The sequence below is a fragment of the Dermacentor albipictus genome, chromosome 2 (genome assembly GCF_038994185.2).
Source record: "Dermacentor albipictus isolate Rhodes 1998 colony chromosome 2, USDA_Dalb.pri_finalv2, whole genome shotgun sequence".
Classification (NCBI taxonomy): Eukaryota; Metazoa; Arthropoda; class Arachnida; order Ixodida; family Ixodidae; genus Dermacentor; species Dermacentor albipictus.
The window spans coordinates 25033128-25297484 of record NC_091822.1 but is presented as its reverse complement, the minus strand read 5'-3'; the positions used below and the strand labels follow the sequence as shown (position 1 = coordinate 25297484).

The window sequence follows — 264357 nt, the reverse complement described above, 5'->3', positions numbered from 1 at the left end:
GCGTCACAAAAGCGGTCTTCTCACGGTCTCTCTCATCAACTTCTATTTGCCAGTAGCCGCTTTTCAAGCCCATCGGTGAAAAGTAACGTGCGTTTCGTAGCCTCTCCAGTGAATCGTTGATGCGCGGTAGCGGATAAACGTCTTTCTTTGTGATCTGGTTGAGTTTTCGATAGTTGACGCAGAAGCCCAGGCTACCGTCCTTCTTTTTCACCAATACGACAGGCGATGCCCAAGGACTCTCAGATGGCCGAATAACCCCGTCCTCAAGCATCATCTTCACTTGTGTTTGGATTGCGTCGCACTCTTTCGGTGCTACACGATAATGATTGTGCCGAATCGCTCTAGCGTCGGCTTCGGTGACAATACGGTGCTTAGTGAGCGGCGTCTGGCTGACTCGTGATGTGGATGAGAAGCAGCACTTAAACTCAGCTCAAGAAGGCTGTTGCGTTCGACGGGTGACAAGGTGGGACTGATATCAACCACAAGGGCAGGCATAGCCACGGTGGACGTCGCGTGGTACACTGACAGGCAGTCTTGTATTGAGGTAGATTCGTCGAAGTAAGCAACAGATGCGCCTTTAACAATGTGTCCACGTTCCCTGGTAAAATTCGTCAGCAGGAGTTCAGCACGTCCGTCGTGTACGTTAATTGCGGCCCTCGCAATGGAAACACCTTGACTCAGTACCAGTGCGTCGATGTGTTCACCGACTCCAGTCCCGGTGTTCAAGTTGTCACAGATAACAGATACCAAAGAACAGCTTCACGGCGGAAGCGCGACGTCGTCGTCGGTGATACGTAAGCGGGGTCGCTGGTGTTCCGCGGGGCCGACGCTTTCTGAGCTCGTAGAAAATGTGACGACGAGGTCCCGGACATTAATCACTGCACCGTACTCTCTCAAGAAATCCATCCCCAATATAAGTTCCTTGCAGCACTCAAAGAGAATGATGAGAGTGGCGACGAAGGTTCCACCGACGATTACTATTCTGGCTGTGCATTTTCCAATCGGCGTCATCAACTGACCGCCGGCAGTCCTGATATTGGGCCCGGTCCGCGGCGTCTTCACTTTTCTCAGCCTGTTGGCCAGCTTCTGATTTATTATCGAAAAATGGGAACCAGTATCGACGAGAACGGCCACTTGGTGGCCGTCAATGCAAACGACAAGATCGGCGCTGATGGCATCGGTTGCAGGGGGTGTGGTTGGAGTCGTCGATGTTTTGGAGTCGTCGGTCGTCAGTGATGGGGGCTCTTGGACGGTTTGCAACCTCACCCCCGGGAGTCACTGCCTCTAGTTTCCCCGGCGCGGGCTAGGGTACCTGCCCCTAGAGGCATCAGAAAAATCGCGACGGCTGGGTGGGGTGTAACGAGCCGGAGAAGGGAAACGCGATCGAGGCGTCGCTGGACCTTCCGGCCGAAAGTTTGCAGAATTTTCGTCGCAGGTACGTGCAGCATCAAATACAGTGTAATTGCAGTTGGGAAATCTTGAATATCCAGCTGCACGGTAGTGGCACGCGCGGTAAACGTGTCCTGCTTCGCCACAATGAAATCATAGTGGCAGGCGGTCAGCGGTGCGCCACAAATTGGTCTTTCGAAGCGGATGGCCGGCAAGAAATTCGCCGTAAGACCGAGGCGCAGCGACCGGCTGGCGGCGATACGGCATAGCTGGCGGCGGCTGTGACTGTCGAAAATAGGACGTCGGGGGTGGCGGTGATGGCTGCGTCGTAGTGGTTGATGGTGTCAGCAGCATGTCAGGGTCTGCTCTGCGGAAAAGGCGGGTCATATCTTCGGCAAACATGGCACAGTTCTCGTTTGGTTTTTGAATACGGGATTCGAGCAGGTTCTGTGCGTTGTCTCTTCTGTCGCTACTAGTGAATGTGTCTAGTAGCCGGGTGCGGAAGGCATACCATGTGGTCAAACTTGTCTCCCGGTTCACAAACGACGTCCGCGCACTGTCTTGAAGCGCAAAATAGACATTAGCCAGCTTTTGCTGAGAGCCCCAGTCATTATAATTGGCAACACGCTCAAATAGGTCCAGCCAATCTTGCACATCTTCAAAGGCGTCACCATGGAAACTTTCTGGGATCTTAGGATTCTGCAGTGTCACCTGTGATGGAGTTGCATTAGCCATAGCGGAAGTAGGTAGACGCGTTCCTGCAGGGTCCTGCAAACGGTTGAACTCGGGCGTCAGGCCTAGCAGACTGCGACTGTACCAGTGGACAGGACTTTCGACGAACGAAAGTGATTCCGCGTTCGATGTATGGCTCCGCGAAGGGCTGCCGAGCATGAGGCAGTCCCACCCAGCACCCCCACCGGCTTTCCCGTCCTCTACACGGGAAAGCCGGTGTAGAGGACGTATGAAAGCACTTTATCGGAGCAGTCAATGCGACGTTGTCGTCGTCTGTTTTTCTACTCGCGCGCTACTTCAGCGTCGTTTTCATCGCCTGGCATATACCCGCGGCAACCATATAGGAAGTGGCAATATTACTACCAGCCAATTTGAGATAATGTCTTTTGTCTTTTTCTTTTTGGGACGTTTTAGAACTTCTTTTCTCTTTCTGCAAAATTGCTTAGCATACTGAAGTGATCACAGAACTGGCAAAGCCCGCGTTCTGCAATCGCGCTATCTCATTTAAAAAACTTTGATCGCACTCATGCTCACATGACTTACTAAGTGCTGCCTTAATGTACGTTGTAGCTGTGCCTCTCTTAATTCAGAATGTGCGCTGTCGTAGCGCAACAAGGTTTTCTTAGATCTGGAATGATATCCCAGATCTAATAACAAACATAACACAACATAAAACAAACGTAATAGCTGTTACGTTTGCTTCCACTCGCACGGCATATATTTATCGACGCGTGAGAAAATAAAATCTATAGTTGAAAGTGAAGCGCTGTGTCTGTGTATCTGTTTCTTTCTACGTCCTCGTCCACTCTCGCTTATGCACTCTACCATGGACCTTATACATTGCCACAGTTGCGCAGTTTTCAAGGAAAATATTACAAGTAAGCTGTGCATTGCCACGTGACCACAGAATAACCTGATCGTCACGTTAACATGGTTGCAAGTCCAGTCATTTATACATTGGCCTGTTTTGCCGACGTAGTGTGTACGGCATTATAGTGGTATTTACCATCCATCAAAACCTCTGTGCTCGACGTACTCTTTTATTGCATGCTTTTTTTCACAGGTAATAATGCATGCCTCATCCTAATTTACCTGGCTACACAGCAAAGCAAGCTCCTGCCATGCCGAGAAATAATTGGAGGAAACCCGACGTGAGGCTACTTTTCCCAGGAGTGATCAAGTTAGGTTTGTTGGTTTCAGAATGAGAATCAGAATAAAATTTTATTACTACATACCTAGTTATTTCAACATGTAATATACAGGAGGAGGTCCCGGAGTTGGAGACTGAATTGGGACCTCCTGTACATGATGTATACGAAAGGAAAAGCATACTTAGTTAACGCAGCGACAGTAGTAAATACAGCTACAAAAACAAATTAAATGAGGCATCAATTATAAGAACGGTAGAACACGAGTTAAATCAATTAAGCAAGGTATAGAAACAATAACAAGTTGAACAGAAAATAGGCTTCTTTAAACAGTTTCATACGCGATTAATAAGCATGATATAAACTTCAGGATTAAGCAATGAAAATGCAAACGCATGCATTATGCTGGATATACGAAAATATGTTATCTAAGGCTCGGTTGGTTCAAAAAGAACTTTTTGAATTGTGTAATAAATGAATGTAGTGTCAATAATTTTAAAACAAATGGTAGCGAGTTCCATAATAAAAAAGCGCTGAAATGAACAGATTGCTTGCTGCACAATGTTCGAACTTTAGGTATGATGAGATTTTTGTTAAGAGCGAATCTAGAGCTGTTAGTGTTCTCTACAAGAGAAGACGGAATGAAAGAAAAGAGGAATCGTTTGTTGATATGTTGATATAACCAGATACCTAGACTAAATTTAATTATGTCGAATACTGTAAGGGTATTATTGGCTTGCAATAATTGTTTGGCGTTGGTGTAGTATGAGCTAAAAGTTATTATTTTGATTGCTCTATTCTGGACAATTTGTAGCGAAACAACATGAGTACTGTACGTATTACACCATGTATAGAACTAGTTAATATGCGAAAGAATGAGTGCATAATAATATGATAACAGAATAGCGTGCGAAAAAATGAGATCAGCTCGAATGAGGATGCCTATACCATAAGACATCTTTTTTTACGCTTGAAATGTGGTGATGAAACTTTAAGTTTCTATGTAGTCTGACGCCGAAATACGTGCAGTCATCACTAGCCGGGATCCAGTACTGTGGCGTACAAATGGAAGGAACAGGAACTAGTGACTTTTGATGTGAAGTAAAGACAATGAACTTAGCTTTAGCTGGCATAAATTGTAGTCTGTTTAATTTACACCAGTGTAATATGTTGAGAAGGTGTGCATTAAGTTTATCTACTAGGCAGCTTATGCTTTTATCCGAGTTAAATACTGTAGTATCATCATCATACAGCAAACAATTAAAGTGCGTGATGAAATTAGGTAGATCGTTAATATAAATTATAAACAAGGGTGGGCCCAAAATGGACCCTTGTGGTACCCCTATATTATTCATTATTTGCTTTGAGTGTGTCGCGGAAACACTGGCCACCTGGTTTCTATTATGGAGGTAACTACAGATTAGTAGCAAGGCAGGACCAGATATTCCCATAGCTTCTAATTTTAGAAAGAGTATCTAGTGATTTATAGTGTCAAAGGCATTAGTTAGGTTAACAAACATAGAGCCGGCATAGCTACCATCATCAATATTTTTCTTTAGATATTCTGTGAGAAATATTAGAGCGAGATCTGTAGAATATCCTGATCGAAAACCGAAGTCATAGCGCGTAAGAATACTAAATTTGTTGAGATAATTTGTTCGCCGTTTCTCAGGTAATTTCTCGATTATTTTACTGAAAAATGGCAACACAGGTGGGTCGGTAGTTTGTTAATAATGAACGATCTCCCTCTTTAAATACTGGGGTAACTTCGGCATGCTTTAGTTCACGAGGGAACGTCCCTGTTTTAAATATTATATTAATAACATCTGCAAGAACATTAGATGTTGCACAAACAAATAATCTTATATGACATGGCCTGATATCGTCAAGACCGGCCCTTGTGAGTTTTAAATTATTAATTACAGGGATTAATTTATTAGGGTAGTAGGATACGTGTAAAAAGATTGCGGGAGACATGTCAACTGATAATCAAAAAGCTTGTCAGAAGCCAAGTTGTTCGAAAAAAAGAAGTCACTGAAGACATCTGCTATCTCACAAGGCTTTGAATATTCATTGCCGCAGTGGTTTATTCTAGTTACGGTTTCTTGGCTGCTGTTTCTATTTAAGAAAGAATTTACTATTTTCCATTTTTTACCATAGTTCTGCTGCTGCTGTCTTCTTGTCTCGTCTCTCGTCTAGATTTTGCGCTGTTAAAAACAGGATGGAAAACCAACAAGCCCAAGCTGCTATTCTAGTCAAATACTTTATCATAGTTGTTCCCTCACTCCGATATTTTCTGTTCAAAGCAGCTTCTTCTTGCTCTTTCCAGCTCTACGCAGGTAAGGTTTATTTATTTATTTATTTATTTCATATACCTCACAGGCTCCAGAAGGAGTTTTGCATGAGGGTGGCGGTACAGATAACAATTGCGGAGCAAAACATAGTTTTCGTTGCATAAATATGAACAAAACGAGAATCAAATAATAAACAAAGAACGCGAAGTAAACAAAGATAAAAAGCAAGGAAGGTAAACGAACAGGTGTTAGCTTTTCAGTATACAGTAAAGCAAACAACCTTAGAACAAATGCTTACATAAATAAATAACACTGAAGTTAAAGGTAACAAAACTAAACCGATACTTGTTCTTAGCTAAGTACTAACCAAATATGCAGGGATTTTTTGTCTGAAGGTTAATGGGTCGTTAATGTCAGCGATGTTATCAGAAAGACCATTCCCCAGTGCAATCGCACGTGGCAAAGCTGAGCAGTTGAATGCATTGGTGTGACCGAAGATGCATTGGAAACTGAGATGATTATGCAGGCGTCTAGATGTGCGGGAGGGACGAACGAGTGGTAAAGTAGATGGGCGTACATTATGCATGGTTTTCTGCAGAAGACAAAGTAATGCTATATTCCTGCACGATTACAAAGATGAAAGCGACAATGAAAGCTTGATGTTGGTTACGCTTGAAAATGGGCTATAATCTCTGTCAATGAAACGTGCACCACGGTTTTGGATCGACTCGAGAAGATGGATTAGATATGCCTTATGAGGTGACCATATAGAAGCTGCGAATTCGAGCTGCGGTTGCACTAATGTTTAGTAGGCTATCTTTCTAGTGAGGGAAGGAGCGCTGCGAAGGTTACGTTTTAAATATCCGAGAGTGCGCGATGATTCAGCCGTTATTTTCTCAATGCGGGATCACCATGGAAGGCTACGTGTTAGAATACTTCCAAGGTACTTGTATGAAGATGTGCGAGAGACGATACTATTGCCAAGTGAGTAACTTGAAATGAAGTAGGACTTTTTGCGAGTAAATGTCGTCAGATTGCATTTGTTAGTGTTTAGGGTCACTTGCCAATCCAAACACCAATTAGTGACACATTGAAGGTCACGTTGAAGAGCAATATGATCAGCGGGGGAGCGGATTTGACGGTAGATAACGCAGTCATCTGCGAATAGTCGAACACTGGATGTAATGTTATGTGGCAAGTCATTGATGAAAATCAGGAAGAGTAAGGGTCCAAGGACACTTCCCTGAGGTACGCCTGATGTTACGTTACTGAAAGGGGAAGAGTACTGGTCAATGACGGTGGACTGCTTTCCAAAAGACAAAAAGTTTCTTATCCAAGAAATTGTTAGTTCATCAAAGTTTAAACACGAGAGTTTAGAAATGAGGCGACAGTGAGCCACGCGATCAAATGCTTTAGAGAAGTCGATGAATATTCAGGCAGTCGGAGCATTGTCGTCCATATTTTGGAAAATATCCGTAGTGAATTCAATTAGTTGTGTCTCACATGAAAGGCCTTTTCTGAATTCATGCTGATGTTTAAAAAAGAAGTTATTACATTCTAAGTGATGAACGACAGTAGTAAAAATGATGTGCTCGACTAACTTGCAGGGAACGCTAGTTAGTGATATGGGATGGTAATTACTGACATCGCTCCTGTCACCTGACTTGAAAATGGGTATGGTTTTGCCGACTTTCCAATCATTCGGCAGCTCCCCTGTTCACAGTCACTGCTGAAATATATGACGAAGGATTGTACTGGAAGGGACTACTGTATGCTTTAGGATTTTCGTGTCGATGCCATCAAATCCGGAACTACTCGATAATTTGAAATTGTTAATCAAAGTAGCGATTCCAATGGCTGTTACGGTAATAGGAGTCATATATTGGTAATAAGAGTCTGCCATCTTTGGCATATTCGAGTGGTCTTCCTTTGTGAACGTGGAAAGAAAGTAGTTGTTGAATACAGGAGCGCAGTGCTTTCGCGCTATGGGAAGACCAGTGCTATCCACGAATGTGGGAGTGTCAGTGCTGTTTGAAGGAGATATCGTTTTCGAGAATTTCTTAGGATTATTTTTTATCAGTGACTGAAGGTCATCGGAAAAGAATTTATGCTTTGCACGACGAAGAGAACTGCAGTAGGCTTTATCGCCGGCATTATGTTTATTCCACGAACCTAACGTGTTGACACTTTTGGCTGCCCTGTATAAACGTTTCTTTTATTTTTTGAACGCATTCAAAGTTTTATTAAACCATGGTTTGGAGCAGCTGGTGCGAAATGAGATCTCAGGTATGCATTTATTTGCTAGACCTAGTAGTGTTCTTTAAAAAGGCACCAATTTTTGTTGATTGGTTGTTGAGAAAAAGTTGCGATACATCTAGATGAAAAGCTTTGTAAATCTCGGTTAATGGCACTATAGTCTACTCTTTTATAGTCAAATATTTGTTTTGTTGTTATATTACGTGTACATGAAGGTGTATGAACGGTAAATTCCCATAACGAGTGGTCACTGGACCCATCAGTGATTGAAATGGTGCTAACTCGATTAGGTGCTGTTATTAGACAAAGGCCTAAGACATTAGTAATGGGCGTTGGTGGGAGGACTAGTTGGTCAAAAGAAAGATCAAGGATAAGCTGGACAAAGTCATTAGAGGCGCGCGAATTGCCTCTTACGTTATGCCAATCTATGTCTGGGAAATTAAAATCGCCAAGAATGAATATATCAGCTTTATAGAATTTAGAACGAGCAGCAGTAAGGTTCTCACGCAAGTTGGAAACGAAGTTATCAGTGCTGTCAGGAGGCCTGTAACGCACTCCGTAAAGTTACCTTGGTAGCGTCGATGTTATACAGCCCCACACTATCTCAATAGCGAAGGGTGTCGGTACTATAAACGATAATAATAATAATAATATTTGGGGTTTTACGTGCCAAAACCACTTTCTGATTATGAGGCACGCCGTAGTGGAGGACTCCGGAAATTTCGACCACCTGGAGTTCTTTAACGTGCACCTAAATCTAAGCACACGGGTGTTTGCGCATTTCGCCCCCATCGAAATGCGGCCGCCGTGGCCGGGATTCGATCCCGCGACCTCGTGCTCAGCAGCCCAACACCATAGCCACTGAGCAACCACGGCGGGTGTACTATAAACGAAGTGATGTGTTTCTTTATTGCCAGCAAGACACCACCTGCCCTTCGAGTATGTCTGTCTCGGCGATAAATGACATAGTCCTCCGTATCAGTAAAAACTTCGCTGTCATTTGCGCCGCCACAGAGCCAAGTTTCTGCTAGTCCCAAAATATCACACTTACTATTTTCCAAGTACGATACGATTTCGGTTCGTTTAGAAATTATACTACAAATGTTAGTAAATGATAAAGCTAGGTACGAAGGGTCGAAGTGTGTATGTATGTCAGACGCGCATGTTATCGGGTTAAGTTCTAACTATCGCGAAAGTGGCACCGCGGTATCGGACAGCGAGTCATACCTGTAAGTAGTGTTATCTACTCGCAGTTTTTCGAGGGTTAACTTCAATGGTACGCCCTTGGTTTTGGCGAAGGCAATGAGCTTGCGTCGGGCGATGCGTGTTTGGAGGGAAAAATCTTCGAGAACAGTAAATTCCATGCCTTTGAATTTATAGCCATTTTCTGTTAGGCTTTGTTTATCTTTAAAAAACGTAAATTTAGCAATTATTGGCCTGTTCTCTCTGTTGAACTGGCCAAAGCGGTGTGCGCGTTCTATTTCGGTGGGCTCGATGGTGATGCCATGGTGTTCTCTGCACAAGTTGATAACTTTAGATTCAGATGATGGCTATGATTCGCTTCGATCATCAGGGATGCCAAAGAAGAGTAAATTACACCGCCGAAGTCTGTTTTCGGCATCCTCGCAACGCATCTCTATTGTCTTAAGCTGTCTCGAGATAGCATGGCATTTTTCAGGAGACGCGGGTGATGACCTATTGTCAAAACTTTTAATCGATTCGAGATCACCATCAACAGTCTGAAGCCTAACGGATAACTGTTTCAGTTGACCGTCGACAGATGCCTGCCAACTTTTAAAGGTACGCAGGTCATTCTGAATTTCATCGTGACCGGTTTCGCTACATCGCAACGATTCCAAAATGATAGCTAGGTAAACGAGACCAGGATTTGATTCGACGTCTCCACAAAGAAGTAAGCGTACCCAACATATGAACAAGCACAACAAGTTCTTACAGCGTTTGATAGCAAGTGGCAGCTCGCTGAGGCACGACACCGCAAAAAGACAGCGATTGCTGCTCTTCAGGCAAGAACAACCATTCAGGTAACTAGCCTGGAACAGAAGCATCGGTGAATGCTCCATGTCTAAAACGATGTCGTGCAGTATGTATGTCGGTTACAGTATGTTTTGTACCAGGCTATAAGTGTAACATTAAAGGCCTGTTTTTTTATTTATAAGGATTATCAGTGAGCCACGGGTTTTGCGGCGATGCTAGTACATTCTTGCGTTTTTTCTTGTGGGAATGTAAATGGAATTTGTGTAAAAGTATAGACAAAAAGCACGAGAAATCTTATTGAGGGTCGTTAGTTCCTTTTACTGTGAACCAGTCTACCTTTGTTACGGCTTCGAAAAAAATTTTTTTTTCAAGAACAAGTTTGTTGTAGAATACGATACGGGAAGAAGGAATAGAATTGAACTTGAGAAATATGGGATAATGGTCTGCGATGTGTTTCTGTTCATTGGTTCGATGGTTTTTGGAGTTCCATACGGTTCTTTGCTCACACTAAGGCAGACAAGCTTGTGGGATTTGCTTCTGCAATTTCTACAAAGACAAAAAGTCCAGTTCTAGGCCTCATCTTTGAAAGGAAGTGCACTAATGGCACCATTCACGACACAAATAACTCTCACTGAGTCAGGCGAGGCACCAGTATTGATGTTTGTTCCCTTACCCAAAAGATCAGGTTTGGGTTCAGCGTAGTTCTAGGAAGACATGTTAAACATAACTTCTGCGCGCTGAGTGGGCGCATTTGTCCTGGGGGATAAAGTTTTTTTTCTTGCAACTGTCTGCACTACTGCTTCCTTAGTATCGGTATGAAGTTGCCATTCAGTTGTGCATCCGGAAAGTCGTGAACAATAACCCTTTAGTTGGCACATTGCGAAGAAGGGGTCAGCTTTCATGCCCTTCATTTTTTGTTGGCATACTTGGGCTGTCAGTGATTTCTTCTCAGCTTGCTGAATTATGTTGAGGCCCCAAGCTTACGCTACTGATGTCTTCAAATGCAGACTTTTAAGGATAAGGCTGCTGAATTTGCAAGTGTGGTTGAACAAAAGGTGGCACTCACAGGTGGCTATTCTAGATGTGAGTGAAAAGAACTGGCAAATCTTGTTTACATCTTGTGCTTAGTTCTGTAGCCGGTAAAGGTATGACGGAAATTCGTCTCGTCTCAAACGTAATGACAACCACTTACTTGGCCAGTGACCGGAACTTAACAAATCGCGTTACCTGACTAAAGGAATTTTTGTCGAACCCTTGACAGCACCTTCGGCCGAACCTATTGACAGAACATTATAACAGAGACCTACTAGTTTGTCTCACTCGTATCCAGAATAGAAATCGATAAGTGCCACCTTTCCTTCCAACAGACCGGCAAAGCAAAGAATCTTGATACAAAAATCTGTATTTGAAGGCATCGGTAGTGTCAGTGTGGTGCCTCAAGATAATTCGGCCAGCTGGCAATAAATTACACCCAACAAGAGCTTAGTGATGACCGAAAATCAAGGGCTTAAAAACTCGAGAGTTCTTTGCAAGGAACGAACTATAGCATATCATTATTTGTGTTTTCTGGTACATAAAGCTAAATGTCAACTTCACGACGGCACTAAAGGACCACCTGTGCAGACAGTCTCAAGAAAACTTGATGTATTAAAACCAAAAGAGCCCGTTGAAATCACAAAGTTATCTTGAGGTTGTCTTCCTACAAGTCCACTGAACCTACAGCTGCCATTCTGCACAAAGCAATCAACTCTGTGGCAATTCACCCAACCTTGACGACAATGACCTGCACCATGGAACGTGCCACCAGTAAGCTCTTTCTGAGGCAAGACCACGAACTTAACCTGCCAGAACAGGAGCTCTGTTGACTCGACTTGGGCCAGTGAGCATAAATTCCTTATTATAAAACAAGATGCATTAAAATTGCAACTCAGGTTAATGTCTTTATCGGTATCATTTGGTCGACAACAACAGATGAAAGAGGGGCCAGTAGGACTAGTGATCCTCCCCAGCAGACCATGATGTGAAGAAGCGTGAAGATTATTTGCATAGGTTAACAATCGTAAAGCAAACTTGTGCTGTCGCTTGAAACAATACGACGCACTTTAAGGAGTAGTGCCAATTTTTTCAGGTGTAGTGAGCACCAGCACTGCCCATATAATTTAGTTAACAAGAAATTAAGACAGAATGGGCCATATAATACTAATGGCAATAATTTTCGCATAAAAAGATATTTGCTCAAATCATCTGACAATTTCTTATTTTAGCAAGTATTAAATTTTGTAAATGTAGCTGCTGTCCGATGATTCTACATAAGTATCTGTCCTCATGCCTATACAATTTCCCGAGGTATATTAAATTCTGGAGTTTTATCTGCCAAAACCATAATATGATTATGAGGGATGCTTCAGTAGGGGACTCTTCATTAATTTTGGACACTCCAGGTTCTTTAGTGAGCGCCCAATGGCCTGATATTTTTTGCATTTTTCCGCCATCGAAATGCGGGCATTGTGGCCGGAATTTCAACCTGCGCCATTTGGCTTAGCAGTGCAATGTCAAAGCCACCACGCCAACACGGTTTTTACGTTTCTGGCAGGTGGGTATTTCCAAGTAATTTAGTTCGGTCGACCTGTTTGTGCTGCTTTTTAAGATTACATTTTAGGCTTGTTACTTCTGTTGATTCAATACTAGTGTAAGGAGGTTTATTGGGCGAGTCCAACAAACAGGCGGTAGCTCGGAACAGTAGGGCGGGAGAACAAGATGGTGTTCTTTGAGCGCCGATCTCGTGCCCTCCGCTCTTGATGATGATCGGGATGTCATTATCTTCCTTTCTTCATTACACTAGTAATAATTATTGATCAAACAGTGTGCTTGACTTTCCTTTTTTACTGTGATAACTTGTTTCAGTGGCCTCGTAATGTGACAGGTTATTCTATCACAGTAATGCATGTTCCTTTAGGAGTCAACAGCATTGCAGAAAACCGCTGATTTTTTATCAAATTTGCTCAGTATCCGATATGTTCTGAGCGCCAGAGCACTCTTACTTGTGTGAATGTAGGCAAAAGTGCTTTTGCCTATGCTTTGTGTTATTGCATAGGTGAAAAGAAATTGTTGGCTTTTCTTTACTTTTTCGGGTGCCCTGCAAGCTTTCACTCAAGCAACATATTCAAATGGTCATCTGTCAGCCGACTGGATGTATCAAAGTGCCATTGGAAGGTCCGATAAACAACACTTGTGAGATTTATGACATGCTGTTGCTTTAATTCAGAGGACATCCCTATTAATGAAAACTTGAATGGTTGTGCAAAAGAACCTGTCTAAAGAACCTGGGTTTATTTACAAATATAAGCCATTACTTCATCTGACATTTTCACCTCAAAATTACTCTTTAATGTAGGATTGTGAACAAACTACTACAGCAAGACAACACTGCACTAAGGTCAGCACTAGTGATCACGCATGTAGTATCACTTACAACAATTGTGTTCGCATTATTACAGTAAGTATGCAAAGGAAGTGCCAATATTTCTTAGGGTTCATACTCTTGCAGGCTGTGAAGCTCGTTCATTTCGTATGCACTCCGCTCGTAGAAACAAACTCGTTCATAATACATGAGAATCTCGTTCATTGGCAATAAGGCTGTCTCATACGCATGTTTAGTACGAGAAATCGTTGAGTCTACGACAAATCGTACAGTCTACATATCTATGGAGCAATAATAGCGTACAACATTTATCGTACATTCTCGTTCACATTTTTCTCAACACACTTTTCTCACTCAAATTTCGTGTCGTGATCGTCAGTGATTCTTTTATCTTAATATATCTTTTATCTTAATATAAAAATAATAGCTTCTTTGCATACTGCAGTAGGCTATTGTGCTTTTGTTCTGAATTGTGTTCGCACCCACCTCTCATGTAGAGCCTCTCCAACAGGGGTATTTGAGTATCTGTAATAAATAAATAAATAAAAGCAGAATTATCTCTGCCAACTCCCTGATCGACCTCAGCAAGTGGACGCGCTCATCATGTTTTTCCTTTCGTTGGAAAGCATAAAAAAGTTCCGCACTATATTACACTCCTATAACACGTGAAGACGAAAGCCTGCTTCACACTTGGTAATGCATTAAGGTCTACGATTGCAGGGGTGCTACGATCGGCCAGCAGATGTAAGGACCTTCTTGCCTGTCCTGCCCCACTGCGACAAATCACTTCGTCAAGCTAACAATGCGTCACACTCGGACAGACTTGGGGCGCCAGCAAGGCGAGACACGTTTGGCGAACCGAGTATTGTTCTTTTTGTTAACTCTCACCTTGATCAACCAATGGGGGCAAGAAAACTCATGGGAAAGAACGCTCTAAAGCGTTCCATCACGTACTCCGGTAACCGCCACGGTCGTTTGACAGACGGTCCAGCTAGGTACGGGGACATCTCATGAACGAAGACGCGCCAGCTCGAGTCAAACGTGGGAAACCCAGCCTACGATGCTCCTCTTCGTTCTGTGAATTCCATGAAAACGGCGCTGGGGTGATTGTGTGAACCCTTGCCCTCAACGCGGCTCCTTAGACGACTTTTCACGCTCCGAATGGACGAAGTGGGCCGGCAGTTCTCCCATGTCTAGGGATCTAAGGAGACAGAGGGGGTTTCAGAGATCTTTTTCGGCTCCTCAGAGTGCTTCAATTCAGTCACTGTAGACTGATGAGACGTAACGTTCTCCACTCTTAATGTAGATATTGTTGCGGGAAGAAAGCAGGCCCACGAGTGTAAAATAAGTTATATTTACAAATGATGGATATGGCGTTCAGGCAACCGCCAGACTTCGTCTTTCTCTAGTCCAACTCAACGTCTTCCTTCACTTCACCGTAACATTACCCTCCCGGTGGGGGAGCTCCGTCCCGGTGCAAGTTAAACAGCCTCACTTATTGGGGGGACATAGGGCTTGAGCCTGGTGACGTGAACAACATCACTGGTTAAGTTGGGAGGCACGGAAGGCTGACCGAGTGGGGCGATCTCGTAGGTCACGTCGGACAGTTGGCGTAAGATCTGGTACGGACCAGAAAAACGGGACAGTAATTTTTCCGACAAGCCGACACGACGTGAAGGCGTCCAGAGAAGGACAAGGGAACCAGGTGAAAAATGGTGGTCTCGGTGCCGAAGGTCGTAGCGTCGCTTTTGAGAAGCTTGCGAGACTGTGAGGCGATGACGGGCGACATCTCGGGCCTGGGCGGCTAAGTCAATAGCCTCGCGAGCGTAAGCAGTGCTGGGTGACTGTACTGCGGAAGGTAGCAACGTGTCAAAAGGCAAGGTGGGGTCGCGGCCGTACAAAAGGAAAAATGGTGAAAATCCGGCAGTGTCGTGACGGGACGAGTTGTATGCGAAAGTGACGTATGGTAAAGCGACGTCCCAGTCGCGGTGATCGTTGGAGACGTACATGGCGAGCATTTCAGTGAGTGTGCGGTTGAGTCGCTCGGTGAGGCCGTTCGTTTGAGGGTGGTACGCGGTAGCAATCCGATGTTCTGTAGAACAGGAGCGGAGCAGATCATCAACGACCTTCGATAGAAAGTAGCGGCCGCGATCCGTCAGCAACTGGCGAGGGGCGCCGTGGTGCAGGATGACGTCTTTTAGTAAGAAGTCGGCGACATCTGTAGCGCAGCTGGTTGGCAGGGCTCGTGCGATGGCATATCTAGTGGCATAATCGGTTGCTACAGCAATCCATTTGTTTCCTTTGATGGAAATTGGAAACGGACCAAGGAGGTCGAGGCCCACACGGAAGAAGGGCTCTGTAGGTATATCAATGGGTTGAAGCAAACCAGCGGGAGGCATAGCAGGCGTCTTCCGGCGCTGACACAGGTCGCAAGAAGCGACATAACGGCGCACAGAGCGATAAATGCCAGGCCAGAAGAAGCGGCGCCGCAGGTGGTCGTAAGTACGAGTGACGCCCAGATGTCCAGCAGTAGGAGCGTCATGAAGTTGCTGGAGCACGGTGAGTCGAAGGTGCTTGGGGACGACTAGGAGGAGCTCCGGGCCGTCAGGACGAACGCTACGACGGTATAAAGTTCCATCGCGCAAGGTGAACATCCGAAGGGACGGGTCATTGGGCGAGGAGCTTAGGCGGTCCATAAGTGTTCGAAGAACAGGATCCTTGCGCTGCTCGTCGCCAATGTGGAGGAAGCCGGAGAGGGACAGAATACTGATGTCCGAGTCTGCATCGGTATCGTCCGGTTGATCCACGGGATTGCGGGACAGGCAGTCAGCGTCTTTATGCAGGCGTCCTGACTTATATATAATAGAAAATGTATATTCTTGTAGGCGCAATGCCCAACGTGCAAGTCGTCCAGTTGGGTCCTTCAAAGAGGAGAGCCAGCAGAGGGCGTGATGGTCGGTGACAACGCAGAAGCTCCGACCGAAAAGGTACGGGCGAAATTTCGCGACCGCCCATACGAGCGCGAGACATTCTCTCTCAGTAATGGAGTAATTTCGCTCGGGCGTGGAAAGGCGGCGGCTAGCGTAAGCGATGACACGGTCTTGGCCCTGTTGACGCTGAGCGAGGACAGCGCCGATGCCATGACCACTCGCGTCAGTTCGTACTTCAGTGGGCGCAGAAGGGTCAAAGTGGGAGAGAATCGGGGAAGTGGTAAGCCGCTCAATCAGGGTAGAGAAGGCTTTCTCCTGTAGCGGTCCCCAAGAGAAAGAGGCGTCTTTCTTAAGAAGGTCAGTGAGAGGGTGAGCGATGTCCGCAAAATTTTTCACAAATCGCCGAAAATAAGAGCATAAGCCCAGAAAACTACGGACATCGTTCGTTGAACAAGGTACAGGAAAATTTCGCACGGCGTGAACTTTCTGTGGATCAGGTTGGATTCCGGCGGCGTTGACGAGATGACCAAGCATGTTAATTTCACGGCGACCGAAATGGCACTTGGAGGAGTTTAGCTGAAGGCCAGCCCTGCGAAACACGGAGAGTATGGTTGTGAGGCGCCGCAGGTGGCTCTCAAAGTTCGGCGAAAACACAATCACATCGTCGAGGTAACACAGGCATGTAGACCACTTCAAGCCGCGCAAGAGAGAGTCCATCATGCGCTCGAATGTAGCTGGCGCATTGCATAATCCAAAGGGCATGACTTTAAATTGGTACAGACCGTCCGGTGTGACAAAGGCGGTTTTCTCGCGGTCCATCTCATCGACGCTAATCTGCCAATAGCCGGAGCGGAGGTCAATTGATGAAAAGTATTGGGATCCGTGAAGGCAGTCAAGAGCGTCATCAATGCGAGGCAAGGGATAAACATCCTTCTTTGTTATCCGGTTGAGGTGACGGTAGTCAACGCAGAAGCGCCACGAGTTATCTTTTTTCTTTACTAAGACAACCGGTGATGCCCACGGGCTACTGGAGGGTTCAATGATGTCCTTGTCCATCATCCTGTCTACTTCTTTCTGTATGATGGCCCTTTCTGTTGCCGAGACACGATATGGCCGCCTATGAATGGGGCTGGCGTCACCGGTGTTGATGCGATGCGTGACAACAGATGTCTGGCGAAGTGGACAGTCGTCCAAATCAAAGATGTCCCGATAAGATGACAGGAGATGACGAAGAGCTGTTGTTTGCTCGGAAGGAAGGTCGGGGGCGATCATCTTAGAAACATCGTCCGCAGGCGTCGAGTACGAAGGAGTGGATGACAAAGGTCCGTTCGTACTGAGGAAGGATTCAGAGGTCAAAAAAGAAATCTGAAATTCTTCCAAAGGAGTGATATGCGCTATCGCGATACCGTGTGGCAAAACATGTGACGAGAACCCAAAATTGAGGATGGGCACGCGAGCGCAGTTTTCGCGGATCCGAATTAAGGTGCTCGGTAGGGCAATATTACGCGACAAAACCACGTCAGTAAGCGGCGACAGGACGTACTCGCCATCAGGTACGGGAGGACAGGGCGTCAGCAGGACATTTGTAGCAGCCTGTGGAGACAGCCTTGCAAATTCAGCAGCACATAAGCGGTGTGGAGCACAAGTGGTTGCGTCGGCAGGAAGCGGCAGGTCCAACTGTACAACACCTGCGGAGCAGTCAATTTGGGCAGAGTGTTTCGAAAGGAAGTCGAGGCCGAGAATTAGGTCGTGTGGGCAGTGTTCAAGGACGATAAATAGAACAACGGTATAATGGCCCCCAATGGTCACACGTGCTGTGCACATTCCAAGGACAGGTGACGTACTCCCATCGGCGACTCGCACGCTGCACGGTACGGCGGGGGTCAGAACCTTTTTGAGCCGGCGGCGGAGAGCAGCGCTCATAACTGAAAGCTGCGCTCCTGTATCAACGAGAGATCTAACAGGAACGCCATCGACTTCAATGTCCAGCAGGTTTCCACATGTAGGCAGGGTCAATAGAGGATTTGTGGGCCGGGTCGGAGTTGCAGCTTCACCTCCGGGAGCTGCACCGCCTAGTTTCCCGAAGCGAAGCGACCGGTTGCAGAAGGGGACGAAGAGCGGTGAACGAGAGGCGAACGGGACCTACGACCTTGCGGAGACGGGGATCGGCTGGATCTTGGTGGAGCACTGTCGGCGTTGATGTTCCTAGTCGGCGTATAGGGCGAGAAAGTGCGATTGTCGGGTACTTGGCTGTAGTGACTCGGAGACGACCACCGAGGAGGCGACGACCAGTGGTTGCGGCAATGACGGGCGATGTGTCCAATACCGGAACAATTAAAACAGATGGGTTTATCATCCGCTGTGCGCCATTCAGCTGGGTTGCGACGGAGTGGTGGAAAGCTTTGCGTCCGGGAGCGAGCGGTCGGAGAAATTTGGTAGGTGTTGGTATGGCGGACTGAGCAGAGAGATGGAATGCCCAAACTTGCTATTTCCTCCCGAACGACCGCTTGTATAAGGGAGATAGCGGGTACGCTTTCCCGACAGTCTGAACGAACGGGAGCCGGGGCCATGGCCTCAAGCTCACGGCGAACGATGCGCGTTATTTCTTCCGGTCCTGCGGGCTGAACGAACCGCGGCGGGTCTTCGCAAGAAGATGTCGCGGCGGTATTGGGCAACCGGTCGAAAGTTTGAGTGACGCGGCGGCCCTTCGCTTGTTCGAAGCGCCGGCACTCCTTAATAATTGCATCCACAGTGGCACAATCCTTACACATCAAGAGATTGAAGGCATCGTCTGCAATACCTTTCAATATATGGCCAATCTTGTCTGCCTCGGTCATGTTGTCATCAGCCTTGCGACAGAGGGCCAGCACATCCTGTATGTACACGACATAGGATTCTGTGGACGTCTGAGCGCGGCACGCAAGTTCTTTTTTAGCTGCCAGCTGACGACCGACAGGTCTGCCGAACAGGTCTCGCATTTTTTCTTTGCAAACATCCCAGCTCGTTAGGTCAGCTTCATGTGTGTCATACCATTGCTTCGCAGTTCCCTTCAGATAAAATATTACGTTTGCAAGCATCATTGTAGGATCCCACCTGTTGTTGTCGCACACTCGCTCGTACATCGTAAGCCAGTCCTCGACGTCGACGTTGTCCGTGCCACAAAATGTTCCCGGGTCCCGTGGGTGAGTGAGGATGACCGTGGGCACGGGCTGCCGAGGCGTTGTCGCTTGTGTCGGTTGATTTGCCATTGTGGCAGCAGGTAGATGACGTCCGCTGCGAAGTTCCGTGGTGGTACCCCGCACCTTCCACCAAAATGTTGCGGGAAGAAAGCAGGCCCACGAGTGTAAAATAAGTTATATTTACAAATGATGGATATGGCGTTCAGGCAACCGCCAGACTTCGTCTTTCTCTAGTCCAACTCAACGTCTTCCTTCACTTCACCGTAACAATATTGTCGAAAAATTCAGTAGTCTCGTTCTCGATGAAAACAGGTTCCTCCCTTCAACAACGTCCTTAGCGTGGGTGAGTTGGACGACTACATGGCTATCCCTTTCGACATGCCCGACACCAACTCTCGGAGGGGTGACACTTCTTACTAGACATACAGATCCGCAGCTTGAAGTACACATGTTGCGCTTGAGGTTCACCTCCTCAACAAGACATGCGATCAGTTAAGGAATTGTTTAAAAGTGCAGCCAGTAGGTGCTTTAAATGTGTAACACAAGCGGAACACAATCACGTTGTATCCTCACAGCAGAGGAAAGCAGCACTTGTGCTCGAACGCTTTGCTCTCACCGCTTCGCACATTGCAACTCGTTCCTCGCTTAGCGAGTATGCTCGGCCATAGCGTACTTCCGAGCCTTACCGCGCAATCCAATAGGCCCTGGGCGAGGCTGCTCAACTATCGTTTCACTTCGCAGTTGACTGTCGCCACGACCGCCGCCGCTGCTGCGTGACGTCAGCGACACAACAGCTGTGTTTCTGTCTGCGCACGCCGGTAGTTCCCTTGGACACCCACCGCTCGCTCATAGAAGGTCACATGGTTTTTCGTACCACTCAACTAGACAACACGTTTTTTTTTTCAAGACCATCACGCAACAAACCACTTAAGGCTTTTGCCTTGAAACTTTACGCAGAAACTCGTCTAGGAATTGCCTAAGCATGTGTAAGCATTCTGCCGCTTGCTCATCTCTACGCAGCCCGCTGTCATTATCAATGTTATGAAACTCTATCCGTATCTATCAGTACCTCGTATCTATCTATCAGTACAAACGACAGCGCTGCAGCGAAACGAGGTCCTGCCGATGGCGGGGCAAGGTGGATTGATGACGCAATTAAATTACTGCAAGTGAAGACGCCAGGTACGCTCATGACGCTCCAATCATTATAAGTTGGTATCACTCTTTAGGGCCTGATCCACCTTCCTCGAACCACTATTAACCGTGATCAACACTGCTCCGTCAGCGGCTGCGTCTGGCACGGACGCGACGGCGCACCTTGAAAGCGAACTGCGGTGGTGACAGAAAGCGCCGACTACTGACAGCCGCGTCTGCTCTGTGTTCTCGCCACCAAGTTCGCGTTCAATAGGGCGGCGCGCACCCAAGTCACGCAGGTGGTCTGCCATGGGGGCTCAGTGCGGCAAGTGCTGACAGCTTCGCGTGCTCTGTGTTCTCGCCACGAACTCGCGCTGAAGCGAGAGGCAGCACGAAAGTAAATTCGCTCGCTGCTGCTGGCGCTATCTCGAAAGTGATCGTTTTAAGGGACGGATGAATGCATGGCGTTTCTCGTCGGCTAAACAGCGATACTCATGCATTTTTAAAATTACGCTGCCCTATGGGATCTACTGTGAAAAAGAACCTCGGTAAGGCACTAACAATGTTTTCTCTTCTTCAAGTGGCTAAATAACGTTCTGAGACTGAGAACGGTAAATTTGAGCAAATCTAGCAAATGGCGATCTTAGCGCACGACAAGACACGGCGAGCCAATCCACTTTAGCAAAGCTGCGAATGCGGCTAGCTGGTTCAGATTCACTGAAAGGATTAAAGAGTTTGTAGCTCCCGCGTCTTGCTTCCTTGTCGTACTCGTTGGATTTTTTTTTACTGTTAAAACTCAGTGCGAAGCAATAACAAATGGCAGTACGACAAATTAGGCAGCCTAATAGCTGTTTTTTTATTATTGTCAAACCGCACTATTCCATGAAAGTCAGAAAGTGACTTGATGGACATCACGAAGGAAGAACTCAACGACAGTGTGACGAGAATAGCACCAACATACAATGGATCAATCTAAAGCTCAAGAGCGAAGAACTATTTATTGTGCACATAATGCTTACCTTGAACAAAAGTAATCATCGTTAGCGGATTTTATATGCACTGCAGGACGAAGGCCTCTCCCAGCAATCTCTATTTACCCCTGTCCTACGCCAAGCGATTCCAGCTTGCGTCTACGAATTTCCTAATTTCACCAACCCACCTGGTTTTCTGCCGTCCACGACTGCGCTTGCCTTCTCATGGCACCCAATCTGTAACCCTAATGGACCACCGGTTATCTAACCTACCCATTACGTGGCCTGCCCAGCTCCATCTTTTTTTCACCTAATGTCAATTAAAATTTTGGCTATCCCCGTTTGCTTTCTGATCTGCACTGCTCTCTTTCCGTCTCTTAACGTTACACCTAGCATTCTTCGTTCCATCGCACTTTGCGAGGTGCATAACTTGTTCTCGAGCTTCTTTGTCAACCACAAAGTATGTGCCCCATATGTCAGCACCGGGTAGAATTACGCCATTCAAATGATGCCTTAAGAGACCTCAAAATTGAGTTCGTTCAAAATATTGAGTTCAATATATTCAAAATATTGAGTTCAAAATATTTCCAAATCATGCTAAACTGTTACCTTGGGGAGATTTAATTAACATCTTACACGGCCACCTACACCAGCTAACCACTGACAATGTAATAGCTACTGACGCTTCTGTGTGCAATGAGAAGGCAGGAGTGGGGATCTTCTCTGAATGTCTTCAATGGTCTTACTTCCTTCGCCTTTCCGGCTTCACACCTATATTTAGGGCAGAATTATTAGCGATTATGTTAGCATTACGAAAACTCCCCCAAAACAACCCATTAGCTGGTATTGTGACCGACTCGCTATCTGTATGTGCAGCACTAATTGTATGTTTAAATTCAAGAATTCAAAGAACATTTCGTTCGATAGTACGTCCGTACTCGCGAAAAGTATGTTTGCTTTGTGTACCGGGACATCATGGGTTGCACTTGATTGAAATGGCTGATTCACTTGCACGAGCATCCCTCAACGGCCCTATCATAGCTGTTTTGCAGACATCAGCTCATCTCACCACGGCTAGGTACATAAATATCACGATATCTCAGACTCCGCAATATCCATATAACACCGTCTTCTGAATTTCACCATCTTGGTTTCCCATGGAATAATAATTGCTGTCCTTCAAGTCAATTAGAACTTTCTTTTACAAAAGTGAGATGTCGCATACCTCCTCTAAATTTTTACTTACACAGGTCTGGCCTCGCTATGCCCACTCTATGTTGTTTTGGCAGTGCACCTTAAACTATCGCACATTATTTTCCCTCGTGCCGCCGCTTTCTAAGATGAAGGCAACTATTAGAATATTCATTTACCAAACTTGAGCTATCACTAACCTCACTGGGATCTGGACTGGACTAACTTCACTGGGATCCAGCCACAGGGATGCTTTTCTTGCAGTTTACAATTTTATTAGAGACAAAAAGAGTACACTGCTAAATTTCTAAAGTTAATAATGATTTCTATTATTTCATTTCTTTACGGCACTTTATTTTATCAAAATTCTTAACAATATTTTCATTATACTTCTAAATTACAGTTCTATTGTCCCACGCTCCACAATTCAAATCCAGTTTCGCTTTACTTCTAAGCACACGCAAAACCGCCTGCTTCTTGGCCAATTCCCCATAGTAGGTACGCGCCACTGTTGAGCATACAAGACAAGAGAAGACAAGAATGCATTGATTGTAGGCCTTTCTTCTCAATGACAGTGGCAAGCTTCCAGTCAGGGTTTGACAATGTCTGCCGTATGCCCTGAAACCCATTTTATTCTGTAAGTTCCCTTCTCGTGATCAGGGTCCTCTGTGAGTAATTGACTTAGGTAAACGTACTCCTTCGCAGACTCTAGAGGTTGACTGCCGATCCTGAGCTCTTATTTCCTTGCCAGGCTTTTGATCATTATCTCTGTCTTCTGCATATTATTCTTCCACGCCACACTTACACTTTCTCTATTAAGGTCATCAATCATTTGTTGTAACTCGTCCCCAGTGTTGCTGAACAGGACATTGTGATCTGCAAACCTAAGGTTGTTGAAATATTCACCGTTCATCCTCACTCCAAAGTCTTTCCAGTTTATTAGCTTGAGTACTTCTTCCAATAATGCAGTGAATAGCACTGGAGAGATTTTGTCTCCTTGCTTGACCCCTTCCTTTGTAGGTAGGCATCTTTCTACTTGTGAAGAATCAAGGTACCTAGAATTTTTTTATATATTTTCGAAGATATTCGCGTAAGCCTCTTGTGCTCTGCAGATAGTACTGTGCAGATTTCTTGATTACCTGATTCATGACATGTATGTGATCCCTTGTATCCCTTCCTGAAGGCAGCCTGTGTTCTTGGTTGACGCAAGTCAAGTGTTGGCCTAATTCTATTGGAAAATAGCTAGGTGAATGTTTTATGCAATATTGCAATAATGTATTGGGCCTATTATTTCTCAAATATTTACCACCTCCTTTTTTCGGATTAGTATAAGTTGGCATTCTTCCAGTTCTCTGGAACCCTTGAAGTCGTGAGACATTTTGTATAGAAGGCCGCAAGCATTTCAAGCCTGATATCTTCGCCTTATTTGAATAAATCAACGGCTTTTCCATCTTATCCTGCTGCTTTTTCCCGTTTCTTGTTTTACAAGGCCCTCCTAACTGCATCGCTATTTATAGAAGGAGCCTCTCTAACCTGTTCATTACTACATTGAATGGATGTATCCTGGCTGCTCCGAGTACTGTACAGCCTTGTGTAGAATACTTCCACTGCTTTTGCTATATCTTCGAAATCGCTAAAGGTATTACCATGCTTATCTTTCAGTGCATACATCTTGGCTGGTCCTATGCCAAGTTTTCTTCTTACTGATGCATGCTGCATCCATTTTAGTGCTTCATCAGTCTTTCTCACGTTATAATATCGGATATCCCTTACATGCGCATTTTTGTCCTTTCTTTATTGGGTCATTCGCTACTTGGAAGAGCTTACCTACTTGCTGCCTTACCAACCACTTCAATTGCAACTTTGAAGCCAGCCTAGTTACGATCTCATTCAGTACCTCTATGTCATCTTCATCTCTCTGTTCTTAGGCTGCATATTTGTTTGCAAGTACCAGCCTGAATTGTTCACCTTTACCCTTACTGCTTCTGTGTTGGGCTGTTTTTACTTGACCCATTTTACTACTCTTTCTCTCTTCATATTGAGGTGAATCCTAGACCTCACGAACCTATGATCACTGCGCTTTATTTTGCTTAACACTTCTACATCCTGCACTATGCTCGGATCGGCGGAATATACGTAATCCATTTCGTTTCTTGTTTCCCCGTTAGGGCTTTTCCAGGTCCACTTTCTGTTGCTACGCTCCCTGAAGGTGTTCATTATTCGGAGCTTATTCCTTTCCGCGAATTCTACCAACACATCTCTATTGTTCCTAGTATCGATGCCGTAGTTGCCCATTGCTTGTAGACCAGCCTGCTTTTCCTCCACTTTTGTATTGAAGTGGCCCATGAGTACAGTACTGTTTTGCCAGACGTCAATCTCCGTACACTCGCAGGACTGCCCCTTTGAAGGGGAAAGCTAAAAACAAAAGCACGTGAGGCAAGCACCCACACAGGGCACTCACTTGCGTTTGAGTTTATTGACACCAGGTGACAAAACTTAAACCACTTTAATTCGAATCATCAAAACCGGTGAAACGTGCTTTAGCACTTGCCGCCATGATGAACCCACTCGTCTAATCTTGCACTCAAGCTGCCGCGGGCAGGCTTTCCTTGCAAGTCGTTCAAAGACGTCGGCTCTACGGAATTATCCGGCTGATTCACTTCTGCGTAATCGGCGCTTGACAAGGGCAATGTCGCAAAAGAGTTTTTCCAAATGGTATTTCGTATATTTGCAAAAGGTCTAACACAAGATAGAAAAAGGACCACGTATTTCGTAGTTTGTTCGGCGTAAGAAAAACTTGCTTCTTGCATAAAACCTGCACTTATAATGCTGGCTTACCAGCAGCCCTATATTACATTGATCTGTTAATCAAATGTTTAATGGGTTGTTTGCTTTACTTTATTTCTATTGATTTAGCAGCTCAGCGTGTGTCAGTGCATGGGTTCTTGGCCGATCTAACACAATGGGCATCTATGTTTTTTACGACTTGTCTAAAGCACAGCGATTGGTTCTCCAAAAATTAATTATACGTCACAATTTTTTTTATTTAGCCATTGGATATGTGCCCATTGGACCGTCTTTCTCATGCAATCCTGCAGAATGGATATATTCAACTGTGAAAAGAGGTGCAGAATCCTTAAATGCTGTTGTACATGAACTTTCCTGCATATACACCATCACCAAACTGAATGTACCGCCATTAGCTGCAACGCATTTAATTAACGGCCTTACCTAAGCTTTGGATAGATTCTAGCATGTGTGCTACACCTGCAAGAGCTTAACCCGTAACCCTTAACCTATCGTAACGTAATCCTTAACGTAATCCTTAACCCGTAAAACGACCAACCCAAACACCTCAGTAATTTAGCTAAATATTTTTCGTAGACATACTAGCTGGTGTGACAGCATTGCGTCCATGCTCTGTCATAACGTACCCTCGCATACACTATATCACTACATAACACTTGAACTACCTTTTTACAAGCTATACACATATTACCTACATGACAACAAACTTATTGATTTACGAAATCTGTAGGGGTATATATGGCACTTTTGTGCCGTAATGTAGTAGCGCAAATGTTGGAGTATTTTCAACACCAAAGACTAACTGACATTGCAGTTGGTTCAGCTATACCCCGCCACCGCCACAAAGTGAATTAAGAAGGGAACTACATGTTTGATTCTCAACAAAGCACGCTGGCACTGATCAAGATCATGATTCTGCCTCGTTTATCTTTATTGCCAGGATCTGAGAACTTAGGCCCCGTATTCTTTGTTTTAATAAGACCTATTACGTCCAGCTCGAGATGCAATTAGAGACACGAAGATAAGCTCAATGACTTGCGCTCTAAAAACAGTTGCACCCTTTGGGGTGTATATTTGCCACACAACGGTAATCGTCATCTGTCTTGTCCGCATTTCCTTTCTTTAACGTGGCGAGCCCGGTACTTTCCAGTAACGAACGGTATGTGTGTTATCAGCATTATGCGCGTTATCAGCATGAAATAGCATTCCCGACAGGAAAGTAATGAGCACAGCACATCACAGGCAAGACAGATGACGGTTATTGTTGCGTGGCAAATATAAATTCCAAAGGGTGTAAACATTTCTTAGAGTGTAGCCAATCAGTGATTCGCTGAATGTTGTCTATAGAGAGCATACGGCCCAAAGTACTTGCTGTTCGAACTGCAGTGGAAATGGCGATCCCAAAATTTGAGGTTTCACATATGGCAATGCATTGATCACTAGAAAAGATGCTCAAAATGTCCACCAGTGGCCTGAATACATGTTTGCACATGCAATTTCATATTTTAAAAGATTCGATAGAGGGTTGCAGAAGTTATCTGTGCAATACGATGGGTATGAAGGTCTGTATATCTTGCACTGTACAAGCCTTTTTGTGCACCCATTGTTTGAGTACACCCACAGACGTTATCAGACAAGCTACAGGTCTTGCGCTACCATATCTCACATGCCATTTTGATGTCATTCACAAATGTGATCATATCTTTTGCTTGTTTTCCCTCTGTCCTGTTGCTTTCATGGCGACCAGTATCTTTCAGAACGCGATAGAAAAGAAATCCACATTCTGCTTGATTATTTTTCGTACAGCTGAAACAAATGTACCGCTGCAGTACACAACACAAATATTTTGTTCACAAATTCACAACAAAGTACACAAACAGATGGCAACTTATTGGGTTCCCCGTATTTATTGTATTGAGGCATCAGATTATTGGGCATGGCGCACGAGCGAATCAGGTCTGTTCTCGGGATCTTATACTGCTTGACCCCACTACCTCACGGGTCATTCAGAGTACCACGGCCACACAAATGGGGACGTTCTTGGGCGGATTCGAGTGCGCACTAGGGCCCTGCGGGGGATGTGCGGGACTAAGACGCAGAAACGCCTCGACTCTTCTCCTTCTTCTGCTTTTTCTCCTTGTTCTTGTGCTTCTGCTTGGTTTCCTTTTCTGTTTTTGCATTTGCAGTCAAAGCAACTCTTGCCGGATGCACTTGTTGACCACTGGAAATCGCACGTGGCACTTCCGTCCCGATGACAGTTCTCCCTTGTGGTTTCTCCTCTACGTGTGAAGCTAGCATGTGGGTTGTCGACGCTCTCCTAGCGGACTCCAGCGACTTGGAAGACCTCTTGGAGGGCGTTTCGTTTGCTTGTCCGACTCTCCTTCGCTTAGCTTCCGTAGGCTCTGGACTATGTTCTTGAGCTGCACTGGTCGAGTCTATCGCACCTTCAACTCCTTGAAGATTCTCAGTCTTTGGTGGCACCCTTGTATGCGGTGCGTCAATCTCTACAGGAACTAAACCCCCTGAGGGCTTATATAGCACTTGCTTGCGGCGCTGATCTGGCTTCTGCAGGGTAATAACATAATTCAAATTTTAACACAGCTGCAACCTGAAGTAGGGCGTGCTATTATTATCACATCGTCAATTTATCTGCTAGAATGAAACATTCCCATTCAGCTAGGGACTAGGAACCATCTAGCAGAAAAATTGAAGGCACTTTGATGTTGTCCACCATATTTGTATTTTCTCGGGGTAAGTCGAATTGTTTGCCGCAAAAGCCATTAACGAGAGGCGGCAAGATTTTGAACCGCGGAGAGACACATTTGAACCGTATTCTGACGCTGTGAGACAATTTCGGTCACCTAAATTTTTTAACGAATGTTCATTTATTCTTATTTGACAGCGCGATTTCACAGCTGCCAACATTCTACCGCCCGAGCTGATGGAAGTGTTTCATAGCGACTCGAAAAGTGCCGTTCCTATGTGCGATCGAGACTGGTTTGTTATCTAAGAAAATTTCTTGCGTGACATGTCCTAATCATGCAATTAAGCATATATATTTCACCAGCTTACGTCTTTGTCATGGTCAACTTACGTTTCATTGCGCATAGGTGGTAACGTTCATACATCGCCAACTCTGACTGACATAAAATATTTGAAAGTTTGTGCTGTACCATGTACTTGAATGGGTGACATGTGAAGGAGAACGCAATCGAAGATCACAGAAGATCAAGCGATGTGACGGGAGCATTATATCAGGATAAGGAATAGGATCGAGTAATACAAGAGACATTTGAGACTGTTTTGAGAAGCCTCGTTCTGGAGTGAACTTAAAATACCTTGATTAATAAAGATGCAGATATTATTGTAGGCTGAGTAGCAAATCACTTGGATTTAAACTGTAATTCGAAGGTCGCAAACGGCGCTGTATAAAGGCCACCCTGTTCCAGACGTAGGTCACCTATCTTATCGGAATATAAATTCCTGTTTCAAAAGCATTTTTGTTGTTCGGTGGATTTCCTAACAATGAGGTTCTGCTAGCTCTCCACCGAAATTTCACGAATAGGATTTCGCCCGAGCTTGTCTGATTTTTTTTTTCGGAATCCGAATACGCATCGACCAAGCCATGGTTATGCGCCGTCAGATTTCTCATTGTTGCGGCGAAATCGAGCCGCTGTATCTCCTGGAACAGGCAGTAAAAATGGCCCGGCTCATTCTCGCTTTATCTTTATGAAGAATGATTCATTGCTTACCGAGAAGCCACCCGATCTACTCAAATCACTCCAAGAACAAGGCTCTGTATCATTCTTGTGGTTAGGGGAGCGGCCACCGTACACTTAGCACATCTGCGTCACATTGTCCCTGTTTCCTTTTTATAGAGGTGCCAGTATTCGGCAGCTACTTAACCTACAAGTACGACTCATGCTTCCTAATTTATTTACGGCATTCCTTCCCAGTGCTATCGTGAAACACTTTCGCCCATGAGAAGAGATTTTCCGCTACCCTTGACCAGTACAAGCTCTTGCTTACTTTCTCCGCCGCGTTTCTATGCTTGGAATGCTTAGATCGTTGTGGCTTTGAAGACCCCGCTGTCATACTTTTTCCACTGGATGCCAGTTTTGGTGATGCCTGACCAGGTTGTTGTCTTGCACGACCTGCTTTGAGCGACTCCTTCGGCTTCGGTTCACCAAGTTCCTGCAGTCCTTGCTGTCCTTGCATTCCCTTGCCCGAAGCTTGTCCAACCCCGAGCCCTGTGCCAGCAAATTCTTGGCGTTCTTCCATCAATGTTGCTTGGGAGCCTGAAGGATTCGGTGCCATGCCCACCCGGACGCACATGTTGCTTAGTATACCTTCGTTAGTAGGAGAAATAGGCAGGGCCATATTTTGCAGGAGCATTTCCTGTACACTAATTCGAGGTTTCTTGGAAACCAAAGTGGTCTGCACATGTCCTTGTCCGTCTTCTGTTTTGTCTTCTTTAGGCTCAGGCAGTCTGGCCTCCTCTGTGACCACGTGATCAGGTACATCAGGGGAAAAAGCTCCAGACCTATCGGCACCCTGAAAGAACGGTTCATCAGACAGGAGCTTTTCTCCGTGTTTCTTCGATTTTTGCTGAAGTACAAGTTCTTGCCCAGGAATTTTATCGCTTTGTCGGTAGCCTTCCTCCCTAGGCTTGGCGCCTCTTTCTTCAGTGAGTGGCTGTTCACCACCGGAAGTGACCTGAGTGGTGTTCAAGAAAAGATACACTCAATGAACGAAACCAGAGTAGAGCGGAAAAACGTGTGGGAACAAAATGGCATTGCAACTCGACTTCAACTGTAGGTCACACTAAGCGAAAGCACTTAACCACGTGTTGTACCTGTCTCGCATCTTTCTGTAGTGCCATTAAGCTCACTTTCACTGAAATTGTGTCTACAACGTCGACACCGAGAAAGCTCGCTGCCTAGAGTCGCAAATTCAAGTCACAGTAGCATTGCACGTTAAAACGCACTTTTTTCAACTAGTCATGACTACCACCTATCGTATGTCCAAATGCTGAAAGTGAAAACCTTCTGGCATGAAACAATTTCTGCCTGTTAATCGTCCATTTCCTCCATTAAGGCAAGTATCAAGACATGAAAGGGAAAAAACGAGCATTACTACATAATCTTTCTTTTATTACGCTTCCTCATCATTGCGCTGGTTGGAAAAAGGCTCTTTAAGTGTGTTGGTAACGTGTTCCACGGTAAATTGCTTTAAGATAACAATTATGCTAAGATAACAATTTGTGTGTGTGTTCTGCAAGAGCCGCTTACGTTTTTTTCAGATCATCTCATATTTCATCCATTAAGCAGTGTGCTTGAAACACTGCGAGACGGAAAAAAGGTTAGGCCCAAGATTACAATATCATGTATTGTTACGGGGACATCTGAAAAATGGTTTATGTACACTATTTACACAGTGTCAACGAGCGGCACCAAAACAAAAAAGATGGCGAGCCGGGCCACAGCTCACCCTCTTTCTTGTCTGCTATGCGACGTCTTTTTCGTCCGCACGACAGGTGGCTCATAACATTGCCCTCCAGCGGCGAAAGCACCGACTCAGTGATGTCAAAATACAGCGGCGTGGAAAAGGTTCACCGCATAGGCAAGGTTAATCAGCTTCTGGGACATGATACGGCTTCAGACGGAAAACGCACACGATATCAGCGCGAGGTTGAGCCAATAGGGATGAAGACAACGGAGCGCTTTCGTAGGTTACGTCAGCCACTTGGCGGCACACCCGATAGAGGCCGTGATACGGAAACAGCTCTTCTCAGAAAGCCCGACACTGCGTGCTGCGGACCAGCGGAGGACGAGGGACCGACGGACAATGTCCAACAGCCATCGCAGGACTGGGTTTTCTAGTGATGGCTGTTGCATCGAAATTGCGGGTGGATCTGCGATTGCTGAATCGAGCGCGGGCAACTGACCTCCATGATCAGCACGCGCGACAGCGTCGTTAGCATACTCTTTAGGGGGACACGCTGAAGAAGCCACCCGCGTGTCCATGGTCAGCGCAGGATTTACGACGAATAAGAGAGAAAGGCGAATAACCAGCGGTCTCATGTCTTGGCGTGTTATACGCAAATGTTACAAACGGCAAGGCAGTGTTCGAATCCTGGCCGTCGGCAGACACAAATTGCCAGCACGTTAGTAATTATTCGACTGAGCCGCTCCGTCAAGCCATTCTTCTGTGGATGGTAGGCCACGGTCAGTTTGTGTTGCGTCGAGCAGGACCGTAGGATGTCCTTGACCACCTTCAAAGGAAACTCACTGCAGGGTCAGTTAGGAGTTGCAGAGGGGCCCCATGCGGGAGAATGACGCCATGGAGAAAGAAACCCCCAACTTCGGTGGCGCAGCTCGTCGGAAGAGAATGCGCGATCGGTAATCACGTGGCATAATCTGCAGCGACCGTGCCCTGCTGTAGCATTAATAGAGACGCTACTCTGGTAGCAGGAATAGGAATTGCTTTATTCCCAAAACGCGCGCTGTTTATCTAGGTACGAACAGGTGGTGTGGCTTTGACGTCATTCTGTCACAACACTTCTGTAAGCTTTAATTTTCTTTTTAATTCTATCCTCATCTATCTGGTTGCTTGCGTGTTCGTGCACTACGCCTCAAGGTTTCAGGAGTAGACTGCACTAGAACCTGCTTCGAGCTCTCGGGGCCGGATATCACCTGCTGATCTTCAAGGCACCCCGATGCTGGGGGCTCATGGGAAGATTGGTCTTGCAGTGTCTTGCAGGGTCTGGAAGGGCTGCCATTTCTCGGGCCGCCATGGGGTTTGCTTGATCGAGGCGCCCTGCAAGTTGTAGGACTGAATGCGAGCTTCTGGCAAGCTGGTAATCTGGGCGCTTAGCTGAAACAATATGGTCCGCATGCACAAAACGTTCTTCGTTATTCACCCGCACTGTATACGTGACAGCACTAACAGGGCACGTGATGGTGCCTGCTAACCAAAGGAGGGTCGCCCGGACGAGTTGCTTTCACTCGCACATCGTCACCTGCTGTGAACTCGCGCCATGTTGACCTTGAGCGGGCAAAAGTGGGCTGATGCGATTCAGTCTTCAACCGGTTACTCAGCTCCGGGTGCAAGAGGCTAAGACGTGTTCTTCGGGCCCATGTCAAAAACAACTTAGCTGGCGCAATCCTTGTCGATGCGCAGGGCGTGTTCCTGTAAGAGAATAAAAATTGATCGACGCAATGCTGCATAGACTTGCCATGATTTTTATGTTCTCCAATTTTCTTATCTAGGCTTTTCCTGACGGTTTGTACAAGTCGTTCCGTCACCCCATTCGAAGCAGGATGATAAGGCGGACAAGTGAGGTGGCGTATGCCATTGGAGGCAAGAAATGTAGAGAACTGAGCAGACATGAACTGCGGTCCATTGTCTGTGATGACCATTTGCGGTAGACTGAAACTGGCAAATATTCCTCGCAGCCCTTGCACAGTTCCTCCCACTGTAGTTGTTTTCATGCATACAAGTTCTGCCCATTTGGAATAAGCGTCTATCAAGACTAGTAACCAGCATGAGTTTGCAAAAGTGAAGTCCAAGTGCGCTCTTTCCCATCGTTTGCTTGCACGGGCCCAAGGAGTGAAGTCTACCTGGGACGGTGTGCTTAGCCTAAATTGACAGACTGCACAGCTCTGGACAGTGTCTTCCTATGTCCGAAGTTTGCTGGGGCCACAACACATGGCTCCTCTCGAAGCATATCCATTCTAGTCGCTCCTGGATGTCCTTCGTGCAGCAATTTTAAAACCGACGCAACAAGCGCACGTGGCACAATGACATGATTGCCCCACGTCACGCAGTCTCAATCCAACTGTAGTTCATGGCGTCTAGTAATGTACGGTGCTAAATTTTCATCGGCTACTTTTGCTGGCCGTCCATTTAATGTGAAGATGTGGACCTTCGATAGGACTGGGTCCTTTGTTGCTTTCCGAAGCTGATATCTTGAGCTGATAACGGCAGTTCGTCTGTTGCCAAGAAAAACTGCACGTAGTCACTGACGTCAGCTTCGTTCTTTAGTGGAAGCCGCGATAATGCGTCTGCATTAGCGAGAGCCTTCCCTTTCCTATATACCCATTTGTAACGGTAGGCCGCAAGTAGCAGCATCCAGCGCTGCATTCGGGCAGCTGATAGTGCTGGAATGGGCTTGATGTGCCCGAGTAAGCCATTTAATGGCAAGAGATCAGAGAATATAGTGAACTCTGGTCCATAAATATATTTATGAAATCGTTTGATAGCGAACACCACGGCAAGCGCTTTTTCTATTTGGGAGTGCCCAGCCTCTGCTTTACTGAGTGTTCACGAAGCGTACGCTCTCGGTTTTTCATTTCCTTCGATATCGTGGAAGATCACCGCCACCACTGCGTATGCAGACGCGTCTGCTACAAGGCCTATAGACCTCTCCGGATTGTAGAAGGTTGGGACACTGTCACTCGTCAGCCAACGCTTGCTCCTCTAGAAGCACTCTTCAGCGTCTTTTGGCCACTGCCACTGCCGAGTTTTCTTCAGTAATAGATATAGGGGTTTGAGCTGTGTGGACATGTTGGGCATGAACTTGGAGTAAAAAGATACCATGACAAGGTGCGCTCTTAGTTCCGATTCAATCCTTGGAGCCGGCGCATTCCTAACAGCTTCTACCTTTTCCGTGCATAGCTTAATTCCACTTGCGCTAGTAATATGCATCGGATAGGTGACAGAGTCTTTGAAGAACTTACATTTCTCTTGCTTGAGCCGAACGCCGTGCTCCTGAAACCGAGTAAGGACGGCTTCAACGCGTTCGAAACATTCCCTTTCGGACGCTCCCGTGATGAGGACATCATCGAGATAACAGGCAACGCCCTTCACGCCTTTTAATACTTGATCTATCGCCAAGTGGAACATGGCTGGGGCACTGGAAATTCCATATGGCATGCGGAGGCACAGAAATAAGCCGATGTGCATGTTAAGCGTCAACAGCTTTTGAGAGTCAGGGTGCACTTCTATTTGTTGGTACGCAGTGGTCAGGTCTAAGATCGTGAAGACCTTGCCTTCCGTAATTACTGCAAGGATGTCCTCTACTAAAGGTAATGGATAATTCTCCGTCATTATGCAAGGATTTAAAGTAATTTTGAAGTCTCCACACAGCCTAACCTTTTTGTCTGCCTTAGGGACGACGACCACTGGTGTAGCCCAGTCGCTTTGTGCTACGGGAACCAGGACGCCGTTCCGTTCGAGCTGTCGAATTTCTTCTGCGACTGCTGCCCGCAGGGAAAAGGGAACTGGTCGGGCCTTGCAGAAAACTGGTCTGCCGTCTTCCTTTAGGACCAGCTGTGCCTTGTGTCCCTTTATTAGTCCTACCTCTGTAGAAGGAACGTCGCTATAATTGCCTAGCAGCTCGTCCACCACCGCCACTGTACCACCGCCACTGCACTGTCTGCACCGTGAATACGCTCTTCCAGTCAATCCTCAGTTCTGCAAGCCAGTCACGTCCAAGTAGTGACTGCTTCCTTCCAGGTATAACCACGATAGGCAACGTCTTGCGTTGTTCTCGGTAGACCACAGGCACTTCCGCTTGCCCTACTATTTCCAGTGGTGCGCCGCCATACGTTCTAAGTTGCAGTCCTGTTTTGACTGGCTGCGGTAAACAAGAGAGGGCCGAAAAGACGCTCTCGCTAATAATCGAGACAACGGCTCCTGTGTCTATCTGCATTTCCACCGGCGTACCTGCAATGTGCACTTGCACTCGGTAAGGTCGAGTCATCGGTCCACTTTGCTGAACGTGAAAAAGCTGCAACTCTTCCACTTCTTCATCGTTGTCGTTGAATGCATTACCCGCTTGTCGTTTTTTTTTCTTGCACGCCCGAGCCAGATGACCGCTCACTTTGCAATATTGACACCTTGCCTTTTGATATGGAGAGTCTCCAGCATCGTGTTGCTCCGCACATCGGTAACAAGAGTTACCTGCTGCAAGACCCACCGAAATCCTTGCCTTTATTCTTTGTTGACCCTTCTGAATGACGTGGACGCCTTCGTCGAGAAAAGTCTTGTCAGAGGTTGGGCGGAAGCCTTTGGATTCTTTCGCAGCCAGTTCTGCGCTTCTTGCTAGGTCATACGCAGTTTCGAAGCTTAGCTCCTTTTTCTTAAGAAGGCTGGCTTGAATCGAAGCGTCGCTGAGGCCAGCCACGAACCTGTCTCGAAGTGCATCGTTCAGGAACGGCCCAAAATTGCATATGGCGTAGTTCCACTGCAAATGCGCACATTGTGTCACCTTCCATCTCGTAGCGGTGATTAAACTTGAACCTTTCGGCGATAACTATGCTTCCCGGAGGGTAGTGTTCGCTCAGGACTGCAACGATTTCTCCCAATGATTTCTCTTCTGGCTTCGCTGTTAGCAACAGGTCCTTCAGCGTTTTGTAGGGGCGTTCACCAATGGCCATTGTAAAGGCACATTTCTTCAGGCTGTCATCTTTGTTTTGGGTCACTTTGCAGTAGTGGTCAAATCTTTCAGCATAAGACATGAAATAGTCTTCTCCATCATCGACGAAAGGCTCAAAATCTAAAATCTTCGCCATTCTTCTTGTACTGCGCGATTTCGGCCTTGGCTTCGGATCCCATCTCGCCGCCACTTGTAGGATGCAAACAGACGCTACTTAGATAGCAGGAATAGGAATGGTTTTATTCCTAAAACGCGTGCTGTTTATATAGGTACGAACAGGGGGTGTGGCCTTGATGTCATTCTGTCACAACACGCCCCATCCATTTTTTTTTTTTTGACAGGCAGTGAAACAGGCCAAGTAATCGAGGCTTATTCAATGAACCGGCTCATACTGGACGTCGACAGGCTGAAGATGGCCAGAAGGAGGGAATAGCGGCTGTTTCGGCTGCTAACAAAGGTCACAACAGGCCACGTAAGGAAGCACCGAGCGGAGCATGCCAGGCCAGTACAACCTACGGCGTGCGCGATCGTATGTGTGCGAAACGTCAAGGGGCGCCGCTGTTGGCGAATCATGAAGCTCGACTAGAACAGTCCAGTCGAGCGAAGGTGTACCGGAACCACAAGCAACAAGTCAGGACCATCAAAAACCAAACTCCGACGATGTAAAGCGTCATTATGTAGCAAAAAGAGGCCGAAAAAAGCATCGGGAGCCTCGGAGTGGACACCAAGAGAGAGAGAGATAATTTGATTGAAAGAAGGCAGAGAGGTCGGCCTGAGCTAAGGTGCTCTAGCCTGCTACTCTGCACAGGGGGAGGGGGAACGGGGACATAAAAATGAGATGAGGGTAGATGATAACATAGCAAGAGGGATGCGCAAAGATGAAAGCAGGTTCAACACTCTGATGATAAACATTCACAAATGTCATCCGTGAAGACACAGTCAGGTTTCGCATCAAGTCTGTAGTCACCAATCTGAGTGAACTTAAAAATAGAGGCGTTATGACGAAGCTGGTGTGGGCCTCCCCTGCGTGAACACCACAAGCGCCGAGCAAAATCTTTATAGCTTATAAAGAGCTGCGATAAGCGGCTCTAGCACGGCGAGCACTTGTACGGCACCTTTAGCGGCCGGAGTCTCGAGACCACCGAGAATCACGTGCATTGATTCTACTAGGTGCTTCAGCATTTGTTGTACACTCTCCCTCTCATTGTTTTCACCTCCTTGCTTGCCCGTAGTGTGATCGGTTTCATTGGCCCTATAGTTCTTAGCTTCATGGCACAGTGCCCACTGGCATGGCCGTGGGCCTAGAGGGCAGCAAAGGCCATTCCGTGTCTGCAACAGCCGGTGGAGGTGAATGTTTGCCGCGTGCTCTCGTCGACCTTGAATCATCAGTAGACGCCGTTACCGTCCTCGATGCACGCACAGGCAGAGGTGGTCGCGTTACCTGTGCCACGCTAAGTAGTTTTTCTGAAATGGTTTTGTGATGCTTCTGTCGTGAGCCTTGGTCACTTTGGCGAACAGATTGAGCAGCTTCGTTACGTGAAGATTGGTCTCTTGCCATTTTTCGAAGAATACGAACCTCCTGTTTCACCTTCAGGCATTCCTTCGAAGTCGCTTTGTGAGAGCCAGTACAGTTGGGACACTTAAATGAGGATGCCTCACAGTCGGTGGTATCATGCTCTCCACCGCAACGCGAGCAGGTGGCTTTGCTTCTACAAACAGCGCTCACGTGTCCTATCTTGTGACATTTCCGGCACTGAATCGGCCTCGGAATGAATGGTCGTACTCGGTGATTCATGTAGCCCACTTTGACAGACGCTGGTAACGTCGAAGAAGCAAACGTTAACTTGATACATCGGGAGTGCCCCAAGCGGGGAATCTCAAGAATGTGCATCGATGTCCTCAAAAGACTCTTGAGGTCCGCATGCTTGATTTCAAGCTCCACGACGGAAATCACTCCAGTTGTTGTCTTCTTCTCGTAAGTAATAAATGAACGGACGGGGACTGCGCTTAACTGCGGAATGCTCTTTAACTTCTCAAGTATTGCGGAATTTTTCACATCTATTATCAGAATGTTCCTGCGAGCGTTGATCCGGATCTCGTTAAATTGCCCGGGGGCCACACTTTCAAAATATTCGGTTAGAAACTGCCTGCTGAGGAAGTTCATGCTGTGTGACGTCGAGAGCGGCACGTAAGAAACCATGAAGGATTCTTGCTCATTTTGATGCGATGAAGTCGCCTCCGTCGACATACGGCGCATCTTCTTCATACAGCGGCCCATGACTACGCTGTACTTGCTGTCAGAGTCCATGGCTTCTGGCGTGGAGCTCTCCCTGGAATCGAGCTGGTGCGAGCTTCCAAAGGCACGTCGTCCAGTTGACAGTCGATAAACTTGCATAGGAGCAGATCACGGCGATGACAAGCACACAAGAACTGTAGTCGCTCGGTGCAAGTTCCCGTTGGTAGACGGGTACCATGAAGGGCAGTCTCATCCCGATGCAAACAATCAGACTTGTACATGACTGTATATCAGCATTCTTGAAACCCCAATGTCCAGAGTTCATGGTGACCCATGGGATCTTTGAGTGTAGACAACCAGCAGAGAGCGTGATGGTCAGTGACGACCGTAAAATAAATGTCTGCCATACAGATAACAGATAAATTTTGTGACCGCCCTACAAGAGGGAGCACTCTCTATCTGTAATCCAATAATTTCGCATAGCGGTGGAACGCAATCGGCTGGTATACGCCTGACAAGGTCCTGACCACGTTAACATTGAGCCAGAGCAGCGCCGATGCCATGGCCACTGGAGTCTGCATGGAATTACGTGGGAACATAATCATCAGAGCCAGCCAACACAGGTAGCATAGTGAGTAATGCGCTGAGATGCGAAAAGGCAGGCATTGGGCAGGACCCTAGGTGAAAGGAACGCTTTTCTTGAGCAGGCATGTAAGACGCCGTCCTATCTCTGCGGTATTTCACAAAGCGACAAGGTAACAGCAGAAGCCAAATAAGGAGCAAACATTTTGCGTAGAAGGGGGGTTAGAAAGTTGGTAACAGCGCGTACTTTGGCAGGGTCAGGTCGGATACTGGCTGCATCAGCAACATAGCCACGTACGGTATTCTCTCGGCGTCCGAAATAGCATTCGGAGTGGTTTAGTTGTAACCAGGTGCTTTGAAGCCGGGCGTTGCGAAATAGCTGTAAAAGCGCCGATAATCGTCGTTGATGAATGGGTAATGTAGGCGAAAAATGACTGCATCGTGAAGGTCATGAAGGAGGGAGTCCATCATTCCTTAACCTGTCGTTGTGTAGAAGGCCAGATGTGTTAACCTGTGTTGTGTAGAAGGCCAGATAACCTGTCAATGAGGGCAGAATGGGTGCTCAGGAAGTCATGACCGATGATGACGTCTGGATACACTGTTGTAGAAGGGCGAATTGAATTGAGGTCTGGTGGCCAGCGAAGCTCACACACGCAATGCACATGCCAACGATGGAAGGAGTACTGCCATCGGGAACTCGAATGACAGATGACGTGGCGGGAGTAAGGGCCTTGCAGAAACGACGACAAAGGCGAGAACTCATGACATATAGTTGCGCCCCAGTGTTTAGGTGCGCCTAAACAAGCGCGCCGTCCACATCAACGCCCAAAACGTTTCGTCGGGTAGCCAGCGTCAACAAAGAATATCTTGGCTGGTTCGCCAATGCAGCATCACCTCTGGGAGCTGCACTGGTTATATTTATCAAGATGGACGATGAGGGTGCCATGACGGGGCAGCGGAGAACGAGAACGGCGTTTCTGCGGGAATGGCAAGCGTGCAGTCGGGGCCGGAACATCAGGGTACGGTGAGCCGTTGCGAGGACGAAATGAAGCAGGCCGACTGTCTTGCGGTTGATAAGTGTACGGGGGACGAGGTGATGACAGCCGGCGGTAGCTGCGATGGCGGGAAGTATGGCCTACCACTTTGCAGTTTAAGCATATTGCCCTGTCGTCAAGCGTACGCCACTGGTTTGCATCGCGGTATCTGGGACAGGTCGATTATGTGCGGGAAGGTTGAAATTGCTCACCGCAGGGGAATTGGAGGCATAGATGGGATGAATATCTGCTTTCGCCAACTCTTCCGTGTACGACGGCTTCGATCAACGATAGTGCCGTTGGGGCTCGTCGTATAGGTGGGGTTTTAGGAACTGACGGAGACGCGGCCTCAATATGATGCCGTACAGGACGCAGCAAGCTTTAGGTACCACGCGGCTGGACGTCCTCACACGTTGAGGTAGTGGCAGTGTAAGGAAGCCGCACGAATGACACGAAAGCTCTTCGCTGATTCAAAGCGTCGGCACTTTTTATGATGTCGTTGATGGTTCAGCAGTCCTTATATATCAATAAATCAAAGGCGTCATCGGCGCTGTTCTTAAGTGGCTGATTATTTGGGCTTCAGGCAATTGGTCGTCAACCCGCCTACACACAGCTTAGACGTCCTGAACGCGCAGTTCATGTATGGGCCCGCATGAAAGTTTCTTCGTAGCAGCTCGCTGGCGCCCAACTGCATTGCCGAAAATTTCCTGTAGTATGTGCTTGCAGGTGTCCCAACTAGTAAACTCGTCTTCTTGTGTTTCGAATCAAACATGGGCGATTCCCTTCAGGTAATAGATGACGTTACCCGGCATGATGGTTGGGTCTTACCAGTTGTTCTTGCTGGATCGCTCGTGTTCGGTTAAGCAGTATTCGACGTTCATGGAGTCGGTACCGGAGGATGTACGGTGGTCTCGGAGTTGGGCCAAGGCAATCGTGTTAGCGTAGGCTGACCCAGCGTACCGTTCAGTGGACATGGTCGTATGATCCCAAAGATGTCCGCTGCAAAACTCCGCGTGGCCCTTGGAATATTCCCCACACCTCCACCAGAGATGTTACGGGTTGTAGGGATGCGGCATAAATTGTTTTCAATCTAAGTATAATAATTCGTCTAAGCCTTTACTATATTATTCGCTTGCGATGCAGGGTTTTTCATCCATTAATTAAAAATCGTAAATTTTTCGCGATCTTCAAAAAGTTGAAACACATTTACCTACTTTTGTAAGACGTTATTTTATCGTTTTAGAGTAGGAAGCAAGTTAAGCATACCAATGCAGCAGCTCCGAGATTGTTGAGTGGCACCCCTCGCGTGCGATGTCAGGGGGAGGCTCCGCTACCGCGCCGCGCACGCACTTGCTACGTGAAGGTAAGTTGGCGCTGTCGGCCGACCTGCTCTGCTCCAGTTTTTGCCAGTCTTCTGTTTTGTGGAACAGTATATAAGAAGTGTTACAGCTGTAGTGGAGAGGAGGACGAAGAAAACGCTCTTGCGTCGACTGTGCGTGCGATCAGCGTTCTTGTACTGCCGGTGCAACTAGACTGTGCCTAGTGTCTTATAATAAATCCTCACATTACATTTGGTGGAAGGTGCTGCACTCCCCGACCTCAGCCTGGAGCTTCGCAGCCGAACTTTGAAAAGTGCTCCAGCCGGTACCATGAACGAGACTCCCAACGAAACGTTTCGAGCATCCGCCGCTCCTATCTTGTGCGGTGCCGTCCAGCGACAGCGGTACCCTCCTGTTTTTAGCGGATCAGGTGAGACTGACGCGGAAGATTGGCGCTGTTCTTACGAGTGCTTCAATGAAAACAACAAGCGGGATGACCCGACGAAGCTACGTACCGTCATTTTCTGTTTGGCTGACGTTGCGAACCTCTGGTTCCACAATCATGAACGGGAACTACAAACCTGGTCTGCTTTCAAAACAGCATTCGCGGTAGTATTCGGTCACCCGACCATCCGAAAACTCCGGGCTGAACAGCGCCCCCGCCAGCCCGCTCAACAGCCCGGCGAGAGTTGCATCAGCTACATAGAGGGTGTCGTGGATATTTGCGCCCGCGTTCATTCCACCATGAGTGAAGACAACAAAGTGGAGCACATCTTCAAGGGCATCGAGGACGACGCATTTCAAGTGCTCCTGGTGCGAAACTCTACTTCTGAGGATGCGGTCATCACTCTTTGCCAGAGCTTCGACGAGCTGCGTCGCAAAGGGTGCTTGCACGCAGCGCTGTTGTACCTGGCGACTCTCTCTCGGGCCTTACGCTTCGCTCCAACTCCACGCCAACATCATCGCTCTCTGTTGAGATTAAGGATTTCATTCGCGAGGAGGTGGCGCACAGACTGTCTATGCTGCCTATCAGGATCAACCTCCCCAGCCTGACACATCCCTGGCTGCTCCCATTGGGCGGGCAATTCGCGAAGAACTTGCCGAGTCACTGCCTTTAGTTCAACGCTGCCCTACCGTGGCTGCACCTCTAACCTATGCCGAAGTCGCCGCGCAACCTGCGCCGCCGACGTTCGCATTTCCTTCGCTAAAGCGACTTCAAACTGCAAATCCTCCCGCGTCACCTCCAATTCCATCTCGAAGCCCAGTTCAGACCCCTTAACGCATACGCGGCAACCGGCCCATAAGCTTCGCTTGCACTGTCGCCGGCCATGTCACGCGCTTCTGCCATCGTCCCATGCCACCTGCTAAAGCTGCTGTCGCAACGCTTGGATATGGCTATTCCCACGATGCTACGGGTCATGCGACGCTTCCCAACCCAGAGTTTTCGCCGCCTCCTCGACGCCCTGGCAGCATCCATCGTTCGTCATCACCGCGTCGTTGCTGGCTTTACCCCTTACGTCGCCGCCAGTCACCTAGCGAGGTAAACTAGTCGCTGCAGTTCCGCAGGTACGAACTACAAGCTTCGTGGCTTCTACAAGACCTGCACAGTCGCCACGCAATTTATTAGACGCTTTGGTCGAAGGAACCGTTGCAACTGCGCTTACTGATACCGGGGCTGGCATTTCTGTTATCGACGAAAAGCTCTGTCTTAGCCTTCACAAGGTCACAACACCATTGTCTGGTATGCACCTAAGCGCTGCTACTGCGCCGCATATAGCCCCGCTTGCTCAATGTACTGCAAGGGTGGTCATCGATGACATTGTTTATGTTGTTGAATTTTTCGTGTTGTCTTCATGTTCACATGACATTATTCTCGGCTGGGTCTTCTTGTCTCACCATCGTGCCATCATCGACTGTGCCCGTGCCGAAGTGGCGCTTTTCCCACTTGCCGATTCCCCGCCGACAGACCCTTCTGAAGATAAAGTCTCCAAGCTCACCGTTGTGTACGATACGAACATACCACCCAAAATGTATTTGCTTGTGCCCGTCTCTTGCTCTACCGCGCCAAACGCTACAGTCCTTTTTGCACCGTCGCATTATTTTTCGACGTCGCAAGGCCCTAACTCTCTTGTTTGCGCTCCTCACCACAGTATCTGGATTAACCTCTATGCTTGTCTGTAACCCGTCTCACTACCCTATGACCTTAATGCGCGCCGAATCACTAGGTCGTGTTCAGTCCCTTAACCCACTTCACATTCTCGATGTTTCCGACGACACGGTCTGTTATGAGTTCGTCGTCCTCAGTTCTCCCATGCCGCGCACGTCATCATCATGATTGTCGTCGTCGTTCGACGTTCTTGAATCTGCCGTAGACGCCGATCTGCCACCTCCGTATCGCCAGCAAGTCCTCCTGCTTCTTCAGAATTTTCGCTCGTCTGATTGTGAACGACCATCTCTGGGGCATACGGCAGCCGTCTCACAGAGCGTCCACACTGGTTCCCATCCTCCTTTACGTCAGCGACCATACCGCGTGTTGGCAGCCGAGCGACAGATCATTAACGAGCAAGTCGCCGATATGCTGCACCGTGGCGTCATTCGCCCTTTCCACAGTCCTTAGGCATCTCTTGTAGTATTAGTACGCAAGAAGGACGGCTCAATACGTTTCTATTTGGGCTACCGTCAACTCGGTAAGATCACTCATAAAGATTTCTATCCGCTGCCTCGGATAGATGACGCCCTCGACTCCTTACAAGGCGCGGAGTACTTCTCATCTTTGGATCTTCGCTCCGGCTATTGGCAAGTGCCGACAGCAGAGGATGACTGTGAGAAGACAGCTTTCTGATGGCATGTACGAATTTACCATAATGCCATTCGGGCTCTGATACGCGCCCGCTACTTTCGAGCTTATGATGGACACCATCGCTCATAACACTAAGTGGAAAACATGTCTGTGCTACCTTGATGATATTGTCACGTGGTAGTGACGGCGAAGAAGGCAGCAAAACATTCATTAACGAAACTAGCGTTTTATTGGGCGAACTTGTGCCCTCAAAAGGAGGCTACACTCAAAGAACGATAGCGGCGCATACACTCGGCGATCGTCGAAAATCTGATGAGTGGGTCAAGCGCGTCGGCTTTTATACATCAGTCGTCGAACGTCGAATGTTCTAGAGTAATCGCTGGGACCCGCGTGCCTTCCACCGAGTTCTACATTATTCGCGTCACGCACAAATGCAATCAGATTGCACAAGGTTCGGTCACAGAAAGCGGATGGAATCATCGACAACGTTCCAGAGACTTCCCATACATCCAGGCGCGTCCTGCGTTGTGCGATAACATTTGTTAGGCGGTGAAACGTGTCGCCCGATAAACAAAAGTACACGCGTCAATATTGTGGTGTTTTCGCCAGGTTTCGCGGTGCACCTCGTTCGCTTGCGTGATATACTGACCTGCCTCACCTCTGCTGGTCACCAAATCAACATCAAAAGTGCCGTTTCACTGCCCGCAAGTTAATATTGGCACACGTATCGAAGGACGGTGTGCTTCCTGACCCAGCCAAGCTCCGCGTGGTCGCAGTTTCCGATGCCCACTATTTTTAAGGCACTCCGCAGCTTTATAGAGCTCTGCTCTTACTTTCGGCATTTTGTACGCAATTTTACAACTATCATCGCACCACTGACCAATTTGCTTACGGCTACCAACAGCATCTCCGCGTGGTCAACATCCCGTGACGAAGCTTTCAAGCGAATACGTCACCTACTTACTTCGCCACCGATTCTTCGTTACTACGATCCCACAGCGCCTACACAGGTACACATGGATGCCAGCGGCATCCGATTTGGTGCAGTCTTCGCACAACGGAAAGACGGCTATGTCGAATACGTTGTCGCGTCGCCCTTGGACTTCACGCGGAACAACAAGTCGAAGGCGTAAACTCATTTCAGATATAAATACCTGAACGAATGAAGCAATACGAATGTTGTTTACACAAGGCAAATGCTGAAGGTGCCAGCTGACTAGAATATAGCAGCGGAAGCGCCACAGCAAAAACAACACTTCGTTTTCATCCACTCTTGTCTGCAAGTCCTGATCCGCATCACGACACTTCGTTGCCGTGGTTGGAGCGCCGACCCGGCTGAAGCAATTATGGCCCCACAAAGGCACGCACGTAGGATTTTAAATGGGAGACATGAACAACATCGGTTCATGGCTGTACGGACTACGGGTCTGGCTCTTCGGGAGAAATCTAATACGTCACATTCGAAACCTGTCACAGGATTCGGTAGAGATCTGAATATCGCGACAGAAGTTTTGCCGATAGGCCTACACGACGAGATGGGGACTACAGGAGCACGAGCGAGCCAGGTAAATACTGCACGTACCTATGGTGCGTATCGTAATGGGACTTCTGGGCAGCCTGAGAATCAGTGAGGCGAGCGCGGGCAATCTGACGGGTCTGTGCTGCCATATAAATCGCATCGCGGTCATAAGCGGTGCCCGACTGTGTGACTTGTGGAAGTATAGTGTCCAGGGACAAAACGGCATCACTGCCAAACAGTAGATAAAAACGCTGAGTAACCTGCAGTGTCATGGCGGGACAAATTGTACGCGAAGGTGACATACGGCAGAGCGACGTCCCAGTCCTCGTGGCCTGGAGGAACATACATTGCTAGCATGTTGGTAAGTATTCTCTTTAGTCGCTCTGTGAGACCGTTTGTCTGTGGATGGTAAGCAGTCGCTATTTGATGTTCAGTAGAGCATAGGCGGAGGACATCAGCAATCGCTTTCGACAAGAAATAATGTCCACGATCCGTGTGGAGCTGACGTGGAGCCCCGTGGTGCAGGATGGCATTCTGTAGAAGGAAATCCGCGAAGTCAGTGACACAACTTGTAGTGAGAGCTCCCGTCATGGTGAAGCCGTGGCGTAAGCGGTTGCAGCCGCAGCCCATTTGTTGCCCTTAGTTACGAAAGGGAAATGGCCAAGTAGGTCGATTCCCATGCGAAAGAAAGTCTTAGGAGGAATATCAATGGGTTGTAATAGCCTAGCTGGTGGCATGGGAGCCGGCTCACGGTGCTGGCACAGGTCGCAAGTCGTCACGTACCGGCGCACAGAGCGGCAGAGGTCAGGCCAGAAGAAACGGCGGCGGACTCGGTCAAAGGTGCGAGTAACACCGAGATGCCCAGTGGTAGGCGCATCGTAGAGTTGTTGGAGCACGCTGCATTGAAGCGGCCCCGGTACGACCAGCAGTAGGTCAGCACTATTAGGGCGCAAGTTGCGTTGGTACAGGACTCCGTCGGCAATACAGAAGAAACGAAGGGAAGGATCAGGCATTGGCGAGCTCAACCAATCTACGACGGTTTACAGAAAGGGATCACGGTGCTGTTCATCGCTGTCGTGTGTCAGGGATCTCGGGGCGTGCGGATGCCACGAGAGATAGGGTTTGGAGACGCAGAGCAGTACAGCAAACAAATTTTAATTACCCCAAACTCAAAATAAACCTTACGTAACCTAAAATACAATGAAGAAATACTAGAACTTATGCAACTGACTTAATAGTCACTAAACCTGTCTCAATTGCCGGCCTCACCAGAGCCTGGCGCTTTCTATTCGAAAGTCTGGAAACCCTAGCCAAAGGCTGAGCACTAACTGAAAGAAGCGTTCTTACAGACTTTTGTCGTCGCACGTTTCTTTCGAGTCCGATGCATGTCGGATCTTCATCATAGTCTGTGTTCTCGCCGACGCCGTAAACGTTGCTGCCTTGGTGTTGGCCAGTCAACTCGTACGTTTCTGATGCCGGTGTCCAGAACTCCGTCGGTCACGTGGCACTGGGGCCTCAGTGGTTAGGCCTAACTCCTGGTTCCGCCGCTACTTCTTCGAGTGCCATGAGACGCCCCGGGGACTATCGTGCATGCTGGTCTGCCTCTAAAGGGGGATCCTTCCTGGAGTGCCCCGCACTGCCGTCAGAGGCTGCAGCAGGTCCAAGGAGCTTCACCCAACGTCACCGAGGTCGACGGCCACACCCTGGATCGCCAGCGTCACAGACTTCACCAAACCTCCATGGCTCCCGTCGCTAGTTCGATGCTGACGCTACAACCTTCTTGACCCAGAGGCACGTCGATAGCACCAGCTCAGCGCCGCTTCTCTGTCGATCCCAGCTCGGGTGACGCACCTCGAGGGCCCGAGCCGTTCGGACCGATACCTGGGCATCGTTCTCTTCCTTTCTTTCTGCGCCGCATGCCTCTTACATATGAGAATCGCCAACGTTGAGGAAACTTAAGATGGACGTAGCGCTGGTGTCGGATTCGAGGTCTGTGGCTTCCGATGGTTCAATAGTGGAGCGGGGACTAGCAATCGGCGTCCTGATTGGAACGGTTGGACTTGTACACTACACAAAAAGTGCTCTCTTGCAAGCGCAATGCCGGCCAACGCCCAAGACTAGGCGGGCCTTCAGAGCGCGTGATGGTTGGTAATTACGCGGAAATTGCGACCAAATAGGTATGGGCGAAATTTCACTATCGCCCGTAGCGAGAGCGCTAGGCGCTCTCGCTACGTGATAGAATAGTAGCGCTTGACCATGCGTAGAACACGGCTTGCGTAAGTGATAATACACTCTTGACCACTGTGAATTTGGCCAAGAACAGCGCCAATGCCGTGACCACCTGCATTTGTACATATATCAGTGGGTGCTGAAAGGTCACAATGGGGCTAAAATCGGGGAGCTCGTCACGAATCTGATGAGTGCTGTGAAGACTTCGGCCTGCCGCTGTCCCCACGCAAAAGCCATGTCGTTGTTTAGAAGCTCAGTGAGAGAGCACGCAATTTCAGCAAAACTTCGAACAAAGCGACGAAACTACGAGCATAAGCCTATGAAGCTGGGAACGTCCTTAACTGAGCGCGGCCGAGTCTTAACTTTGGCCGACCATTGGCACCATTGGCACTTACAAGGTGCGTGAGAACGGTTATTTCAGGACGACCGAAGTGACACTTTGACGAGTTGAGCTGAAGTTTCGCTGCGCGAAACACATCAAACACATTCGCGAGGCGCTCAGTGTGAATTTCAAAGGTTGGATCAAAATGAATAATTCGTGGAGATAACAAAGACAAATGATCCACTTCAAGCCTCAGAGAAGAGTGTCAAACCTTCTCTTGAGTGTCGCTGGCGCATTGCGAAACCCGAAGGGCATGACTCTGAATTGAAAAAGTCCATCACGCTTAATAAAGGTTGTCTTCACGTGATCCTGTCATCAACAGCGATCTGCCAGTAGCCGGAGTGGATGTCCATCGATAAAAAATATTTCGCCCCATGTAGACCCGTATATCATCGATACGAGGCAATGGATGCAGGTCGTTTTTGGTGATCTTGCTCAGATGACGCTAATCAACACAAAATCTCCAGGTGCTCCAGGGCGGGTTAAGATGGCGAGTCTGAACCTCTGGAAAAGGGGAAGCAGTTTTTGGGCAGAGCCGGTTCTGACGGATAGCGGCATCACGAATGGGGCAGAGAGATGGGAGGCCTAAATTCGCTATCTCTTGTCTGACAACAGCCTGTATAAACTAGACAGAACATGCGTTGTCTGGGCAATGCTCAAGAGGAACCGCGGGAGACATGGCTTCGAGCTCGCGAATTAACCGCGTCATATCTTCTTGCCTAGACAGAGGAAGTCCTCGTGGCTGTTCGTCACACGAAGACGCCGAAGCTGTATATATTAACCTGTTGAACAGCTGCGTAATGCGGTGAACGTTTATCAGTCCGAAATTGCTGCACTCTTGGTGATCGCGTCCAGCGACTCATAGTTCTTGCAGATAAGCAAATTAAACGCGCCATCTGCTATGCCCTTCAGGATGTGGCCAATCTTGTGGGTCTGGATCCTGTCTTTGTCAACTTTACGACAGAGCGCGAGGACATCTTGAATATATGCCACGTGAGATTCTGCTTACGTTTGAGTACGGGTTGATAACTCCTTCTTCGCTGACAGATGATGGGCAAAGGGCTTTCCGAAGAGGTCTAGAAGCTTCTGCTCGCAAGTGTCCCAAATCGTTAGGTCATGTTCATGGGTCTTGTACCACTGTGTCTCGAAGGTATAATATATAATATGTAGCGGGTAATATGCATGTGGCACTGTAGTTGTAGTGGGTAATATGCATGTGGCACTGTGCGGACTGCCACCGCTGCGGCGCGAGACACGAGCGCGGGTTGTTGGTGCGAAGCGCTAGGACTCGTATCTAGAGCTACTTGCGATCCCTCGAACGAGCTACATAAACCCCACTTCATTTGGTGGAGCTGCGGGGTAACCTCAAAAACTGGAACTCCGAAGCAGGACGCTACCGACTGCTGCGACCATGCCTGACGAAACCACCCAGGAAGATGCACCCCAGCCTCCGACGGTCATCGTTTCCGGTGCATTGCGCCAGCGTGATCCTGCCATCTTTAGCGGCACCGATGATCATGACGTGGAGGATTGGTTGTCATCTTACGAAAGGGTGAGCCAGCATAACAAGTTGGACGACGTCACAAAGTTGCACAATGTGCTGTTTTACTTAACCGGCGTCGCGAACCTCTGGTTCCGAAACCACGAGCACGATTTCACAACGTGGAGCAGATTCAAGACAAGTTTCACAGAAGTGTTCGGGCGCCCCGCTGTGCCCAAGCTTCGCGCAGAACAACGCTTACGGGGGCGCGCGCAACATCACGGTGAAACGTTCACAAGTTACATCGAAGATGTCATTGACCTGTGTAAGCGCGTGAATCCGTCAATGGCGGAACAGGACAAGATAAAACACATTATGAAAGGCATTGATGAGGACGCATTTCAAATGTTGCTAGCGAAGGATCCGCGTACGGTGGCCGAAGTTATCAACTTGTGCCAAAGTTTTGACGAGCTACGGAAACAACGCATCTTAGCTCGGCGCCCACCGCCTACGGAAGATTCGTTAGCAGCATTGGTTATTGGCGACAACCACGCAACTTTGCTGACGCAAATAAAAGAATTTGTGCGCGAGGAGGTCGCGCGACAGCTCTCGATTTTGCCGACCACGGAGAAGCCTTCTCAATATTTGGCTCCAGCGATCCGACAGGTAATTCAAGAGCAAGTGACCGAAGCTCTTCCACCTCCGTGTCAGCCGGCTCCCGTGGCCGCGCCTCTGACGTATGCTGAAGCCGCTGCACGGGCGCCTCGTCTGCCGGGATTCTCTCCTCCGCCTTCAGCGCCTCTCCAGCCGGTGTTCTCTCATCCGCCCTCGCCTCGCCAGCAGGTCGCTCCCTTTTTCAGCGCACAGCAGCAAGGCACAAATCCTTGGCGTACTCCTGACAACCGCCCAATATGCTATGCCTGCGGTACACCGGGGCATGTAGCGCGCTTCTGCCGCCGGCGCTTGCCGGCCTTCGTGGGCACCGCGCGACCACCCAGCTCCGGATTCCGACCATACCGTATGCCTCAGCGACCACCATCGGAAGTCTACGCTGCTGATGACATACCAGCACCCCAGTCACAGCTCTACAATACTCGTCGCTCGCCTTCCCCTCGTCGGCGCTCACTCTCACCCATGCGTCGTAGGCCCAGTGCCAGTACTACTGAGGCGGAAAACTGATTTCCGCAGTTCCTGAGGCACGAACTGCGTCATCGTCGGAACATCAAAGTCCTCGTTTTTCCCCCGCTAACGTTATTGAAGTGTCTGTTGATAGCATCAAATGTCTTGCCCTCGTCGATACAGGTGCTGCTGTATCTGTGATTAGTGAGAAACTTTGCCGTAAATTACGGAAAGTGACCATGATGCCTTCGGTATTATTGCTTAGAACAGCCAGTGCACAGCAAGTTCAGCCAGTCGCTATGTGCACTGCCAGGGTGTTGATGCGAGACATTTTGTATCCGATTGATTTCTTTGTGCTAACTTGTTGCTCCCACGATGTGATTCTCGGTTGGGATTTTCTGTCGCGCCATCACGCCGTCATTGACTGTGCACGTGCTGAGGTTCAGTTCTCCGTTCTGTGCGATATGCCATCTCACGACGTTAAAGTTCATGATGTTACCAGGATCTGTGTAGCTTCCGATACTGACCTTCCCCCTCACAGCGCGGTATTTGTCCCTCTTTCATGCGCATCGCTTGCCGAAGCGACGGTCATGTTTTCACCCGCTGCCGTCTTCATTCGCCGCCAGCCTATATTGTTGCCTTTCGCTCTCCTCACGGTGCACCATGGGGCTGCAGAAATACTGATTTCTAACCCAAATTCGTACACTTTGGCTTTGCACTGTGGCGAGACTATTGGTACCATCCAGACTGTGGACGCTGACGTTATTGTGCATTTCCCTGTTCCCGACGACGTGGATACTGCCAACGTAACAGCACTGGCACCCCATGTGCCATCTAACCGAGTACCACCGGATGTTTTTTGTCGCTCTATTGCCGCTGACCTCGAGCCGACACAACGTGAGCGGCTTATTACTCTTTTAAATGATTTTCACGCCTCTTTTGACTGCAACCAAGCATCATTAGGCCGCACAAGTACCGTCTCTCACCACATTGATACGGGACATCACGCACCATTACGCCAGCGTCCGTACCGCGTGTCATCCACCGAGCGTCGTGTCATCGCCGAGCAAGTTGAAGACATGCTTGAACGTGGTGTTATCAAGCCATCCTGCAGCCCTTGGTCATCTCCTGTAGTACTCATTAAGAAAAAAGATGGCTCGATTCGTTTCTGTGTGGACTATCGTCGCCTCAACAAGATTACACGAAAAGATGTCTATCCTCTACCGCGCATAGATGACGCCTTAGATTGTCTTCATGGTGCCGAATTCTTTTCTTCTTTGGACTTGCGATCGGGCTATTGGCAAGTGCCAGTGGATGAATCCGACCGCTCCAAGACAGCTTTTATTACGCCTGATGGCCTGTATGAGTTTACCGTAATGCCATTCGGCCTCTGCAATGCACCCGCGACATTCGAAAGGATGATGGACAATCTTCTACGAGGCCTCAAATGGAAGACATGCTTATGTTATTTAGACGACGTGGTAGTTTTCTCCCCTGATTTCACCACTCACCTCTCTCGTCTACGCGAAGTCCTTACTTGCCTTACCACCGCCGGCCTTCAACTTAACTTGAAAAAGTGCCGCTTCGGAGCCCGCCAGCTGACCATACTTGGCCATGTCGTGTCCAAAGACGGCGTCCTTCCCGACCCTGACAAACTTCGTGCTGTCGCAGAATTTCCGCGGCCGACTACAGTGAAAGAGCTCCGCAGTTTCGTCGGTCTTTGCTCTTATTTTCGCCGCTTTGTGCGCAATTTTGCCTGCATCATCGCTCCCCTGACGAAGCTCCTGGCTGGCTCTGGTGACCTTCGCGACTGGACTCCGGCGTGTGACCAAGCCTTCACCACTTTGCGTCGTCGGCTTACCTCACCGCCTGTTCTACGCCACTACGACCCGAGTGCACCGACTGAAGTTCATACCGACGCCACCGGCGTTGGTCTTGGGGCCGTCCTTGCACAACGGAAGCCTGGCTTTGCAGAATATGTGGTTGCATATGCGAGTCGTGCTCTCACGAAGGCAGAATCCAATTATTCTGTCACGGAAAAAGAATGTTTAGCTATTGTTTGGGCCTTAAACAAATTTCGCCCTTACTTGTATGGCCGTCCGTTCGACGTTGTGACAGACCACCACGCGCTCTGCTGGCTTGCGTCACTGAAAGACCCGTCGGGGCGTCTTGGACGTTGGGCTCTTCGGATCCAAGAATTTGACATTCGCGTCATTTATCGATCCGGGCGCCAACATTCTGATGCAGATGCGCTCTCCCGTGCGCCCATGCGATCCGACGAAAGGCCACCTTCATCCACAGAGTGCCCGGTTGCTACGCTTGCTGTTACTGACATGCCGTCTGAACAGAGAAAAGATCCGTGGATTGTTTCTCTTATTGACATTCTTAGCAGTTCTTCAACGTCTACATGCCCTCGAGCCATTCGTCGCCAAGCCACCCACTTCGTGCTACGGGACGCCATCTTGTACCGCCGAAACTATCAGCCCGACGGTCGCAAATGGCTACTAGTCATCCCTCGCCATTTGCGTTCCGACGTATGCACGTATTTCCATGCAGACCCACAACAAGCTCATGCTGGCGTCCTGAAAACCTACGAGCGGCTCCGCCAGCGGTACTACTGGCGCGGCATGTATTCTTATGTCCGCAAATACATTCGGTCATGTGCAGCCTGTCAGCGACGCAAGACATCTTCTCATACGACAGGCCCTCTGCAACCTTTACCGTGTCCTGCACGTCCTTTTGATCGGGTTGGCATCGACCTTTATGGGCCTCTTCCATGCAGCGCTACCGGAAATCGTTGGATAATTGTCGCAGTAGACCACCTGACAAGATATGCTGAGACTGCTGCACTTGCTTCGGCTGCTGCTCGCGACGTCGCCGCATTCATCTTACGGCATTTCGTCTTACGGCACGGCGCACCGCGAGAACTGCTCAGTGACCGAGGCCGCGTCTTCTTGTCCGAAGTTATTAATGAGCTACTCGCCGCGTGCCGCACTATTCACCGCACCGCTACGGCGTATCACCCACAAACTAACGGTCTAACGGAACGATTCAACCGCACCCTTGGGGACATGCTCACCATGTATGTTGCGTCGGATCATTCCAATTGGGACGATGTCCTCCCTTTTGTGACGTACGCATACAATACCGCCGTTCAGGCTACCACAGGCTTCTCACCATTTTTCCTTCTTTATGGGCGTGAACCATCCACTACCCTCGACACCGTACTACCATATCACCCGGATGCCTCTGAATTCACCCCTCTTTCCGAAGTTGCTCGCCATGCTGAAGAGTGCCGCCAACTGGCTCGCTCGTTCACGTCGGATACCCAAGGAATCCGCAAAGATCGCCACGAAAACGATCAGCCCACACAGTCCTTCGCCGTGGACTCTCACGTCTGGCTTCGGCTGCCCTTCCAAGCTCCAGGCCTTAGCCCAAAGCTTGCCCCGAAATATCAAGGTCCGTACCGGATCGTCGCGTGTACTTCGCCTGTGAATTATGTGGTCGAACCGGTGACGCCATCTTCGGACAAACGCCGCCGTGGCCGCGAGACTGTTCACGTCAGCCGCCTGAAGCCGTACCACGACCCCCTTATCGTATCATCGCCTTAGGTCGCCAGGATGGCTCCTCTTCGCCCCGGGGGAAGTTGTAGCGGGTAATATGCATGTGGCACTGTAGTTGTAGTGGGTAATATGCATGTGGCACTGTGCGGACTGCCACCGCTGCGGCGCGAGACACGAGCGCGGGTTGTTGGTGCGAAGCGCTAGGACTCGTATCTAGAGCTACTTGCGATCCCTCGAACGAGCTACATAAACCCCACTTCAAATATAACATTCGCTAGCATTAGCGTTCGATCCCACGGATTGTTTTCGCTTACACGCTGTTACCAGGAAATCCAGTCTTCAATGTCTTTACCATTGATGCAATTGCAGGTCCCTGGGTCTCGCGGCTGAGACAACACGACGGAGGTCAGAGTCTGAGCAGGTGAGCAGTCAGTCATATGGGCGCTTTGGCTGTCAATCATCGTGTCAGGGTTCACACGGTGACCGCTGCGGAGCTTTGTAACAATGACAAGCAAGAATGTTGTTTATACTTTGTGATACTAGAACATAGTGGCCGAAGTGCCTCAGCAACAACAACACTTCGTCATCCTCCCATGTCTGCACGTCCTGCTGTTCCCCGTCGCGACAATATCATAGGTAAATATATATATATATATATATATATATATATATATATATATATATATATATATATATATATATATATATATATATATATATATATATGTATATATATATATATATTGTAGCGAAGAGAGACGCTAGTCGGTTCAGCGCTACTGGCTCTAAACGCTAGTGGGTCGAGCGCTCCTGCTCAGCAACGGCTCTCTTGCTGGGAAGCTGTGACTGCCCTGCCCGTCGACGTTGCGCTACTCCCGAGCTCTGCCAAATAAACACCTTTAGAATTGGTGGAGTGTGCGCGGTAACCTCAGACGATCATCCAGGAACTCCGGTCCCGTACCCTACCATCTACCATGCCCCAAGACGCCTCCCAGCAAACGCCTCCTCCTGCACCCACTGCGTGTTCCGGGGTGCCTCGTCATCGCGACCCTCCTATCTACACTCGAGCGGACGACACTGACGTGGACGAATGGCTCACGGCGTACGACAGGGTAGGCGACCATAACAAGTGGGATGAAGCGGCCAAACTGAGCCATGTTCTGTTCTACCTCGCTGGAGTGGCCAGCCGGTGGTATAACAACCATCACGCAGAGTTGCAGACATGGTCGGAATTTAAGACTTCCCTCGCCGATGTATTTGGTCGCGCTGCTGTTCGCAAGCTGCGTGCCGAGCAACGTTTGCGAGAACGAGCTCAACAGCCAGGCGAAACATTCACCAGTTATATCGAAGATGTCCTGGATCTATGCAGGAAAGTCGATTCGACCATGGCGAAGTCTGATCGAATCCGAAACATACTGAAGCGCATAGAAGATGACGCCTTTAACATGTTGCTGGCCAAAAGTCCACGCTCTCTGGCTGAAATTGTCACACTGTGCCAGAGCTATGAAGAACTTCGCAGGCAGCGGTCACTGACCCGTCGATCTCTACCGCGTGACGAACACCTCGCTGGTTTGTCTGCCATGTCCAACCAGGCTGCGTTGCTCGCAGAAATGAAGGCATTCGTCCGCGAGGAAGATGCCCGGCAACTCTCGTTGATGTATTTTGCACAGCCGCAGTCGGTACACGCGCCTACGCCAAGTTTTGCGCCTCCGCTTCGCCGCGTCATAGCGCAAGAACTGCACGAGGTTTTGCCTAAGCACCACCAGCGTGTTCCTGCGGCTGCGCCTCATAGCTACGCCGAAGTCATGGCCAGGCCCCAACAGATCCCGATGGCTGTGCCACTCAGCTACGCGGAAGTCGTCACCCAGCCTCAACAACTCCCTCAACGGGGACCTCTCACGTACGCCGAAGTCCTCGCTATGCCCCGACAACAGCCTGCTATGCAATCACTTCACCAGCCGCCACGTCCAACGCGTCCATCCACATGGATGGGACCTGCCGCAACGACTCAGTGGTGCACGGCGGACAATCGACCAATATGTTTTGCGTGCGGCTATGCAGGCCACGTCGCACGCCACTGTAGTCGCGTGCAGTCGCCTAGCGCTACACCTTATGGGCCAAGTTCTATGGCGGGTTCTCCGCGCCCTTAGTACGACGACGAACCTCGGGCTGCGTCACCACCATTCCGCCGGTCCGCCAACATCCTCCGCTAAACTTCTCCACGCCGACGCTCCCCATCACCGATGCAGCCTCGTCCCAAAGCTCGGCATGAGGAAAACTAATCGTCGCAGTCCATGAGGCAAGGGCTGCGACGCCGTCGAAACGCGGAAGTCCTCAACGTAGCCCGACCAATGTGATAGACGTGTTAGTTGACGGTGTGCGCACATATACCCTCGTGGATACCGGAGCCGCTGTATCAGTTATAGACGCAAAGCTTTGTCGCTTCCTTCGAAAGGTTACGACGCCCATTGCTGGATTCACCCTCCGCACAGCAGGCGCACAGCGTATTCACCCGATTGCGGCGTGCACCGCTCGTGTTCTCATCGAGGACGTTGTATACGCCGTCGAATTTATTGTGATTTCCTCGTGCTCCCACGAAGTTATCCTGGGGTGGGACTTTCTCGCCCGCCACGATGCCGTCATTCATTGCGCACGGGCCGAACTAGAACTGTCGCCGACCTCAGATATGACGCTTGCCGATAATGCTTCTTTTGCAAACAAACTACTCGTCAGGCACGGCAGCAATGTTCCTCCCAACTCGTCAGTGATTGTATCAATGCATTGCAGCAGCCTATCTGACGCCATCGCACTACTTTCTCCGTCAGGCCGCTTTTATACTCGAAAATGTCTGCTGCTGCCTTTTGCAACTGTGAACGTCAAACAGGGCTGCACAGCTATTTTTGTCTGTAACCCCTTCTCATACCCTGTGATGCTGCTTCAAGGCGAATGTCTTGGCCACGTGGAAGTGATCGATGCCGTACAAATTACGGATGTTCCCGAAGACACGTCCTGCGCCAGTTACAACACGGTTCGGCTCGGTTCTCTCTCTACGTCCGGCCCTTTGCCCACAGGTGTGTTCGATTCATCTATTGCCGATGGCCTCACCCCACCTCAGCGTTCGCAGCTTCTGCGCATCTTAGAAGAATTTCGTTCTTCTTTTGATGTCGGGCAACCTTCCTTGGGCCGGGCGTCTGCTGTCACGCACCATATTGACAGTGGCTCCCAACCGCCAGTGCGGGAACGACCATGTCGCGTCTCTGCCAGAGAACGTCGTGTAAGTGATCCGACCCTCGAACAGTCCATGGGAATCCCCTGCCGTCCTTGTTACGAAAAAAGACGGCTCGGTACGGTTCTGTGTAGACTATCGGCGCCTGAACAAGATCACTCGCAAAGATGTATACCCGCTGCCGCGAACTGATGACGCCATCGATAGCCTACAAGGTGTAGAATTCTTTTCATCTCTAGATTTACGCTCCGGCTATTGGCAAGTACCCATGGCTGACGTCAATAGGCCGAAGACAGCCTTTGTCACACCCAATGGCTTATACGAATTAAACATCATGCCGTTTGGACTTTGTAATGCGCCAGCAACCTTTGAACGCATGAAGGACACAGTCCTCCGCGGTTTGAAGTGGCACACGTGCTTATGTTATCTCGGCGACGTTGTTGTTTTTGCCTCTGACTTCACCACGCACCTTCAACGTCTACGGCGTGTTTTGACGTGCTTAGCGAACACTGGCCTTCAACTGAATCTAAAGAAGCGCCGATTTGCAGCGCGGCAGCTCACGATACTAGTTTATGTCGTCTCGAAGGATGGAAACCTCCCCGATCCAGCCAAACTTCGTGCCGTAGCTGAATTTCCTAAGCCGACGTCCGTCAAAGAACTGCGCAGTTTTGTAGGTTTGTGTTCCTACTTCAGGCGCTTCATTCGCAATTTCGCCGCCGTCATATCACCCCTGACGAAGCTCCTTGGCAGCAGCGGACCTCTCCATTCGTGGTCGTCCGAGTGCGACGAGGCGTTCACTAAGCTCCGTCGTTTGCTGACGTCTCCTCCTATTTTGCGCCACTAAGATCCAACGGCACCTATTGAGGTACACACAGATGCCAGCGATATTGGCCTCGGCGCTGTCCTAGCGCAGCGCAAAGAAGGGTTTCCTGAATATGCTGTGGCATATGCAAGCCGTATGCTTACTAAAGCCGAGACCAATTACACCGTCACGGAAAAAGAATGCCTGGCGATCATCTGGGCGCTTACCAAGTTCCGGCCCTATTTGTATGGTCGCCAATTTGATGTCGTCACGGACCACCATGCACTATGCTGGCTGTCGTCATTGAAGGATCCCTCAGGCCGTCTCGCCCACTGGGCGCTTCGCTTACAGGATTACGATATCCACGTACTGTACCGCAACGGGCGCCAGCATGCCGATGCTGACGCCCTCTCACGTTTCCCTTGCCAGACGACAATGCCTGCGGCGCAATATCCCAGCTTGACGTTTCTTCCGTCGACATTGGGACCATCGCTTCTGGGCAGCGCAAGGACCCCTGGATTGCCTCCATCATAGACTGCCTTGCTGATCCGTCATCGCAGCCAACCACTCGTGCGTTGCGCCGTCAAGCTCGCAATTTCGCCATTCGCGATGACCTGCTTCATCGACGCAATTACACCTCTGACGGCCGCCAGTGGTTATTAGTTGTACGTCGAAGCCTGCGTTCTGAAATCTGCGCATCGTTCCACTCTGATCCACAGTGTGCGCACTCGGGACTTTTCAAAACCTACCAGCGCCTCCGACGACGCTACTACTGGCGAGGAATGTACAACTACATTCAAAAGTTCGTTCGTTCATGCCCCGACTGCCAGCGCCGAAAATCTTCACCCCACCTCTCGCCAGCTGGCCTGCAGCCCTACACGGCCGTTCGGGTGCGTTGGCATCGATTTGTATGAACCACTTCCCCTGACGTCGGCTGGTAACCGCTGGGCCATTGTGGCAGTAGATCACCTTACACGATACGTTGAAACCGCCGCTCTCCCAGCAGCTACAGTGCGCGATGTTGCATCATTCCTGCTTCGCCGATTCATCCTGCGGCATGGTTCACCTCAAGAATTGCTCAGCGATCGCGGACGCGTCTTCCTGTCGGAAGTAGTTGAAGCGATTCTCAAAGAGTGCCACGTTGTTCATCGTACGACTAAGGCGTACCACCCTCAAACGAATGGCCTCACAGAACGCTACAACCGTACGCTCGGCGACATGTTTTCAATGTACGTTGCCTCCGACCACACGAACTGGGACGCCATTCTGCCATTCGTCACCTGCGCGTATCATACCGCTACGCATAGCACCACTGGATTTTCACCCTATTTCTTGCTGTATGGTCGACACCCTTCGCACACCATCGACACCATTCTTCCGTACCGGCCGGATGCATCCGAGTACGTCCCTATTTCTGCCACGGTCAGACATGCAGAAGAGTGCCGCGACCTCGCACGGGCCTTTACTTCCGATGATCAAGAGCGCCAGAGGAGCACTCGCGGTGACGCCACTGCCACGGTCACCTTCGATCCGGGAGCGCTCGTGTGGCTCTCAGTCCCTTTGACTGCCCCTGGCCTCTCATCAAAACTGGTACCTAAGTATGAAGGCCCTTATCGTGTTCTCGAACGCGCATCTCCTGTGAACTATGTCATCGAACCATTTGAGCAATCTGAAGACATGCGCCGCCGTGGACGAGACATTGTCCATGTCGACCGTTTAAAGCGTTACTACGACACGCTCATCGTGACGAGCTGCTAGGTCGCCGGACGGCTCCCTTCTCGCTCCCGGGGGGTGATTGTAGCGAAGAGAGACGCTAGTGGGTTCAGCACTATTGGCTCTAAACGCTTATGGGTCGAGCGCTCCTGCTCAGCAACAGGTCTCGTGCTTGGAAGCTGTGACTGCCCTGCCCGTCGACGTTGCGCTGCTCCCGAGCTCTGCCAAATAAACACCTTTAGAATATATATATATATATATATATATATATATATATATATATATATATATATATATATATATGCATATATATATATATATATTCACTAAAATGATAGTTCGCAGGCGTCGAAGGCTGTCCCTGTCGAACGGAACAGTACCCCAGAATTGGAATGTTGGAAAAGGTACAGCTGCGCACAAGCAGGGTAGGCAGACATCCAAAAGGCTTTCAACAAGGTTCACCAATGGCTCTTCTTTAGGCTTGCGCTAGCATGTTTTAGTCGCTTCATTCTTGATTCGGTGCGTAATCCTATCTTCAAGCTCAAGCAACTCATTTAGACTAATAATCACGCGTCTTTAATGTCCTCCGTTCTGTAGGGCGTTCGACAAGGTACAGTTAGGTCCCTTACTTTTCGTAATATATATAAAGCGGGTTATCATATTTAGTTGCAGCAAATTTTCATAAATTGCCTGCGCCACATAGCACAATTCTAACCTTTGATCGAAATTATTCGACCAGGTGGCCATTACTTCTACTTACAAATCAAAATACTCAAATAATAAACCTAATTAGGTTAATTGACCTTTTGATATGAATATTACGGCGACTATTTCAGTCTACGAATCATAGCTGGTGACTTCGCAAGGTTTGTCTACTTGGAACGAATTTGCCGGAGTGCACCAGTTTTTAGACATTAATTTTTAAAGTGTCTGACGAAACGCATTGGCGTTCCAGTTCCTTTTTAAAGACAGCACTGTTTTATTCAACGAAACACAAAGATAGCTGGAACACCAATGCGATTCGTCGGGCACTTTGAAAATAATATCTCGAAACTGGTGCAGCCCTGAGAATACGCCTTGCGAACTCGCCTGCAATAATTAGTAGATTGAAATAGTGGCTGTAAAGCTATTAATTGAAATGCTAAATACCGTAATTACGAAAAATATTTGTTGAGTAGTTTGATTTCTCGTAGAAGTTATGGCCGCCTGATCGAGAAATTTACATCAAGGATTAGAATTATGCTATCTGCCACAGGCAATCTTTAAAAATTTGGTGCAGCTATAAAAGAACAGCCTGTAATACTGGGGGCCTCCTATAACTTAACATCTTATATCCGATTATTCGCTGCTGCCGGCATTGTATACCATACTGTCACTACCAATACCCACTCCTATAACCTTCAGTGTGACGTGTACCAAATTGAGCAGCAGAGCGCGAAATGGCTAATGTTGCTCGATGGGAACAAATCCTAGTTAAGGTTTCTTCGAAGCAGTTCAACTCTCCCATGACAAGTATACACGCTTTACGGTTCCCAAACATATTCCAAAGTTTCGTGCAAACACCTCAGAATCCTTGTAACTGCAGTTGTTCCTTGCCTGTTTACTCATTTACACTCACTGCAGCCCAAATAGAAGCTATAGCAAGCCTGGTAACAGTAAATTAGCACAATGAAGACAAACCCAAGATGAAGAAGTTACCATAGGCAAATGAACAGAAGCCAAAAAGAAAAAATTACAGGTGGACCAATATACATACTTGAAAAGGATTTTTCATGGGCGACTAAAAACTTATTTCATGGCGACAACGATTACTACCAGATAATAAATTACCGTGTTGTCTTGTATGCAAGAAAAATATTTTACCCTGTTAAAGTGAGCTTCAAAGGTATTAGGTTCGAAGCATGGGAAGTACGAGTTTAAATCAAACATAACAACTTATTCGACTTCATTTGTCGATATTTGAAGCTTACCTTTCACATAGCCCCAGCCACCATGACACAACTTGCTCATTTACCTGATATAAGGCGCAAGCTTGAATACGCCTGCGTGTTTTGACACCGGCTCAAAGCAAGAGTTTATAAAGTGGCAAAAGTCTCCCAAAATTGTTGACGCATGAGTTATTTATTCCGATCACACTTCTACCAATGTCACGGCTATGAAAGCTAAAGCTGCTTTCGGCAGTGTAGAAAGCCACCATAAACTATCCAGTCTGTTATATCCGCACTGTTGTAACTAGCCCGGCAGACTACTATGATGGTTACTACATATCTAGACTGCCTTTTCCGTAATTGCTTTAGCTCACCACTGAATCTCAGATTTATCACCCAATGCGCCCACCCATCAAATTTTGCTGCGCGTCAGTGATCAGAATAGTGCTCAATACGCCTCGTGCACAGGCGCCCACATGTCGTCTCGTGTTTGTTTTCTAACCGCTACAGAATGGAGTGGCGTACAGCACTCCGCGGTTGCGCGATACTCGGGCCGTGTGGCGACCGGCGTTTTCTGCACAACCGGTGACCGTTGAGTGATCGCCAAGGCTTTAAAATACAGTAACAATGCATCACCAAGGCTTTCGATTTGATTCGATATGAAAAGCATCAACTCATTCTGCTCAGTAGCCGCTGGTGGCGTAAAAAAAGGCCAAAAGCCAAGCGACCCAAGCATCAGGTTTAAATTGCTGAGAACTGTGCTTGCAGTAGCTGGTGCACAGCAAGTAAACCTTTCAAGCACTAACTCTCAACTAAATCTTTATTGAAATTATCACTTCGCACTACAAACCAAGAACATATAACCTTTGAAGCCTTTCATTGCGTGAGTCGCATGGGCTCCCGCTTTGAGACCGTTTTTCGGTGGAACTCCCTGTGCTGTGGACTTGCTTTTGGTGAGATTGTCCACAGGAAGTTGCCCTCTCCCTGCGGACACCTGATTTCGGCAAGTTTGCCCCCTTTTTAGGGGTTTTTCCACGCTTTTCGTGCTCAACCACCGCGCGGCAAAGTTAGGCCTCATCATTAGGCCGAGCCGCCGCCGACGGCACCGGGCTCCGGGGCGGTGACTTGTGGTTGTGGGCCTCTGTGAGGCTGAAGACAATGGAGTACTCCGTTGAGGGAGAGACTATAACGCCCGAAGAGTTCGAGGCGGGAGAATGGGCCTGGGTTTTGCGGGCTCAAGATAGATTCAAGAAATCTGTATACGGGAACCATCCCGAGAGTAGGCCTAGCGAGAAGCAGGCGGGCAGGATGGGCGCCAGACGCACGGAGCAGAACAAGTCAAGCGTGGGAAAGCGCCGGTGTGGAAGAAACGGGGACCCGGGAACCGTTTCTGAAGATGCCAGCCAAGGGCTTCAAGGTTGTGTGCCGACCCAAAAATTGGGACTTGAGTATGGTAACGTCGAGGGAACTCGGATATGCCTTGAGAGCGGCAGCAGAGCTGACGAATGCGACTGCGGCGGAGGAAGACCTTGTGCGCGTCAACGATACAAATAACACGATGACGGTGAGCACGCCATGTATGCAACGCTGTGGGGCATATGCGAATGTGAAGACGCTCAAGCTGAGTGGTCATGACCTTGAGATTTCGGCGTACGTGGCGGCGCCGGAGAACTCTGTGCGCGGAGTCGTTTACAACGCGTACAACGGATGCCCACTGGCAGAAGTTCGGGCGGGATTCTTGAAGAGGAATGACGGCATAGAAATTTTGGATGCCAGACCTTTGGGAAAGTCGAAGGCGATTCAGATAACGTTCGGGGGGAAGCATGTTCCCTGGCAGGTTATTTACTGGAACTGTTAGTACGCGGTGATTCCGTACAGAGAGTTAGTCGAGACCTGCTATAACTGCAGACGAGTGGGACATCGGGCGGACGTTTGTTATCGTCCGAAGACTAATCTGTGTCGCCGTTGCGGGAAGGATCATCCTGCGCCACCGGAAGGAGAGCCGCTGACCTGCACTCCGGACTGCATCGTGTGCCATGGGGCGCACAACACGGGGAGCCGGAACTGGAAGTTTCGTCTAGCCCGTAAGCCGCCGACGGGCCTGCAGCAGGGCAGTGAGGAGAACGGCCAAACTGACAAGGAGGAGCGGCGCTCGAGGCCCAGGAAGCGGTCTTCCAGCGGTGCGAGAGACGATAACAAGAGCAGGGACCGGTCCGCTTCCTTCCCACCACTGCCGGGACCCGAGCGTGGCAAAGGTGAACAGGGTTCCAGTCATGGAAGAAGTCCCAGTGCCACGAGAAAAAAGGTGAGCTGGCCCTACGTGGCCTCCCAGAGTGAGACTGCTCGAGAGAAGGAGCTACAAAGGCAGGCGCAGCAGCAAGCTGAGACGATTAAAAAGATGGAAGTCAGGATGGCAGAGATGGAACGCGCGCTTAAAAGCGACAATGGACAAAGGGTACAGACGCCGGTGGTCGAGGCCCCACTGAAAGCGGCACAGGCGACTGCTTCTCGCGAGAGCGGGAGCACAGCTATGGAGGTGGAGAATCGGGGGAAGCTTAAGAGGCCACCATCGGCGGATGAGGGAGCGAATGCAAAAAGAGTGGCAGAAACTTCAACGGCGGACACGCCGCAGCCATTCGTTAAAGTCACTAGTCTTAGGGGGAAATGTCTGCCATTGCGGACAGAATAGGAAAACTGGAGGAAAGACAAGATAGGTTGGAAGCTCGGGTCGACAGGATCGAAGCCAGACTAGACAAGATTCAGGAGCGTCTTGACGCCTTCACCAATGACATGCGGGCTTTCCAAACACAGGTTATGGGCATGTTTCAACAGCTCATTGCTACGCTACAGGCTAGATTGCCTCCCGTAGTCGGCCAAACGCCGATGTTAGTGAACCTAGTGCCTAATCATGGCCCCTCGCCAGCAAATTGAGGTGTGGCAGTGGAACTGCAGGGGCTTCCATCGCAAGCGGGGGAACCTGCAATTGCACATACAAAATCTGTACAGTAAGCCTGACATTATAGCTTTGCAAGAGGCTAGTGGCTGGGTGAAATTACCGGGATTTAAGGCATTTACACCGCCAGAGATTGATCGGGGGGGGGGGGGGGGGGTGTATCGAGCGTCTTCACGGCCGTGCTAGTCCATCGCAACGCCACGGTGATTCAGCATACCATAGATTGCAGCAGAGAGGACTACGTCCTGCTAGAGGTCCTGTCCAAAAGAAAGGACGATAAGAGTCTCTTTCTACTTAATGTATATTCTTCTCCTAAAGATAAAGGGCTGGGCTTGCCAGACCTCTTGATAAAGACGCAACGGCTAGCGGCTAGGGCTCAACTCATCGTGGTTGGAGATTTCAACGCGCCTCATCCGGAGTGGGGCTACATCCGAGCCACTCCAAAGGGAAATAGGCTTTGGCGGGTAGCTCAGGACCTACAATGGACAACCTTGGACAACCCGCTAGATCATACGAGGATAGGCAACAGCGTTAGCACAGACACGTCTCCGGACCTCACATTTGTTAAATGTATTAGGGATGCAAAGTCGGTAAACACGGGACAGCCACTGGGCAGTGATCACTATATCCTTTCCACGGTATTTAGTGCTGCTAAACACAAAGACAGGGTAAAAGGAACTAGAGTGACGGATTGGGACAGATTCCGGAAAGTCAGGAAAAACACAGCGGGGCAATCGAGGACTTGGGAGCCTGGGTTGAGGCGCTCAAGCAGGACATGAAGGGTACCACAGAAGAGGTTCCGATGGTGGAGGAAGGTTTTACGGTGGACTCTAGACTGTTACACATGTGGGAAGCGCATGCGAGTCTCCTTCGGAGGTGGAAGAAACAAAAGCATAATGGGGTCCTCCGTAAGAAGGTGGCCGAGCTAGAACGAGAAATTGAAACCTACACATTGGACTTACAGTGCAAACAATGGGGGCAGATTTGTGACAGGATGAATGGGCAATTCGGATGCGAAAAAACATGGCAGTTGTTGAGGCACCTTTTAGATGCGGCGGCAACCAAATCGGCGCAGAAGGGTCAAATGGCTAGGTTAATTCATCAGTATAAAGGCACGACTGGGGAGTTCATTCAAGAACTCCGAAGTCGTTACATAAACGGCGAGGCGGTCGGTTTCTTGCCGGATTACTCGGGAGAGGAAAACCCCGAATTAGGTGCGGACTTTACGGTGGTGGAGGTGGAGTTTTCAATGGGGCGCAGCTTCGTACTACGTCGGCAGCGGGTCCGGACGGGGTTACTAATAAAATGCTGAAGAACCTGGATTTCAAGTCAGTGGGGGCGGGGCGCTCACGGACTTGATGAACAAATATTGGGCGGCCGGGGAGATCCCGGCAGAGTGGAAGCATGCTAAGACTACATTTATTCCTAAACCAGGGAAGAAGATCTGTATTGAGAATCTTCGACCCATCTCGCTGACGTCCTGCTTGGCCAAATTGATGGAGCATGTGGTCCTCAACAGGCTTCAGGGTTATGTGGAGGACAAGTAGTTGATACCTAAAACGATGATTGGCTTCAGGGCTAATTTATCAACGCAGGACGTCATGATACAGCTCAAAAAGGACGTGGTTGATCCTGGGTACGGCGCGGGCACCAAGGCTATCTTGGGGCTCGACCTCACAAAGGCCTTTGACAATGTCACCCATGAGGCAATATTAAGGAACCTATCGGACATAGGACCGGGGGTAGAACCTTCCGATACGTCAGATCATTTCTGGAGGATAGGACTGCGGAGATAGTAGTGGGAGAATTTAAATCGGATCCTTTCCCGTTGGGGGGCAGGGGGACACCACAAGGGTCGGTTTTATCGCCGTTCTTGTTTAATCTCGCCTTGATCAAGATACCGCCCAGGCTGGCAATGATATCGAGACTTAAACATACATTTTATGCGGGTGACATTACTTTATGGGTAACAAGGGGAAGTGACGCACAATTGGAGGAAACTTTACAACAGGCAGTGGAGATTGTGGAGGAGCTAGCGGGTAAGGCAGGACTCTCGTGCTCTCAGCCCAAGTCCGACCTTTGTGTGCTTAGGCATAAACCAAGAGGGATACATGCGAGGCACTATGTGCCGCCACCACCGCTGAAGGTGAAAGTGGGGGGTGCACCGGTCGCTGAGGTCCAAACGATCAGGATCCTGGGGCTGTATCTGCAGACTAACAGGAAGAATAGGGAGGCCTTGGAAAGGCCCAAAAATACTAGCAATGCTACCGTGAGACTTATCAGGAGAATCGCCAATCATAAACAAGGCGTCAAGGAAAAGGACTTGTGTAAGCTGGTACAGGCGTTTGTGCTCAGTAGAATAGTGTATGCGACGCCTTATATGAAGATGGACGCGACGGAGAAAGGAAAGGTGGAGGCTATGATTAGACAGGCGTATAAGGCGGCCCTTGGGTTGCCTAACAATACTTCTACCGAAAGGCTGCTGGGATTAGGGGTGCACAACACCTTGGAAGAACTGCGGGAGGCACACTTGGCGATGCAACTCAGTAGACTTTCCAAAACGAAAGTAGGGAGGGATATATTGGAAGGGATCGGCATTGGAGTTGATCCTCCAGCTGGGGACATGAAAATTCAGGTGAAGCGAGAAATGCACAAGGGCTTGTACATAAAACCTTTACCTAAAAATATGCATCCGATACATCACGAGAACTGCAGGAAGGCAAGAGCCAGAGCTTTACATGCTAAGTACGGGAAGTACAACGGGGCAGTCTACGTAGATGTCGCCGAGTATAAGAACAAGGACGCATTTGCAGTTGCGGTGGTGGACGGACGGGGACGCTTAGTCACCTCTGGATCAGTCAAAACCCGCTCCTCAGAAACTGCAGAGGAGGCGGCGATAGCGCTAGCTATAGGTAATACTGAAGCTTACCTGATTTTCAGCGACTCTAAAACAGCCATCCGAAATTTGGCGAGGGGCAGAATCTCTTTCACAGCGGCAGGATTACTAAAACGGAGCCACGGGACGAGGGACTACGGAGGTGGAAATTGTCTGGGTACCGGCCCACTCTGGGAACCCTGGGAACGAGGCGGCTCACATGAATGCTCGAGGTTTCGTCAGCCCAGCAGGTGAGCCCGACGTTCCAGGGAGATCCACGAGAGATGGGCTGGTGTCCTTTCACGGCATTACTAACCATTACAAACTTGAGCGGAGAATTTACCCCCCACCGGACAAGCAATTGGTGAAGGCGCAGGAGAACGTCTGGCGAAGATTGCAGACGAGATCTTTCTATCACCCATACGTGTTAAACAAAATCTATCCGGACGTTCAGCCGGAATGCAAATGGTGCCAGGAACTGGCCACCTATGACCACATATTATGGAGCTGTAGCATAGCGCCGCCACCGGCGGATATTATGCGTGATCCTTCTGTCGAGCAGTGGGAGGACGTGTTGGCCAGCTCAGACCCGGTCGTCCAGACCAGGGCCGTGGAGTGGGCCACCCAGGTCGCCGGCAGCCATGAGCTGATGGCCATCTAGCACGGAATCGTCCGCACATGCGTTCTGACGAAAATAAAGTTTTTCCATCCATCCATCCATCACCATCAAAGAGGTACTTGCCGACCGCATACAACTCTTCACCCTCTGCGATCTCAGCGATACAGACCTTGACACGCTAGGAACCATGTAATAAACAACAATGACGAACAGGTACACTTCCTCGGTAACGCCACCTGGCATATATCTCGCTCATTCTGAAGCACGGCAATCCCCTATTACTCGACAGTCTTCGGCCCATGTCCCTCACCTAAGTATTTCATTTTATTTTTGTGACAGACAACACAGTCTCGAACACAAGGGCAACAGGCAGTTGTGATCTGACTCACAGGACCTTAGCACACGGACACACATACTCACAGCATGCATCACAGGAAAATTTAAAAAAATTGTGCACTATCGTTACATACAGAACACAGACAGACAGACAAAGAACTTTCGTAACAAGGTCCTTAGTAGCCTTGCCATAGGACAGAACACAGTTTTATACAAAAAGAAACAAAAATAAACGGCATATTTTGGCCGACAAACGCCAGCAAACGGAAGTCTATTCGCAGACTGATGTAACATGTTGTCCTTCAACGGCTTCAGCCCTACCTCAAAGGCAACCTCTTCTTCCCCCACATAGGATATGGCTATCATCCCCATCTCTAAACTCAGGAATATACTGCCCTACACCAAGGAAGGCATCCTGGATGCACCTCAGCGTGCACAGAGCAGGACCATCCCACCACTAGACCTCAAGTCAGTCTTTAATAACGTAGCAGACTGCCTTATAATATGCAACTTCGCCAGTTCTCGCTGTGGAGCGCGAATCTGCAACTACGTTCTGGCCTTCCTACGCCACCCCACAACCACCACGAGAGCAGGCCGGCATCGCTCCCACTCTACTCACCTCATGGCATGCGGCACTCCGCAGGGCTAGATTCTCTCGCCCACTCTTTCCAGTATCGCCCTCGCTAAAGTCCCTTCTCTCTTGTAAGCTATCGAAGGGCTTCGCCGCTCAATATATCCCGATTATGTCTGCCTATGGACAGCTCAATGCTCCGATGGGGACGTCCAGTACCAATCGCAGCACGCAGACGGCGTAGTGATGACGAACGCCTGAATGGGCGGACTTGAGTGCACCTATGAGTAGTCGGAGATCGTTCTCCTGTAGTCTAGAAGTTGGACCCCCTCCCCCGCCATCACCATTGCCATCGCCGCAGACCCCATCTCTTAGGTCCAAAGAGCGCGTATATTCAGACACCATATACAGGCGGACGGGCCCGCGAACTACGCTATATCAATTTTCACTCAACAGATAATCACATGCTCAGACGGATCAGTAACTGCCGCATGGACCTCAAGGAGTGAAACATGCCTTGGCTCACTGAGGCTTGCATAATCTGTCGCTTGACATACCGAATTCTCTTTCACCAACTCACACGAGGACTTATGGGGCGGATGAGCACTGCACTACGCAAGGAGGTCAAGCTTCTTCTAGGGATAGCATATTACATCTAAACAACCCCTTCTAACCCTCGGTACGCGCAACACCCTCGCCGAGCTTCTTAGGATGTAGGGTCAGCTAACAGCAGCAGCTACTGTTGACTGCTGCTGCCCGCCAGCTCCTGGACAGGCTCGTTTTTTTTTACTTTATTTTACCACGAATAAGTTTAAGACCACGAGCGAAAACTATTTCATGGCTGGATCACACAGCGTATCATCCCTTAAAGATTTTCAGCCTCCTGGCGGGTGGTGAAAGCAAATCATGTGCATACGGAACGCGATGGAGGCCACCTTCACACGGGTGAAACTCCTCCCACGTCTATTGGACTTTCTGATTACGACAGAATGACGAACAAGGAATGACGTCGACCGGTCGAAGAAGGTGGTACGAAGATGGAATGACGACAAGGCGATGACGCTACCGAGGTGATGACGATAGCGAAACGACAGCGTCACGATGATGGCACGATTAACAACGGTTTGAGGACGACTGTGTGACGATGATAGAACCGGAGAACGGAGCCAATTGCACCAACGTAGCCCTACCCCTTCGCAGCCATACTGCATCGGTGGCTGACCACACCTACCGGCTCCTGGTGGCGCCTAGACCTCCTCTCCTACATCGACAGAATACGAGATGCTTTCCACGCCTTGGCCATCCAACACGTATGTTCGCTACCACTCCGCACTTACTGCGTTGTCAACGAATCAAAGGAGGCATGCAGGGCTTACCTCGGCGGCCCAGCACACAACACGGGCCATTTTCTGAATCTATCCACTTCGTCGATACCATCGCCTCGGCGACAGATCGCCGTCAGGCGCGTGCTGATTGGTTGTTTTAGTAAAATCGGATCAGTTACGTTATCCGATTTTGCTCAACCGGCTAAACAGTGCGCGCTTGACGGCGAACTATCGCCGAGGCGATAGTGTCGCCGAAGTTGATCCTTTCAGAACACGTCCCCGCTCCTGAACACAGACTCCTCTCCCACGCAAGGACAGCTACTCACGAAGTTCGCCTAGACTGAATGCCTGGACATGCCTCATTCCCGGTCAATTAATATGCTCATGGGCTGCACAGAACTCACGCTCCGAGCTGCCCCGCCAAATGAGGCGACCACACTGTACGATACACTTCCCTAAAGACATAGTAAGAGATCACGCAACACTATGACTCAAACTGCACGCTGCACTCATCACACCTACCATCTTCCACAAGAGTGGAGGCCACGCATCTTGGACAACTCCGGACAACCACCTTCTCCAACCCCCTTTCTTTCGACCTTCTCTACCTCACACTGTGCGAGGACACCTACCCGTGATGCGTAGCCTCACCGACGACTTTTCACGCCACGTACGAGTGTTTCGCCCCAACCAGCGCTTCCTACCCACCTATACCCATCTTCACCATGGAGCAATGGGAGATGACTCTTTGCGGTAGGATTTCTGAGGGATGGCGGGTAATAACGCATCGAGACAAGGCCATCGCCGAAGGCATCATCGAGGCGCTGTACTAAATGTTCCTCTTCTGTACTCCCGTACCTAGAGCTCAAGTTTTTATCGTCATCAGGCCTTGAACGTATTCTCCTGCATATTCTGCATATAGGCTTCATTGACACATACGCTCGACATAAACTAAAGGAAACACGCCGCTAAATTAAACTGTCTATTTGTGGTGCATGCATGAAAATATTCGCCGTTCTAATGTCTCTTTTTTTTTTAATTGTAGTGACACGTGTGTGTGTCCCGTTCTCTAGAGTGGCCTGTTCCGAACGTTGGAAAGAATGTACTGCATTAAAATTATTTAATTTGCTAGGTAATGTTGGTACAATGGCTCACTTACCTTGTCAGCGACATGCTTCGGCTTGTGACGCTTAGTATGACGGTGCTTAGACGACGAAACCACTGCACCCTTCGCTGTGGGGGCTGGTTTCACTTTTGAAGGCTGTGGCTCTGCACCTCCCACCACGTTAGGCTCTCTCGGCTCTGGCTCACCAGGTTCCTGCTGTCTTTGTGGTTGTTTCATCGAGACTTGCCTTCCTGGCTTCTCTTCCGCAGTCGTCCCCATCGTGGTTTTCGTTCCTGCCACTTGTTCGCGTTGCCCTGACAACGCGGTCGCGGTGCTGGGATCATTCGGCACTACCAACACGCGGATGTACATGCCACTCAGTAAATCTTCAGTAGGAGATATGGGCAAGGGCTTATTTTGCATAAGCATTTCGTGCACGCTCAGTCGAACCTTCCTGGGAACCACGCCAGCTGGCGCATCATCTTGGCTGACATCATCAGAAAGTAATGTAGGGGTTCCAGGTCTATCGGCGCCTTTATCAGCGCATATCTCAGGGTTTTCTCCACCTTGCTTCGATTTTCGCAGAAGTGCGAGTTGAGCCATGTCAACATTTCCACTCCGTCGCATTGCTTCGTAACTCCCACAGTGCGTCAGGTCGATGTCGAGTGGTGTTCCTTGGACAGGAAAGGCGGCGTCTCTGCCTTCAGCGACCGGCTGCTTGTCAGAGGGCGCTGGCTGGGTTGCTTGCTGTCCAGGCCGCACGTCTTCCTTCTGTGGTTCATCGTGAGCTTCCCCAACTGGAGGAACCTGAATGTTTATGAACACACACAATGAAACTATCTCATGAAAAATTTATGTCGATTCATTCACGTCAACAGTTTGTGTTGTAGTCCGAAAACAAAAGCATGCATGCATGGAATATTTTTTCCGTGAGCTCTACGTGACAGGTAACTGTTTTCATGTTCTGCTTAATAATGCTTTCACCTCTAGGCTACAGAAATTCGCCGGAGAGGAGGGGGAGAGACTGAGGGATGGCTTTTGCTAAATAAATTAAATGTGTTATGAAGGCATAAAATTTTTGTAACGCGCCCGTAGCATTTTCGATATTTGGCACGAGTAATCTGAAACACTCTCTTAAGCAAAAAAGGGTAGATGCAGCGATTGCAACTGTCGGCCCAAGGCGTTTCTGCAGCGAGTAATCAAAAATGTATATGAGGAGGCCATCTGTGAATATCCTCCTTCCTCTCCTCACACGATTACATACAAGCTCCAGCACAAGCTGAGCTGGTCATGAAAAATTTGACATATTCTCTATGAATTTTATCATGACAATGTTATAACATTCTTCACACTGGAGGTCGAAAAGTCGACGAAAAATAAAACAGAATAATGAAATTTTTTTCCAACCTGGACAGGAATCAGACCCTTTGAAAACCCAAGGGCAGCGCTCAAGAAGAAACTTTAGCTCGGATTCTCCTACGAAAATTCATGACAATAGAGCGATTGCGCTCGGCAAGCACAGCACCGATATTGATCAGGTCTGTCGCATCTAAAAGAGAAAGGTAAAATCTAGTGCCTGTAGGATGGTAATCTTCATTTAGGCCCTCAATAAGTTGTTTAAAATTTTATAGTTCGCAAAATGAAACTATGTATTTTACACCTCTTGAAGATAGATGACACGAGTTCATATCTTGCCATCAGGTGACGTGCAGTCACCTGTCATCTCCCTTTACGAGGCCGACAGGAGGCACGGGCACTATGTCTCTGTCTGTCGCTCCTTTGCTAGTGCAGTACTCTTCATGTAGCCGCGAGCGCGAAAGTAAATTCCGTTTTTAGTACAGCGACGTCCTTGTCTGTCGTCCTTAGTCGATTGTTGTTGTTCTTTCAGTTCACCTCTTTCAAACACGCCTTTTCTATGAACCTACTTGCCGAGTGAAATACTGTTAACTAGCGTAACTGCTCTTGAAACACTCGCTGAATTCCCGCAACTGCCGCGTCGCCGCAGGACTCCTTCACGATTTTTGTCACCACCCAACTATGCATCAAGATTTCTTCCCCAGACCCACAGCCAGGTTTCCACGCCGTAATCACCCTACAAAGTCAAACGCATAGGATGCAAAATATCTCACCTTGCTGGGTCATTTATTCTTCACACTATAATATATTCGAATAACCTTCCGCCACACACGGCCTGATGTTACACGATTCCAAGCACTAACACACACGTTGAACGAAGATTCAAAAAGTTTACCGATTAATCTTGAAGTTTAACTGGACATCGCGCCAACGCATCTATATTTCGTTTCATGTGTACAATAAGTTCACTGTCACTTAGCGCTTCGCTGCAATAATTATTTACGTGTTACATTTGTTCTTCTGTAGGCTATGTTTTATTATCGTAGTTTTCCATGTCTCGTTATACGATAATCAGTGCTTTCTTCTTGACTAGAACTTTTTCAACTTCTATTTTAATTTATATCACCAGTGCTTTTTTTTTCGTCGTGCGTGAATGTTTATTGCCGTGCAATTATAGAATTCTTTTTATTGCAGAATACGCCTCGCGCCCTGCGATGGCTTGTTGTATATGTTTTATTGAAATTTTTCACTTATGTAATCTCCAAGGTTTTCTAAATAATGTCGTGATATATATTGTACATCTGCATTATAATATCATTTATTATACAATAATAATAATAATAATAATAATAATAATAATAATAATAATAATATCCCTCGTAACTTGAGCCCAACATCATCATCATGGTGTATACAAAGGATAAATTGTACCAGGTCTGCCCCCTCCCCCCTATGTAATAATCCCACCGGTGGCCCTTAGCGATATTCTTGAAAACATTATATAAATATATATATGTATATATAGGATGTCGCACGTAACTTGAGCCAAACAATACAAATATGCATATGTCACGCTGCTGAACAGAACCAAGTTATCGCGATTTGCAGTCGCTTGGCGATACTCTGAATATTTTTTTCTTTCTGCCTTGTTAGATCATCAGTCTTGTTTAGGTAATCAACTTCCCAAATGCTGTAATTAGATTATAAGTGTCACTCAGAAGATTGGAGAGAAACATTAGAAACCTGTTGCTCGATACGTGCTATATATAGGTATTTTTTCGAGCGTGAAAGAAGCCCGAAACTGCACGCACAATTGCAGCTCGCCTGGCCACTCGACGCACTTTTCGTACATTCGCGGGCCTCTTTAACTCTCGGAAAAACACTTTTATGCAGCACTTATCGAGCAGCCGAATTGTGTATCGTGCCTTTCATGTCGCTTTGCAATTTTCTCGTTGGCACTTTTCATGTAATTATAACATTTGAGAAGTTGATTATTAGGACTAATTATCTAATTAGGCTGCACGCAAAAACGTTTGAGTGCCTCCAAGCGACTGCAAGCAACAGTACCTTGGTTCTGTCCAGCTACGTCACATTTGCACATTCGTAAGGTTTGGCTCAAATTACGTCAGGAAACCTGTGTGTGCCCATACAGGCGCCACCTGAGCATGTGCAGTGCACTCATGTGGCATCAACGTCACGAAAGCTACACATTTTTATTTCTTTTTCTTTGCATATCAGCTTCGCCTCCAGCATAAACTTTTGCCATTGATTGCGATTGCAAGCTACAACAACACAGCTATGGAATTTGGGAGTGCAGGTGCACATTTTTTCAGTGCGTGATGAGATGTCCGCTAGCTCATTCAGCAGCTCTATTTGCTTCGTGATGGTAAACTGAGCGACTTGCAAATCACGTGACGAACTCATCTACGCAAATCTTCGCCCTCGGGCGTTATAATTAAAGTAATCGTGAACGAAAACAACAAACATAGACGGGTCTGGCGATCTTTTCATTTAATTCTCTGGCGATTTTTTTTTTCAATTAGGGAAGAAAGCACGGAAAGCTGGGCACGCGGGCACTTTTTGCAGGGGATGTGGTGCTTTTAAATATATTACCAGGCTTTATAATTGGTGAAGTGTATCATGTGCACTGCTAGCATTTTTGCGTCTATCCTGGGCCTGTCGGACCTCTAGTTCTTTTCTGCTGCCGCCCTGTTTTAGAGGCTTGCAGCATACGTTCTTGCAACAAAATAATGCAATACTAGCTAGATCAACCAGCCAACCTTCATTCAATGGCACGTAGTTGGATACACTTCCTCTCAACGTCACAGCTACGGTTCACAATGAAGAGCACCGTCAGCGCTGCGTTAATTCGCTTACCTGTGCATTAACGCTGAGCTCGTGTATGGCACGAGCGGGAAATGCAAAGTCCCGTCCCATCGCTCTAGTCTTGTAAACGCGGCTGCTAAAATGAGAATAAGGGCCGCATTTTCAAATGCTCCTAACCTTAGACCGATTCCCTACTTTCCGCAAGGAGTCATCCATGCTACCTAAACGTTAGGCACCCTCGGAAGTCCACCGCGAATTCTAAAAGCTTCCTTTTGCCTTCCCTGTGGAAGGGGCGCCTCACCAAAGGAAGTGTAACGTTAGAGGCTTTTTGTTTCGAGATTACTTAGAAAAAATGCAACGTATTTGTAATGAAGTGCCAAGGTAAAGCGCCAGGACTGTTAAAATTGCATTTCTACTTCTATACCGGGGCATAAATTCTATTTCTTTGGTTAATAAAAAACCGTTCAAAAATGATGCATACGCCAGGAAAGAAAACTCAGTCTAGCAACTATGGCAGCAGCTGAGTTCGGTTGGTCAGGCGTTGCTTTCTTTCTTTTTTTTTGCATGTGTTTTGTTTCGTGTGTGTGTGCATTTGCCGAGAATACCCCTTTCCTGTTTCGGAAGACTTCTGCGTCATCTCGACCGGGACATTTAACGGGTATATGAGTACAATCAATACATCCAGTAACCCCAGGTAATCCTCCGGTTGAATAGAACCTGGTCATGAATATCCTCGCTTCACTGGCGTTTGGCAGTCGAACGTACTTGGGATACAGACGTAGGCATATCAGCTGTGTCACCTCCCAAATACATCGGCACACAGAAGGTTGGGATACACGCACAAGGTCGCCTACAACAGTTTGCATGGCACCCGTTCCGCAAAAATGCAGTGCGACGACGACCTTCAAGAGAGCGGGCAGAGGCTCTCCTCTGTTGTCAGTACTACAATGCAGTTGCAGCTCTGCCAGTATGGCTGTTAACAGCTCCCTTGAAAAAAAATTCGAGGACGCTTAAGCTTCGCCTTCAAGAGTGGAACGCGATAGCGTTATCGCACCCCGTTCGCACCACCTACTCAAACCCGCTACGCCAGCCACACGTCGCGATCGCCACAGATAGCCGGGCCCCGACGCGCCATGAAGGCGGAAGCGATCATGGGGCGAGTGGCGCGCCACGTGTCGGGGCAGCGCCCTACATTGCGAGAAGGGGGTCTTCTGTTTTTGCCGCAAGATGGCTCTGCGTGTGTGCAGAGCGCAGAAGAAATTTAGTGGAAACGTACTTCGCTACTCGTGCAACTGCGACTTCTGTAAGTTACATGGTCATAATTACCGATATACACCGCAGTATAACTTTCTACTGCACGTTTCTAAGGCAACACCGCATTCACTAGAGGCGATTTCGTCCCGTTTTGAAGGAACGAACTTGTGGCTGAGTGGTAGCGTCTCCGTCTCACACTCCGGAGACCCTGGTTCGATTCCCACCCAGCCCATCTTGCAAGATGTTTTTTATTTATGAAGTGCCTTCTGGGATTTATCGCTCACGCCCAACGCCGCGGACGCCGATGACACCGGGTTTTCTGCGACACGAGCTCCTTAATACTGCCGCGTTAAAACGTTACCGGGCTAGAAAGCGCACTTCACAGTGGTCTTTCAGTGGATTCTGCCTGTCAGTCAGACGTCGGGCTAGCGTCAAAGGCGGAGGCTTGTACACAGTTCCGTAAAAAAGTTAATTTGCTCGTCGAAGAAACTGTGCATAGCTTTCGAAGCGAACGCCTTCGGATAAATATCGCAAGTGCGTCATTCTCGCCGCTCGCTTTTCACAAACTCAAAGTAAAAAGATATGGCACAAAACGCGGTCCGCGGAACCAAACTGGACGTCAATACACGGCGGCTGGCTATCGCGGCCTTGGCTGCGCACGGCACCTATTCTAGCTGAGCATACCACGTAGAGTCGTGCGGAGAAGCATGTGTTCAGTTAGAGGAGCATGGTTAGGAAGCATGAAGGTAGCATTCCGGCTCCCGAAGCGCGGGGAAGCACCAAGGAGGCCCTAACTTAGTGCCCCTTAGGAAGGAACGTTCCAGAGTTGACGGCAGGTCGCCTTACAGCGTGTGAGACATCCTTAATAAAGAGTGTTTCAGAATCCGGGCCTAGGATTTCGTTCCCTTAGGGCCGGCGGGCCCGAAAGATGATATATCTTTATATACGCCCATTTTCGCCATAAATCATCAGAAAACGAGGCGTATACTATATTCGTATGTTATTGGTCTTCATACTATGGCATGTACTGTGCTTCCCTCTCTGCCTTCTGTCCCGTCTTGGAATTGTGCTTACCAGTATGCGGTTGTTAACTATGACATAACCATTACTTTGTAAAGAGTGGCCAGCGTTGCTTAGCTTTGCAGTACCCGCACTTACTATTATATATTAGGAAAGAGTAGACCGCGAAAAAAATCGGGTTTAACCAGACTTTTTCTGGGTGCAAAATAGGCAAATATTAGTTTTACCGGACAATGAACAAAGACCCCTAACTAAATATCCCTCTGAAATATAGAAATAACTTGTGAGCAGGGCTTTTGCAAAACGCTTGTAAACATTGTAACAAATTAATGCAAGCTGCGAAATCAAGCATCAAATTTGTCCGGTTTAGAATCTTTAAGGGGCCCCTCGCTAGGCCCCATAATAAATTTTGCTTATATGCTGGAAGCTCTTACGTGTCCTCTAGGGAGCATTTTGACACATTTTTTTTCATATCAGATCATTATAGTCGAGATTGAAATATTTCAGTGCCGCGAACCCATGATTTCCGAAGGCGAGCTCCACTGCCAAGCGAGACACCTTCTCCACTCCGCCCGTCTAGCCTCCCGCAAGCGAATTTCGTCCCCTGCGTGCCCCCATACCAGACCTCGAGGATCGCATGACGCATACGTCATGGGCCCCACCTTCATTTTTTTTTCTCCTCATTTTCTTCTTTTTTTTTTCTTTTGCCGTGCTGCGCGTTGCCGCTGATGGCATTGCGCGATAGCTGTTGTAATTGTCTCGTGGAGCGCTGTGCACAAGGACACATGACTAGCGGTATAATTCAGTGCTACACGAATACTGAGGCCGAAAAAGCGGATCGCAGAGCGTAATCACGCGCTGGAACACGGTAGAAAATGGCATATATCGTCGGTACCTGCGCACGTGACTGCACGACCGTGGGAACAAGCAGGCGAAGCGGAAGTACATCTCACTTGCTTTGGTGCGACGTAAAACAAAAAACGCGCAGGCATTTTGTTTTTGTGTTATATTATTTCTCTAAACAAGCAACACTATTTCTCTATTCAAGCAACACATCACACAGGCAACAGAAGTTGCCGTGAATAATTCTCGAAGTCACGCATCACCACGAGTGACGTCACACAGCGGACACGAGTACGTAGGCGCTGGGACACGAGTACGTCACTGTCCAGCTGGGAGCGTGGTCACCGCGAGGGCAAGAGAAAACGTAGTTTTGACTGAAATTTCAAACCTTTTCACGGCGCATAGAGATGTAATTCTTTGAAAACACGATCGTTCGCACGCATTGTACGCTCTGCGCTTGTCAGCTCATAATGGGCAGACCTGGTGAGAGGGCCTTTATTGGACGCAGTTCAGAAAACTGCGATATCTGTTTTTGGCGCCTTGTTACGGGTTTGCGAACTCCGCCCTTTTTATTTTTTAACTAACCAATATGTGGCTATTCTTGTAAACAAATTCCCAGCCCTCAACCAAAATTTTACTTACTACTGTCGCTAAAATATGCTGTATCTCTGTCTCTCTCAATCGCCGCGGTTGCTTGGGGCCTGTGGGGTTGGGGTGCTAAGCATCAGGTCGCGGGATCGAATCGCGGCTATGGAGGCCACATTCTCAATGGGGGCGAAATGCGATAACACCCGTGTAGTTGGATTTAAGTGCACGTTAAAGAACGACACGTGGTCCAAATCCCCCAAGTCCCCCACTACGGCATGCCTCATAATAAATTTAACTGTCTCTCTGAATGCAACAAACTACTATTAAATTGGTGCCGTGGTTGTCTCATAGAAGCATTTCTGCATTCGGCATATATTTGGCCCCGAGTTAAAGCGCGCTGTGAAGTGATTACGCTGTCACGAATAAAGCGAATACGATTGCGCGACAAAAATGTCGCCCTAGCGTCTCTATTATCTCTCATGGACAAACATACCCCTTTTTTTTTACACTAGCGCCATGTGCCACCGGGGTGCTCGAAGTTATAGTACCCTTCTAGGGGCACGCATTAACAGTACAACAAATCGTAATGTCAGGGTAACTAATTAAAAAAACTATTATGTGACCTTTGCCATTATTCTCTTAAGAGGAAGTTTAATGCTGTTAGTTATACTGCATTGCTTATGGTATGAAAAGCGGTCAAATGAGATATATAAGCTTCCCGTCTACGTGCAATATTTGTGTTGCTTAGGAGGGTTTCGGAAAGATCATATTAACAAATTAAATTAATGGTATTGTAAAATTGTTTCCTATTGCATAGTTAGAGTTGTAAACATTATTTGTTGTAAAGACTTTTCTTTATCTCCTGCTATACCCGTGCTGATAACCTAAATAAGGAATGCCCCCTCCCCCCTCCCTACAGTAGCTAGATTTTAATACTCACTTCTAAATTTAAAAAAATATATATCTAATGAATTTGGGTGCATTCCGAGACAACGATTCCTTCGTTCTCGTGTACTGAAATAGCGATCTCTCGACGTAAAACTTTCTCATCTCGAGGAAGGGGAGGCATTACGATTCCTATTCAATGTGCGTGGGTAATTAGGGAACTTTCTCTTCCACTGGAAATGAAAGCTTTACCTTCTCACCCGCCGTGGTTGCTTAGAGGCAATGGTTTTGTGCTTCTACGTGCGAGGTCGCGGGATCGAATCCCGGCCACAGTGGCCGCATTTCGACTGGGGCGAAACACGAAAACACCCGTTTACTTAGATTTAGCTGCACGATAAAAAACCCTTGGTGATCACAATTTCCGGAATCCTCCTCAATGGCGTGCCTCTTCACCAGATGGTCGTTTGTAAAACCCCATAATTTATTTTTCTACCTCCTCATGACCATTGAAATCACTTACTCCACCACCAGTACAGACATCCCCCAGGCGTCATGCATTGTTGCACAAATCTTGCTCGAACATGTTGCAGAAGTTCAGCAATCAGCTCTCATAATTTGTGACGCTTCCTTACAATACATCATCTCTTCACCACTTCTTCAACACATTTGGTCGTTCGTTTAGACCTTTTGTCTACGTTTTACTTATATGTTCCTGCGAAGCCCTACAATAACGCACACCTTTTTCATTTATTATCATATACGGGATGTGCTGATGCCGTTCCCGAATACCGAAATTGATTATTTCAAAGGTATGATGTTTTGGTGGCCGTATACACAATGTACCGTTGTATTGCGCCGCGAAAGTGAGCTTTCTGTGCACGTAATCGTTTGTGTGGTTTGTGTAGTTTGTGTAGTAATAATAAGTGTAGTCTGGAGCTTCTGCCCTGTGCATTTCATGTTTCGTCCTCCTTAGCGCCTTAAACACGTGCTATAGTGCGAGCACCCAAGTTTATGCAATAGGCGATGCAAAAAACATCGCGTCTGTGACGGATTCCGGGTCCGCAATCGCTTCCAGCGCAAGCCGTGAGCAAAAGCATGACCTTTGCGATCCACTTCAGTTACCCAGAGGAAGCCGTCGCTGGGGTGTGAACTTGGACACCGCCTATAGTCACACGACCTATGACTGCTAGAATAGTGCTGCACAAACGTACTGTAGGCGCAGTCTAACCGGTGCGCCTTGTTTGCTGAATTCCTCGTTCGTCCCCAGCACCACGTGCCCACCTCATAAGATACGACGCTCGCTTCCGGGCTGCTGACTTTCTCTCGTTGGTCTGCAAACGCCGCGGACAAAGGAATCACGACTGCAGACATCTCCTTGATTGTCTCAATGTTTGACGCGACCATCTGAGACTCTACACCGGCTTCGGTATCCGAAGCCAAGGGCACCGTTACCTGCCAATGCAAAATAAGAAATTACGAACTGCTCCTCGAGCGCTTTCGCTCCGTCTGGCGGTGAAGCGGCCACGTGGTAGAATACCTGTTATAAATGACAGAGAGGTGTAAAAGTGTCCAGTGAGCTTATGTGTGCGTTGCTTTTTATGGCCTATTTTAAGAAGCCCACAAGCCTCACAACTACCTTATTCTGCAGCCCTATATGATATTGCCAACATACTGAACTATGGAAACCTATATATCATTGTAAAACGATTTCTTGGGGTTGTGCTACATTTCGCCTTTTTTTTAAAGGACTGGAAGCTTCAATTCATCAGGTGGTCTAACTTTCTTAAACTACATTCACGCATTTATATTAAGCTACATGATGCCATATCCAAACTGAGCGGAGGTGCGGGAGTCCACACATTGATAGCAAGTTAAATACGTAAAGTTGAAGGCTGGGCATGTTGGTATAGCATACTATAAGTGGTATGGCGCAATGTTTTGACGGGACACACCGAAAAGAGCACACGCAGCAGAACGCTACTTGCAACTACCGATTTACTCCTTTTCTTCAGTCATTTTCTTGTTCTTTCCCTTTGAGTATCTCCTTGTATTTAATTCACTGACAAAGGAATAAATCGACAGTTAGAAGTAGCGCTCTGCTGTGTGTGTTTCTCTCCTGTGTGTTCGGTCAAAATGTTGTGCGATTCGACTTCAAGTTCAATGGAACTTAGTGGGGTGACTGTCTGGGCAGTTTAGGGTTCCCTTATCGTGAGATTGAAGCGAGAAGGCAATACAAGGACGTAGATCAGACAAGGACAGACACTGACTTCCAATTAACGTTCACTATTCATGGCGCCGAAATTGATGGAAAGGAGTGAAACAGGAAAAAAAGCTAACTGAAGCAAGAATAAATACGTACAAGTCTCGATAACAACAATAAAATGCTATAAAAGCAAGATACAAACAAGGAAATGCACATCGTGTCACAATCGCCGCCCACTTCGTGCGGCTTCCCAAAAGCCTGCGCTCTTTTTCTAGTACGCCCGTAGATGGCGTGCTTAATGCATGCGCTCCGCTCCCGTGCGAGTTGTGTTGCTTGACGTACAAGGCGGGTGCACTCGTCCGCGTGTTTGTGAATAACCGAGGTTATTTCAAGCCAAGAGGTGCAGCCTCATTTTCTGATATACTGGGCCAGAAAACCATCGTTGACCCTAGCAGAAAAAGAGCAAGTTTATGAGAAGGCACACGTGCGGGGGGAGGTTGCGACGTGACATGCATTTCCTTCGTCTTCTCCTGCATTTAGTATTTTTTTCTATCCCAACTTCTCGCTGATTAAGTCGCTTCACTTATGGTATCTTCGACTGGTCGCTTGTATGCCCCGAAGCAGAGTCGGGTAGATCGGTCGTTTCCCGAGCTCAGAGGTAGGGGACAAGCGCGCAAGCCGAACGTGCGACTCGCTCTCGGAGGATGAAATTGCCGATGCGAAACCACGTGACTACTGCCAACGTCCGATGATTCGCCTATCCAAAGCTCCCGGCACCGCCAGAAAAACCGGCAGACGTGCCGGCGGGACGAGCGTTCGCCGAGACGCCAGCATGCAGTGGCCTAGGTTGCCAAGGTTACGGTGGGCCGTCGCCAACAGCAGCGACGCGGCGCTGCGATGACGTTTCAATCTCGATGACTGCTCCGACGACAGGGCTCGGAGCGCCCCAGAGCGCTCCAAGGTGGAGGAGAGCAATCGAGAAGAACCAGCCGAACGCAGGGCGTGCACCCTCTTTCAACCAGCCGAAGACAACGCCGCTCGCGAGAGCGCTCCAGAGCGCTCAGAAACGACCAGCCGAAGATAGCATTAGTTTATCTCACTTAGAGAGTGTATGTCTTTTTCCTTTTTTTCTGTTCTATATTCTTGTATGAATTCTGACGCATTAGACATTAAACATCACCTGGAATTCAGCGACTGTCCTTGTGCTAGCTTTCGTTCTTTTTCCTTCGTGCCGTAAACTCCGATGGCTGTGTGTGTTTGTGTGGGTGTGTGCGTCTGTCTGTGTAATGTCTGCGTGCACGTGCGTGCGTGTGTGTGGGGGGGGGGAAACACCACGTGTGACAAGGGTAGTTTGAGGACACCTTATAGGTCCTGAGCGCACAGGGGCATCTGCCATTCAGCTTGGACCCTTTCTGCACCATCACCAGTATCAGCCGATATGATGATTTTTTTTTTGTTCAACATCACTGGGGACACATTTTTTTCCAGATCCTAATTTTGCTTGAGCGCCGTTTTGACGGCATTTACGCTCCAACCACGAGGCACGCCCGTCGTGGGCTACTCCGGGAGTTCACAAACGCGCACGGTGCGCAAGCGCACTTGGATCGCGCCCCCACCGGAATCCGACGGCTTCCAGAGGGTTTCGAAAAAGCGACCTCGTGCTCAGCCTCTGAGTTACCACAGCGGGTCTACTCACTTATCAGACATGCTGACCTAAACTGGAATACGCATGTATTGTAAAGGATCTCTGCCGAAGTAATATCAGCCAAACGTTGGAATTTTTCCAGAATTTTAGCAGGGAGCAAAGTGGCCCGACTCTGCTTGCCCTGCATGTTTTATCATGCATCACGTCAGAGCCCCGCCATTAGGCAAGCCTCAATCATAATGCTCAATCAAATCCTCAATCATAATCACAAATTTAAATATTTTTAATTCGCCAGCTGCTAGCACCTCTACACAGCATTCGTCATTCTTTGTGACGTCATTGCAAGGTTAGAATAGTTTTATTTTTGACGTTACGCTCGTATATATCATTTGTCGTCGAATTCGGAACAATCATCGAACAAACTAAACAAGTACAGCGTGCATAAATTTTTGTTATGACGGACGCCTTATGCAAAGGCCCTTTATCTGGACTTTTGAAGTATTTTAAATAGCTGAAAAGCAATTTAACCACGCTTACTCTAGCTCTGTTTAAACGTACGGTCAATTAAGAACGATGCCACCGCTACAGTGCGAACTGCATGCAGAAATGGCATCGTGTGTCGGCCAAAGCGGAAATGCGTAGGCTAACGACGTTATTTTAACGAAAACAAATTTGTCTACCACTGACTATCAATGCATCAGCCTGAGTACATGTCCTATGTCAAGTAACTGCTGTGTTAGACAGTGTAGCGTTGATAAACATAAGCCGGCTAGAAATTACAGAAACGCGGCTTGCTGGCTTGCGCAGAGAAGACAAACTCCTTGCCTAGTATTTCAATTATGGAAGTCAGTTCACCGCGAATAATAGAACGCAACAGATGATTTCCTGGTCACTGTTTGGTTCAAAATAGGCGAACTCAACGACAGTGCTTGCCCAGATGGCATTTCACGACGCCTGAAGTACTCATAAAGGACACACTGTACCACAATAATTAGGTGAAAGCAAAAGATAGTAGTATTGTGAACTGCAGCACAAATACCGTAGCCGTCATAGACGCGATAGCATTTGTCTACAAATTTGTCTACCACTGACTATCAATGCATCAGCCTGAGTACATGTCCTATGTCAAGTAACTGCTGTGTTAGACAGTGTAGCGTTGATAAACATAAGCCGGCTAGAAATTACAGAAACGCGGCTTGCTGGCTTGCGCAGAGAAGACAAACTCCTTGCCTAGTATTTCAATTATGGAAGTCAGTTCACCGCGAATAATAGAACGCAACAGATGATTTCCTGGTCACTGTTTGGTTCAAAATAGGCGAACTCAACGACAGTGCTTGCCCAGATGGCATTTCACGACGCCTGAAGTACTCATAAAGGACACACTGTACCACAATAATTAGGTGAAAGCAAAAGATAGTAGTATTGTGAACTGCAGCACAAATACCGTAGCCGTCATAGACGCGATAGCATACGTAATCCACTGCACTCTTTTAATGCGTTAGCATTAGGAGTGTGGAAGTGTAAAAAAAACTGTGTGTGAAGTGTGGGAAGCAGATCACTGGTAGAGGTAGACAGGGGATGGCAGAGCTTACAAAAGCATGTATGTATGTATGTATATATGTATGTATGTATGTATGTATGTATGTATGTATGTATGTATGTATGTATGTATGTATGTATGTGTGCGTGTATGTATGTATGTATGTATGTATGTATGTATGTATGTATGTATGTATGTATGTATGTATGTATGTATGTATGTATGTATGTATGTAGTGCAGCCGAAGGCCGTCTGCTCCGGACCACCATCTGCTGCAATATTACACTTTCGAAGAGGTGTGTCGAGTGAGTTCTTGAAGAACATATTGCAATGGGGTGGACGCGGTTTCGATCATAGATACCTGACTTCAAGAGGCGCGACGTAATACTAGCGCTTTTCTCTCGCATTTACCGCTAAGTCGCAGTGTTTTAACACGATAGCGTTAAGGGCCGCGTGTCGCAGAATATCCGGTGTCGGCGTCAACGAGGCCCGATCACGCTATCGCGTTCCACTTTCAAAGGCGAAGCTTAAGCGTCCTCCTCGCTTTTTCTTCCTAAACGTGGCCACAACGACTGTCGCGCTCAGCTACACCACGAGCCGGCTGCCCCCTGACCTGCAAGTCGGCCTGGTCCGCCGCTCGAGCCGCTAGCCTCTCGCGCATCACGCACTGCCGCACCGAGCTCAGGTGTCGGGACACATGCACCGTGCCGGACAGCGAGCCGATGGCACTGGCAGCAAGCGACTTGGCTCGGCGGGCTCTGCGGGTTTCCGTTCCTGGCTGGACGAACAACCGGTCGCTGGGCACCACAAAGGCCGAGCCCAATAACTCGGTGCTGGACGACGAGCTCGAGTCCCTAGAGACCACGGCTCGCTTCTTCGGCGACGGCCGCTGGGTCGACTGCGTGTTATATCACCACTGAGAGGCCACTGCTATTGAAAGTCAAGGTAACATGGTAATAAACGAGTAGAAATGGGGTTAATAGAGGGGCCGGATTTTTATTAGTCGTTTCATTAGAAGCCAAGAAACACTGACACGAACGACAACATAGGGGAAATTACTTGCGCTTAATAAATGAAATAAAGAAACGACAAATGAATAAAAACTACAGGTTGTGGGATTATTTCCCACCTACGACAAGCAGTTCTTTCATCCACTTTCAATTCCTTTAATTTATCCTTTCTTTATTTCGTTTATTAGGCACAGGTAATTTCCCCTATGTTGTCCTTGGTGTCAGCGTTGGCTCCTTGTGATAAGGTAACACTCCAAGGAAATATATCATCAGGCGAGAGAACGGAAAGAGATACAAAATACGGACTAAACGGGCGTAAACAGAAAACTTGTCTAAAACACGGGCACTTTTGTTTGTTTAGTATTTTAGCATTCAAACAAAAAATACAAGTGCGCAGCACCATCGGCACGACTGTTTATCTGAAAGATGCTTCGCGCGTAACGCGCGCTAACGGAAACTGCGGTCTCCTTTTCCTTTTATTATTGTTAGGAGCCATTGTTCTTTCATTCATGACCTATATAGCGGCGAGTCACAAGTCATGCTTACCAGAATTCCCCCATCGCCTCGTACATGAGCAAACCATATCACACTGTGCCATCAGCAAAGACACATGATACGTGAAGCATTTGTTCAAATGAAAGTGAATGGTGTTAGGGGGAGCGACCAAGATCTATGCACTGAAATTTTGTTTCATCTTTGCTCTGTGATTGCTTCCGTTTCGCTCAAAGCATTTAGTTCGAGTAACAGGTCCGGTAATGCGTCGCGGGCTTTCTTAGAAGTTTACGCATGGAGGCGACCACTTTCATTGCAGTACCAATGGCCCACTCGGCGTGGTTCCTACCACCGTTTCTTGCGAACAATAGTGACCCGTGTACTTGCGTATCCTTTTCCTGGGGACCGTATTTCAGCCACTAACAAGGTAAGGTTATGGTTCCGCGCAAGACGCACTTTTGAGTGAAGAAAGGGAATTACATGCTGCTTCTCGACAAAGGTGGTTACTGCTCTTCTCTGACGCTGCACGATAATTCCTGGCTAGTGCCTCCAGTCGAGGGGTGGTACTGTGGTCAAGTCGCTGTTTTTCTTCTTTATTTATTTATTGTAGGGGGAGTTTCGAGCCCAGAGGCTCTTCAGAATACGGGAGTAGGGATTTAAATGTTTGTGCGGATATTTCCATCATGTCGACAGGTAAAAATACTGCTCACAGTCACTTCTCGTGAAACTTCGTTCTGTCAAAACTATAAAGTTTCCTACAATTATTAGAGGGAACTCTGACGCTGCCATCGTTCAGCCAGCATGGGAATCGCGGGTAGTACATGGATTTCTCTGATCTTCATGCTTGGGGCTTCTCACATTCTTGTGGCTGCGTTTATAACGCTTTATATGAGCCAAATTGAACTAAATTTCAAATACATTGATACTTTTTGAATGAATGAGCGAATAAGACTGTGCAAGCACGCAAAATCGCTGCTAATTGCAGTGGTTCCGCTTGTTCGTGTGCCCGTGCCATAATAGTTTCAATATTAGGCTTCAGTGCTGTAGGTGCTCTATTCGAATCCTGTCATCGAAAAATTTCAGTCAAGTTCAAAGAATTATTTAAACCCACTACTTTCTTAAAAATGGTCACTTTGCAAAGATACGAAGCCCCTTAAAGCTAGAAGGACGAAGTTTAGGCAAATTCGTGTGCTACCCATCATTCCCATGCCGGCTGAACTGCCCTGCTTGCAGCTCTCGTGCGAACAAGCGCCACAGTTCCGTCTGGTGATTGTGTGCAGCTCTAAGGTGGAAACGTGTGGCGCAATTGCTATCACCATAGAGCTTGTTTCTATTGAAATTGCTAGAGTCAACTCTGCCGCTGCGATCCTTCAGCTACTATACAAATGGCGGTCAGTGCATGTATATGTCTAAGCTTCGTGATCGTGGCTTCAAACGTTCTTGTAGCTTTCTTTCATGTGGTTTATTCAACCGTAAGGGCCCGAAGGCATTACATAAGGGCCCGGAGACATTAAATACTGTTCTGTCTGCTTTAATTGGCCTATATTTATAAGCAGTCGATTTTTCTAAAAGCAAGAGGGAATAAAACTGTGAAAGATGCATAATCATTGCAAATTCTGGTATTTGTAACAGGATAGCTTGTAGAAGATGAACGATTTGCAAATTGCCAAAGGCGTTTGAAGCCAGAAGAATGAAGTTCAGGCAAGTCAATTATATAGCACGTCTTCCCCATGGTAGCTGAACCCACCTGCTTGCCTGAACCGGCTGCAGGAGTGGCCTAGTGATCCAGCGCCCACTTCGGCTGAGGGAGGTTGTGGGTTCGATTTCCTCCGCCGCCGGGCAACCACTATTTCTCAATTGGGCACAAGTGTACCCCGGCCTGACACCCTGTTTTCTTGGGGAAACGCTTGGGGAAACGGGCGAGCGCCCTAATTCCTCGTGGAAACCATCGTGAGCACAGAAAACAAGGAGTCTTGCGCTCATATGCCGCCAACTTCCCGATAGCTAGCTTCTCATGCCAAGCGTCTGTTACTACTTGTAGCTGCCGACCATGAGGCCGGAAGCGCGGCTGCACCTCTTTAACCGCTGGGTACCCGGCGGCAGCATTCGTCTGCCTCCCACCGCAGCGGCGGATGCTCGACTACTCCATCAGCGCAGCGGTCGCGAAATAGTAGAATGTCCACCTCGTATGCTGTTCAAAGCCAAGTGTCACTGGCTCCTTTTTTTCTAATGGGTAGAATTGTACCACGACCTAGCGCTTGGTTGCTTATATGGGCTCTCGTGTCGAAAGGGGCCCTATAGCAATTTGCGAGATTCTCTAGGCGACCCTTGTCCCCACCACAGCTTTGTTGCGATAGTCGAGCCTGCACAGCTGCTGCGGGAGGCACACGAGTGCTGCCGCCAGTTACCTAGTGGTAAAATAGCCACAAGCGTGCTACCTAGCATGGTGCTCGGCAACAACGGGAGTGCCACACACATGAAAGGACATCCAACTATGGGGAAGTTGGTGGCATGGAACCACCATACTCCTTTTTTTTTGTAGCAGTCCTGGCGTTTTGTTTGTCTCGGTTCTTGCACAGGCAGCGTTAAGGTGTGGACGAACCTCTCCGACGCAACGCATCCTTGAATAGCCGAATGCCTGGCGTTGCTTGTACCAGTCTTATAAAGCGGTAGGTTTCCGGCGGCGGGCATTCAGCCGTGTATGTCCCGTAGCCGAGCTAGGCGGCCGACCCACTGAGTCAGGACGGCGGTCCAGAGGGTCTAGCGTATGTGCCTCCTCTACTGACTTTTCTAAAAAACTTTGTTGTTAACGCGAAGTGTCATGTCTTTCGCTTGGCACGCGAATGCTGCGCAGCTTATGTCATAGCCCCAGGACTGCCGAGTAACGAAGATTCCCGAAAAGCACATGGACGCATTAGCACACCTGTGCTCGTTTTCGAGGAGAAAGTGGAGGGTTTTTCCGGGCATCCGAGTCGAAGCCCTCGACCACCAGCGTCTTCCGGTAGAACATGGCCTGCTCCCAGTGGACGGGAACCCATGTTGGTAGCGGTAGCAGGCAATTATCCAGATCCTGTACGGACAGAGCCGGATTACGAACGGTGCTTTCTCTATTTCTCGAGATTATTTAATTGCGCAGCAGATGCCTACAAGAAAATGGAGATCACAGTAACAGTAGCTGACGGAGGTAAAGCCATTGAGAAGCACAATATGCATGGGGTTTTTTGCGCAGCAGATGCCTACAAGAAAATGGAGATCACAGTAACAGTAGCTGATGGAGGTAAAGCCATTGAGAAGCACAATATGCATGGATGAGAAGCGTAAGTAAAACTTCAAGCAGTTATACCTTACGCGCGTCTGTGGCAAACGTGTTCGTGGGCACAAAGCATTCGTCTCTAGGCAGTTGCAGTCGCAATGAAAACTTTAACATGTGCATCAGTAGCAAAATTTTCTCACGCAGTTACGTTGTTTTGTTACTATACTCGTAGGTGAGTGTTCTGCGCTTTGTAAGTGCTTGACATGCGAACTGCTGGCATTAACTACATTTGGACTCACGTTGTTACCTTTACCGGCAAAGCTTAACGCAAATTGGGTGCGCTTCAGTTAGTGCTCCGGTAAGCAACTAGCTCACGTAGTGCAACTACATAGTATGACCAGCCGAAATGCTCGTATGACTATAGCTTCCAAGACCAGCTCACTCACCAACTCTGTTTCACACATGAAGACAATGGCAAACACCGGGATGCAGCTTAGTTGAACGATGTCGAACCATGTGATCACCGCATAAATCCAAATTGGATAATGACCGCCTCCAGAGTGCTTAGACATGAGCTTGATTGAGAGCAGGGTCTGTAGAGAAAGATGAGAGCTCAGGTGCGCAAAAAAGTAATCGTTACCAAGAAACTCGATCCATGTTCAATGCAAAGCGTGCAATTTTTTAAATCAAGAGCTGTTAGAAGCACACTGATGATTATGCCTGATTTAATTTCTAGTAATCCAATCAGTGTTGTTTGGGTGACTGTCATTCATGCGTCAACTAAGTGTACATACGTTTGGTCTCTGTAATAGTTATCCAACGGAAATGTCCACGTCCTCGGGACTTCTTGACTTAGATAATTGTGCGATTTGTGGTATTTACTTATATGCACCGTTTTCATGCCATCTTCTGCGGCATGCAGCAAGGAAGGTTGCACAGCCCGTCTGAATGCGAGTGCACGTTAGCTTCCCCTGGATGATGACTAAATGCCCTTCTGTGCTGCTAAGCACGAGGTACTGGGTTCAATCCAGGCCATCGCGGCTGCATTTTGATGGAGGCGCAATGCAAAAACAGCCGTGTACTTAAATTGTGGTTCACATTAAAGAACCACCGGGGGTCAAAATGTTGTTCCGGAGTCCCCCACTACGGTGTTCCTCATATTGAGATTGTGGTTTTGGCACGTAAAGTCCCACGATTACCATTACGAAATGCCGTTTAGACGATGCCATGACACACGGCGGCTGCTTTTGGCGACGAATGTTTGTTTGTTTTACCTACAAGTATTAGCGTACACGGTTTTCTGAGTTACGATCACCTGTGCTGTTATTGTTGTAAATATATCAATAAACTTCTCGTTTGTAGTTTCATGACCTCGCTAATATTTTGGAACGTCATGCTGAGGGAATATATAGTGCCTATTTGGAATTGCGAAATCACGGAGACCGACACACTAAAGCAAAAGCTAAGTAATAAGCTATTTCATGCGGTGCGTCAGTCCTCACTTCTTCGCGATTTCAAGCAGACGCTTTCCTAAAACAGCGGCAGTGGTATGAAAGAAGCATTGTTGATATAAATTCGTTGATGATATTCTTCCTAAATGGTGTTAGAGGTATCCCTACAAAAATTAAGTTGCGTGTATTTTGTAAGCTACAAAGATTAACATTTGTAATCACGAGATTGGTGGTTATAAAATACTTGCAAGTAGCGTTTGTCTTACCATCGCGTAGCCCCATATCAGTCTCAATACTTACAATAGTTATCACTGGTATGACGGAAGCCAGGCAGGCTTTCACAAAGAAACCGCATTCACGTCCCGTCATTATCCTAGAAGCGATATCGAGTCGCCGTAGACCTGTAAAAGCAATAACGTTCAATCTAACCTCCGTATTCAAGAATGCGCCTTAACTTCAAATCCGTACTAAGCTCGATCTAAATGATGCCTGGCGTGAATGTAACCAAGACGGTCATTGCATTTCGTTCAGCGCATTCACTTTACTCACATCAATTGTACACTTCACCTTCATCAATTCAAGCATGGGCTACTTGTTAAGCGCATCACAAAACGCTCACAACACAGACACCAGACGGGAGCTCCAATCGTGTATCTGAGTTGGGAACGCTAGCCTTGCGTTAACGTTTATGTGAAAGATGCACCGACAAAATCTAACGAGAAGTTATTTTCATAGTGCATGTACTTTCCTACATGTGGTTAAAACAATTAATGAAAAGTACACAGCTTTTGACAAAAGGACGCGCGTCGGACAACGGCTTGTATTGGAAGCAATTAAGAACCGACGAAGCTTCTGTGAGAGTGAGAAAGACCATAAACCATGTCATGTTGCGTCTTCGCAACATAACATACGACCGCGTAGTCAGACAGGATTGTCACAACTCCGGGTATCCCTGCCATCCAGCTGCAGATGTATGCAGTTTCGTAGCGCGAAGCCTTCACCGCCTCACCCCGCTAGCAATACCACCAGCTCCAAACGTAGCAATGGGGACCTTCCCATATTATTGAGCTGCCCCGACTTTGTTTTCCGCATGAATAACGTATACCTTATATACGGCACCACTAAGTAACTATCTCTGGCCCCCTTTCATAACGTCATATTTTACGTCAAATATAACGACAACATTTTTTAGCAACTTCCTCATCTGTAATGCATCGAACAGGGTATTCCGAAGGTACATGATCATTTATTTAGTCCCAGTCCATGCTTCCAGGAAGGAGTCTCATGGGCTTGTCCCGCTTCGCACGCTCTATAAGGCCGCGTAATGCACTAGTCCACTTTGTTTATAAAAATTTGGCTGCCCTGGCAAACAATTAAACTACATTTCAATTCGCCGTGTATTCGGGATAGGGGTTACACTTTTTACAATAAAGTGCTACTTTGAGGGTAGTCAAATGTTAGTCCTCAAAATTTTTGAACCCAATTACCAGCTTCGTTTCCGTTTTTTTAGACAATTGCTGCGGCCGATGAGATGGAAAGTTGCACGAGTTCGTGAAAGTGTATGCTAATAGCGCACGCGGACAACACACAGAGCGACGAAGATTGCAGCGGGACAAGTGCTATATGTGTGCGTGTGTGTGTGTGTGTGTGTGTGTGTGTGTGTGTGTGTGTGTGTGTGTGTGTGTGTGTGTGTGTGTGTGTGTGTGCGTGTGTGTGTGTGTGTGTGTGTGTATTGCCACCTGCAGTAGTGGGGACAATGCAAGCAAAAAGATCGGATGGCTAAATATCGATAGTGTGCTACCCCCGGGCCCGCTAGATAGCCTGATACCGTCGCCGTTGTCTTTCAGAAGCCAGCTGTGTCCATTAAACGTCACCAGTCCTTTTTGGAGACACGTGACAAACTGGTGGATGTGTTTGGTATTTCTCACTCATGCCACAGACCCGTCCTGGGAGCGCAACCATCAGCCCAGTGCCAATAGAGACTCCCGTCCATCGGGCCAGCCGCAGGATCAAAGGACTGCCTCCAGAAGACAACACAGCGATTCCAACCACTTCAGCTGGTATGGATAGCACGATGACGACCTGGTACACACTTCAGAAACCAAGGGTCCCAAAGTCATGCCACGGCAGCGTCTTCGAAGATGTCAAAGAGTGGATGGCCGACTTTGGGCGCGCGGTCAAGTGCAATGAATGGCACGACGCCACTTAGAAATTTCTATTTTTGCGTGGAGGATGGCGCGCGTACGTAGTTATGAAACCGTGAGGAGCAACTGACGTATTGGCCTGAGTTTGGCCGTCAGCTGCTAGATACCTACGCCAGCGCTGATCTCCATGAACGGGCAGAATGAGTGATCCAGGCCCGCGACCCTCTTCCCAATGAAAGTGTCAGTACGTTGGTCGAAGACATGACGTGCCTCTTCACACGAGCAGACCATGGACTAACCGCAGACAAGAAGTTGCGTCACCTGATGCGATGAGTGAAGGAACAGCTCTTCGCTGGTCTTGTGCGGAGCCCACCGAAGACAGTCGCCGAATTTTATTGGAGACTGTATGTATGTAGAAGATGCTTCAGCAGCGGTAGAACTTCTACGAGTGGCAAGTGAACGCAACAGCCATTTATGATATTTTCCCAGCGACCGGAAGCAACAGGGACAACGTCCGAAAACGCATTCGCATCATTGTACGGGAAAAAATGCAGAAGATTTATGGCACATCACAAGCTACGGTGAGCTCCATTGGCAACGTGGTAAAAGATGGAAGTACACCACGCACTGCGGTCCAGCTTGCCTCTTGCTAACACTGCGCCTGTATCGGCTGAACACCGCCGTGCGACCTACGCAGAACCTCTGAGACTCCCTGCTTCGTCACCCCCGCTATTGGTTCACGCCTCTCATCCGGTTGCGCTTTCACCAGCCCAACCAGTACAATATATCGCAGAACGACGCATGCCTCCAGCATATCCGCCTGCCACTCCACATGTAGTTAGTTGTACAGCCGGAGCAGCCGGTGCATTACGACTTTCGACGCATGACCCCTCGGAAGTTCGATGTTCGGCGCACACCGGACCGCCGTCCTCTGTGCAAACACTGCGGTGAAGCTGATCATTTGTACCGCCAGTGCCCATACCGACGTCTCGGGTGACGGGGCTTTTCCGCCTACTCACCACCGCCCCGACCTGGCCAACGACTCCAGGTTATTGAGCGTTATCTATATCAACAGCGCACGCCACCACCTACCGGACGACAGTCAAGCTCGCCGTCGCGAAGGCGATTTTCACCACCGCCCCAGCGATATTCGAGCGCACAATCACCAAGTCCCTACGGGGACTTGGTGATCACTGGGGCGAGGCCGCTGGCATTCGACGCCCTGAATGCCTCCGATTGACGCGAACAAGGACGGGCACCGATCCGACGTCAACTGCAGCTGAACGGAATGACCAGCTTTCGCTCGACGTACCGGTGGGGATCGGCGGTTACGTGGTTAGCGCTTTAGTGGATACCGGTGCGGACTTTTCAATTATAAGCGGGAAGATGGTGATGTGTCTAAAGAAAGTAATCACTCCTTGGCATGGTTCGCAGATTCGGACGGCTGGTGGTGACGTCGTTACTCCGCAGGGAACCTGCACGACTTGCGTTCGGAATCGAGAATCTACATTTGTGGCTAGCTGCCTTTCCTACGCGAATGCTCCCGTGAAGTCATCGTTGGGGTTGACCTTCTGCAAGGATACGGCGCTGATAGTCAACTACGGGAGGCGTAGCCCCTTCCTCAGCCGATCGAGCAATCGACGGGTACGACGACAACCGACGTGGTTACGCCCTTCATGTTTCCGCCGCAAGTGTTACGCTTCCTCCACGAGCCAGTGTCCTCGTCAAAGTTACGTGTGGTGGAATGCGCGAAGGTGAAGTGATAGCAGAAAGTAACTTATCACATCTACTGAAGCAAGGTGTTTGTGCGGCTAGGAGTGTGCTCCAGCTTAGTGAGTTGCTTGTCACCAACTTCAGTAACAAGCATCGACACCTTTTCCGCAGTACTTCGATTGCGTTTGCCGACAAAATCTAGAACGTGGCTGAATGTATCGCCTCTGAAGCAAGTGGGATGGTCGACAAGTCACTGGGTAACATGGACATTATGTCAGAGCTATCGCAAGATGACAAGGCAGCACTGCGCGAGCTCCTGCTTGAATTCAGGGCATGCTTCGCAAGTTCGTCTCAGGTTCGCCGGACTTCAATAACAAGGCACAGGATCATCACATGCGACGACGCACACCCGATACGCTAGCAGCCCTACCGCGTGTCGGCGAAAGAACGCGAAGCGATTCATGCGCAAGTAAACGAGGTGCTCGAAGACGGCGTTATCGAACCTTCCAAGAGCTCATGGTCGTTTTCGGTAGTTCTTGTCAGAAAGAAAGACAGAACACTACGCTTCAGCATAGACTACCAGAAGCTCAACAACGTAACTAAAGAGGACGGGTACCCACTGCTACGTAGCAACGATTTATTTGACAGACTGTGGCACACCCTGTGTTATTCGTCACTCGATTTGAAAAGCGGATACAGGCAGATTGAGGTAGACGAAAGAGACCGCGAGAAAACTGTCTTTGTGACTCCCGACGGCCTCTATGAATTTCGAGTGCTCCCTTTCGGCTTGTGCTCAGCTCAAGCAACGTTCCAACGAATGATGGATACTGTCCTCACTAAACTGACATGGCATACTTGTCTGGTTTATGTAGAAATGTTTTCTGAAACATTTGAGCCCCATCTTCATCGCCCGCGGAATATTTTAGAAGCGGTCCGATCGGCTGATCTCACGCTTAAACCAGGAAAGTTCCACTTTGGCTATGAAGAGCTCAAGTTTCTCGGACACGTCGTTAGCGCTAGAGCAGTCAGACCCGATCCCGACAAGCTTGCCGCGGTAACCGCTTTTCCTCCTTCGGCCGACGAGAAGGGCATGCGGCGTTTCCTAGGTTTGTGTGCGTATTGTCGCCGTTTCAATGGCAATTTCTCGCAAATAGCGGAACACCTGACTCGCTTTACCAGGAATGACATGCCATTTGCCTGAACAAATGAGCAACAGGCGGCCTTCGCTGAACTAGGGCAACGCATGCAATCAGCAACCGTCTTGGCAATATTGACTACGACGCTGACACCGAGGTACATACTGACGACAGTAACATCGGTCTTGGCGCAGTACTCGTGCAACGTCAACACGGCGATGAAAGAGTAATTGCTTATGCTAGCCGCTTGCTGTCCCGTGCCGAGGCGAACTGCTCTGCCACAGAAGAAGAGTGTCTCGCAGATGTTTGGGCCATCATGAAGTTTCGCCCTTATCTCTATAGCCGTCCCTTCAAAGTGGCGACATACGGCAATGCTCTATGTTGATTGGCAAACTACATGATCCTTCAGGACGACTGGCATGGCGGAGCGTCAGGCTACAGGAATTTGACGTCACTACCGTTTAAAAGTATGGTCACAAGCACGAAGACGCTGACATACTGTCCCGTGCACCCGCCGAATCTGTCAGTCGAGTCAGAGGACGATGGCGGCTTCCTGGGCGCCATTAGTGCATCAGACGTGATGCAGGCAGCGTGAAGACGGTGAAACTCAACCTATCATCGATCACTTAGAGGGCCGGTCAACAGCTATTCCACGCCATCTACGTCGCGTATTTACGTCCTTCTGTATGCGAGACAACGTGCTTTACAAGAAAAACGCCCGTTCAAATGACCGAGCCTACCTCCTGGTGGTTACAAAAGACTTGCGGGACGACATTCTTTTCACTTGCCATGGACAGCCCACATCTGGCCACTCAGGCTCCTCACGGACACTCGCCAGAGTACGCGAGATGTATCACTGGCCCGCGATTTCGGCAAGCGTCAAAGAGCACGTTAACGGCTGCCGCGAATGCCAGCGGCGAAAGTCACCGCCCATGAAGCCTGCCGCGTTATCGCAACCCATCGAACTCCTCATAAGCCATTCCACCAAGTCGGCTCGGACATTTTTGGGCTTTTTCCTTTGTGAACCGGCGGCAACAAGTGGGTGATTGTCATGACTGACTGTTTAACCCGCTAATGCCTAGACAGAGGCGCTACCATGGGCCACGGCTACTGAGATAGCGCAGTTCTATATGTACCACATTTTCTTGCGTCCTGGTCCCCCGTCCATTGTAGTCACAGACGGACGGACGGCGTTACCAACTCAGCTCATGAACAAAATTTTTTAATTGAGCAACACTAGGCATCGAAAGACTACTGCTTACCATCCACAGTTCAACGGGCTTACGGAGCGCCTAATTATGCGATCACGGACATGATTTTTATGCACATCGACGTCCAGCCCAAAACATGGGATCATATCTTGCCTTACGTGACATTCGCGTATAATACCGCTGTACAAAAAACGATGCACTTTACACCATTTAGTCTCCTTTACGGCCGCTAATTTCATACGATGCTGGACTTTATGCTACCGTGTCAAGACGACGAGCGCCCAGCTATTGACGCCGAAGAATTTGACCAGCGCACTGAGGAAGCTCGCCAGCTTGCGCGGCTTCACCTCGGTCAGCAGCAGCATGCAGATGCCTGGCGTTATACCATCCACCACAGACACGTATACTAGAACCCCGGCAGGCAAGTGTGGGTGTGGACTCCCGTTCAACGCCGTGGTCTTAACGAAAAGTTGCTCAGCCGGTATTTTGGGCCATGCAAGGTGCTGCGCCGCATTAGTGACGTGAACTACAAGGTCGTCCCGCACAGTGTGACTCACACACGGCGTATACAACAACCTAGTCCTTACATCGTTCACGACGTCGGCATGAAGCCATATGTTACCCGTTACTGGTTATGTTTTCTTCATTTATTCATTTTTTTTAAATACTTGCGCTGCTGTTACCTCCGTTTCTTTAGACTCTGCACGTCATGCTTCACCTCTGTTGTACTTGTGTCTTTCCTGTAGCGGTCTCTGTGTTCATTGTGCCAGCATCTGCCTTGATAACCTTTTTGTTTCCTTTACACCGTTTCTTAACCATCCAGCCCATTGTCGTTTCGAGCAAGTGGGGAAATGCCACCTGCAGTAGTGGGGACAGTGCAAAGGAAGTGACAGGAAGGCTAAGAAGCAAGAAGTGCCCGTGCTACCCCCCGGCACGTGCTATAGCCTGATCCCGTCACCGTTGTTTTTCAGAAGCCAGCTGTCTCCATTAAACGTCGCCAGTCCTTTTTGGAGACACGGGACAATATATATTTGATGCTCCATAAAAACCAAATGCTCCACCAAAAGCCCGCGTCTCCTTCAGTACTCTTGAGTTAGTTAGTTTCAGTACTCTTGAGTGAGTTATCCAGGTACTGCACTTCCTTCTGTGATAGTGCAAGCAAGGTTGAGGCTGCGCAGATTTAACGCTGAGTTACGCACTGCATTGGCCATGCTTCAATTACTCTCTCACATAACGAAGCTGCTGTAGGAAGGGTACCAATGGAGACAAGCGCTTATGTCATTGCAGTCGCATGGCGCCATGGGCCAGATAACCCTGTGACATGTCCGACCCCAAGTCTTACAGCAGTGCTAGCTGATTTCTGTCACAAAGTGAATAATGCAAAGACGCACCACAAAACTGCAGGAACACGATGGACTCGAGGAAGAGCACTGCGAAGCGTACGTTCTGGTCATGATTGTGCACAATAATCGCGGCAATGTTGGCTCCACCCTGAAAGAGAGGAGGCATTGTAATATCGATTTCGGGCAACCAGTTCTCTATAGCAACATGATGAGCTTCCGATGTACCGCGGTGCACCGCGACAGGCTCAAAACTTCTCGTCTCGATCTCGCATTTATAGACGAGCACTAAACCAATATGTTAAGCGGGGCTGGACTGAAAGATTGGGCTCCAACTATAATACGAATTAGTCATTCGTAATGAGAACAGAGCTTTATTGAGCAAGAGAATTACGAAGATTGAAAATTGCAGTGGCGCCATCTGTTGCAGGCTACGTTACCTCTCAAGTGACGCCACCACTGGTTGATTTGCAGAGAGCGGCATGAAGGGAGGTCTCGCGTGGAGATTACGTGAACTCGCTGTTTTAACCTACCCTTATTGCAAAAGAAATGTGACCCCCCCCCCCCCCCCGCCCGTACCAAGAAGATACAAAGGAACCCCATAAAAATTTCTCAGAAAGAGCGCTTTGGAGTTGAAACAAAACCAGATGATCCTTCTTTTGTGCGCATCGAACCTAAAGCCAACGCCTTTATTACGCGGTCGATCTGTAAAGGCTGAGAACCAAGTCGGCCAGGCCTTCGCTATTGTCGGGAGCTTCACATTGTTTTGTTTTGGCATATTGATAATTAGTGCCCTTATCGAAACACAGTCGCGTTCACATGAAGGCGACAGTAGCTTGTTGCAGTTCCTATAGCGCATCACGCTAGAGCCTATGTGGCTGTAATTACATGCAGTGCATTCACTCACAGCAAGTTAGAGCATGAGTCCGGCATAGCGGAGCAGAGCACACGGCGGGAGCCTTCTTACTTTTCTTTCTCCCGCAGTATGATGCGCGAGATTTTACACGCACCGCCATGACACGACTTACACCACCTCGAACTATAATACACCCTCTCCTGCCGCATGAATGTGGATCTTCTTCCTAGCGCATTACCGCCATTTACATGGATGCGACGCGCTAGACAACCGATGCAATGCGCCAGTTGTTGCATGCATGTAAACACCATCAAGCCCCATGGCTTGAGTCCTGGTCACTTGAATGTGTCCTGCAACGTTAGGCTTCCCGCATGCCCATAGTCAATGTTACTGCCCTCAATACTGTCTAAAATACCCCGACGCATGGCAGACTTTCACGAGCACGCTTTTTGGTAGGTTCTTTACGCTTGCCGGGATTAACGGAGGGAGCTAGTATGCAAGCACTAATCACCTGAGTCAGTGCCACGTCACTACGCACCGGGCCAACATGACACAGCCGACCGTAGCAAAAGGTGAACGAGATATTATTTTTATTAACGCTCCAGGTGAAATCACCAGTGTTCTACGTATTAAAGATAATTCAGTGCAGGTAGTGCTGTGAAATGCCCAAGAAAATAAATTTTCCCCTAAACCTCTCTTCCGGCCGCCCGATTATTGGACATTTTCGCGATTATCATTGGGTATGGAAATCGGTCAATGATAGCGCAAGATATGCGCAGCGGCGAATAGATTATCTCGGATGCGTCATTGCTTTCCCAGCATAAAAAAAGAAAATGCTGTTATTCCGGCTGATGCAGTATTTATTTCCACCCATTCACACACTCTGCTCCTTATACTAAATATCGAAGAAGCGTTTTTAAGTTTCAAGACTAATTCACCAGCAATATGACCAAATTGACTAAGCGATGGCGCTAGCAGAACGTGTATTAGAACGTGGTGAAGGCCTTGTTTTGTATGTGATTAACAGTGAACGAACGAGGAATATCGCTTGAGAGAACTTATAGAGGGGAGGACTTCTCTTTGCCAGGGAAGCACAGAACAGTCCTTTTGACGACATCCAGTGACTCTGCTGTTCCTCACTTTTAGCCTCGTTCATGCTTTGAGCCTCTCTCTCGGACACCTGTTGCATCTAAACAGGGTAAGAGTGTAATGTAGCGACACCACTTGGATACGAACACTCAAAAGGTTAAAACAGCAGCATCTATGAGCAGCTGTACAGCGGTTTTTCTACTCGGTTCCACAACAATGTACATGCCCAAGTTTGGTTTAAATATCCATTGGTAGTGCTGAAACGTTACGTCGAAGTTAGAGCACATATGCAGTAAATGATGTCGGTTATTAAGAGGAAGCGCTATCTCTCGGGCTCCTATCTAACTATATGGGAATGGCGAAATCATTTCCCTGAGCAACCACTGCACCAATTTGGCTTAAGTTTGTTGCAATTATTTAAAAGCTGACAGTAAAAGTTAGTAACTCTAGACACAGATGTCTAATTTAGGCCGTCATTATTTTTATAAATATCCTTCAAATCTGCAAATCTTCGAAAAACTCAACTATCAAGCTTTCAACATCAGCTCGGCAATGAAAAAAGATGTGGTACTTCTGTAAACTGCACTTAATAAATCGCAGTTGGCTCCGAGTTTCCTGTCTACGATAAAAATTTTAATCAGGACCAACTCCGATTTTTGAGGTAATATATATATGCAATACTCAGAAACGTTTTATGAGACACCGGCATGATTTATTTTAGTGATATTTGAAGTTGATAGAAAAATAACATTGTATCTATTATAGGAATCAAAAGTATAACTTTGGACCTCATTTCTTTTTCTTTTTTTTCATGTAGAAACGACACCGCAAATTGGTTAGTTTAAGCAAATACAATCACCAAGTTTACAAATCCATACACCTGCACCAAAACATATATGACTGCTCTGTATACTGTATCTATTAAAACATTTAAAGTGGACAGGATTAATAAATATATAAGCTTACAACTTACGGCAAATTGTTCCAAACCCTTATGAAAGTTTTGCTAAATCATACTCACAAACAGTGACATAATTGACAACAGTGTATAGCGAATATTTTTTTAAGGCGAAAGCCTTTCTAAGCTCATCGTGAAGTTTGTTTCAGTAGACCTGGCCGCCACTCCATGTGAAGACAGATCAGACACATTGAAGAATAAAAAATGATTGATAGTGACAGTTAGTGAATGATAACGTTATAATAGAGATTGGTAGAGGCTTGTAATGACTAGCAATGACTAATAATGACTAATAATGGCTTGTAATGGCTACTAATGACTACTAAATGACCAATATGTCTAACGACGGTTTTTAAAGACCACAATTGATTACAAATGACTAAAAATGCTTACTAGTGAGTATAATAACAAATAATGGCTGAAATGACTTGTAATGACTATGAAATGGCCACTATGTCAAAGTACAACTCGTAACGACTACAATTGATTAGAAATGACTAGAAATGCTTATTAATGACTAGTAATGACTACTAATGACTACGAAATGACCAACTTGTCTAACAACGGCTTGTAATGACCACAATTTATTACAAATGACTAAAAATGCTTAATAGTCAGCAGTAATGACTAACAAAGACAAGGGAAAGGGAAGAGGCAAAGTAAAAGAGGCGAATGGTAAGAGGACGAAGAGTAGGCTTTTGCTATTCACCTCTTAAGAGAGATCATAAGAGACCCTGTAATTTTTTAACTTTACATACTTTTATAGGTGTAGCTTCGAGAGTTGTGAAATTGATTACTTTTGTGAATTTGCAGAGTTCTAAACTTGGCACTTCTGTTGAAAGTCTAACATTTTCAAGAATTGTAAGCAAATCAGGGCGCAAATAGAAAAATGCACTTGCAGCAGTCGCTAGAGCTTGATATTTTGTTTAAAATGCCAGAAGCCTTACCAAATTTCGGGTGGTGGACCCCAAGCAAAAGGATTTCGTATTTCCCACATGTTTAAATACCGTTTCTCGAGCTAATGCTTCCTTCCACGAACATATAAAGTTTTGTAGGAAAGGTTCGTTCTGATATAGCACTAGTAAAAATCGTCAAAAGGAAAACAGTCAAGCATTAAAAGTATTTACAACAACACATTCTAGTTCTCCTAGGGGATGTTCTTCATGCGACTATCTCTGTTTTCATTATTGCTGATCGACATCGGCGTCTTTCTTTTGCCCCTTTTGACAAGTTAAAGTTTGTGATTTATCGATATTGCAAGCTGCCATAACAGAATATAGCAGAAATGAACCAAAGCTTAAGACACACACATAAAAACAGAAACAAATACTGCGCTTCCTTGTCTTAGATTCGATAAGTGCTTTTACAAACAGATCAAGGGGCAACTCACGTATTACACCTGCATTCATTCACTCTATATTACTCATGAAAATACACGTAAACTAGTTATTTATTTATTATATGCGTATTTATATATTTATTCGATAGCAATGTATGTCCTATGAGGCGGAAAACAAGGTATTCTCCGAAATGAGTAGTAACAAAGATCATGGTCAGCGTCTTGTAAGCTAGAACAAGTTAGAGTAAGGTGACTTAAGATGCAGTAAGATGAAATAGGCCTAAGTAAAGTGAATGAAGGGGAATGAACGGAATGAAGGTGAATAAAAGTGGAGGGAGGCGAATCAGAGTGGACGAAGGTGGATTAATGAGGGTTAAGGTTAGTACAATTTAGAGCAAGGTGGATTAACATGGACTAAGGCAGAGTTGTGAGTGGCACCTTAGAATGTATGACGTAAGGTATCATGGACTTAACCAATTGTTTAAAGAAGTCGTGGTGCTGTCGCGTTCAAATCCCCTAAAAGACTTAACTGTCAATTTTTGTTTGTTCATTTATTTATTCATTCGGAAATTTATTCTATCGAAATATGTATGGCAATTACAAAGCACACCTTTTTGGAACCCAGCAGATTTGTCAAATAGTCCCTACCGACTGTTCTTAAAGAAAAAACACTTCTATAGCACCTGCTATTATTATATTTTTACTGCAGTTGCATCAATATTTATTTATTTATTTATTTATTTATTTATTTATTTATTTATTTATTTATTTATTTATTTATTACATAGCTGCCGACTCCGCAGCGGTAGTAGGCCTCAATTCATCCCACCTGCCACAAAGTACAGCTTTCAATGCTACCAGTTGAAAACACCCACTATGCACAGCTGCCGGCTCTGCAGTACAACAGTCGGGGCTCGTAATCACGTGGAATGACACACAGGTGGGTCGATGCATGGCTTGCGACAAGGCCACAGTCGTTTGAGCACTTTAAAGGTGACGAAAGTTTTAAGAGTTGACGTGGTGTAGACCTCTAGAAGGCGAGATGCCGCGATTTTCCTTTTGCTTTTTAGGTACATATATTGCTTTTTCAAAGACATTGTACTTCTCAGGGTCAATTTCAATATTCTATTCTCACTACGAAACATTGGCACACACGAATTCATATGCGAGGCGAATGTAAGATTAATATCGAACAGCAAATATGTCTCATAGCTTATTTCATAAGGAAAGCGATTACGGAGGCACCAAAGTTTTCCAGCTAATGGTTTCTTTGTTTACTCCGACTAAAAACTCAAGATTTCAAGATTCAAGAATTCAAGATTCAAATTATGCAACTCTTGGTAGTATCCGCAAGAATTTCAGACCTAAATATACTTTTTGCGGAAACTGAGCGAGCATAAATCGCGTGACTTGCGATGGTGCAAAGCGAGGCCAAATACTCACCGGGCTGCAGACAACGACGCTGACCAGAAGAAGAGATGCGCATATGAAGAAGTGAATCAGCGTCCGGTTCAACAAAATAAACGGCTGCGCCGGAGCGAGCACTTCAATGACGATATCGGGCATTATGAGCTGAGGAAAAGAACAGTATAGGACAGATTATTACTCTGTGCACGTCTTTAGGTCCCTGCTACATCGAGCACGCTTTGCGCTTCGTGTGCGTGCGTTAAAGCTTTCTGTGCCTACCTTTCCGCATTTGCCTAGTCTTCTCTATGCTGGGTCGGTCAGTATCTCGGCGGGCATACTTGTGCATATATGTATGTACGTATATATATATATATATATATATATATATATATATATATATATATATATATATATATATATATATATATATATATATATATATATATATATATATATGTGTGTGTGTGTGTGTGTGTGTGTGTGTGTGTGAAGGTTATGCGTGCGCCTAACGCAAGTACAAACAAGTGGCCTTATATACGCCTTCTACCCTGATCGACAATGTAGTGTGAGTAAGCACACCTTTGTTCTGCCTAATAAAACGAAATATCCTTCAGAGAACCTGAATAAAAAATGTCGCCTCACAGGTATCTCTAAAGCACACCAACCTGTTAAATACAATGGCGCATTTCATTCTGTGTTTCTTATAATCTGCTTCTTCTTGATTATGTATTGATTCTGCATGTGCCACCGGTAGTGTACCCGGATTTTCGGGCAATCTCCGGAATAGCTATGTGCCTTTATGACGAGTAAATAGTCCTTAATGTAGCTATATATGTCCAGAAACCGCGCTAAACGACAGGACGAAGATAAAGGCGCCGACCACAGTGTTGTGGTATGTGTCCTTTCTCTTCGTCCTGTTGTTAAGCGCTGTCTTCTGCCTGTAATCATGAACCAGCCAACCCAAACGCGGAACCTTGTGTAACCAGATGCGTGCCTCTCTGCATGCCTCCACCTTCCTGCAGTAAGCATTACACGTTGCCTTCGTCCCCGTGACATATACGCGTACGTCTCGCACTGCGCCCAATGTGGTGTAGTGCATAATACAAGGATTGCGTGATAGTAACGTGATGACCTCTTCTAACGGATGAAACGATCTTCCCAATGAAATTGTATCTATTACTGACATCAATAATTTTCGCAATGTTTTGGTTGGTGTTGTATGAACATTTACAGCTTTGTATTTCTTATTTACTAACGTATTCGGTGTTTGCTTATCACCAAACATTGTATACATACGAGCAAGCATTTATGCACCTCCATTTTGTCTATTGTATGCTTTACTTTTCTTTCTACCCAGTCCCCTTTGTAATGCTTGCATGGCCGTGAGGCTAAAATAATAAATAAATAAATAAACAAACTTGGCAAGAGGTTTCACGGTGCATACAATGAACATAACCACAATTATAAACATTGCCGTTCGTCGTATAGAATTTATTTACCAGCGTCACATAACCTTAGGTTACATGTATGCCAACATGTGTGTTAAACCTGCATAATTTATTTCTCTGGGGCATACACTCATTCAAGACATAGTGCACAGCTCAGGTTTTATGGCGTCAGCAACTGTGTGCAATCGAGTTCTGCCTGCTTGGAGTGATCATTTACTTCGTGCTTCATATTGGCAAATTTGCACAACGTTTTGCTAAGAGCCCTTGCAAGCACCTGGCTGCAAGGGCATCAAATGTCTACAGTACTGAAAACCTTTGCGAGCCTCGGATACTGAAACCAGACGCTGTCGCAAAAGCGCCTACGCTATACTCGGTTACGTGGAACAAACAGGTGAAGCAATATCTGTTCTGTGGTTCATTTGAAACTTGTAATTTAGCCATCCGTGTATTGGAAAATATATTTCAATATTGAGATCTTCCTTCGGTGCACTTCAGTGTAAGCTCCAACAATTTAATTTACTACACGTTTCGTTAGTCAGAAATCACAGACTATGGTGTTTTAAAAAAGCGGAGGACGCCTAATCTTCGCCTTTAAGAGTGGAACGCGATAGAATTCAATGATACCCGAGTGCTGCTCACGCTTCCCCGCAACTGCAGCTAATGTAACCGCAACGTTTACCGGCAAGCTATGCACGAAAGCGGGTTTTGCGGTTCTTTTTCTGTTTCTTTTTTTTTAATCCTGTGCAAGGAAACGAGGGGGCCGCGCCGCTCCAACTAAGACAGGCCTCAAGCGGTAGCTGTAAAACGCTATCGCGTTAAAAGCGGTTTGTGTTTGATTTTCCGCGCAACAAAATTATTTTTTCTCGTATGTTCAAATTACAATCTGATGATAGCACGTTTGCAGGTTGTGTGTGAGGCGTAATTTACGATTTCTTTAGGTATGTTACCTTGGGAAATTTATTTATTTCAATATCCTCCTTGCGCCAGATGGAGGGACTGCGTGGTTCGGTATGCGTGGTTCAATTTCTTTTTGCCGACGCGACGGATTTCCTGCGGCACAGGGCCCTTAACTCTTCCGTGCAAATATCGTTGAGAGTTCACACAACATATTTATTTTGCTCTGACATTCATTCTTAAAATTGAACAAGTACAACGGATGCTGTTGTGATACGTTGCACAAGATACATTTTGTGGAGAGCTTGCGTCTCTGCCTGAACCAAAAAAGGCGGTACAGATGCATAGACATGCATTCATTGATTCGGCAATGCGTAATTGTTGTGGTATGCGGAGTAGTTACTCAGAGCAGAGCCAAATCGACCAGCTCTGTGAAACTGTTCCAACGCACACTCGCGCCTCGGCGAGGGCTTGAAAACGTCGTCGACCGTGCAATTGGTATAATCAGCGAGTGCTGATCTTCCGCCGCACGGTTAATAGCGCGCTTTAGGCACCGAACCGCGCGTGTGACAGTGGAAGAAAACTTCGCTCGTCGATGCAACAGCATAGCAGACGCAAGTGTCTATTGAGCGAACGAAAAATGGCAACCATTCCACTCTGTGACGATGGAATGGCAGCGAAAGCTGACGACACTCAGAACTATCAAAAGAAAAGCAAAAGGATCTCGCTGCAATTCCATCTTTACAGAGCGGAATCGTTGTCATTTCTTTGTTCAGCATCGCGCGAACGTTCTTCATCGGTGCTCGTTTCGCCATGGCATCGTTTGCATCCTCGTTGCTGTTCCCTCCGGCGCTCCTCATACGCATGTTGTTCTTCGGGTGTACGAACTATACGCGTCCGCCCCGTTGATAACGCATATGTTTTTAGCACCGATATTTCTCCTGCTTATACACTGCCATAAACTTGACGTCACGCTATTTTTCACGGCGAGCGTCCAATCAGATCAGCATTTCGACATCTGCGCCGCCACACTGCTCCCGTACGTGATCATACACAAAAAACACAATGAAACCTATTGTGTATGGGCTTGTTAGATATCGCCAAGTGTGTTTCTGTTGCCGGACGCCGAAAAAACTACGGGAGGTTGCTCGTATATAGTTTAATTGTAATAAGCTCAGCTGACGAAATGGGAGTCAGATGTGCGTCATCCCCGACGGCGTACTCTTATCGTTTACTTCCTATCCACTCAGCAGCTTCCATCTGCAAATCTTTGTTGGACTGGAATGACGCAATACCATTGCCTCTAGAAATCACAAGGCGAATCGGAGTGTCTTCAGTTTATTTATTCTGGGAATCAAAGTCAAGCGCAGCGCTGACGTAAGCATTACGATTAAATCTATGGCAATACACTATCGCCACCATTGCTGCATAACTCTGTCGAAGCATTCATCATCGCACAGGAATTGCTACACACCGGAAGAAGAAGTTTATCGGTGCATCTTAGTCAGTGTGAAATGCACACGGGGAGTGGTCTTTTCTTTCTTTTATTGTTAACGGAATTCCTACAATTCTACCATGCAATTTACCAAATTCTACTGCTTGAGCCACATTACTTTCGTAGGCGTGCAATATATTCGGGACAAACGGAAATGCAAATTTGATGAACAACAAAGTTTCGCTAATTTATATTATAAACTAATTACAAAGGTTGTCAGTAATGTCTGGCACTGACACTCTAAAATCCCTAATTCAAAGAACAATTCATCGGCTGTTTTGTCCCTTGTCTATACGATCGTCAGTGAGATAAATCTGCGCGCTGTTGTGTGTCTTGTTGTATGTCGAGGCAATGTCCTATTTTCCCTTCCCCAACGATCCCCTCACCCGTTCTGCACTCCAGCTGCGGCACTCTCCTACTTTTTTTGCGTTCTTCGAGGTAAAAATCATATTGCTTTGATATCGAACGGTACATAGTGACGGCATTGGAGGTGATTTTTATGGCAAAATAAGTTTCATTCTTATTGCCTATGCTTTGCAGCTACCGTGGGGAGCGTACATTTCTATGGCTGGGGAGCATATAGAAATGTACAGAAAGGGCCAGCGAATATTTTCAGAAATAAAGCAGTCAGAGCATCAACCGCAAGTCTTTATTTAACCCTCGTGCATAACGACGCATACGGCAATACAGCGACACTGATAGTGATATTCGAAGATGCCACCATTTCAAGACACGCCTTCTGAAAGTTCTCAATGAAATGTTCTTCTGTTCCAGCAATTGAACTTCAGTGCAAAAAAAGGACGCTTTATTTAAAAAGTGAGTAGAAAAGCAGGGTACTTTTCTCGCACGTTTGTCCGCGCTTATCTCAAAGCTGGTAACAAGGTCCAGGATAAGTCAAGTGAGGTTGACACAATATTTTTGGATTTTAGGAAGGCATTAGGTCTTGTACGCCGTTCAAAACTAGCTGTAAAACTTCAGCGACAAGGTTTACCCGAATGTATCATTGCTTGGGTTGCTCCGTATCTGACAGACAGAGTGCAAATTTACACAAATGATATAGTCGACTAGATAATTAGCCAGTGTAAATCCGATTCTTCACTAATGATTTCGTGCAGCTATATTAAATTAAATGTTTAATGACCAAGTGCTCCGTAATTACAATTTGCCGAAGATTCATGAATGCTGTGAAAATGGGACGGGGTGTTTCGTTCTTTTTTAAGACTGTTTTAATGAAAATCACCGCTAAAAAAGCATTTTTTGCCCACTCGGTGCACATCTGCGTCACAGCCACTCGTCGAGGTCTGCGAATTAAATTACTTGGGTGTCATTGCAGCTAACACTTGTGTTAGCCACACTATGTGTGGAATTAAGGCATATCAAAAGCTTCCGGGTCCTCTTTCCTTAAGCTTTGGTTTCTCGCACAATAAGAAAATATGCACCAGGCTTAACAGAACCTTTAGCATATAGGTAAATCATTCGATCTAAACTCGAATGCGCAGTCATTGTTTGTGACCAAAGGATCGAACGCAAATCCGTCCACTTTATTTATGCTAAGAGTCGACAGGCCGACTCCGTGCCCTGCTTAATGAGGCAAGGCGGCATCCAAACTTTGCAGCTCCGACAAAAAATTCAGGCTACATTTTTTTTCAACTTAAGCATAAAAAACTGCCCTCAAATTGCGAAGATTAAATTTAACCCCTGATCTTGAGAACGACAAAGCAACGGCATGCGACGTTTCCTACTCCGTTCAAAGCCAAAACAAACGCCTTCACGTTTTCCTCCCTTTCATGCACGGTAAATGAGTGGCACCTTCTCCCGTGGGCTTCACTACTGAGCGTAGAAGTGGTCGAACACCTCGTTGTTTTGGGCGTTGTAGCATTTCCTCCTACACTGCTGCGTTTTATCTGTGCTTGTCATTTGCGTATGTACTTGGTTTACCTCGTATTTGATTTTATTTTCTATGATTTATCTCATGATGACTGTAAACGATTGCTTTGTACTTGATAATATCGTTTCGGTTTGTCGCCGTAATTCTTTACGCTGTACTAGATCTATATTTATTGTATAATTTCTCTAACTTGTAACCATAACCACTCCTGCGAGAGCCCGAAGTATACGACCTGCAGCATTTTCTAAATAAAAAAATTCTTTCCAAATCGATATGCCTTATGAAACCACTGGCTTCAATTTCTGTTTCTGTTGTACATCGAAACATTTATCTAAACAGCAGCAGCAAAAAACAGCAGCAAAAGTTAGTGAATCATTCATTTTGATTCCTAGTAAAAGTAACGTAAGCCTTTGCAAGTAATCCAGCTCAAAGAGTAGATTTCTGCTATACGCAAGTCAAATTTTTTATTTGTGTTAACGTTAAAACAATCTGCAGATCCAACGAGCGTTTTTTGGGATGTTCGAGAAGGGAAGCGGCTCATGAAATGCTGCGTATTTTCCTATTTCGTTCCTGCATCGCTGGCGTGCGCCCGCGGCGTGCACTCAGCGCTGTATGCCAGCTGCTTGTTCCTTCGCGTTTCAAATACTCCACCCGCTTCTTTGTCAATCTTCAGTTATGGGTTTGGGCCAAAGCACGTTAATCATATTCATCATCAGCAGCCCACGGCGATCCTCTCGATGAGTAGTAGGCGCTGCATAACTACACATGCGAAGGCAGCCTAACAGTTAAAGAAGACAAAAAGGTTTGCTCTAATGAAAGAATTGTGCTAATGAAGATATTTCGGTATGGCTTGTTTTATCACTGAGTAATTCCGCAGAAAACCCGGCCGATAGCCCAGACACTATACGGTTAGTGAAAAATCGTAGTGTTGCTCTGCGTGTCAGCTGTTGGGCAAGACAGCAGCAGCAGCGTCCACCCAGCCAGCAGCTACGATCAGGAAAGTCCGGGCGGGTGTGCTTTAAGGACACTCAGTTACGTAAGCGGGCTGCATGCCCCCGTGATCCCTTTCTCGCTGGGACGGCCTACAACTGCAGATGTTTTGCTAAATCGATCGCCGCAGAATTATACCTGCCTTTTACTGACAATGCTTGGGCTCGGCATTCTGCTGATTCCCGAATACTACAAATGTTATGACAGTTCCTGACGACAAGACGTACTATGAAAACATTAACAGCGCACTTTTCAGCTCTTGCCCATGGTTCATCTCATCTTTCTCGGAGCGTTTTGTTGAAGCAAACTGGTCACCTTTTTAATCTAAGATGTAAAGTCTTATAAAATAAAACTCACATTCCCGCTGTAACTGTAAAAGAGCCCGCGTCGTCGCCGTGGTTTAATAGCGCCTTTAAGCGTCTAAAGATACCAAATATATTTCCCCACTTAGCTAAACTTTGCGGGAGGCCGATCATCTGGGTTCCGCTCAGAAAGGGTTGGAGCCTCTCGCCTCGCAAACCAAGCGAACGGTCTGTTCATCTAGGTTACGTAGTATGGTTTGTAATAATCCGAGACAATTCCGGAGGGATCTAAACCCAAATCGTAGTCAAAACTGTCTCTTAACACACGATTTGAACGTTCCCGTCATGGACTCTGATATTCCAATGTGTGAAGCAGTTTCTTCCGTTTTCACTGGTGAACCTCTTGGTGGCTTTCCAGGATTTCTACGTGAAGAATATTCATTTGTGCCCGCCATTTCTTTTGGCGCCTATGGTATCACGAAACAAATTGAATGTCTTAACCTTACTTCGTCCGCTCGTATTGATGGAATTAAAACAAAGTCCGAGGAAAACTAGGAACATTATTAGTGCCATTTTGTTGCACATTTCTACGCATTCGTTATCCACTGGCGTAGTACGGCAAGACAGGAAGGATCATTACTTTAGCAAAATAAGCTTCTTCACCCCATATCGTACCTACCGTTCAAAATCTCATACATGCACCTGCTTCAAAACTAATGGAGCATATCATTTATTTTAGCAATATGAAGTTCCTGCAATCAGTCCACTTTTCTCACCACAGGCAGCACGGTTCTTGAAAACATAGGTCCCGTGAAACTCAGGTCGCCCTCTTCATTAAGGACCTCAGGTGTTCGATAAAGGCGTTCAATAAAGTACCGCATCGGAAGCTTTCTGTAAACCTTCTAGCTTTAACTTGCGCCAACATGTTTTCTCATGGGTACGCAGTTTCCTTGCAGTTCGCTCACAGTTTGTCTACGCGAATTGGGCCTAAGCTTTCCTTCTAACACCCATAACTTCCGCCGTAACTCAGGGTACCGCGTCTTGGGCCCATGGTTTGAGAAACAACGTTTTGTTTGAGAAACAACATTGTTTCTCATTTATATAAATACCCTGGCGTCATGTGTATTATCTAACACCCGTTTAATCGCAGACGATTTTGTCATCTGCCGTTTCGTTGCCGAGAATTCCGACACTGATGCTTTGCAGAACCATTTCGATCAAGTGCAGCATTGGTGCAGAAAATGGCTAATGTCGTTAAACACGAACAGAGCCACATTGCTCTCCTTTAACCGAAGGATGAACTACGTTTCTGGAAGCTACAGTCTCTACGCCTTGTATATTTGATCGTCCCTCATGCAAGTACCTCAGCGTAACCATATCGGACGATCTTCGTCATCTCACATTACTCGTATCACCGATGAAGCGAACCGCTTTGTAAGCTATTTGCGGCGCAACATGCGCCTAGCTGCCCCCTCTCTCAAATCAATAGCTTATTCTACGCTTATGTGTCCAAACCCAGAGCACGCATGCTCAATATGGGATGCCCACCAATCTTGCCATTCTAAATCCCTTGAAGGATTTCAGAACCGTGCAGCTACGTTCAACTTTTTTTTTGTCATCTCAGCATCACTCGACTCAAAGCACGTGCTAACTTTTAAGTTTTCCAGCTTGGAATGCGAGACGTGACGCGTCCCGCCTTTTGCTTTTTTTATCATTCACAGCTCCATAATAGCATCATCATTCTTAGCCACCGACCATCTTTCTGGTCAAGCCACTGCAAAGTTGTTTACCATGGCCACGGCCGCAACTCATCCCATATCAGGTGCTCCATCATACAAAGTGTGAAGGATTAGCATGCCCTCACTCCTGGCGTTGTGGTGCACTGCCAAGACGGCAGCATCAGAAAGTACATTTAATGTTTGCTTTCATAAAAGTCCTCCACCTCATGTATTACCGCTCAAGTGGAGAATTTGAGGTATAAAATGCCTAGTATATATATATATATATATATATATATATATATATATATATATATATATATATATATATAATCATTCTGAGGAATGGAGATGAAATTAGGTCGTCGTGTGGCAAGGACCACACGACGACCTAATTTGGCTTTACCTCCTTGTACGTTTATGATGTACAGCCGCCTTCGTTAGTAGCGCACTCGCAGGGAACTACAAAATTAGGAACGGAACACTCTTCTAATTGCTGGTATTTCTTACACCAATTTCATTTAATGTCGGCCCCCCTGTGCCTTCGACTGTGGGCACTGTGCCGACGCTCACACCGAACGCGACTGCGCATGCACCCGTACTTGTGTGTGTTTACCCCTTACTTGCTCGGGCACTGGATCATACCACCGCTCTGCTTTGGAGATCGCAGTTGCGAGAAAAAGGCAGTAAGATTGGTGTAAATGTTAGTATTCTTCGTTGCACGCGTCCGTGTGTTCTATTCATTGCTGCCTAATGTCAAATCCTGCCATATAAACGCTTCACATATCCGCAGAAAACACCGAGACACCTGACGCTTGTGCTGCCCTGTGTACTCACAAACTTCGGAAGCATCGTCGAGAGCAGCCAGAGCGAGTGTACCTGGCTCCACAGTTCATGGTATGGCACCACGCTCATGGCCTGAGGCATTATGCCCACGATGACGTGTGACTCTGGAAATTACGAGATCACATTATAGCAAAACTCACGCACATTGCTGGCGCTTCTTCGTGATATAATTTCAACATAAGTTGCTTGCCCTCGTACACTCAGAGAACGGAACAAACGAAGGCAGTGCCACTTGTGCGTCGTAATCCTCTAAAGCAGATAGGACATTTCAGTGGATCGCAACGCACACTGTCACATGTGTACTGAATTTATTTTTCAAAATCTAGCTATCCAATTTCAGTACTATATAGCAATCTAATCAGTAAACCACGGAGGCCACGAGCGTTCGGTTTCGATCTCGCCTTATGCCCGAGTCAGTGAAAAAACTCCTGTTTGGTATTATAATGTCAACGGGTGAAATTCAAGAAGCACGCCACCAATAGAGGGCCAGGAGATGTTGAACAAATGAGTTAAATGGGGGACGCCTGCTTTCATTTCTTTTTTTCTATCTTTTTTTATGTGCAAACGATTTCGTTTGCTGTAATTCGCTCTGGAAAACGACGTCAGCTCCCTCATGAGTTCCACTGAATGGCTGCTACGTTTTAGACGCAGAATAATACACATCATCACATGCTAGCTATAAATATAACACACATTTCTGTACGTTTCTACAAAGCTCGAGAATCGTGCCTCTCGGTATCGGTCTAAACATACAACCCATTTCCACACCCGTCTTAGAAGAACTAGTTTCCGTCCAAGTTTCATATGAATTTTTCACTTTACCATTGCCCATTGAACGTTTCGCGCGGTGACCGCAAGCTCTTAGTGAGAAATAATCAAAGCTCACCGATGCCGACAAGCATGCGGACGTCGATGCCAATGCTGGACGCCAGATGGCCCAGGAACATGAACGTGATGGCCATACGAAGTCCCTTGGAGGCAGTGTCCGCGACGAGCACGAAGTTCACGTCTCTGTGCCCAGAAATGGGGTTTGAACACTTGGCACTGTGCCCTGAACGTTCTTTATCACTGCGCTGTCAATATCAGCGTGAACGAACTGTGCCCCCCTCCCCAGACAAGCTGATATTCAATAATTTTCAGACCAAAGCGTCACTACAAGACAAAGAGTGCAGACACGCACGGATCTTCTTCCCTGTTGAAGATTATCGTAGTTTTGAGAGGACATGAAAAGAGCTACAGTTATAGCATGCAATGAAAAAAAACCACATCATAAGCCCATTTTGTGAATACTGCGCACTCAGGCCTCTCCCAGCAGTATACAGTTGACCGTGCATTAACTGAAACCGGCTTCCCGATGTCCTTGTAGCTTTCGTGACCAAACAATCAAATCCTCCTTCCTCGTCAACTTTCTTTTCCCTCCCTTGTGCAAATCGGGAACAAGGGGAAAGCGGGAGCCAGAGTTTCGACAAGTGGACTTGTCTTTTTCAAGAGCTTTAAGAAGTCCCCTCATCGAAACGTTAACTCCCGTTTTTGTCTTGTTCTCGTTTTGCTCATCATCTTGAATTTCCATCTCCAGCCTTCTTCGTGTTTTCCCTGGATTTTTTCCTCCCATGTGATCCGTTCTCGTAATATCATAAACCCGGTTGTATACTCTAAGCATTACGCTTCTACCACTCAATTTCAGCTAGAACATGTGCTAGACCCATTTTTCTTATGCACACCTCCTAACTACTGTCTCCTAACGCTACGCCTCTCACTTACTCTTCTATCACTCGTGCGGTTTTTACCTTCTCAACGTTATTTTTACCCTTCAGCTCTATCAGTTAGTACTGTTGGAAGGATTTTGCACTTTCCTATCAAACGGTAATAATATTCAGCCGGTGGTCACTTGGGAATTCCTGCCATCTGTGCTCCAAACAATAATTATTCCTCTGAAAATTTTCTTCTCGTGACCTAGTTGCCCCTGTGACTGCATAACACACATTCTCAATTATACAACTTCTACAGTTGCAGTACCAGTAACGAAATATTACTCTTTTGTGAGGCCAATGGGAGTTATCTTGAACTTCCGGATTTTAGTCCTGAATCATACCGGCAGATTTACTGGTTCATGCCTTTGTTCTTTAAGTCACCTCGACATTTGATTATCAGGATAGTGTCATCTGCAAGCGTAAGTTTCTGATATGGTTATCGTTGATTTTAATGCCCTCCTAGTCTAAAGCTTGCATGCATCTTCCTGAAAGCATGTTTTAAAGATGCAAAAATAAAACGAGAGTTGGCAATTTAGATACGTGGTAGTTATAGCTAAATTCGTCCTTGCAATAACGCCCCTTTAACTGTGCAGAACCAAAATTGTTTTAGGCAGCTTTGAAGACGCGTCGAGGTTATATTCCGTCAAGCGAAATGGGCGTTCTGACCGGTGATAGTCGTGCTTGAAGCTGTTGAACCGAACAATGCCCAGGTATATGGAGCCGGTGACGCCGACGCTCTCAAGGGACACGTACAGTGCGTGGGACCACATCTGCGAACAAAGATGGCATCAAGTCGATATTTCGACCGCTAGACCTAACAGTCTAACTTGAACAGAGATTCTTTCGGCATTACGGAAAATGTGAACTCACGATATGTAAGAAGTTGTAAAAGAGTGCAAAGTTATGGAGTGACATTCCGAGAAACATAGCGCAGCAAGGCCAATGAAAGACAAAAGAATACAGGCGTTGTGTACGAAATGTTCGTTTATTACAAGGAAGGTCTTATTCGGTAAAACGCTTAATCTCAAGTGATCTGTACGCCTAGGATTTCGTTATGCCTCTGCTGAATTCCTTCTTTCGTGTGTATTGTAAACGCCTCTACAGCCAAGATGAATACATCAATGTTTCCTTTATATTGTCACGCGTATAAAACTATTTGCGCGACGTATTTACACGGCGTACACAAACAGTAGCTTAGAATCCCGAGAGGCTGTTGCCACTTCGCCGTCTTCACCCTCGACGACATTTTCCTCTTTTTCCACTGTAACACGACCCCCGGCAGAAAAAGCACCATTCCGGTGCTTCAGACGGGGCCGCCTGTAATGTCATAGTAAGGCTTAAACCGAGAAATATGTACGACGTAGGTGATGTGGAACCAGGTGGCATGATGGAGGTCATGGCGATTATCTCGTAAGTGACATTGGTCACTTCACGTAGAACGCGGTAAGGGCTTTTGTAGCATTGAAGGAATTTCTCGGAGAGCGACACTCGGCGGCAAGGGAACCAAAGTAGAACGGAGGGCCTGGGGAATAATATGTCTCACGATGGCGGCAATTGTAAGCGTGCCGTTGAGATTCCTGCGATGCCAACAAAAGAGTACGAGCAAGCTGGCGCGCATGGCCAGCGTGGACGATGGCGTCGCGGGTAAATTCGGTCCTCGAATCCTGTATCAAGGGGAGTGAAGTGTCCAATGGTAATACAGGGTCACGACCGAAGTAAAATGGGGAATGCGCAGCAGTATAGTGGCCTGATGAATTGTAGGCGAACGTGACATAAGGGAGCGCCCCATCCCAGTCCTTGTGGTCAGGTGAAAAGTACGTCGATAGCATGTCGGTAATGGCCCGAATAAGTCCGTCAGTAAGGCCGTTGGTCTGGGGATGATAAGAGGTAGCCAGTTTGTGCTTGGTAGAACATGAGTGTAGGATATCGGTGATGACTTGGGAGAGGAAAGTGCGGCCGCGGTCAATAACGACCTGTCGCGGGGCGCCATCTACTAAAATGATATCACGGAGTAGGAAATCTGCGATGTTGGTTACGCAGCTCATGGGAAATGCCAGAATAACGGCATAGCGCGTCGTGTAATCAGTAGCGACAGCGATACACCTGTTGCAGGAGCTGGACTCGGGGAAAGCGCCAAGGAGATCCAAACCGACGCGAAAGAATGGGTCAGGTGGAATGTCAGGTTGAATGTAAGCACCCGCACGAAGCGTTGCTGGCTTTTTGCGATGTTGATAGGGCTTGCAAGCAACTACATAGCGCTGCACGGAGCGTGCGAGGCCGGGCCGGTAGAAGCAGCGGCGCACGCGGTCGTAAGTGCGAGCAAATTCAAGGGGTTCAACAGTTGGGGAATCATGAAGCACCTGAAGTGCGGTTTAGCGGAGGAGTTGAGGAACGACAGGAAGAAGGGGGAAACGGTAAGGATGAAAACTGCACAGTGAAAAGATTTTGTGCCAAAAACAACACACACCAAAAAGACGACGACACCACGGGCCGACGCAGTATTCATTAGAAGGGTTAACTGCTGGACTTGCTGGTGACCTTGCATACTCAAAGATTTTGCGCCAAGAACAACACGCACAAGAAAGACGACAACACCACGGGCGCCCGTGGTGTTGTCGTCTTGCTTGTGCGTGTTGTTCTTGGCGCAAAATCTTTGAGTATGCAAGGTCACCAGCAAGTCCAGCAGTTAACCCTTCTAATGAATACTGCGTCGGTACAATATCCCGTTATTGAGGACGAACCACCGTAACGATGGATCAGTAGGAGCAGATTCAATTCGGTCAATGAGGGTCCTCAAAGTAGCGTCATCGTGTCGCTCGTTGGTCATGCCCAAAAGCTGGGAAATGGCAAGAATCCTTGCGGAAGCGTCCGTGTCAGCGTTGGCGGGCGTATGTGCAGGGTAATGTACACCAGACGTATACACCACTGAATAGAAATACTCATGTAACCGCAAGGCCCATCGTCCAAGCCTTCCTGCGGGATATTTTAGGACGCAATCGAACAGAGGCAGAGCGAAGAAGGTATGCTTGCCCGGGTAGCGAACAGCACGGCTGACAGAGTCATGTCGCGGCCTCTCGAAAAAGCTTTGACGCGGGGAGGGTGGAAGCTCCGCATGATAATTGACACTGGCTCGCCGGTGAGTGTGGTACCCAAAAGTGTATAGAAGAAACGCCGCAGCTGGTGGCCAGCTCTGGAAAGAACTTCCCTGCGGCTATCGTCTTTCCTTGGCTCCCTGCCCGTCGTTGGCCAATTAACTAAGCATGTGAATTCTGAGGTGACAACCGTGAGCAGCACATTAGTGGTAGTGGACTGTCAAGGACCATTTCTCTGTGGTCGGCATGCCATAGAGAAATTTTGCAAGGCCGGTGTCTCTCTTTTGGATGCCAAAGGTGCTACGAGTGTAAATTTCGTCCAAGTCGGCGTGTAGGTGAGAATGCTACTTGGAGAATTTTCGCAACTGTTTTACAAGCTGGGCTGCTGTAAAGGTCTACCTGTGAAGCTGTACATCAAGGAAAGTGCTCAGCCTCGTTTCTGCAAAGCCCGAACCTTGCCCTATGCAACGCGTACACAAGTTTCAGCAGAGATTGGTCGCCTGGTGCATAAAGGAGTGCCTTCCCAAATCAGTGTCTCTCAATAGGCAACCACAGTAGTTCCCGAACGGCGATATAAGAACGGCGATATAAGGTTTTGCGGGGACTTCAAGTTAACGGATAACCCTGCGACTTACTTAGAACAGTATCGTTTGCCGAAAGTAGACGATAATATCGCAGCGCTAGCAGGAGCTGAAGTGCTTAGTACGCTGGATATACGCAATGCATACAACCAGCTTCCTCTAGACACAGAAGTTAAAAAGATAGCAGTGCTGCACAAGCATAGAGGTCTGTACTGTTAAAATCCCCTAGCCTTTGGAATCGCTTCAGCACCAGCTCTGTTCCAAAGGCACATGGAATCTGTTCTGCAGTCTTCCAGGGGTGAATGTCTACCTCTATGATATTATCATCACAAAAAAAGCATGACATGTGTGTACTGCGACAAGTGTTCCAGCGACTGCAGGGCAACGTCCTGAAGATGAACAAAGCCAAATGCAGGTTCAGGAACAGCAAGGGATATTTCTGCGGCACCGAGTCGACGACAAAGCTCTGCATTCTATGAAACACAAACTTGGTGCCATATTAGGCGCACCGGGCACCAAAGTCCGTGAGCCATTTGAAATTTTTTCTTGGTTTGATCACTTATTGCTCTAAATTCTTGCCTAACTTCTCAACTATGCTAGCACCAATGTATGCCCTGTTGACGAAGCGAGTTGCCTGGAAATGGTAACGGGCACAAGAAAGTCCATTTCAAGAAGCGAAGTATGCTATGAAAAGGTGAACTTTCTCATTCATCATGACCCGCGTAAGCGACTTAGGCTTGAATGTGACGTGTCAATGTACGGTTTGGGTGCAGTGCTCCTTCATCGCATCAACGGTAAAAATTACCCGATAGGTTTCCGGTCGAGAACATTGAAGGCAGCAGAGAGAAGCTACTCGCTGTTGGAAAAAGGAAGGACTTGCCTTAGTTTTTGGCGTGACCAAGTTTCGGGATTATCTTTTTGGCAACCATTTCTCACTGGTAACCGATCACAAGCCTCTGACCGGGCTTTTTCAACAGGATAGGCCTATTCCGCGAATGGCCGCTGCCAGGATTCAACGCTGGGAGTTACTCTTGTCCGCGTATGAATATGAATTGTAGTATCGGAAGGGAGAGATAAACACTAATACCGATGCCTTGGGCCACTTACCTTTGCCTAGTTAAGGAAACGCAGAAGAAAATAAGTCTGTGGTATATGTGCTGCATGCACAAGCACTGAACGAGCTTTCGCTTTGTCCCCGGAAGCTAGCAGCCAACACTGCGGAAAATAGGCTGCTTCGTCAGGAAAACTCGTGGATCCTGCATGGCTGGCCAAGAGAAATGAGTGCGGAACCACAGTATTCTCAACCTTTTTCCCTCGTAGACACAAACTGACAGTAAGTGACGGACCAGCTTATTGGGGGCACCGCTTTATTTAGCCCGAGAGGCGCGTTCCTTCATGCTGCAAGAGCTGCAAGGGCATGACAGCAATGAAGAGCCTTGATCGTTCGGTCTTTTGGTATCCGGGGCTGGACCACGACATAGAGAGCCTGGTTAAAAGTTGTCCGCAATGTGTGCAGTGTTTGCCACTACCTGCGGATCAGTTCCTTCTAGTAGGCCGAAAACCATCAGCGATGTTCAAGGCTGCAACAACTCGACATCGTTGGTCCGGTGAAAGGGCATATGATTCTTGTCTTGGTGGACGCAAGGACGAAATGGATAGAGGCCGTGCCACTCAAAAGTGTGACGGCTGATACCACAATAGAAGTGATTCGGACCATTTTCGCCCGTTTCGGCCTGCCTCACGCAGTCGTGTCCGGTAAGGGACCCCACTTTACCAGCGCAGGGACAAACATGCTCATCCTAGATCACGGCATGCGTCACCTAAGAACTGTGCCTTATTATTCGCAGTCGAGCGGGGCAGCAGAGCGCACGGTGCACACCGTCAAGGAAGCACTGAAGAAAAATAAAGTCGCTACAATTTCGACTTGCTAAATTTTTGCTTCGCTAGAAGATAACGCCGACAAAAGACGGCAAATCGCCTGCAGAGACGTTGCTGCCCACCGACCAAGGTCCAGACTAAGTGCTCACTTCTCAGATCAAGAAGGCCCAAATTTTCCAGGCAGCAGTCAGGTCTCGGCACCTCCTAGCCTGTTGTTTCCTCCCGCAACACGCGTCTGGTCGATATAGTAAAACCGCAATAGACAGAGATGGCTGCCTGGCACAGCGACTGCCACCGCGGGTGGTCGCTTGATCACAGTCGACACGGAAGGTGGAGAACAGTGGTGACATGTGAACCAAGTGCGTCTTCGGGAAGTTCAGCAGGAAACAGCCGTAACGCAACACAGGAGAGTGAAATGGAGAACAGCGCCGGAGGGTCGCAACCTGATCAACTATCGTCAGATAAAGTCTGCGAGAAAACCGACATAGGGTCGAGTACAGATCAAGATCTAAGTACTGAGGAACACCCGAGCCCACCCAGATGATCAATTTGGAACTTAAAACCCCCGGACCTATTTTAGTAGAGGAAAGTGCCGTGCCGCGCCCACTGCAGAACTGTCCATACGTGCATCGGCACGGTGCGTGCATCCATGAGTACTGGTACTGAAGAAGGGGACAACCAGATGTGACTGGACTAAACCCTGTTCCTACTTGTAGTCCTTGCGTAATTCGGGGTCCGGACGACACTTCAACCACCATTCTGACCACGCCTATATTTCGCCGAATGTCAACTAATCTGCTACTGAAGAAGTACGTACCGATACATTGGATAGCATAGGCGCCGACTACGAAGGGGCTCCGGGGCCTGAGCACCATCAAAAGTTTTCCGGGGGATGGCAGAGCCCCCCCCCCCCCTCTGGCGATGCCGAATCCATCTCTCCCCCTCCACCCCCACCCCATCTGAAGTGTCATTACCAGATTTATCTTACCCACATCACTTGATGTTTCTTTTGAGTTGTCTTTACCTTGTAGTTAAAATTTCATCGTAGCTGAAAGCTTACTGCATCATTGTTGCCGGGGGCATGGACGGCTCTTAATTTATACTTTCGCTTCATTTATCCAAATCCTGAAAATAGCAAGGCAAGCCCATTAGAAGTGCCAGCACTGGCTAGTTCATCCGTGTTCTTTTCACTTCAACATTCTTTTTTTTTATTCCACTGTTAACATCATGTACATATACAATATCGTCCCTTCGACAGGAATGCGATGCCTCATCGGTCGGCTTGGGCGCAGTGCTGTCCCACCGCATCAACGGCGAAGACTATTCGATAGCTTTTCGCTCTAGAACCTTGACGCCGGCGGAGCGAAATTACTCGCAACTGGAAAAGGAAGCACTCGCCCTAGTTTTCGGTGTGACAAGGTTCAGAGACTATCTTTTCGGCAATAAATTTTGTCTGATAACGTATCACAAACCGTCGACAGGGCTGTTCCATCCCGAGAAACCACTTCCGCAGATGGCGGCGACCAGGATACAGCGTTTGGCGCTCCTTTTATCAGCGTATCAGTATGACATAGAATTCCGGAAAGGACCACTACACGTGAATACCGATGCTTTGAGCCGCTTGCCGGCAAGGGCACGCTGGTGAAGATGATTCCGTTGAATATGTGCTACATGCGCAAACAAAGGGAGGGAGGGAACGTCCAGGAATACATCGCCGACCTTCGGAGACTGGCGGAAAGTTGCATCTTCGGCAACTCGCTGCGCCGTATGCTGCGAGACCGCATAGTATGCAGAATCAGGGACGACGACGCACGACGCTGCCTATTAACGCGGAAGAAGCTAACTTTTCAGGAAGCAGAAGAAGTTGCCATAGCTTCAGAGAAGGCGCTAGGCGACGTTCGTGACATGCAACGAGCAGCCCCAGTGACGACGGGAACCAGCATCAATGTTGTACAGTCGCAGCGAGGATGATGACCCTGGACGAAGTGGAACACTGCAAAGAACAACCATGCATGTGAGCGTTGCGGCAGCCCCCACGCAACACACATGTGCCGTCATCGAAACACCAAGTGCCACCATTGCGGCACGAAAGGTCATCTGGCGAAGGTTTGCAGCAGTGGCCGCCCTCGAGAACGTGGTGCCTTTGCCGTCGAGGAAATGGAAGGTGAGAGATGACGCCGCTGCTGACGCCGGCAAGGGCACCCTGATGACGCCGGCAAGGGCATGGTGAAGATTATTCCGTCGAACATGTGCTACATGCGCAAGCTTTGACAGATTTTCCTCTTAGCGCAGAGCAGTTGGTAGACAGCACGAGCGAGGACATGGACATGCTCCTCCGTCAGGTGAAGACGTGGATCCTTTGTGGTTGGCCAAACCAGCTGGGACCGAAGCAACAGTGCCTTCAGCCGTACGTCACCCGCAGATACGAACTCACTGTGAGTGAAGGACTAATATACTGGGGTCATCGCCTAGTTTTGCCCGAGACCGTGCGGGCACTTAATCTGAGAGAACTTCACGACACCCACCCAGGCATGACTGCAATGAAGCGCCTGGCCCATACGATGTTTTGGTACCCCGGATTCGACCACGACATAAACGAGCTGGTACAAAGCTGCCAGCAATGCGTGCAATGTTGGTCCATGCCAGCGGTACAGGTCCCTTCAAGCTGGCCGAAAACCAACAAAGGTTGGTCTCGCCTGCATATCGACTATGCAGTGCCACTGGAAGGTCACATGACCTTGGTGGTGGTAGATGCGGAAACGAAATGAATAGAGGCAGTACCCCTTAAGACAGCAAGTGCAGAAACTACAGTGGAAATACTGCGAGAGATCTTCGCGCGTTTTGGTCAGCCCCATACAGTCGTTTCCGACAATGGGCCACAATTTAGCAGTTCAGTGACTGAAAGATTTTTCAAAGATAACCATGTGTGTCATGTCACCTCCCCTCCATACTATCCGCAGTCAAACGGATTGGCGGAGCGTGCACTGCGCACCATTAATCAAGGTATCAAGAAAAATAAGTATGGAAGTCTGCTCAGTCGTATTTCCAAGTTCTTGCTACGCTACAGGGCAACACCGACTCGAGATGGCAAGTCGCCCGCGGAAATGTTGCTGGGTTTTCAACCCAGGACCCGCCTAAGCGCACATTTTCCAAAGGAAGAGGTGGCGCGGGATCCCACGGTTAGGAGACCCCCGGCACCGTTGCCACAAGTCTTTTCACCGGCAGCGCCAGTTTGCTCGCGGCTGTACAATCAGGCTTGCCAGAGGTGGTTACCCGGCACGGTGACGTCAACAAGAGGTAGGCGTATGGTCACGGTGGACACCGCAGGAGGGGTGCAGCGCCCTCACGTGGACCAAGTGCGGCCACGACTCGCAGCGGATGAAGTAAAGGAAGAATTCTACGCAACTCGACCCGGAGACAACCAAGCCACAGAGAGTAAGCAACCCACTGCAGTGGAAGACGCTGAACCATCGTCAGACGGATCACTTGGTACATCCCAGGCTTCCAGTGAAGTAACCTCAAGTGTGCCGGCGGACTTAGGACTTCCTAGGCGTTCTACGCGCACAAGGAGACCACCCGACAGGCTAGGCTTCAAAGGCGGAGGAAGTGCCGTATCGCGTCATTGCAAGCCCACCTATCGCATCACGATGTGCGCATGCACCTACTGATTCGTACGGAATAAAAGCAGCCACGCTATCTTCAATAAACCATTCCATTGCTTGCACCTACTGCGTCTGTTGTTGTTACCCGCGCTACAGCACAAGCCGGGTTCACTCGGAATAGGAATAAATAGCAGTCATGCGCAGCAGTGCCAATCCTCGGACTCAAAGTAAAGAAGAAAAAAAAAATCACCGATGATTACGATTCTACCTGATGCGAAATTTGAGCGCCGCTCTATACGCTAATCGAAAGATCGCGCGAGTCGATGCACTGGTGACTAGTGGGCGCGATTCACAGCAGCCGCCGCAGACAGACGTCTGCTCATGCAGTACTTTGTTCCCATATATGAAATCGGTGTCGTAATCGGTGAACAGACGACGCCGTAGAGCCCGTCTTGTGTGTGAATCTGTTGCCCTGTGGACGAGCCACGGGCCGTCACCACCGAAATCGACGCCGATGCATGCAGCTTTTCAACTTCCCAACTGCTCACGCCCCCGCGGTGAGGAACCCCATGACACCTGCTTGCGTGTCCTCCCTGACTGCCTGGAAGTTTCACCTTCAACGGCCAACTCCCGCACGCAACGGCAAAATCAAATAACACGCATATTGAACTTCTAATTGCGCAGATTGAATGTTTATACATACCCGCAACCTACACGTATTTTATCTGCTTTAGTTCTCTGAGGACAGCGCGGGCTCGTCGTATTTTACTCGTGAATTTGGAGGGAAACAAGGAGGGTTCAGTAAATATACTCAAAGGTTCCAACTATTCCAGATCGCCTATTTTTTACAAAGCAGGCGTGCACGTGCGCGCATGCTACGCGCACAAACACGTACGTTCAAATGCAGATGAGCAATAAGGTTTCGCGTATTCTCAACAAATTTAGTTTCCGTTTCTTTTATAGTTCTTCAAGGAGAACCAGCTAAATCCTGGAATGTTCGCCGGACAAACGCGTAACGTTTCTGCGTAATTCTGTACGTAATTTAGTACAAAGGCCAAAAGTGACCCACAGGCTTCAAACGTAGGTATAGCTAGAAGTTACCGATACTCGGTCTTTCCTTTTCACTTCATACAAACAAAATTCCTCATCTATTTCAACGGGGACTTAAGTGAAACCTACTACGTTCCTCTTGGAAAGCATGAAAATAGGCAGACACGAGTATTCAGCATTGTTTTTGCAAATACCATAAGTAATCCAGGAACGTTAAAGTTTCACCATGTCTTGCACCTAACACGCTTTGTATTTTCATCTAATTTTACGTCAGTGCAACCTAGTCTTCACTCGGGACTATCGAAAATACAACAGCATCATAGAGACATTATAACGCTTAAAATGACCTGCATTTTTATGGGAGAACATTAACTGACGTCTTTAAAACTTTGTGCATATTATGATCAATAAAACGCACTTCATTTCTTATGTTTCCTAATTTGCTGCATGTTCACCTTAATACTATGGGGAAACTTACTACGCAGTTCAGAAAATAGGCTGGTAAGGCAGGGAACGCTTTTTCAAATATTATTGTACGAAGGAATAGTTCACCTACATACTTCAAACTATTGGTATGCGTCACCCATAACCTAGCCTCCATTCTAGGTAAATATCTCATTTCAAGCGCTGTCGTTCCTCTCAAGGCTGCGAAAAAAAATTAAACGTTTGATATAACGCCTCTTAACGGGCAATAAACAAGGGTTAAGAAATTTTCATTTAGTCCCTATACTTAGCACTTATCCACACACTTGCACATTCTTCTGCACATCACCGCTAGCACACCTCGCATGTGCTCGATATATAAACTACCGCCAGTCATTCAATTCTGCCGGAAGCACGTGAAAGCAAGCATCAAACGTTTTCGAGCGCTTCAAGTCGCACTGGCATCTTCGCGGTAAAACCACTCGGCAAGTGCCGAGTACCATGTACCGACGCAAGGACAACAGCTTGACGTTCAGGTTTGTGAAGGAGCTCTCATTCGCAAGCTCCTCCCTAAGTACATGGAAAGAGAGAGACAGTTTTCCTTGGCAACAGCACCGAATTTGATTAGATTTGTTGCATTTAAAAAAATAGGAAGCTCACAATATTGAAAGAAAAAAAAAGACATTACAGACAAATGTCACGTTTGCGGTCCTGTGACTGCAATAAAAAACAAGATTACACTTCCACGAAATGCACCTGATAGTACATTTAAAGCAGGCGAAATGGTCGAACACACCGCTCTGAAATATACTATTAATTTGCGAGTCGTACTTTTCAAGAGCCCTCGTAAACATTGTAAGAGTTTCACATAATATGTACATTCATAAATCAAATTTGTCCGCTTAAGATCCTCTGACAGATGCAAATATATTTTTCTCGAGCCGAGTTAAGGTTCTGCGATAGTCGTGCTTCGATAAGTCTGAACTTGTTAATATTTTGCAGTTTTTAGTTAATATTTTGCAGTTCTTAAATACATTTTACGTGCTAAATCGAACTTCAGGTTGCAGTGGTCAGTATAATCAAACATTTTCTCCCAAATGCGGAAACATCCTTTGAAATCGGTGGAACAGTTGTGTCATGAAAGCATTTTTGTATTTTACAAGTAGTGCTTGAAACACCGACATTGGAGCGGAGGCGAAGCTAAATATTCCTCCCGAGCACAGAAAGAATGGGCACAGACCTCGAGGTTGACAGCGTAGTTCCAGTCTGAGTAGAGCAGCATGCCGAGGCCGCTCATCGCACCAGGCAGGGTGACACCACGCACAAGCAGCAGGAAGCTCGTGCACACGTGCACAAACACCATCGCGTACATGGCCTGGAAGAGATGCATACGTCCGTGTCCATCGTACTCCGAATGCGGACCAAGCAAAGAGCGCAAGCACAACCACATTGAATCAAATCGTAAAAATGGGTTCTTCGGTAACCATGTCCGTAATGTACGCACGTGCGTTACTTCCAAAATAAGTTCCCAAAAAGAAACCTTTCGAGCATGCGGATGTTTTGGGGAGTGAGCACCACGATACCTCTAATAGACATGCGCGGTAATTCTCCTTATCCAACTTCGCTAAGGTTCCTTAGAGCGAGAGATTTCAAATTTTTTCCATAATTCATCCGGTGTCGAGCGCTCAAGATCTGCTCCCAGTAAATCTGCGTCTACCTTAAGGGAACAAAATACACACATGTTTATATGCCCATGCAAATTATATTTATCAGATTGTTATTGAGCGTATATTTTTATAATGGCAATGAGTGACGATAAATGCACATTGTGAGTACTTATATAGGTCTCCCTCGCCGAAAGTACAGGCTATACCGAGAACATAGTTAAGGAACCCTATGGAGCTTTAGCGTGCCTTTTTCCGTCATTATCCCTCTCCAAAGAGCTCGGCACGGGTTCTCAGTGCCATCGAATACACGTACATCAAGTGGTGTCAAGCACCCGAGTGTGCCCTGAAGATTCTCAAAGCATCCGTCCAAGGTTTATCATAGCAAGACACTGTTTCTGGGACTCGGCTGTCCCTAAACACACCTGCGTCCAAGCCCGACGAACACTTGCAGAGACAAACACGCCGGCCACACTCCGAACTTACTTCTTTACGGTGTTGCATTGTTTTTACTGAGTGCGCACCGATGCGATCCAGTTATTGTTGCTCATGTCTTACAACGCCCGACATGCTTCTTTCCTCCGGCAGTCCGGCCTTGGCTGCGCGTGGCTGTCCACGCGGATGAGCGAGCAAACAGCCAGCGGCGCTCCTTCTTGGCCGTTACCTCCGGTGGGAGAAATTCTCTCGGTGGGGCGGGTTGGGTAATGGCTGCATGTGCCCTGTCTTCCTGTGCGCCTTGGCTCGAGGTCGCGTAATTTCAAGTGTCGGAGACGCGTTGAAGCGACAGGCGGCACGAGCGTTCGCTCCCGTCTGTTCGCGCTCCTCGGCGCTCCAGCGTTGTGGCAAAGAACTCCCGTAGTCAGTGAGAGAGGTCAGTTCATGGCTTCGTGCGGGCACGTATGACACCAGGCTTGCTAATTTAATTAGTTACGTAATGATTACTGCTATTTGTATGGTCAATAAAATTACAAACCTTACCGCCGTGGAGTATCAGCTTTAGCTAGTGCTTTCAACGCTTCGCATTTCAGGAGAAACTGGCACATTTTGTACAAGCCACCCCTGAAGTGCCTTAACAAGCATTTTAGCCATTGGTTATTACAAGATTGGAATCTTTTTCACAAGTTATATTACCTTCCCACTGTGTTTTCGAGGCACATTGTAATGAGGGATTTTCGTACGGTCACCGACTCCTGCAGTGCCAGTAAACTTGTGACGTATCGCATAAATTTCCGCTTTGCCAAACTTCCTAAGATGCGCCGCCATTGGCCCCACATATTGCACTGCAATACTGTGAAGTTGCTGTGACGTTACCCTTTCCTGGGCGAACTTGCGTCCAGAAGGACAAGAAACACTCAACAACGATTACCGATTACAACGACTACAGTCATCGGTCGTTCAATATGCAATGCTCACGGGGAAAGTCCGCCAGCTTTCATGGTACAGCTCGCCAAGACGTAAGCAATCGCATGGGAGCGTACGCGACGGCGAGCTCCGTGGCGCGGAGTGCACCTACAAAATTAGCGAAAGCAGGCGCACGCGCACAAAACACAGTCTTCTCCTAGCATCGCGTGCTGTGGGCCCTTCGGCTTATCCGCTTTCGGCGCCGTCACAAATGCGCAGACACCCACCGTGGTAGCTTGGTGGCTATGTGTGGATACTAATGGCGGCTGAGATTTGGATGGGGGCGAAATGAAAGAAAAAATTCCGTGTACCGAGCATTACGCGCACGTTGAAGAAGACACGTTAGTGAAAATTCATACGGCTGTAATTCCCCGCTACGCGTTCCTCTTAAAGGGAAGCAGAAGAGTCTGTCGAATTCATTAAGACGCTCATATACGGATGCGGGAACCTCATAAACCATGTAGGTGAAATTTGGGGGTTTTTTTTTCAATTAGGAGCGACGTAATCGTCGGTTGAAATTGCGCTGTAGCTCCGCCCCCCGTTGAGTGAGCGAGCGGAGCGGAGACCGGAAACCGCGGTGTTGTGACGTCAACTCTGTTTCGTTCCTTCGCAGCGTCCGCGACCGTGCCTGACCGCGCTCGTTTCTGCGTGCGTGCCATCGTAATCTGCTTCGATCGACCCTGCATTCCTTTGTTGGTGCGTCTGCGTGTATGTAGAGTGGTAGTCAACGTGCGTGGTAGTCAACGTGAGTGGTAATCAACGTGAGTGGTAGTCAACATGAGTGGTAGTCAACAGATGGTCACTACACGTACTGGATGAGCCGGGAAGCTTTTCACGCGTTTAAACCGTCTTTGTAGATTGCCGACAGCTTTGGACAGCGCACAAATGCCGACGATCCCATCCCTGCTTATGTTCCACGAGGGGGCATGCAGGAACAGAACACTACAGTTGTTTGACCGGAAACGAGCTCACTAGATCGGCGAAAGATCGGCGAGATCACTAGATCGCTTTGCAAAAAACATGCTCACCAAAGAGCATTTCCAACACGAGGAAATCCCAAGACTTTGCTTTCGTTCGCGTTGAAAGCACTGCTCGCACCGGCATTGTTTGCTTCTTCGAGGGGCCGCCTCTTCGGAATCGGCTCGTACATGTAGGGAGTAACGCCGAACTCCTCAGAAAAACGCAGTCTCTCTCAATTTTCCATTACCGTCTCAGAAAAACAGCACCAAACTACCTGGCACCGCGCTTCATGTGTACCGGCAGCGGCCCGGTCGTTTACTAGAGTTGACGTCACGAGGCGCACCGACCAATTACAGGCGGAAACGAGACGCGCGAGCGGGGCGTGTCCGCTGCTGCACTTTTCGTCGAAATAAAATATATTTGCGTTTTCTTTCGCTCAATTTCGATACGATATTCGAATTCGGAGGGTTGAAAACCATTATGTACAGATGTTCACTCATTTTTTCTGGAAAACCTTTCAGCTTCCCTTTAATCAGATCGTGGTTATGGAACGTAAAACCCCATAATTTAATTTTACGTAAAGCGCACACGTGCTGTTTAGCACCCACTCGTTACGATGAGCAGTTTCAAACAATATATCTGTTTATAATCAGCCGGGGCTATGCTTAGCTCGTTGGAACAGCCTGCACACATGCGCGTACCCTCGCTACTTTTGCACGCGCGCTCTGTGACACGACACTGAACGACGTGGCGGTCGGCAGTTAGGTGAGATTACTAAAATACTTAAGAGGTTGCACACTACAGAGTAATCATTTGCGCTCCCCTAAATTCGTTGAATGTATGTACCAGCATTCGCGTCTTGCGCACATAAAGATTAGACAAATGATTTTCCTTATAAAATCGGCGACGACGTTCAGGATTGCAAAGCATTTCCTTGGGCTAGTTGTTTCATAACTGAGATGAAAACCGAAGCGCGAAAGAAGCAAGGTAGAGACGAATACACAGTACTAATAGCGCCTGCCACAGGAGAGCTCTGTGTACTTGTCTTGTCCTTACTTCTTTCGCACTACTGCTTTCCTTTTCAATAATACTGATTCAGTAGGCGCGTCCGGCATGGCGCGATAACTTGTTAACTGTAATAACCTCGTGGAAATTGGTCGTGCGCATAAGGCTAAATAAAGCAAGTGTGACAATATCATATTTTAGTGACGCAGTCAAGTTCTCTTACAAGAAATAGCATGAGAACGTTGCAATTTCATTTTAACAGCTACAGTCGGTAAATGAGGAGCCCAGGGTACCAAAAATGTATCGCATGGCGATTGCGTTTCCCAAAATGAGCTGAAGAACGCAGCATGTGCTCAAAATATGGCGATTGAGAGCACGGATTCAAATACGTGAGGCGTTGGCAGCATCAACTTCCCGCGCATTTGACACTCTGGATGTAGCAGTTGAAATATCTTACCATAAGCTCGTAATTCTGTTTTTCTCCGCGCGGACCGTCAGGAAACTTGACGCGTCAGTGTTATTTTCATCATCATCATCAGCAGCAGCAGCAGCATCATCATCATCAGCCTGGTTACGCCCACTGCAGGGCAAAGACCTCTCCCATACTTCTCCAGCTACCGCGGTCATGTACTAATCGTGGCCGTGTTGTCCGTGCAAACTTCTTAATCTCATCCGCCCACCTAACTTTCTGCCGCCCCCTGCTACGCTTCCCTTTTCTTCGAATCTAGTCCGTAACCCTTAATAACCATCGGTTAACTTCCCTTCTCATTACATGCACTGCCCATGCCCATTTCTTTTTCTTGATTTCAGCTAAGATGTCATTAACTCGCGTTTATTCCCTCACCCAATCTGCTCTTTTCTTATACCTTAACGTTACACCCATCATTCTTCTTTCCATAACTCGTTGAGTCGTCCTCAGTTTAAGTAGAACCCTTTTCGTAAGCCTCCAGGTTTCTACACCGTAGGTGAGTATTGGTAAGACAAGGCTGTTATACACTTTTCTCTTGAGGCATAATGGCAACCTGCTGTTCGTGATCTGAGAACACCTGCCAAATGCACCCCAGCCCATTCTTATTCTTCTGGTTATTTTAGTCTCATGATCCGGATCCTTGGTCACCATATATCTGCCCTAGGTAGATTTATTCCATTACCACTTCCAGTGCTTCGGTACCTATCGTAAACTGATGTTCTCTTCTGAGGCTGTTAAACATAAATTTAGTTTTCTGCAGATTAATTTTTAGACCCATCCTTCTGCTTTGCCTCTCCAGGTCAGTGAGCATGCATTTCAATTGGTCCCCTGAATTACTAAGCAGGGAAATATCATCAGCGAATGGCAAGTTACTTAGGTATTCTTCATTAACTCTTATCCCCAATTCTTCCCAATCTGGGTCTCTGAATACCTCCTGTAAACACGCTGTGAATAACATTGGAGAAATCGTATCTCCCTGACTGTCGCATTTCTTTATTGGGATTTTGTTGCTTTCTTTATGGAGGACTACGGTGGCTGTGGAGCCGGTGTAGATATCTTTCAGTATTTTTACATACGGCTCGTCTACACCCTGATTCCATAATGCCTCCATGACTGCTGAGGTTTCGATTGAATCAAACGCTTTCTCGCAATCAATGAAAGCTGTGTATAAGGGTTGGTTATTATCCGCACATTTCTCTATCACGTGATTGATAGTGTGAATACGATCTATCGTTACTTTAAAGGCGCGTGTGGCGACAAGGAGCCGTATTGCGATTTTTTGCATGCTTGTGGTTGTTTTCATTGCCCATTGCTGTTTGTCATTTGCTCAGATTCCGCCGTGCCCCCATTATCACCTAGAATGGCGAGTAGCTGCGACACACGATAAAAACGGAAAATGTAATGGAACGTTAGAAAATATGGGTTACTATACAGTCGCCCGCATATATGTTTGAGAGTTTCAGGTTTAATTTTCTTTCTTTCCTTAACCGTTATGAGGGCAAGTACCACGTAGCACTGACCCAAACGGAGAGCCTTCCCGCACCGAGGAAAACGCAGAGAGGAGAGTGTTCGTGCGAGTGCCGCTACGTACCCGCTTGATAGTGGTGAAGCCGTGGTGTGCGAGGGCGAACACCACCATCCAGATAGCGGCCAGCGAGAGAATGGGCTCTGCGTGGATCTCGCTAAGCGCTGGCCAGCCATCCTCGAACCAGCCGGCATGGCGGCGACTGCGGTAATGGACCGGTACGCGCTGTGGGTTACCACCGAGGCGCGGCTGTACGGCTGCACTTCGGGCTTTCGCCTTCCGTTGTCGAAAGCCCAAGCCCACGGGGACCATGGCGTGCGTCAAAAAATCACAGGAAGCTCACCCTTTGTAGCCGTTTTTTTTTTTTTTGAGTGTGTGGGATGCGACACTTACTGTATTATGTTGAACTTAACGAGAGAAAATGAAAAAATTTCCCAAGCAAGTTTTTTTTTCATGAAATCGAGAGCGCAATGTCACAAATTCGGTATGCTGTGGGGAGCTTAAGAAGCTTCGAAATTTTGTATTTCAGTGTCAAGTGTGTAACGAATTATTCGAGGATTGTTTTCATGCTCCACCTAAAAGACTCTACAGGGCTAAGAACGATGTGTAAGGCTAACGTTAAATGCCTTAGGTGGCAGGCTCCTAATATGTAGCTCATGTGCCTAGTCTCAGCGTACACAACGCATACTTTCAAAATTTTAGGGAACCAACGATATGCAGCAACAAAACATGTCTATATGCGTGACTTATTTAACTAAATTGCTGGCACTGTGACTACATCAGTTAGTTCCAGTTTCTGTTCTTTTCGGTGCCTGATGCGCTGTTCTTAAAATGCTAAGTAACTCTACAGGAAGCACCAGACCAGTAACGGTTAAATTAAACAATACCGTACGCCTCAAACAGGCCGTCACGCGCTTTCAGAGCCAAATTTCGGCTGCAAAAGCAACTGGGAGCGTGCAGTTTTTCCCAGCCTTAAGAGTTCAATCACGCAGACTATATTGCTACATAGGCCATACAGTAGCGACGAAGTACCATCGCCAATCGTCGAATTCGTTGTATACTCTACGACTAATACTGACAGCCGTTCAAAACGTCCAGTCAGGCCTGCAAGATACGATTTTGCGCACCGTAGGCGGCCATCTCGCAATTTACGGTTTGACAGCTGTGGCACTGGAAACATTGCTGTTCAGGCGTGCACGTCATCAGCGGCAGGTAGCGCAAGGGTCCTTGCATCATCCACTGGGATTCAGTGGAGCACATGTACAGGGTTTCCCAGTCAACTTTAGCCATAGTTTAAGGATATGCCGAAGCACTCGAGGAAAATGCAAACAAATGCATGCTGATTATTGCATGTAGAAAGGCACACTAGCGTTTGTATTGGGCTTAATTGCGTAACAGTCGGGTTTGGTTAAGCAGCTTCCCAAGTACTATTCAAGAGAAAAAAATTTAATGACAAACTTGTAAATGTTCTAGGAAACATCCAATTCCGCAGCTCCGAACTTCCCACTTGTTACGTAAGTATTCTTTCTGCGTGCTAAAGACACCCCGCGAAATATGAATAATATTACGCCACATGCCCGATTGCACGCTGCAATGAAGGAAAAGCGCATTTACGCTGCCATTTAAGAAGCGACAGGGCAGCGACGCAGGCTTTCGCTGAGCTATTTACGCCAGTAAAGTACCCCCCTCGCGGCAATTCACTGCAGCAACAAACAGACCAGGCGGCGCACTCGGCTCAATGCACGTTTCGTTCATACGCGGCACGTGTGAGAAAACCGCAATCACGACGCGCAAACCGGCACGCCACGTGCTTTCTTTTTTTATTTTTGAATGAAGCTGGCCATGGCTAGTGTCCCGGGATTTAGTCATGGCGTAACGTCGACAGAAAACAAGGGTGGGCCGATCCCGGTGGCAATCCAGGCCAGAACAATGGCTCACACTCCCGTAAGGCCGAGGCTACAGGGACTCATCACTCACTCGTACCGCCGTAAGCTAGGAAACATGGAATGTCTCATACGGCCGTTACGCAGAAGCTACAAGCACTCAGCGAAGTGAAGCGAACAGTATATTCGTTCTGTGGAAGCACGCGCACAACAAACACAGCAGCATACTTCTCAAGCATCCGACGCTGTACTTGAATTTAGGCGCACGTTAAGGAACCCCAGGTTGTCCAAATATGAGCAGTCCCCCACTACGGCGTGCCTCATAATCAGAAAGTGGTTTTGGCACGTAAAACTCCTTGAAAGAAAGCATCCGAAGCACATGATCTATGGTAAGGCGCTCCTGATAACAATGTCACGCACGCAACGCTCCACGCATGCGTTTCCACGTAAAGATTACGCAAGCCGCCGCGGCGAGGGCACCTTGCGACGTGGGAAGTGATGTCACATAGCCTTTCGCATATAAGATAACCTGCATAGCAACTTATTTCAATGCTGTTGCAGCACCGCTATGAGCGGCAGTGTGGTATCAAAAGTACCAGTACTCCCATTATTACCATTGTTATAAAATAGCATTACAACCGTTACTCTTAAGCCATAATTAATTGCATATGTCTCTCAGCAGTTGTAATGATGGTTTTCAGCTCCTTCGCCGGTCACCCACTTTCGTAAGGTCGGGATGGTGACTCGGCTTGTGTGTGTGCGTGTGTGTGTGTGTGGGTGTGTGTGTGTGTGTGTGTGTGTGTGTGTGTGTGTGTGTGTGTGTGTGTGTGTGTGTGCGCGCGCGCGTGCGTGTGTGTTTGTGTGTGTGCGTGCGTGCGTGCGTTTGTGTGTGCGCGCGCGTATGTGTGTGCGTGTGTGTGTGTGTGTGTGTGTGTGCGTGTGTGTGCGGTGCGTGCGTGCGTGCGTGTGTGTGTGTGCGCGTGTGTGTTTGTGTGTGTGCGTGCGTTTGTGTGTGCGCGCGCGTGTGTGTGTGTGTGTGTGCGTGCGTGCGTGCGTGCGTGTGTGTGTGTGCGCGCGTACGTGGGTGTGTGTGTGTGTGTGTGTGTGTGTGTGTGTGTGTGTGTGTGTGTGTGTGTGTGTGTGTGTGTGCGCGCGCTTCATGGGCTTTCTTTAGGAGAGGAAAATATATGCACCTAAACCATAGCACCTAGTATACGCACCTAGTAGGTAGTTAGAAGCTGCCTTACTGACTCTGCAAATAAACAGAATACAAAAGGTAGAGGGATTACCTCCCTACAGTAGTCTACAACAAGCATTTGGTGGTGTCCACTCAGACTACATTGACATATTTTTAAACTTCGAGGATGTTTCGATACAGTATCGCATACCCTGTTACTGCAAAAGCTGTCGTTTGTTAACATACCAACTACCCTCCTGAAATCGCCTGACGCCTACCTTTTAGAAATAAACGAACGCGTGATTCTTGGTGGTGTCCACTCATCGTACGTTTTTTTATCATCAGGTGTGCCACTAGGGTCCATCTTGGGGTCCCTGATTTTTATCCTATTTATTATTGTTCTAACTAACATCTGTCTCTTCATGTTAGATTATATGATGTTGATTGTTGTATTTGCCTGAAATTTTATGCGAAGCAGTGAGCAGCTACAAGGGGATCTCAACAATGGTATATCTTGGTGCTTCACTTGGAGCATGACCCTCAACCTGTCCAAATGCAACCTGTTAAGGTTCGCCAGCAAAAAACAGCCCCGGATGGCAAGCTATGTCATGAACGCAACACAGTCGACTCTTGAAAGAATATAAGTACGTAGGACTTATTTCTTCTAGCAGCTGAACATTGTACGCGTGCGTATACTAAATTGTATCGAAGATTAGCAACACATTTAACTGCTTGAGGAGTAACTTTAGAGAAACGCCATCATGCCCAAAGAAACCCTGTGTGTGTCGAACGTACGCCCGCATTTAGAATACGCGTGTAGGATTTGGGACCCTTTTACTACAGTTAACATCGATGCTCTGGATCGTGTCCATTTGCGAGCTGTCCGTTTCACCACAAGTGAATATGACTCTTCTAAAAGGTCATTCGAAATCATAAATACATTAGTATGGCTCCTCCTTAAGACAAGCGCAAATATTTACGATTGGCTTTTTATAAAATTTTTCTTCATTAAATATTTCATGATCTGACAGGCATAAAAAAAACGACGAAGTTTCGCCCCAAGGCGAAGCATATATTGCAATCGCATATTAGTTCGCAGCTATACTAAGTAAGGATAGTACTTTTATAGGCCAGTATAGACTTGAAACATTCCTTAGCAAGCATGTGGTTTCCGCGCTCTCGAGGAAACGTGAACACATCACACTCGATGAGCGCGGGCACACTCCGTCAATACGCCGGTGTGAGCAATGCGTCAAGCAGCAGCGAGACAAGTCGCCATCGTGCGGGCTACCCAAGGAGGTTAAAGGAAAACTACCGGGCGGAAACGACGTCCTGATGGTGAAGTTGCACAGGAGGACCACTATAAAACTATAAATAAACGGCAAAAAATGTCAAGAAGCGCTTTTCGCCAACTTCACACGAGTGAATCAACCTCCTTCGTTAAGCATGGATTATTTAACCAGACAGATACCTATCTATGCTTATCTGTATTTGTTATTGTGGGAAACTAGAATATTCTGGCAGCATATTGTATTGGGAATAACATCATCAATAGTCAGAAGCGCTTAATTTTTTTGTTGGAAACAACCAGCTTTTATTTTCTAGTTCTTCTAGCCTTAAAATCACCGAGCCAGATCGCTTTATCTGAAAACGGGGATCGCCCGGCATGGCTGGGCAAGCAATGGCTTCCCCTTTCCTGGTAAGAAGGTACGGGAGCCCCCACTCCAGCAGTTTTTCTTTACCTTCCTTGCGTCTACCGCTTCAACGCAAGGGCGCCGAGCACACAGCGCACGCAAAGGAATGAGCCTTGTGAAGATAATATTCAAGATAATGCGCGCGTGACAGCGCGCAGACGTGCATGTGCGAAGTGCAGACGCACTTTGCACATGCAGGCTTGTTGGAGGAGTCTAAGCCGCCCCCTCCTTCGGCGCCGCCTCCACGCTAGCCTCCTTACATGGCCCGCGAGGCTGAGCCCCGATCATCAGTTCCCTTTGTGCCCGATCGCGAAATGTGCAGTTGCTGCCGGAGCACTACGCCGCCGCCTCCCTCCCGTCCCCCTCACGGCCCTTCGCGTGACGGAAGGTGGTTTGCTCTCCACTTTCTTCCTTCGTGCGCATCAGATTGAGCCACGACCGGCGGCTACCCTCGCATGCCATCGCTGGCACATACAGCATACGACGCGTGGCGGCGGTGTTATCGCGCCTGGGACATTAAACAGAATGTCACGGCGACGGCGGCGGCAACGGCAAAAGTGTGCTAGGAGTGTCATATAATTGATATCGCAACAAAAGAAAACTACATGATGGTGTGTGAAGCGATGGCGTAGAAGTAGAGCATCCGCCTCACGTGCAAGAGGGCCATGGTTCCAATCTCCGCACGGCGCAATTTCGCATTGGCTTAAAAAAAGCATCCGCGTGTTGATAAAATAGCATAAGCAGGCCTGGAGTGTGGTCTGAACCTGGTGACCAGAACCAGTAACGCACTCCCTCACCAGAACAGGATTGGCCACCCTGGTGCAGTACTTCGCCACAGCCTCCTATATGAATACAACAATCAAACCGCGGCCCTCAGTCCCCAGCAGCCGCAAAGCAACTGACCACGGCGGCGGTCAGACCTGTGACACAGCAAAGGTTGTTAAGAATCTCTGGATCCGGACAGGCTGCCATTGGAATCTGAACCTGGCAACGTTTATTACTAGAATTTTATCTAGTGAGGCGAGTCTAGCAGGGCTGTTGGAGGAATTAGCGGGCATTGAATGGGATATAATAGGGCTCAGGGATGTTCGGAGGACAAATGAAGTATACACAGTGCTAATAAGCGGGCACGTCATGTGCTACCGGGCCTTAGCGGAGAGACGTGAACTAGGAGTCGTATTCCTGATTAATAGGGTTATAGCTGGTAACATACAGGAATTCTATAGCCTTAACGGGAGGGTGGCTGTTCTTGTTGTGTAACCTAATAAGAGGTACAAATTCAAGGTCATGCGGGCCTACGCACCTAAGCGCCTACATCCAGTCATGATGACCAGCAAGTCGAAAGCTTCTATGAAGACGTGGAATCGGTGATGGGTAAAGTCAAAACAAAATACACTATACTGATTGGCGACTTCAAGAAGCAGGCTGGAACACGGAGCAAGAAATATTTAGGAGGGGAAACTCCGCTGTTTACGGCGTCCAGAAAAGGTCACAAGTCCGTGGAGTCGTTATCGTGCTGGCGGCCTGGAAAGAAGTTACCGCCGTTGAGAGCGCGCCGGAGTTGGCCGGAGCCGCCTGCCCGGGTGTTGCATTTTTTTTTCCGCTGTGGCTTCTACGACGCGCCGCATGGCACCGCCACTGTATACGGCCCCGTCAGCGCATAGAACAATTGTAACTTTATCTGGTCACCCGCGCTCGCTCGTGCTGGCGGGAGTTTCACCTCCTAAATGTCTTACTCCGTGGGCTGGAAGCAGGCTGGACACAGGTCAGTAAGGAAATATGGCATAAGTTCTAGGAAGAGCAGGCGAGAGTTAGTATTAGTTTGCAGAACGGAATAATTTGCGGTTAATGAATACCTTCTTCCCCAAGCGGGATAACCAAAAGTGGACGTGGAAGAGCCCGAATGGCGAGACTAAAAATACTCTGCGCTAACCATGACATCATACAAAATGTGGACGGGCACGGCAAAGTGCGCTGCAGTGACAGTAGAATGGCAAGATCTCGAGCTAGCCTAGACTTTAGGAGGGAACGGAAGAAACTGGTACATAAGAAGGCTATCAATGAGTTAGCGTTACGAGGGAAAATAGAGGAATTGGGGATCAAGATACAGAACACGTCCTCGGGTTTAACTCAGGAAGAGGACCTTAGTGCTGAAGCAATGAACGACAATCTTTTGCGCATCATTAAGGAGTGTGCAATAGAAGTCTGTGGCAACTTGGCTAGACAGGATACCGGTAAGCTATAGCAGGAGATGAAAGATCTGATTAATAAACGACAATGTCTGAAAGCCTCTAACCCTTCAGCTAGAATAGAACTGGCAGAACTTTCCAAGGTAATCAACAAGCATAAGTTAGCGGACATAAGGAAGCTGGATATGGATAGAATTGAGCATGCTCTCAAGAAGGGAGGAAGCCTAAACGCAGTGAAGGAGAAACTAGGAATAGGCAAGAGTCAGATTTATGCGTTAAGAGACACTGCCGGCGATATCATTACTACTATGGATGAGATATTTCAAGAGGCGTAAGAGTTCTATAGAGATTATTTATACAGTACCAGTGGCACCCACGACGATAGTGGAAGAGAGAATACTCTAGAGATATTTGACATCGCACAAGTAACGGCGAAAGATGTAAAGAAAGCCTTGGAAGCTATGCAAAGGGGGAAGGCAGCTGGCGAGAATCAGATAACAGCAGACTTGTTGAAGGATGGCGGGCAGATTGTTCTAGGAAAACTGGCCACCCTGTATACGCAATGTCTCTTGAACTCTAGCGTACCGGAATCTTGGAAAAACGCCAACATATTCTTAATCCATAAGAAAGGGGATGCCAAAAACTTGAAAAATTATAGACCGATCAGCTTACTGTCCGTTGCCTACAAATTATTTACTAAGGTAATTGCACATAGAATCAGGAACACCTTAGGCATCTGTCAACGAAAGGACCATCCAGGATTCCGTAAAGGCTACTCAAAAATAGACCATATTCACACTATCAGTCAGGTGATAGAGAAATGTGCGGAATATAACTAGCCCTTATATACAGCTTTCATTGATTACAAGAAAGCGTTTGATTCAGCCGAAACCTCAGCAATCATGCAGGCTTTACCGAATCAGGGTGTAGACGAGCCGTATGTAAAAATACCGAAAGACATCTATAGCGGCTCCATAGCCACCGTAATCCTCCATAAAGAAAGCAACAAAATCCCAATAAAGACGGGTGTCACGCAGGGAGAAACGATCTCTCCAGCGCTATTCAGAGCGTGTTTACAGGAGGTATTCAGAGACCCGGATGGGGAAGAATTGGGGATAAGAGTTAATGGAGAATACCTAAGTAACTTGCCATTCACTGATAATATTGCCTTGCTTAGTAATTCAGGGGACCAATTGGAATGCATCTCACTGACCTGGAAAGGCAAAGCAGAAGTGTGGGTTTAAACATTATTCTGCACAAAACTAAAGTAATGTTTAACAGTCTCGGAAGAGAACAGCAGTTTACGATAGGTACCGAGGCACTGGAAGTGGTAAGGGAATAAATCTACCTAGGGCAGATATATAGTGACCAAGGATCCGGATCATGAGACTGAAATAACCAGAAGAATAAGAATGGGCTGGGGTGGGTTTGGCAGGTATTCTCAGATCATGAACAGCAGGCTGCCATTATACCTCAAGAGAAAAGTGTATAATAGCTGTGTCGTACCAGTACTCACCAACGGACAGAAAACCTGGGGGCTTACGAAACGGGTTCAATTAAATTGCGGACAACACAACGAGCTATGGAAAGAAGAATGATTGGTGTAATGTTAAGAGGGATAAGAAGAGAGCAGATTGGGTGAGGGAACAGACGGAGTGTTAATGACATCTTAGTTAAGATCATGAAAATAAATGGGCATGGGCAGGGCATGTAATGAGGAGGGAAGATAGCAGATAGCCATTAAGGGTTAACTGGATTGCAAGAGTACGGAAAAGTAGCAGGGGGCAGTGGAAAGTTAGGTCGGTGGATGAGATTGAGAAGTTTGCAGGAGCAACAAGGCCACAATTAGCATATTACCGGGGTAGTTGATGAAGTGTGGGAGAGGCCTTTGCCCTGTAGTGGGCGTAGCCAGGCTGATGATGATGATGATTATGATGATGATGATGATGATGATGATGGCATGACGGAGCCTACATATGCAGGTTGTCCCAACTATCATGCATGAAGATTTAAAAAATTTCCAATGTCGCATAGCTGGACAGAACCAAGGTAATTTTGTTTGCCGTCCCTTGGAGATAGAGTATTTTACACGCAATGCACCACGAGCGGCTAGTCGCACGACAATTTTGTGTGTATTCGTGGGCATCTTCCACACTCGGTAAAACTATTTTATATAGCATGCATTGAGCAACAGTACGCTGTACCGGGAGTTTTCCATGTTGCCCTACAGTTTCCTCATTGACACTTTCCATCGAATTGAAATAATCGAGAACTTGAATAATTATGCAATTAATTACGTACTTGGACTGCAAAAATACTCCATCTCCAAGCGACGGCAAACAGCGTTACTTTGGCCCTGTCCAGTGACGTGGCCTTTGTATATTTTCTTGCGATAGCAATTATATGGACCCTACAAGCCGAATTAAGCCGTCGCCTTTGCCGCGATGTTCCGTATAACATCCAAGCACGATAACATCATCACCGTGCGCCGTACGTGCGAGTCAAAGCAGGCGAGGGTAAGGCGACGATCGCGATTTAATGTAGTGCGCGCGAGGAAGGAAGGCGGGGCGGACACGCACCGTCTTCCTTAGCGCGCGAAGCACGGAGGGAGGGGTAGGCGAGGCAGAGGAGGGGTGTTGTACTCCTGCGCCGTAGCTTGAAAGCGATCTCGGCTGTAGACGCAGGGCATGAACCGTGTGCCGGTAGCTTCGTATGCGCTTTGCTTTCAACGTTCAGTTCGCGTCGAAGCGAGAGGCAAAACAAAGGCCAATTCGCTCGCAACAGCTTCCGTGCTTCCTAACTCGTGTTGTGACAGCGAGTTTCCGCAGTCATGAAGCGTGATGTTCTCCTGTTTACCTGTAAACGCGTGACACTGTGCTTGTTGACTTAGTAAGCGAATGTTGACAACTTTATATGACCAATAAATCTACTGTCCTCACGTCGTATAGCTGTCTACTAATTTGCTATCGCAATCGATGCTTCGCCTTTCGGCCGAATGTGCGACTTTGTTCAAAATCTTGGTGCATATTAGTTGGCACAACCTGTATATATGCACGTAGTGACCACTTCAAAGTACAGGAGTTTACCACCAGAACAACCTATTCAAGTGCTCATTTTCCCACGAACAATTCAATTGAATATCTCCCCGAAGAAAGTGTCCCACCTTCCAATTCAACATTCCTATTTTTGCTTCATGGTTTCATTTCCTGTCAGCCTGGGCAGCTGGAAGTTATCGTTTATGCTGCCTTTGCTTCTTTCTAGTCATTTGTGCTTGGTTCTTTTTAAACTTTTGTTTTCTTTTCTTCATTGTAAATCACATTTCAAAGTTGTTTTGTAGAAAATTTCAAATGGCGTGTTGCCAATCTGGGCTTTGTTATGTTTTTGTATTTTTTGTATTTCAGTGTTAATATTCCCTCTAGCCTAATTCCCCACAGAGGCGCTGTAGGCATGGTAAATATAGAATTAAATGTTAGCTGGGACATCCTCTATTTTTAACCACTAAAGTACACGCGCCGGACAACCTTGGTAATCTAACGGTGCAGTTGATGTGAATATATTCTTTGTCTTGCCCATTGCAGGCGGCGAGAAGGCAGGAAGCTCTATGTATTAATGCTCGAAAAGTATTTATTGCCTCGAAAAAGAAGTAAGCGCGATCAGCTAGAGCAAGGAGCGAGGGTATCGCAGACGCACGGCTGGTACGGCTGCAGGTAGTTGTACACTCCGGGCAGGCAGTCAGCCATCTCGCTGCGGTACACCTTGGGCGGCAGTAGCACCACGGAGAGGTCCGGTCCTTCCGCCACGGCCGGCATACCGTTGCTTAGCGGCTGCCGCCGGAAGGCCTCCGTGAGCCGAGCGCGAGTGGTCCTGCAGAGCGACTGCAAGAGGGACAGAACACAATGACTGATAGGGACAACCAGCGATGTATATGCTGTATTGCAATAATATGTGCCAGGGACAGCCACCGAAACCGAACATACGCAGCTGGTTTCAAGCATTGCATCTATTGCGTCTATAACTGCGGTATAGCGCCTGACGGCACTTGGTCAGTAAATCTGGAGAACGCAAGCACAGCTCATATTCCGATCAAAGGTTTCGATTACCTGCATATATCGTTTCCAGAACGCGTCCCGTAGCAGTAGAGTTTGGATAGATTTTTAAGAACAGCCTTGCTGGTGCTACAGCCGACAAAAAAACGCCGACGCAGAGACGGAAACTTCACGTGCTGCACTCCAGAGTTCTTCTAACAGCATTTATTCATTTTTCGCTTGAAATGTATGCTAATAAATAATGAAACACACCTAATGGCCTTCTTTTCTTGCCTTTTGACCTTCCTGTAACGAGCAGTATACAAACAGATTGTACGCCTGCGCAGTCTCTTTATGAACTTCGTTGTTTAAAGGTGCTGCAGTTTGCACTTAACATCGGAGGACGAAAGATGACATCAGGGTGGAAGATGTCAGAGTTGGACATTCGTATAAAAAGAACAGATTTGTTTTTCCATGCATGTAGTGTCGTGCTATGACCGCGTTTTGTACTGCCAATTTGTGACTCATCGCTAGATACTGAAAATTTATGGCCGCGATAAAAATAAAATCGTTTGAAACGAATTCTTCACTTACAGAAATTCAAAGGAAGGCGTGTACTAGCAAGAGAAACGTAATTATTATAGTCAGACACATTTCCTTTTGACATCACATGCAATGTATCTATACTCAGAACGTTGCTTACTTGTCTCCGAGCTCTCTCAAAGCGCGCGGAATAAAAAAAAAAACGAGCCACTCACGAACGCGTGCCTGGGTACATAGCAGGTCCGGTTGGGTGCGAGCAGCAGCCCGTTGGAGCAATCATTCCACGTGGCATCGCGGAGCGAGTCCAGCAGGTAGAGCAGCTGATCGGACACCGGCACCGAGTCGCCCACCACGTGCACGATTGCGTAGAGGCTCATGGTGTAGCCCAGGCCTGCGATGCAGTGCGCAGGAGGCTAACGCTAAGGGAGTGTCGGGGAAAGCCGTCACTCGAGCCCCATCAGGTTCTCGTGTTTCGAGGCGATTAAAGAGCACTTTAGGCGCCGTGTGCAATCTCTGACGCTAATCATGATATCGATGTGGTTTCAGCAAGACACTGCGGTAGTAGTGTAAGTAGCAGCGAAATTTAGGCTAGTTGGTCTAAGTTCATACTTTACAATACAGCGCTAAAACAGGCCAGACCAAGAAAAGGCTGAGCCCTCGTGTTAATGCATGTCTTTCTTTGTCCTCGCCTGTTTTAGCTATGTGATTTGCAAAGCGAGAGTAGCCACAGTGTCTGTAGCACACTTACCAGTGGCCGAACAAGGATTGTCGCAGGCTCCAGCGACATTCCTTGTACGATCATTTTTGGTATCTTTAACCCTGCATTTTCCTGAAAACTTCTGTTTTGCGTGGTACACATAGGCATGCCTTAGGCAGAACCGGAAAACTAAAGCGTTTTATGGACCAGCACAATCAGCCGAAAGGCAGTCACCGATGAAGAGCGGAACTGCGCTGAAGATGCCGCTGTTTCCGTCTCCGGCGAACTGGGCCAGGTTGTTCTCCAGGCACATAACGGGAAATGTCACTACGCAGAGAAACGCCAGGTATGCCAGCAGGAACGGCACTGCGCGCAAAGATACAGTAGGCTGCAGTCAAAGGTAAATCAGTTAGCATGGATACACTGTTGTGCCCGTAAGAAAGCCACAGGCTGATCCTCGCTTAACCTTAAATTAGTGCAGCGGTTATGATTACCAATGCAGGATTGAATAGACAAGCAGAACAGTTTGTCATCACGACAATTGAAATATTTAGCAGCAGCAGCGGAGCGCATCGCACGCAGTCCACTGAGTCTTTGTTGTTCTACGGTCACAGGCTATACCCTTGTCCCGGAATTGGGAACTGCAAGCTTTACAAGGCGCTGCAAATATCATTACCCTGCATTTTTTCTCAAACTGGCGGTCTTAAATTTTGAATCCGCTCCGCATCACTGCTGCCCACATCGCTGCAAGGACTCTTCGCAAACGCTGCTGTTATCACTTGCAAGCCGCGCCACAGCCACGTCTCGGGCGGTGCCTTTCAATTTGGCAGCAGCGACAAAGCGCATCGCACCCAGCCCGCTGAATGCTTAGTTTTCTGGTCAGAGGGTGGGGATTATTCTTTGGTGTTGTTCTGGCTCTATATAGACGCTCCGCCATTTTCAGCCAGTGTGATGGGTTAGTCACGATGTAAACGCGACATGCACGCCCGAAAGTGATCTAGGCCTAGGCACTATTAGAGCGAAGCAATACATGGCTAGCCGATTCGTCCGTCCATCTGTCGCCTGCACACCGAATACTCCTCCGGTGCCACCCCATGCGCACGCGCAAAAAAGAACAGAAAGATGGGCTAGCGATTGGCTGCGCCAGTAGTGACGTCGTTACTCTCAGTCGCCGCTGAGCGCGCCCACCGGTTTTTCTGCTGCTGCGGAATAGCTAGGCCAGGCGTCATACGTATTCCTGAAGGGCAGGCAGCTTTCGATCAGGAACACCACTGGCAGAACCGGGAACGAGCTCACCTACGCTGTGCCAACGCTGCAGCCCAGGCACAAGAACAGGCTCGTGCAGCCGAGCACAAGCAGCGATTGCGTACCGAGGATCCACCAGCCTACCAAGCCATCATTTAATGAATCGTCCGTATCAACGCAGTACTAAACACTGGGGCCGCAAGTTTCAGCTTCGTTAATCATCTGCACGGAGTGCTTCGGCAGTGCTTTGCTTTTCTTGTCGTCTTTGTTTTCTTGTTACTATGGAGCGGTGTAACTCACGGTGATGTGTGCTGAGTCATGATGGCCTCGCAGTGGCCTATACAGTGTGTGCATTTTTATTTCAAGTTGAAACGTGCTCTGACGTCACTGAGTGACAGTTGAAGACAAAAATATTTGGAAACCGGCACTGGAAGTGTGAAGTGTGCAAGGCAAGCAACGGCAGGAGCACAGTTATAAGAAGGCCCTGTAGAGAAGTGGTCACTAGGGGCCCTGTAACGTAAAACTATTCCAATATGTTTCTATTCCAATCTCCTGACGTCAAACTTGCGCAACCACCAACGCAAGCCCCAGGCTGTCACCCACAGGGTTGTCTGAACAGACCAATAAAACGCTCTCCGCGTTCATAGGCGGTCACTTTTGTTTGCTTGAAAAACGAATAACATTGCCTGCACTGAGCGGCTTGTCGTATCTAATTGGCTGACAAGAGGCGAGGAGAACGCTCAAGTGGAGAGGGATTCCATGGGGCCGAGCCACTGCACTGAAAGTTGATAACCGGATGAAGAGGGTGGTGCCGGCGTCTGCGATTGGTCGGCTTTCCCTTACTTAGCTTGCGGTGGCAGGTCGAAAATCGCGGCGGCATGCAACGGAAGCTCAACAATGACGCTAAAATGGACCCTCAGCAAAGAAGAGTTAGCAGAATGAGGGGGTGAACGTGCCGAAAGTGCTCGAAACCGTTACACGGCCAAGCAAGAAGTTTTATTATACGCAAATACACCCATGTTCTCCGGCAGGTGCGAGTAGCCAGCGTCTGAGCGATCGGCGGCAGCCATCTTTTATTCCTTTCGGAATGGGGCAGCCTGCGGCTATTCCGAAGAAAATTCAGTTTTGTTTGGCATATTAATGCATCTTTATCGCGTACACGCCACTTTGACGCGGTGAGTTCTTGCGGTTTTGTGACGTCGCGTGACAGGCATGTGAAGTGGGTGCCGCCCGAAAAATTTTACCAATAGCCGAGGGCTAATGGCGAAAAGAGGTCGAATCAGAAATAACTGTTTTTCTTTCTTCCGTCAAATCATGCATAATCAGTGTGTACACATCATATCAGATGGGGAGGTATCGCGGTTTTCGTGACGTCGCGTGACAGACAGGTGAAGTGGGTGTGGTCGAAAAAAGTTTTTTACCAATCGTGGAGGGCTGATAGCAGATTTGGAATAATAATAATAATATTTGGGGTTTTACGTGCCAAAACCACTTTCTGATTATGAGGCACGCCGTAGTGGAGGACTCCGGAAATTTTGACCACCTGGGGTTCTTTAACGTGCACCTAAATCTAAGCACACGGGTGTTTTCGCATTTCGCCCCCATCGAAATGCGGCCGCCGTGGCCGGGATTCGATCCCGCGACCTCGTGCTCAGCAGCCCAACACCATAGCCACTGAGCAACCACGGCGGGTCAGATTTGGAATAGAAAAGTTTGGAATAGTTTTACGTTATAGCGCCCTAGCATTGTAGATATCGACCGCAAGTTTAACATGCTGCTCGAATTGCCGACTAAGGTAAACGGCATAGAAGAATACATCCAGCTACTTCTAGATCGCTTTGAAGCCATACAGCAGCGCCAGGGTCGCCAAGGAAAAGAACTCAAAAGATACAAAGTGCAAAGTTCGAACTATTGAGAAATCCGGCGCTACTGTAGAGCTTCAGGCTCATATCAAGGCACTTGAGTGGCGTAGCAGAAGCCTTAACATCGAGATCCACGGTGCTGCTCGAATGAAGGGGGAAGATTTTTTGAGAAAGTGAATGACTTGGTGGGAGACCTAGAACTGAGTGTGTTAACTAGAGAGGACGTGGTGGCATTCCAAACACTGCCATAAAAGCCTAAAAGCACACCAGGGATTACGATGCGCTGTGCTCACCAATAACTTAAGAATGCTTTCACGGCTAAAGAAAGGCTCTAAATGACCCAATGACAAGAGGTAGATCTGTGAAAATATGACGGCTCGGTCTTTGAAACCGCTTACATTCGCCAAAGAACGGACGCAAGATCACGCTACCAGCTCCCCTAGCAGCAAGCGGCAAGATTTTCGAGCGTAGGGCCCCAGGTGAATCCGCGACAGTGCTTAAATATAAAAGCGACTTGCAGGCCCTACATTTGTAGCCGTGCTGTTCATTTCGCAGCTTTCCTAAACTCGTTTTCTTCATGGACTGTTTGAAACATATACTAAAAGAGAAACAGTTCCCTCCTCGAGGCCTCGGTGAAAAGTGACTGATCTATGTGCATATGAATGCCCATTCGCTGAATAAAAATTCCGAAATTAGAAACACACTTTGTTGGCAAACAGATACTGTGACGTCATGTTTAGTGAGATATTGATTGCCGCGACAGTACTCTGAAGAAGAAGAGGATAATGAGAGTAGGCATGAGCGTTTTTGTCAAGGCGCAGTTAAGAAGAAGTTGCAGTTACGCTTGGTATTAAAAAGATAACCCGCCTCTGTGCCGCCTTAATAATGCTCTACGACCCCTGTTTTTGGCGTTACGACGCTGGTAGAGGTGCTAGAGCTTGCAACCACATGCGGGAAACCTCTCTTCGGAGCTGTACACCCAGTCCCGAAGCTCCACCTCTCGTAATAACTCCAGTCCACCGCTCCGGTCGGCACCTGCTCGGCCTCAGCCCGGAGTTCCCTCCCGTAGCGACTCTCACCAACATGGCTACATCATGGCACTTCTTCAGTCACAGACGGCACCTAGCCTTTCCCAGGTGATTCTTGGAACAGCCTCGCGTCCCCGAAATCTTCCAGAGCGATGCTTTTGAATATGTTGAGGACTGGCTTGACCAGTATGAACGCGTCTCTCTAGTAAATCGCGGGAACGACCAACAAAAACTCGCCCATCCTTATTTCGCGCTAGAAAACAGCGCTCGTACATGATACGCGAACAAGGAAGCGAGCTTCCCAACATGGCGCAATTTTTGTCGTCAGATCCTCAATGCATTCTCGAGCTCGGACCGGCGAGATCACGAGCAGCAACTCATTGAGGCTCAAGTACAGAAACCAAACGAAACCATCGCCATGTATGTGGAAGATATGGCGCGTCTGTTTCACCGACCTGCGCCCGATATGACCGGGACAAGGACAGTGCGCCATCTGATGCGGGGAATTAAGGAACCATTCTTTGCCGGTCTTGCACGAAACCCACCAACGATGTTCTACGAATTCATCAAGGAAGCGAATGTCATCAAGGGGGCGCTTCAGCATCGTTGCTACCACTTCGACCGCCAACCCAGCAACACGCCAGTCAGCTCTACAATTCAGATTGTTGACCACACTTCTTTACAGGACATGATTTGAGACATCCTGTGTGAAGAGTTGCGAGCCCTCGGCATTCCTCCTGCGGAATCGCCGGTCGTTTCTGCTGCCGAAGTCATGCGCCAGCCATTGCGGCAAGCCTTCTCCTCACCAGCTCCATTTCCAGAAACACATCCGCCTACCTATGCCGACATGGTCCGCCGTCCTCCCCACTCAGCTTCGGTAGCATCATTTCAGCCACGGCCCGCTCCCATGCCAACGGGAGTCTGTGAGACGACCTCCAGTTTTCCGCACCGATTTGTGGCGCGGCCTACCATCGACCACTGTTCTTCCACTGTGGCGAACCAGGCCACATTGCCCGTTCCTGCCCTCATCCAGACGCTGGATCCAGACGCCTGCCGCTTCCGTGCACTTCGACGAACGTCGCGCCCCGAACGGTGATCAGCTGTCGACCAGCCAGGCAGCTTCGACACGTTGTCACTCGCAGTCCCCGTCACCTGTGCGTTACACTTCCCCAAACCGCCAGCGTTTCACCACTGACTTCGGCAGGGGTGGTCGCTCGCTCTTGTACGCGCCAGGCAATCTAACAGCAGCGACCTCCGGGGGGCAGGTTGCCCTGTGTCGAGAAGCGAAAAATACCCCGCACCCTACCCACGAAGAAGACATGACGACGACGAACACTAACGCTGACGAAGACGATACGACAACAACGAATACTCCCGCAGACGACGTTGCCCGTGCCAATCTCAGCCTTCTGGTAGATGGACATCACGTCACCGCACTTGTTGACACTAGCGAAGACTTCTCGATTATGTGGTAAGATCTGGCCAACCGCATTAGGAAAGAGAGGACGCCGTGGACAGGGCACCACATAAAAAGTGCCGGGAGTCAGCTAATGACACCAACGGGAACATGCACCACTCGAATCTACATCGGTAATTCCAGCGTTGTTGCCCACTTTCGTCATTTTCCCCAACTGCTGCGAAGACATAATCTTGGGGATGGATTTTCTGCGAGATCACCACGCCGTCATAAGCATTCCGGAACGTATGGTGTCATTTTCTGCAGGCCCATACGGTGACACAACGAATTACGGGCAACATGAGCGTTTGCAAATTGCTGACGATGCGCCCATTCAGCCGCGATCCTGCCGCCTTGTATCTGTATCATGCAAGAAGCCCTACCACGGGGATGTGATCGCGTGGCAAATTGTGCACTATGGCCCAAGCAAGGCATTTTGACTGCTAGAGCCGTACTCGACATGGCTCATGGGCATGCGAAAGTCCTCGCGAACTTCAGCAGCGAACGCCGACACATCCAGAAGGGTATCGCAATTGCGTACTACGACAACATCACCCAGGTAACAGATTGTTTCGCTCTAGAAGCAACGACCGTCCCGCCCTCGACACCTTCGTCTGTCGATGTTAGCTGCACCCTGTCGCCTTCAAAGCAGCAGCACCTATTCGAGCTGATACACCAGTTCGAAGATTGCTTGTTGACTATGTCAAAGGTTAAGCAAACGCCCCTGGCCAAGCACCGTATAATCACGGATGATACTACGCGACCGATACAACAAAATCCCTGCCGTGTAGCTCCAAAGGAACGCGAAGAGATTCAAAAGCAAGTGGAGAAGATGCTCGAGGATGATGTGATATAACCTTCACAAAGTCCCTAGGTGTCGCCCGTGGTCTTAGTAAAAAAAAGACGGCAGTTAACGGTTCTGCATCGATTACTGCAAATTAAACCAGGCCATGGAGAAAGACGTGTATCCGCTGCCACGCATCGACGATTTGCTGGACAGGCTGTGGCATGCATGTTACATTTCATCAATGGACCTACGAAGCGGTTATTGGCAGATCGAAGTCGATGAGGGAGATCATGAGAAAACTGCCTTCGTGACCCCCGACGTTCTTTACAAATTTAAGGTGCTTCCTTTCGGTTTGTGCTCACCGCCTGCTACTTTTCAGCGTCTATTGTACACATTACTATGAGGCCTGAAGTGTAAAACATGTTTGGTCTATCTAGACGACGTCATAGTGTTCTCAGCTACATTTGAGGAGCACCTAAGCCGGTTGCTCACTGTTCTTCAAGCCATACGCTCGGCTGGCCTAACGTCAGAGCCTGAGAAATGTCATTTCCGTTTCAGTGAATTGCGCTTCCTCGGTCATGTCGTCAGTCACGATAGTGTACGACCTGATCTATCCAAATTAGGCGCTGTGGCAAAGTTCCCCACACCATCCGCTAAGAATGCAATGAGGCGTTTGTTAGGGCTGTGCGCCAATTACCGACGCTTTCTTGCGAACTTTTCGTGTATTGCTGCACCGTTAACAAGCCTGACATGAGGCGATGTTCCCTTTCTATGGAGGGAAAATGAGTAAGTAGCATTTAGCGAACTACGCCAACGCGTGCAAAGGCCTCCTGTTCTCGCGCACTTCGACCAAGATGCCCCTACAGCGCTTGACACTGATGCGAAATACGTTGATCTGGGTGCCGTACTGGTACAGTGACAAGATGGGTACGAAAAAGTAATCGCCTACGCTAGTCGAACTCTCTCTCGTACGGAGGAAAACTACTCAACCAGCGAGAAGGAATGCCTCGCAGTGGTGTGGGTGGTTATCAAATTTCACCCGTACTTGTACGGCCGTTCCTTCCAAGTTGTCAGCGATCATCATTCTCCTTGTTGGCTGACTAACTTGAAAGACCCATCTGGCCATCTGGCGCGGCGGTCTTAGCCTTCAGGAGTTCGATATGACCATCATTTACAAGTCAGGAAAGAGGCACACCGACGCCGACTGCCTCTCGCGGTCACCCGTCGAATCCACGGGTAACGATGACATGGACGTGGACGCAGCAGTTTTGGGCGTCGTCGACGCCGTCACTGTTTAACAGAAGGAGCGCCACGAACAGGGGTTGCTCCCACTCATTAATTCCTTGGAAGACCGAAGTAAAGACGTTCCGCTACTGTATGCCAGGGGCTACCGTCGTTTTGTCTTTGGAACGATGTTCTGAGAAAAACTTTTCTGCCAGTGACAGCACGTACCTGCTTGTCGTTCCGGCATCACTTCGAAAAAATTAGTAAAAGCATGGCACGAGGAAACCACCGCAGGTCATCAGGCTACACGAAAACATTGTCCCGACTCCGACAAAAGTACTACTGGCGGAAGCTACCCACTGCTGTCAAACGTCAATACAAACATGTGCGGACTGCCGAAGACGCAAAGCGCCTTCCGGCAAGCCCGCAGGTCTCCTATATCCGGTCGAGGTACCAGGCCAGCCATTCGCCCAATTTGTAATGGATATCCTGGGCCCATTTCCAACTTCTACGGCTGGTAACGATGGATCATTATTGCTACATATTACCTGACGCACTACGCGGTAACGAAAGCTACACAGCGGGACACAGCAGCCGAAGTAGCTCATTTTTTTTTCATTGAAAACATCGTCCTTAGGCACGGCGCCCTAAAAGTAGTCATCACAGATAGGGGAACTGCCTTTACTGCCAAACTTCTTGACTCGCATCTCAGACTCAGTGGTACAAGCCACCGGTAAACAGCCGCATATCATCCCCAGACGAACAGACTAACCGAGTGTCTTAATAAGACCCTCCCAGACATGCTATGCATGTATGTCGACGTAGAACGTAAGAACTGGGTTCATATTTTGCCTCACGTAACATTCGCCTACAATATCGCACGACAAGAAACTACTGGAATGACACCATTCAGCTTGGTCCATGGTCGCGACGCCATGGTAATTCTGGATGCCATGTTGCCGCACAAGTTTGACGGCCTACCTACCGACGCTGACGAATTTACTCAGCGCACCGGAGAAGCCAGACAGCTTGCCCGCGTACGTATGTGCATTCAGCAAGACCAAGATGCAAAATGGTGTGATCTACGACACAGGTCCGTTTTCTAGGCTCCCGGCGACAAAGTAAGGCGACAAACCCACAAGCCGTCGTGGACTCTCCGAAAAACTGCTAAGACGGTGCTTTGGGCCATACAGAGTGATCGGCCGCCTGAGCGTCGTGAATTACGAGGTCGCTCCTGACCGTGATAGTAGCTCCAGTCACCGCAAGCACTTCCCCGATTTCGTGCACCTGGTACGGATGAGGCCATAACTGTTGACCTAACGTTTGCTTTTTTTGCTCTCTTTTTTGTGTGTGTGACTCTGTCCTGTTGTACTATGTCCCATTGTGCCGTTGTCCCGCTTAAATTGTGGATCGGGATGATGTTTCCTTCGGAGGGACTCAAATGATGCACCATTACTCCAATGAAGACGAGGACAACGCGAGTAGGCATGAGTGTTTTAGTGAAGGCGCAGGGAAGAAGTCGCAATTGCGCTCGGTATAAAAAGGCGACCCGCTTCTGTGCCTCCTGAATAGCGCTCTATGAACCTTATTTGAGACGTTGCGACAATACGATATGACAAAGATTCTGAGGGATTTAAAGTGCCTAACAAACACAGATGTTATTTCAACAGGACATCGAGACGTGGCGGGAGCGTCTCGTTATTTACAGACGACTATGAAAACTGTTTTCTTAATCGGTTTCTATTGCATTTTCATTGACTAAGGACTGCTTTGTGTTGAAAGCAAGTGTTTGCTTCTTGCTATATGTTATCGCCCCCTGATGGAGACGGTTGTACGTTTTTCACTCTTCCTGAGAAATCTTTTTTTCCAAGTGAAAGTATTCAGAGAGATATAATTAGTGATGATTTTAACAGTGACATGAAAGGTGCTACTCACAAAACAGTAGCCTGCAAGACTACTTACAACTTATCGGCATGTGAACCTGGTGCAGTCCGAAACAAGGTTAGCCTCTACATCGGCAACACTAACGAGATAAACGTTTTCTAGAAAAGACGGCAAAGAAGGCTTCTGATATTGACACGTGTACTTGATTATCTTAATCGGGTGACCACGTTTTGGCGTCTAACAAATGATATCGCTCAGCGCGCGACGCGCCTGCATGTATCGGAAGTTTCTCGAATGATATCGATCGTTCTATCCATTGGTTGTTGTCACCGAACCTTGTGTAATCTGACTGTATGCGCGACGCGAATGGTGCAGTACTTTCTGGAAGAAATACCGGTACCAGCCATTATTCTGGAACCTGCGATGGCTCATGTATAAAAGTCGAGGTGCTTGCCCGCAAATCAGATTTTTGACGATCGCCGACTGTAATCGCCGCTTTCGTTCTTTGAGTGTATCCTGCTTTTGAGGGCACACGTTTGCCCAGTAAACCGCTAGTTTCCCCACTCACAGTTTTTCTTCATTCTTCACCGTCACTCACTACTATGTGATATCTGGTGGAGGTACATTCATGTACAGGATGGCCCCGACAAGCTGTGATCAAAACCCGGACCACGAAGAAAACACGAACGTTGTCCCGGAGCATCGAACAAGCCGCAGGCTAAAACAACTTCCCCCGGAACACGGACTTCTACCTGAGACAGCGAAGAAGATCGTGGCGAAGTCTGCAACCAAAATGCAGCCACAGCGTCCCTCATCGTGCTACAAAACCCCAGGAAGCCACCAACCTTATGTGGATCATCAGCCGAAAAGACCCAGAAACCTGCTTGGAGGCTACGAGCGAATCGCGACTTCAAATAATTGTAACTCCTACAACAACCTGCGGTACGTATACTTCGCCTTAGTACACGCCACCAGAACATGGTTTGAAAACAGGGAGTGGAATCTGAGGACATGGGACCTGTTCTTTAATGGCTACCTAGGGATTTTTACGAGCATCGTGGGCAAGGAAAGGGCGGGAGTTCTGTTAAAAACCCGACTGCCATTAACCAACGAGAACGTCATAATTTCCACGGAGGAGATGCCGACCCCGACATGCCAGAGGAGAAAAAAGCTCGCTTCTTGATGAGGAGCGTCAAACAAGAGCTCTTCGTTGGATTCATCCGCAACCCTCCCAAGACCATTGCTGAATTTGCTTCCGAGGCCACAACCATTGAGAAGACGCTTGATAAGCCGACAAGGCAATATAACGGCCGAACTCTGACCCCGAACTTCACCGATCTTCAAGCACTCGCCAGCGACGACCTGCTAAAGACCATGAGTTGTCGTTCGCGAGGAAGTGCAGAATGTCTTTCCAAGGTCGCGTCCTCAAGTTACTTCAATGGACGACATCGTCAAAGAGGTTCAGAAATAATTTGCATTTCCTGAGGTGCAACCACAATCAACGCAGCCTCAGTCGGAAGCGATGACATACGCCACCGTCGCACGCCGCCAGTTCCCCCTCCGCTCCCGCACCACGTTCCCCGCAACGCTGCAACTCCGTCGTCCGCTGCCACTATCAGCACGCCAGACCACCGTACATCGCAGCTTCACCAGGAAGACACATGTATGGCGTACTCCCGACCACCGTCCGCCCTGCTCCCACTGCGGAGAAGGAGGCCACGTATACCGTCTGTGCCCATACCACGAAATGTTGATTGCGAGAATTCGCTGTGAACGCTCCATGCCCACAGCAAGGTGAATGTCCTCGTGATATCGCCTACTACGACGTCGCCACTCAGTGGAGCCCTCGACGACCATCCAGTTCGCCGTCACGAGGCCACTGCCTGTGGCCGCAGAGCCGAACATACACTGGCTCAACCCTGGGCTGGTCCGTAAGCTCCTATCCGGAAAACTAAAGGCAGCAACCAATCGAGTTACGGCTGCTGCACATCGAAATGACGAAGATCCTCCGCCATCGACGATGACGCTTCGAGATCCATTTCGACCACGCAGCAAAGATACGCCGCCATCCCAGCAAAGCCTGGAAACCAAAAATACGCTGACGAAAGGCTACCTTACAACGCTACATTCCAGCCACAAGTCCACGCGACGCAGGCATGATCCGACGCCAATGCCTAACTGCAACTGAAGACAAAACTTAAAGCCAGTTCCAGGCAGTGAACGCTGTCAAAACAGCGAAGCTGGGGGTCACTTTTTCAAGTTTGAACTCGTGTTTAGCGCGATTTTCATGAAAGTCTTTTGTCTCGTTGTCGTCGCTTCGCTACATTCGAGGGTTTGTTCCGGATTGTGCACACTCTTTAGTTGCGTAAGGTGCTGCCACACACCTTGCAGGTGTGGCAGCAGTCACTGTCATGGAATTGTCTGTTCAGCCATCCATCGTCACCTTCCGTGGGAGGAATCGGTCTGCGTCGACGTCTCTGCTCGGCCTCCTACTCTCGAAGTGCGTGGTTCGCGGGCATCTGCTGGCGCTTGGCATGGGTTGCCTCCTCTTGAAAGTGTAAAATGGCTTGCTTCCATCGGCACTTCGCTCGCGCTGGTCTTTCTCGATCCTTGCACGCATCGGCTTCCTTCTGCTGGATCTTCGCGACGTCGGCGCTGCCACTCCCGCGCGAGCTCCCGTTGCCACTCGCGCCGAGCGGGATGCACGACGCGAAAGGGCGCGCACCGGCGAAACACGTGCTCCTATACCCATCTCTTCCCCTTCCCCTCCCTTCTGATTGGTCCGCTCCTTCCCCTCCCCCTCTGGCGCACCCTGTGGTAGGTCCACTCGCATCCCGGCGGGGCCCCGGATGGATGGATGGATGGATGGATGGATGGATGGATGGATGGATGGATGGATGGATGGATGGATGGACGGACGGACGGACGGACGGACGGACGGACGGACGGACGGACGGACGGATGGATGGATGGGTGGATGGGTGGATGGGTGGGTGGGTGGGTGGGTGGGTGGGTGGGTGGGTGGATGGGTGGATGGGTGGATGGATGGATGGATGGAACGAGCGTCCTCCTTGGAACGGGGTGGTGAGTTGCGCCACCGATTTCCAAACAAACACCAAACAAGAAAAAAGAAAAAAAAACGGAACTCCCACAACCAAATTTTCTGATCCCCTATTGCGAACTTTGCTTTCGTACGTTTCCGTTTTTTGTCGGTTCCCTACTTTTCTTCCAACATTCTCCAATCATTCTCCAATCGCCTCTTACTAATCCCGACTGTGGACATGTTTACTTTTCCACTACTCTCGCTGAACCCAAGCGCTTCAAAGAATCCAATGGTGCCTAAATCGACCACTGGGCAGATGACTTTACATTCTAACAAAACATGTTCCATGGTTTCCCTAGCCTTACTGTAGCAAGCACATGTTTCTCCTTCCTTCTTATATCTCACTTTATAGGTGCGTGTTCTCAGGCATCCCGATCTCGCTTCGAATAGTAAGGAGCTTCCCTTTGAGTTATAATTAATTGTTTTTTCCCCGATTTCATTTTTTCCGCTTAAGTAGTTACTCATGGCAGGTTTCCTTTCCATTGCCGCCACCCAAGAGATTATTTCAGCCGCTCTGACTTTCCGCTTGACATTCTTCGTTGCCGTGTTGCTCACCCTACATGCCACATACCTGTAGGTAAGCTTCCTAGTTCTTTTCCTCGACTGTGAATCAATGTTTTTCCTGTACAGATACCTCAACACTCTTCCAGCCCATTTACTTTCTTCCAGACTCCTCAGTAGCTCTTCATCATCAATTTTACTGTGAGATTCCCTCACTTCAAAACTAGTCCAGCTCATATCACCCTGCACAGCTTCATTTGTAGTCTTCCCGCGAGCGCCCACTGCGAAGGGACCCAGTGACCTTGGGTTCCCATCGAGTTCTCATTTTACACCTGATTTAAAGCAAACAACCGCATTTCCAAAATTTGGTCCTAGAACCATTACACCTTTCCACATACCTTGGCGCACCTCGTACCTATGGTATCACCATAGCGCTCTGTGCTTCATTATGGCTGCATTGCTCTGCCCCGTCACTGTTATTCTTTCTTCCTGTGTTTCCATATATCTATTTCCCTCGTTTATCCATAAGCCAAAGTATTTATGTTCTGTTATCCGAGGTATTTTCCGGCCCTGTATCGCCACTGTATGTTCCCTGTTTTCATCGAATACCATAACACCTTATTTTCTAATCTAAATTTGAAACCTAAATAGTGGCCTTCCTGTCCACAGATATCAGCCAGACGTTGCAAATCACTTTGCTTGTTAGCTAGCAACACAATGTCGTCCGCATAAAATAAACCTGGAAGCTGCTGCTCTACTAATGTACCCGCCTGTTTGAATGAGAGATTAAAGCCGATATTACTTCCTTCTAGCGCCCTCTGCATCCTCACCATGTACATCGTAAGCAGCAGTCGGGATAAGGGACACCCCTGCCTCAGTCCCTTGTTGATATCAACTTTCTCCTCACTTCTCATCCCTCCCCATTCAACGCAAACGGTATTTTCTGGGTAAGTCTACCTCAAAAGCTGTAGGCAATCGTCACCTAAGCCTTCCCCTACCAGAATATCCCACAATATGTGGCGGTCTACTTTTTCATAGGCTCCTGTAATGTCTAAGAAGGGCACATATAACGGTCTGCTTTCTACTTTTGATATTTCAATAGACTGAGTAAGAACAAATAAGTTATTATCTAAACGCCTACCTATTCTGAAGCCATTCTGAAGTTCTCCTAAAATGCCTTTATTCTCTGCCCATGCTAGAAGCTTTAATTTGATTGCCTGCATTGCTAGCCTCTGTATTACCGATGTAATGGTCAACGGTCTATACGACTGAATTCTATCTTTCTCCCCCTTACCTTTAAAAATGAAATTCATCCTACTTTGTCGCCAGCTACCTGGTATTCGTCTATTTTTTTAAAGTTTCTTTCACTGCTTTCCCCAAAGCTTCCTTACTTTTTCGCCCTAATTTAATAATGAGCCTAACGAAAACCTCGTCTAGCCCTTTGGCTGTGCGCTTAGGAATTTTCTCTTCGGTTATCTTCCAGTTGAAATGTGTCAGCACCAGCTCCTTTTCCACCTGGGTCTCTTTCATGCTCTTTTTTTTCTTGAAATACCACCTCGTCATTGCCTTGGAAAGATTTGGCTGTTACTTTGCGGATGTAATTTATTGCCGCTTCTCCTTCCAATCTGTTTTCATCTTCGTCTAGGATATGTTGTTGTAATGTTGTTGACTTCCATCTAATAATTTTATGTGGTTCCAAAATACTCTAGGTGTGGCCTTCTTTTTTTTACGTATTTCTGACAACCGACATTCACTTTTGCCTTTTACTTTTCTTTGCACCAGTATTTGAACCATAGACGTTTTCTCCCGGTACATTTCCCATTTACTGGTTACTTCATCCTGCAGAAACTGCGCCTCCTTTGCCTGCCTGTGCTCTCGGGATGCTTTCTGTCGTTCGGCGATCGCTTCTCGTATCTCCCTGTTCCATGAGCTTTTCGGTTTCTTTTTTCCTATACATATATTCATAACATATTCCTTTCAGACGAATATGTTGTTTCTCTTTCCGTATTTCTGTCGTTATTACACTTAGAAGCTCACTATATTACCACTTTTTATTTGGCCCTTTGCCAATTTCTTCCTCGACTCTAGTGACTATATTTTCTATTCTTTCAGCCTTCAATTTTGGACTGGCCATTTTGCGCTCCTTACTCTCTTTCCCAACTACATATCCCATTTTTAAAATGATGCGTTTATGGTCACTCCAGATGCTGCTATACCCTTCCTCATCAATGACCATTTCTCTCAACTTATCATGAATTGCTTCTGTGATCAGACAGTAGTCAATGGTTGATTGCCGGTTTCCCACTTCCCACGTGATCTGCCCTTTACACTTAGGCCCTGTATTCACGATAACGAAGTTATGTGGCTCACATAGGTCGAGCATTGACTTCCCGTTGTCGGCATAGCCATCTAAATCCTGTATGTAGGCATTCATGTCACCTAATAGGATTATTTCAGCACCTTTGCCGAAACCCTTAATATCAGCGCTTATGCATTCCACTAGCTCTTTGTTCTTCTCTGTGCAATTATTTGCGGTCCCCAAATACGTAACGCCCAGCCAAGTTTTTTTCCCACTCATGGTACCTGATCACTTAAGATGCTCTTGACATTTTGAATTTACTCTTGTTCATTTGGCTCCCTGATGGATGAGCATTCCGACTCCCCCTCCTTTTCTATCCGACTTAGTTCTGTTGCACCCTTCCCAAACATAATTCTCTCCTACCGATGGATGGATGGATGGATGTTATGAGCGTCCCCTTGGAACGGGGCAGTCGATTGCGTCACCAAGCTCTTGCTATTATTCTGCCCAATCTCCTACCTAGGTTAAACAATAAAAAAGAGAAAAAAATCCACTATAGACTTCCCCACCCCAATTTTCTGATCCCCTATTTCGAACTGTGCTTTTGTGCGTCTCCATTTTTTGTCGTTTCCCTACTTTTCTTCCACCAATCCTCCAATCGCCTCTTACTAATGCCTGTTGCGGACATGTTTACTTTTTCACTGCTGTCGCTGAACCCAACTGCTTCAAGGAGGTCAGTGGCGCCTAAATCGACCGCGGGGTCGACATCATCGCATCCTAATAAATCATGCTCCATAGTCTCCCTAGCTTTACCACAGCAAGCACCACTCCTGTATCTAGCGATGAGCTCTGGAACCACCCCCCTGCGTGACACCGGACGCTGCACGGCCAAGACTCGATTTAGAACAAGAACAGCTCCGATGTTAAAAAAGCACAGTCCTCGGCATGCTTCTCAACGGCCACCGCAGTTGTAAATACTGGAGTCGACTACTCCGTCATCAGTAGATTATTCGCCGCCAAGTTGAAAAAGTCAAGACTGCATGCGACGGCCCTCAAATTCTGACAGCTGGAGGGCTGACTGGAATCTGCACGCCAAGAATTACAATTCATGAACGCACCTACCCGGCGACATTCGTTCTCCTCCAACAGCGCTCACGAGACGTAATTCTCGGCATGGACTTCCTGAACCAACACGGCTTAATCATCGACCCGAGGACGAAGTCGACAACGCTGTCCACATAACAAGCAATACCGGTGGAGTGGTCTTCACGTCAGCGTGCATAAAGTGTACTTGAGGACGAAATCAGGATCCCGCCTCGCTCCAGCATTTTCATTTCCGTCGGCAGCTAAACACCCGCAGATGTCGAAGGCATCATCGAGGGTGACGACAATCTACTATGCGCGGATTGTCTTCGTTTTTGTGGCGAAACAACGCCCTTGTGAAGAACTTTTCACCAGCCAATGCAAATTACCTTCTCGTCGTGTCCGCAGCACTCTGCACGCCCTGCACGATGATTGGACAGCCGGGCACCTCAGGTTTTCTCGCACCCTCGCAAGAATGCAAGAGAAGTACTACTGGCCGAGCCTCACCGCCGACGTCGACCTTTACGTCAAGACATGCCACGAGTGCCAGCGCCGCAAGACACCACCGCCAAGCCCGACGGAATTACTAAAATCGATCAAGACTCCTTGCCGACCATCTCAGCAGTTTCGCACGACATTTGGAAACAAGCGGATCGTTGCGGCTACCGACTACGGCCGTACCGCTACGCCGAAGCGAAAGCACTGCCTAAAGGTAGTGCAGTCAAAGTCGCTAAATTCTTCGTCGAGAGCATCCTGGTGCGGCAGAGTGTCTCAGAAGTCCTCATCACCGGCAGAGGAACGGCTTTCACTGCATAGCTCACCCAAACCATGTTGCAATACAGACAGGCAAACCACCGGAGGACAAGTGCCTACCACCCGGAGACGAATGGTCTTACGGAGCAGCTGAATAAGACTCTCGCCAACATGCTTACAATGTAGTACGTCGACGTTGAACACAATACATAGGATGCTGTCACGCCATCACAACACAGCGGTGCAAGAAACAACACAGCGGCAGTGCTCGCGCATCTGCTTACGCATTCCTTTCTACTTCTACAGGCCATCTTGTTGAGCAAGTTCTTCTCAGAAGACCACCTGATTTCGGCTGGCTCGACTGCACGTGCCATCAAGGAAGTTATCTTGCCTAGCAGCATCTTCACAGAAGACCACCAGGCGGTGCTCGGTTCTCCCGGCATCGCTACATAAAGGCCACCTTCGTCTGCTGTCGACCAGTCTTAGCAGCAGCGGAAGTGCTCGCGCATCTGCTCACGCATTCCTTTCTACTTCTACAGGTTGGTTACGACAGCATCTCTTGTTTTTATTATTCTTCTGTTACTGTCGCTGCTGCCAAGAACTGTTTTTATGCTACTTGTATCTTTGAATTAGGTTTATTCAGTGTTTTTTTAGTGCTGTTAGACATGCCCACCTGTGCCGAGCTCGCTAAGAGAATCGATGAACTGGAAACAAGACTTCTTAATCAATCGGATCATATGACTGATCGCATTGTTGAGAAGATTTTCCTTAACATGAAGACATCTGGCGTTGATGTGCTGGAGCTAAAGAAGCACGTGGGCAGCCTTGAGTCCAGTCTTAAGTTTCTGAACGATCTGGTTGCCAAGCTTCACGGTGAAAAGGCCTCACTCGTGGCAGAAAACAAAGCTCTCAAAATGGAAAACTGTTCACTTTCCCGCAGGGTCTCCGAGCTTGACCAGTACTCTCGCATTAACAACATCGAGATCAGGGGTATCCCTTGTACACAGTGCGAGGACTGTGTTGCAGTTTTGGAGACAGTGGGCAGGAAAATTGGCTGTCCCGTGACTTCTGCTGATATCGATGTTGTTCATCGTGTCGCTACTAAAGATAAGGCTAAGAAAAACTTAATTGCAAGATTCTGTTCTCGAACGAAAAAGAATGAGTTTATCAGCAAGGCACGAAAGGCAAGGCTCTGCCTGAATGACATCGGCAACTATGACAACTTTCCCATATTTGTTAATGACCACTTGTCACCACAAAATAAGGCACTCTTTTCCAAAGCACTAGTGCTAGGAAAGCCAATAACTGGAAGCACCTGTAGACGGATAATTGTCAGATTAAGGCCAGAAAGACAAATTAAAGCCGTGTTTGCCGCATTGCTGACGAGTCCGATCTTTCTGTTTTCAACTAACTGCCTGTATTCTGACTCTTAATTTCATTACCATCCACCATGGATTCTTACCTGTCAGCATCTGCGCTGAATAAATTCATGTCACGCGACTACCATTCAATTATTCACTTCAATGCTAGAAGTCTCCGCAAGCATTTTGATGATTTTGAGAACCTGTTTTCGACACTTAACAATACCTTTTCAATAATGTGTGTGTCTGAAACCTGGCTTAGTGATGAAGACAAGGACCTATTCTGCTTTAACTCATACACTTCTGAGTATTCTCACAGAGAAATTAGTAATCATGGTGGTTCAGCTATATTTGTGTCATCTAACATTCCATATAAACGACGGCCAGATTTGGAGTTGAATATTACTAACTGTGAATCTGTGTTTGTGGAATTTGATTCCCCCGTCTTCAGTATAGGCAACAAGAACTTAGTGTTTGGCTGAATTTATCACTCACCTTCTTTAGTTACTCATTTCTGCAGTGCGCTTGATCTAACCATGGAAAAAATATCATACGCTAATTGTAATGCAATAATCATGGGCGATATCAACATTAACCTCTTAGATACCAATTCATCTAATTCTTCCAGTTATTCAAGCATCTTCCACAGTTTTGGATATGAATGTTTAATTTCTCTCCCTACTCGTTGTCCTAACGTTGCTGATGGCACCTTAATTGATCATGCATTATCAAACTTAACAGATCCACCTGAGGCTGGAATTGTTACCATCGATATTACCGATCACTATCATATCATTCTACGCCTGCGCAATCACTCAGCCTTATCTAACACGTCATTCTACAGAGTTGTACTTGACAAAGAGATGTTCTTTGCAAGCGTAACTGAAACTGACTGGTCAAAAGTTATGTCATCTAATGAACCTCAAAAATCTTTTTCGCAGTTTTTAACCACACTTTCATCGCATTTCAACTCCCACTCTCATAAAATAAAATGCAGAAAAAAGGTATCATTGCCACAAAATCCATGGCTTACTGATAACCTTCTGAAAGCTATGCGGTCTCGTGAAAATTTATATAAAAAAAACAAAGAAGCAACCTTTCAATACTAAACTACTTGCCCATTACAAAAAATTTTCTAACTTTCTTTCTGCAAAGGGTAGAAGTGCGAAGAGGAATTATAACGAACAAAAAATTATAGAATGTGGTAATAACACTAGGAAAAAGTGGGAAATAGTCAACTCCTTTTTGAACCACAACTCTCAGAAAGTCATTTCGAGAATCATTCACAATGACATGGAATACATTAATCCGCTTGATATTGCAAATGCATTTTGTGATGCTTTCTTCAATAAAACTTCTGATTCTGATTCATGCTGCAACATGTCCTTTAAGAGCTTACCTCACTCATTTTTTCCTTTTTCCAACAACACCTGATGAAGTAATTTTAGTAATTAAAACCCTTAATGTCACTAGTGCTGGCCTAGATAATATGAATGCTTACCACATTAAAATGATCGCGGAACATATCGCTAACGTCCTCTCAGCTATCATTAACCTGATTTTTAAAACCGGTGTTTTTCCACGTGAACTCAAACGCGGTCGACTCATTCCCGTTTTCAAAAAAGGTGATCGCATGCTTACACGGAGCTATAGACCCATTTGCGTTCTTCCATTTTTTAATAAAGTTATTGAAAAACTTATAGAAAAATGTTTAACAATATATTTAGACAAATTTAGTATTCTTTCCCCTTTTCAGTTCGGCTTTCGTTCAGGCTTTTCAACTAATCTGGCTCTTATATCTCTTACTGATTTTCTCAAAAAAGCAATTGATGAAGGTAAATTTGCAGCCTCTATATTCGTTGACCTATCTAAGGCCTTCGACTCAATTAATCACACAATTCTTTGTGCTAAATTTGAAGCCATCGGAATATAACTGGTTCGCCTCTACTTCTAATCCGCAGTTACTTACAAGATAGAAAACAAGCCGTTATTATTTCTGGGTACTACTCTAAAGAAGCTACTACTAACATTGGTGTACGACAGGCGTCCATATTAGGTCCTCTACATTTCCTAATTTATATTAATGATCTGCCCAGTTGCCTCTCCTCATCGAAGTGTATCCTGTACGCAGATGATACTACTATATTTAGCTCTAACAATTGTATATCAACGCTAACACGCGAGCTCAATGAAGATCTCGTGAAAATTTCCACATGGTGTGAACTTAACAAGCTACAGATTAACCATAATAAGACCAATTTTGTCGTTTTTGCCTCACATCAGCGATCGCCTGAGCTCCTTCAGTCTATTTCAATTAACAATCACCTAATCAATGCAGTTGATCATTGCACCTATTTAGTTGTGGAATTTGACCGCCATCTCAAATTTCACCTTCACATTGCTAATGTTAAACAGAAAATGGCAAACGGGATACGCGTTTTAATCAAAGCACGACCATATTTATTTTCCACTCTCATGTCGCTTTATTATGCTTTTGTTCATTCTCATATTAACTATAACATTGAATCATGGGAAAACACCTATAACAGTCACCTAACGTCGTTGCAAGTCATTCAGAATCGAGCTATTCGGCTAATAACATTTTCACCTCGCAGCATTAGTGCAACGCGGCTGTTACATGCACATAATATTTTCAACGTCACTGACCTTGTTAAATATAACCTGGCCATATTTATTTTTACGGCTTTAAACAATGATATTCCAGTAACCATCATACCGAAGACTTCCCTTACTAATACTAATAATACTAGATTTGCTGAAGATATTAACTTCATTTTACCCTTAGTTCGCACCAACTATGGTAAGCAATCACTGCACTTTTCAGCTTTATCTCTGTGGAATACATTACCATTCCCTTTAAAATTGTTCCATGCTCACAGATTTCGTACTGAACTTAAGCATTTTCTTTTAGCTTCCTCCGACTTTCCCATTCGAGTATAGTATGTGTTGTATTATTAACTTTCTCTTTTTCTCTTGATTTCCTTCCCGCATATATATATGTATATTTTTTACTTTCTTTCTTCTAAGCTATTTTTGTAGTTTCGCCTTTCGTTGACTATATCGAAACCTTGTTTTTGTTTATTACATACATATGCTGCTTTTCTGTTCATTTATGCCTTGTCTCATAAAACCTTTATTCGTAAATTTTTCATGTTGCCATTGTTGTATGTGTTATTAATTCTAGTCATCATGCACAGGAGGTCCCATTTCAGTTTCTAACTACGGGACCTCCTTCTGTATATACATATGTTGTAATTATCCTCATTTTGTTATGACTAAACTGATTCTCATTCTGAAGCTGGTTTACGGCAGGTACCCTACGACGACTCTTCGCGTCGTAGGATATGCTGCCGGGTATGCTATGCTGCCGCACATCACCGGCGAAGAGAATATCGACGTCGCCGCCTATTTCCAGCGCGCCGAAGAAGCCCGCCTGCGCTTCAAGAACGAGAGCGATAGCCAGCACTAATCTTGAACGACGCTACGTGGAATACCAGCCCGGTGACCGTGCTTTGGTCTGGACTCTGGTACGCTGACGAGTACTTAGCGAGAACCTGTTACCCTGCTATTTCTGACCCTACAAGATCATACGACGCATTATCGCCCTGGACTATGAGGTCATGCCAGATGGCATTTCCCAATAACAGCGGCGCCGCGCACGACCTGAAGTCGTCCATGTGGTGCGTCTTAAGCCTTTGTACACCCCCTCAGGATTTTAGGGATTTAGTTGCAATCTTATTTTGTAGTTGTATTTTTTTCTTTAGTGGTTTAGTTTTCGCTTTCGTGTTTGTAGCATCGGTACGATGCCTTTAAAAGGGCGGGTGGGGGCTATTGACACGCGTACTTGTTTATCTTTATCGGGTGACCGCGTTTCACCGTCTAACAAACGTTATCGCACAGCGCAGGACGCGCCTGCATGTATCGGAAGTTTCTGCAATGTTATCGATGCTTCCATCCAATGTCTGTCACCGAACCTTGTGAATGTATGCACGACGCGAATATTGTAGAACTTTGTGGATGACACGCGGGTCCCAGAGATTACTCTAGAACATTCGACGGCTCATGTATACAAGCCGAAGCGCTTGACCCGCTGATCGGAAGCCGGAAGCTTCTTGTACATCTTGGAGCATCGTAAGCACACATAGCTATAAATTATATTTTTAAATGCAGATTGTACTTATAGAATAAAAGCAAGACGACCGCATCTCAGCTGTAGATTTACATGAAAAAGTTGCGTCCCACTTGTAACGTTCTTTTCTCTCACAGTTTGAACAAACTATCCCACCAGTCAATGAAAGTAACTCGCACAGGTCCATCCATCTTAATTAAGGGTGTCTTAGGCCTGCAGTACATCATTACTGCATTCTTTAAATACCAGTTCATCACAGAGGTTGTTTATAACGAAAAACAGAATGATAACAAGGGAATAATCCACGCGAGGAGTCACAGCAGTGACGCAAGTGGCCAGTTTAGATATCAAGATGCGCTGTGGGGTATACTAAAATCGCAGAATGTAAAGAAGCAATATTATAAACATGGTCACTATTTCTTCGTGAAAGTTTATTCTAATGAATATAGCAGTGTTGCTGTCTAGAATAACGTATCTTTCCAACCCGTCATTTGAATTCCTCTTTCTGGGCACCCTAACTTCTCCCAGCGCAAAAAAGTAGATGGCATTTTACGAAATCTGACAGAAATGCTGTGAAAACGCTCACCTCCTCCGTAGACGATGAACATCATGGGAAACTGGCTCGCATTAGCACTGCCAGCCGTCATGATGAACAGTGTGGCAAGTCTGTGGGCGCGGCTCTGGTAACTCTGCGCGTCCTGCACGACCTGCGATCAGTTCCCAGCGACAGCAAGCGTCAACATGCACCGGGAATAAACCACACATAAGAATGTAACAATAAGGATATAATAAAAGGAAAGTATAGTGAACTATGCCTTCGATACCGTCCACTTACATGCAAGTAAGGCTGTTGAATTCGTTCTAGGTTCAGTGGAGGAAAGTGCGCTTACCTGAAACACTTACACCGCAAACACTTTGTTGAAGAAGACGTGTCACACCATATGATTCGAACGAGGCGCTTGTCTGCACAACCGGTACTTCCCCTGAACTATATGGGTCCTTTGACACAGGTTACCCGGACATGGGGCGCTATAACGTAAAACTATTCCAAACTTTTCTGTTCCAATTCTGCTATCAGCCCTCCATGATTCGTCAAAAACGTTTTTCGACCACCCCCCACTTCACCTGTCTGTCACGCAACGTCACGAAAACCGCGATACATCCCCATCTGATATGATGTGTACACACTGATTATGCATGATTTGACAGAAAAAAGAAAAACAGTTATTTCTGATTCGACCTGTTTTCGCCATTAGTCCTCTGCTATTGGTAAAAAGTTTTCGGGCTGCACCCACTTCACCTGCATGTCACGCGACGTCACAAAACCGCACAAACTCACCACGTCAAAGTGACGTGTACGCGATAAAGATGCATTATTATGCCGAACAAAACTGAATTTTTTTCGGAATAGCCGCAGGCTGCCCCGTTCCGAAAGGAATAAAAGATCGCTGCAGCCGATCGCTGAGACGCTGGCTACTCGCACCTGCCGGAGAGCATGGGTGTATTTGCGTATCATAAAACTTCTGACGTGACCGTGTAACGTTTTCAAGCACTTTCGGCACGTTTACTACGTCATTCTGCCAACTATTCTCTGCTGAGGGTCAGTTTTAGCGTCATTCTTAAGCTTCCGTTGCATGCCGCCGCGATTTTCGACCAGCCACCACAAGCAAAGTAAGCGAAAGCCGACCAATCGCAGACGCCGGCACCACCCTCTTCATCCGGTTATCGATTTTCAGTGCACTGGCTCTGCGCCAGTGAATCCCTCTCCACTTGAGCGTTCTCCTCGCCTCTTGTCAGCCAATTAGATACCACAAGCCGCTCAGTGTAGGCAATGTTATTCGCTTTTCAAGCAAACAGATGTTACCTCCTATGAACGAGGAGAGCGTTTCATTGGTCTGTTCAGACAACCCTGCGGGTGACCGCCCGGTGCTTGCGTCGGTGGTTACGCAAATTTGACGTCAGGAAATTGGAATAGAAACATATTGCAATAGTTTTACGTTATAGGGCCCATGCTTTAATTTAAACACCGCCTTTTACAAAAAAGTAATGTTAACTACTACTTATGTAAAGAAGTGAATGAAGGGAGAAGTGAAAAAATAATGACTAGAAACTTCGAGGGGCCTTCAGTACTCACGAAAATCTGTCTCGCTTGTGGTTACGTAGATACCCATAACCATGAATTCACAGCGCGCACTAGCCCTTGACATTTGCTTCGCGAGCAATAAGTTTGCGCTTATTTGAAAAATTGCGGTTACAACGTAATGAATTTCTCACAGCCGTTATATTGTGAAGCGCAAGAGAGACGGCGTTATCGGTTCTGGTGCCGTACGGCGCCTTTTCGGTGCAGCCGAATACCTGAGTCACCGCAAAATGCGAATGAGCATGGAATGGGCTTTGACTGCATAGCACGACCTAGGTGCGGGAAGGCCCATATAAAAAATTATATTTAAATTGTATATACACTGCAACCAGAGCGCGACAAAGACATTCACGGGCGTCAAGAGCCTAAACACCTCATCGCCTTTCTCATGGAGCCTCGTCTCTTCAGCGTCTGTCAACATTACCGTAATATTTCCTCCGGCGGCAAAAGCTCCGTCCCGGCGCCGCTAAATATTTAAGGCGCGTGGAGAGTTGCAAGGCTTGAGCCTGGCGACGTAGAAAATGTCACTGGTTGTAACAGCGGAAGACGTAGAGGGCGTGGGTAGAGTCATTTCATAGGTGACTTCAGACAAATGGCTGAATGCGCAATATGTACCTGTGAAACAAGAGAGTAACTTTTCCCAAATGCCAATTGTTGTCAATCAACATGTGCCGCTGGCACGTACATATCTTGCTAGACTCACTGGCCCCGTATCTAGTCCATTGGCAGTGACTGCGGTGACGTCACGAGATAAGGCTATGAATGCTACCAACCTTTAATAAAGCGTGTTCATTTTTCGCCAACCACTTTACTTTACGAGCTTTACGGGATGGTGATCAAAGCCCCACGAGGGTGCGGGGCGAAAAAGTGACGTCCCGGTGCTTCTGGTTCTCTTGAGACACTTGCAGAGGAGCGTGTGCAAGTTGGCGAGTATGGTCATGCCAGGGGATGGAATCACGGGCCAGTTCACCAGCTAGAGCTGTGTTGGACGGAATCAGAATGTATGTTGGTAGGGCCTGTTCTCCGCCATAAAAGAGGTAAAACGGGAAATAGCCAGCAGTTTCGAGACGGGTAGAGTTGTAAGCAAAGTAAGGTAGAGCAAGGTCCCAGTCATGGTGTTCGGCTGAAACTTATTTCGATAGCATGTCTGCAAGGATTCCGTCCATAGGCTCAGTGAGGCCGTTCTCTCGCGGATGGTAGAAAGTGCGTAAGCTTATTCTGTATAAAGCAGGCGCGCATGATATTGCGAATGACTTAGGAAAACGTGCTGCCAGGGTCTGTGAGTATTTCACAGGGAGCACCATGCATCAAGATTAAAATTGTATTGTGAAGAAAGTCCGCAACATCCATTGCGCAACTGGTCGGAAGACCACGCGTTAAAGCGCAGCGGGTTGCGCAGTCTGCAGCGACAGCCACCCACTTGTTCCCCGATGTGGATTAAGGAAAACAACCAAGAAGGTCTAAGCCTATGCGATGGAATGTCTCCGCCAGAATGTCCAGTGGCTGCAATATTGTCCATATGAAGCAAAGTGTAGCGTGCTACTGTGGTAAATCCGAAAATATATATTCCGACATTATGCGATATCAGTGCACCCCGCAGTACCAATAAAGTAAAGCATGAGTTTGTGCGTTGCACGGAGAGTTCCCTTTAGAAAATAAACGAATGTCTGCCATAATCTAGCAAATATTTTCAGAGGCTACGCTACTCGGCTTCTTAAATGCGGTGCTTAGCTTCAATGTGAATCTGCTATGAATAGAGTTACGAACATGAGTGAGCTAGTGAAAAGTTGTCATATGTAAGAGGCATGCGGCGAAAAAAGAAAGGAAGAGGACGATGTGTGCGGATGCGTCCGAACGGCACGAGCTCTCGAGGCGCGGGGCCCGAACTGTGATCGGGAGAGAAGCGCCTTTATCGACGTGGCTCAGGGCCAAGAACGTTGGAGTGTCAGCATCGCACTGACGATGGAAGCCATGGACGTTCGGTCAAGCCCGTGACGCTGGCGATCCAGGGTGTGGCCGTCGACCTCGGCGACATTCGAGCGAGGCTTCTTGGACCTACTGCAGCCTCTCACGACAGTGCCAGGCACTCCAGGAAAGGCCCCCCTTCAGAGGCAGACCAGCACGTACGATAGTCGCCGGGTCGTCTCGTTGGCACTAGCGACGGAACCCGGCATTAGGCCTAGCCTATGAGGCAAGAGTGCCATGTCACCGATGGAGTTCGGGAAACCGGCAGCAAATACAGGCGGGTCGACTGGCCGACATCAAGGCAGCAGCATCTACGGCGTCGGCTACGAGGAAGATCCAACAGGCATCAGGCTAGGAGAATACAGGCGATGACAAAAGGCTGCAAGGACGCTCCTTTCTGTTACTGCGCAGCCGTGGGCTAGGGTTGCCAGACATTCGCGTAGAAATCGCTAAGGACTGACGTGGCCAGCAATTAGGACAGGTTTAGTGACTGTTAAGTAGGTGGCTTAGGTGCCGGCGTCTCTACATGGTGTTTTAGTTGCATGAGTTTTGTTTTGAGCTTTTGAGTTCGGGTGAGTTAAAATTGGTACTCAGTAGTGGTGCTCTGGTGGTGCTCTGTGGTGCTCCGCGTCCGCCGACACCATCTCTCCCGACATCCGCACGCAGCCGAGATCAGGGACACGCGACCAAAGTTCACGGCAAAATTGGCGAGCCTGCCAGGATAGGATCCGTTCCATGATGCTATTTCGGCCTTGTCACTGATCCTGCTGGTTTAGAGATGGAGTGGGAACGTTTGGCGGCGATAGATGAAAATTTAAACCTTTCGAAGGAAGAGACGGTGGCGTTCTTAGAAAACAACACGAACGAGCGTGCGAAGAGCACAAAAAAGAAAAAATAAATTTTAGAATTGACGAAAAAAAAAGGGGGGGGGAGGGCTAGCAGAGATGGGCGCGGGCTCTCGTGATGGCACGAGTACACCCGGATCAGCGTCATCCGGCTCACCTTCTTCCAGGCCAAGGCAGGTTTGCCCTAGGCAATTGACGACACCTTTCGATGGCCGCGGATTGACCTGGATGCGTATTTGAATCGATTTGAAAAGATAGGAATCGGGCAAGGCTGCGAGAGAAGCGAGTGGGCTAACGCTTTCAACCTGTGTTTAGTGGCAGAGGCTCCGAGTGTTTTTGGGTGTATGCCAGCACAGGAGTCATTAGACTATGACAAGGTGAAGAAAACTTTATTGCAAAGATTCAGGTTGACCACAGAAGGGTTCCGTAACAAGTTTAGGTCACGTAAGCCTGAAGATTCAGAAACAGGCAAGCAGTTCGCGTGTCGTCTGACAAATTATTTGGAGAGATGAATAGAACTGTCTGAGACGGACAAAACGTATGAAGGGGTTCACGACAAAGTCGTGGGTGAACAATTTCTTGCCAGGTGTAGCAGCAGTTTCGCGATATTCCTTAAAGAAAGACAATTACGCACTGTGGAGCAGACGGCAGAACAAACAGACGAGATCGTAGAGGCACAAGGATTGAGAAATTTTGGAACGGGTGACAAAATGCGCACACGACAGCAGTAGGAAAGACGAAGAACCAGGGGCGATGTAGTAGACAGAGGGGACCCCGGAGATGTTTTCTATGTAACCGGTTAGGTCATGTAGTGGTGAACTGCCGAGTGAGAGGTAATCGTCACGAAACACTGGTGGTTTGCCAGTTGTGCCAAAAGAAATGTCACAAGGCCGACGAATGCAGGACTAGGCCCACGGATAAGACGGCTTGTATCATGATGTGAAAAGACGATGGACAAATAGAGCAGGACATGCCTGTAGTGGAAGGCGAGGTACAAGGATGCAAAGCTACGGTCTTGAGAGACCGGGGAACCAATACTATTTTAGTAAGAAGTAGTCTGGTGCCACCGGAAAGCATGACAGGGTGCTTTAAACCAGTGGTCTCGGTAGATAAGGCGATTATATATCTACCTGAGCACGGATTCATATATCGACACCCTATTAAACACGGCTGGCCACAGCTAGATGTTTGCAGGACTCCCTTTATGATTTGATTCTGGGAAATGTACCTGGGGTGAGGAAGGCAGACGACCCAGACCCAAGTTGAAAGAGGAAAGGGAATGACGTGGAACCGACAGAACGCTCAGAACCGCAGAAAGAGGGGATGAAAGGGACAGACGTAGGAGCTGCAGTACAAACACAAGCAAGCACTAGCAGTACCAAACCTCTTACAGCATTGCAGGTTACAGCCATTAAGGGATAAAATATAACGGTTGCATAATTTAAAGAAAAACAGAACGAGGAGCATTCATTAAGAAAGCGTGAACTAAACATAGGGGAACTGCTGCGAAGGCAAAGGAGTAGGACAGTGGTGGAGTTCATAGAGAAGAATAGCCTATTGTACTGGAAGTGTGTGTTTAGCACACGTAGGGAAGTGCTGCAGTCGATGGTCTCGAAAGAACTCAGGGTTACAGTGCTGAAGATAGGGCACGATAGTGTCATGGCATGTCACCAAAGAGAAAGGGACACGTTAGAAAGGGTCACAGAAGAGTTATTTTGGATAGGGGTGCAGAGTGACCTAAAACGGTATGGGAACTCATGTGATGTATGCCAAAAGACATTGGCTAAGGGACACGTAAAAAGTATGAAGAGAGAAAGGAAATAGAAAAGAGGAAGAGCGAGAAGACTAGAGTTTGCATGGTGATTGCCGAACAGAAAGACCGCAGGGAAGTGCACACTTATATTGATGAAAAGACCTTGAGGGTAGAGATGGTTAGGTTGAACCAAGCCCTAGCGGCAATACAAGTAGAGAAGAGACTTGATTCGAAAGTTAGAGGAAGTGTTTTAAGATCTCCCCAGATGGACAGTGGTGCAATGCGGTGTGCAGTGTGGTGTGTGGTGTGGTGTGGTGCAGTGGTGGAAGTAGTGCGATGCGAGCTATATTAGTAGTAGTGCAGATTTCATGAGTAGGGGTGTTGGAGGGGTGAAATATCAATAGTGCAATGCGGGCGAATAAGTGTAGTACACATGTAAAGTGGTGGGAACAATGAAGTCGCAAACGTTGTTAACAGTGCATTTGGTGAAACTTATGTGACAGTGTGACGTGTTGTGAGCCACGACGACCCAAGAAAGAGCATCCAAGTCACAGTGGGAGAGTGAAATTCGCCCCCAAGAAGACCGAGAAAAGGCAGCTATTGAAAAAAAAAACTGAAAAGAGGACCCATATCATATGTAAGAGGAATCTGGCGCAGAAAGAAGAGCACGATGTGCACGTATCAGTCAGAACGGCACGAGCTTTCGAGGCGCGTGATCCGAGCTGTAGTCGAGGGAGAAGCGGCGCCGAGCTGGGATTAACGACGTGGCTCTAAGACAAGAAAGTTGTAGCGTCAGGATCCCACTGGCGATGGGAGCCATGAAGGTTGGTCAAGTCCGTGACGCTGGCAGTCCAGGCTGTGGCCTTCGACCTCAGCGACGTTCGAGCGACGCTCCTTGGACTAGCTGCAATCTCTCAGGGCAGTGCCGGGCACCCCAGGAAGGATCGCTCTTCAGAGGCAGACCAGCACATACCACAGTCCCCGGGCCGTCTTGTCGGCACTCGAGGAATTAGCGGCGGAACCCGGAGTTAAGCCTAACCGGTGAGGCCGAAGTGCCCCGTCACCGTCGGAGTTCGGGACACCGGCATCAGAGACGGACGAGTTGACTGGCTGATATCAAGGCAGCAGCGTCCGTGGCATCGGCGATGAGGAAGATCCGACAAGCATCTTACTCAGAAATACGTGAGACGACAGAAGTTAAGAACATTCATACGTCGCAACCATAGGCTAGGGTTGCCGGATTTTCACTTAGGAACCACTAAGGAAGAACATAGACGACGATAAAGATATATTTAAGCTATGGAAGTGTTACTATTCCTTAGTGCAGTTTTATTTTTAGTCAATTGAGTTTTGAGGGGTTTTTTTATTTTTTTAGTTTGGGTTAATTAAAAAATTTTGCTGTGTTGCCCTGCGTCTCCCGACTCCATCTTTCCTAACATGCGCACGCCCCGAGATCAGTGACGCGCGACAAGGTTCGCGACAAAAGTCGAGCACGGAATTAACAGCAGACTGCACTGACATTGAGAAACGAAGCATTGAAAAGATGTTCTCTGCCACTGAGTTCTACTTGGCACGCATATTAATCATGCCACAGTGTAAGAATAGCTTTTGTTATCACACGCCATGGCGGGCAGCGCAGCCAAATAGTGTACGCAGCTGCGGTCCTGGTGGGCCGCCACGCTGCGCAACTAACTTGAACTTGACCGCTTTGGTATTTTTACTGCCGAGCACGTTTAGCACTAGACAAATACGAGGAGAGCGAAAGGAACCACGAACGACATGGGCGGTAACTTATTCAGTACAAATACGCGGGTATATGTACACAAAGATCCCACATGAGCAGGCCGCAACGACCAGATTACAAATGCGATAACTTGTCAAAGAAGCTCATCTTCGTGTAATAAAACGCCATACAACCTAATGGAAATATTACTGACACAGTACGCACATGTCTTCTTTACATGATATGATCGTCAAGGGCGAATTAAACCGGACAGCACGTTAACTAATGTAAGCCAGGTGCGGACTTATCAAGAAGACAGGGACGGACCGTATCAATCTCGCTTACATTAGGTTGTATTGCACGGAGGTCAGCTTCTTTCACAAGTGCTTGCCTCGTTGTGTAATCTGCATCTCTAAACCTCATCACAGCGTTCTGCGGATGTGAAATCTACAATGTTTACCTGCGTATTTGTCCTGAATCAATTCATTACCGCCCGTTTCGCTGTCCTCCGCTTTCTTTCGTAGCACACACGACATGTACCACGTTGCATCCGCGTTCGGCGCCCGTGCCGCGCCGTAGCGAACCGTGGCAGCCTAGAATCACTGAGGGAATTTGTCAGGTATCACATTTGTTTTCCGCGTCCACCGCCTGCCACGGCCGCGGGTGATTGGGTCACTCGTGTCACGTGATCCTTTGCCGCCATATCCTTTCGAAGCGCTTTCAGTAGGTACGTCGAAGACGAAGAGTGCACAGCGCCTACGGAGCGCGTGCATTTTGTGGCTTGCGAGAGCACTTTGTTTCTCGTGAACACAGGTGACAGAAGTTGCCGTAAGATTATGCTTGGTTGCTGCGCCTTCGCGTGTAGCAACCAAACGGAGTCCCGAAAAAGCATTTTTCTACATTTCGTGCGGGAAGGATGACCGGGATCGACGTTCTACGTGGCTGCAGAAAATTGTCCGCAAAAACTTCGAGCCCTCGAAGAGCACCCTCTTGTGCGAGGTGTGTTCGTTCAATGTTTTACGCGCAGTTTACGTGCAGTTTGCTCGACATTTATTGCTTTCAAGCGACTGTACTTGCGTGCGACCGCTAAACATTACATGTGCGGTGCGCGCACGTCACTCTGCTTGGAGATTTTTAAAAGAAGCGAGTTATTACAAGTGGTTTCTAGTGAGGTGTTCGGTTCGCGCAGCCCACTCTGCTTCGCGCCATTGTTTCATGTTCCGTTCTCGCGGCTCGTTCTGCTTCACGCTATTGCAAATCACGTTGTGCTCACCTTTTAAGTAAGCTCTTCGATTCCCGCGGCCAGCTCTGCTTCGCGCTACTCTTTCCAGCAAACGATTCGCGCGGCTCGCGTTGCTTCGCGCTATTGAAAATCACGTAGTACCTACCTTTCAAATAACATTTTTGGTTCATGCGGCCAGCTCTTCCTTGCGTTATTTTTTATTCTACGTGTGTTCTTTCAAGGAACAGCAACGAGAAAGCCTGCCTGGCAGGGGAGGCCTGCTAAATTTGGAAAAGAGACGGGAAATGCCTAACTGAGGTATCGATAGCACTAACCACCAAAGAAAAGCACTTCCTGAGTGCTTACATTGAATATGGTCCCTATCTTGTTTATGGTGGGACGTAATTATGCTTTGCCGTTTTTTGAGGGCCACTTTGAATTTTGCTAGGTAGCACATGCGTGAGTTCTTTTTTTCATTTATATGTGGGTTACTAGCAATAAACTTTCAGCGTCTGTAAAAATGGGTTGTGTGTAAACATTGACCCCGATACACATTTCAAGAAAACGTCGACCAACCAGATTGCCACCAGCCCACAGCTGATAATCAAGAAGGTTCAGGTGACACACCACAAATGAGATAAGGAGCGACTAACGAAGACCGCCGTGTCCCCTTGTCGAACCATTGACTCTAGACTGAGGCTTTCCTTGTTTTCCCACAATTGACTCTGTAGTTGTAACGTTAACATAAACACAACCGTTGGGCTAGATTGCCGTGTGTACAGTCGAATGCCTGCTATTGTGTTAACATTTCGTGGCCCACAGTAGGTGCCCTCAGCTGAACAGGTTCTTCAACGTTGTGGACAATACTTATTTGAAAGTAGGCGAAAAGATAGGCAAGATTCAGCAGTTTTAGTACAAGATCTAGAGATGCTTCCGCCCGTCCGGAGTGTTTTACGAGACGAAAACCTCAGCACCGACAAGTCAATGGCACACTATTACGGCCGCCTCAAATGCAAAATGTTTATTAGCGGCAAACCTGCTTGGTTTGACTATAAGATATGCATGATGTGTTCTTCTAATGGGTATGTCTATGCGATGTATATATAGCTCGCGAATTGCGAAGGATGGCAAGACACCTCTCCAGCTCAGAGTCATTAGCAATATGGTATCTTTCCTGCCCGCCCCTGAAGAGCACGAAGTCTACTTTGCTAATTTTTCCACCTCGCACAGTTTCCAGACGAAACTGACTGACCAGGGAATATGAGCAACGGGGTATCTTCGAGAGACGAGAACCTGTGGCTGTCCGCTGAAAACGGGAAAAGAGGTGCTTTCAACTACAAGTGTGACGAGGCGGTGTACGCATGCAGATGGAACGACAAAGCGGTAGTGACAGCTTGCTCAAATCACCTCAGCCCCCCCCCCCCCCCCCCCCCGAGCCAGTTCATAACGTAAAACACTTCTCACGATTCTCCAAAACGCTGCAGAAATTCTGATAATTGTCTACCATTGCGTATGCATTGTTTGGTTCGGCTGTCACTTTTTTCCCCTAGTTTTAGGGCCGTATAACGTAAAACTATTCCAATATGTTTTTATTCCAATCTCCTGACGTCAAATTTGCGCAACCGCCGATGCAAGCATCGGCTGGTCACCCGCAGGGTTATCTGAACAAACCAATCATATGCTCCCCTCGTTCATAGGCGGTCACTTTTGCTTGCTTGAAAAACGAATAACATTCCCTGCATTGAGCGGCTTGTCTTATCTAATTGGCTCACAAACGAGTAGGAACATGCTCAAGTGGAGAGAGATTCGACAGGGCCGAGCCACTGCACTGAATATCGATAACCGGATGAAGAGGGTGGTGCCGGCGTCTGCGATTGGTCCGCTTTCTCCTACTTAGCTTGCGGTGGCTCGTCGACAATCGCGGCGGCATGCAACGGAAGCTTAAGAACGACGCTAAAACGGATCCTCAGTGAAGAAGGGTTGGCAGAACGAGGTCGCAAATGTGCCGAAAGTTCTCAGAAACGTTACACGGCCAGGCACAAAGATTTATTACGCGCAAATAAACCCATGCTCTCCGTTAGGGGCGAGTAGCCAGTGCCGCAGCGATTGGTGGCAGCCATTTTTTTTTCCATTCGGAACGGGGCAGCCTGCGGCTACACAGAAGAACATTCAGTTTTGTTCGGCATATTAATACACTGTAAAGGGGGTTTATTCAGGTCGTACGACCAACGCGGCAACAGCAGGTAGGGCGCAGCCAGCGAACGAACTGGGTACGAGACACGCGATGGCAACGGGGCTTTTCAGCCTGCCGATCTTCTTCGTCACAATCACCCCCGGAATTGAAGAGTAGCCATCCTGGCGACCTAGGAAGAGGTGGGCAGGTCGTAGTACTGCTTCAGCCGGTCAATGTGCACAGTCTCTCGCCCTCGTCGACGGAGATCGGGAGATGGCGATACGGGTTCGACCACGTAGTTCACTGGTGATGTTTGTGCAACCACGCGGTAGGGCCCGTGGTACATCGGGAGGAGCTTGGACGAAAGGCCAGGAGCAGCAACAGGCGGGACCCAAAGCCACACGAGTGAGTCGACGGGGAAGGGGTGAGGGGGAGGATTGAGGTCATGGCGCTCTTTTTGGCGGCACTCTTGAGTAGACGTCAAAGAACGGGCCAGTTGTCGGCATTTCTCGGCGTGCTGAGCAATCGCAGAAACAGGTGAGCATTCAGCAGGGTCCGGCCGGTACGGGAGAACAGTATCAATGGTGCTGGAGGGATGGCGGCCGTAAAGCAAAAAGAATGGCGAGAATCCAGTAGTGGCTTGAGAGGCAGTGTTATATGCGTCAGTGACGAACGGAAGTACAAGATCCCAGTTGGAGTGGTCGGATGCAACATACATTGATAGCATGTCACCAAGAGTTCTGTTGAATCGTTCTGTTAAGCCATTGGTCTGTGGATGATAAGCAGTAGTAGTGCGGTGAATAATTTGGCATTCAGATAGGAGTGACTGCAGGACGTCTGAGAGAAATACGCGGCCTCGATCGCTCAGCAGTTCACGAGGGGTGCCATGGCGGAGAACGAAGTTGTTTAGTATGAACGAGGCGATGTCTTTTGCTGATGCAACAGGCAAGGCCGGCGGTTTCAGCATACCGTGTCAAATGATCTAGGGCCACAACAATCCATCGGTTGCCAGCGCCAGTAGATGGAAGAGGCCCGTATATATCAATGCCGACGCGGTCGAATGGCTGAGCTGGGCAGGGAAGTGGTTGGAGAGGTGCGGTGGAGAGATGCGGGACACATTTGCGTCGCTGGCAGGCAATGCAGGAGCGTACGTATTTGTGGACGAAGGTGTACATACCTCCCCAATAATATCGTAGGCGAAGCCGTGTGTAGGTTTTTGACGCTCCGCCGTGACCACACTGTGGGTCAGAAAGAAAAGCGGAGCATAAATCTTGTCGTAGGTGGCGAGGCACTACTAAGAGCCATTTGCGGCCGTCATTGTGGTAGTTGCGGCGGTATAAAAGTCCGTCGCGGATTGTGAAATGCTGCGCCTGTCGGCGTAACGCTCGAGGTGCCGAAGTTGCCGGAGGATTTGACAAAAAGTCGAATATCATGACGATCCATGGGTCTTTTCGTTGCTCCGATGCCATGTCCAGGATGTCAAGTGGTGCGATGTCATGTCTGTAGGTAGAAGTGCTGCTGTCTGAAGTAACTGGGGAGCGCGAAAGGGCATCGGCGTCAGAGTGTTTGCGTCCAGAACGATAGACGACATGAATATCATATTCCTGGATTCGGAGGGCCCACCGAGCGAGGCGGCCCGACGGGTCTTTTAGGTTGGACAACCAGCAAAGAGCTTGATGATCCGTCACCCCGTCAAAGCGTCAACCGTAGAGATATGGACGAAATTTTTGAAGAGCCCATACGATAGCCAGGCAATCTTTTTCTGTGACTGAGTAATTGGCCTCAGGTTTCGTGAAGGCACGACTAGCAAAAGCGACTACGTATTCGGCATTAGTGTTCTTGCGTTGTGCGAGCACGGCACCAAGGCCGACACCACTGGCGTCAGTGTTAATTTCTGTATGTGCGCATGGATCAAAATGGCGCAAGACTGGCGGAGACGTGAGGAGGTCACGAAGAGTCGGAAAGGCATCATCAGAGGCTTCCGACCAAGCAGAAAGTTCATTGTCGCCTTGAAGAAGCTGGTTAAGTGGTGCGATCACTGTAGCAAAATTGCGAACGAAACGTCGAAAATAGGAGCGTAGGCCAATGAAGCTGCGTAGTGCGTCCAAGTTAGTGGGTTTCGGAAATTCCGATACGGCGCGAAGTTTATCAGGATCAGGAAGAATGCCTTCTTTGGAGACAACGTGGCCTAATATATTCAGTTTTCGTGCTGCAAATCGGCACTTTCTTAAGTTAAGCTGGAGTCCAGCATTCCGGAGACTGGTCAAAACTTGATGTAAATGCCAAAGATGGGTCGAAAAATCAGGGGAAAAGACGAGAACGTCGTCGAAGTAGCAGAGGCAAGTATGCCACTTCAGGCCACGTAGGATGCCGTCCATCATGCGTTCGAAGATGGCAGGCGCATTGCACAGACCGAACGGCATCACAGTGAATTCATACAAGCCATCTGGTGTTACAAATGCGGTTTCAGAACAGTCAGCGTCAGCCATGGGCACCTGCCAGTAGCCAGAGCGGAGATCTAAGGAGGAAAAAAACTCCGCTCCTTGCAAACAGTGAAGTGCGTCGTCAATACGTGGCAACGGGTATACATCCTTTCTGGTAATCTTGTTAAGCCTTCGATAATCGACGCAAAATCGTATGGTGCTGTCTTTCTTTTTAACTACGATGACTGGCGATGCCCAAGGACTACTAGAAGGCTGCATGACACCGCGATTGAGCATATTGTTCACCTGGTCATTGATGACGCGTCTTCCAGTCGCCGATACTCGGTAGGGACGCTGTCGAATTGGTGCATGGCTCCCAGTGTCGATAGTGTGCGAAACAGTCGTTTTGCGGCCGAGTGATGTTGCTTGGCAATCAAAGGAGGAAGAGAAGCCTTGGAGCAAGCGAAGGAGTTCGTCGCGCTGCGTCGTCGTAAGGTCACTGGCAATAGCTGGCGTAAAAGAACACGGTAGTGACTGTGGACGCGATGCCTCGAGAGCAGCAATATAAGTGGAGTCGTCCATCGTGTCAAATATTGAAGATGAGGTCAGTGGCTCTGCTCTGCCAAGGCTTTCACGGCGGCGTAAAGTAATCAGTTTAGCCGATGGGTTTGAGACGCCTATGAGAGAGGCGCCCACTTGGAACTCGAGGACGGCGAACGGCAGTGGTAGTGAACGGCGGCAAACTAGGAGTTCAGATGGAGCGAAGAGTACTGTGCCGTCATCTACATAGTCACAAGAGACACTGACAAGGGTGGAAGATCAGGCAGGTATAACGGTGTCTTCTGAAACAGAGATTTTGCGGCAATGGTCCTTGTGGTCAGTGATAATATCAGTCGAAAACTGAAACAGCTCGATTTCGGCGCGGGCGCAGTCAATGATCGCATGATGTGTGGAGAGAAAGTACCAACCTAATATGACGTCGTGTGAACATGATGGCAACACGATGAATTCTATGATATAGAGGACATCCTGAATTACGACATGAACAGTGCAGGCGCCGGATGGCTCTACGTGCTGCGCGTTGGCAGTTCGAAGAGACAGTCCAGAAAGCGGCGTTGTCACTTTTCCCATCTTGCGGCAAATACGGGCATCTATCGCTGAAAGTGCAGCGCCGGTGTCGATAAGTGCTAGCGTCAATGTTCCTTCTATTGCGACTTCAATAACGTGCTTCGGGGAAGTGTGAGGCCTTATACGTTTCGCTGGCACCGCAGTTCTCGCCTCCTGAACTGCGATATTTAGTTTTCCTGGCGCAAAGGGCCCCTATGCCGGTGCATGGGGGAAAGCGAGCGGCGGTGAGGAGAAGGTGAATGGCGAGCGGCGGAGAATGCGGTGTCGACAACAGGAGGAGATTCAAAGGTGTCCGAATAGTTGCGGCGTTGTTGGAAACGTGGCGCATATGGACGCACATTGTTCGGGACGTTCGGTGTAAGGAGGCGACAGTAACGTGCTGCGTGTCCAGCACGGCCACGAGAAAAACAAATCGGGCCATTGTCTTCAGTGCGCCAATGATCTTGAGGTCGTGCATACTGCACCAATGGCCGGACTGGAGCGGATACGGGCGGGCGCAAAGGCGGGCGAAGGGGACCGTAGATCTGTGGTGCAGGCCTCGAAGCGACTTCGGCGTACGTCATGGGAGCGGCAACCGGAGCCTGCTGCAGGGAAGGTGGAATGTGGTCACCAATTGGAGAGCGGGCGCCAACGGGGAATTCGACTGGCCGTGTGTAAGGGGAATCAGAGAAAGCTGACGAGCCACCTCTTCAGGGACCAACTCCTTGATCTGTAGCAGTAGCGACGTGTTATCCGGAGAAACAGCCAAGCTAGACATTGAAGTCGCCTGAGGAGGAGATTGGCGGGTGGCTAGGCGTTGCTTGCGGAGTGCGTCGAAGCTTTGGCAGAGACTGACGAGTTCAGAGACTGTCGCCGGATTTTTCGCCAACAGCATCTGGAAGGCGTCGTCTTCAATGCCTTTTAAGATATAGCGGATCTTCACGGCATCAGCCATTGTGACGTCAACGCGGTTGCAGAGGTCGACAACATCTTCTATATAACTTCTAAATGTCTCCCCGCACTGTTGCGCACGACTGCGCAAACGTTGCTCGGCGCGAAGCTTGCGAACGGCGGGGCGCCCGAATACCTCCGTCACGTTAGTTTTGAAGGCTGCCCACGTCGTGAGATCACGTTCATGGTTGCGCTGCCACACGCTGGCGACACCGCTCAAATAAAACGATACGTAATTCAGTTTTTTGGTGTCGTCCCAGTGGTTGTGGATGCTCACCCGGTCGTAGTCAGCGAGCCAGTCTTCTACGTCATGGTCTTCGGTACCACTGAAGATGGGTGGGTCGCGTTGACGCAACGGGCCGGGGCAGACCACGGTAGTCATTGGGGCAGCGGGTTGTGGTTGCGGTGGTCCTTCCGGCATAATGAAGACAGGCTGCAGTGTCCGGTTGCGAAGTTCCAGAATTCCGGTTGCACCCAGCAACTCCACCAATTGTAAAGGGGGTTTATTCGGGTCGTAGAGAAGCAGCGACCAACGCGGCAACAGCAGGTAGGGCGCAGCCAGCGAACGAACTGGGTACGAGACACGCGATGGCAACGGTGCTTTTCAGCCTGCCGATCTTCGTCGGCACAGCACGTTTATCGCGTAGGCGTCACTTTGATGTGGTAAGATTTTGCGGTTTTGTGATGTCGCGTGACAAGCAGGTGAAGTGGATGCAGGCCGGAAACTTTTGACCAATAGCCGAGGGCTAATGGCAAAAAGGCGTCGAATCATGAATAACTATTTTTGTTTTGTTCGGTGAAATTATGCATAATGAGTGTGTACACGTCATATCAGATGGAAAGCTATCGCGGTTTTCTTGACGTCGCGTGACAGAGAGGTGAAGTGGGGTGGTCCAAAAAAGTTTTTGACCAATCGCGATGGGTTGATTGCAGAATTGGCATAGAAAAGTTTCGCATAGCTTCACGTTATAGCGCCCTTCCTTACTTGCTTTTTCTAGCTTATGCGCATCTACCCGTGACCTTCCAGGTGCCAAAGAATGCTTACATTCCAGTAGGTAATTGCCAAATTTTCTCGCCAGAACTCCCTTCGCACGTGCGTTATTTGCTTAAACAACTCCATTTTTTCCGACAGTTCTCTAAATTTATATAAACTGTCTAACTAATGAATTTCTTATGCGAAATGTTTACTCTTTTGTTTCGAAACTAGTGCTCTGGAATCTTGTTCTTTTTTTCTTGTGCTTCCTGTTATTTGGGTCTGAAATTCACACCTGCCAACTTTTACGATGCTATCGTAAAGTGCCTCATTTCTACAGCATGAATACCATTGCTGTATTGATGCCAATAACATTACCATCTTTTCGCTAGTGTCTGACCTAAGGCTGAACGCCTCCCAACAAGCGAGCGTTTCATATCGGTTCATATTTAAAACAGCGCCAAAAAACACGGACAAGGGAGGACACAGGACGAGCGCTGACTGTCAACAACACCTTTATTGGTGTTGTTGGCAGTAAACGAAAGCTAAAATAAACGAAAGCCGGAGAACACCTGGACCGTGCAATAAGCAACATGTCGCCAAGCCTGTACATTGCAGTACCAATGTAGTGTATTCCATTCCCACCTCTTGCAGCTGCACTTACACAGGGCAAACAGGACGCTGTATCAATGAACGTTTGCGCGAGCATGCTCACTGTGTCAAGATTAAGACTGGCAGTAATCTGGCTGTTCATTGTGCCAAGTGTGGCTGTACTCCACTCCTTGACCACACACGTGTGTTGAAAAGGTACAGCAAACAGGGGTGCGATCTTGTACGCGTTCCAAAATAGAACGGAGGCGGTTCGTTCTTTACGTCACGAAATAGGCGGTATGTTCCGTTCCGTTCGTCCGATAGCAGACGACACAGAATGATTTACAGCAGATAACACGTCACACTTGACGTCATGGCGTTCGGCACGGTTCAAATTGACGAATCGTATTTGGCTCGGTGGAACGAACCGCCTCCGTTCTATTTTGGAACGCGTACAAGATCGCACCCCAGATGGCCACAGAAATCTTTGAGGCATTTTCAATGTGTCAGTAAGGAGCCACCTGTGTTAGTTAGACCTGTGTCGATATATATATATTAGTCATATAATGAGAAGCCATGGCTTCTCATTATATGACTAATAAATATCGGGCCCCTCGGTTAACCCCCTTTCTTCTCGTTTATATATATATATATATATATATATATATATATATATATATATATATATATATATATATATATATATATAGAACCCAAGGTGGTCGAAATTTCCGGAGTCCTCCACTACGGCGTGCCTCATAATCAGAACGTGGTTTTGGCACGTAAAACCCCATAATCTAATCTAATATATATATGCAGGCTGTCCCAGCTAACTTGGACCAAGATTTTGTAACAACCTGTGTTCTTCAGAACAGAAATTCCATGGATGTTTGCGTTTATCAAACCTACAGTACCATATTTCTGCTCTTCTTTTGAGTAATTAGCTGAGATGAATTAATCAACTTTTTAAATATACCTTGAAACGTTCAGGCGTCAATAGGAAAGTTGCGGAGCTACTCAAATATTGCCCAACCCAGGAACTTCCAACGAGATAGACTTAGCGCGGCCGTTTTTATTCTGGAAAAACGAAAGCCTGTGGAGTTTAAAAAAATACCGTGTCAGGGCGCTCTGTGCTCCCATACATCTATTGCCTTCGTTTATGCATACACCAAGGTATTTATATTACTTTACCCGAGGTATTTCCTGGCCTTGTATTGTAGCTATCTGTTCACCGTTTCCATTGAATACCATAACACCTGATTTTCTAATACTAAATTTCGAACCTAAAGTGTAGCCTTCTTCTCCACAGATATTAGCCAGACGTTGTATATCACTTTGCTTGTTAGCTAGCAAGAAAATGTCGTCCGCATACGATAAACCTGAAAGCTGCTGCCCTACTACTGTACCCGCCTGTTTGTATGAAGTATTAAACCCGATATTACTTCCTTCTACCACCCTCTCCATCCTCACCATGTATACATCATAAACAGCAGTGGGAATAAAGAGCACCCCTGCCTCAGTCCCTTGTTGATATAAACTTTCTCCTCGCTCCTCATCCCTTCGCATTCAACGCAAACGGTATTTTCTAGCTAAATTTCTCTCAAAAGCTGCAGACAATCGTCACTTAAGCCTTCCCCTTCCAGAATATCCCACAAAAGTTTGCGGTTTACTTTGTCATACGCTCCTGTAATGTCTAAAAAGACTCCACATAAAGGTCTGCATTATACGCTTGATATTTCAATACACTGAGTAAGAACAAATAAGTTATCATCCAAACGTTCACCTATTCTGAAGTCATCTTAAGCTTCTCCCAAAATGCCATTATTCTCTGCCCACGCTTGCAGCTTTAATTTGATTGCCTGCATTGCTAGCCTGTGTATTACCGATGTATTCGTGAATGGTCTATAAGAGTGAATTATATCTTTCTCCCCCTTACCTTCATAAATTAGATTCATTCTACTTTGTCGCCAACTGTCTGGTATTCGGCTATCTTTTAAAGTTTTTTCCACTGTTTTCACCAGAGGTTCCTTACTTTTTGGTCCTGGTTCATTAATCAGCCTAACGGAACCTCTTCTGGCCCTGTGGCTGTGCGCTTTGTAATTTTCTCTTCGGCTTTCTTCCAGTTGTAATTTGTCAGCCCCAGCTCCTCTTCCATCTGGTTCTTTCACGCTCTTTTTTTTTCTTCAAATACAAGCTCGTCATTACCTTAGAAAGATTCTGCTGTTATTTTTCGAGTGTCATTTAGTGCCGCTTCCCCTTCCAGTTTGTTTTCATCTTCGTCTAGGATATGTTGTTGTATTGTTGTTGAGCTCCCGAAGGAGGCCCTTTGTCGTGGCGCCAGCTGTCGTTGTCTGAGGGTCTATAAGGTGAGCGGCGAACATTGTTTCGTTGCGTCTTCGGTTTGAATGTCAACACCTAAGTGATAGCATTTTTACATTGTGGTCACACTTAAGTCCGAACTACCAAAACAGCGCGAACGAAAAGAAGGACTCAAATGCTGCGGACAACCTGCCCAAATTTGCGTCGTTGACATTTCTTCCAGCACATTATCAATATCTAACTGGCCACCCAAAAGTCCACAAAAAAGGTCCGTCGCAAAGTACATTCGGCCAAAACAAGCACCGGCGATCAGTAGCAGCGGTGCGCTGCGCGTCCATCAACGGACTCGTAAACTCAGTTAGGGGATTTCACATCGCAAGGCGCAATCTGTTAACGAAAGGCGCCGCAAAAGGGAGAGGGCTTCCCCGGAATAATTTGGACACATTTAGTTTATTTAGCACGTGCACACCATTCGTGGCGCACCATGGCGCACCATTCTGAACGCGCCTGTGCCGTGCCTCGACTCCATCGAAGAGCGCCGCGACGCGACGCTCAGCGGCACGACCGCGATGGCTGTTGCGACTGACGTCGTTTGTCACATTATTACACTACATGACCAGCATGAGCTTTAGGTCTACATTTAGTGTTCCCACTCGGGGATGCATTCACATATGCTCCGCCAGCCAACACATAAGCCGCGATCGCGTTTCATTTTCTGCATAACTGCCAAATCACCTGCGATTTTCATAGGAATTACCACCAGTTCCTTCCTTTCAAGAAAAATCATGCGCGGCAACCACGTATATTCTCAGTGGAGATAGCTACCAGGCTGCCGCCGTCGAACGATCTTTCACAATTCTGAGAACAATTCAGCTTTACCGGCTATGTGGCCACGAACGAAAGAGTCACGTACCTCCTGCGTCTCGTCCACCTCACTCGATGACATAATGAAGGCGACGCGGTAGATCCGCTGATGGGCGGCCAGGCGCCGTGGCGGTAAGGCGGCTGCGGGCTCGAACTGGCCCCACGGCAACCACAGAGAGCGACAGCGCGTCCGTTCGTCGTGCCTTTTCTTCTTCTTGTCATGCGCCTTGTGGGCGTGCCCACGCGCTACGATGGTGCCGCTACTAATGATGACGATGATGATGAACCTCTGTCGTGGCTCGCACCCCCTAAGAGTGATAGGCCAAGAATCGGGCTGCAGGAGCTAGCTAAAGGAAATTCTTACTTGACGACGATGCACAAAAGGTAAAAGAAATGCAAAAAAGGAGATGATGCAATAACTAGCGCTAGTGCTAACTAGTGCTAGTACTAGTGCTAGCACTAGCGCTAGTGCTAGCGACCAGTCAGAATACATTAAAGGTGAATGTTAAAGAGGGCCCAATCAAGGAGGAATTATCGCTAATAAAATATTTACAGAAACCAATTAAGGTGAAATGAATGCAGAATTGATATGTAGCATAAAGGTACACTATTTAGCAGGGCAATCGTTTTGTAACAGTTAAATAACTGCTGCTAGTTGTACTTGTGGTACAGTTAACATGTCGCTCATACCCACCATAAGAATGGGAGATATCCAAAATGCACAGTAAGCTGGCAACACTGACCTCGTCTTCCATCTTCTCTGAGGCGTTGCATATTACGCTTAAAGTGTTTGAGTGAGTGAGTGAAACAACTTTATTTGGTCCACTATGATTTTGCCCTTACCGGTACACTGTTGCTGCTAAATTTTTTGCTGAAAGATCCAATTTAGCAGTTTATTTAGCTCAATGAAATACTTGGCGCAGTTAACTGTCCGGTCTTAAAGAAAAAGTTCAAAGATGCCTTCGTTTATCGGGATGATTGAGTGGGTGCTATGAGCGTCCCCTTTGAAACGGGCCGTTGGTTGCACCACCAAGTTCTTGTTATTGTATTTCCTAATGCCCTACCTATACTTAAAAGGAGTTCAAGCACCGAACTTTCTGAACCACTCCTGGGAACTCTTATTTTTTGTATTCCACCCCCCGTAGCGATCTCCCTAGTTTGTTACCACCAAACTTCCGATCGCCTCTTACTAATCTCTATTACGTACTTGTTTACTTTGTCCCTGCTATCCCTGAGCCCAAGAGTTACAAGGAGGCCGCAGGAGCCTTAGCCGACCGCAGGACACACATCTTCACACTCTAATAAAACGTGCTCCATCCTTTCCCTAACTTTTACCGCAGCAAGCACATGCTTCTTCTTCGTTTTATGCGTCTGTCATACAACTGCTAATACAACATTCTTGTTCACATTTATGTCTCTTTTAGCTCTTTATAGGCGACAGCTTAAAGGCTTGCTGAGTACACGCACATAGAATTAGCCATATGGAAGCAGAGGAATTCGTTGTTTCGTATTTCAGCGATTTGGGCTCGAAGCATGTGCACGTCTGCCAATGGCTCCTGTTTTCGAATACCACAAAGCGCTCGGGCACCGTCTTCGCCTCAGGGATGCTAGAAACCTATGGATGGCTGTCAAAGAAGCTCGTGTTCCTTCTCGCCTCGAAGGATTCCCGTAGAAAGGCGGCGGCCCTTGCAGAGCTCGGTGTACATGACATCTTAACTGAAGAAGCAAGACCAACCAAAACTACGAATACACTAGCGCGGAGTTGTAAAGAAGAAAAGAAAAACACCTGCATGCGCTGCGAGCGAAAAACATGGAGTGCCGTTTTGTCCCGTCTGTCCGGGCCCATGTGTGGTCACTATCGGGGGAATAAAAGAGGCAAATAGAAGAAAACAGCATGTGCGTACATTTGGCTCCATGACCCGCCGTGTTTGCTTACTGGTAGTGGTGCTGGGATGCTAAGCACGGGGCCACAGGATCGAATCCCGGCCACGACGGCCGCATTTCTATGGGGGCGAAATGCGAAAACACCCGTGCACTTGGATTTAGGTGCACGGTAAAGAACAACAGGTGGTCCAAATTTCCACAGTCCTCCACTCATAATCAGATCGTGGTTTTGACCCGTAAAACCCCATAACTAAAAAAAATGCGCTCTATGGAATGGAACTCGAAAACGACACATGGAAACTAGCGGCACTTCTGAGGCACCAACGGACATGGCCGATTCGAGCGACGCCGACATTTACTTTATGGAAGTATGCGTCACTTGCGACGGCGATCACCTTCAGCTTGAGCCCGTAATGTCTTCCCGAAGAATCCACTTCTTATCTTTGTAGCGAAAATCCTTTATTTTAGCATCTCAAACCGGTGGACATTGCACAACTAGAGTGGTGAAATGAACACATCTGTATAGACAGCGCGAGACATTACAAACCGACAGCGCACGTCGTCTGCTACAAATTACCTAAAATGGAACCGTCTGCACGAGCGAACTATTTCCCGGACCCGCTCGCGCTTTGGTCGCGCCAGTCTCACGTCATCCTAACGTCACTGCTCACTCCGCCGTTGGTTTCCGCTCTCGCCACTTGCGAACGTTTACGAATGTTTTGATCGTGATCGCAGCAGCCTGCGCCACTCGGGAAAGTCGTTTTGAGAAAGAATCGAGGCCTGCTCACGCGATGGCCACCACGCCGTTTATGGCCGAATATCACTTGCATGTGGATTAAAGCATCCTGAGCTCACTTGAAAAAGTAAACAGCTTCCCTTTGAATTACACTAAAATATTCCTATCCTGATTTCGTGTTTTCCCTCGTAGGAGTTACTCATAGCAGTTTTCTTTTTCATTGCCCCCACCCGTGAGATTGTCTTAGTCTCTCCGATCTTGCGTTTGACGTTCTTTGTTGCCGTGGTACTTACTATAGAACGGTCGCATACTTGCTGGTAAGCTTTCTAGCTCGATTCCTCCACTCTGAGTCAATGCTTTTCCTGTACAAATACCTGAACACTTTCGCAACTCTTTTACTTTTTTCCATATTCCTCCGTCGTTCGTCAAAATCAGTTTCACTTTGAGCTTCCTTCCCTTCCAAACTTGCCCGGCCCATATCACCCTGCACAGCTCTTCATTTGGACAGCTCTTCATTATAGCCCCAATGCGAAGCGTCCCGTCAACCTTAGGTTGCCATCGAGTCCTGATTGTAACCCTAACATCAAGCAAACAGCCACATTTCCAAAGATAAGTCCTGGAACTATTACACCTTTCTACATACCCCGGAGCACCTCGTACCTATTGTATCCGCAGAGCCTTCCGCGTTTTTATGTTAGAGCATTTCTCTTACCCTTTGCTATTATTGCTTTTCCTGTGTTTCTATATACCGGGTGTTCAAAATTAAGCATTATGATTTTCTTAAAATTCGGCACTCGTAGACACGTGAGGACCACATGTGCAAATAAGTTATGTGGCCAAGGGTCTCAAAGTGAGATGATAATTATCGCTCTCAGCAGTCCAATTAACTAAATTGCATAATTGACTGTTTGTTAACTGCAGTGAGTAGGTATGTTTGTATTGAAAAGTTAGAGGCCGTCCTGTTTCTACACAGTATCAGTTGGAATAATTCTTCTAGCTTGTCTGTGCTCCGAGATATCCGACTCCAAATTTTAATTGTCGTTAGCATGATTACGCGTGCAAGGCAGTGAGGATCGGCGCAAACCTTCTCCCTGATGTGTCGCGGTTGTTGCGTGCGGCGTTTAGCCTGACAATGGGGCGGAGGCATTGGCAAAGATAATGACTGTCCCCTTTCCACCCTCGGCTCACTTTGTGTCCCCTTGGCCACATAACTTATTTGCAGCGGTGGTCTTCGCGTGCCTCCCTGTGCCTAATTTTAAGAAAACCATAAAGCTTAATTTAGAACACCCGATATATATATTGCCTTCATTTATCCACATACCAAGGTATTTGTATTGATTTAGTCGAGGTATTCCCGGGCCTTGTATTGACACTGTCTATCACTGTACTCATGGAATACCATCGCACGCATCGTATGCCATCGCGCAAGCATGCGCTTGTGTCCCGGCCTGTAGGCAGCTTCAGAAAACAACCGGTCAGGGAGAGATGCGTGTCGCCCGCTCGTCTGGAACACGCGGCAGCCCTCCCTGAAACGCAGCGTCTGCCGACAGGTGGCGACGCAAGTTAATGCTTGCGCCATCGTGGAAGTGGATCGCATTTCCATAAACGAAAGCTTCGCTTTTCATAAAAACCAGTCAATTAACTGTGCCAACTGTTACGCTGATCCCATTACAAAATGCGATCCTTCTGCAAAATGTTAACAAGAACATGGCACGGCAAGCGCGAAACGTTTCTGGAAGCAGAAATATGCAATCCTTGGTATGTTTTGTGGATGGGCAACGGTCGCCGTGTGGCTATTCAAGGTTCTAAAATGCAAAAGTCGCCTTCATCATCCGGTGATTGAGGAAGCGCCAGCTTCACTGCGCTCCCAGGAATCAACGAAGCCACGCCCGCTGGTTGTTGCACCCTTCGCCGAGCCTCCTTTCGCGGCGATGTGCTCTGTTTTGTTTCCCGTTCGCTTTGTATTCTCTCTCCCAGTGTGCGAACTGAAATTTTGCGAGACAGATCGCACATGCGACACGTGAGTGTCCTGTGAAAACGAAGGACGAAGGTGATTTACAAGTTGAGAGTCGCGACCTTATTCGTTCCGTGCACTGTTTTCTTCCGTTCATCGCCGCAAGTTTCCACACAGCAGGCCGTTGCTCGTGTACTCTGTCAACCACGTTCCGTGCACTACTTAGTTTGCTAACTGATCTTCCGATGCAGATATCAATTATTGAGGACTTCGCTGTTTACAGGCACCGCGGCTTCACGCGCTGCATAATAACATGACCAGCCCTCCAAAGTTTGGTTAGACCCACTATATATAGCTCGGCGTCTCACTGTCAGAGCCGAAAAGGAAGACACGCACAATAAGTAAATGCTAAATCGATGTACGGAAATCTAAGTGACATGTGATTCAACAGCACACTGTGTGGTAAAGTAGCTACAGCATGAGGACTGGTCGCCCGGGCCTTGTCTCTCTCTGTGCCGTTGTTGAACTGCTGTGAAGATATGTACGAGTAGAGCAACGAGAAATGCCGTCGCACCCACTCCTCTATTTTTTCCTCTAATGGCAAAAACTACTTTGGTGGACATGCATTGATGAACGGCCTAAGCTTTTCATTCCATAAATGGCATTATTCGATGCTCGATCTGCACAATTATGCAAACGAGTCAAATAGTATTCAATGCGATAGCATTGTTCGGGTACTTCTCGCATTTTTGAATGCGTTATGGGGTTTTATGCGCCAAAACCACTTTCTGGTTATGAGGCACGTGGCAGTAGGGCACTCCAGAAATTTGGACCACTTGGGGTTCTTAACGTGCACCTGAACATAAGTACACGGGTGTTTTCGCATTTCGCCCCTATCGAAATGCGGCCGCCGGGGCCGGGATTCAATCCCGCGACCTCTTGCTTAGCAGCCCAACACCATAGCCACTAAGCAACCACGGCGGGTTTTCAAGTACTTTTCTGGGGCTGTTTGTACCTATGTTTACCTAACCGTTCTACCGCCTACCTGAATCACTGGAAGTTTCGTGGTGCAATGGTTAGCATACAGATAGGGCTGTTGTGCCGAGGGAACAAGGTTCGAAGCCACCCGTAGGACCAAAATGGGTGACTCAGTGTGTGGCAATGTGCAAATATGTACCACTCTTGAACTAACCTCTTTCAAGCAGAGATGGGTCACTATAGAAGCGGCACTGGGTAGACACCCCTGTTCGAAGAAACTCTTTTGGCGCTGACTTGGAGCACGGGGTGTGTGCCACTCGGTCTGAGCTGGTCTCCAATGAACCTCTTTGGTGCCAACTTGGTTCGTTGTGTACGCGCCAGTAGGTGTGTGTTGCTCTTCAATCTTTGACGCCAACTTGGGTAACTATGCATGTGCCACTGGGAATGTGCCGCTATACAATAACGAAAAAGGTCGTTTAAATTCCTTTCATGCTGGGTGGAATAGAGCCCACGTGCCAAAGGTTCCTCAAGGACAGCTACTCGATGCTTTAGCAGGCTGAGCCACAAATGCACTGGATGTGTGCCGCTCCTCAACGAATATGTCGCCAAATTGAGTCACTGAGTATGTGCCAATGGCTGTGCGTCAAGCGAGGAAAGAATTATCAGTGCTCGAAGGCACCGACGTGCCACGCTTGTTGTCTCGAAGGCCACGCCCGGAATTTTCGCCAGCGCCATGAGATGGAGCAGAGTGGCCAGAAAGAAGTGCGAGAGAAGATTCCGGTTCTCGCATGGCGCGTTTTTCAGCTTTCGCATGCACCGGCCCGCCATGCATTTTGGAGGCCACGCGCAGGCTTCGAGGTGGCCCCTCTAGATGGCGCCGAATATTCTTAGGGAAACGCGAAGTAGGCGCGCCGCTGCAGTACGCATCATACGTAAATTTGGACGGTGACAATACGCTGTGTTACTATATTGATTCAATGCTCAATGCCGTAGCGTCGATAGCCATCGTGAGATTATTACTGCTGATATTTTTTTACGCGTAAGCGTAACTGTCTCGCTCTTCAAATCGGCGGTGTCTGTCTGGAGCCGCGAGGCAAACTAACGAGGAAGATGCCTGGAGGTGAAGAAAATCGCGCGCGGGGCTAACTTCCCTGTCTTTCCGTCTATTCCTCCTCCTCCGCGTGCCGGGCAAAATACGAAGGAGCGAGAGCGCACGGCAAAGTAGCGCCACCTAAAGTGTGGGCTAGGGTTGAGCGAAGGCGGGAAGGACAAATGAGGCCAAGCGTCACAGGCAGAAAGGTGCCCTGTGTACCTGTTGTGGCAGTTGCTACAGGTATTGTTTGCGATACAGACGTGCTGTAATAACATCGTCCTCGGGCGCCGTTTGTGCGAGTGGAAGCGGGCGACGGTGAGACGACAATGGCGGCTCAATCTCGCGTGCGCAAAGGCGGCACACAACGTATCCCAACCAAACTCGCGCGCATGGCATCGGGGAATGGCAGGGAGGCGGGCGTTGTATTCCGGCGGCGCGCGGTCGCACGTGCTTTATCTTGAAATCGTACTGCTTCGGGGGCACAGTCTAGGCACTTTATAGGTGTGCCAACGGCTCGTAGCTTTGGATGTGCAGTGCTCTCATCCCTCAGTTTGCGTTTAGGCGTCACTTAGCTCGGTGCTGCTGCCGCGATTCCTCACGCAAGCGTTTTGACAGTGAGTGTCGGCGGAGATTGACTGGGAATGCACATTTGCCTATGCGCGCTGACACCATGCCCGTTAATTTAGTTAGTAAGCAAATGTTTATAAGGGGGCGTTATACACCGGCGGCCCCTACGTATGCCACGGAGCGCAAGCTCTGTCTTGAATACGATCTGCGATGCTGACAGTGTAGTCGTTTAGGCGCACCGAGGGCCGATGGAGTCGTGTGCGCTATAGGCCCCATACGCTTGTGCATCGCACGCGTTTACGAAGCGAAATAACACTGTAAATTTTTTTCAGTACGAACTAAAATGGAAATTTTGTGATCATCGCGCGCTTTTCGTTCCTATAATTTTTATTTGTCGGCGTAATACTTAGAGCGAAATGCCTGCCGCAAACACTGATGCGGGGTTTCTCATCAGTTTCTGATATATTTTCGTGCCGCTGTAACGCATAGAAAACTGTAAACGCATTTTATGTAATGTAGCAGTGCCTTCAGATAAATATCCAACAAACATAGTCGCACTCATAGGCTAAACATGCGTTCGCGTTCAGAAAAATAACTCGCGTGGGAGCAAGTGTTGCCCTTTCACGCTAATTTAAACAAAGTTGAAGGGGCGGGAGCGGGTGAAATGCGGGGGCTTATGTTCTTTGGAAGGCGGGATGTTTTTACCTGCGTTGCAGTAAACGGACACGGGGGCACGAGACAAAATATGACGTCTGCGTTGACCACTGTTTAGTAGTCAGACTTTGTTTTATTCGCTGATATTTATTGCGATAGCAATTATATGGACATTCCAGGCGAATTTCCGCCATTGTTGCCACCGTGATGTTGCTTAAATAGTCCAAGTGAGACAACGTGCTACGGGGAGCCCGGGATAGTGGCGCGATCTCGAGAGAGATAATTGGTTTCGGAAGAGAAGAGTTGGAGGAGGTGCAGCGCAGTAATAGACACTCCGAGAGCACAGCTCAACTGTGCTGAACTGGGGGATGGGGGTGGAAAGGGGGAAGCGAGCAGCCGCAGCAGGAGAAGAGTCGTGGACGGAGCAAGGAGATTGGGTTACAGATGCTCCGCAAAGCCAGTGTCCTCAGCATAGCAGAGGAAAACACGGAGAAGCACCCTAAGGTTGTACTTACAGCCAGTGCAAGCACACTCTCATGCGCGCAAGGAAGGAAGTGGGGCAGGAAGCGCGCTGTCTTCGATCGCGCGCAAGGAACCGGGAGGAAGTTCTACTTTAGGAGCAGCTGCGTATGGCGTGGCTGAGCGTGGCCGCGCAGGCATCTTGAAAGCGATCTGCGATGGGTACAGAGTCTAGGTGCACTGACTGCAGATAGCTTCGTTTGCACTGTTCTCGTCGCATAGTTCACCCTGAAGCGAGTGATAGCACGAAGGTCAAATAGCTCGCTGCAGCTGCCGCTCTTCCTCACACCGGCGTTTTGACACCGAGTGTTCGCGGTCATCGAGTGAGTCGCGTGTATGTTTGCACATGCGCGCATGGCAGCATGCGTGTTCATTCAGTTAGTAAGTGAATGTTTGCAAGTTTATACAGCCGATGAAACAACTATTCTTGCTTCGTACGGCTTGTAATGGTTTCCTACTGGAATCGATGCTTAGCCGTTTCAGCGAAACTGCGACGTTTATAGGGTATATCGCCAAAAAAATTGACCGCCCTTCCACACTGTGAAAAGGGGTGCAAGCGAAACTTGGGACCTGCGGCTCTTCGCTGTCGTAACACCTCGGCTTCGCGCTTCCTCACGGCGAGGTCGGTACGTCGACCACGAATCCTTTCTCAAGCGAGTTCCTGGCGGCGTTCATCAAACGTCACCAATATTCAGCCGAAGGCATGACGCGCGGCCTGCTCCTGCGGCCGTTCCTTCAACGCGCACTGCTCTTCGGCACAACGAACCAAACGCGACCTCTCAATCTGACTGCGAGCCTGAACTGGCGGGGAACGGCGGGTGCTAGGCGAAGGAACACGCGATCACACCATTTACCTCCTACGGAGAGAGGAGACGCCTGTGACTGGCTGGCACCTTGCACTGCGTCTATTTCATGTATACAAAACTCCATTTTAAAGGGCACGTACCTTGAACCGACGGCGGCTGAACTGGTTAGCGTGGTGGTCTCGTAATCCGGAGGTGGGTGGTTGAAATGCGCAGCCCGACGAGCAACTTAGATTATTGCGTGGCTTGGTCTTTTTCCTACGGCAGCAGCGACGCCCACATGACTGAGGCAACACAAGCTTGACTTGAAGCCTAGCTTTTTGCTGGCATTGCCACAGTTCCATGACTTCGCATAAACAACGAACAGAAGCTCTAGAACAACACCAATAAACCTGTATGAAATTACTAGGTATGCATGTAGCTGTGCTGTGAAGTGGTCACTTGGGTTTTGCGGTGTTCTAGAATAGATGGCAGATGGCGCTTTTCTGTAAGTAGATAGATAGCGCTTCACATTTTGAATACTCTCTATAGATGAAGATATGGGTGGAATATTCCACTTTGTCCGTCTTGTTCTCCTGTTCCCGTCTACGTGTTATAATTTGCATCAACCGATTAGTCGCGAAAGGCGTGGTAATAACGAAAAGAGTGTCCGTAATCTAATTATTTTATATATCAGTAAAATTAAAACGCATTGAAGTTAACGAATGGATATTAATCTCTATAAGACGGCCCAAAGTAAAAATGGGGACACAAAACAGCGGAGAGTAATCATGAACGACATGAAAGGAAACACCCAATTTATTTTAAGCAAGGGTTAACTAGTAATGTGGCCATTGTCAATGTGTGTGATGATTGTATGGAATAAATAGCTTGTTCGGCGAGCATTTGGTCTCATTGAGAATCTTCATGCGGCACACGTGTGTTATGTGTAGCGAAAGCCTAATCTTTGGGAGCTGAATACTGGATTTGCAGAGATTTACTGAATATTTACTTTCTCTCTATTTTTTTCTCTCTCTATAAAGTGCGTGGATTGTTTATTTGCTGTCCACGGAGAATATAGATCGGCATTGACGAGATATTTGATGCAAATGGAAACGGGGAGCGCGTTATGTCTGATTTGCACGCAACGTTGAATGTTTCTTAGGAAACTGTGGCATTATAGAAGCATTATACGCATGTTTTTAGGCTATAGTGTGGTAGTGGTCGTGTGTCTGCTCAACGAGACAGCCCGCATCCGAAAAATGAGGGCAAGAGGCAAAGGACAGTGGTAAGCTTCTACTAAGATTCATAGATGAAAAGTTTCAAGGTAGTGCCCATCTTTTACCTACCCATCGTCCTCCTGACACTCGCACGTTTCGTGCATTTCACGCGCGCAATTGCCATAGTGCAGTCATATGGCATTTCCATGTGCCCGCAGTGATCCCCAGGGCCGTAAAAAAGCTTCGGAAGTTTTTTTCACGTAGCAGCGTTTACGCCAACGTATTTATGAATAAAGATTTACAGCACGGAAAACGAGTATTGGTTATAAATGTAGTACGCCGCAAACGAAACGCTAATTTTTGTATGCGTCTTTAGGTTTCGAGCCTTTGAGGTGCTAATAGGAGGGCGATTGGAGGCATACAGCAGCGGGAAAGCGGGCATGGCGCTACATCCTGAAACTTACCTAGGGACCTGAGCCTCGACTAGAGTAATGAGAAAGAATTTCGGAGTATAGCATTTATTTTCCGCACACCATCGCCGCGGTGATCGGGTCGCTTGTATCACATGACGTTTCACTTTGCCCTTGGTGCACGTACTTTGCACATGGTGCGTGAACGGGATTTTAGCAGCAGTTGGTCACATTTATTGAACGCATGCAAGCACAGGAAACCGAAACTGCCTCAGCATCATGCCTAGTCGTTGCGCCTTCGGGTATAGTAACCGAGCGGAGTATTCAAAGACATTCTGTTAAGGCGAAAGCCTTAGAAGGCTCATTGCAATGGCTCATGTCTAAAGAACGCGGTGCGTATTCGAGCGGTAGAAAAAATATCGTCACCAGCAATAGCTCATGTCCAAGTAAGCAAGCAAAGATGCAATGGCTCATACCCCGCAAATAAGCAAAAAATGCAGTGGCTCATAACCACTTAAGTCAGAGAAAGAGAGAGAAAGAACTTTATGCAGGAAAATAGGGGTAAAGGGTGGCCGGAGGGTGGGTCCGCATTCCAGGATTCCAGTGGCCACCGCCACGCCCCGGGCCTGGTCGAGGAGGCTCAATTGAGTCTCCGGGTGACTCCGGGCGAGCATGACTGCCCAAAGCTACCTAAAAAATTATGTGCTAATTGGGATGAATTTGAATTTCAGGGCCGTGATTTGCAGTCCCATGTCACATGCGGCCAGTTGGCCAGATGGCGTGCCGCCGCCCTAGGTGTGAGTAAGTGTTTGGATTTTTCTGTACAACCGAACCTCTCCACTGTCAATTGCGGGTTTGGCGCAGAGAGTTGTTGGCGTGAACGATGTTGATGTTCTAAGACATCTCGCGCTGCTATTTGCTTGTTTTTGATTGTGGTGTCCTTACTTCCTCCGATTGAAGTCTCGCGAGCAAGAGCGTCTGCCCCTGTGTTGCCTGTGACACCAACGTGCCCCGGACACCACACAATGCGATGTTCTTGTCTTGTCGATCGCCCAAGATGTTAAGGGCAATCCTGGAGATTCTTCAGTGGAGGAAGGGTCGAAGCCCTCTGGGAGTCTGCGAGGACGTAGGCGGCCCTGTCTTCTCTCTCCCGTGTCTTTATCGACAGAGCAACTGCAACCGCCTTTCTCTGTGCTATAGTGCAGCTTGTGTGAACCGAAGCTGTTGTCAGGGTTCTCGAGTTTCCGGAGTGTCCCGAAGAAGCCACGATACCGTGTCCTCAATCTACCGCGCTACATCTGTGTATATTGTGCCGGGGTTACTGCCCAATCTTTTTGCTAATTGTTGGGCTCGGGCTTTAAGCCTACCTTCATAATATTTTGGGTCCATTTTTGGGTAGATGAGGGACATCCTCAGTTGTTTCTCGCATCTTTCTCTGTATGCTAATTAGTTCGCTGATAGGTATTCTGTGCTGGTCGGGTATCCCAGCTCTTCTAGGACTCTGCTCATATATGTAATAGGCATGCGGCGCAGAAAGAAATAAGTCGACCATGTGCACGTATCGGTCCGAACGGAACGAGTTCTAGAGGCGCATGGCCTGAGCTGTGATCGAGGAAGAAGCGGCGCCGAGCTGGGATTATCGACGCGGCTATAAGCCAAGAAGGTTAGAGCGTCAGCATCGCACTGGCGATTGGAGCCATGAAGCTTCGGTCAAGTCCATGACGCTGCCGACCCAGGGTGTTGCCGTCGACCTCGGCGACGTTCGAGCGAGGCTCCTTGGACTAGCTGCAGCCTCTGACGGCAGCGCAGGAGACTCCAAGAAGGATCCCTCTTCAGAGGCAGGCCAACGTGTGCGAGAGTCCCCAGGGCGTCTCGTCGGCAATCGAAGAAGCAGCAGTGGAACTCAGATTTAGGCCTAGGTGGTGAGGCCGGGGTGCCATGTCACCGATAGAGTTCGGGACACCGCCATCAGAGACGGACGAGTTGAATCGCCAACACCAAGGCAGCAACGTTCACGGAGTCGGCGATAGCACCGACTATGATGAAGAACTGACACGCTTCGGACTCGGAAGATACGTGAGACGACAAAAGTCAGTAAGAACAGTCCTTTCTAATAGCGTCGTAGCCATAGGCTAGAGTGGCCTGACTTTCGCGTAGCAAACACCAAGAACTCACCCCCCTATGCTGAGGGAATATTAAGTAGGTTGCATAAGCATTAGTATTTCTTCACCGTGTTTTAATTTGAGTGAGCTTTATTTTTAGTTTGCGGTAGAGTGTAACTGAAATCTGTTTGCGGTGCTGCTCTTCGTCTCCCAACGCCACCTCTCATAACATACGCATGCCCCTGAGATCGGTGGCACACGACAGTTGGCCAACCTGCCAGGATCCGTTCCAGGATACGTTCCAGGATTCGTTCCAGGATACGTTTCAAGATTTCTTCCAGGATACGTTCGAGAAAAAAAGCCGGCAATATCATTAGCAATATGGATGAGATAGTTCAAGTGGCTGAGGAGTTCTGTAGAGATTTATACTAAAGCCCCTCAATTTTCCAAAAGTAGCGCCATTCTTAGATCTTTCCGCCACCCCGCTCACCCAGGCGCTTCCTCCTCCACTCCTCCTGTCGCCCCAGCCTCCTCCGCTCCCCCATTGGCCAATCTGTGTCACGTGAAAGCGGGCCCCGCGCTTTTGTATATTTTTTTCTTTCCGGCGCAGAGCAGGCGCCGCGCTTTTGTATATCTTTTCTTTTCAGCGCGCTGCGACCCCCAATCTTGGGCCTGCGACCCCCATTTTTGGGCCTCCGCGACGAAGTACGGCAGGCGGTTTGAAGGAGCGCGGTAGTTTTATACAATGTGTTGCTTAATTGCGATGCCGTGCTGCTGCGCCTACGGTTGCCACAACAGACCCAGTGACGGCAAAAAGCTTTTTGTTTTACCATCCGCCGGGCGCAACGCAAAACGAAGAAAAGTGTGGATTCACAAGATCGGGCGGGCTGACTTCGAGCAAGTGGCAAAGAACGCGCGGCTTTGTTAAGTGACACGGCTCCTCCAACCTCTTCTTTTGACGCCCGTGTGAAAACGGGCCCGTGTCCAGTGCATTGGGGGTGCGTTAAAGAACCCCAGCTGCAAAAAAAAAAATTAATCCAGAGCCCCCATTATGGCGTGCCTTATGAGATCGTGGTGTTGGGATGTAAAACCCAAGAATCAACTTTTCTTCTGTCTTGTGTGCCTTGACTGTTCCAGTTAACGCAACACTGCTTCCTTGTGAAAACTTACAACGCAAAAGAATACAGACGCACGTAGTATACAGAGATAAAATTAGCACTTCAACAAAAGTGTTGCTGGTGCCAATGAGGGAGGGGGATAATTATTTTCTGAACCTCTTTCCAGTTGTCCCATCAAGTTCCTTCTTTCTTTTCTATCAAATTCTAACCATTTGCACTGTAATAAATAAATAACGATTTCATATGCTGGTAAGTTGTTAAAATTATCTATACCGCCTATGTGTGAAAACGTTGCTCATGGCCACCACAACCTGTGCATGAGCTACGTACATCTGTAAAAGGCGCGGAACAGAAACGGCCCTGCTGCCAGGCATTGCTGACCGCAGACAGTCGGAATCTCTCACGCGCCGGCCGAACAAAAGCATCCTGCAGGTACGTAAATTAACCTACGAAACCACGTGCACATACTTTCGCGCTGTCAAAACCTGAAACTCTGGTAATTACTCGCGTGTCTGAGCACACCGCGTGCTTGTGTCGTGTTTCAGCAACACGAACTTTCAACGTGCGCGCGCTTTACGCCTTAAATACGCCTTGAATAATGGTGCTTTTCTCTATTTCTTCCGCAAATCCGACACGACATTCTTAAGGCCAGTTACCGACTGACAAAGCAAGATCTAGATTGAAAAAACTGCTCCGCAGGACTCGAACGAACTTTTCCGCAGATTTCCTCCCGTAGCGTGTTACCCGTCGTCTGCTACGGCAGGCCCACTGCCGGCGGCGCCACCGTCGAGGCCGCGCCGAGCGGAGGAGGAGAGAAGTGAATGGCGCTACTTTGGGAGATTGAGGGGCTTTAATTTATACAGTAACGCCGGAAGAGGTAAAGCAATCCTTGGGAGCTTTGCAAAGAGGGAAGGCAACTGGGGAGGATCCGGCAACAGCATTCGTTGAATGATGGTGGGCAGATTGTTCTAGAAAAACTGGCCACCCTGTATACGCAATGCCTTATTACCCCGAGCGTACCGGAATCTTGGAAGAACGCTAACATAATCCTATTCCATAAGAGGACGCCAAAGACTTGAAAATTGTATACCAACCAGCTTACTGTCCATTGCCTACAAAGTACTTACTAAGATAATCGCTAATAGAATCAGGGACACCTTAGACTTCTGTCAACCAAAGGACCAGGCAGGATTTCGTAAAGCCTACGCAACAATGGACTATATTCACACTATCCATCAGGTGATAGAGAAATGTGCGTAATATAACCAACCCTTATATATAGCTTTCATTGATTACGAGAAAGCGTTTGATTCAGTCGAAGCCTCAGCAGCCACAGATGCATTACAGAATTGGGGTGTAGACGAGCCGTATGTAAAAATACCGAAAGATATCAATAGCGGCTCAACAGCCACCGTAGTCCTCCATAAAGAATGCAACAAAATCCCAAAAAGAAAGGCGTCAGGCAGGGAGATACAATCTCTCCAATGCTATTCACAGCGTGTTTACAGGAGGCATTCAGAGACCTGGGTCGGGAAGAACAGGGATGAGAGTTCATGGAAAATACCGAAGTAACTTGCTATTCTCTCATGACATTTCCTTGCTTAGTAACTCAGGGGACCAACTGCAATGCATGCTCACAGACCTGGAGAGGCAAAACAGAAGGGTGGGTCTAAAAATTATTCTGCATAAAACTAAAGTAATGTATACCAGTCTCAAAGAGAACAGCAGTTTACGATAGGTAGCGAGGCACTGGAAGTGGTAAGGGAATACATCTACTTAGGGCAGGTAGTGACCACGGATCCGGTTTATGAGACTGAAATAATCAGAAGAATAAGAATAAGCTCGGGTGCGCTTGGCAGACATTCTCAGATCATGAACAGCAGGTTGCCATTATCCCTCAAGAGAAAAGTGTGTAACACCTGTGTCTTACCAGTACTCACGTACGGGGCAGAAACCTAGAGGGTTACGAAAAGGGTTCTGCTTAAATTGTGGACGACGCAACTAGCTATGGAAAGAAGAATGGTGGGTCTAACGTTAAGGGTAAGAAGAGAGCAGATTGGTGAGACAACAAACGTGAGTTAATGTCACCTTAGTTGGAATGAAGAAAAAGATATGGGCATGGGCTGTAATGAGGAGGGAAGAAATGGGCAGGGACAAGTAATGAGGAGGAAAGATAACCGATGGTCATTAAGGGTTACGAACTGGATTCCAAGGGAAGGGAAGCGTAGCAGGTGGCGGCAGAAAGTGAGGTGGGCGGATGAGATAAAGAAGTTTGCAGGGACAACATGGCCACAATTAGGACATGACCAGGGTAGTTGGAGAAGTATGGGAGAGTCTTTTGCCCTGCAGTGGGCGTAACCAGGCTGCTGATGATGATGATGTTCCAGAAGTCAATTCCGGTTCTGTCACTGATCTCAACGGTTTAGAGATGGAGTGGGAACGTTCGGTGGGGATAGCTAAAGATTTAAACCTGTCGAAGGCCTTGGTGACCTCTTTCTTCGAGTATGCTCAACAAGAAAAAGAAAAGCAGCACGAACGAACGCGTCAAGAGCACAAAAGAGAAAGAAATTTTGGAGTGGAACATAACACTAGCAAAGATGGGGGCGGCGTCTCTTAATGGCATAAGTACACCCGGATCGGTGTCATCCGACTAACCTTCTTCTAGGCCAAGAGAGATTTGCCTTAGGAAATTGATGGCACCTTTTGATGAGTGGAGGATGACCTGGATGCGTATTTACATCGGCCTGAAAGGATAGCAGTCGGGAAAGGCTAGGAGTGGAGCTAGTGGGCTAACGCTTTAAGCCTATTTAGTGGGTGAGGCTCTGAATGTCTTTGGGCGTATGCCAGCAGAGGAGTCATTGGACTATGAGAAGGTGAAGGAAACGTTATTACAGAGATTTAAGTTGACCGCAGAAGGGTTCCGGGATACGTTTAGGTCATGTAAGCCTGAAGATTCAGAAACAGGCAAGCAGTTCACATGTCTTCCAACAAATTATTTCCAATGGTGGATAGAGCTGTCCGAGACGGACGAAACGCATGAAGGATTTCGCGACAGAGTCGCGGGTGAATAATTTCTTGCCAGGTGAAGCCATAGTTTGGCAATTTTCCTTGAAGGGAGAAAACTGCAAACTGTGGAGCAGATGCCAGAACAAACAGACCCGTTCGTTGAGGCACAAGAATTGAGAAATTCGGGAAAGGGCGATAAAGATGCGCACACGACAGCAGTAAGAGAGATATAGAATCAGAGACAAATTAGTAAACAAAGGGAACCCCAGAGATGTTTTTGTATGTAATCGGTTAGGTCATTTAGCGGTGAACTACCCAGTGAAAGGTAATCGTTACGAGGCATTGGTGCTTTGCCATTTGTACCAAAAGAGAGGTCACAGGGCAGATAAATGCAGGACTAGATCCATGTATAAGGCGGAATGTACAATGAGGTCAAGAGAGGATGTACAGAGAGAGCAGTACATGCCTGCAGTGGAAAGCGAGGTACAAGGACGCTAAGCTACAGTCTTGACAGACAAGGTAGCCAATTCCATTTTAGTCAGGAGGAGTCTAGTGCCACCAGAAAGTATGACAGGGTGCTTTAAACCAGTAGTCTCGGTCGATAAGGCCATTAGATATCTACCTGAGCACGGATTCATATATCGACACCCTATTATACAAAGCTGACCATAGCTAGATGTATGGAGGACTCCCTTTAGGATTTGATTGTGGGAAATATACGTGGGGTGAGGAAGGCAGACGACCCAGACCCATGTTGGAAGACAGAGAAGGGAGTGGAAGTGAAAGGACACTCAGAACCGCAAAAAGAGGGGTTGCAAGAGACAGACGTAGGAGCTGCAGTACAAACACAAGCAAGCAGCAGTAGTTTTAAACCTCTGACGGCATTGCAGGTTAAAGCCATTATTAGAATAAATATAACCACAGCAGATTTTAAAGAATTACAGAACGAGGATGAGTCATACGAAAGTGTGAAGTAAAGATAGGAGAACTGGTTCAAAGGAAAAAGAGTAGGACAGTAGTGAAGTTTATCAAGAATAACCTATTGTACCGGAAGTGTATGTTTAGTTCAGATAGGGAAGTACTACAGTTGATGGTCCCAAAGGAGCTGAGGGATACAGTACTGAAGAAAGGGCGCGATAGTGTAATGGCAGGTTACCAAGGAATAAAGAACACATTAGAGAGGATCGCAGAAGAGTTCTTTTTGATCGGGCTGCAGAGTGATGTGAAACGGTATGTGAAATCATGTAATGTATGCCAAACGATGGTGGCTAAGGAACGTGTAGGAAAGGCGCCTTTTGGAAAGATGCCCATTGTGGAGCTGCTATTTCACAGAGTGGCGATTTATATTGTAGGGCCTATTAGACCCTTGTGCGGAAAAGGAAATAGGTATGTGCTCATGCTCGTGGACGTAGCTACCAGGTACGCTGAGCTGTAGCACTGAAAATGGTAGATACCCTTCATGTGGCCGAAGCATTGTTGCAGATGTTTCCCCGGTATGGCGTGCCTAGGGAAGTTTTGAGTGACAGAGGCTCGAATTTCACATCGGAGGTTACGAAGGAGGTAAATAGACTGTTGTCCATAGGTCAAAAGCTAACCACTGCATACCACCGGATGGCGAATGGTTTGGTAGAGAGGTTTAATGGAACGTTGTAGAGAATGATAAGCAGGATGTTTCAAGAAAGACCAAAATACTGGGATAGGTATCTGCCATCACTCTTGTTCGCTTACCGAGAAGTTCCACACGCTAGCTTAGAGTTTCCCCCCATTTAAGATGCTATACAGGAGAGCAGTTAGAGGACCAATAACCATTCTGAAATAGCTGTGGTCCAGAGAGGAATTGGACAATGAGGAAAAGACCACATACACGTATGCACTAGAACTCTGAAATCGATTGGAGGCAACTTATAAATTGACCCACAGGAAGTTTGCGCAAACGAAGCAGATACAGAAGAAATATGATTACAAAGCTACGCACCAAAAGTTAGAACCGGGAGACAAGATGTTGGTACTACTGCCCACAGATATTAAGATGCTTATGCAATTGAAGGATCCTTTGATGATTACGCAAAAGAAAAATGAGTTGGACTATGAAATCTTAGTTCAGGACCATAAGAAGGTATTCCACGTCAACATGTTGAAAAAGTGTGAAGAGAGGAAGGTGATAAGAAAGGGCAAGAAACAAGGAGAGGACTAGAGTTTGCATGGCGACAGCCGAAGAGAGGGACCATGGGTGGTGCACACTAATACCGATAAGAAGACCATGGGAGTAGAGAGTGCTGTTAGGTTGAACCAATCCTTAGCGGCAACACAAGTGGAGAAGTTGAGAGGGTTGATTCAAAAGTTCGAGGAACTGTTTTCAGATCCACCCAGGGGGACAGAAGTAGTGCGGTGCGAGCTACAGTGTCCAACAGAGGAACAAGTGCATGTAAAGCAGTATCCACTACCCCTGGCAATGCGAGAAGTGATTGAAAGTGAATTAGACGAGATGTTGAGGCAAGGAATCATAAAAAGCGTTAATTGTCCTTATAACACGCCATTAGTGGTGGTTAAGAAAGTCGAGGGTTCTGATAGAGTATGCGTTCACTTCAGACGTCTGAACAACGTATTGAAAACAGACGCAGAACCAACCCTCAAGATAGACGTAGTAGTAGCAATAGCGGCAAAAAAGAGATATTTCTCAAAACTGGATATGTCTAAATGAAACTGGCGAATTTCTATGGAAGAAGCATCCAAAGAAAATACAGCTTTCTAGTGCTCAAAAGGACTATTTCAGTTTAAGTATATGCCATTTGGTATAAAGACAGTGGTAGCAGTGTTCACAAGACTGATGAGACGGGTCCTACATGGTGTGCCGCACGTTCTACATTATATTGACGACATACTGATTGGCACTGATACGTGGGATGAACATCTTCAGCCCTGGAAAAGCTACTAACGAGAGTAAGGAACGGGGGGTTGACGGTAAAGCCAACCAAATGTGAGCTAGGGTACAACGGCATGAAATTTTTGCGGCACAAACTGGGAATGGGACAAGTAGAGTCCAAGGAGGATACCCTAGACAAGACACAAGCAGTGGGCAGGCCTACGACAAAGAAACAAGTACAATCGTTTTGGGGACTTAGAGGATTTTATAAAGAATTTATCCCACAGTACGCTGACGCTGCTGGACCATTGATAGGGTTGACGAAAAAGGGTGCAAACCACGTATTGGAGTGGGGTAAACATCAACAAAAAGCCTTTGAAATGCTAAACAAAAGCTTTGCACATCCGCCGGTGCTGCTGGCACCAGACATGCAGAAGGAGTTTGTGCAACACACTGATGCCTCCGATAAGGCATTAGGAGCAGTACTCCTCCAAGAGAAAGGCGAGAGACTCCGTGCGGTATTTTTTGCTAGCAGGCGACTTAACAATGCAGAACGGAATTACTCAACCGTGCCGAAGGAATGTATCACCCTTTCATGGGCAATAACGACATTCCACATTTATTTATTTGGTAAGCAATTTAGGGTGCAAACGGACCACCAGCCCCTAGAGTTTCTGAGCAAAGCTAAGCTAACTAATGGCAGAATAATGATGGAAACTCCCTTTGCCAGAATTCTACTTCCATATAGAGTACATTAAAGGACAACAGAACCTGGCGGAGGATTTCACGAGTAGGGCGATGGATTGATGACGTATGAAGAGCATAATGCGTACAAAGCAAGTGTACAAATGTAAAGTGGTGGGAACAAATCACTCGCAAACGTGGTGAACAGTGCATGTGATGAAATGTGTGTGACAGTGTGATGTGCTGTGAGCCACGACGACACAAGAAAGAGCACGCAAGTCAGAGCGGGAGAGTCAAATTAGCCCCGAAGAAGACCGACAAACGGCAGCTATTGAAAAAAACTTCTGAAAAGGGGACCCATGTCATATGTATGAGGCATGTGGCGCAGCAGGACGATGTGCACGTATCGGTCCGGACGGCACGAGCTTTCGAGGCGCGTGATCCGAGCTATGGTCGAGGGAGAAGCGGCGCCGAGCTGGGAATATCGACGTGGCTCTAGGACAAGAAAGTTGTAGCGTCAGCATCGCACCGGCGATGGGAGCCATAGAGGTTCGGTCAAGTCCGTGATGTTGGTGGTCCAGGGTGTGGCCTTTGACGTCGGCGACATTCGAGCAAGGCTCCTTGGACCAGCTGTAATCTCTCAGGGCAGTACCGGGCACTCCAGGAAGGATCCCTCTTCAGAAGTAGGCCAGCGCGTACCACAGTCCCCGGGCCGTCTTGTCGGCACTCGAGGAATTAGCGGCGGAATCCGGAGTTAGGCCTAACCGGTGAGGCCAGAGTGCCCCGTCACCGACGGAGTTCGGGACACCGGCATCAGAGACGGACGAGTTGATTGGCCAACACCAAGGCAGCAACGTTTACGGACTCGGCGAGAACACGGACTATGATGAAGATCCGGCACGCTTCTGACTCGGAAGATACGTGCGACGACAAAAGTCAGTAACAACGGTCCTTTCTGGTAGTGTAGTTGCTAGGGTGGCCTGACTTTCGCGTAGCAATCGCCAAGGACTAATGTAGCCGGTAATACGGACATGTTTAATGATTAAGTAGACTTCATAAGTGTTAGCATTTCTTCATTGTGTTTCAGTTTGAGTGAGTTTTATTTTGACTTTGGGGTAGAGTGTAATTAAAATCTGTTTGCAGTACTGCTCTGCGTCTCCCAAGCCCATGTCTCGAAACATCCGCACGCCCCCAAGATCGGTAATACACGAAACGTGACCTACTATGACGTTTCTAGGTGTTCTCGTTGTGTGACCATTATCGTTGCCTTGTGTTCTTCAAAGGCGTTGATTGTACACCCTGATAGCCTCGAATCTCTCCGTGGATGTCCGCAGCGTTAGACCGAGACCAGTTTTATACACCGTGCGTATTAGGATGTCTGTCTGCTCTGTCTCTTTACGTTTAAGTTCCTCATACGCGACACTGTAGATAATTCTGTTTATTGCAAAAGTTTGTATTAGTCTTATTGCGTTCCGCAATATTCTGGTAGAATCTCCAAGTTTCAGTTCATCTTTTTGAAATATTTTGTATTGTTCCCGTACAGCTAAATCCATTCTGATTTTTCAGGTGCACATTTCGTTCCGTTCTCTGTGGCGAAATGGTTCCTAATGTTTACTGCTTCTTGAAGAATTGGTTCGTTGCCGCGATTGAGCTTTTTGTCGCCCAAAGATTAATGTCATTGGCGTTAAGTGCAAAATGCAGATTTGGACATGTTTCCAGCTTACGGGCTGGGTTATTCATCCTAATGTTGAATAGTATAGGGTGAGAGGGTGGCACCTTACTGTGTGCCCCTGTTTGGCATATTCAAGGTGTCGGATCGTATTTCTCCTATGCCGTGTGTGGCAGTTCAATACCCCAAGAAGGATTTGATATAATTAAAAGTATTTCCACAACACATGGTTTTCACAAGTTCTTGCAATATTAGTTTGTGCACGATGGTATCGAATGCGCTTTTGCGGACTAGGCCCACTATTAGATGTTGGCTTCCTGATGGAATGTGGTTCATTAGCGCTTCCCTCCGTCTTAGGAAGACATATTGTGTCTACAAGTGTGGCTTCAAGACATAGATATAGTTTCGCAACAGATTTTGGTCTCGTATATAGTTTGTAAGTCTAGTATGGGCGACTCGTTCAAAAGGTTTTCACAGGCAAGACGCGAGTGATATCATCCTGATGTTTTTTATGTTACAAGCCTTTCCGGGCCTAGGCCTTAAAATTATTTCTGCCTCTCTTCATTGTTTGGTAATTTTTCTGGCCAGTGAGACTCCTCTGTAAAATTAATGTAACTTTTTTAATTTGTTTATAATTTCAATTTGGTAGCAATGCATTGGTTAAGCGACCCTTCCAGGGCGCTGTACGTTTCCGAGCTACCTGAGTTGCGGCGAAAAGCTCTGCTTCTGTTATAGGGGCGCCCATAACATCCAGAAGACAGACCCCTAGTATTTACGACGAACGGTGTGAAGCTGGGTTATGCAGCAAAGGTGGCTGGACAGCTTCGTCGTCTTTCATGTATCAATTGCTCAGATTGGCATGCACCTGTGCAGGGATCTTTTTCTTGGCTTTTTACTCACGGGAACTAAATCCTAAACGCTGTTCACATCAATCAGAAGAGGCTTAGCAGGTACGTCGCACGCTGCCCAAATATTACATGCGCTTGCATAAGTGGACTCTCTGCCTTGGCGGACATCTGTAGCGCACCTAGTAGGTCAACAATATATGTTCTATATGACCGCATCGTTGTTCAAACTCTCACTTTTTGGCTGCTGCTTGTCGGTTAGCATGCGGAAGTGTAATTACACCACTGTGCTTGCAATCATTAAAGGTGCTTTGTTTATACCTCACACCATGTCAGGTTTACAGCCAGCAGCCGGTATCAGATCACCTGATTGATAGTGTGAATATGGTCTATGGTTGAGTAGCCTTTACGGAATCCTGCCTGGTCCTTTGCTTGGCAGAAGTCTAAGGTGTTCCTGATTCTATTTGCGATTACCTTAGTAAATAGATTGTAGGCAATGGACAATAAGCTGATCGGTCTATAATTTTTCAAGTCTTTGGCGTCCCCTTTCTTATGGATTAGGATTATGTTAGCATTCTTCCAAGATTCCGGTACGCTCGAGGTCATGAGGCATTGCGTATACAGGGTGGCCAGTTTCTCTAGAGCAATCTGCCCACCATCCTTCAGCAAATCTCCTGTTATCTGATCTTCCCCAGCTGCCTTCCCCCTTTGCATATCTCCCAAGGCTTTCTTTACTTCTTCCGGCGTTACCTGTGGGATTTCGAATTCCTCTAGACTATTTTCCCTTCCATTATCGTCGTGGGTGCCACTGGTACTGTATAAATCTCTAGAGAACTGCTCAGCCACTTGAACTATCTCATCCATATTAGTAATGATATTGCCGGCTTTATCTCTTAACGCATACATATGATTCTTGCCAATTCCTAGTTTCTTCTTCACTGTTTTTAGGCTTCCTCCGTTCCTGAGAGCATGTTCAATTCTATCCATATTATACTTCCTTATGTCAGCTGTCTAACGCTTGTTGATTAACTTCGAAAGTTCTGCCAGTTCCATTCTAGCTGTAGGGTTAGAGGCTTTCGTACATTGGGGTTTCTTGATCAGACCTTTCGTCTCCTGCGATAGTTTACTGGTATCCTGCCTAACGGAGTTACCACCGGCTTCCATTGCACACTCCTTAATGATGCCCACAAGATTGTCGTTCATTCCTTCAACACTAAGGTCCTCTTCCTAAAGCGGAATACCTCTTCTGTAGCTTGATCTGGAATTCCACTATTTTCCCTCTTACCGCTAACTCATTGATCGGCTTCTTATGTACCTGTTTCTTCCGTTCCCTCCTCAGGTCTAGGCTAATTCGAGTTCTTACCATCAGTAGAGTAATTACCTCCAAATGGTAGAATCGACGTTGGAGAAGACACATCATGTCGATGCACGCTGACAGATTGGCAAAGGCGCGAAGCACAAGGGTAAAAACAGTTGCCTTTCTTTGTTTTGGAGTCACGCAACGTCCATAGATGAAACAATCCAAATATACTACTGTACAAATAAGATTACGCTGGCGCCAACACATCGGGTTTCTTAAAAACACGTCATTCATTCACTAAATATTACGCACGCCTCGCCTTGACATGGCTACAGTACACTGCTAGATGGCAGCCGCCAATGCACACGTGCTGTGCGCCACTACGGCTGACTGCGGTCGCAGTGTTACGTTCTTCCCGCCCGCCGTGTTCCCTTCTCTGCGATACTGCTCTCTGATGTCGATAAATATTGCGGCATTTAATATGCAGTATTAAGTCATCAATTTAGGTGACAAGTTTATCGTTACTTTATGCGCACTTCAGCAGAAGGTACGGGACTAGCGAAACTTCAGTGGCAAACAAATCTGGTTGCTGCGATTGCACCATCTTTCGTAAACTCACCGGGCACCGCGATTCTGCTTTGCACATTACCTCTGGTTGTTCGTTGTGCTCCTTTTTTTTTCGTGGCCAAGTATTTGCTGTGCTGTAAACACTGGCTGTTTCCTCAACAACTCATAGCCACGAAGCTGAACAGAGGCCTAGTTATGCGACGTCGCCAGTGAAGCAAAATTGGTAAGACCATGTAGGCACGCGTTGCTCTCGTGTATGTTGCTGAGGTAGAGGGGCAGTTTCACTAGCTTAGTGCGATGAAACTAACACAAACGTGTGAAAACAGTTTGCTGCACGTCTTTTACAGCAAAATTCTTAATGATTCAGCGAATAATTAGACATACCTCTCTATGCAAACTGTCCCGTATACAGTCTAATTTTTCATAAACTTTCTCCCCCGCAATAAACAAGCTGCAAACAAGAGCAACGGCATTCAACAATGCATGCTGCACACAGACCCGCAACAATCTGTATAAGGTCAATAGGATGCATTAGTCTAGTAGAGTAGTAGAGTAGTCTAGTAGATAAATCACACGCGGAAAGAAGAACCAATGTAACCGAATAGCCTGAACGAACGAACAAGATAACACAAGCACTAAAGCGATCGGTCATATTTTACCTGGCACCGTTGGCTGTTTCTTGGTTCTTTAGCGTCACGACAACGTGAAAATAATACAATACTATGTTGTTGTTTATTATGGCTGGGAACGTATAATCATGACTATAAACAGTCGAAGCCCCTCTGGCGCAGAGGCGACGAACTGATCACGGAATCAGCTCGGGAAGCGGCGGACGCCTCGGGTAGACCCTTTGGTCGAGGCCGCCCAGCAGCCGCACATGGTACACGAAGTACTCGAACACGTACATCCGATCGGGCGGCGTGTAATGGAAGGCCACAGCCGTGTCACTGCAGCAGTTCCAGCCCTGCAATTGCACGTTTCAATGCGAACAATTCAAGCACTTTGGTGTTCGTTATTAAGGCTGAAGAGGGAAAATGTGCAGTTCTCAAAGGGAAGATGGCGGGCTCGTCTTTACGTTGCCGGCCATCTGCCCTATGAAAACTACTTTTTTTTTAATCTCTTGTAATTTCGTTCACCTTCAGAGTTCCGCTGAAGACACCTCTCGGCAAGTGCATTTCAAGTGTCAGTCTTAACGTGTCTACGGTTCACAGACATAAACGGAGTGTTGATCAACACTACAGGTAAAAGGTCATCGATGAAGGACAATTCCATTGCATTCCAAGGTAACCAACGACTCAATCTGCCTAGTTCTGATTACTGGGACAAGAATATGCAGAAAACATTGACCATGATTGTCAATGTATATGAATAAGCCGAACGAACGAACGAGACAGTGAGGCGACAGTTCGAACCCCTGCTTGCCGCCCATTTCCGCTACTCGTTTCCTCTCGGCACTTTCCCTCGCCTTTCCGGAGCTCCTTCATGGCAGCCGTGTAGAAACGGACCCATTGGATCTGTACCCATTGCGACGCACTTCGAAGTGGGACGGACTGCGAATAAAAAATTAAGGGGTGTTACATGCCCAAAACCAGTATTTGATTATGAGGCACGCCGTAGTGGGGCAGTCCGAAATAATAGGGACCACCAAGGGTTCGATAACCTGAACGTGAATCTAAGTACATGGGCGTTTTCGCATTTTTCCCCCATCGAAATGCGGCCACCCTCGCTGGGATGCGATCCCGCGGCCTCCCCGCTCCGCTCAGCAAGTCAGTTGCCCGAAAGCACGCTCCCTTTCCATCATCCCTCGCCCAAGTACGACCGTTTTGTCAAGGCTGCAAAAAACAGCCGAAAGAGCCAAGGAAAGCTCCCCGCTTTAAAACGGCCAGAACGAGCGAATGTATTTGCGGCACCACAATAACGGCTGCAAAGAGAACTAAGTAGAAGGCTGAGGGGGGCTTCTGCAACTACCGCATTTATTCCAATATAGTTCGACTTTTCTTTTTCTTCAGAAATTTTACCCAAAATGAGCTATCGGCCTATATTCGCGAACAAATCCATCAAAAGCACCGCGCTAACGAAATTCCTCCGTCGCTCGCCTGAGGTATTCAGCTTGATACGGGCGACCAGACGACGTGGTAAGACGGAGGACAGGAATATGGAGAGAGTCTGTGTTCGGGTGCTCCTCTGAACGCACTGGAGGCTTTAATTGTTGAGCTGCAGGCTCAGGAGCACCAGCGAGGGGCAGGAGCCAGGAACCGTGTGTCGTCGGTTCGCTGCTTCCGTCGCGGCTGCCTTCCTCTCTCGGCTTCTCGTCTTGCATTGGAAATTGAAAGATGATGCCACGAGGCACTTCGGCGTTCATTTTTATTTTCAAGAATTTTTGCTTGTCAGGCTGCACAATCACGCTCATGGCTCCGGCCTCTTTCCTTTTCGAAGGCCGCACGTGCACCTCATGAGACATCTTCAAAGGCTTTCGTTTTTCTGAAAAGGGTACCGGTTGATCTATGCTCGAATTATATATATTTTTATTTCTCCATAATTTTAATATATAATGGCTAACATATACTCGTGTTCTACCTATGTTCGAGTAAATGCAGTACCTTCGTCTTCTTTTTCTTGGCACCACGTTAGATAAATAGGTCCGACCCTCACCGCTTCTTGGTCTTCGACGGTATGCTCACTATCCGTGACGTCGCACTAACGCAACGTGTATGTAAGTGTGTGCATGCGCCGTACGTGTGTTGGTGCTTGTGTGCGCCGAGTGCCCACATGTGTGTGTGTCCGCGCGCGTGTCTGCGTGTTTGCGGTAGTGTGTGCGTATGTGCATGTACGCGCGCGCGTTTTTATGCGAATTTGCTTGCGTGGGTCCGCACTTGTGTGGGCGTCTTTCCGTGTGTATATCTCCTCAATTTGAAGAGAGAAAGACTAAAATTGGTCAAGAAGAAACAGGCCTACGTAGACGCTGTAAGGGTAAAAGCTGTCCAATTCAGGCTGGTACTTCCAAATATGCAGCCTTAGAACAGAAAGATGAAGATGATATGGGGTAATGAATGGAACCGCAACTATCGGCTGTCTTCAGAAGCAGCAATATTATTTACTATACCCTGAAGGCTTTACAGCATTGTATAATGTAGGGGCACAGAGAGAACACTTACAAATTTGGTAAGAAGCACTTTACGTCAAACAAAATCCGAAAAAGCACTAAAAAAGAAATGAGTGAAATAATATGGCATGTTGACAGGAGGTAAATAGAATGACATGGTGTCACATGGGTCATTGCGCTATGCACGTATACATGCGCCAAAGGACTAAAAAATGACGTAAAAAGGAAAAAAGTACATCAAAAGAACCTGTTCAGTTGCTCGCGGAATATTTCTGGGTTAGTAATACTGACGGTTGAAGTTGACAGTTGGTTCCAGTCAAGGCTAGTTTTGGGTAGCAATGAATGCGAATATGTTACCGTGTTACCTCGACGAATATGAACTTTGCAATGGTGATCAAGGCGTGAAGATATGAAAGGAGCAGGATGTATCTAGTGCGATATAAGAATGTGATTGTGATAATGGATCTTTTGAAAAAGGCAGCGGAGAGATAGTTTTCTGCGCATTACAAAGTTAGGGAGATTAAGGGTATTTTGCATGGTAGTTACATCGGATGTTCGATGATAGTTCGAAAGTATGAGACGTTTTGGCAGATGGCGACTCCGTAAGTCCTCGCCCCCAATACCTTGCAAACTCATGGATCATATCATTTACTGTCATCTGACAACCTTTCTGGAAAGAAAACCTCGTTCGTCACTACACAATAACACTGGTTTGGAAAGAAATATTCCTGCGAGACCCAATTTTTGTCTTTCACTAATGACTTATTTACCACTTTAGATCGTTCTTCCTCCATAGACTGCATTGTGATAGATCATGCGAAAGCATTTGAATCGGTATGTTATGAATGGCTACTCTTTACACTACGCGCGCTTAATTTAGGTCATAATGTACTAAAATGGATAGAGTGCTTCTTCTTTGGGCGCACGCAGTTCCTAACGTTTAACGACCACAACTCTCCTCCTTGTCCTGTGACATCCGGAGTACTGCAGGGGCCAATCATGACCATGCCTCTTTCTTTTTTACAGTAATGACGTGCCTCACAACATTTTTCGTCCATACACTGTTCGTGAAAGATGGCGTTATTTCTCGTAAAATGTTAACTGCTAATAACCATTTAACAGCTCAATCGGACCTAAGTAATATAAATTTATGATGTCAGACTTGATTAATGAAACTGAACAAGAAAACATGTAAGGAAATGAGAGTTACTCGCCGTACTTCTCACGACACACGCGGTGCTTATTCTCTTAACAATGTTCCCCTAACTCAGGTTCCCACATAAAAATACATGGGTATTTATATTTCTAAGAACCTTCCCTTGCAAACGCATGTTGACCACATAACTAGAAATGCTAGTCGTGCTCTTGGTTATATCAAACGTGATTTCAGTTTAGCTCCCACAAACATAAAACTCTTGCTTTATGAAAGACTAGCTAGGCAAAAGCTTGAATATGTGTCTTCCATTTGAAATCCTAGTGTCAGTTCACTTAATCTCAGCATAGAAGCCATTCAGAACCTCGCAACATGTTTTATTTCTATGTTACTACTCGCGTACAGCAAGTGGCACTTGAATGAAATTTAATTTTGATTTGCCTAACCTGTCGATTCGTCGCGAAATTTTACCTCTGCTTATTTCTTAAAATCTATCATTACAATCCCACTTTAAGCGACTCTCCTTTGTTACCACCATCATACATTTCTTCCAGAAACGATCATCAGTACAAGACCGACGTGTCATGTTGCCGCACTAACCTTCATTTCAATTCCTTCATTCCCAGAGCAAGCAGCGACTGCAACCACCGTCCGGCTTCCTTTTCAATAGACAACGCCAACGAATATAAAAAAGCCCTTGTTAACAGCTAGTTGTAACTGCACTACGCTGCTAAAATGTGTATTATTTCTTTTTGTTTTGATACCACCCACTCCTCTCTAGAATGCCCCGGCCCTGACAAAGGAATTGACGAAATGAGTGCCTCGGTGTTCTCCTCGCCCGCCACTCAGATGACAAGGAGGACATTGAGGCACCCTGTAAATGAGAGAATCGCAGCGTCCCCTGACATTTACAAGAAACAATAAAGTCAGGAGACCTGGTCACGTGAATTATTATTGCGATACCAATAATATGACACTCGAAGTGCATTTCTGCCGTCGGCGTCACCGCCGTCGTGAGGTTCTGCATAAAATCGTTGGGGCGCGCCGTAGGCAGCATGTGCGAGTGAAAGCGTGAGAGGGTGAGCCAGCGATCGCGGCTCAATCTCGAGCACGCAAGGGAGGAAAGTGGGGAGGAAGCGCCCCATTTTTCGTCGCGCGCAAGGCTCCAGGGGAAGCGTAGGGAGGAGGGGGGCGTTCTACTCCAGCCGGCCCGTGTGACCACGCGTGCTCGCCCGGGTTGTTGCACCTTGAAAGCCATCTACGATGGGCACAAAGTCCGCCGTGCGCTGTGTTTTCGTGGCTTAGGTTGCGCTGATGTGAGACGAACCACGAAGATCAATTTGCTCGCTGCCGCTGCCGCGCTTCCTCGCTCCAGCGTTTTGACAGCGAGTTTCCGCGGTCATCGAGCAAGGTGTGTTTATCTTTGCTTGTGCGCGCGTGACTCCATACTTGTTAATTTCGTTAGTATGCCTATGTTTACAAGCTTATACGGCTCATAAAACTCCTAGCGTGACTTCGTATAGCTGTAAACTAATTTTCTATCGCAATCGATGCTTCGCCTTTAGGGTGAAACCGCGACTTTTTGGCCCACGTTTTATATGCGCCCAAATTGTGGTAACCGATAGTGTGCGTTCTGCACATTGCGTGTATTCGATTCATGCGGCCATGACAAGGTCGCTCAGCTTGCCTGCAGACACATACCGGTCGTATGGGGTGCATTGCGTAGCGCCAAATCCACCAATGCAGCGGCAGCAAATCCGGCCAGAAGTAGTGGTCGATGCGCAGCGGGAAGAACCGGTTTCGACCCAGGGCGTCACGCGTGTCGCTGACGGGGACACCGACGCGCGTCAGGCAGCGGCCCAGCTCGGCGTCCTCGCTGCCCGCCCCGTCGGCTCGGCACTGGCCCTGCATCATGCCCTGCTCGACGAGGCGCCTCAGGGCCTCGCGGCTCAGCACGTAGCCTGCGCCGCCACTCATGTAGCCCTTGGGCACGAGCACCCGGAACGGATAGCCGAAGTAGAGCGGCTGCGACGGGTCCTTGCCCAATAGGAAGAACCTGCGACAACGAATTTCGCTATAACGAGACCTTCTTTTCTGGCAGCTTCGTGTGCTCTCATTAAAGCGACACATTTTGATCTTAATATACAGCAATGACATTCACAGTAATGCGACTTCTACTATTCGAGAATTCGCGGATGACTGCGTTATTTATATACAAATTTCTAACCCCCAAGACTTGCGAAAAATGGCGTAGCGAATGGCAGATGAAAATAAATGTATTCTGAATGTACAGGTCGTTTCCGAAAGAAATTAAGGTAGCACCTAGGTAACATCTCAGCAGGTCAAAGAATTTTTCTTTGGACACACCGCATTCAGAAGCCGGGTATATCTGTACACGCTCTTAATTGCGTAGCTCCTGTCCTCTGTGAAAGTTTTCTCGCCAGCTTTGTCCGTCAACTCAAATGTCAGTTCGACGCAGCCGAACTAGTAAACTCGCAAAAAATAACGGTTAGTTCTCAAAGAAAGCTAAAAGCAACGTTCCTACCACGTCACTGATTTTAGCATACTTTAGAAGAACAAGAAGCAGAACGGCGAGAGACGGACCTGTTCTAGTAGCCTCAGGCAGACTATAGCACCAGCAGCTTCCGTCCCGTCCGCGCTGCTCTTCCAACTACGTCTGTTATTGGCCCGGAACGGTTGTAGGATTCGCAACAAGTGCAGTCGCGCTCATAAGTTCGGAGACCATGCGAGCCTGCGGTATTGTGCATGCGCGTGCCGTCTGACGGCCCAGTGCCTGGTGTCGAGAGTATCACACTGCGCATGCACGCTTGCTCGCTCGCGGCGCACTCGCGCAAATCGTGATCGTTGCCACCAGCAGTGCTGATGGCGAAGCAGCGGCGCGGCATCCTGGATCCCCTTGGTCCGATCTCGGCTATGTTTTCCAACAACGGAAGCGCCTGCTTTCCCCACTAGTGCTTCTGCCATGGCTGTCGGGGCGATACACACCATTCGCGCTTTCTGTGAAGCGGGACGTTCCCGCCATGGACTGCTATCGTCAGCAGAATGTCCCGATCAAAAAACGCTACTCATTGCTGCTCTTTCACACTGCTATGCTCAAATATTTCCACTCCACTACGTTATTGCGTCTCCCTATTCGCGGACACTGACGTTGTTTGAAGAGTCATACACTGGGAAATATCATAAGAAGCCAACAAACACTGACACCAAGGACAACATAGGGGAAATTACTTGTGCTTAATAAGTGACATAAAGAAACGATAAATTGACGATAAATCTTACATTAATTTATCGTTTCTTTATTTCATTTATTAAGCACAAGTAATTTCCCCTATGTTGTCCTTAGTGTCAGTGTTTGTTGGCTTCTTATGATATGACTAAAAAAAATCGGGCCCCTCGGTTAACCTCCTTTATTCTCGTTCATTACACTGGAAAAGGTATACAAGTGCATTTTGCGTATTGCCATTCAGTCTGCTGCAAGCATGCCAACACGAGTGCAAGCGAATAGTCGAGTTATTTCTCGAGGGCTGTAATCTGCCAGAGAAATCACGGAAATCCGTCAACGGAACCATCCAGGCCCATCGAAGAGAAGACGGTCGCCTTGTGGATGCGGAAAGAAGTGGAAGGCTAAAGATCACGCAGCAGGAAACTCATCTATTAATTGTAACAGCAGTAGAAGTTGGGCCATTCATAAGTGCCAAAGACATCCGCGAGCAACTGAACCTGTCTTTTTCTCGCGCCACCATCAGGCGCCGGCTGAATGAAGCAGGACTAGAAAATTGCGTGGCCGCACAAGAACCGCACCTCACGGAACGCAAGAGGTGTCTCTGTGTCTCGAATTTGCCCGCGCTAAGAAAAATTGGGCCGCTTGAAGAGTGGCCAAAAGTGGTCTTCAGCGACGAGTTTACTTCTTCCAGCAAGTGGGACGACTTGTCTGGTGGCTGTTTAATTCCACGTGCATAAAATACCGCGTTCTCATTAGTAGGAATGTTAAGTCCAACAAGCTGATTCACCTATTTAATCTAACCATGCTCGATACGCCAGTTTCCTTAAACACTTATCCCCGTTAACATTTTACTGGGTTAATCTACTTCAGCAGCGGTGTCAGTGAGCAAACAATGAAAATTATATTTAACAGGTCTTTGTCTCGACCATTGTTTCCAGGTATGCCTGTTCTTAGATGTTTGTAGATAGGAAGCCTATTTAATTTCCTTTGCTTTACGCAATATTGCCATTTTTGTCTTATTCTAGTAAGTGCGCATGAAACAGTGTTGTGGTTCGTAGATGTCAGCTACGAGCCCTTGCACAACAATTTTCGTTTCTGAAAAGCCATTCCGTACAGACTTTTATTCATTTTTTTTACTGCTGGTAAAGATGGCTTTTGTAGATTCGCCAAGTCGCACATAAGTGCACCAGCGCAAATCACAGAAAATGTTACTAAGAAATTGGCGATATTTTTCGTATTTTTCTCCTAAGGTATATATACCTCCCTCACTACACCTAGAGCATCTTCTCGAGTGGCCCATGTGTCGTCAGCGTGTGGGGTGCCATGACGAAATTAGACCTTGTTTCTCTTATACGAATTCAAGGTCCAGTTACTTCAGCCGCTTGCTGCGATGTGCTTCCGCAAGTCTTTCTTCCTTACGTTCAGGACGGACCCTTCGAAGACGGCGTGTATTTCTTTCAGCATGACCGCAGTCCTATCTACTCTGCGCGTTCGGTGACCAAAGTTCTCAAAGAACACGCCATCCGCACGCTGCAGTGGCCTCCTGTAGGAGCGGATATGAACACCATAGAAGACATCTGCAGCATCATAAAGAGCCGGCTCGCTGCTCACAAGCTCAGTAGCACAACGGCGGACGCCTTGTGGACAGCTGCGAACGCCGAACGGGAGGCCCTCCGCTCATGTCAGCAGGTGGTGAAGTGCCCCTACGACTCCATGCCAGGACGCATTCAACTTGCCATTGCCACCGAGGGCGATATGATAAAATGCCGAAAAGGAAATGCAAGAAAAACCCATTTCCTTGTAGCTGCGAAAATCGTAATTTCTTTGTTCGGAATAAACAGATTATCATTTTTAGTTACCATGCCCGCAACTTTTCATGCGGATTTCATGCCATGCTTGAAATTGCTCACGCTGCGGGATGATGGCAGTAAATAGCACTTTCTGGTCGCTACGTTCCGCTAGCGAGAGCGGTTTGTACATGGAGCAACGGCTCTGCAGACAGTGCGAGCGCTTCCTATCATCCAGACAACCACGGCAGACACGTGCATAGCAACGAAGCAGTCGTGTACCCTGTCAATAAGCACGACTAAATGTTCCCCGCTCGGCAGCGGCCAGTACTGCATTTGCGAGCAGACATTTCTATAATTCGTAAAATAATCGAGCTGGGGCCTCCAACATCGTGGCTTCTGCACGGCTGCTTCGCCATCAGCACTACTGGTGGCAACGATAGCGAATTAAGATCATCAGCCCACGCGCCGGTGCGCAGTGAGCGAGCAAGCAGGCCAGTGAAATAGGATGAGCGCGCATGCGCACTGTGACAATCTCAACGCCAGGCATCGAGCCGTCAGACGGCGCGCGCATGCACACGGCCATAAAGCCCCTTGATAATTTGAAAGTAGCGCCATTCTGTGAACTTTGCCGCCGCGACGCCAACCCTCGCACATCCTCCTTGCCCGCCTCTCCACTCGGCGCTTTTCTGACCGATGATTGGCCGCTGCGGCCGGCCCCAGCAGTCGCCTTGGAAACGCGCGCGAAAGCGTCGCTTTGCTTGTTTTGTTGTTTTTCTTCAGCGCCATGGGCAGGCCGTGTTCCCCTGTCGCGGGTCGAGCTTTATTCATCTAATTCGAACTCTGCATTTCGCACCGCGTTATGCCGGGTTGCTGCGCGTTTCAGTGCACAAGCCGGCGTGAAAATGGCTTCATGCTTTTCACGATTCCTCGAGGGAAGAACGACATCAGTCGCAGAAAAAAGTGGATTCACAAGAACGACAGAAAGCTGGGCTAGTTGGTAAGGATTCATAATGCAAAATAGAAGTGAGGCGTGCAGACAGGACACAAGAGTGTCCACTTCTCTACTCTTGTGTCCTGTCTGCACGCCTCACTTCTATTTTGCATTATGGATTCACAACATCGGACGTAAGGAATTCACTCCGACGAATCACACCGTCCTCTGCGAGGTACTGTGCATTGATTGGTACATAAACTAGTCTGTATACTTGAAACTTCTTGCGAGCTCGTCAAGAGGCTGACAATCTTGCTTAATTCTTGCTGTACATGAGTGTTATCGCGCGGCTTTTTGTTGTACCACCTGCCCAAAACTTTGTGAGCATACAAACCAGCTGCTTCGTTTCCTTCAGTTATGTTATGTTGTAAAATTTTAGTTGCATCTGGTGCGCTACTCTGAATAATATTTGTTCAGGAGGCTAACACCATGCAATGTTTCATGTTACTGGGTTCGAGCTTATGCTACTTGTAACCGGCGGTTTATATGAATATTTATATTTTCCGAAGTGTGTGCTATCCTGGATGTTTTGTGCGTTTTCCGTGTAACGTTTCAAGGGTCACCTGCAATAAAGATTGCATCTGGCCAGATATGTGCTGGTGTGTCACAGCGGCTGTGTATTCTATGCTCCAGACCTGTACTCTGCGTCTGAAATTTGTGTTGGGGTGGCGCGATGTTTTCAGTAAGTAGCTGAAAAAACGGGCAAAATCCTGCCCCGCTCTCAGATCTATGGTAATGGCTGCGGCTGGCAGCTTTTCCAGCTCTTACGAAACAGCTTTATTGGCAAATTGCAAAAGGAATGACATCTGGGAGAGTCATTAATGCCACAGATTGGAAGAATAATATGCAAAGGAGGACCAAAACTTCGCGCAAATAAGCTTTGAGCATCTTCTTGCCTGCTATGGATCTTTAGAGCGTTGAAGGCCTTCGTGTGACCGCCGCGACTGTGAAAGTCTACCGCGATACCGAGGTCTAGCGGCACGTGAGGAGCGAGTCAGCAGATATGCCTTTTAAGGCTGACTTTCATTCGCCATAGGTGCAATCTTTACAATTTATATTTAGTTATGCTATCAAAATAACGTCAGATTCTTAAGCTCTGTGTTTCTAAAATAGTACGAATTGTTTCCTTGAAACCGACCCAGCCACAGAATGGCTAAATCCTTTCTTATCGTCCTTTACAGCGCTGAATATTGCATCACCACGGGCGTCTGAAGCACTAATTGAATGCATTCGATGGGCTACACTGAATAAGTCACAAAGACAGCATCACCTTCCCATCTCTTAATCTAGTCGTCCGTAGCCGTCAGCAATCATTCATAAATTTCAAGCCAACCCTTGGCTACGCTCACTTCTACAGTAGTCAATAAAAATATATCTCTCTTGAGAGCACGAAAAACTAGAAAAAAATTGTTCTCTTTCAAGCAGGAATGAAATTTCGATAGCCCAGGTATTAAATGCGCGGCATATGCATTACACCGAGGCCCCAAGCCTTTTAGGACTGAACCCCTCCCCCCATGCCCCCCCTCCAAAAAAAAAAAAATCCATAATCACGTTAAAGCAAATTTCGCATCATTTTTGCGGCCACTCCCCTGCTTCTGAAGCTTCACGCACGCAATGACGTCCAACTAAATTACCGCAATCTCTGCCTGGCTCGACTGCAAAAAGATAGTGTCATAAAAAGTACTTCCGCCAAAATGCAGCGCTAGTTGAAATTGGATTTAACGGAGCGTCACTGCGTCGAAAAATATTAAAGAATGTACAAATTTAAATTAAATACTGTGCTAATTAAAGCTCTGCCCTGTTGAAGTGACCAGTATAAAGATATCAAAGCCAACGTGGGCTATATACAGTACGCTGCGATTGTTAATTCATGCCGCAAACGCGCACGTTTAGCGCTCTCATTGTTCAAACGAGAAGGTGATAAATGTGGGTCATGGTAGAGTCAAGCACACTGCATCCCTTTCTAGTGCTTTCGTTTAATAATAGAGCGAGAAAAAAATCCCGAAGTTAGGTGCGATCACGGGTGCCAGCTAATGCATCGGGCCGGCGAGCGCGCGATGGCCTGCGAAGCGTGCCGTGCGCAGCGCGCACAGCCGGCGGGCGAGGAGAATCGAGGAGGAAAGCGCGGGAGTGGAGGAGAGTGTCGCTACTTTCAAATTATCAAGGGGCTTTACACGGCCACGGGTTCTCAAGGTCTCCAAACTTATGAGCGCGACTGTACGTTCGCGAATCGCGTGTTTGGGTCGTTTTATTCCAATACCAAATACAACGACGCTGGAGTCGGCTTGTACCTTCGACGTTGGCGCCACAGTGCTGCCCTGCTACCGACGGTGCTTGCGTGGCCCGCCCGTGAGGGGTTTCTGAGAGACGAAAGCGGGTTTGGCTGCAAAAGCGACAAAGCCAAGTGGACGCAGCGCCACACCTTTGCTCAGTCGGCTCTCCGCCCGTCACACCAGCATTCTGGCTTCAGCTGCTGGTATGAGCGCCGCTAAAAAATTAAATTCTGTGATTTTACGTGGCAAAACCACAATACCACGTCACAAACACATGTTCATAATCCCTGCAGGCGCGTCTGCATTAGCAGGCATTTGGTGTGTTGCCACACCATGTACCCAAGTACATGAAGGTTGATCCCTCCCGTGTGTAGCCGTGCGCGGTTTCATTGTGTATGGGAAAAGGGCAATCCTGACGATTGAGCCGATGATGGGTGTGTGGACGTCTAAGGCCCCCCGGCGGAGGCAACACACCTCTTCGGCCTTTGCTTCACATAGGCGGCCCCTCCAGAGCGACCCACCTGGAGGAAATCGGCAGTCACCTTTTCCTGTCTTCCTCTTCAATCTTCGTCTGTCTCTCTAGCCTTTTCATCTTTCCTGTCTTCTTTTCCCTTCTCCTTACTTCTGAATTTCCTGGCGGCAAGGGTTAACCATGTGTCATATATCCAGTCTCGGGTATATACATTACTTATAGTGGTGTTGCATAGCTCACGTCTGCAGGTTTCTCGGAACCTGCAGGGCCCGGTGGTGGGTGGCTACCACCGCCACCGAATTTTGAGACCGTCTTATGGCAGAAGCGTACCCCCGACCTCCAGATCGGCCTCTGAAAAGATGTCGCACCGATGCACCTTTACAATTTACCCTCCGAACCGACCTAGACAACCTCCCACGTTACCACATCTTGCATAGTGAAAGATAAACATAAGCGCGTAATCTATCCCCTTTCTTGGTGGCGAAATGCCACGTAGAAAAAATTGGCAAAGAATACAAAGCCTCGAAAATTACCAGCGGAGACCTGTTAATAGGATTCAGGAACAAAGAACAAGTGCAAAGGCTGTTCGAACTCGCCAGTATTCATAAAATCAAAGTCACGATTTGTCCACGTTGCTCATTAAACATTTGCAGGGGCGCTATCTCGCAGGGAGATTTTCTAGCTTGACTGACGAGAAACTCCTCGAGGGGTTCCAAGAACAAAATGAGAACAAAGTTCAAAGAATTACAATCCGAAGAAACGACTAACAACTCCCAACCAAACACGTGATTCTTACATTTGGCACTAGCATTCTCCCCACCTTTCTCGACGCATGATATCTAAAGATCATGTCAGACCATACATACGGAACCCAAGGCGATATTTCAAGTACCAGAGGTTTGGCCATGCATCACAATCATGTAGAGGCAAAGAAACATGCGCGAAATGCAGTGCCAGCGACCATCCATTTGAAAACTGTAACGCTCCCTCACGCTGTGTAAACTGCAAAGGGGATCATCCAGCATATTCACGATCACGTCCCGCTTGTAAGAAGGAGAAGGAGGCGATTGCTCTCACTGTAAAAGAGAAGATTTCATTTTTCGAAGAGAGGAAGAGGCTTTCACTCTTATCTCAAATAAGCTATGCCGATGGGTTGCGGCAGGGGACCGCACCACTCTGGTCTCAGGAGTCTACAGGGGTCACCGTCAGTGGTCCCGTAGAAACTCCATGCTCCCATTTGTGGCAGCAGCCAGTGCTGCTCCAAGAGGGTCTCTCAACGTTGATTAAGGGAAGAATGAGAATGGAGAGGTAAGCGAGTCAATCGGCACCCCCTGTGATGTTGATGCTAGGATGAAGAAAATGGACGATTTCCAGGAAGAGCTCGTCAAACAGGTAGAAGAGTTCAAAATTAGCTAAATATGGAGCTTGATGCACGGAAGGCAGTGAAAGAAAGACTTAAGCAGCCAAGGAAAAGCTGAACAGGGCCGTTATTGTGAACGAGAATGGTCGTGACAATGGAATGCAGTCCCCCGACGTGACAGGAGTGGTAGTGTCAGCAAAGCAGGTGGAATGCGTGCAACGTGGTGAGGGGTTAGCTGGAAAAAACTGGCTGTGGCTTAGCTAAGGTTAAGCCCAGGATGCGAAGCATACTAGCCTTTATTTTAACGCGACAGCATTAAGGAGCTCGTGTCGCAGAAAAGCCGGTGTCGTCGGCGTCGGCTCAGGCGTGCGGCGCTTGCTCAGGCGCACATTTCGTTGTCGCGCCGAACGCTGCGTTGCTCGACGCTCACCGCGTCCGATGCGGGGCGCGTAGTCGCTGCGCTGTAGCAAAGCCACCTAGAAACAGTCTCTGTAGCACGCCGCAACCTTCGCTTCTCATTCCAACGAGCAGCTCTGTCTCCAGGAGGCATCTCGCCTCGTGAGTGTCTAGCAGAGGCAAGCGCAGCTGCTTATATACCGCCGCGACGCCGCGAGCGACGGCGCGAGTTGGAGCCCCCTTTCTCCACTGTCGTGAGGTCGCGGTGTCACGTGGTCAGCCTTGAAGGCGACGCCGCGAGCGACGGCGCGAGTTGGAGCCCCGTTTCTCCTCTGTCGTGACGTCACGGTGTCACGTGGTATTGAAGGCCACACCGCCGCGCCTGAGGAGCTGGGTTGGGCTCTAGTAATATGCTTCGCATAAAAGCGGCACCTACACTGGGGCCACCACACACAAAAAGCAGGATCGCAGGGGTCAGTGCACCTTGTCGAATCCTATTCACGCGGAAAAGGACAAAGGGAAACAGGGAGAGGTCGGAGAGAGAGAGAAATGATGATTACCTCCGGCGATTCAAGCCTCGCTAGGTGCTCAGAAGCAATTGTGGAAAGGGTGAAATGCAATAAAATAGGGGCGGTAGGGACATTTCCAGGGCAGACACTGGGTTCTGTCATAGAGTGAGAAAAAGAAAAGCTCGCGGAAAATGCCCACGTGCAGAACTTTGTCAGAGTAGCAGTTGGGCAAAATGACGTCCTAAACAAGAAAAGAGCAGGACTAGCCCAGCGTTTGCTGAAAGCAATGGACGACTTGCGCGAACTATCCGCTCAGGTGCAGATCGCGCTGTGCACGGTGCCGGAGGTGCCTGTACCTTACAGTCACGTACCATGAGCCGTAGTGCCTGCTAATGAGGAGATATGGAAAATGACCAGAGAGAAAGGTGTCCAGGTTCTCGAAGTAAACCGGGAGTTCAGAAGGTGTGGTGGTTTTGAACGAGACGGGATCGATTTAAATTAAAGGCTTGCACAAGAAGTGGGCTGGCGACTTGCTGGTCGCGCTCTTGCTTGTTTAGGGGGCCCACGGGCGCTCAGGAGGCCAGAGTAGGTAGTAATGAAGAAGGCCCCCTAAAGGAACCTCAGCATAGCATCGGCGTCAATATTAGAAAAAGTAGGAAAGCAAAAATGAGAGCTCGCCATGCAATAGGCTACATAACCATGCAGGGCGGCAAAAAAAAATGGCTGTGGCTTAGGTAAGGTTAAGCCCAGGATGCGAAGCATATTAGCCTTTATTTTAGTTGTTGAACCACTGTTTAGCCTGGTGAACTGCTGTTGCTTGGCTATATTTGGTTCGGCTAGACGAAGAAACAACTCATGCATTACTGCTTCGCCTTCAAGAGTGGAACGCGACAGCGTTCCCGTCGACCCGCCAAGGGGTGTAAGACAATGGGCTACAGGGCAGCGACTACGCGCCCCGCATTTGACGCGGTGAGCGTCGAGCAAAGCAGCGTTCGGCGCGGCAACGAAATGTGCGCCTGAGCAAGAGACGCACGCCTTAGAAACAGCTCGTTTCTAAGGCAACACCGCATTCACTAGAGGCGCTTTTGTACCGCTTTGAAGCATCGTACTCGTGGCTCAGTGGTAGCGTCTCCGTCCCACACTCCGGAGACCCTGGTTCGATTCCCACCCAGCCCGTCTTGCAAGAGTTGAGCCAAAGCCACTTCCCCTCTGTCGTGACGTCACGGTGTCACGTGGTTTCAAGGCGACACCGCCGCGCCTGAGGAGCTGGGTTGAGCTCTCGTAATATGCTTCGCATAAAAAAAAGGAAAAGTGGGCAGAGATTGAGGAGCAGTTAAATAGAGAACAATTAGGAGTGTATGCGCTTACAGAAACGCATCTTAGAGACTCGGAAGAGCCGCCAGTGATTGAGAATTATGTATCGGAAGGGTGCAACATAACTAAGTAGGAAGGAAAGGGAGAGGGAGTCGGAATGCTCATCCATCAGGTAGCCAAATGCAAAAGGGTAAATTCAATATGTCAAGACCATCGTGAGTTATCAGGTACAATGAGTGGTAAAAAACGTTGGCTGGGCATTACGTATTTGAGGACTGGATATAATTGCACAGAGAAGAATAAAGTGGAATGCATAAGTGTACTTAATTACATACATAAGTACATAAGTATACAGAATATATATATGTATACATACATATGTATACATATGTATATAATATATATATGTATGCAGAATACATAAGTAAACTATGTATTCGCCGCATGAGTCAGGATTTAAAGAGACTTCTTAAGGAATCAAAAGAGAGTTTCTATGTTGTGACGCTCACGAAATTTCTTCGCCAGTCACCTGGCAAATTCTGGCGCTATATAAATCCGTCTAAAGTTCTGCACCCTGCTCAGACCAAGCAGAATGTCCATAAGCGTGCCGAAGATTTTAATCTATATTTTTCATGTGTTTACATACGTGAAAATGGTATACTGCCTCCTTTTAATGTTGAAACTGAAAGACCTGCTATTACTGGTTTACAGGTTGACGAGCAAGGTTTTCTAAATCTGCTATTACATATTGACATTAAGAAAAGCCAAGGTCCAGATCGTATCCCTAATGAGTTCTTATATATAAACGCTGAATGGGTATCTAAATACTTAAACAAAATTTTTCAGTCTTCTTTTAGTAGCGGATGCTTCCCAATTGATTGGAAGCGAGGAAAAGTTATACCGGTTTATAAAAGCGGAAAAAATTCTGTTAGTAATTATTGCCCGATCTCGCTCACTGGTACGGTTTCGAAGTTACTTGAACACATCATATCCAAACATCTGCTCGGCTATCTCGACCAGCATGATATCCTGTATTATCGTCAGCATGGCTTTCGAAAGGGACTGTCCACGATTACCCAACTGATAGAAATAGTTCATGACCTCGCAGAAACAATAAATTCACGTGGTCAAACATACATTATCTACCTTGACTTTGCGAAAGCATTTGATCAAGTTTCGCACCAATAATTTTTATATAAGATTAATGCGGTCATTAAAAATCAAACACTCACACAATGGCTTTCTGCGTATATATCCTCTCGTAAACATTGTGTAACTGTTAGAGGTTGTCAGTCCAACATACTTCCCGTTGCTTCTGGTGTACCGCAAGGTAGAGTCTTAGGCCCACTGCTATTTTTGATCTTTATTAATGATTTACAAAATAACATCGATGTTTCATTAAGACTTTTTGCTGACGACTGTATGATGTACAGTACCGTAAATACAGTTGATGATCAGATTAAATTAAATTTAAACCTACAAAGAATAGTGAAATGGTGTAACGACTGGCAGATGGAGTTAAACTTTAAAAATCTGTGTTCATGTCAGTAACTAGAAAGAAAAATGTTCTTGATTACAATTATCAAATCAACGGTTATATGCTTGAAAGAGTCGATCAGTATAAATACCTAGGCATAACATTTACATCATATCTACGATGGAATACCCACCTTGAAATTGTCATTTCCAAAGCTTTTAAGACACTATGGTACCTGCGACGCACTATGCTCAGTGCTACTCCGGATGTAAAGTGCCTCGCTTACAGAACCCTAGTCAGACCGATAATCGAATATGCTAAAGCAATTAATTGTCACAAGCTTGATAGGATTCAGTGACTCGCTGTAAGGTTTATCTTTAATAAATACCGCCGGAACCATTCTTCAACAGACCTCTGCCAACAAGCCCAACTTCCTATGCTAGAAACCAGAACCAGATATGAAAGACTAAAAATTCTTTACCTCATTATCAATAATTATATTAAAAGAAATAAATCAGGTTACTTTGAGATCAAAACTAATGGAAGGCATCGTCACAGTAAGTTTATCCCATTACCGACAATAAAAAATAATTCCTTCAAGTTTAGTTATTTTCCCCAAACTTGTAGAGACTGGAACTCTCTTTCAGATTCTGCTGCTCAGTCGACATCATTAGCTGAATTTCTACGCCACTTCGATAATTTCGTCTATGGCGCTAGCATAGGGCGATGAGGTCAGCTTGCTGCTGCATAAGATTGCTGTTCTGATTTCTGAGTGATGCATTTTTGTTTTGTTTAAATGTGCATTTCACGAGATGATTTTTTTTCTTTACCTAACGTATAACTATGGTTTTCAATATGTTCTGTACTACTTACTTTGCTGTTCAGTTTCGTTTTGTTTTTTACACTCCTGTTACAGCCCCTGAATGAGGCTGACAGTATTATTAAATGAAAAATGAAAAATAAGGGCTGATATTAAGGGTTTCGGGAATGGTGTCGAAATTGTCCTGTTAGGCGACATGAATGGCCACATACAGGATTTAAATGGCTATACCGAATACAACGGGAAGTCAATACTAGAATTTCGTGAGCAACATAACCTTGTTATCGTGAATGCAAGGCCTAAGTGTGAAGGGCAGACCACGTGGGAACTGGGAAACCGGCAATCGACCAATGATTACTGTCGGATGACAAAAGGAATTCATGATAAGTGTAGAGAAATGGGGATTGATGAGGAAGGGTATAGCAGCATAGGGAGTGACCATAAACGCATCATATTAAAAATAGAATATGTAGTTGGAAGAGTAAGGAGCGCAAAATGGCCAGTCCAAGTTTGAAGGCTGAACATATAGCAAATATAGTCATTAGAGTCGAGGAAGAAATTGGCAAATTGCCAAGTAAAATGTGGGAATATGGTGAGCTTCTAGGTGTAATAACGACAGAAATACAGAAAGAGAAACAACATGTTCGTTGGAAAGGAATAAAGAAACCGAAAAGCTGGTGGAACAGGAAGATACGAGAAGCGATCGCAGAACGACAGAAAGCATCTCGAGAGCACAGGCAAGCAAAGAAGGTGCAGTTGCCGCAGGAGGAAGTGACCAGTAAATATGAAATATACCGGGAGAAAAAGTCTATGGTTCAAATACTGGTGCAAGCAAAATTAAAAGATGAAAATGAACGTTGATTTTCCGAAATAAATTAGAAAAAGAGGGCCGCACCTACAATCTTTTGGAACAACATAAAATTATAGGGCAGGGAGTCAACAAGAATATAACAACATATCCTTGACGAAGATGGAGACAAACTGGAAGGGGAAGCGGCATTAAATTACACCCGAAAAACAACAGCCAAATCTTTCCAAGGCATTGACAAGGTTGTATTTGAAGGAAAAAAGAGCATGAAAGAGAACCAGACAGAAAAGGAGCTCGTGCTGACGAATTTCAACTGGAAGAAAGCCAGTGAGAAATTTCCTAAGCGCACAGCCACAGGACTAGACAAGGTTCCCGTTAGGCTGATTAATAAACTAGGACCAAAAATTAAGGAAGCTCTGCTGAAAACAATGGAAAAACTTTAAAAGATAGATGAATATCAGACAGTTGGCGACACAGTAGAATGAATTTAATTTATAAAGGTAAGGGGGAGAAAGATAGAACTCACTCGTATAGATAGTTCACCATTACATCGGTAATATACAGGCTAGCAATGTCGGCAATCAAATTAAAGCAGCAAGCATGGGCAGAGAATAATGGCATTCTGCGAGAACTTCAGAATGGCTTAAAAATAGTCGTTTGGATGACAACCTACTTGTTCTTACTCGGTGTATTGAAATATCAAGAGTAGAAAGCGGACTGTTATATGTGGCCTTTTTAGACATAACAGGGGCTTATCACAACATAGACCACAGCAGTTTGTGGGATATGCTGGAAGGGGAAGGCTTAGGTAAATATTGTCTACAGCTTTTGAAAAAGATTTACCTAGAAACTACTGTTTGCGTTGAAAGGAAAGGGATGAGGAGAAAGTGTATATCAACAACAGACTGAGGTAGCGTTGCACTTTATCCCCACTGCTGTTTGTAATTTACTTAGTGAGGATGGAGAAGGAGCTAGAAGAAAGTAATATCGGGTTTAATCTCTCATACAAACAGGCGGGTGCAGTAGTACAGCAGCAGCTTTCAGGTTTGTTTTATGTGCATGACATTGTGTAGCTAGCTAACAAACAAAGTGATTTGCACTATCTGTTGACAGAAAGGCGACAATTTAGGTTTGAAATTTAGTGTTAGAAAGACAGGTGTTACGTTATTCAATGAAAACAGTGAACAGACAGTGGCAATATAGGGCCAGGAAATACCTCGGGTAAATACCTCGGTATGCGGATAAACGAAAGCAATAGATATATGCAAACACAAGAAAAAACAATAACAGTAAAGCGAAAGAGAAATGCAGCCAAAATGAAGCACAGAGCGCTATGGGGATACAATAGGTACGATGTGCTCCGGGGTATGTGGAAAGAAGTAATGGTTCCAGGACTTACTTTTGGAAATGCGGTTGTTTGCGTTAAATCAGGGGTACAATCAGGACTCGATGGAAACCAAAGGTCAGTGGGTCGCCTCGCATTGGGCGCTCACGGGAAGACTATAAATTAAGATGTGCAGGGTGATATGGGCTGGACTAGTTTTGAAGTGAGGGAAGCTCGCAGTAAAATTGATTATGAAGAACTACTCATCAATATGGAAGAAAGTAAATGGGCTGGGGGAGTGTTGAGGTATATATACAAGAAAAACATTGATTCACAGTGGAGGAAAAGAACGAGGAAGTTTACCAAGAAGTATGCGGCCTGTAGGGTGGGCAACACAGCAACAAAGAAAGCCCAGGGGAAAGTCAGAGAGGCTGAAATAATCTCATGGGTGGCGGCAACGGGAAACAAACCTGCCATGAGTAACTGCTTAAGAGGAAAAAGCGAAGTCGGGAGAGAAACAATTTATGATAGCTCAAAGGGAAGCTCATAACATTTCGAAGCGAGATCGGGATGCCTTAAACACGCACCTATTAAGCGAGGTATAAAAAATAAAAAGAAGCTTGTGCTTGCTGCTGTAAAGCTAAGGAAACGATGGAGCATGTTTTACTAGAATGTGAAAACATCTGCCGAGTGGTCGATTTAGGCACCACTGGCCTCCTTGAATCCCTTGGGTCCCGAGAGAGCAAGTGAAAAATAAACATGTCCGCTATAGAGATTAGTAAGAGGCGATTGGAAGATTGGTGGAAGAAAAGTAAGGAAACGATAAAAACCGAGACGTACAAAGCAAAGTACACAATAGGGGGTCAGAAAATTTGATTGTGTGAGTTCGTCGGGTTTTTTTTTTTTTTTACCTAGCTAGGGCATCAGGCAGTATAATAGCAAGAGCTTAGTGGTGCAACCCACCGCCCCGTTCTAAAGGGGACGCTTATAACATCCATCCATCCATCCATCCATCCATTCAAAAGTGCATTAGCAGTACTTAGATAGTTTTGGGTTAATCCGTCAGTAAACATACAACCTTTGGATTTTGCAAACAGTTTCTCGGAAGTATACGCTTACAAGTCTTCCAACTGCTTAAAGAAGAACTCTTTTTTTTTCAGTGCATATTTAAAACCTCTAAGTGCTTCAGACAAATAGTTAACAAAACCTGTGTCTTCACACCATCAAACTTGCAACTTTGCTCATACGTTGCCCTCATCAGACCTGACGTCCGTTCCAGTTTTCAGTTTGTTATTAGATTTGGTATCTCCGATGGTACGGATAGGTTCGAATGTTGTATTTCCGACGTTTGCGTTTTTCTGCAGTTGCTATCGTAATAATTGTTTCTTGGTAAATATATCAATTGCAGAACCAAATAAAATGTAACAGCGATGGCACTTACCTCCGTATTCAGAAAAGAATTTGGACTTGAAGCCCATGCTTGACTTGATTTAAATGACGCCTGTCGTGAACGCATCGAAGAAAACTCAATGATCGTCCTTGGCACGTTCACGCCAAGCGTCATTTAGATAAAGTCAACCGTGGACTTCAAGTTAAGATGCATTTCTGAATGGGAGGCTTCTTGAACGAGTTTAATGCACTGATAGCCGAACTCAGCCGCCGTATGTAACAGTAATAACGGTCGCCTTTATTTTGATACCAGAGTCATCCTGTGGCGGAATTCTGCTTGGCAATGACACGGCATTAGTTACATCTCATTTATTATACGGCGTAGGCAGGTGGGCGCGCCCTATTTCGCGGTTAAAGAAGCGCGGGAAGATCAAGTGATGTGTGCTTGCCTGAGGTTCTCTACGATCGCGTACGTGTCATCGTCCGCCTTGTAGAACCAGTCGTAGTCGCCGAGGTGCCCGTTGTACAACTCGACCAGCGACGCCTTCGTCTTGGCCCAGAGGGCGTTGCGCCGCTCGGCGACGCTCAAGTTGAGCACCACCGACGGCCGCAGCTCCTCCTCGTGGCTGCGAGCGGTGCTCATGAAGAGCAGGCGGTCGCAGCGGCGACCCCAGGTGGCAGCCACGTGGCGCGCCTTGGTGACCGTGTTGTTCGGATTCGTCAGCACCCAGCACAGCAGATGCACACGCTTACGCAAGAGATCGTGCGACACCCAGTTGCACGACGATGCTGCGCGGTTCGCGTCAATCAGCGCACGCTGGCCCGTCCGTGCTCACTGCCGCTGAGCAAGTTCGTAATACGCAAATATTTGCCATGCGGGAAGAATAAGCAGGTGGCCAGACAGGGAAAGTAGAGTACGAGGGAAGGAAGTTTATGAATGGCGAAAAAGTTTCAACGACGCTTACGGTATTTCCTGATGCGAAATTTGAGCGCAGCTCTGTGCGTATTCTCATTTCGCGATATATTGGCGGGCGCGCACAATCTGTCTCGTGCGGTATGCCACAAACGGATCGCTGTGCCACGACTGCCTTGCTGATCACCCGCCGTGGTTGCTCAGTGGCTATGGTGTTAGGCTGCTGAGCACAAGGTCGCGGGATCGAATCCCGGGCACGGCGGCCGGATTTCGATGTGGGCGAAATGCGAAAACACCCGTGTACTTAGATTTAGGTGCACGTTAAAGAACCCCAGGTGGTCGAAATTTCCGGAGTCCTCCACTACGGCGTGCCTCATAATCAGAAAGTGGTTTTGGCGCGTAAAACCCCACAATTTAATTTCTTTTTTTTGCCTTGCTAATCGGGGATCGCGAGGCTCAGCGCACGGGTGATACGTGGGCGCGATTTACAGCAGCCACCGCAGACAGACCCCCGCTCATGCAGCGCTTTGTTTTTATACATGATATCGGTGGTGTCATCGGGGCACAGACGACGCGCGCTACTCCTGCGCCATCTCATAGGCACCGTTGCCACAAAGCCCGTCTTGCAAGGCACTACATTGTAGCAGCACTGCACTTTTCCTCTCACGCTTTCGCCATACTCTCCTCCTCCGCTTTCCTCCAGGCTCTTCCTTCGCTATAACCGTTTTTCAAACCCCGCGGCGCTCCGCGTTCGCTTTCATCCTTCGCTGTGCTCGTTGGCTCGGTTACGTGGGAGGCGGACGCCTACGCTTCCCGCAGGTACGGGCACCTGAAATCTGCCCTCTAAAAGACTAGCACGAAAGAGAAACAAGCTTTGCCGTCTTCCTACTTTCTGTCTTACTCCGTGCACGTCTCTTCGCACTGACGAACATGTCTAACTAACTTCGCTGAGAAGGAAGCTTACGAGAAAGTACCATACCTATTGTAGGTTCCAGTGGCGAGCGATAAGATCCGATTACCTGAGGGTAGTTTTGGGAAACAACTCGCCGCGGTTTATCTCAGTGTCTGCGGCGATGCCCTGCTAGCACCAATTCGGGGTTGGACTCCGGCACCGACAGCCTCATGTCTACGGAGAATAGCTGCAAAATGAAAACACTCCAGATAGTAAATTAATCATGAGCCTCCAACTGCAGTGAGAAAGATACGCTTCCTCCCGCAACCACAGCTGGTGTTTCGCTTTTCCTGCTCTATTCAGTTACGTTAAAGGTCAATTGCAAAGAAATTTTACTTTGGCCTAATGTGTTATAAAAGAGTAGTGTACACCACTTAAAACAGCCTTGGCAGAACCACAGGGCTGGTAATCGTATAGCTTTCTTGTTAGCAGCCTTTAAACAGCTCCTCAGCCAACGACGCATGCATCTTGCGGTTGTCCTCCAACGTTAGGTCCCAGCACGCCACTTCCGATATTTCTTGGAGCTCATTTCAAGGAGCAGCGCGTTCCAGGTCCTACGTCACTTCCGGCAAGTGGTAATGACAGCGTTTCTTTTTATCCAGTTTCGGTATGGCGGTTAGTAGGTAGCTGTGCCGACCACCGCAGTTCACTGCTGCTTCGCATCATGATAGCAGGAGTAGCGCTGCGGTCACAGGCATGTCGCGAAGCGCGCGTCGTGTGCTGCTGAGCCTGTTGTAAGTGCGCGCTTGTTATAATTAAAATAATTGGTCTCTACAGTAAAATCTGAAACAAAATGACCTAATTATGTTGAGAGAGTGAATAAAAGTGGGATGTTTGTTGCTGCAATGAGTAATATTCAAAAGCGGTCATTTATGCCTTCAGCTAACACGCACACTGGTGCGCTGCACTCGCAGTCACGATATTTCTCCGAGTTCCTGTAATTCACTCAGAAATTTAAAAAGCGAAGTGAACAGTGTGGGTGATATTAGCGAATAATAGGCTTTTTAGGCTTCGAGACAGAGCGGAAGTGTTACTGCGCAGATGAAAACTAGACGAAGGGTCACCACTTTGCGTCGAATCATAAGTTCGACTACAAACACGCAAGCCATGGGCTCAAATATCGCTGATATTGATGCCACGATACCCATAACTTTCCGAGAAACTTGAGCCTGCACTTTGCTGTGCTGAGAAAATGTTTCAATTGCATTAGTCGTGTCGGAGCGCCATTTCTGCGAGCATTTCATTGAGCGTGCATTGTGCAGATTTCGAAAGTGCATCTGAGGCTATTCAGAAACACTGTTTCTTCGATGTTAGCCGACGCTCCAGCTAAAGAGAACGCCCACGGAAAGAAGGAGCAGTATTTCGACGGAATGCCGGTGGCTAAAGGAATCCTGAAGATACAGTGAGGCGAACTTGCACTCGCTTCAACCAGATTGCATGCCAATGAAAATGACACGTTTTGAACGAGAATGAGTATTTGTACTGAAGTAAAGAAGTGAACCTGTTAAAAGAAGCGTCTGACAATATGATTCTGTGGGAGAAGGCTGAAGACGTTGTGGCAGGTACGACGATAAATATCAATAGTCACATAGAAGAACAAAATTCAGTTTCAAGTGCAGCGGCTGCATTCCCCAAGAACACGACTGCCGCGTGCACTGCAGCTAGCAGATTTTTCTTCCTTCTCTTTTTCAGCTCGAGCCTTCTGAACTGGTCATTTGTGAGCAGCACAAACTTGAACTTACGAACAGCATTATCAAGCTACTCGATTGCTCTCCTGGACTTCCCTGTGACGAGCTTGGCTCGTGAGCGTACTCCAGAAAAGAAAAAGCCCCTTACGCTATTCTATGTATTCTGAGGGATGTGATGCCGTGCCCTATTCCATTTAAGGCTCCAGTTCGCTCCATAAAAGATTGGCGCTGCTGGTTTTACCGTGCCATCAAATAATTACCCTAAAAAATTCAGATATACGTATACGACCAAGCTATTATTTTGCGTGCTAAAAGTTGCTACTCTGGTCATAGATCATACAGTTAATCACGGATCAACAAACAAGGAAAGAAATAGTTATCTTTTTTTTCAGGAAAGCAAGAATACTTCTGTCGGTAAAACAGGTCCTTTATTTATTTTCCAAACTTGTACAGCTCGACACAACTAGCAGGCATCTCGTTTATATATAATGCACCCATACGGGCAAAGAAGTAAAGCCAGGGAGTTTAGTTCTGCGAACATCAATATTTATTCCATTTACATTCATACAGACCAAGTCGCTTTCATTACGCATTTCGTGATATAAGAATACTCCCTGCGTGAATTACTTTCGCATACAGTACCTACGTACTCATCCGGAAAACCAATTTAAACTCTGCCTTTCCCTAACGAAGTACTGAGGCTAGTTCGTCTATGCATAATTCTAACGTGCTTACCGTACAAAAGAGCGTTCTCAAGCCGGGAAACAAGCACATTGCGGACAAAGCACGTGCGTTAATTACCTTCACAAGTGATAAAGGTTCGTTGCATTCAGAAAGTCATAGCTTTCAACGGTGTCACTGTGAAGACATTTTCCAGTTTAAATAAAGTGATAAATACGGCGCATTTCACCGTAAGCACACGACGCATGCCGCTTGTTCTCACCACAGCGCCACGCTTGCCGCCATGAAGCGGAGAAGAAGTGAACGACGCTTCAGGGCCGCCAGACGGCACGCCTACCCATCTAGGCACTGTGGTTCCGGTATCAAAAATGACTGTTTCGACGGGGAGCTTTTTTGTGACACTTCCGCTTGCATTTCAAAGGAGAAATTTTGCACGAAGGCTCCTCGATCTCTAACGTATCCTAAAGTACGCTTTTTACGCGGTCCGAAATTTCACTGCACTTCTCCTTTAAGGCGCTCACTCACATGCATCAGTGTCTATCGTGACGTCGTTGAGAACTTACCGCGCCTCTGTGGGTCTCATCATCGCCACTCCATATTTCATCATCCGCATAAATAACGACTTGTGACATCCACGAATTCTGTATATACCCCGACTAACATTTTACCCATGCATATGCGCCTCTGATCGCAAGTAGGATTATGTTTTATGGTTATAGTTAGCCGGCATATCTAGAAACCAGGCATGAAGTCACAACATGTTTGCCCTTCTTCCACGAAGGCAAGGCAAGAAACTTATGAGAGTGGCGCGTGACAATTTTGAAGTCTATTCATAAAAATGAATAAAGAAGTCGCAGTCTCGCCCAAAAGCCGAAGCGGCATTGCGATTGCAACTTAGTAAACAGCTCTACGAAGTAAGGATAGTAGTTTGCTTGGCCGTACAAATTGGTGAAAATTCGCTTACTAACTGAATGAACAAGCATGGTGCCAGCGCGGACATTCGCTGACAAAACTCTGATGTGAGCAAACGCTGCAGCAGCAGCGAGCGAATTGACCATGGTGCCGTCTTTCGCTTCAATGCAAGAGCGGAGAGACCACAGCGCGCAGAAAGGTACGAGCCGTCTGCAGATCCCTGTCAAGATAAAGCGCGCGACCGTGCGAAGTAGGCACTTGTTGGTGGAGTCGAAGCTGCGCCCTTCCCCTCTCCCTCCAGCGTTGCCCCCCCACTTTCCTTCATATTGAGGGCAAGTTCCACAACTGGAAAAGCTGGCGCTGCGTCGGCGTGACGTGATTTGAGGGATCACGCGGACACAGAGGTCACGTCGGCTGCTTCTGAAGTGCCGAAGCAAGCTGAAAGCGAACGTTTAAAGTCCCACATGCGCTGCCATTCTCATTAAGGGAGTAAGTTTCTCCGCTTCGGGTGTCTGCTTGACAGCACTTGAAAGCACTATTATAGGTAGTTCCTGCCTCTGAAGGCGTCCAGCATGTCAGGCTACTACTCAGTGCCGCAGTGCTGGGCGTACGCAACGGAGCCCAGTGTCAGCCTTTACAGGTACCCACAGAACACAAAGCAGCGTTAAGCTTGGATCGCGAAACTTAATACCGCCAATCAGCGATCGGCTACAACTCGGGTGTGCATAAGCAGGAAGATTTCGAGGAAGCTTTCTGCTACAGCGTCGGAGCTGCGATCTTAGGTGAGTAGCAGTAAGCGCGCACTGAGACGCTCTCCCGCGCCTGGATAATGTCATGAAGCATTGATCTATGAATTTATTGATGCTAGATACTCGAAAGTTCACTAGAATGGACAGGGAAAGGTAAGATGGATGGATGGATGGATGAAAAACTTTATTAGGGTCCTTTAGGGCACGCCCTAGTGCACAGCGGGCCGCTCCCACGTCGGAACAGAGAGGCCGAGCCTCTCCGCCGCGTCGCGGTCCCGTTGGACAGCCCATAACTGTTCTTCGAGGTTGGGGCTGTGTAGGACTGCATCCCAGCGTGAAGAAGTGTTACTTCCATCGCCGCGTAACGCGGGACATCGCCAGAGCATGTGAGGTAAGTTCGCTAAGTCATTGCATAGTGCACATGCATTTGTCGTTTGAATTTCGGGGTACATCTTGTGAAGAAGTAGGGGGTTTGGGTATGCCCCCGTCTGTAGAAGCCTTAGTGTCAAAGCCTGAGGTCTATTGAGTTTGCAGTTGGGGAGGGGGTAGATCCTCCGAGCCAAGTAAAAGTGCTTAGTAATTTCGGTGTGCGAGGAAGGAGAGTCCCAATTGTCAGTACCCCCGGCGTCACGCTGCCCGGTAGCTACGCGGTTGATGATCCCTCGCGCAGCTCCGTGTGCCGACTCATTGAGGTTGGGCGCGGCACCCTCGATCTATCCCATGTGGGTTGGAAACCAGATCAATGCGTGTGGCTTGATCTCTCTGCTTCCTAATATCCCTAGGGCCTGCTCGGATATGGTTCCTTTGGCAAATGCCCTAACAGCTAGCTGATATCGAGTCACTGTAGATTGATGTCCTCTTGTCGTCCAATAAGGCCATCGCTATTGCAGCCTGCTCTGCGATTTCAGAGGACGTCGTCCGAATGGAGATTGCGTTCGTTATTTGCCTTTCATGATTTACGCTAACTACAGCGAAGGCCTGTCCGTCGGCGTAGCGCGCTGCGTCTACGAAACTGTTCTCCGAAGCCCGTTCACGAGCGTTTTCCAGGAGAACCTTCGCGCGCGCCCGACGTCTTCCCACGTTGTGTTCTGGATGGACGTTTCGTGGGATCAGGGCGACAGTGATGCGGTCCCGCTGCTCTCGAGGGATGCTGCAGAACTTTGTTTTGATTACTCTGGGGGGAACGCCCAGCTCCTGTAAGATGTGTCTTCCAGCTTGTGTGGTAGATAGCCTGACGAACTGGCCCCTCTCCTGTGCTTCCACTATTTCCTCTAGCGTGCTATGCATGCCAAGTTGAAGTAAGCGTTCCGTGGGAGTGTACATGGGGAGGCCGAGAGCTCTCTTGATTGCCTTCCTGATTAACGCATTGAGCTTATCCCGCTCCGATCATTGCCAGTTGTGCATGGCCGCGACGTAAATGAAATGACACATTACGAACGCATGTACCAATCTCAAATTTGTCTGCTTTTACCCTTACTGCCTCTAAGTTGGCCTGTTTCTTCTTGACCAATTTTACTCTTTCTCTCTTCATATTGAGGTGAATCCTAGCCCTCACTAACCTATGATAACTGCACTTTACCCTGCCTATCACTTCTACATCCTGCGCTGTGCTGGGATTGGCACAAAGTTTGAAACCTTTCCAGTGAACTTGCCAGAATCTAGCGTCAACAAGTTCATAGAGCAAATAAAGCGTCACGAAATTAGCCGGGCAGTGGGCGCAGCCGAGCGTCTCAGTGCTCGTTTTCTGCCACTTACCGAACACCACAGTGCCGGAGTCGTAGCGGAAATCTTCCACGCGTCTGTGCTTGCTGCATGCCCGTGTTCTAGCCGGTGGATGTTTGCCGGGTTCTAAGTTTCGTGAGCCAAGTTTCACGCAGCTTCTTTTCCTGCGGCTACGTGTGAATAAGGCTGACACCAGGCTCCGTTGCGTACAGTCGAGCGCGATTTGAAGGTTATCGCGCGAGCGTCAACCAGCCCAGCACTCCAGGCACCTGGCGGCCGTTTTCGTGACAGGAAAAATCATGATTTCGCACTCTTCTCTCCCTCGTTCGCTGTTACATACAACAACCATCACCCCGCGACAAACTCACCGCCCTTTCTCTCTATTCTACGCTTTCCATTTGTTGCGATAAAGTGCGGACTTGGTTACCTCGTATCTTCGCGGGCTTAAGCTAATGTTCTTGGTCACCCATTCTCCCTGGCTCAGCAGCAATGACGTTACATAGGCTAGATACAGCTTCGTAACGTCCAATTTCAGATAATACCGAAGAATACGTCGTGCGCACTGCGATCACTGCCTGTTCGCAGAACCAAAAGAAAATAAAAGAAAGAAACTGATAGCCCAGCAGGGAGTGACGGCTGCTGAAGGAACAGCAAAAAGAGTGAGGGAAGCAGGCCTGATAATTCCCTCGCCTCGGCAGAGAATTCTGGGCCATGGCGCTGTTCGCGTTCCCGGTCGACGCTCGCGCGATAACCTTCAAATCGCGCTCGACTGTACGTCCGGAACTGCGGCACCGAGCAGTAGCCTACCACGCTGCACGCCTCCAAAAGCAGCCACTACCTATTACAGTACTTTCAAACGCTGTCGAGCAGATACCCAAGCGGGGAAAACCTCACCACTTAATCAGAACCGCAGCGCAGGTGGGACTTCGACTTTCGTTTTCAGCTCGCTTCTGCGCTTCCGAAGCAGCCGACGCAGCTGCTGCATCCACGTGATCCCTCATGCCACGTAACGCCGACGGTGGCGCCAGCAAATTTCCAGTGGTGGAGCTCGCCCCCAACAGCTGCAAATGACTGTGTGCGGCTGACGCTTGCGGCGGCCCGCGTGCCGTATCTAATTCTTGGCAATCATTGGTGGTTGCAATGATAAAGGGCGAGCAGGGATGGCTGCTATCTTCATGCGCGTTGTCTTTCCGCGCTCCTACAGTTGCAGATCGTGTAGTCTAAGAGACAGAGGTAATTGGAGGTTGTTCACACAGGCCGTCCTGGGGTGGGCATAAAAATAGCCACATGGTGACCCTCATTTTGGGAGTTGGGGTGAATCGCGCGGCTGTACGAAACGCTCGTCCTCGCTGGCGGCGTTGTTCATAATGCTAGCATTATGACAGCGGATGCTCCTGGTCGTACAGTGAGCTATTTACAGGTTTACATTGTCCGTGTATTATACTGTTATTTTATTTTAATTATTAAGTGAATGCTCACTACAATATACATGGCTGATCTAACTAAAGTGTATACTCGTGCAAGGGCTGCCCCTTTCTGTCGCGATTTTGATGAGCTTTGAATGGGACCGGGCCATTTGATCAAATTTTTCCCACTACGAGTATGAAATCAGCCGTAAAGCTCCGCGATCGCCTCCTCTCGCCATCTAATAGCGACATGCGAAAGTACGCTGCGCTCGAGAATTCGCCGTTGAGCGCGATCAGAATCAGCGCACCGAAGGCGACGGCTTCTAGGTTGGATTTCTTTAAATAGTGGCTGTCAAGTTGAGGGTGCGGCCCTTACACGGATTTGTACGGTAAGATTCTTCCTTCGTGTAATTGTCTTTCACTTCGCTATCATAACACTGCTTCGCATTTCCGGCGAAACTGCAGACTTGCTTTTAAAGCGCAGCTCTTAGACGCCGGTTGCTGCGACTAGCGTCAGCGTCTCTCGTAATCGAGCGAATGCGCACAGCGAAGGATGATAGAGCGACCACGGAGTGCAGCGGCGGACGAAAGGCGGCGATAGGAAGAGAGCGAGAAGAGGAAAACGGAGGAGAATGGAGCAGCACAACCTTGAGACAGAGAGCAGAGGAGGAAGTTATGGCAAAAGCATCAGGAGGAAAGCATAGTGCCGCGCAAGACGGGCTTCGTGGCGACAACGTCTACGAGATGGCGCCAGAGTAGCGCGCATCGTCTGCTCACCAATAACGCCCCCGATACCATACACGGAAGCAAAGCGCTGCATGAGTGGATTTTCGCCTGCGGGAGCTGCCGTGAATCGCGCCCACGCGTCACCCACGCGCTGCCAATCGCGATCTCCCGAGTAGCGAGGCTGTCGCGCCACACCTCGCTCCGTTTGCAACAAGCCGCACTAGTCAAACAGTCCGCGCCAGCCAATATATCGCGAAACGAAAACATGCATAAAGCTGAGGTCAAATTGCGCACTAGGGAGTATCGTAATCGTTGGTGATTTTCTTTCTTGTTTACTTCGATTGCGAGTATAGACGCTGCTGCGCATGACTTCTAAGATTGCGATTTCACGTGAATCCGACTTGGCCTCATTTCAGTTACTGAATGACTTATATATAGATTTCTGTGCTCTGCATGCATGTGGTGATGTTTCCATCCGTAATAAATATAAATTATTAGAACAGCTTCTTCTTTCATGGGCGCATTGCCTGCTGGAAAGAAAAGCAATACTAAGCCACATATCATTCACGCGAATTTCACACGCCGTTGAGAAAAGGCTGCTGAAATGGTCAATAAAGTCTGCAGGTTTTTTCAGGGCCAAAAGGAAAAATGAAAAGACCACAATGCAACTCGAAGCGAGGTGAACATAGAGTACCATATTCATTTTCTAGGCATAGGCTATCCATACCATTAGAAGTAATTCTTCAGTGGCTACCTCCTTATCTTTTAACAGTGTAATAAACTTCGTCATCTGTATACATCTAAATATATCCTGTCTGTACATGGTGTAAAGAGTGGAAATAAAACATATTGAAATGAAACAAAATATCGATGAGGTAGCCGCCGCTAGTGCTTCTAATACGCTTGTCCTGCAATTTGCCCTCCTGTTTGCAGAAAGAGAGCGAAAGTATGAATTAAAAGCCCTAGGCACGTCAGGAGCCAATTATGAAGCAGTAAGCTTTTAGCCACAGTAATATTCTAAATACAAACTAGAGGCAATTAAATAGAAACTTCGCGCGATGTGGCTAACAGAACTACGGTAACCAACTCGCCGGGGTTGGAGGGGGGGGTGACCAGCCGGGGGTCAGGGCGGGGGCGCTCTGCCCCTCCCGGAAAGCTTGGGAGGAGGCTCGTGCTGCGGAGAGCCCGGCAGTCGCTACCTACGGTCGCACGTACCCCCGCAATGGTCCGAGCTGTTCAGGTCGTAGAGGATCGGGGTGCGTGGAATGCCCCAGGGCGGCACGGCCCGCTGTCGGCGCGGCCCCGGACGCTGCCCGGAGGCGCCGTGCACGGGCCTCGCCTGCGGCAGCCAGCAGGTGAGCGCCAGGCCCACGGAGAGGCCCGCGGCGAAGACGGCCGCGCTTCGGCAGGCCCCGGCCTGCGCGACGCGACGCCGGCGACCGGGGGCCGCCGTCCGGTCGGCGGGCGCGTCTCTGCGAGCCATACTGGTCTGCCCGAGGACGCACACGCGCAGCGCCAACCCTTCTGAGTCGACGTCACTAAAGCGAAAAAAAACAAAGAAAGGCTTTCAGACAGGGCGGGAGAAATCCAATAAAAGGACCACCCAGTTACACAAAATAAGATGCACGGCCAGCTGTACTAAAAATTCATGTTCCCAAATCGAAGGTACCAAGTGGAGTTTATTAATCGGAAGGGCCGCCCAAGAATACTGCAGGGCATGTGCAAATCCCAGGCATGTGCAAATCCAACAGCCTGCAGAAGGAAATCGTAAGTTCGTGAGCAAGAAATTTCTGGGAACGAAATTTAGGCAAGAATTAAAGTTGTAAATTAAAGTAAGAATAGAATATAGGGCTGTTTCACAAGTTTTGCCTAACACTAAACGTGCCTTAACGAGCACAGTGTGGTAGATGGGGACACAGATACTGTGTGCGCCGTGGGTGTATTTTTTTCTGTGTCTTCCAGGCTATGCTCCTATTGCCAAAACGCTAAAGACCGTGCAACGAACAGTGGAACAAAAAATGTTAGGCGTAAGTTTAGGAGGCAGGAAGACAGCGGTGTCGATTACAGAGTAAACGAGGGTAGCCGATATTCTAATGCACATTAGTAGGAAACAAGTCGCAGTTTCGCCCCAAAGGCGAAGAATCCATTGCGATACGAAATTAGTCAGTGGCGCAGTAATGGGGGCGGGGGGAAGGCTACGGGTGCCGGTTTGGGGGGGGGGGGGGGGGAGGTGTCATACATGTCTGAAGACTCCAAGCAGCCCGAGCTTATGTACCAGATGCGTAATGCTGCAGAATTGTCGGCTGCAGCTTTATCAACATCCTACTTAATAATTACAAGAATGTGCAGAGTAAAAGATTTCATTCGCTAAGTGGTCGTTAAACCACTCGCCGTGCGCTTGTGCTCGGAGGGCGGCATCGCTAGCTAAACACGCAGTCTGGAGATGTGGCTCTTGGGTCCCTCTTCCACTGAGTCCACGCTATATTAAAATAGGATATCTTAAATAACTCTTTCATTAGCAATTATAGAGGAAACATTGCAATTCGGAAATTCAGGACCCAAACTCATATTAATAACTCGACAAAAACGTCTCTAAACAAAATCGTCTTGGGTGTTAGAGCCTGCAGTGCTTAAAGAAATATAAAATAGTGCGCCAGTGACGTTAATTTCTCTATCTTATCCATGCACTCTCAAGAAAATATACACTCTTTATGACTTATCTTATCTCACAACAATAATTGTCATCTGTTTTGACTTCATTATCTTTCTTTAGCGCTGCGAGCCCAGTACTTCCAAGTCATGAACGGCTTGCGCGTAATGAGCTTGGCGCAGCATTCTCGACAGGAAAGTAGCGAGCGCCGAGTTTTCAAGAAATGAACGCAACCAAGGCTGATGACGATTATTGTTGTGGGACAAATATACACCCCAATGGGTGCAAGCAACCATTTTAAGAGTGTTGCGAGTGCAGACCAACCGAAGCGCAGGCTTTCGCTGGCACGGGCTTCATCGCGGCCTTCTCTTTTTTGCATGGTGACGCCGGGATTCGACGCGAAGCGTGCTCTATCCCGTTCCCAACCTTGTGACGGTACCGAAGCTCGGATAATAACGTTCGTTGATAATCACGGTTGGGGCTCGCAGGTGCCTGCGCGTGCGAGGGAAGCATAAGATCGGCTTATGCGAAATTTTTTATGCGAACACCCCCTGGCAAGCTTCGGCCTCCGCGGCCCCAACCCATGCCGCCCTGCTTCCAGCTTTGATCCCCCCGCTACGGCTTGGGTGCCCCGGAAATCCTGCGCCGCCTGCTTTAATATAACCTCACGTGCTCTCCTGAGGCCTCAGTTGGCCGGTTACATGTGCTCTCCTGGAGCAGTGCTTGTAAAAGATACAATCCATCGTCGCGACTAACAAAGTGACCCGCGACTTATACAACACCAGTCAGAACATTGCCCCTTCAGGGACAGTAATCACCAAATGGGGCGTCCGCGCCCACTGCCTCACCGCGCGGGCAGTTAGCGGCGGAGCGTAAACTCGACCCCCCTTCGCCACGCCGGCATGCCTAAAGACAAACGCATTCAAGGAGCAAAGGCCCCCAGATTTTCTCTCTCGCACCCGCTCTTACTCGCACCTGCGCAGAATCGTCGAGCGCCGTCAAAAGCGCCACGCCCCGCTGTACCTACTAACAATTGTAAAAACGCTGCCCGGTCGCGACATATAGGAAAAAAACATAGGAAAAAACTAGGAGGGAGCGTCACGTGGTTCTGGTAGGCTCGGCAAGCCAACCTCCTCTGAAGCCGCCTCTCCCGCTCGCCGGGGCCTTGTGCGCGGTGGCTTTCGGGTAGGAATAGACCCACATTGTTACCAGACCATTCGTGTTTTTGGTGCGTGGTAATGACTGGTGGTTTAGTGGCACTTGCCGTCAAAGGCACGGAGGCACGTAGGAAGTACAACGCGTGAGTTATGCTACCACGGGCGTCGTTCTTCGCTTTAAACGCCTTGCCTTGAAACGCGGAGAAAGACTGGGGAGTCAGACCCGTGGTCACATAAGTTTCAAAGCATCACGTGCGATTACCAGCGCAGTTAGTCGGCGCTCTCACCTCGAAAACCATGCAGAGTATGCCGGCCCAAGCGCCGTCTATTATGTCGTCAAATCCGCTGTTGTGTACCCGAAACTCCGGCGTGTATTTTCTTGCTAATTTTCGTTCCGCTGTCTAGCACCTATATAGAATGTGAGAACATCTATCGCGGGATAATTATTTGTCGCGTGTTTGCTTAGTAAAAGGTTCTGCTGTGCGTCTTTCGTTGTAAATGAAATAAATACCATTACCCTGCAATATAAATGCTTAAGTCTTCGCCCTTCCTTGATATCTGCGTGCACTATTTTGTAACTGGCGCAGCATTCTCGACAGCAGGTGGAGAAGGGTAGCGCGACGCCCTTACGCTGTTGAGACGTGCCTATTGAGTTCTCGTCTGACTGTAGAGAGGCAGAAGGCATTGAGCAGAACGACAGCGTCGGCTGGGACCATCTGCCATAGCAGTGAGCCGGCACAGCCTCAAATATGGGCGAAGTGCTCGGCTCGCCCGGCCATCGTTGGGTACAAGAAGGGACCAATTTTTTTCCCACACGGGCAAGCCGTCGCTGTGGACTCTGGACGCTCACTTGAGCGCCTGCACATGTTTGCAGGGCGAAAGACATCATATTTTTTTCCCAGAAGATGCCCGCAAACGCGACGAATCGCCGTTGGAAGGGCGGTGCTTGGTTATCTTCACACGTGTTCAGGGCGAAAGGTTTCCTCCATTCCGTAAAACTGCGCCGAAACGCGACCAGTCTTCCTTGAGGTGGTCGTCGCGGGTTGTTGGGCATAATGCCGACGGCTTCGTTCGCTACTCCGCTGGCGTATGTGTGCTGCTTGCTTAAGCGGCTACCCGTGTGGTGTTTCCCTGGTTCACCTGATTGACATAACACAGACTCGACTGCTTAACGCACTTCTATTTCATCACTCAACCTCGGCGTGCGTTTTCCACGCCGTCTATGTGCGCATATTCCAAAAGCTCCGTAGCAGACGCAACCGAAGCGAGCCGACCAAGGCTACCGCTTGCCTATCACGTGAGGGCCTATTTCCCGTCATGCCATTCCTCAAATTTTTTTTTTATGTCTAGGCTTCAAGATTGTCACGTGACGCTCCCTCCTAGTATTTTTCTTCCTCCATGCGAAATGCGCAGTGGCTGCGCAAGCCCTACGCCGCGCCCCCCCCCCCTTCCCTCCTTCCCATCCCCTCACGGCCTTTCTCGTGATGTTAGACGGCGCGTTTGCTACCCGTCTACCTTCCTTGTGCGCACCGGATTGCACCGCAATCGTCGCCTCCCATTGCGTGCTTTTTTTGATCATCGTCATTTTATTTTATGAAACTACTACAAGAAAACATGATCGGACCCATAGCCAGCTTGGCTAGTGAAAGGTCCACATACAAGATATTCACTAAAGAAATGGCTCCCTCGCCTATGCAGCATACGGTGCGCTGCGACGGCGTTATGTCCTTTGGGCTTTATACGGGACATCACGGCGACGGCGACGACAAGAAAGCGCCTGGAGAGTCCGCATAATTGTTATCGCAATAAAGATGGAGCAGGGCAGGCCTTGTAATGCGTAAGGTAGATAAGCGGTCGATCATTAGAGTTACAGAATTGGTGCTGAAGGAAGGAAGGCGAGATCGATAACGGCAGAAAATTGAGCGGTGTTATGAAGTTAGGAAATTCGCAGGCACAACTCGGAATCAGCAAGCACAGTGGGCGTAGATAATCTGATGAGGATGACGACGATGATAATTAAATCTTGTTGAAAGTACCATTTTCTGCAATTTGGATTAATGCATTTAATTACTTCACAATTTGAGTGTAACAGCTTTGCTGGTCCATTTATTCCTCTTTTTCTGCGTACGCACCAAGAAACCACCACCTATTTCTCGGTGAATGTTCAACAGCCCGAATGTCCTCTAGACAAGGTGACACGCACATCGCCTTGATGGCTTAGTGGCTTTGGTGTTGCCCTGCTAAGCTCGAGGTCGCGGGTTCAATTCCCGGTCACAGCGCCCCTATTTCCAATAAAGAGACTCTAAAACAAAACAATAGATCAGTTTATACTGATGAAGCATTATTTGAGAACTCTGCAGGTGGTCATTTCAAAATAATAGATTGATCATTGGATGAGAAAATGAAGGTCAAAGTATCAATATTTGAATTTCGCGCCACAATCGCGACGCCGGTAGGTCAGTGCGACGTCAGGGATGCCTAAGTATTTCTTCGTATTTGGGTAGCTTTGGCTGAGTAAAGGTTCCCCAGATTTGCCTTGCTTAGCGTTTCGTTACTTTAGAGCACAATGTAGTCAACCTGCACCGCTAAATAATTAACTACGCCCTAGAAAACGCCATCAAAATCCATGACTTCACTGCGATATGGTGCCGGAACTTCAAGGAGGCGCCACCACCCGTCTTTTATTTTTGCGCTTTTCCTGGCTTACCAAGCGTCTTCTCAGGGTAACAGTGGTGGTTTTGGTATTGTGGAAGGGCAATTTACTAATACAAAATTAATATTTTTTGTTTAGTGTATCTTTAAAGGGACACTGAAGTGAAAAATGATTTCTTCTGCATCAGTAAATTACCGTTCTACAACACCAAAAGCACCACTCTTATAACAATAAGACGTTTGGTAAGCCAAAAAAAGCGCAAGAACGAAATACGGGTGGCGACGCCTACTTGAGTTCCGGCACCTGGGGGCTGTGAGGTCATGGATTTTGATGGCATCTTCTAGGGCCTACTAATTATACATAGCGGTACAGATTAACTACATTGTGTTCTAAAAAAACCAAATATTAAACATGGCAAGTTTCTGGAACCTTTATTCAGCCAACGCGGCCCAAATACGAAAACATACTTTGGAATCCCTGACGTCAAGCTGACGTACCGGCGCGAAATTCAAATACTGATATTTGGACCTTAATTTCCTCATCTGATATTCAAACTATTTCTTTGAAATGACTGCCTGCAGGGTTCTCAAACAATGCTCCATTAGTCTAAACTGATTTATTGTTTCGCTTTGGTGTCCCTTTAAATATTCTCAGGTGGTACAAATTAATCCGGCAGCCCCCCACTCATAATCAGATCGTATTTTTTGGCACGTGGGAAATCGGAATTCACTTTTTAGTTTCAAAGTTGTGACATGGGCACAGAAAGCTTCGCTTTGAATTTAGAACCTGAGCCATTTCTGGTAGAACTCTTTGGAAGCGAGGCCACCAGTCAGCCATAGTCAGCCAATGATGAGAGGCAGAGCCCTGGCCCCTCGTAATCCACTGTGCAAGACAGTGGCCTGCAGCCAGCTCCACAATCCACGAAGCACGGGAAGGGGGGGGGGGGGGAGAGACAAGAAAGCTTAGGCTTAATAAAGCATCGCGTTTCTTACTCATATAAACTGTCAGCGAAGCTAGTAGAAGGAAGTGCTGAGGCATTGGCTGATGTATGGGTGCGAGCGAAACATAATGCGCGCATTCCTTCTCACCTCTCCATGGAGCGTAAAATCACTCACGTGAGCCTGATGCACTCTGGGAACGAACGAAGTGCTGACTTTCTGCCCTTTTTCTGAGTCTTTGTGAAGAGAGTTCGTCCGATTGGGAATCACATTTCTTCTTCTTCTGCTTCTGCTTCTACTTCCCTGTTTCCGTCCTATGAGAACCATGATGATATCTGGAACAGTGGCACTAGTGGCACGGAATTAGAGCGGAGGAAGTTTGGCGGGTCTCCCGAAACAGTCGCAGTTTCGCCCGAAGGGCGAAGCTTCGATTGCGAAAGCGAAGTAAAAGACTGCTATACAAAGTAAATACACTTTTGTCGGCCGCATAAACGTGCAAACACTCGCTTACTAATTAAATTAGGCACGGCGTCAACGCGCACAGGCAAGCATGATAATATCACACTCGATGAGCGCGGACACTCGCTGTCAAAACGCTAGCGTGAGGAAGTGCGGCGGCAGCCGCATCGAGGGAGGTGACCTGCGTGCGGTCTGTTGCTTCGAGGCAAACTAAGCGGAGAGAAGGCAGCACGCACACAAGTGTGAGCCGTCGAAGCGCCCAGACTCTGCCCTGAACGCAGATCGCTTCCAAGGTATGGCGCGCGTGGCCACGACATACCCAGTACGACGTCGCCCGCTCCCTCCCCTCTCCAGGAACCTAGCGCCCGACGGGAAACGGCGCGCTTCGTTCCCCCTTCCTTGCGCGCGCCAGATTGAGCCGCCATCGTGAGCTCCCCTCGCACAAACAGCATACGGCGCGCGGTGACGGTGTTATCGCCCTTGGACTTTATGCGGAACATCGCGGCGACGTCGACGGCAAGTATGTGCCTGAAATATCTATATAATTGATATCGCACTAAAACAAGCATAGTAATTTCTGTCTATTTGATTTCAGAACATAGTTCATCGTCATCAGCAGCAGCATGGCTACGCCCACTGCAGGGCAAAGGCCTCTCCCATACTTCTACAGCTACCCCGGTCATGTGCTAATTGTGGTCATGTTGTCCCTGCAGACTTCTTAATCTCATCCGTCCACCTAACTTTCTTCCATGCCCTGCTACGCTTGACTTCTCTTGGAATCCAGTCCGTAACCCTTAATGACCACCGGTTATCTTCCTTCCTCATTACATGCCCTGCCCATGCCCATTCATTTTTCTTGATTTCGACAAAGGCGTCATGAACTCGCGTTAATGAAAGAGAGAATAGTGTAGAGGAATTTGAAATCCCACAAGTAACGCAGGAAGAAGTAAAGAAACCCTTGGGAGCTATGCAAAAGGGGGAAGGCAGCTGCGGAGGATCAGGTAACAGCAGATTTGTTGAAGGATGGTGGGCAGATTGTTCTACAAAAACTGGCCACCCTGCATACGCAATGCCTCGTGACCTCGAGCGTACCGGAATCTTGGAAGAACGCTAACATAATACTAATCCATAAGAAAGGGGACGCCAAAGACTTGAAAAATTATACACCGATCAGCTTACTGTCCGTTGCTTACAAAGTATTTACTAAGCTAATCGCAAATAGAATCAGGAACACCTTAGACTTCTGTCAAGCAAAGGACCAGGCAGGATTCGGTAAAGGCTACTCAACAATAGATAGCGTAAGGCAGCGGCCATCAGGAACTATAATATGGATAGAATTGAACAGGCTCTCAGGAACGGAGGAAGCCTAAAAACAGTGAAGAAGAAACTAGGAATAGGCAAGAATCAGATGTGTGTGTTAAGAGACAAAGCCGGCAATATCGTTACTAATATGGATGAGATAGGCTTATACACTACTGAATAACGGCCATGTCCTCTGCTATAGAAGTCTCCCAGATAAGAAGCAAAACAGGGTGGGATTCCTAATCCATAAGGACATAGCGGGCAACCATTGATGAATTCTACAGCATTAATGAGAGGATAGCAGTAGTCGTAATCAAACTTAATAAGAGGTGTAGATTAAAGGTAGTACGAACCTACCCTACAACATTCGGTCATAATGATGAAGTCGATCAGTTTCATGAAGATTTTGAATTAGCAATGAAAAAAGTGCAAACTCAGTATACTGTAGTAATGGGCGACTTCAATGCAAAAGTGGGGAAAAAGCAGGGCAGGAAGGAACAAGCTTCGAATAATGAACACCTTTTTCAGGAAGCGCAGAAACAGAAAGTGGACCTGGCAAAACCCTAATGGTATAACAAGAAATGAAATTGATTTCATACTTTCTGCCTATCCCAGCTTAGTACAGGATGTAGAAGTGATAGGTAGGGTAAAGTGCAGTGATCATAGGTTGGTGAGGGCTAGGATTCACCTCAATTTGAAGAGAGAAAGCGTAGAACTGGTCAAGAAAAAACAGGTCAACCTAGAGGCTGTAAAAGTAAAAGCAGACAAATTCAGGGGGGTGCTTGAAAACATGCAGCCTTAAACAGAGAGATGAAGATGACGTAGAGGTAATGAATGAAATCGTAACTAGGCTGGCTTCAGACGTAGCAATTGAAGTGGAAGGCAAGGCATCAAGGCAAGGTCTTCCACTTAACAAAGGCCCTAATAAAGAAACAACAAAGAATAAAAGTGTCCAATTCAAGAGATAAAATAGAATTCACGTAGCTGTCAAAAGTGATCAACAAGGTGAAAATTGATACTCGAAATTATAACGTGGGAAAGACTGAAGAAGCCGTAAAAAGATGGATGCAGCTTGAAATCAGTGATAAGGAAAATTGGCATAGGACAAACCAAGATGTATGCACTGAAAGATAAGCAGGGTAATATCACCAGCAATCTCGAAGGTATAGCAAAAGCAGCAGAAGGATTATATACTGACCTGTACAGTACCCAGAGGAGTCAGGATACTACCATTAGAAATAGTAACGAATACGATGCAGAAACTCCTATAACTAGCGATGAGGTCAAAAGGGCCTTGCAAGACATGAAACGAGGAAGAGTAGCAGGAGAAGATGGAATAACAGGCGATTTAATCAAAGATGAAGGAAACATAATGCTTGGAATACTGGCGGTTCTATATACGAAGTGTCTATAGACTGCAAGGGTCCCAGAAAATAGGAAGAATGCAAACATTATACTAATACACAAAAAGGGAGATGTTAAAGAACTGAAAAATTATAGCCCCATTAGCTTACTTCATGTATTATAAAATATTCACCAAAATAATCTCCAGTAGAATAAGGGCAACACTGGGCTTTAGTCAACCAAGGAAACAGGCTCGCTTCAGGAAGGGATACTCTACAATGGATCACATCCATGTCCTTAATCAGGTAATCGAGAAATCCGTAGAGTACAATAAGCCTCTCTATATGGCTTTCATAGATTACGAAAAGGCATTTGATCCAGTAGAAATACCAGCAGTCATAAAGGCAGTACGTAATCAAGGAGTACAGACCGCTTGCATAAATACCTTGGAAAATATCTACAGAGATACCACAGCTACCTTAATTCTACACAACAAAAGCAGGAAGATGCCTATAAAGAAATGAGTCAGACAGGGAGACACAATCTCTCCAATGCTATTCACTGCATGCTTGCAAGAAGTATTCAAGCTATTAAACAGGGAAGGCTTAGGAGTAATGATCGACGACGACTATCTCGGCAACTTTCGGTTTGCCGATGACATTGTTCTATTCAGCAACACTGGGAATGTGTTACAACAAATGATTGAGGACCTTGAAAGAGAGAGTGTAAGATTCGGGTTCAAAATTAATATGCAGAAGACAGATAATGATGAACAGATTGGCAAGGGAACAAGAGTTCAGAATCGCCACTCAACCTCTAGAGTCTGTGAAGGAGTACGTTTACCTAGGTAAACTAATTACAGGGAACCCTGATCATGAGAAAGAAATTCATAGAAGAAAAAGAATGGGTTGGATCGCATACGGCAGACATCGCCAGCTGCTCACTGGAAGCTTAGCATTACCACTGAAAAGCAAGGTGTACAATCAGTGCATTTTACCGGTGCTGACATATGGGGCACAGACTTTGAAATTCACAAAGAAGCTTCAGACCAAGTTAAGGACCGCGCTAAGAGCAATGGAATGAAGAATGCTAGGCAGAATGTTAAGAAAGAGAAAGAGAGCGGTTTATATCAGAGAGCAAATAAGTATAGCCGATATTCTAATTGACATTAAGAGAAAAAAATGGAGCTGGGCAGGACATGTAATGCACAGGTTAGATAACTGTTGGACCATTAGAGTTACAAAATGGGTACCAAGAGAAGGGAAACGCAGTCAAGAACGGCAGAAGACTAGGTGGACTGATGAAGTTAGGAAATTCGCGGGTGCTAGTTGGAATCGGTTGGTGCAGGTCCGGGGTAATAGGAAATAGCAGGGAGAGGCCTTCGTCCTGCAGCGGACATAAAATAGTCTGATGATGATAACGACATGCGTAATTTGTGGGAAGGCCGGGCTCGGTCGTCTGGGTTATCAATTTGTAGGCGGCGGTGTGAAGAGGTAGCCACCATAGCGCCGATTCAGGCTGGCCAGCCATGCAGCAGCAGGATCTCAGGAGCTGCCGACACTGCAGCTGCTCAGGTCGAGTGTGCTAGCATGTTCTATCCTCGTGCTACCGGCACGTGAGCCCATCTTCTTTGCCTGCTATGGAGGCGATAGTCACGCTGTTACAGGGCCCCCTCCTAGTGCGAAGCACGAGTGAAATAAAGTCCCATGGTAGATTTCAGGCAAAGGAATCCAGGGGCTGTATTCTGAAACGTTCTACTTCAGCAATAGTTTGCCAACAGGCGCGCGCTGATTCACTGGTTGAGCAAAATTGCATGACGTAGCTCATCTGGTTTTGATGTAGCTCATCCGGCGGCCGCTGAATGCATCGGGAAGGTTGTGTTTGTGGCGTCGTCAAGTATGCGAGAATGAAATTTGTGCCTAGTGGAGCCGGTGGGAGAGCCACTGTATCGGTGAGGAAAGAGGTGCCCCTGAATGGAAAGCAGACAGCTTGCAGGAACATCGACGGAAGATCAGCAAGCCATAGAATAGCTGAAAGCACTTATGTTTGGCCCAGTGAATTCCTTGGAAAGAGTCGCGTGCAGCTGCACGCTTTTTATGCGAAGCATATTACGAGAGCTCAACCCAGCTCCTCAGGCGCGGCGGTGTCGCCTTGAATACCACGTGACACCGTGACGTCACGACAGAGGAGAAGTGGCTTTGGCTCAACTCTTGCAAAATGGGCTGGGTGGGAATCGAACCAGGGTCTCCGGAGTGTGAGACGGAGACGCTACCACTGAGCCACGAGTACGATGCTTCAAAGCGGTACAAAAGCGCCTCTAGTGAATGCGGTGTTGCCTTAGAAACGAGCTGTTTCTAAGGCTCAGGCGTGCGTCGCTTGCTCAGGCGCACATTTCGTTGCCGCGCCGAACGCTGCGTTGCTCGACGCTCACCGCGTCCAATGCGGGGCGTCCAAGGCGAAGCAGAGTAACGCATGAGTTGTTTCTTCGTCTAGCCGAACCAAATATAGCTAAGCAACAGCAGTTCACCAAGCTAAACAGTGGTTCAACAACTAAAATAAAGGCTAGTATGTTTCGCATCCTGGGCTTAACCTTACCTAAGCCACAGCCATTTTTTTTCCCCATTTCATTTCATTTCATTTATTTACCTTAAGGACCCCACTAGGTGTATTGCATAAGCAGTGGGTGTACATAAAGAATAAATAAAACACTCAGATTTGCGACAACAGGTACTCAGTCACATTGGCAGAAAAAGATTATGGGCAGGTGAAAGCGACGCTATTGTGAGGAAGGTAGTTCCAGTCTTTGGCTGTACGAGGAAAAAAAGAAGCTGAAAAATTAACAGTTCTCACACGTGTACGGGAAACTTGCAGTTGGTGACCAGTGCGAGGAGATATATATGCGGGCGGTGTGATGTAAGGAGCACTGGTTAAGTGATGAAAAGTAAAGCTTATGGAATAGACAAAAGGTTGCTGTGTATTGGAGGAAGGATAAAGTTTGCAGCCCAGATTCCGCTTTGAGGGCAGTAAGACTAACTTGGTGAGAATAAGATGAGTGAACGAATCTGGCGGCACAATATTGTACCACTTCAAGGTCCCCTACGAGGCATACTTGATGCGTGGACCATATGGCTGACGCATACTCTAGTTTCGAACAAATGAGTGACTTATAGGCTAGTAATTTAATGTGTTGGGGTGCGTTGCTAAGGTGACTCAGAAAACCGAGAGTTCTATTTGCCGATGATATGACATTTGTAGTACGTGCATGCCATGAGAGATCATTGGACAAAGTAACGCCTAAGTATTTGAACGATGTTACTGCTTGTATAGGTTCGTTAGCAATTGTGTACGGGAATGTAACGGGGCGCTTTTGGCAGGTAATGGAAAGAAATTACATTTAGTCGGGTTAAGGGTCATTAGCCACCGGTTGCACCATTCCTGGACACTCTCCAAATCATGCTGAAGTGTTGCTGCATCGCAATGGTTATAAATTGATCAGTAAATCACACAGTCGTCAGCGAACATTCAGATCTGGCAAGATAAATGTTGAGGCAAGTCGTTAATTGTTAGAAATAGGAGAGGACCGAGAACACACCTTGGGGTACACCAGATGTTAGAGGAACAAGGTCACAGGTATGATTATTAACAAGGACGTGTTGAGATCGGTTAGACAAGAATTCCTTGATCCAAAGGGGATCGTTGTTGTCCAGGCTTAACTGGTTTAGTTTTAATAGCAATCGTTGATGGGGCCTTTTATCAAACGCTTTTGCGTAATCTAAGAAAATGGCATCAGTTCGTATGTTGGTGTCGAGGTTAACATGCAAGTCATGAATGAAAATGGCCAGTTGGGTCTCGCACGAGAAGCCCTTTCGAAAGCCATACTGAGATGGATGAAAAAGTTATTTTTATTGAGAAATGCCATGAAACGAGAATAAATGACATGTTCAATGATTTTGCATGGGACACTTGTTAATGATATGGGGCAGTCATTTAGTTGGGAATCTTTTTTACCAGATTTGTAGACAGGAACAACCATCCCCACTTTCCAATAATTTGGCATGTGACCTACAGAGAGTGAATGAGAAAATAAAATGCACAGACACGCAGTAATGGTACTATGTCTGGTATTGCTTTAACAGCTTGGAATTAATTTCATCGACACCTGTCAATGAAGAAAGCTTAATGTTATCTAACAAAGATAAAATTCCATCATGAGTTATTGTGATAGCAGGCATAGTAGACAGAGTTCTAGCTGGTGTCGTAGGCAAAGATGTGCTGGGTTCTTTGGTGAAAACTCTGCTAAAAGCAATGTTAAAGGTGTTAGTACATTCGAGGTCCCTGACGGTTTCTCCCAATTCGTTGGTCAGAATGATAGTGTGTGATTCGATAGGGTTGATGACCTTGCAAAATTTTTTGGGGTTATCACTTATGGAATGGAATGGAATGGAATGGAAAAACTTTATTTCTCTATATCTCAGAGAGATTGGCGGTGGGCCGGTGTCTTCATGTTTTGAGTCCTGGCCGCTTCACAAGGTCGGCGCCCCTATTCCAGGGCACCGCTGAGTCTTGCTGCCTCGCAGGCGTGCTGCACAATTGCCCGTTGGGCTGCGAGCTCGCTGCTGGTGAGCAGACCCTCCCATTGTTCCGCACTTGGGTTATTTACTTTATGGAATGCGAAATTACGCTTGCATTCCCACGTGATGTGGTATAACGTGGGGGTTGTTCCACACCACGGACATGTATCCCTGTACTGGGTAGGGAACATTTTGTGTAATGTGTGCAGGTTGAAGAACGTACCTGCTTGCAGTCTGCGCCAGCTTACTGCCTCATGTTGTGTGAGCGATGTGTGGGGTGGGGGGTATTTAAGTCTCCTTCCTCTGTAGTGGTTAAGTATTTCTGCATACGTCGGCTCCACCGTTAAGGGGGCCTCTAGGGTTTCCGACTGCCCTGCTCGGTGCGTGAGTTCGCGAACTATATAGGCGGTCCACCCTTGAGTTGCCCTCTATACCGGTGTGTGCCGGTATCCAGAAGATCCTATGTTTTATCTTTTCGTTAGGAGGCTCTGTTTTGAGGAGGATTCTCAGTGCTTCCTTACTAACTCTGCCTTGTGTGTAGTTATCACTTAACAATTTTGTCAAATCGTAGTTGAAAAATTTGTGCTTGGCATTGCACACAGCAATCAGTCAGGCATTCTTGGCAGTATAATGCCACTGCCGTGCATCAGACGAGGCTCACACCTTAGCAGCATGAAAAAAGCGCTTTTTTGCCTTCCAATGTTTTCAGTGTCTTAGTGAACCATGGCTTTCGGTGGTTTTCACGGAAAGTAATTTTAGGAATGAATTTATTGGCCAAGTCGTATATCCTGCATTTGAATACCTCCCAGCTCTCCTGGAGAGGCATGCTGTAACATTGGGCTTCAAATAAAGAGAAAAAATTTCGAAACTCATTGTTAATTGTGTCGTTTATTTATTTAGTTAATTGTGAAGTTTATTTATTGGCATGGTTTCGGGGCGGGTAATTACATTTTTCTGGGCGGACAATTGCTATGGGACTTCTCTTACAGTTTGGGATACACTATCAAACATGTAATACTTTGGTCCAATGTGCAGGGTTTTGTAGCGCAGATTAAATGGGGCAGATGGCTTCCTGGCAAATGCAACGAGGTGGCTGTGAGCAATTCGAACTTCACAAGAAAAACCTTTGCCAATACTATAATTGGCAACTTTTAGTTTCCGGGCACTTGACATGACAGTTTCTTTTGTTTTGAAAAATGCGAATTTTGCTGTTATTGGACGGGGCTAGTCACTCAAATGACGTCCAAGAAGATGGGCATGCTCTTTCTCTTTTGCGTCTATGTGTATATCCAAATGCTCGCGGCAATCTGTAATGATAAGTTGCTCTGACTGCGCATACGATTCAGATGTAGTTTCAGGGAGTCCGTAGAATACCAAGTTGTTCCATTGCGTTCGGTTTTCAGCATCATTAAAACGTGCCTCTAGTTTTGAAATTAAGCGAGTAGCTTTAGTTGCGTTGGCACAGATAGCTTCTGTATCTGTTTTAAGTGTTAGAAGGCTTTCATAACGGCTCTCAAGTTCGGCCATACGTTTGCCAAGGTCGAATACATTTCGATCTGTTGCTAATAAGTGAGATTTTAGATCTTGAACTCCAGAAATAGGCTTGGACTGGCCAGTAGATATCTTCTTTAGCTCAGCCAGGATAGCTGCAGTATCCAGACCCGGGTTAGTTTCTATATCCCCGGAAAGTAGGAGCAGCAGGGAAAAAACAACGTGAAAACAATCAGCAACAACAGCGTTAAGGCACTGTGGCTTGGCAGCTGCACAAAGAAGTAGTCATTAGACTTTTTGGCAAAGAGGCTGAGACGTTGACCAACCTGCATTACGAAGACGAAAAGATTAGTGGCCTGCACAGTGGCAAAGCTGCCAAGTCCACAAAGTGCCACTGGTGGCTACTACTGTTTTATAGCTGGCCCTAGTCGGATGCGATGGTGCTTCCCATTCCGTTGCAAGAGGCGAGTAATCCAAGGCCGAGTGTATCGTTGTTTCAAAGACGGGTAAAACGTCGGCAGTGGCTCGTT

The 264357-nt window shown here is 47.6% G+C and overlaps 2 protein-coding genes across 4 annotated transcripts; both read right to left on the bottom strand.

Annotated features, from left to right (window-relative positions):
- Positions 1-27329: 27329 nt before the first annotated feature.
- LOC135897890 (uncharacterized) lies at positions 27330-192140 on the bottom strand. The gene is made up of 21 exons (XM_070533200.1): positions 192076-192140; positions 190189-190447; positions 169677-169797; positions 146589-146720; positions 145873-146048; positions 144780-144964; positions 134213-134348; positions 128363-128497; positions 117163-117266; positions 115632-115756; positions 114737-114849; positions 105201-105329; positions 101408-101560; positions 99567-99666; positions 92272-92372; positions 90967-91113; positions 90191-90337; positions 86379-86663; positions 71660-72412; positions 29478-30164; positions 27330-28013 (listed from the first exon to the last, which is right to left on the bottom strand). The coding sequence occupies exons 1-21, from the start codon at positions 192138-192140 to the stop codon at positions 27537-27539; spliced, it is 4530 nt and encodes a 1509-aa protein (XP_070389301.1). The 3' UTR covers positions 27330-27536.
- Positions 192141-215800: 23660 nt separating this feature from the next.
- LOC135897868 (glycoprotein-N-acetylgalactosamine 3-beta-galactosyltransferase 1-like) lies at positions 215801-254966 on the bottom strand. Of its 3 annotated transcripts, XR_011511695.1 has the most exons (6): positions 254811-254946; positions 248478-248800; positions 237963-238302; positions 221048-221402; positions 217187-217403; positions 215918-216054 (listed from the first exon to the last, which is right to left on the bottom strand). XR_011511695.1 is itself a non-coding variant. In XM_065426561.2 (5 exons), the coding sequence occupies exons 2-5, from the start codon at positions 248743-248745 to the stop codon at positions 215896-215898; spliced, it is 1122 nt and encodes a 373-aa protein (XP_065282633.2). In that variant the 5' UTR covers positions 248746-248800; positions 254838-254966; the 3' UTR covers positions 215801-215895. The 3 variants fall into 3 exon arrangements, 2 of the variants coding, with proteins under 2 accessions (XP_065282633.2, XP_065282632.2); XM_065426561.2 differs by lacking the exon at positions 217187-217403 and having other exon boundaries at positions 215801-216054; positions 254838-254966; XM_065426560.2 differs by lacking the exon at positions 217187-217403 and having other exon boundaries at positions 215801-216054; positions 254811-254942.
- Between the last annotated feature and the right edge of the window lie 9391 nt (positions 254967-264357).

Bases quoted from the DNA above. Each gene is read 5' to 3' on its own strand.
- LOC135897890 (XM_070533200.1), bottom strand. From the start codon at position 192,140: ATGCGGCCGTCGTGGCCGGGATTCGATCCTGTGGCCCCGTGCTTAGCA. The intron at 190,448-192,075 runs GTAAGCAAACAC...TATCACTCTTAG, and splicing joins GCATCCCAGCACCACTACCA to GGGGTGCGAGCCACGACAGA. The intron at 92,373-99,566 runs GTGCGTCTTTGC...TTGCTTTTACAG, and splicing joins CGTGTTCCTGCAGTTTTGTG to GTCTACGGCGACTCGATATC.
- LOC135897868 (XM_065426560.2), bottom strand. The intron at 238,303-248,477 runs GTACGTGCGACC...CGAACCGCGCAG, and splicing joins CAGCTCGGACCATTGCGGGG to CATCGTCGTGCAACTGGGTG. The intron at 216,055-221,047 runs GTATGTGTCTGC...GTGCAATTGCAG, and splicing joins CAATGCACCCCATACGACCG to GGCTGGAACTGCTGCAGTGA.